The following is a 281,182-nucleotide window of genomic DNA, read 5'->3' as shown; positions in this document are numbered from 1 at the left end:
AGCATGACATTGAGGATCTGAGGTGGGGAGAGAGGGAGGCAGTGAGGGTCTGAGGTGAGGAGAGAGGGAGGCAGTGAGGCTCTGAGGAGAGCAGTGAGGGTCTGAGGTGAGGAGAGAGGAAGGCAGTGAGGGTCTGAGGTGAGGAGAGGAAGGCAGTGAGGCTCTGAGGTGAGGAGAGAATGAGGTAGTGAGGTTCTGAGGTGATGACAGCACGAGGTAGTGTCTGAGGTGAGTCTGAGGGACTGAGGTGATGAAAGTGAGACAGTGAGGATCTGAGGTGATGAGAGCATGAGGTAGCGAGGATCTGAGGTGAGGATCTAAAGTGAGGACCAGATATGAGGACAGCATGAGAAAGTGAGGATCTGATGTGAGGTAAGTGAGAGACAGTGAGGATTTGAGGTGAGGCAAGAGGGAGGAAAAGAGGATCTGAGGTGATGAAAGTGAGACAGTGAGGATCTGAGGTGAGGACAGAGGAAGGCAGTGAGGGTCTGAGGTGACGAGGTGTGACTGAGGCTCTGAGGTGAGGAGGGAGGCAGTGAGGGTCTGAGGTGATGAAAGCATGACAGAGTGAGGCTCTGAGGTGAGGAGAGAGGAAGGCAGTGAGGGACCTAGGTGAGAGGCGGTGAGGATCCGAAGCGAGGAAGGGGGCGGATGTGAGGACCCGACGTGAGGCAGGTGGAAGGCAGTGAGGTTCCGAGGTGACAATGGTGAGGGTCTGAAGCGAGGGAATGAGTGAAGATAGGACGTGAGGGATTGGTGAGGCGGTGAGGTTGGGGCGCGAGGGATTGGTGAGGCGGTGAGGTTGGGGCGCGAGGGATTGGTGAGGCGATGAGGATGGGGCGCGAGGGATTGGTGAGGCGGTGAGGATGAGGAGCGAGGGATTGGTGAGGATGGGCGCAAGGGATTGGTGAGGCGGTGAGGATCCGAGTCGACAGAAGCAGTGAGGTTTCAAGGCGAGAGAGGTGGGAGGCGGTGAGGGCCCAACGTGAGGAAGGTGGAAGGACGCGAGCGAGGGGTGAGGAAGTGAGGGTCGAGGTGTGAGGAAACCCTGTGTTGATGACGACAGAGTTGAGCGAAGTGAGTAACACGTGAGGTTGAGAAAAGTGTGAGGAAGTGAGACGAGGTCGCTGTACGAGCAAGGAGAGACGAGCGCGATGGACAGGCGAGCCAGGCTCGTGGCAAACGCTCCACAGGGCGGCGCGGGCCGCGCTCCGCGAACCAAAGCGACAATGACAGAGTAAACGCGAGTCGGGGTTGGACATCGCCGGATCACTTAAACTACCTCTCAAAGTCACCCGAGACCGGTCTCTCCACAACAATCAATTCTCCCCAGCTCTCAACATCACACAACATCCCAGCTCGGGGTCCTCTATGGACCCGCTCGATGACCACGTTCCCCCCTTCCCCTCGCCCACCTTTTCGCAGAGTCGTACGCTCTCCTCGCGCAAAGCGCCGTCCATCGCGCCGAGGAGACGATTCGAGGGAGATGTTTATTTCCGCAGTAACGACGAAAGGACAGAACACAGAAGGACAAATATAGACAGAAAAGGGGCCGAGTGCAGACGAGGCTGTCTTTCTCGCACGTCACCCTCTTCCTCTCCCCTCCATCTCCCACGCTCGGCCGCTGTTCTCGTGGGGCGACCGGAGCGCGGGCCGGACAGGGAGGGACGGACAAGTGCGGGCCGTCCGCTCCCTCCACCTTCGCGTGAGAGGCCGGACAGGGACGGAGGGCGGGAGAGTCCAAGGGCTCTCTCGCTCGCTCTCCGCTGCGCTCGCAAATCCCCCATAAACTCCCCCCTACTCCTTTCCACGCCAGCGTGATGATGTCATGTCGTATCGATAAGGTGTCACGGCGCTGCTCGGCGTGTCGACGTCATTAACCGAAGACGCCAAACATTTGGCGTAATGGCGTCTAAATGCACAGTGTCTTCGCTTTTTCGAAGTATCGCAGCAGATTGCTCGATCATATGAACCCGAAAGCCAAGTGAAGACCTCGGGTATGAAGGACCTGAAGTAACGTGAATGGAAATTTCTCCGGAGCGACACCGATGGATTTTCACACCGCATGGCGCAAACAGGGCGACTCGCAAGTCGAACCCATGATCGCACGAATCTGTTATTTATTTATTTATACGTATATATATATATATATATATATATATATAGTATATATATATATATATATATATATATATATATATAAATAAATAAATAAATATATATATATATATATATAAATAAATATATATATATATAAATATATATATATAAATATAAATATATATATAAATATATATATAAATATATATATAAATATATATATATAAATATATATATAAATATATATATATAAATATATATATATAAATATATATATAAATATACATGATATATAAATATATATATATTTATATAAATATATATATTATATATATAAAGTCGAGTCTCATGGAAGAGCTAGAACATCGGATAGACCAGCAGGGTTGAGGGACAAGATAGAGGGAGCTTGAATGTGGGGAGAAATGAGCATTGGGTGGGAGTGGGGTGGGAGTGGGGTGGGAGTGGGGTGGGAGTGGGGTGGGAGTGGGATGGGAGTGGGATGAGGGGTGGGAATGGTATGAGAGTAGAGTGGGAGAAATGAAGGGTGTCGGGGAGACGAGGAGTGGGGAGATGAGGGGTGGGGGAGGGAAGAAATGAGGAGTGGGGAAGGGAAGAAATGAGGAGGAGGGAGGAGGGAGAAATGAGGAGTGAGGTGTCAGGGAGAAATGAGGGGAAGGGGGAAGAATGAGAAGACGATGGGGAGAAATGACGGGTGGGGAGGAAGTATGAGGAGTGGGAGAGGATGAGGAGTGGAGAAGGAATGAAGGGAGGGGAAAGGAATGAGGAGAGAGGTGAGGCTGAGTGGTAGGGGAGGAATGGAGGGAGGTGGGTGGGAAAGACATGAAGGGTGGGGGAAGAAATGAGGAGTGGGTGGGGAGAAATGAGGAGCAGGGGGAGGGAATTAGGGGTGGGTGAGGAGAAGTGAAGACAAGGGGGGAGGGTGAGGAGTGGGGGAGGAGGTTTGAGGCGTAAGGGGAGGATAATGGGAAGAGGAGGAGGAGGAGGAGGATGAGGGGTGGGGAGGGAATGAGGCGTCGTGGGGGAACTCAAACTAACCCTCAGGAAGTGAAAACTGAAAATTGCTTGCGGGAATTGGGGGGGGGGGTGGGGGATTTGGTGGGGGGGGGGGGGTGGGGGATTTGGTGGGGGTGGGGGGTTGAACGGTTGAAGAAAAGATCATGGTTTGGATTGCGGACGATATAAGATGGTGATGAACAGGTGTCTTGAAGACGTGGAGGTAAGAATAAGATTAAAGTGAGTATGGAAGTTGATTCGACAGGCGGGAAATGAGAGGAACGATCGTCATCCGTCTGAAGGAAATTTCCTGTAAATGCGAGCAATTAATCCGACAATCAAATAGGAACCCGATGGAGAGGGAAAGAGATCTGTCCGAATCATTATCAGTACTTCCGCCTAAAACGGAACATCACGTGTACAGTATTATAAAAGGTTCAATCAACAACCCATGTGAGGACAAATTCACTACGACATATAATTGCGTCAACGAGGTGAGCAATAAGACAAAAGTGATACCGTTTTTCAGATTATTCATTCGACCAGCTCTGGTGTGACCACAAAAACCAACTTTAGGGACAAACATGTCACTCATGCGCTGGCCATTATCGGACATGTACATGTGCCTTTCCACATACACTGATCCAGCCATTGGGGGACAAACATGTGCCCCTCCATATGTAGCATAGTGAAAGGTATATATATATATATTTATTAATTTTTTTGATACATATAAATGTGAACATCTGTGTGTTCGGTTGTGTCTCATGGATAGCCTAAGGTAGTGACTTAGAGAGGGAAGAGTGGGTCCATGGGGAGGTAACTTTTCACGACAAAAAAAATAGGCGCATCAGATTTAGACTAGGGGAGTGCCCAAGGGGCGTGGCAGTGGGGGGTGCCCAAAGGGGCGTGGCTTCCTCTGACTATAAAAACTAAAAAGCCCACTACACACGTGACTTTATTTTCAGGGCAACACCGGGTAAAGATGGATTTATGCTTCTGCTTCTGCTTCTGCTTCTACTTCTACTTCTACTCCTGCTTCTGCGAGTCTGCGAACATGCACGGGTGTCGCCCGCAGACGTCTGCATGGGTGTTTGCCAACATACTTGCACATAACGTTAACGCGTGCAATATGGGGCAGTGTCGCATTTACTAAAACTAAAGAATGTACAGAAAACGAAGAAGAACCCAGAAATGGACACCCATTTCCACCTCCGGTAAAAGTGTAAACATTCCGTTTGAATTTTTTTTTTTTTTTTTTTTTGTATACAAGATCGAGGCTCGTGAAAGAGCGAACATTAATCACACAGAAAGACAAACCGACACATAAAACATATAACATCGGGAGGGAGCGGTAGACAAGATGGGGAGAGAGGGGGAAGGACACAAACACAACATTTGAGAGCAGGGACCGAGAGACATGGAGACATCGAGAGATCTGAGAGAGGGCGAGGGCTTTGGGGGGGGGGGGGGCAAGGGAAGGGGGCGGTGGGAGAGGTATAAAACATATGGACACTGCCAGGACTTCCAGGAAAGAAGTTGGAATTTCAAGCAAGGTGGATCTGGGGTGAATTAGCGGGGGTAGAAAAGATCAAGGTTTTGGATGGGGGAAGATAAGAGATGGTGGTGAACAGCTGTTTTAAAGACCTGGGGGGGGGGGCAAGGGAAGGGGGTGGTGGGAGAGGTATAAAACATATGGACACTGCCAGGACTTCCAGGAAAGAAGTTGGAATTTCAAACAAGGTGGATCTGGGGTGAATTAGCGGGGGTAGAAAAGATCAAGGTTTTGGATGGGGGAAGATAAGAGATGGTGGTGAACAGCTGTTTTAAAGACCTGGAGGGAGGAGTGGGATTGAAGGGAGTGAGGGAGTTTGTTCCAGAGGCGGGAGAAAAGAGGAATGAAAGAGTGAAGGTGAGCAGAGAGCCGAGATTTCGGCAGTTTAACCATCAGAGGGTTGCTGGCAGATCTTGTGCGACCTGTAGGAATATTTGGGGGACAGAGCACAGAGAGAGCTGGGGGTGCAAGGCCGGAGAGGAGTCGGTAGAAGACAGAAAGACCACCTACCTGCCTGCGGTGAGTGAGTGAAAGGCCCTCAGAGATAGCTTCATCACGGGAGATTCCAATAATTCTGAAAGCTTTGGTTTCAACAGCGTGAAGCCGAGCTAGGTGTGAGGCAGGAGCACCGGCCCATAGGGGAGAACAGTATTCCATTGAGCTGCGGATGAAAGCCTTGTATGTGGTGAGGAGCTCAGGTGTGCCGAGGAAGGACTTCGCACGACGGAGGATGCCCAGTCGGCGACTGGCTTTGGAGGCCAGCTTGGAAATGTGGTTTTCCCAAGAAAGATCATGGCAGATAGTGAGACCCAAAAGCTTGAGCGACAGAACTTCTTGGAGAGGATTTTTGAGAAAGTAGATGGGAGGGTTGTCCAGTCGATCTTTTCGGAGAGACATAGTAAGAGTGTGAGATTTGTCCGGATTGAAAGACATGTTCCACTTGTTTGACCAGTCTGTGATTTTGTCCAAGTCTTCAGAGAGTGAGGAGGCTGCAGACTGCTGATCTGAGGGAAGAGGAATGGAGCGGCAGAGAGTGGAGTCATCAGCAAAGAGATAGAGAGGATTTTCAAGAGAGTCAGAGAGATCATTGATGAAGACCAGAAAAAGCACGGGGCCCAGAACACTGCCTTGGGGAACTCCAGCCTGAACAGGAAGAGGAGATGAGAGAAACCCATTCAGGGCCACATGGAGATTTCCATGGATACCAAAGGAGGAGAGTTTGGTGAGCAGAGCGGGGTGCCAGACCGTGTCGAAGGCACGTGATATGTCGAGGGAGACAGCTCTAATTTCCTGTTTGGCGTTGAGGACCTCCATCCATTGTTGAGAAAGCAGAAGCAGCATGTCCAGAGTAGAGTGACCAGGTCTGAAACCAAATTGATGATCAGAGATCAAGCCATTGGAGAAGAGGAAAGATTTCATATCTGAAGCAATGATGGATTCCATGACTTTGCTGATAATTGGGAGAAGGCTGATTGGTGTGTAGTTGCTAGGATCTGTTTTTGCACCTTTTTTGTGCAAAGCGGTGATGTTGGCTGATTTCCAAGCAGATGGCAGTTGACCTTGAGCAAAAGAGAGGGTGAAGAGAACAGAGAGAGGGAGTGAAAGAGCGGAAGAACAGGATTTTAGGACCCGTGGGCTGATGCCGTCAGGTCCAGTTGCAGAATCAGAGTCGAGGGTTGACAGAAACTTTTCCACCTTGTCAGGAGGAAAGTACACAGAGTCCAGGAGCAGCAGGGTACGACTGGGTATGGTGGGTACAGAGAGGGATGGGTTTGGGACACAAGATTTAGAGGCAAACACAGAGTTGAGGCATTCAGCTTTTTCACGTGCGGAAATTTGGTTCTTTATTGGTTCTTTATTTTAGTTCCGTTTTTTGTCTGGGCCCAACCCTCAATGCTACCGGATATACTTCCCTGCGTTTGTTTGATGCTCATGACCACATCTACGCGCGACGCATTGTTGAGATTTTGGAGGTGTGCGCGTCGACCCCGATGCGAGCCTCTGCGGGCTACGGTTACCCATAAACCCTTTCTCTGCATAGCTACGCAGAGACATTTACGTGCATCCTTGCAGAAGCATAACTCCGGCAGCTAGTGTATTGTTACGTTTGTAAGGGGTAATGATACTATAAACCAGGTGGAATGTATAGATTAGTGTGCTCCGACTGCCATGAAGAAGAAGAACCATCTCGATGTACCATATTATTATTAAGTAGGGAATTTGTGTCGACAATTTGTGTCGATGACCACGTTCCCCCCTTCCCCTCGCCCAAGTGGGGAACAAATGAGGAGTTGTGTCTTCGTCCCCATCAGAGGAGTGGGGCTTGTTAATTAGCAAGTGATTATGGGTAATTAATCCCCTGTATGTAATTGCCTCTAATTATTCCTTTGTTCCTTATGACATACGTAGCACACACACCTAGTAAGAAATCGCGCATTTAAATACCCTAATTAAAAACCTACCGGTAGCCAGGACATTGAGCGCTACCGCTGATTACCCCGACTTGGTAAGAGGACACAGAACGGGCAGGCCGAGAGCCACACCCCGAAGAGCAGTGATTGGTCGGGGTTTTGATTGACGGAAAGGACTGGTAAGAAGCGACTGTCTGATTGGTGAAGGAAGGACAAATGACGTCAGAGCCTCAACGATAAAGGAACGTGCTGGCGGACATTTTCTCTCTCTGCTTCTGGTTTTGATCACGTGCAATCAGCATTTATCTCTTCTTGCGCTTTCTCGTACTGGATGCCACAGCGGACGATTGTGTGCCGACATCGTCTCGCCCCTTCTGATTTGGACACCATCGTGACCGGCCATGTTCCGAGATCTTGCTGGTGGTCGTGAAGAGGCAGATCTGCGGACCGAGGGCTGCAGTTTCATGCGTGAGGACGCCGAAGACAGGCACGGCTGGAGGAGCGAGCTGCACACGGCCTGTTCGATTCGCGCGCGAGGCCTGCAGTGAAAAGACGCACAGCAAGGCCTGGCTTTCCGCCCACGCGCTGTGCACCAACGAACGTGCATTTCCACGCCAAGGCCTAAGACGACCTCGGACGATCCCTGACGAGATTTCGGAGATGCTCTGAGCTAAGTCCCCCACTACAATTACACACATTTATTTTTGATCTTTTATATTTCCTCCCATTTCTCTTGATCATCTTTGAGATGTTTCTACACCTTGATTGGAGTCCACCTGTGGTAAATTCAATTGATTGGACATGATTTCGAAAGGCACACACCTGTCTATATAAGGTCTCACAGCTGACAATGCATATCAGAGCAAAAACCAAGCCATGAGGTCGAAGGAACTGCCTGCAGAGCTCAGAGACAGGATTGTGTTGAGGCACAGATCTGAGGAAGCCTACAAAAAAATCTCTGCTGCATTGAACGTTCCCAAGAGCACAGTGGCCTCCATAATTATTAAATGGAAGAAGTTTGGAACAACCAGGACTCTTCCTGGAGCTGGCCGCCCGGCCACACTGAGCAATCGGGGGAGAAGGGCCTTGCTAAGAGAGGTGACCAAGAACCCGATGGTCACTCTGGCTGAGCTCCAGAGATCCTGTGTGGAGATGGTAAAAACTTCCAGAAGGACAACCATCACTGCAACACTCCACCGATGTGGGCTTTATGGCAGAGTGGCCAGACGGAAGCCAAACAGTTCAATCTTGGTTTCATCAGACCACAGAATCTTGTTTCTCACAGTCTGAGAGTCCTTTAGGTGCATTTTTGCAAACTCCAAGCGGGCTTTCATGTGTCTTTCACTGAGGAGAGGCTGTAATTGATGCCAAAGATGCTTCAACTGAGTTAAGTACTGAGTTAAGGGTCTGAATACTTATGTCAATGTGATATTTCAGTTTTTTCTTTTTAATAAATTTGCAAAACTTTCTAAAATCCTGTTTTCACTTTGTTATTATGGGGTATTGAGTGTAGATTGATGAGGGAAAAAATAAATTTGAACGATTTCAGCATAAGGCTGCAACATAACAAAATGTGAAACAAGTACACATACATTCAAAGTACACCGCCCCATGCCAAATAATTAAATATGCTGCAGCGCGGCATTGCCGGGGCGCCTCTGGCGCCCGGCAATACCGCAGTACAGCTCATTGAGGCTCCATTGGGAGGGAGAGGTGTACACTAATTGATTGATTAATTGTATAATTCAAATCAATAAAAGATTATCACAAAATATTTTCATAATCAATTGGCTAATCGCATAACTAAACCAGTAGTGCTTCATCCGAAGATGTATCTTTTAGAAATTTAATTAAAGAAGTCATTTATAAAAAATTAAATAATTAATTGATTACTCAATAAATAATTAATCGATTAATCAATAAATACTTAATAGATGAAATGATTAATCAATAAATCAAAAATATCCTTGATAGCCACATCACTTGGTCACTCATGTCCAAATATTAGCTTCCCAGCTCAAAAGGTGCCTGAGATATTGGCCAAATGAGAAAGAAAATAAATAAATGATTAATAATGAAAATAAATAAATAATAATCATAAAAAAATTAAATTATTAATCAATTTGGTCAGAGAACACATAAACTACCACTATTTCATCAGAATCTGTAACTTTAAAAAAAAAATTTTTTTTGTCATTAATCGAATAATTAAATAATTAATCGATTAATTGATTAATTAATAAATCAAAAATATCCTTTGCAGCCAAATCACCTGGTCATTGGCATGTCCAAATATCAGCTTCCTAACTCAAAAGGTGCCTGAGTTAATAATGGTCAGAAGAGAAATGAAATTTAATTAATTAAATAAGTACTTAATTAAACGCTAATAATTAAATAACTCCTCAATTAATTGATTATTCAAAAAACAAAAAATACCGTATTTGACAAAGGACTTGCTCACTACTGTGCCGAAATTTCAGCTTCCTAGCTCAAAGGATGGCTGAGATATCGCCCGGACAACCAAGAAAACAAACAAACAAGAAACCAGAGTGAAAACTGAGTACTCTCTTTCAGCGTGCGTCACTGCCGAGCCCCCTTTGGTGCCCGGCAATGACGATTTGCAATGCCTGGAGATGGCATAGGAAAGGAGCGGTGTACAAAAAGTGAAGGGGTCTGAATACTTTCTGAATGCAATGTATATAGATTTAGGTCGATCTACATAGGTAGGTGCTTCGTCTGTCATGCTGGAGAATCTCGATGTAATAAGTTCTGTGTTAGACCGGATGTCGGATAAGTTGGATCTGTGTCTCCGCCATGAGGGGGCGGGGCATGTTAAGTAGTTCTAGGGATTATGCTAACTCCATTGTGTGTCATCCCCTCTGTGATTTATCCATTGTCCCTCATGGCAATACATCCCATAGACATTAGCTAGGCCAGAAGTGGCCACGTACAACGCCGGCATGAAAACAAACATCGCACAGGCAGGCCGAGAGCCACGCCCAGGAGAACTCGTGATTGACAGGGGGGTGGGGCGAGTTGGAGGCAGGTTGCTGATTGGACGGTAGGGAGGATAAAGGATGTGCCACAAGATGACGTGACCCCAAAGGCGCTCGGCCAATCAGTGAGGCGGGCGCAAAAAGACGGGTAAGAAGCTACGCACTGGTTGGAGGAGAAGCACCGGTGACGTGTAAAGGCGCGAAAGGTCACAAGGAAAGGTGGCACTGATTGGGAGAGGAAGAGAGCTAACGTCAGAGAACGAGCTGGCTCGCCGGCATTTTAGCCCTTCTCGTTTTGGCTTCCTTCCCGTTTGGAGCTCTTCCCTGTTTTACTTTCGTTCCCGTTTGGACCTCTTCTCTTGCGATCCAGAGATTGCCCTACTTGTTAGACGTTGGAGCGCCGACGATACTCTTGCCCGGCGTTCACGCAAGGGACCTTGCGGGCAATCACGCAGGGGCGCAAGGCTTGCCGGCAGAGGCGCTCAGTGAGGCCTGATGGAGCATGAACACCGGAGCCTGGACGATTCCTGACGGACACTACATCCAGAGACAGATAAGACGCACCACAGAACCCAACACAACGTTTTATTTTATTATCCTTCCCTTGGTCTTGTATTTGGAGTCTGTGAGTGGGATCCCAACCTCGGTTTTAGTTCTTCCGTCGCGTTCTTTGTTATCGGGTACTGTTTAATAAATATTTCTTTTTGTACATTTTACATCCGCATCAGGTTGAATTGATTTTCAGGGTGAAGACATCGTCAGACCTTCAGGTAAGCCGCCGCATTCTCCCCCAAACCCCCCACCCCCCACCCTGCTCGTGTATGATCCGCCATTGAATTGGAAATGCCTCATTAAGCTTGATTAGCCATCCGTGGCATACTCTCGGTGTTAACTGAGAGCCAGCCACAGGACAATATTAAGCTAGTTTGGGTCATCCGTGTTACCCTGCGGTGTTCACCAAGCGTAGTCACGCAACAGTATATATATTGTTGTGGATCTCCCGAAGCCCGTCGACATAGAGGGGGGGTTAAGCCCCTTTTCCCCCTCGGGTCTTCGTATCAACGAGGCCGAATCGCCACTGCCCCAGCGAGCGTGAAAAAGGGTATCGGGTCGACGCCGCACGTACCTTTGACCCACGCTGCCAAGAAAACGGGGACCGGACCTTGCACAAGCCACGCTAATCGAATACGCCAGAGCGGTGTGCGTATCACGTGACTAGTGCCGTTACCTTTTATTGAACCCGATTCGAGCAGTTCCATTCGTACGATGCTAAGCCAATTGTGAAATGACGGGAACGATCAAATAAGAGGAAGAACACGGTTTATTATTAATGTACAATGATCCGAAGAGACACAGAGCAGGCACTTAAGCAATGTTAACTTATACCCAGGACAAAGGGCCCACTCACTCATGCGGGAAAAAGGAGGAAGGAAAGGTTTGCGTTCCCAAACGCGTCCTGGCGTCGTCCACTCGGGAAAGCTCGCCCGGCAGGGCCCTTTGCTGGTCACGGCATGTATGCAGGGAGCCCAGGTAGGAGGGTCGTCGGCGTAGGTGGCTCCGGAATGGATCATCTCCACACCGCGCGATTAATACAGCCGCAGAGCGCAGGGCACGGGGAGAGTTCGTGTACAACGAGGCTATTACAAACAGTTCAATCCACTCGTTCTGCTGCGGTTCTGACAATCTCTGACTCGTTCTCACCTCTGACCTCGTGCGTTCTCGTCTTTCCTGACTTCTCTTACTCGGGGCTCGGGGCAGGGTTTTATATGGCCCCTCCCCGGCCTTACCAGAATGTTCCATGCCCCTCCTCCCGTTGCCGTGGTGAGCCACTCCCCTCGAGCTCTGATTGGCGGCTCGCGGCTTACCGGCCACTCCACCTGCAGCTCCTCCCTTCGGCCTTGGCAGACTTGTTACAGGCCGAGCACATGGTATTCCAGACTAATCGAGGCCTACTCAATGGCCTGCTCAACGCAAAACTAACACAGGAAAGGAGACTATGCTTACATTTACTAAGAGATAACTGAACTACAGCGAGGCTACATGTTGTGGTGCGTCTACCTACGAGGGGGGTCATCCTTTATTCCCACAACCGCAACACTACACCCCTCTCTCACCAGACTCGTCCCGAGTCGACTCCAACAATGGAACGACCGGTAGAGCCTGGCACGCAAATTTAACATTACTTTTAAATGTGACACATAGGTGTAATTTCCCCTAGCATTTACTCTGACCCATGTGTGCGACATTTTTAGCACTAGATATGTCCCTCCTATTGCATTGAGCAACTATCTAACAGATTCACACCCACATCTACCCGAGTATTTCCGGAATTTCAAACTAAACACATAGCCGGTGGGCACATTCTTATATTTACAGGCACGTATATTTACAATTCTATGACCCAGGACCTGTACTTTAGGAAGAGAAGATTGGAGGGGAGAGAAACAACACCAAAATACTCAATGTGGCACTTGCTGCTTGCATCTTTTTCTTCTGTGTGCGGCTAACAAAACCGGCTGGCCCTGACCGGCATACAGGCCATTTGAAGCATCAGGGCCATTCAAACTTACACATCTTCTTTATCCCGAGAACACAATAGCAAATAATGCTTTTATTTGGCCAGCAGGGCCACTCCCACGTGGTCCAACTGCGTGGCATCAGTGCCACTCAAACAAGTGGTCCGAAGGTGCAAGATGATTTTGCAGCAAGATGCTGCACAGCAGAGGTGCGAGGCCACAAGGCTTGTGGTCCATAGGTGTAACAAGGTGCAGCAAAAGGTGGTTTGGCAGCAAAGTGCTGCACAGGTCGGCTGCACAGATGTAGCAAAGGTGCAGCAAAAGGCCATGGCAGAAAGATGTTGCACAGTTCGGCTGCACAGGTGCGACAAGGACATGGCGGCAAGGTGCAGAAGGGATGCTGCACAGGTCGATGGTGCTTCGCAGCTCGGCCTCCAAAATGGTCCTGGGGCGGGGAGGGAAGACAAGGCACAACAAGCAAAACGGAAAGGACGCAGTGGTACACAGAAAAACAAGGTGAACAGGCACCACCATGCCTGGTGTGGTGCGAGGGACGCGGTAGAGCGAGCAGAGCAAACTCGTCCCTAGCCGTCCGTACCCCCCACCGTTGGCTACACTACCCTAGCCCCCCTTGTATTTACAATCCGTCTCTACGTCTTGTCTCTCATATCCCTTCTAACTCCAAATTCGTCCCCAAATCCCTCCCAAGAAGGAAGGGATGCAACAAACACAATGTCACTCTTACGTCGTGATGCGTCTTACCACTCAAACAGTCCACAGAGTCTCGGTGTGGAGCTCGTCCTCCTCAGTGACTGGCTGTGGATGGTACGAAGGGATTTCTCATCCTAACTACACCACTGACATTACTCTTTTAAACTACCCGGGGTCGTACCCTGCCAATCGGCCTCTTTAAACGATGTGGTTCTAAGAACCCGAATTCCCATTGCCCACACTGTGGTGCCCTCCGAATTTGGGTCTCACTCCCACAAATTTTCACACTGTGCCCTCGCACAATTTCGGGGCTGGGTCGTGTGGCTCCACTAGCAGGTCTACCTACCTGCGCACCTCCGCCACTGAAGCTGTCTCCCGAGTTTGCCTGCTCCTGCGACTACCTAACTGGGGAAGGCCCTTCCTGGCACTTACCCCCTCTATGCCCACCTTGGCATCGGGCAAACCGGGTCCTCTCCTGGGATCCTCGGGCACCACTCACAACTGACCTATCCGGCTCCCAGAGCCTACCTGCGGCCTCACCTGGCCAACAAACTACCAGTGGCCCAATGTGCCCAATAACCATAAGTGCCAAAATAACCATAAGTGCCAATAAACCAAAAGTGCCCCAATAACCATACTCACCAATTAAGCCACACGCCCAGCCATTCCACAGTCTCATGCACCCGACAAAGCACTACTTTCTACTACCTGCACCACAGGTGTCAATATCCATACGATTTACCTATGCCCTCTACCTGGCTTTACACGACCCCCACCCCCCCACCCCCCTGGGCTTTCGTGAATGGGCTCCACTTTCCCCCATTCAATCCTTCACACCAAGCATTCCACACCTTTACTTTCACACCCCATTTATTTTGCACACCACTTGTCTTACACCTCAACACAATTCCATTTATTTTCTACACACAATTCCTCAAACACACAGCATCATCTAGCTAACTAATTTCCCCTACAACTCGTGCTTCCCCCGTCGTCCCTTTACACAATGCACTCTCTTTCTTTAACATCCACCTAAACTCTCTACGTCCCCTCTATAGTTCAGTTGTCACTACTTAATTCTCAGTCTCTACTGTCGTCTAAATCCCTAACATTATCCTAGCCCTCCCTCGGCTGGCTTCGGTACCTCATGGAGGCAACCATTGCTGGCCCCTCCATAGGCATATCACTGCCATCCCCCTAAACTAATGCTCATGCCCCCCCTCCCCCCCGTGTGAGGAATGGTCAGTACCATTTCCCCACGGGGGGTACACACTACTCCCCCCAGTCCTCTGAACTATGAGCCCCCGTCATTGGAGGTACTGGGTCCTGCCTCGGCCTCTAAGGCCAAGGCGATCCATGAGGGCGCCTGCTCGCCCGTGTCGGCTCTTAAACGGTCGGCATGGACGATCCGAGGGAGAGCTCGTGGTCCCATCTTGATCTTAATGACCACGTCACAAATTTGCGCCAGGACGACCCCCGGGCCTTGCCAAGGCGACGTGAGCTTGGGGCATCTGCCCTTCCGTCTCTGGGGATTGAAGAACCAAATCTTCATCCCCGGAGGATATTGGCTCCCCTGGATCCGGTAGTCGTACCTGCACTTCATCTTGGCACCCGCCAGCTGAAGCTGGCGACGTGCGAAGGCATGGACCCTCTCCATGCCTTCCTCTAGGTGATGGGCGTAGCCCTCCCCCGGCGGTCTACTAGGGACTTCTGGCAAGGGACCGCATAGCAGATCGGCGGGAGCCTGCAACTCCCGCCCGTACATGAGCAGCGCTGGACTGCATGCGGTGGCCCCGTGCTGACTAGTGCGGCAGGCCATTAACAAATACGGGAGATGTTCGTCCCAGTCGTCCTGATGGGTGGTGGTGAACAGGGCCAATTGCTGGACCAGGGTTCGATTGAACCTTTCCACCATCCCGTCAGATTGAGGTCTTAAGGGCGTTGTTCTTGTTTTCCGAATTGCCAGGAGCTTGCACACATCTTTCAACAATTAACTTTCAAAATTTCGACCCTGGTCGGTGTGCAGCTCCTCCGGAATCCCATGCTGACATACAAATCCTTCTACGAAGGCCTGTGCCACAACCCCGGCTTCTTGGTTAGGGCGGGCATAGGCCTCCGGCCACTTAGTGAAATAGTCCATAACTACTAGGATGTATTTATTACCTTGGCGGGTGCGGGGTAGTGGTCCTAATATGTCCATGGCCACCTGCTCAAGGGGGGCCCCCACCTGGTGTAATTGGAGGGGGGCCCTCGTCCTCCGTACTGGTCCCTTTTTAGCAGTACAGGCGTCGCATCTCCGACAACAGTCCTGTATATCGCGCCCCATATTTACCCAATAGAATCTCCGGCGGAACCGGGATGTTGTCTTTGTTCTGCCCAAATGGCCGCCGGGGCGGGTACCATGCACCTGCTGTAAAATGGTTGTCTTAAACTGCTCTGGGACTATCACCAGCCAGGAAGTTCTTTCAGAGGGAATCTCTACCCACTTGCGGTACAAGATGTTGTTTTTCAATTCCAGGGTTTGCCATTGAGCCCAATATGCCTTTGTTGGCACCCCGAGGGGGGTGACCTCTTCCCCACTAGGTCTTCTCCCCAATCGAACCCATTTGTGCACCGGTCCCAGTACGGGGTCCTCCCACTGGGCACCGTGCTCCAAGCCAAAGTTCCAAATTCCTCATCAGCGGTTAGTGGCAAGATTGGCCCTCTCACCCGGGTTGCACGGACTATGAGGGTAGGGGTGGGGTCTGCCAATTGTTCCCTGTCTTCATGTCTCGCACAAAATTTACAGTTTTCCCCCAAACAGGGACGTCGAGAGAGTGCGTCGGCATTCCCATGGGCCTTTCCGGCCATATGGGTCACACTGAAATTGTACTGCTGCAACTTTTCCAACCACGTTGCAATTTGGCCCTCAGGTTCCTTGAACCGGAGGAGCCATTGCAGGGAGGAATGGTCAGTTCGAACCAGAAATTTCCGCCCATACAAGTACGGGTGGAAATGGCTCATGGCAGCCAGCATAGCTAATAACTCTTTACGAGTGACGCAATAATTTCGCTCGGGCCTACTCATGGCCCGACTATAATACGCGATCACTCTCTCCATGCCCCCCTGTGTCTGGGACAAGACCGCGCCCAATCCCTCCTGGCTTGCATCCGTGTCCAGGGTAAACGTCCCGTCACTGGAGGGGTAAGCTAGAATGGGTGCGGATGTCAAACACCCCTTCAATGCTAGGAAGGCCTCATTGCACTCCCTTGTCCAATTAAACCTCGCCCCCTTCTCCGTAAGCCGGTGAAGGGGCCTGGCTATCTCCGCAAATTTTGCCACAAAACGCCTGTAATAGGAGCAGAGTTCCAAAAAACCCCGCACCTCTTTGATGTTGCGAGGTGCGGGCCACTCCTCTACCGTTGTAATTTTGCCTGGGTCTGTTTTCACCCCCTCGCGACCGATGACGTGACCTAGATAGGCCACTTCTTTGGCAAACAAAGTGCACTTACTCGGACTCAACTTCAACCCTGCCTGTCTGAGGCACCCAAACACCTGGTCCAAATTAGTTATGGCCTGGGGAAATCCCTGTAATCCCGAATTGGGGCATTTGAGAGTGGACCACCGCGTGCCACCGCTGGAGCCGCCTGCCATGGTCCAGATCCCGCTAGGCGCTGGTCCACCAGCCTTCGGACCATGTTCTCCAGGTCAGGGCCCCCTTCAGGGGCAGACCCTCTCAGGGACCCGCCACTAGCCATTGGCCCTACCTGTCTCACCGCCACTGCGTCGCGCTCGCTCCCCCGGGCCAGGGGCCTCGCTGCCTCCCAACGGGCCGCAGCGTCGGCGGCCTGGCTCAGGGTCCGCGGGCGCCACATGGCGAGCTGTTGCCGAAGCTCGGGGTCCGAAAAGGCCTGGATAAAATGATCCAGCACCAAGCTCTCTTGGGAGGTCGCGGCCATGTCTGCGTGTGCTATTCCCACTGCGCGGCAAATGTCATATACCAATTCCCCGATGGTCTCCTGGGGTTTCCTTTTTCGCACCGCTAGCTGAGCGTTAACAAGCTCGCTCTGCTGTTCCACGCCGAATCGATTAATTAGGGCTGAACGGAGGTCTGACAAGGTGATAGCACCTGGTGGTAAAGCAGTCAGAACCTCCGCCGCCACGCCGCGCAGGGCTGCCACGAGGTGTATCCCACCTTTGTCCGGCCCCCAACCGTTACCCCTACACACGTGGTCGAATTGCGCCAGGTACGCCCTCAAATCGCTCTTGCCGTTGTACGGCGCGAGCGGAACCTTATGGCCGCCCGACGTTCGGACCCCATACGCTGCTCCCTGTGGGGTTGACACAGGGCCAAACCGTTCGGGCCCCCATAGTACACTACCTCTTGGGGGCTCACGTGTGTTACCCGTCCCACTAAGGACTATCCCGGTCGGTGTCGATGCCTGGGCCGCCTCTTCGCAACCCGCTACCCACTCCATGCTCGCACACCCAGGCACACACACACACACCTTTCACACACCCCATTATCACACACCCCGGCGCACACTTTCTCCACGCACTCTGTAACAGTCGCACACCTCGCCAAGGGCCTTTCACGAATGCCCGGGTCCATTCCGACCCCCAAGCTCGTCAAACTTCCCCTTACACCAAACACATGTCCGCCATCATCGCCACTCACCTCGGGGCTTCTTCCTCCACGCTTCTCCTCCAACACCTGTAAACTTTTTATTTGGTCAGCAAGCACCTCATCACGATGTGAACACAGATCTTGCACATATTCCATCACCTCCTCCTTTATTTCATTTTTAGTCTCCTTCCGTCTCTTCTTAATTTCGCTCATCCCTTCTACTTCCTCCAACTTCTGTTTCACCCCTTCTATCTCCCGGTGCGCCCCCGCAATCTCCCCTTATAAGACTACCCTGGTCGTCTCTACATGGGTCCCGATCTCCCGTTCCCTCGTTCCCAACGTCTCTACCACGTCGTCCATCCTCTTTGTCAGTCCCTCGTGCACCATTTGACATTCCTTCTTTGTCGCTATCACTTCCCGCCTTATTTCTTTTTGTGCTGCTTTCAGCCCCCCTATTATGTCGTTATTCTTCCCCACTTTCTCCCTTAATTCCTGTTGTCCTGCCGTCAGTTTTTCTACCTCCCGAGTCAATTCCTCTATACCCCCCCTGTAATTTAACCGTACTCTGCCTCAACTCTCTCTCCACGCGCTCCTCTCACCGTTTCACCTCTTCGCGTACCACTGCTACTTCCTCGCGCAACTTGCGCCCAATGTCCACCCCCATTTTTTTATTTCTTTCTTCGACGCTGCCCTCATCTTTTCCATTTCGCACCTGGCTTCGTCCCTCTGAGTGTCCATTTTGCTTTCCAACCCATTTTTCATTTCTCCCATCTGTTTTCCCAATCGCTCACCCTGAGCCTTCATATCGTCCTTTTGGGCATCCATTTGATTAGCCAATCGATCCGATTCCATTTTCATGGATGCCTGTATTTGAGCTAAGATTAGTTCGATGCTAATCCCGGCTTGCACAGCGGGCCCGGCTTCCGCCACCACGTGCGAGGCGCCACCATTTTCTTCACCAACTGCCGCACCCTCATCTACTGCCTCCACTATCAACTGTCCCTGTTGGTCCTGGGTCATTAGTTCTTCATTTATCATTACTCCCACCGGCATTTGATCGCTTTGGCCAGCCATCGTACGAATTTAAATTTGATTTTAAAACTAAATTTCGTATGCTCGTAAAACAAATTTCCGAGTGCGTGAAGCGCACTCTAGGTCCAATGATCCCACTCCTGACACCAATTTGTTGCGGATCTCCCGAAGCCCGTCGACGTACAGAGGGTGGGGTTAAGCCCCTTTTCCCCCTCAGGTCTTCGTGTCCACGAGGCCGAATCGCCACTTCCGCAGCGAGCGTGAAAAAGGGTATCGGGTCGACGCCGCACGTACCTTTGACCCACGCTGCCACGAAAATGGGGACCGGACCTCGCACAAGCGACGCTTATCGAATACGCCCCAGCGGTGTGCGTATCACGTGCCATTACCTTTTATTGAACCCGATTCGAGCGGTTCTATTCGTACGATGCTAAGCCAATTGTGAAATGAAGGGAACGATCAAATAAGAGGAAGAACATGGTTTATTATTTATGTACAATGATCCGAAGAGACACAGAGCAGGCACTTAAGCAATGTTAACTAAAAGCCTGAAGGAGCTGGGGCTCCCACATCGATCGGAAGAATGGACGCGACAAAAAGCTAGAATTCATCCGAGTTGCTTTAATGAAATCAAACACTCAGGCACACTGAAAACCCGTTTATCGGGCAGCAATATATATACCAATTATCCCGGAGCGTTTGCCCAGGCCCGGCGCCAGGGGGCGTGGCCCAGCGTCCTGGCTGCGGCCTGGCAAGTTGAGGGCGAGCCTGCCCGGGCATGCCCGGGCGTCCCGACCGAGGCCTGGCAAGTTGAGCGCGGGCCTGCCCGGGCGTCCTGGACGAGCCCGGCATGGTGATCGCTCCGCGTCCTTGATAGGTGCAAGGCGATTGTGAAAACCCAGCGGCAGCCGCTACACACGTCCCCCCAGAATCGACTTGCACCGGCAGGGTCAATTTGAGGGGGGTCCTGATGACCCGGCCGAAGCGACCCCTGGCGGGTCGTGGGAGGGGGTCCGGTGAGGTGGTGGGCGGTCGAGTGGGGGGCACCGTGGACGGGGGGCGGCCTCGCCGCGGCGGAAGGGCCACCCGTGGTGGGTGGTCGACGTCCACGTGCGCCGGCTTGAGGCGGTCCACCGCAATCCGGTCCGACCTGCCGCCGATGTCGATGACGAACGACTTGTCGTCCCGTCGCAGCACCCGGAAGGGCCCGTCGTACGGCGGCTGGAGTGGCCACCGATGTGCGTCGTGACGCACAAAAACATACTCCGCTGTGCGGAGTGCTGGGGGGACGTAGGACTGGGGGTCACCGTGGTGGGATGTTGGCACGGGGGCAAACCGTCGGGCGGCCTCCTGGAGGTCCGAGTGCTGGTGAGCTGCGGACCAGGGACTGGTAGCGTCGGGCACGAATTCGCCCGGGACGCGTAGCGCCTGGCCATAGACAAGCTCGGCGGTGGATGCCTGGAGGTCCTCCTTGGGGGCCGTGCGAAGGCCCAAAAGGACCCACGGCAGCCGGTCGGCCCAACCGCCGTCTTGAAGGCCGGCCATGAGCGCGGCCTTCATGGAGCGGTGGAATCGCTCGCACAACCCGTTTGCTTGGGGGTGGTAGGCCGTAGTACGGTGGAGCTTGACCCCCAGGTTGCGGGCGACCGCGCCCCACAGCTCGGAGGTGAACTGTGGTCCGCGGTCTGACGAGATGTCCGCCGGTGCGCCGAAGCGGGCGACCCAGGTGGCGATGAAAGCCTGCGCCACGTCGGCGGTGGTGGTGGAGACGAGGGGAACGGCCTCCGGCCACCTGGTGGTCCTGTCCACCATGGTGAGCAGGTGTGTGAACCCCCGTGACGGGGGGAGGGGGCCCACCAGATCCACGTTGACGTGGTCGAAACGTCGTTCGGGCACGGTGAAAGGTGCCAGCGGGGCTTGGGTGTGTCGGTGGACCTTGGCCCGTTGGCAGGCCGTGCAGGTGCTGGTCCAATCGCGGACATCCCGACGAAGGCCGTGCCAGACGAAACGCGCCGACACCAGCTTCTGGGAAGCTTTCCGGCCCGGGTGGGAAAGGCCGTGGAGGGAGGCGAAGATGCGGCGTTGCCAGGTGACGGGCACGATGGGGCGAGGCTGGCCTTGGGAGACGTCGCAGAGCAGGACAGTGTCCGCGCAGGGGATGTCGGCCAGGCGGAGGCCCGTGTCCGCCGCCCAGAGGGCTTGCACCGTGGTGTCGGTGGTTTGGTCCGCCGCCATAAGCGCAAAATCCACGCCCAGGTGGACCGCGTTCGCGCTGGCCCGGGAAAGACAGTCGGCCACGGCGTTGTTTTTGCCGGAGACGTGCCGGATGTCCGTGGTAAACTCCGACACGGCGGAGAGGTGGCGCTGTTGGCGGGCCGACCATGGCTCCGTGACCTTGGCCATGGCGTAAACCAACGGCTTGTGGTCGACGAACGCCGTGAAAGGTCGGCCCTCCAGGAGGTGGCGGAAATGGCGGACGGCCAGGTGTAGACCGAGGAGCTCCCGGTCAAACGTGCTGTATTTGAGCTCGTTCGGCCGGAGCTGCCGGCTGAAAAAAGCGAGTGGCTGCCAAACCCCGTTCACCCATTGCTCATGTACGGCGCCCACCGCATAGTCGGAGGCATCCGTGGTGAGGGCGATGGGAGCGTTGAGCACCGGGTGAGCGAGCAGTGTTGCGTCGGCGAGGGCCCGCTTTGAGCGTTGGAAGGCCGCATCCATTGCTGCGGACCAGGCGATGTCGTGCTTGGCCGGCTTGCCCCGGAGGGCTTCGTAGAGGGGCCGCATGAGTTGAGCAGCGCGGGGCACGAAGCGGTGATAAAAATTCACCATTCCCAGGAATTCCTGCAGGGCCTTTATGGTGCGGGGACGCGGGAACGTGGTGATGGCCTCGACCTTGGTTGGCAGCGGCACGGCCCCGTTCTTGGTGATGTGGTGGCCCAAAAAATCAACGGCCGTCGTGCCGAAGTGGCATTTGGCCGGGTTGACGATGAGGCCGTGCTCGCTGAGGTGCCCGAACAGTGTTCGGAGGTGGAGGAGGTGCTCGGCCCGGGACGTGCTGGCGACGAGGATGTCGTCCAGGTAAACGAAAAGGAACGGCAGGTCACGCAGCACGCCGTCCATCAAGCGCTGGAACGCCTGAGCCGCGTTCTTGAGACCAAACAGCATCCGCAAGAATTCGAATAAGCCGAACGGCGTGATGACTGCCGTTTTAGGGACGTCGGCCGCCCTGACAGGTACCTGGTGATATCCCCGTATGAGATCAATTTTCGAAAAAATGACCCGTCCCGCCAGACGGGCGGAGAAGTCTTGGATATGCGGGATCGGGTACCTGTCGGGGGTGGTAGCGTCATTGAGACGGCGGTAGTCGCCACACGGGCGCCATCCACCCCCCGGCTTTGGCACGATGTGCAGTGGCGAGGCCCACGCGCTATCGGAGCGCCGCACGATGCCGAGGTGCTCCAACGCGTCGAATTCGGCTTTCGCTACGGCGAGCTTGGCTGGGTCGAGGCGGCGGGCCCTGGCGTAGACCGGCGGGCCCGTGGTTGGTATGTGGTGCTCGATCCCATGCCGTACTGCGACGGCCGAAAACGTCGGCCGCGTGAGGGCCGGGAACTCCGTGAGCAGGCGAGCAAACTCGTTCGCCGCCGGGACGGTGCATGCCAGCTCGGTCGGCGCGGAGCTGCTCAATGTGCATACCAGGGAGCTGAAGGTTTCAGCGTTGATTAAACGACGCCGTTGGACGTCCACCAGCAGTCCGTGTGCGCAGAGGAAGTCGGCGCCTAGCAGAGCCATGGGCACGTTGGCGGTTACAAACGTCCAAGCAAAGCGTTGGCCGCCGAAGCAGAGGGTGACGTTGCGCGGGCCGAAGGTGCGGATAGTCGATCCGTTGGCCACAACCAAGGAGGGGCCGCAAACCGCGGATTGCCTGTCCTGGTCGGAGGCAGGTATGACGCTCAGTTGGGCGCCAGTGTCGCACAGGAAGCGCCGTCCGGACGCTTTATCCATGATGAACAGTAAGTTGCCCGTGTGGCCGGCGCTCATGGCTGGTAATGAACGCCGGCCCGGCCGTTTCCCGGCCTGCCGAAGGTGCACGGGGGTCGGCATGTCCGGGCCTTCTGTCCGAACCTGGCATGATAGTAACACCACGCTTGGTCAGGTGGAGGCCTCGGTCGTCGTGCTGGAGGTGGTCGGCTCGGTAGAGCGGCCGCCAATTGCGTCGGCAGTTCGGCCGTCGACCGTGCCGGGTGCTCGGGCGCCATGGGTGTTGCGTCGGACGGCGGTGGGTCCCATGTCGCCGCTGCGATGCGCTGTCCTGCGGCGGAGATCTTGTCGGCTTCTCTGGCAAGGGCTCGGGGATCTGTGATCGTCGTGCTTGCCAGGGCGAGGCGTACCGGGTTAGGCAGCTGACGGAGGAACAGCTCCCGGAACAGGAATGCCGGAGAGTGCTCGCCGAGCAGTGAAAGCATGTAGTCCATTCGCTCGGAAGGGCGCGTGTCGCCGAGCTCAGGCAGTTCGAGCAGGCGCCGTGCGCGTTCCGCTGATGGGAGGGCGAAAGCATCGAGGAGCAGCTTCTTAATCGCGCCGTATTTGTCAGCGGCTGGCGGGCTTTCGAGGAGGCTCAGGGCGCGGGCCGCGGTAGCCGACCCGAGCGCAGCTACCACATGGTGGAAGCGGGTGTCGTCGGCCGTGACGCCTCGCAGGGCGAACAGGGACTCCGCCTGCGCGAACCAAACCGCCGCGTGAGCCTCCCAGAAGGTAGGCAGTTTAAGGGCGACTGCCGTGTCCAATGTCCATGTCGATAGGTCACCAATGAAGGAGCTGGGGCTCCCACGTCGATCGGAAGAATGGACGCGACAAAAAGCTAGAATTCATCCGAGTTGCTTTAATGAAATCAAACACTCAGGCACACTGAAAACCCGTTTATCGGGCAGCAATATATATACCAATTATCCCGGAGCGTTTGCCCAGGCCCGGCGCCAGGGGGCGTGGCCCAGCGTCCTGGCTGCGGCCTGGCAAGTTGAGGGCGAGCCTGCCCGGGCATGCCCGGGCATGCCCGGGCGTCCCGACCGAGGCCTGGCAAGTTGAGCGCGGGCCTGCCCGGGCGTCCTGGACGAGCCCGGCATGGTGATCGCTCCGCGTCCTTGATAGGTGCAAGGCGATTGTGAAAACCCAGCGGCAGCCGCTACAAGCCCAGACAAAGGGCCCACTCACTCACGTGGGAAAAAGGAGGAAGGAAAAGTTCGCGTTCCCAAACGCGTCCTGGCGTCCTCCATGATTTCCTCCTGGCGTCGTCCACTCCGGACGGCTCGCCCGGCGTGGCCCTCTGGTGGTCACGGCACGTATGCAGGGAGCCCAGGTAGGAGGGTCGTCGGCATAGGTGGCTCCGGGATGGATCGTCTCCACACCGCGCGATTAATACAGCCGCAGAGCGCAGGGCACAGGGCACGGGGAGAGTTCGTGTACAACGAGGCTATTACAAACAGTTCAATCCACTCGTTCTGCTGCGGTTCTGACGATCTCTGACTCGTTCTCACCTCTGACCTCGTGCGTTCTCGTCTTTCCTGACTTCTCTTACTCGGGGCTCGGGGCAGGGTTTTATGTGGCCCCTCCCCTGCCTTACCAGAATGTTCCATTGTTCCATGCCCCTCCTCCCGTTGCTGTGGTGAGCCACTCCCCTCGAGCTCTGATTGGCGGCTCGCGGCTTACCGGCCACTCCCCCTGCACTCCTCCCTTCGGCTTTGCCAGACTTGTTCCAGGCCAAGCACATGGTATTCCAGCCTAATCGAGGCCTACCCCCTGGCCTGCTCAACACAAAACTAACACAGGAAAGGAGACTATGCTTACATTTACTAAGAGACAACTGAACTACAGCGAGGCTATATGTTGTGGTGCATCTACCTACGAGGGGGGGTCATCCTTTATTCCCACAACCGCAACAATATTGTTGCAGTTTTGGGAAACCACTAAAAAGTAATGGCAACCACCATACAGGTCCCTTAGAATAGTTATTTCATAGCAGACCATTATCTTAGTCCCTTTCCCTTATTTTGGGTTAGTATGTCTTTATGTGTTGGGGAAAGGTAAAGATAGGTCCTCCTCTCATAAGGGATAATTTACCAGGCAATCCACCAGGCTCAAAGGCACACCATGGTGTCCAAGTTCAGAAACCCACCAATCAGGGCATGAGCCACTTTTGGGGAAACTTGTGGGGCGGAGTAACGGGCTCCACCAATGGGGAGCCAGGATACCTCCAAGATTCCTCCCCCCCCCCCCCACCCCCCAGCAAGGGTGAACAAAAGGGATTTTTCAAGACATTTATTCTCTCTCTGGCCACTCTCTCTTTCGCCCCACTGAGCACGTGGACATTTTGCTCTTGGCTGGTCTCCCTCTCACAGGCCTCTACACCTGCATTATTCCACTCTGGGCCTGTCTCTTGTGCACTCACCACGTGCCTGCAAGATTGTTCCAATCAGGGCCTGTCTCTTGTGCACTCACCACGTGCCTGCAAGATTAGATTACTACACTCTGGGGCTGTCTCTTTGTCGACTCCGGGCCTGTCTCACTCTGCTGGGTTCACTGAGCACGTGTGCTCCACTCTTGGGGCCTGGATTGTTGACCTAGCACGTGTGCTCCTCTCTTGGACTGGGTCACTCTGCCGTGCTGACGATCGACCTCACTCTGCCTGTCCAAAGTGTCCATGCTGGGATCATCATTACCTGTTTGTGCTGCTCAGTGGCGACAACGGGACAGGGGGTGTTGTGAGGAGAGGCATCCGGAACATCGTAGCCTTTGTGTTATCAGGTTTCCTACGTTTGTTTGTTCGTTCCCCTCCCCTCCCCCATGAAAGTGTACTGGACCCACGTGGTGTCATTTGTAGTGATTGTTATAAGGCGTATAACAAGCTAAGTTCCTGCTCCTCGTCCGTTTTTCTTTCCTATTGAATAATTACACTGTAAATATTTGTAAATAAATCAAATTGTTAAACGTTTCTTTTCTCTCTGTCCGTGACAGTCTTTTCCTTCATTGATCTGCCATTGTTCGCACCCAGGTTAACATCGGCCGTAACGACATTAGCATTACTCCAGCGGTTACCAACGGTTCTTGCTCGGCCATATGAATTGGTGTACTGCCGCAGGGTACGGTGCGTTCCCCGATTGGACCGTCACGTGGTACAGGTAAGCTATTGCGCGACGGTCCAATCGGCGTTCGTCGTTGCTGATTCGCAGCCTGCTATGTACAAAGTTATTCGTGCGCGGCAGCCGCAGGTCCGGTAAGTTCGGGAAGGAATCGAGGTTAACCCTCCTCGTAGTAAACCCGAATCCCGGGCCGTAACATATTCGGTGTTCTGGAGCATGATTCCTGCCTCACCTGGAGCACCATAACACATTGGTGCCGGGAGTGGGATTCCACTCCGGCAACCGTAACAATATATTGTTACGTTTGTGGGGGTAGGTGATGGAATACCATAGTGGAGGCAGGATTGTATAGGTATAGCATGGACTGTGGACGAGTAGGAGACATCTCGATGTATTAAGTAGAGAAACCGGAGCTTAAGTTGTTTACATGTCTTCACATGAGGGGTGAAGCTATGGCAATTAGATAGGGGTTAAGATTAGTTTTTCCCCACCATGTGATTGCTCTCGGTGTTTTTTCCCTCTGGTTTTACAATTACAAAGTCGGCCATAAAACCATCCATAAAACAACAACAACCATCCACCTCAAGGAGGCAGAGCAGTTCGGCAAGTAAGCCACGCCTTAATGATGCTCACGCCAGGCAAAGCCGACAGGCCATGTTCCGAAGTTCCTCATTGGTCGAGCACGACAATTGGGTGATTCCATTCAAAATCTTGTGTCCCAAACCCATCGCTCTCTGTACCCACCTTACCCAGTCATACCCAGCTGCTCCTGGACTCTGTGTCCTTCTTTCCCTACAAGGTGGGGAAGTTTCTGTCAAACCTCGACTGATTCTGCCACTGGACCAGACTGCATCAGCCCACGGGTCCGAAAATCCTGCTCTGCTGCTCTATATCACCGTCTCTCAGTTCTCTTCGCCCTCTTTTTTGCTCAAAGTCATCAGCCATCAGCTTCGAAAACAGCCAACATTACCGCTTTATGCAAATAAGGTGCAAAAACAGATCCTTGCAGCTTCAGACCAATCAGCCTGCTCCCAATCATCATCAAGGTCATGGAATCCATCATTGCTTCGGATATTAAATCTTTCCTCTTCTCCAATGGTTTGATCTCGGATCATCACTTTGGATTCAGACCAGGCCACTCTACTCTAGACATGCTGCTTCGACTGTCTCAACAATGGATGGAGGCCCTCAATGCCAAACAGGAAATCAGAGCTGTCTCGCTTGACATATCACGTGCCTTCGATACGGTCTGGCAGCCCGCACTGCTCGCCAAACTCTCCTCTGATGGTATTCATGGAAATATCCATGCATAGCTCATGCATCATAGCATCATGTCATCGTCAATGTGTGGTTCCAAATGGAATTCTCTCATCTCCTCTTCCTGTCCAGGCTGGAGTTCCCCAAGGCAGTGTTCTGGGCCCTGTGCTTTTTCTAATCTTCATCAATGATCTCTCTGACTCTCTGGAAAATCCTCTCTATCTCTTTGCTGATGACTCCACTCTCTGCCACTCCATATCTCAACCCTCAGATCGGCAGGCAGCAGCCTCTTCACTCTCTGCAGACGAATAAAATTACAAGCTGGTCAAACACATGTCTGACAGATCTCACACACTCACTTTGTCTCTCTGAAAAAGACCATTTGGCAAAACCCTCCCATCCACTTTCTGAACAATCCTCTCCAAGAAGTTCTGTCACTCAAGCTTTTGGGTCTCACTATCTGCCATGATCTTTCCTGGGGAAAACCACATTTCCAAACTGGCCTCCAAAGCCAGTCGCCGACTGAGTATCCTCCATTGTGCGAAGTCCATGTTGGGCACTTCTGAGCTCTTCACCACGTACAAAGCTTTCATCCACAGTTTGATGGAAAACTGCTCTCCCTTCTGCGCTGGTGCTCCTGCCTCACACCAAGCTCCGCTTCACGCTGTAGAAACCAAAGCTTTTAGAATCATTGGAATCTCCCACGATGAAGCTCATTCTGAGGGCCTTTCACTCTCTCACCAAAGGCAGGTTGGTGGTCTTTCTGTCTTCTATCGACTCCTCTCCGGACGTCCCCCAAATATTCCTGCAGGACGCATAAGATCTGCCAGCAACCCTTTTCTGGTGAAACTCCCAAAATAAAGACTCTGCTCACCTTCACTCTTTCATTCCTCTTTTTTCCTGCCTCTGGAACAAACTCCCTCACTCTCTTCAATCCCACTCCTCCCTCTAGGTCTTTAAAACATCTGTTCACCACCATCTCTTATCTTCACCCATCCAAAACCTTGATCTTTTCTACCCCTGTTAATACACCCCAAATCCACCTCTTTCAATCTTCGACTTCATTCCTGAAATTCCTTGTAGTGTCAACTTGTTTTATACCATGTATGCCTTCCCTTGCCCTCCCTCCTCCCCCAGCCCTCTCCCTTCCACAGATCTCCCGATGTCCCTGTTTTCTACTGTTGTGCTTGTGTGCTTCCCTCTCTCTCCCCATTTGTCTCCTCCTCCCTTTATTGTTTTATGTGTCCGTTAATGTTTTTTGTGTTTTATGTGCTGTGTGTTAAATGTGCTAGCTCTTACATGAGCCTCGACTATGTGTACAAAAAAAGCCTGCGGAAACTGTCAGGGGAGTTCAGAACTGTTGCTATCACAAGAAGGTTGACTGATGTTGATTTTGCCTCAAGAAGATGTGCTTCTATTTTATAAGAAAACATTCAGAACAGATTGCACTTTTTGGCCGAATATGGGAACTGTGATTTAGACTGGTGTCAGAGAGTTCTGTGGAGTGATGAATCAATATTTCAGCTTTGCAGTGATGCCCCGGAACGTTGCCTTCGCAGATCTGGTGAGAGATTCAACCCTGAGTGCATTTCAACAACTGTGAAGCATGAAGGAGGTAGAATCATGGTCTGGGCGCATTTTTGTCTGCTGGTCACATGAGGTCACATAAGTAAGCTGATGAGGTGTGAACAGTCAATTACTGCCAAGGAATACCAGAAAATATTAGAGAAAGGATTACTTCCCAGCCTCTAAAAGTTATTTCCTGGAGAGAAAAGCAAAAAGTCATTTTTCAACAAGATAATGCCCCTGCCTATATTGCAAAAGCCACCAAAAAGTGGTCAGAGAGAAAGTCCCTGGAACTTATGTTCTGGCCTGGTCAGAGTCCCAATATGAACTCCATAGAGAATCTTTGGGCCTATATTCATCACAAACATATTGGAAGGAAATTTGCAAATTCTGATCTACTTTGGGAAGCTGTCAAACGTGAATGGGCCAATATTGGCATTTCTCGGTGCAAGGAGTTTTGTGAAAGTTTGACCAAAATACTGGATTATTTAAAGAAAGCAAAGGGAACAAACTATTCCATACTGATTTGTACAGTTATTTCTGCATGTTCTGGTGTTTTTTAATGTATGGTAAAATAGTTTAGACAAAAAAATGTTTAAAAATTGACTTGGCTTGTATTTTTTTGCTCCGGAGTGTATCTATATCTGTGTCTCTACCTGTCTATCCTATCTATCTCTGTGTGTGCCTGTCTGTCTGTGTGTCTATCTATCTATCTGTGTCTGTCTAGCTGTGTGTATCTATCCATGTACACCCCAGCGAGCATGTCCAGCTGGGGCCCATATGAGTCCTATGTGGGCTTACTTGTGGGTCCCATGTGTGTCCCCCCACGTAGGCCCCAGCTGGATTTGTCCATAGGCTCCACCCGGGCACCAATCTGGTTGTCCACGTGGCAGTGCATGGGTTTTTCGTGGGCTACCCCACATAGGCTGAACATGGGATTTGCATGGGTTATACTTGGATACTGTCAGTAGAAATATCGAATGAGTGTATTTTTAGAGAGGCTTTTGCTTGAAGTGATCTTAAAGAACATCCTAATTTGGATCTGTCAAAACAAGCTAATAATGGAAAATAATTTAATAATACAATGGTGTTCCTGTGTCATTTGAAACATGTCTTGGAACATCTTGCTGTGGTATTCCTGCTTCCAGAACACCAAGGGTGTGAACTTCTGAAAGTTTGATGAAGATAAGATCCGTTCACCCATCCCTGAGAGAAATGGCGACACACACACACACACACACACACACACACACACACACACACACACACACACACACACACACACACACACACACACACACACACACACACACACACCTCTCTCTTATAGTATGTATAGATCTACTAAAAATCAAACTTTCAACCCTCTACATTGAACCACCATCCGAAGTATCATAAAATTGACGATTCAAGTATTTATCGATCTACATCAGGGTCTACAATACAACATGGCTGTTTTTTTTTTTTTTTTTTTTTTTGTTTTGTATACAAGATCGAGGCTCGTGATTGATTGGAAACTACAATGTTTCTTCAAATGGAATGATTGGCTTCAGCCAACAAACTCACGTTTAAAAACTGTTGTTGAACTGGTCTCGATAATAAGTTGGCTGCCAGCTGCTGTAGCTGCCAGTTTTTTTTAACTTCTGAAATGAGCATTGGCTTGGCCCACATGGGACCCACATAGAGCCCAGTTCAAAGCCCACTCAAAGTCCAGTTCAGCCCACCAAACGGACGAAAACCCATGTGGGCCCCAGACAGCTTTGTAAGGTGGGATATGGCGTCAAAGAGTGTCGTTCTAGTTGTAGAATGACATTGGCAGCCCAGATGAGTCCCATGTGGAACCCAGTTAAAAACTCACCCAGAACCCAAGCCCACCTTAGCTCATCCAATCCACCTATTTCCTAGCTGTGCCCCAGTTGTGCATGCTGGCTGGGACGTGTCTATCTATCTATCTATGTGTGTGTATGTCTGTGTATCCTATCTATGCCTGTGTGTGTCTGTCTATCTATCTGCGTCTGCCTGTCTATATATTCATCTGTATGTCTGTGGCTGTCAAATGTGTATGTGTCTATCTATCTATCTGTGTATGTATGTATCTGTATGTGTCTATATCTATCTGTGTGTATGTGTCTATCTATCTATATGTATGTATCAATCTATCGATATGTCTGTATCATGTCTATGTAATGCAATTTTGTAGAGCCTACCTGTCTGTATCTCTATCTGATGTAAGAATGTTTGATTGATGAAAGAATGTGCTTTCACTTTTGAATTTTACGAGCAAAAGTATCCAGCATTGCCGGGCAACGCAGAGTCGCTTCATGTTGGGAATATGAAGACAAGGGGGGAGAGATAAGGGGAGTGAAAGGGAGAGGGACAGGGGCAAGGGGAGGCAGAGGGAGAGGGAAGGGGGAACAGGAGGGGGGGAAGATGGCGGGGGGGGGGGGATGGGGGAACGGGAGGGAGGGATGGGAGGGGGAACGGAACGGGAGGGGTAACGGGAGGGGGGATGGGAGGGGGACGGGAGGGGAACAGGAGGGGGGAAGGGAGGGGGAGGTGAGGGGGAGGTAAGGAGGAGGGGAGGAGAGGAGAGGGTTGTACTTCACGTTGCAATGGTCATCATTTGCCACGTTAAATCCTCAAAGTTTGTAAGTTTGTCTAAATTTATCGGATTTTCACCAAAATTGTTTCACCAGGGCCTTTATCGACCTTAACTTGCTACGAAACAGAAAATGAATCCGAGTTAAAAATTAACTCGTGAGGTCGCCTGCATTTACTGTACCACCCTGTATAACTGACACCATGAGGTAAAGTGGTCGAAATTTATCGGATTTTCAACGAATTTGTTTTATCAAGGCCTTTATCGACGCTAACTTGCAACTAAAACCGAAAACAGAAATCGAATCCGAGTTGAAATAAACCTGTGAGGGTGTTTGAAGCAAAACCCCCGTTTTTACCAGAGGAATTCCTTTTCAAAGTCATAAAACATGATTCCTCAGTCATTCATCGTCTATCCCAACATAATCCAAAAGCTTATTACCTTAGGCACACAATGATGTTCATAACATTCACCAAAACCTTCATTTATACAACTTCATTCACTGAAAACCATGCAGCCGAGCATCTAGCCAAGACCAACGGCCTGCAGGCCATTTTTAAAAACATTAATAAATCAAAAACTACAAACCTGACAAACGCAAGACTTACCTTACTCTTCTCCGGACACCCGTGTCTTTCCAAATATCTACACGTATCCGACGCAGGAAACCCAGCTCCCGTTCCCTATTAGTATTAGTGGCCGAACAATATCAATAGGCCGAAACAAAATGGCGGCTAAAGAACCCAGCGATGTGACAGTGGGCTGACCAAGATAGCAGACCGCCATTTTGGTAAGGTGTGATTTGATTTTTTGTTATGAGCACCTCGTTGTTCATCTTCAAAAAGGGTGTTTAACCACATCCAAACACCCAGTTTTCATTCATGCACTCTGTCACGTCTTGCTGCCCAAGACAGGCTGCCATCTGTCGGTCAATTTAGAGAATAACGCCGAATATGAGTCCTGTTCTCTTATTGGCTACTAGAGGTCACATGATCTAAGGGTCATAGTGCAGATTCTCTATTTTGAAAGGCTGCCTTCGTTAAAGGGGCATTATACCATTGAAGGCAAAAAAAAAACATTTTTTTACAAATATACAAATGCATCAATTAAAATGTTTGTTTCCTAGTATTGTATATATGTACCAAGTTTGAACGTAAATGGACTTGTCATAGAGAAGATATAAGCTGTAAAGTGGTAATTCATCATTTGTATGCATCTGGTTACCATGGTAACCATGCATAATATAATGCTATGTAATGTATACCAATGTAATGTTCATATATCAAGCAACATGTACATATATAGTTTTGCATATTTTCAATCAAGACATTTTATCAAAAAGTGCATTACTGTGATTCAGTGTTGTTTTTACTGTGTTCAGTGTAATGGGGAGCTTATATCTTCTCTATGACAAGTCCATTTACGTTCAAACTTGGTACATATATACAATACTAGGAAACAAACATTTTAATTGATGCATTTGTATATTTGTAAAAAAATGTTTTTTTTTTGCCTTCAATGGTATAATGCCCCCTTAAGAGTTGAAGATAACTGTCAGACGGTGCAATCTTTCTCCACCTGCTACCATTTGTGCCTTGGAGAGCTTCGTTTGTAAGTTATGTTTATGTTAATCCACGAACTTCATCGATAAGAATGTTGATGGTTAAGCTATCCAGGAGCCCGTTTGTGTAGCCGCGTAACATAAGCGGCCATTCTGTATGCAAAGCTACGCTAACGTGCTATAAATGCTAATCTGTTACTTAGAAGTTATTGTGTTTACAATATATACAAGTCAGGAGACGACGATGGTTCACGAGCGAGCGGTATTCAATGACAAAGGACGGACTATAATCGAAACTGGCCCGGACAGGCCAGGCCCGGAAATGTCAAAACGAAGGTTACTGACCTTGAAATGAGATAGAAAATAATGTATAATCAGTTATGAGGTTAGTTACCTACATAATACCGAAAATTCGGTGAAAAATGAAACGGAAAAAAAAAATGAAAAATGAAAAATCGAGCTCCGTGGGGCTAGACACATGACATTGGCCTAACCAAATACCGAAACCCCTGTCAGATTCCACCAAACCCCTCGGAGAAGATGTAGCTTGAACTCGATTACCCCCTAAAAAGACATCTTTTTCGGGCGTGGCTCCACCTACAATGGGCGCAATACACCCACTCTAGGCAGGACACAACTAGATCATGATATCAACCTCCCACCCAAGTTTCATCAAGATCGGATGATATCATCGGGTAGTTATGCTGCGGACAGCCAGACACACAGACAGATGCACACACGACGAATATAGTGGTCACTTGCTAATTCGTGAACCAATAAGATGTACGGCCCTTTATATACAAGTTTACAAGATGCATAACTTGCAGAGCAGTGTGTTATAGCAGGTCTTGTCTGTGTATTTTCAGTTTCACAAATTACGAATTGATGAATGATTGGAGCAAAACATTCCAGTAAAGAAATCTACATTTCCAATCTGGTTCGAGTTCTTCATTCAAGTTCCTGTTTAGCTATCTGTCTACCTGTGCAGAGCTACACCCATACAGGACAGAATACATTCCCTTTGAGTGAGAGAAGTATGCAAGCAAAGTTTAGGGCAGCGAGGTTTCATGGATTTGGAGTTATGGAGAGGGGGGAAGAAAAGAAAAAAAAAACACACACACAGCCTTTTGTTATATATATTTTTTCCGGTAGCTGTGCAAACCTACGACTCTAAGCATATGCACCACGTGCACAACAAAAATTAATATAACTTGAAATTGCATGAATATTGATATTTGTAAACTTCCGGAGGCAGTGTTTGGACCCAAGAGCTCTTAAATGATGTATACTTCAGTATTGTACGTGCTGTGGTTACGTTTACCCCGGTCAGACACAATCTGGCAACTTATATATATGTATATATACTAGCAGGGTACCCATCACTGACGTTTGTAGATGTCTCGCCTGAAATGAACAACTTTTTTTTTTTTGAGTGTATATTAGTAGAAACAGAAATTCAGTGTAAATATTCAATGAGCAGATATTGCAGTGGGTGGAGCTGGTAATCTTGACAAGCTCATTCCATTCCACTGGCGACGATTTCCAATCCCTGCTTGTTGTGCCTCTGAAATACTGCTCGGGAGTGAGGGCGATATTATGAAAGCTCGGCTGGGAAGTGGATTTAGGCACATTTTGAACCTACCGCCTGACGGAAGATCACCAAAGTTCTTTCCATACCAACTGACCAGCTCCAGGCACCTATCCCTCACCACATCGCTTCTTCAGCTCCCAACCCGCCCCCTCTCATGTGGGCCAAACGTGTTTTTACAGATACGCTCGTCACTGATCCAGCCATTATGGGACCAACGCGTACCTTTACAGATACACTGCATGGTTACTCTAATCATTATGCTGAAGAGTCAGCCTTGACAGTTTTGTGGATGCATCACGGGTAATGTGATAACTGCTAACCACCAATGGAATATCACCATTCGCTCAATATAGTGTTCGTGGTTGCGCATCCCATTTCAGGATGTCCCCGAGTCTGGTGCTCCTCATTAATTTAACAAGGTCAGGTTTTAGATATCACAAGTTACTAATTGGAGGTTATTCTGTTTCTATGTTGCTTTGTCTTGAGCACAACAAACCCCCAAAAAAACAACCCAAAAAACATCAGCACGACAATGAAACATCAGGCAGAGTACCTTTCCAAAATGAAGGACAAATGAACATGCATTGCATGGGATTTGAACCTGTGAACACCAGCATTGTGAGCTATGGAAAAGCAAACAATTGATAACTTTGAAGAATTATTATTTTCTTCGATTGTGGTAAAACGATATATCTTCGGCTCTGGCATGGTTGCCTGCATCGGGTGCTGGCAGGGGGCTCTCGATCATCCTTTGAAAGGGAAGTTGAACCAGTTGTCTTATCGATTGATCCTCGAAACTAAAACCCAGTCGATAAAATACAAGGTTGTGAGGCCTCTGGTCGTACCATGATACAGGGCTCCTACTAGTCCTATGATAGACTGGTCACTGCCCTACCAGATTATTACACTGATCACTGCTCTGAGCATTCTGGGACAAACATTCCCCTTTCCAGATGCACTGGTCACTGCTATTAGTCCACTGATTATTATGGAGCTCCCATTAATCATTTTTAAAAAGTATTTATAACGAGATAACTATACTGTATATGAATATGCCCACAGAAGATGTCAGTTTTTAAGGCTCTAGAAATTTAAAGAGGTGACACAAGAGGAAGTCGGTGATTCTGGTGAACAATGTTGTGCTCAAGACCTTCAATTGAAAGAAATCTTGAAATACCAAAAAAATCCTCTTTAACAAGTCATGTTTTCAAATTATAAAGTCACATGTGAAAAGGTCCAATAAATCAACGATTACTTGCTATGTCTGAGAATGGGTCTCTGACTCGCAGCCATGGAAATCAAACAAGGACAAACAAGGCTGTGGTGTTGTACTCCACCACACAATCTCATCTCCACCACTTCACCCCCATCATTCCACTCCAACCCCACCAGTCATGGTAATTGGTTATTGAGCATTGAAAACCACCACGTTCATGGTAATTGATTATTTTGTAGTGAAAAACATCCTGTTCACTGAAATTGATCATTTTGAAGCGAAAATCACAACATTGATTGGAATTGGTTTTTGGTATGCAGTACAAAGTTGAGGCTCCTGGAAGAGCTAAACAGAACAAAACTAGAAGGGTACTTGGGAGAGCACATACCTCTGCCACGCAATGCCTGATCCAGTAGAACATATCGGACCTAAGCAATATTTTAAATATCATGCTATATTTCATGTCAACACATGGAGTGAGATCGGAGAAGACACAATAACCGGGAAAGGAAGGAGTATGCTTGGGGAGGATTAATGAGGGTTGTAAATATAAGGAGGTGAACAGTTACAGTGCCTTCAGAAAGTATTCACACATTAACTTTTTTTACATTTCGTTTTGTTACAACCTGAATTTAAAATGGATTAAATTGAGCTTTTTTGTCATTGATGTACACATAATAATCCCATATGGCATAATATCAAAGTGGAAATTTTTTTTTGTTTAGAAATTTTTACAACATAATTAAAAGTGAAAAACTGAAATTTCTTGTCAATAATTGAATGAATGATTTTTTTTTGGTCAATTTCTCAATTTCTTGTCAATAATTACAGGGTGTTTAAAAAAAAGCGGACTATTAGAACGTTTTAGTGCAGAAAATTTACAAAAGGTAGCAAGTTCAATGATACATTGATGGAAAACATGCACTGTGCCATTTTCAAAGCACTCATTATACTGCTTACAATGTGTGCTCCGCCTCGATTCAAACAGGCTTTGATCCTGACTCCAAAATTCTCCACAACTCGTCTGCAAGTGGCTGGAGTGGGAGCCTGATGGTAGTCCTCCTCTTCCTGCTTCAGGACAGTCAGGGTTCGAGGTTTGTTGGCATAAACTTGACCTTAGGCAGCACCCAAAAAAAAATACAATGGATTCAAATTCGGGCTGTGGGGCACCCACTCATGCGCTGTGCCCAGGCTGATGACATGATTTCCAAACAGCTGGTGGAGCAAGTCGATGGTTTCACCTGCAGTGTGTGGTGGGGCACCCTTATGCATGAACTATGCAAGTCCGAGTTGATTTGGGGACAGTAGTTGAGTGAGATCAGCGTGGAATTGGTGTAAGACCTCGCGGTACCGCTCACCATTGACTGTCACCGTCTAACCATTGACGTCCTTGAACTAATACGGTCCCAGCATACCCCATCTGGCATTCAATGCACAGAAGCAAGTGGACTTGGGACCCTTGAGAGACATCTCAGTCACCTCCACAGGAGGCTCAACACCCCAGAAGATGTTGTTGATTGTTGATAGCCCCATTTAAATGGAAGTGCTCTTCATCACTGAACCACAAGGAGTTGATCAAATTTGGGTACCCTTCATTTGGTCACTAAACCAATCACACATTGTTCCTTGTGTTGCCATGTCATTCAGAGTTAGTTCAAGCCTTACAGATATAATTCAGGGGTAGAGTTGAGTTCAGAAGTGAGAATGCGCCACACAGATGATCGCCAGTTCTCAGGAACGCCATCTATGGGATTTCTTAGGGCTTACGATAGCAGAATATCTCACAAGATCAATGTTCCCTTGGTCCTTGGTAACACTAGGTGGGCAGCTATTGTTGCCTTAATTTTGATTTTTCACACTTCCATGTGCTGGGAAGTGCTCCACAAACAGCTGAATGCTCGCATTGGACGGTTCATTATAGGTGTGAACATTGTAATACTGACAGTATCGTCGGCACACCTGTACGTAGGATTTTGGCTCAAATCACAAAGTCACGATTTTCACTTTTTGTTCCACTATGAACACCATAATTGATGCAAGGTCCTCCTGACTACTTGTTAGAAAGGACACACCACCACCACCACCAACATTATCCAATTGGTGGTGGTGGTGGAGAGAAGGATATAGCTTGCTTCTCCTGCATGAGAGAAGGATATAGCATTATAAACGACAGAATATCAGGCTGCTAAAATCCACTTTTTTTTTGAAACACGGTGTATTCAACCCCTTTGCTATGACACTCCAAATTGAGTTCAGGCTCATCCAATTTCCTTTGATAATCTTTGAGATGTCTCTACAACTTGATTGGAAGCCATCTGTGGCCAACTCAATTGATTGGACATAATTACAAAAGAAACACTTTTCTATAGAAGGTCCCACAGTTGACAGTGCATGTCAGATCAGAAACTCCACCATGAAGTCCAAGGAACTGTCGGTAGAAATCCGAGATATAATTGTGAGGGATAGATCTGCGGAAGGGTATAAAACAATTTCTAGAGTGTTGAACGTTCCCAAGAGCACAGTGAGCTCCATCATTAGGAAACGGAAAGCATATGGAATTACCTAGACTTCCTAGAGCTCGCTGTCCGACAAAACTGAGCAACCGGGCAAAAAGAACCTTGGTCAGGGAGGTGACCAAGAACCCAATGACCACTCTGACAGAACTACAGAGTTCCTTGGCTGGGATGGGAGAACCTGCCAGAAGGACAACAGTCTTTGCAGCACTTCACAAATCTAAGCTTTATGGGAGAGTGGCCAGACCAAAGCCACTCCTGAGAAAAAGGCACATGGCAGGATGCTTGGAGTTTGGAAAAAGGCACGTGAAAAACTCAGAGCATGAGGCAAAAGATTCGTTGATGAAATGTTTGAAACAAATGGATGAAATGGAAATGGAAATGGATGAAACAAAAATTGAACTCGTTGGCCTGAATGCAAAGCGTTACATCTGGCGGTAACCGAACACAGCTATCCCATCTATGTCTCTAAACCATCTATACCGTGAAGCATGGTGGTGGCATCATCAAGCTATGGGGATGCTTTTCAGCGGCAGAGACTCGGAGACTTGTAACGATAGAGGGAACAATAAATGGAGCCAAATACAAGCAAATTATTGAGGAGAACCTCCTTGAAGATTGCTGTTCACCGACTCTCTCCATCCAACTTGACACAGCTTGAGCAAATCTGCAAGGAAGAATGGGAGAAACTCCCCAAATCCAGATGTGCAAAGCTTATACAGACATACCTTCGAAGACTCATAGCTGTAATCGCTGCCAAAGGCACTTCTATGAAGAATTGACTCAATGGGTTGAATATTTATGTAAATTAGATCTTTATATATTTCGTTTTTAATTATTTTGTAGAAATTTCTAAAATAAAAAAATGGCACTTTGACATTTGGGGTATTATGTGTAGATCAGTGACAAAAAAAAAAAATCTCAATTCATTCCATTTTAAATTCCAGCAGTAACACAAGAAGATGTGCAAAAGTCGAGTGGTGTGAATACTTTCTGAATTAACTGTATCTTGAAGACCCCCAGGGAAGAACTAGAGTGAACAGATTGAGGAAGATTGGAGTTTGGAAAAAGGCACGTGAAAAACTCAGAGCATGAGGCAAAAGATTCTGTGGTCTGATGAAACAAAAATTGAACTCGTTGGCCTGAATGCAAAGCGTTACATCTGGCGGTAACCGAACACAGAACCGAGAGGAAAGAGGAACAAATGAGTTGAGGTGAGCAGAGAGCCTGTATTTGGGGATGTTTATTAAAAATTGGTTATTGGCAGATCATAAGCACCCTGCAGAAAACTGGAGGAGAGTGGGAAGAAGTGAATTAGGGGGACAGAGCACAGGAAGAGTAGATGATGCAAGACTAGAAAGAAGGCAATATAAGACAGAGGCCACTGATCTGTCTTCAATGCAGAAGTCAGCCGACCAGGTCCAGATTCAGCTTCACCAATTATTTTGAGGGCCTTGGTCTCCACTGCATCATGAATATGTGAAAGGTTTGTGGCAGGGGAATGTTCCTAATGGGGGAAGCAGTACTCTATAAGGCTGTGGAAAAGGCATTGCAAATTGTTACAAGTTCATATTGTTACAGATTCGTCACTTCCGTTGTGGTGGTTTTCATCCACTGTAAATATTTCTGATTCCATGTACTATTATTGTTTTCAAAAGGTTTATTGTTCATGAACTGTTTTCAAAAGGTAAAAAAGTTAATGTTAAAAGAAACAGGAAACCGGATCGGAAACCGGACGACGAAGAGGAAGAAGAGGGAAAAAGAAGGCGGAGCGAGTGAGTCGGACAAGAAGGAGCCGAGCTGCTTGCGGTCTGGAGCGAACGTTGGCGAGCAAGAGTCACGAGTGAACTTTCGGGTTTCCCAGGAAAGGGATTCCTGCGACAGAGTGGTTACTGCTGTGACAGATTAACCTGCGTGTCAGGTTTTGCGATCGATTCAGGAGAGAATCATCGTCGTGCCGTTGCGCCACGAGACCGGGCCGTCGGCCATTTTGATTCACGCAGGACTTGCATGATTTCGTCTCGTTTCGACCATTTTCACCGCCTTCAGATGTCGATCTGGGCTGTGTGTGTGTGACGTGGTCTTTGAGTGGAAAGTCTGCGTGTCGCCGACTGTGAGCTGTGGAACGTCCATACCCGAGGGTGTGATCTCTCAGTCGCCTGGAGGGCGCCTTTGGATTTCCCAGTCGCCTTTGCCCCGCTTTGGCAGCGGGACTGTTCTTGCCATCCAAACGGGATTCTGGTCTCGATTGGACATCGTTCTGGCGATCGCTGGAGCGAATCAACTTTGTCTTGAAGCCGGGAATAAGAGACATTGGGGATGTTCTTGTTTCACTCACTTGGAGCACAGTGAGCTATATATTACAAAACTTATGGTACCATCATAGGACATATTGATTGTACTTTTGAATACTAGTATTGTTGTACTGTTATTCTTGTGTGATCTTAATACAATATTTGTTTGTGAGTAACAATTGAGGTGGCTTCTTCATTGATCTTTGACATACAGAATAACACATTTTTCTGCCGTGACTCCTCTCGGGGCTCGGAGGTACACCGTGACCAGGGGGTCGGGGAGGAGCACGTAACAATATTTGCGAAGGAAAAACATGTGGTTTGCCCCAGAGAGATCATGGCTGATGGTGAGGCCCAAAGGTTTGAGGGACTTAACTTCTTCAAGAGTTTCGTGAAGAAAGTAGATAGGAGGGTTTTGCCAAACTGTACTTGTGGAGAGATAAAATGAGAGTGTGAGATTTGTCAGGGTTGAAAGACATTCCCAATGCTTGACAAGTTCATGATTCCATAAAGGTCTGCAGAAAGAAAAGAGTCTGCTGCATACTTATCTGAAGAATGAGAGATGTTATGGCAGAGCAGGATAGTCATCAGTGATTCAGGGAGAGCAAAATCCCTGTGAGAGATTCAGGGATGAATCAGGGAGAGATTCAGGGAATGCAGCTTACACACACGTCCATCAATCATTGGGAGAGCGGGATCAACATGTCCAGGGTAGTGAACGGTTCAGAAACAGAACTGATGGTCTCAGGTTCGGCTGTTTAAGAAAAGGAATGATTGGATGTCAACTCTGATGATGGATTCCAGGACTCTGCTGATAATTGGAAGCAAGTAAATAGGCCTGTGTACAAGAATATTTTATGTTTGCGCTGCTTTGGGGTCATGCAGCGATGTTCTCCAAATTCCATGTGGACTGGAGGTGACCTAGGTCAAATGATAGGGTGAACAGAGCAGGGCAGGGTTTTTGGATGCAGGTGCTGATACCATCCAGGCCAGCCGCAGAATCGGAGTCTACGGTTACCAGAAATGTTCCAGGTGAGAAAGTGTCCAGGAGTGGTTGGGTGTGAATGGGTAGGGTAGGAAAACGGAGTGAGGGGCTGGTTATATGAGATTTGGAAGGAAAGAGAATAGAGACTTTCGGCCTTCTCACTAACAGATAGGCCTGTCATGCCATTCAAGGTGAGGGAAGGGATGGTGAGGCAGCATCCCATTGTTTAGAGACATAGTATCTCAGGAGATAGAGACAGATGAATGAGATACACGTATCCCATGATAATAGGAGAATGTAAGAGAGAAAGACTTGGCAAGGCGCCACCAGTTCTTTAAGGGAGGAGATAGGTCCTGTAAAAGTTGCTGTGCGTGTGTCCATGTGTTCCACCCATTGGTTGGACAGTTCACCCGGCCACCAATTTAGGAACCCTTTAGTAGAATGACCTTTTCACTCAAGCAGCGTTTTTACTGCGGAGGTTATGCAGGTTTGTTATTATTTCCGACAATTTTTACAAATTGTGAGTTGAACAGGCGACTGTGTCGACGGGTTTCTGTGAAGTCGGTGATAGCATGATAGGAGAGCACAAAACGTTACATATGCCGTTGTTTTGACGTGGGAACGCCGTTCGCTTTTATGAGTGGGATGAGGGTGAGAGTAAAGATGGGACAACTTTGGATGGGGGATTGTAGGGAGGGGGGACCTTTCGACTTGAGAACTTTTGGTGGGAGAGAAGGCATGGGGAGGGTTGAGGCTTCAATGCGGGGAGGGGATCCATGCCTTTGGGTTGGGAGGGGAAGGGTAAGTACTTGGGGTTGAGGAGAGCAAAGATGGGACAGAGTTGGGAGAGGGAGACCGAGGCTTTTTTCTTGAATAGTTGTCAGAACTGCATTGGTGAGTTTACTCACAATAAAATGCAAGTGTGTGTGTGTGTGTGTGTGTGTGTCATTTTGGGGGAGGGGGGTATAGGTGAGTGACACAATCACCCTACGGTTAGTGTGTTACTGTGTTGGTGTCTGTACAAACCTGAAAGCCAAATGATGGGAAACAATGGTGTTTCCTTGTATCTGGCATTTTCTTATCTCCTCAGCAGGAAAGTTACTTGTAACACTTCACAAAGTTTTTTTTACATTGGCATTCATTGCAAATTAAGCTGTGATTTTATCGTTTGAGCTTCCATTAATGGTGGCATACCAGATAAAATGTACATCCCTGATTGTAAAAAAAACTATTTTACTCGGAACAATCTGCAAAACAAACACAATCAAATGGACTACATCTATTCGTATCTGTAAGCATTCCTTTGGCAAACTGTCATCTATTAATATTTATAGAGCTTGAACCCATGAAGGCATCGCATCAATGAAATTGAGCCCAATCCAGATTTTTCCAAATGTGGAATAGATTTTTTTTTTGCAACTCTTGCATCTTACTTGGCAAAGATTGGCTTTTCCGCAGCTCCTGATCGATGTTCCCTGACGCATTGGATGGCACTCATGTCAGGAGTCCGTAGGAAAAAGTTGGAGCCCACCCGGTCTCTTCCAGGCAGAAGTGGTTCTGGACGTATGGTGCGTGACAAAATCTTTGTGCCTTCAATGCGCTCCATGCTGCAAAAGGCCTTGCTGATGTAGCAGTAAGGTTTTCTTGTACATTTGGTGATAACGTTAATGTTATCAGATGGCATCAGCCCACGGGTCCTAAAATCCTGCTCTGCCGCTCTATCTCACCCTCTCTCTGTTCTTTTCACCCTATCTTTTGCTCAAGGTCATCTGCCAGCATCCTGGAAATCAGCAAACATTACCGCTTTACACAAAAAGGTGCAAAAACAGATCCTTGCAACTACAGACCAATCAGCCTGCTCCCAATTATCAGCAAAGTCATGGAATCCATCATTGCTTCGGATATGAAATCTTTCCTCTTCTCCAATGGCTTTATCTCTGATCATCAATTTGGTTTCAGACCAGGTCACTCTACTCTGGACATGCTGCTTCTGCTGTCTCAACAATGGATGGAGGTCCTCAATGCCAAACAGGAAATCAGAGCTGTCTCCCTTGACATATCACGTGCCTTCGATACGGTCTGGCACCCAGCTCTGCTCAACAAACTCTCCTCCTATGGTATCCATGGAAATCTCCATGCATGGCTTGCGGACTTCCTCTCTGGTCGTAGTCAACGTGTGGCCCTGAATGGATTTCTCTCATCTCCCCTTCCCGTTCAGGCTGGAGTTCCCCAAGGCAGTGTGCTGGGCCCTGTGCTTTTTCTGGTCTTTATCAATGATCTCTCCGACTCTCTGGAAAATCCTCTGTATCTCTTTGCTGATGACTCCACTCTCTGCCGCTCCATTCCTCTTCCCTCAGATCGGCAGTCTGCAGCCTCCTCACTCTCTGAAGACCTGGACAAAATCACAGACTGGTCAAACATGTGGAACATGTCTTTCAATCCTGACAAATCTCACTCTCTTACTATGTCTCTCCGAAAAGATCGACTGGACAACCCTCCCATCTACTTTCTCAACAATCCTCTCCAAGAAGTTCTGTCGCTCAAGCTTTTGGGTCTCACCATCTGCCATGATCTTTCTTGGGAAAACCACATTTCCAAGCTGGCCTCCAAAGCCAGTCGCCGACTGGGCATCCTCCGTCGTGTGAAGTCCTTCCTCGGCACACCTGAGCTCCTCACCACATACAAGGCTTTCATCCACAGCTCAATGGAATACTGTTCTCCCCTATGGGCTGGTGCTCCTGCCTCACACCTGGCTCGGCTTCATGCTGTTGAATCCAAAGCTTTCAGAATCATTGGAATCTCCCGCGATGAAGCTATCTCTGAGGGCCTTTCACTCACTCACCGCAGGCAGGTAGGTGGTCTTTCTGTCTTCTACCGACTCCTCTCCGGCCTTGCTCCCCCAGCTCTCTCTGTGCTCTGTCCCCCAAATATTCCTACAGGTCGCACAAGATCTGCCAGCCACCCTCTGATGGTTAAACTGCCGAAATCTCGGCTCTCTGCTCACCTTCACTCTTTCATTCCTCTTTTCTCCCGCCTCTGGAACAAACTCCCACACTCACTTCAATCACACTCCTCCCTCCAGGTCTTCAAAACAGCTGTTCACCACCATCTCTTATCTTCCCCCATCCAAAACCTTGATCTTTTCTACCCCCACTAATTCACCCCAGATCCACCTTGTTTGAAATTCCAACTTCTTTCCTGGAAGTCTTGGCAGTGTCCATATGTTTTATACCTCTCCCACCCCCCCCCCCTTCCCATGCCTCCCCCCCCAAAGCCCTCTCCCTCCCACAGTTCTCTCGATGTCTCCATGTCTCTCGGTCCCTGCTCTCAAATGTTGTGTTTGTGTCCTTCCCCCTCTCTCCCCATCTTGTCTACCGCTCCCGATGTTATTTGTTTTGTGTGTCTGTTTGTCTTTCTGTGTGATTAATGTTCGCTCTTTCACGAGCCTCGATCTTGTATACAAAAAAAAAAAAAGAAAAAAAAAAGAATGTTACCTCTTTGTACCAAGGCGATGCTCTACTCCTGGTGCAGAATTTGGTCACGACATCTGCTTAGAATGGCCTGATACTTTCAATATGGTGTAGTCAGAGTTTTAATGGTAACAAGCGAATACAGATGGGACACCTGGATTTAACATCCCTTCTGCAGTACTCAGTGATGCAACGCCTTCAGGAGAGGGGGAGGGGGATTGCGGGGGAGGAAGTACTAAAGGTGACCAGTTAATGTCAGGTTGGGAATCAAACCTACGACATTCCTTTGGCATTCAAGGGTGAGCACACAATTTCTGAGTTGGCATCTGCAAATAATACGGGCATGTTGTTCCTTTTGCCATTTTATTTTTGTTTCCAATGTTACAATATATACACATTCTTTGGCTCAAATTAACAAATCGCGCACACAAACAAGTAAAAACTCCACTGTTTATCCCTTTATACAACCAATCTATGACATATTTAATGGCAAAACCCCACTTTGTTGTGTTTCAGCTAGGATTCTCAAATAAAGAAACATGGTGTAGTAAATGTCAGAGGTGTACTGCTCACAATGTCAACCTCCCCCCACCCCAACCCTTTAAAAATGTCTTGCCTCCTTGATACTCACACATGTACCAAGGTGTGAAACAGTTGCATCTTGATTGTTTGTTAATCTTGTGAAACCCACAACTTTTCAACAGTCATATTAAATCGAAAGTTCGTTTTTTGTCACATTTCAACGAAAGAGGTGATCAGCAAGTCAGTAGCTTCAAAGGAACTCAGCCTTTGGTACCCTCTTAGGTCCCCCAAATATCCAAGACAAGGCAAGGGTTAACATGATGCTTTCTGTGGGTGCTTCTGTTGCCTGAAGGAGTAACGATACCAGAGTTAACTACCTTTAATGTATCCACTTTCTAAAATTCCACTTGGACCACCTTCAAGACCCCCAGCCTATTTCTCTTTACTTTATTCTGACAAGTTCTCGGATTGTGTTTCAACTTTGCTCATTTCAATTTCGAAAATATATTAACTGGTAAGCTTAAGCTGTAAATGTACATGTAAATCATGTTACAAATTATTGCTAATTGCTAGGATATGCTGATGCTAACGAACGTGATAATGCCAATGCAAATCACATACCCCTCCCTGACCAAACCCCTTGCCCCACCAATAAATAATGATAATAAAATACAAATCTTACCCAGACCACACCCCACCCAATGCCTTGGACTCCCAGATATCGCACGTAACACAACGTGCAGAGCACAAGCGATGCAGCAGTTCAGTTGCTGTCTTTTCCAAGGAAAGTTTCAGGCCCGAGCAGGGAGAGGCAGAACAAGATTGGTCATCAGGTCCTTGACAGCTGCAAAGATGGTGCATTCACCTATAATCAGGTGAAGAGGAAGGGGTGTGGGAGACGGAGATAGCTGAGTTATTGTTACCAGTTGTGGTGAAAATGGATCTGAGTTATGGTGTGTGTGTGTGTGTGTGTGTGTGTGTGTGTGTGTGTGTGTGTGTGTGTGTGTGTGTGTGTGTGTGTGTGTCCCTTCTGCAACACCCCCCAGATATCCAAGACAAAGCAAGGAGGCAGCATGACTCCAAAACCATGAAACCTAGCAGCCCCAAACTTTGCATGCATACTTATCGAACTCCAAGGGAGTGCATGAATGGAAACTAGGTGTTTGGGAGTGTTTAAACACCCCTTTTGAAGATCATTTAGGGAGTACCCATCACAAAAAATAAAAAATTAAGCCTTACCAAAATGGCAGACGGAGCGCCATCTTGGTAAGCCCTCTGTCATATCGCTGGGTTCTTAAGCTGCCATTGTGTTTCAGCCTATACAAGCATGCCTTGCCTTGGAAACACAATCTACTCTCACAGACTAATTAAAGTATATAATCAAAATATTATTTTGGATTTGATGATCGGAGCATGTGGACGAATCAAGTGTCGAAATCTGGAGTGAAATCTGGATTCAGGTCATCCCCCACCCTTCAGTGTCTTCCTGAATCCATCGACTCCTTGACAGCATAAGATCTACAACAATCCTGGCTGTTAAAATTGCTTCTGGTGCCGCAACACTGTGGTATGTGCATGTGTGTGCGTGTGTGTGCATGTGTGTGTGTGTGTGTGTCAGCAGAGGGGAGGAAAGGGTGGGAAGGGAATGAACAAGCTTTTTCCCCTGAAAAACTATTTTAGGGTTAAAAACAAGACTTCCTCTATTGGTATCAGGAAACTCGTGCACAGCTGGGCAGCATCTGCTACACTGACTGGGAACTCGAAATAAAGTTTCTCTTCACGATCAGGGGAAAACTGAGACTTTCAAGCAGTGATCCATGGCTCATGGAGGAGCTTCCACATATGTCATGTATGACCAAGGATGTAAATATACAGTGACGTGAAAAAGTAAGTACACCCCATGTAAAGTTTTGACTTTTTCAACATATTTCAACATACAGATATTTGATCTTCATTTCAACAATATTGATAGATAAAGGTGATATAATATAACAAATATCATGAAACATTTACATTTTGTAGTCCATTGTATAATTTAAATAAACATAAATGCAAATTTCGCATGTGGAAAAAGTAAGTACACCCCTACATTTATCACTACTTCAAATACCTAAAATTAGAATCAGGTGCACCAGCTCAGATGCAAATGATTAGAACATCGTTAGAGAGGATCTTGGAGGAACCTGTCTTATTTAAACCTCAGACATTTAGTTTAGTTTGCTCTTTGTTGTTGAAGTGTGCGGCGTCACCATGCTTAGATCAAAAGAGCTCTCTGAGGCCTTCAGAAAGAAGGTTATAGATGCCTACGAGTCTGGGAAGGGATTTAAAAAGATCTCCAAACAATTTGAAATCAATCATTCGACTGTCCGGAAGATCATCTACAAGTGGAGAAGATTCCAAACAACTGCGAACTTGTTCAGGCCAGGCCGCCCCAGCAAGTTCAGCCCGAGAGCAGACCGCTGGATGCTGAAAGAAGTCTCTAAGAACCCCAGAATGTCATCACGGGACCTACAGGTAGCTCTTGCCACTGTTGATGTCAAAGTGCATGAGTCTACCATTAGAAAGAGGCTGCACAAATTTGATCTACATTGGAGGTGTGCCAGGGGGAAACCTTTGCTGTCCAGAAAGAACATCAGGGCAAGACTAAAGTTTGCCAATGAATACTGAGGCAAAGACCAGCACTTCTGGAACAATGTGCTCTGGACAGATGAGTCAAAGGTAGAGCTATTTGGCCACAGTACCAGAAGACATGTTTGGCGAAAACCAAAGACAGCATTTGACCACAAGAACCTGATACCAACTGTAAAGCATGGTGGTGGAAATATTATGGTTTGGGGCAGCTTTGCTGCATCAGGGCCTGGGCAGCTCACCCTCATAGAATCCACGATGAATTCTTCATTGTACCAGAGGGTGCTTGAGGATAATGTGAGGCCATCTGTCGGAAAGTTGAAGCTCAACCGAAGGTGGACCTTGCAACATGACAATGACCCTAAACATACCAGTAAATCCACCAAGGAATGGCTGAAAATAAAGAAATGGAGGGTTCTGGAATGGCCAAGTCAAAGCCCGGATCTAAATCCCATCGAGATGTTGTGGGGGGATTTGAAACGAGCTGTGCATGCAAGAAACCCTCAAACATCGCACAGCTGAAAGAATTCTGCATGGAGGAGTGGGCAAAAATTTCTCCCAGTCGATGTCAGAGACTGTTAGACAGTTATAAGAAACGCCTACTTGAGGTTGTTTCTGCCAAAGGGGGCAACACCACCGATTAGAGCCAAGGGTGTACTTACTTTTTCCACATGCGAAATTTGCATTTATGTTTATTTAAATTATACAATGGACTACAAAATGTAAATGTTTCATGATATTTGTTATATTATATCACCTTTATCTAACAATATTGTTGAAATGAAAATCAAATAGCTGTATGTTCAAATATGTTGAAAAAGTCAAAGCTTTACATGGGGTGTACTTACTTTTTCACATGACTGTATATATATATATGTGTATCAATGAACTTTTACATGGATCTCAAGGACATTAAACGACAGTGGCTAAATGAGCACAGTGTCTGGGTTCCAAGGTTAAAATCGCAGATGCTGCATTAATGTGTCCATAGTCTCCAAATGTTGTTGAAATTCACACTCAATACAGGTCCTCAGACAAAAAAACACCAAGCAGTTAATTAAATAGATAGAAACCAAAATATGTTAAACGAATTACACAAGACTACACAAAGTGTGTGTGTGTGTGTGTGTGTGTGTGTGTGTGTGTGTGTGTGTGTGTGTGTGTGTGTGTGTGTGTGTGTGTGTGTGTGTGTGTGTGTGTGTGTGTGTAACCTGAAGAAGAGGCAGGTTATATGTTTTTACGGTATATATTACAAAATGAGCAATTTCGTAATTTCCCTCTATAATGAGCAATTTTTAATCAGTCTCGCATTCCCCCGCCCCGCCCCCGCCCCCGCCCCGCCCCCCTCCTCCTCTATAATGAGCAATTCTTAATCATTCACCATTGTCCTTTCCCCAAAACAATGCACTGGAACATGCCAAGTCCACACGTGCGACAACAGCACATATTCCGAATAGATTGTGAAAACACAACAGGCAGTGAAGCAATGAGGAGTTGGAGTTGGGTCTGCTGTCGTCGTCAACTACCATTCGTGCAGTAAAGGACTGAGGAGAGTTTGAGAGTCGCATCCTGCCACATCTTGGTCGAGTTTGTGCCCAGAGCATCCAGCAAGCGCGAGCACGCTGCAACTCTTGATGTCTCAACCACAAAGGGAATACCACAAACCTCTTTCTACCCATTCTGTCTATTCGTTTGTCTGTCCTTTGTTCCTGATTGAATCTGCGTGTGAAGTGTCATTTCCAGCTAGTTAAGCATGCCAGTGGGTTTATTTCTGTATCATTTTTATTCATCGTTCTCCTTATCCTGCCCCATCCTCATTATTCATCAAAGCCGTTACTTTTAAAGTGTATTTTCTGCGCATTTTGAGTGGTAAAAAATGCCTTCCAGCATAACTACATACCCCTCAAAACCACCATGCATGCATCCAAACCTCTACACAGACAAATTCATTAATTTCATTCATACACAGCAGAGTCACCACGTGTGCAGAACGCATCTCTCGGTATCCTGGGAGTTCATCTCCAGTGGTCTCGCAGTGCAAGTTAGGAATACCGAGTCAGTTGCAATACAATCAATATACTGTTCTCAATACCCTACTCTGCTCACCAGTAACAATATCACACTTACATACTCGAGCATCTAACGGTTGCAGTAGGTACGAATGTACAAAAACCTATCACCTGCCCTTTACCTGTTTGGGTGCTGTTGGCCACGATCGTGGCCCATGTCATTCAACAATCAGTATCACTTGTTCCTATGATTGCCTTCTGTGGTTGCCTTATATACGATAGACGTTTTATTCAGATTGCCTGAAAAAATCAATCATATTTTTGTATTGCGTACTAGAAAAATTCAGCACTCAAACAGTTCAAGGCAAGCGATCCATTCCCATAGCACCCACCATATTATGACAAATACAACAGAAACACTCCCGTTTCATTTCAAATTATTTCTCCATTGCGATAGTGTTCTTCCCCTGTATCCAATCAAGGCAAAGCTTTCTCCGTCAGCATCATAAACGTCATTATTCAGTAACATGATCCAAAGTGTCAATAACTTAGGGGCAGAAATAAATAAATAAAAATCGCACCATTGTCCGAAGGAAGCGGTTCATTTTGGCATTTTTAATATGAACTGGCACGATCTTCAAGCAGCCATCAATCATCTGGACTGGTCTCCCATCTCTACCGCCTCTGACATCAACTCATCCTGGGAATTCTTTCAAAGTAAATTGCTCTCTCTCATGCACAGAATTATCCCATCTCGTCTTCAGTTGTCATACCCTTCCTCCCGTCCATGGTACACGGAATCTTGTGGTGAGGCTGTTGCCCTGAAACAACTTGCTTTCGTCTCCTGGAAAGCAAATCCAACGGAAGGAAATCTCATTTCCTTTCACAAAGCCCGAAACAAGTGTGTGTCCACCCTCAGGAGAGCCAGGAAACAATATCTCACCATTCTCAAGACCGAACTCTCTTATCTGTCTCCCTCTTCCAAATCCTGGTGGCGTCTGGTCAAATCTGTTTCTGGTGTTTGTTCCCCCTCCATCCCCTCCCTCACCTCAAACGGCTTAACGGCTGACTCCGTACGTGAAAAATCTGAATGCCTCAACTCTGTGTTTGCCTCTAAATCTTGTGTCCCAAACCCATCCCTCTCTGTACCCACCGTACCCAGTCGTACCCAGCTGCTCCTGGACTCTGTGTCCTTTCCTCCTGACAAGGTGGAAAAGTTTCTGTCAACCCTCGACTCTGATTCTGCAACTGGTCCTGACGGCATCAGCCCACGGGTCCTAAAATCATGTTCTTCGGCTCTTTCACTCCCTCTTTCTGTTCTCTTCACCCTCTCTTTTGCTCAAGGTCATCTGCCATCTGCTTGGAAATCAGCCAACATCACCGCTTTGCACAAAAAAGGTGCAAAAACAGATCCCAGCAACTACAGACCAATCAGCCTTCTCCCAATTATCAGCAAAGTCATGGAATCCATCATTGCTTCAGATATTAAATCTTTCCTCTTCTCCAATGGCTTGATCTCTGATCATCAATTTGGTTTCAGACCTGGTCACTCTACTCTGGACATGCTGCTTCTGCTTTCTCAACAATGGATGGAGGTCCTCAACGCCAAACAGGAAATTAGAGCTGTCTCCCTTGACATTTCACGTGCCTTCGATACGGTCTGGCACCCTGCTCTGCTCACCAAACTCTCCTCCTTTGGTATCCATGGAAATCTCCACGCATGGCTGGCGGACTTCCTCTCTGGTCGTAGTCAACGTGTGGCCCTGAATGGGTTTCTCTCATCTCCTCTTCCTGTTCAGGCTGGAGTTCCCCAAGGTAGTGTTCTGGGCCCTGTGCTTTTTCTGGTCTTCATCAATGATCTCTCTGACTCTCTTGAAAATCCTCTCTATCTCTTTGCTGACGACTCTACTCTCTGTCGCTCCATTCCTCATCCCTCAGATCGGCAGTCTGCAGCCTCCTCACTCTCTGCAGACCTGGACAAAATCACAGACTGGTCAAACAAGTAGAACATGTCTTTCAATCCTGACAAATCTCACACTTTTACAATGTCTCTCCGAAAGGACCGACTGGACAACCCTCCCATCTACTTTCTCAACAATCCTCTCCAAGAAGTTCTGTCACTCAAGCTTTTGGGTCTCACTATCTGCCATGATCTTTCTTGGGAAAACCACATTTCCAAGCTGGCCTCCAAAGCCAGTCGCCGACTGGGCATCCTCCGTCGTGCGAAGTCCTTCCTTGGCACACCTGAGCTCCTCACCACATACAAGGCTTTCATCCGCAGCTCAATGGAATACTGTTCCCCCCTCTGGGCTGGTGCTCCTGCCTCACACCTTGCTCGGCTTCACGCTGTTGAGGCCAAAGCTTTCAGAATCATTGGAATCTCCTGCGATGTAGTCAACACCGAGGGCCTTTCACTCACTCACCGCAGGCAGGTTGGTGGTCTTTCTGTCTTCTACCGACTCCTCTCCGGCCTTGCTCCCCCAGCTCTCTCTGTGCTCTGTCCCCCCAATATTCCTTCAGGTCGCACAAGATCTGCCTGCAACCCTCTTATGGTTAAACTGCCAAAGTCTAGGCTCTCTGCTCACCTTCACTCTTTCATTCCCCTTTTCTCCCGCCTCTGGAACAAACTCCCCCACTCCCTTCAATCCCACTCCTCCCTCCAGGTCTTTAAAACAGCTGTTCACCACCATCTCTTATCTTCCCCCATCGAAAACCTTGATCTTTTCTACCCCCGGTAATTCACCCCAGAGTCCTTGCAGTGTTCATATGTTTTATTCCTCTCCCACCTCCCCCCAAGTCCTCCCGATGTCCCTGCTCTCAAATGTTGTGTTTGTGTCCTTCCCCCTCTTGCCCCTCTCTTTTGTGTCCTTCCCCCTCTCTCCCCATCTTGTCTGCCGCTCCCCTTGTTTTTTGTGTTTTGTTTGTCGGTTTGTCTTTTTGTGTGATAAATGTTAGCTCTTTCAAGAGCCTCGATCTTGTATACAAAAAACCAAAAAAAAAAAAAAAAAAAAAAAATGAAATAGGCAAAGCCTAGAAACGGACGAAACCCATTAAATTACCCTTTAGAATATCCTTTAGAACTCTTTAGAACCAAACACGGTGGGTTAGGAATGTTCTTCTTTATTTTCGACAGATGGAAGGAAGGACATAGCCAAATATTGAAGCTGCTTCACCGCTTAAAAATAAACAACAACAACACAACAACATGCATTTTAAAGGCCATTTTCCCTACTAGAGCGGGGGTTAGCCTTGCGGTCCCCATGACAATCTTCTCCATTTTGCCCTATTTTCTGCATCTCTCCTTGTTAACCCCCTTGGCCGCATTTCTTCTTCCACCATCTTTAGCCAAGTCTTTCTCGGTCTTCCCCGTCCTCTACTTCCTTCGACATTCATTTCCATCACTCTTCTCAACCAGTCACTTTCATCCTTCCTCAACACATGACCAAACCATCTCAACCTGTTCCTCTTCACAGCATCAATCACAGGCTCTATTCCCATCATCTTTCGCAATTCATCAGTTGTCTTCCTCTCTCTCTCAATGATACTCTGCACATCCGTCGAACCATTCGCATTTCCACCCTTTCCAACCTTCGTTGCTGCTCTACGTTCATTACCTTCGCAAAAGCGGAAGGTTATGTTTTGATCGCTGTGTATTTATTTGTATGTCTGTGTGTGTGTGTGTGTGTGTGTGTGTATGTTATTCGCATAACTCAAAAAGTATTCAACCGAATTGCATGAAATTTGGTGGGATGATTGGTTATTATACGGGACACATTTGATTAGATTTTGGGAGCAATCGGGTCAAAGGTCAGGGGGGTCACGACCTTGCAAAATGTGCGTTTTTTGTCATAACTCGGTCAATTCTTATCCGATTTGCATGAAATCAGCACCAAACTGTTCACTGTTCTGTTCCCTACACTCCCATGCCAAGTACAGAACAGTAGCTGCGGCGAAGGTATGCGCTCTACCGAGTGCCCGTTCTAGTTACCCATGTCTCGCTCCCATAAATCATAACACTTCTCAAACATGCAGCATACACCTTTCCCTTTAGCTTCAACGACACTCCCCTCATCATCAGCACGCCACTCAGTTCCCGAAACTTCTTCCATGCACATCTCACTCTAGCAACCGTTGCCGAGTCTGATCCACCTTCTCCATTAAGCATGTCTCCGAGGTAGCAAAATGTTTTCACACCTTCCAGCTTCACGCCGTCTCCAAGATCCAACTCAACATTTCCTCCATCTGCAGCTCCCTCTGTGCACACCTTACATTTGAATGTAGCTGCCACACTGGTTAATGACCCTCTCAGACCACTACATTTTTGATGAACCCAGTCAGCGCACATTGTACATTGAATGGAGTTCACTCCGACACCCTTCCTACACACAGCACAGGGCCACTTCCCAGTTCTTTCCACCTCACCACATGCTTTACCACTTGCCATCACCTTCGTCTTTCCGATATTCACCTTTGTATACTGAATCGAGGCTCGTGAAAGAGCTGACAACCACGAGGGAAAGACAGCACAGGGGGACCGCGAGGGAAAGACAGCACAGGGGGACCGCGAGGGAAAGACAGCACAGGGGGACCGCGAGGGAAAGACAGCACAGGGGGACCGCGAGGGAAAGACAGCACAGGGGGACCGCGAGGGAAAGACAGTACCGGGGGACCACGAGGGAAAGACAGCACAGGGGGACCGCGAGGGAAAGACAGCACACGGGAACCGCGAGGGAAAGACAGTACACGGGGACCGCGAGGGAAAGACAGTACAGGGGGACCGCGAGGGAAAGACAGCACAGGGGGACCGCGAGGGAAAGACAGCACACGGGGACCGCGAGGGAAAGACAGCACACGGGGACCGCGAGGGAAAGACAGTACACGGGGACCGCGAGGGAAAGACAGCACACGGGGACCGCGAGGGAAAGACAGCACACGGGGACCGCGAGGGAAAGACAGCACACGGGGACCGTGAGGGAAAGACAGCACACGGGGACCACGAGGGAAAGACAGTACAGGGGGACCGCGAGGGAAAGACAGCACACGGGGACCGCGAGGGAAAGACAGCACACGGGGACCACGAGGGAAAGACAGTACAGGGGGACCACGAGGGAAAGACAGCACACGGGGACCGCGAGGGAAAGACAGTACAGGGGGACCGCGAGGGAAAGACAGTACAGGGGGACCGCGAGGGAAAGACAGCACACGGGGACCACGAGGGAGAAACAGTACAGGGGGACCACGAGGGAAAGACAGCACACGGGGACCACGAGGGAAAGACAGTACAGGGGGACCACGAGGGAAAGACAGTACAGGGGGACCGCGAGGGAAAGACAGTACACGGGGACCGCGAGGGAAAGACAGTACAGGGGGACCGCGAGGGAAAGACAGCACAGGGGGACCGCGAGGGAAAGACAGCACACGGGAACCGCGAGGGAAAGACAGTACACGGGGACCGCGAGGGAAAGACAGTACAGGGGGACCGCGAGGGAAAGACAGCACAGGGGGACCGCGAGGGAAAGACAGCACACGGGGATCGCGAGGGAAAGACAGCACACGGGGACCGCGAGGGAAAGACAGTACACGGGGACCGCGAGGGAAAGACAGCACACGGGGACCGCGAGGGAAAGACAGCACACGGGGACCGCGAGGGAAAGACAGCACACGGGGACCGTGAGGGAAAGCCGGTACAGGGGGACCGCGAGGGAAAGACAGTACAGGGGGACCGCGAGGGAAAGACAGCACACGGGGACCACGAGGGAGAAACAGTACAGGGGGACCACGAGGGAAAGACAGCACACGGGGACCACGAGGGAAAGACAGCACACGGGGACCACGAGGGAAAGACAGTACAGGGGGACCACGAGGGAAAGACAGCACACGGGGACCGCGAGGGAAAGACAGTACAGGGGGACCGCGAGGGAAAGACAGCACACGGGGACCACGAGGGAAAGACAGCACAGGGGGACCGCGAGGGAAAGACAGCACACGGGCACCGCGACGGAAAGACAGTACACGGGGACCGCGAGGGAAAGACAGTACAGGGGGACCGCGAGGGAAAGACAGTACAGGGGGACCGCGAGGGAAAGACAGCACAGGGGGACCGCGAGGGAAAGACAGCACACGGGGATCGCGAGGGAAAGACAGCACACGGGTACCGCGAGGGAAAGACAGTACACGGGGACCGCGAGGGAAAGACAGCACACGGGGACCGCGAGGGAAAGACAGCACACGGGGACCGCGAGGGAAAGACAGCACACGGGGACCACGAGGGAAAGACAGTACAGGGGGACCGCGAGGGAAAGACAGCACACGGGGACCGCGAGGGAAAGACAGCACACGGGGACCACGAGGGAAAGACAGTACAGGGGGACCACGAGGGAAAGACAGCACACGGGGACCGCGAGGGAAAGACAGTACAGGGGGACCGCGAGGGAAAGACAGCACACGGGGACCACGAGGGAGAAACAGTACAGGGGGACCACGAGGGAAAGACAGCACACGGGGACCACGAGGGAAAGACAGTACAGGGGGACCACGAGGGAAAGACAGCACACGGGGACCGCGAGGGAAAGACAGTACAGGGGGACCGCGATGGAAAGACAGCACACGGGGACCGCGAGGGAAAGACAGCACACGGGGACCGCGAGGGAAAGACAGCACACGGGGACCGCGAGGGAAAGACAGCACACGGGGACCGCGAGGGAAAGACAGTACAGGGGACCACGAGGGAAAGACAGCACACGGGGACCGTGAGGGAAAGACGGTACAGGGGGACCGCGAGGGAAAGACAGCACACGGGGACCGCAAGGGAAAGACAGCACACTGGGACCGCGAGGGAAAGACAGCACAGAGGGACCGCGAGGGAAAGACAGCACACGGGGACCACGAGGGAAAGACAGCACACGGGGACCACGAGGGAAAGACAGTACAGGGGGACCACGAGGGAAAGACAGTACAGGGGGACCACGAGGGAAAGACAGCACACGGGGACCGCGAGGGAAAGACAGCTCAGGGGGACCGCGAGGGAAAGACAGCACACGGTGACCGCGAGGGAAAGACAGCACACGGGGACCGCGAGGGAAAGACAGCACACTGGGACCGCGAGGGAAAGACAGCACAGAGGGACCGCGAGGGAAAGACAGCACACGGGAACCGCGAGGGAAAGACAGCACACGGGGACCGCGAGGGAAAGACAGCACACGGGGACCGCGAGGGAAAGACAGCACACGGGGACCGCGAGGAAAAGACAGCACACGGGGACCGTGAGGGAAAGACAGCACAGGGGGACCGCGAGGGAAAGACAGCACACGGGGACCGTGAGGGAAAGACGGTACAGGGGGACCGCGAGGGAAAGACAGCACACGGGGACCGCAAGGGAAAGACAGCACACGGGAACCGCGAGGGAAAGACAGCACACGGGGACCACGAGGGAAAGACAGCACACGGGGACCACGAGGGAAAGAGAGTACAGGGGGACCACGAGGGAAAGACAGTACAGGGGGACCGTGAGGGAAAGACAGCACACGGGGACCGCGAGGGAAAGACAGCTCAGGGGGACCGCGAGGGAAAGACAGCACACGGGGACCGCGAGGGAAAGACAGCACACGGGGTCCGCGAGGGAAAGACAGTACAGGGGGACCGCGAGGGAAAGACAGCACACGGGGACCGCGAGGGAAAGACAGTACAGGGGGACCGTGAGGGAAAGACAGCAGACGGGGACCGCGAGGGAAAGACAGCACACGGGGACCGCGAGGGAAAGACAGCACACGGGGACCGCGAGGGAAAGACAGCACAGGGGGACCACGAGGGAAAGACAGCACACGGGGACCGCGAGGGAAAGACAGCACAGGGGGACCGTGAGGGAAAGCCGGTACAGGGGGACCGCGAGGGAAAGACAGTACAGGGGGACCGCGAGGGAAAGACAGCACACGGGGACCACGAGGGAGAAACAGTACAGGGGGACCACGAGGGAAAGACAGCACACGGGGACCACGAGGGAAAGACAGCACACGGGGACCACGAGGGAAAGACAGTACAGGGGGACCACGAGGGAAAGACAGCACACGGGGACCGCGAGGGAAAGACAGTACAGGGGGACCGCGAGGGAAAGACAGCACACGGGGACCACGAGGGAAAGACAGCACAGGGGGACCGCGAGGGAAAGACAGCACACGGGCACCGTGACGGAAAGACAGTACACGGGGACCGCGAGGGAAAGACAGTACAGGGGGACCGCGAGGGAAAGACAGTACAGGGGGACCGCGAGGGAAAGACAGCACAGGGGGACCGCGAGGGAAAGACAGCACACGGGGATCGCGAGGGAAAGACAGCACACGGGTACCGCGAGGGAAAGACAGCACACGGGGACCGCGAGGGAAAGACAGCACAGGGGGACCGCGAGGGAAAGACAGCACACGGGCACCGTGACGGAAAGACAGTACACGGGGACCGCGAGGGAAAGACAGTACAGGGGGACCGCGAGGGAAAGACAGTACAGGGGGACCGCGAGGGAAAGACAGCACAGGGGGACCGCGAGGGAAAGACAGCACACGGGGATCGCGAGGGAAAGACAGCACACGGGTACCGCGAGGGAAAGACAGTACACGGGGACCGCGAGGGAAAGACAGCACACGGGGACCGCGAGGGAAAGACAGCACACGGGGACCGCGAGGGAAAGACAGCACACGGGGACCACGAGGGAAAGACAGTACAGGGGGACCGCGAGGGAAAGACAGCACACGGGGACCGCGAGGGAAAGACAGCACACGGGGACCACGAGGGAAAGACAGTACAGGGGGACCACGAGGGAAAGACAGCACACGGGGACCGCGAGGGAAAGACAGTACAGGGGGACCGCGAGGGAAAGACAGCACACGGGGACCACGAGGGAAAGACAGTACAGGGGGACCACGAGGGAAAGACAGCACACGGGGACCGCGAGGGAAAGACAGTACAGGGGGACCGCGATGGAAAGACAGCACACGGGGACCGCGAGGGAAAGACAGCACACGGGGACCGCGAGGGAAAGACAGCACACGGGGACCGCGAGGGAAAGACAGCACACGGGGACCGCGAGGGAAAGACAGTACAGGGGGACCGCGAGGGAAAGACAGCACACGGGGACCGTGAGGGAAAGACGGTACAGGGGGACCGCGAGGGAAAGACAGCACACGGGGACCGCAAGGGAAAGACAGCACACTGGGACCGCGAGGGAAAGACAGCACAGAGGGACCGCGAGGGAAAGACAGCACACGGGGACCACGAGGGAAAGACAGCACACGGGGACCACGAGGGAAAGACAGTACAGGGGGACCACGAGGGAAAGACAGTACAGGGGGACCACGAGGGAAAGACAGCACACGGGGACCGCGAGGGAAAGACAGCACACGGGGACCGCGAGGGAAAGACAGCTCAGGGGGACCGCGAGGGAAAGACAGCACACGGTGACCGCGAGGGAAAGACAGCACACGGGGACCGCGAGGGAAAGACAGCACACTGGGACCGCGAGGGAAAGACAGCACAGAGGGACCGCGAGGGAAAGACAGCACACGGGAACCGCGAGGGAAAGACAGCACACGGGGACCGCGAGGGAAAGACAGCACACGGGGACCGCGAGGGAAAGACAGCACACGGGGACCGCGAGGAAAAGACAGCACACGGGGACCGTGAGGGAAAGACAGCACAGGGGGACCGCGAGGGAAAGACAGCACACGGGGACCGTGAGGGAAAGACGGTACAGGGGGACCGCGAGGGAAAGACAGCACACGGGGACCGCAAGGGAAAGACAGCACACGGGAACCGCGAGGGAAAGACAGCACACGGGGACCACGAGGGAAAGACAGCACACGGGGACCACGAGGGAAAGAGAGTACAGGGGGACCACGAGGGAAAGACAGCACACGGGGACCGCGAGGGAAAGACAGTACAGGGGGACCGTGAGGGAAAGACAGCACACGGGGACCGCGAGGGAAAGACAGCTCAGGGGGACCGCGAGGGAAAGACAGCACACGGGGACCGCGAGGGAAAGACAGCACACGGGGTCCGCGAGGGAAAGACAGTACAGGGGGACCGCGAGGGAAAGACAGCACACGGGGACCGCGAGGGAAAGACAGTACAGGGGGACCGTGAGGGAAAGACAGCAGACGGGGACCGCGAGGGAAAGACAGCACACGGGGACCGCGAGGGAAAGACAGCACACGGGGACCGCGAGGGAAAGACAGCACAGGGGGACCACGAGGGAAAGACAGCACACGGGGACCGCGAGGGAAAGACAGCACAGGGGGACCGCGAGGGAAAGACAGCACACGGGGACCGCTAGGGAAAGACAGCACACGGGGACCGCGAGGGAAAGACAGCACACGGGGACCGCGAGGGAAAGACAGCACACGGGGACCGCGAGGGAAAGACAGTACAGGGGGACCACGAGGGAAAGACAGCACACGGGGACCACGAGGGAAAGACAGCACAGGGGGACCACGAGGGAAAGACAGCACACGGGGACCGCGAGGGAAAGACAGCACACGGGGACCGCGAGGGAAAGACAGCACACGGGGATCACGAGGGAAAGACATCACACGGGGACCACGAGGGAAAGACATCACACGGGGACCGCGAGGGAAAGACAGCACACGGGGACCGCGAGGGAAAGACAGCACACGGGGACCGCGAGGGAAAGACAGCACACGGGGACCGCGAGGGAAAGACAGCACACGGGGACCGCGAGGGAAAGACAGCACACTGGGACCGCGAGGGAAAGACAGCACAGAGGGACCGCGAGGGAAAGACAGCACACGGGAACCGCGAGGGAAAGACAGCACACGGGGACCGCGAGGGAAAGACAGCACACGGGGACCGCGAGGGAAAGACAGCACACAGGGACCGCGAGGAAAAGACAGCACACGGGGACCGTGAGGGAAAGACAGCACAGGGGGACCGCGAGGGAAAGACAGCACACGGGGACCGTGAGGGAAAGACGGTACAGGGGGACCGCGAGGGAAAGACAGCACACGGGGACCGCAAGGGAAAGACAGCACACGGGAACCGCGAGGGAAAGACAGCACACGGGGACCACGAGGGAAAGACAGCACACGGGGACCACGAGGGAAAGACAGTATAGGGGGACCACGAGGGAAAGACAGTACAGGGGGACCGTGAGGGAAAGACAGCACACGGGGACCGCGAGGGAAAGACAGCTCAGGGGGACCGCGAGGGAAAGACAGCACACGGGGACCGCGAGGGAAAGACAGCACACGGGGTCCGCGAGGGAAAGACAGTACAGGGGGACCGCGAGGGAAAGACAGCACACGGGGACCGCGAGGGAAAGACAGTACAGGGGGACCGTGAGGGAAAGACAGCAGACGGGGACCGCGAGGGAAAGACAGCACACGGGGACCGCGAGGGAAAGACAGCACACGGGGACCGCGAGGGAAAGACAGCACAGGGGGACCGCGAGGGAAAGACAGCACACGGGGACCGCGAGGGAAAGACAGCACAGGGGGACCGCGAGGGAAAGACAGCACACGGGGACCGCTAGGGAAAGACAGCACACGGGGACCGCGAGGGAAAGACAGCACACGGGGACCGCGAGGGAAAGACAGCACACGGGGACCGCGAGGGAAAGACAGTACAGGGGGACCACGAGGGAAAGACAGCACACGGGGACCACGAGGGAAAGACAGCACAGGGGGACCACGAGGGAAAGATAGCACACGGGGACCGCGAGGGAAAGACAGCACACGGGGACCGCGAGGGAAAGACAGCACACGGGGATCACGAGGGAAAGACATCACACGGGGACCACGAGGGAAAGACATCACACGGGGACCGCGAGGGAAAGACAGCACACGGGGACCGCGAGGGAAAGACAGCACACGGGGACCGCGAGGGAAAGACAGCACACGGGGACCGCGAGGGAAAGACAGCACACGGGGACCGCGAGGGAAAGACAGCACACGGGGACCGCGAGGGAAAGACAGCACACGGGGACTGCGAGGGAAAGACAGTACAGGGGGACCCCGAGGGAAAGACAGTACAGGGGGACCACAAGGGAAAGACAGCACACGGGGACCACGAGGGAAAGACAGCCGTTTGAGTAGAAGACTACAGTTTGAGACCAAGACCTTCAGACCTTTTGTCTCCATACATTCCTTCCACTTGTTCATCTTTTCCTTCAGTCCATCCATACTTTCCGCAATCAACACCAGATCATCTGCATACAACAACTCCCACGGTAAACCCTCCTTTACGTTCTAAGCCAGCACCTCCATCACAGCTACAAATAGTAGTGGACTTAGTACCGACCCCTGATGCACTCCCACCTTCACCTCAAACTCACCACTGTTCCCGTCCTTACAGCTGTGCGCGCTCTTTTGTACATTGCCATCACTACTCTGATCAACCATTCCTCCACTCCTAACTTCCTCAATGCCCATGTCAATACTTTGTGTGGAACCCTATCGAATGCTTTCTCCAGATCAACAAACCCAAGAAACAACTTCTTCCTCTTCTCCATGTACTTCTCCTGCAACTGCCTCACAATGAAAAGCGCGTCTGTCGTTCCTCTTCCTGGCATAAATCCAAACTGAATTTCGTCGATCTTCACTTTCTTCCTTATCCTCCTCTCCAACACCCTTTCCAATACCTTCATTCCATGCTCCAATAACTTAATCGCTCGGTACGAGCCACACTCCAGAGGGTCACCTTTCCCCTTGTATGGAGGGACGAGGGTACTCAGTTCCCAATCCACTGGAATGCGGCCTTCTTTCACCACCAGATTACAGATCTCTGTCATTCTCTTCACACCCCAACTTCCTGCTGCCTTCAACATGTCTCCCACAACTCCCGTCGGCCCTCCTGCTTTTCTACCCTTCATTGCTTTTATCGCTTCCTCAACTTCCTTCTCAGTTATCTTCTCTGCCGGTCCTAAAACTGGGTTACTCTCTATGTTGCCATCCCATTCATTCTCTGTATTCAACAGCATTTCCATATATCTTTTCCATCTTCCTTTAATTCCATCTGGGTCGACAACGATTTGTCCCACTTCATCCTTCAAGCAACTCACCCCCATCACATCACACCTCTCTTTCGCTATCTGCTTTGCAATCCTGAATACTGCTTTCTGATCCTCTTCCGAATCCAAGCGTTCTCCGAACATTTTCCAACATGCCTCCTGCACCTTTGCTACCTCTTTCTTTGCAGCCTTCCTGGCTGCCTTATAACTTTCATGCTATGCTGTTTCTGCTCCCGTCCCCTTCGCCTTCTGCCACTCCTTGAACTTCTTCCTCTTCTCGTCAATCCCCTTTCCAACTTCATCATCCCACCACCATGTTTCCGAGTGCCTCGGTGGTCCTTTTGTCCATCCACATACCTCACCAAAGGCTCCCAACAGACTAGCTTTCAGTGACATCCAACCACTTTCAAGCTCAACCACATCATCCTCGACCCTACTCAGCCTCTCTTTTAATGCCTCCCTTACTGTCACCTCTTTCAACCTCCACACCTTCATTCTCGGTTGGTACTTCACCCGCCGAGCTCTCCTCGCACCTTTCACCCTTATGTCGCAGACAACCAAGTGGTGCTGTGAAACAGCCTCCTCCCCCGGGATCACCTTTGTGTCCCGGAGGTGCCCCCTATCTCGCCTACGCACCATCAGGTAGTCAACGGTTGTCGTCGACCCACCTGACGTGTATGTAACAAGCTTATTATCCTCTTTCTGGAACTGAGTATTACAAATCAACAAATCAGCTCCATCAGCAAACTCCAAAATCCTTTCACCTTCTCCATTTCTCACACCATATCCGTAATCCCCATGAACTCCCTCAAAACCATCCATACTCCTTCCCACATGTCCATTTAGGTCTCCTCCTACCACAACAACTTCCACATCTTTCACGTTTTCCATCAGCTTCTCTATCGCACACCAGAACTTGTCCTTCCCTTCATCGCTTCGACCAACCTGCGGAGCATATCCCGAGATGACGTTCACCAAGAGCTTTCCAATCATCATTTTCACCATCATCAACCTATCACTCACTCTAGTCACACTCACCACACTGTCCACAAACTCCTCAGAAAACAGGACAATAACACCATTCACGCCCTCCAGGCACCCTTGCCACATAAACTTGTATTTCTGTCCCTGCCTACCCTTCACCATTCTCACACCACTTCCCTTCCATCTCGTCTCTTGCACACAACATATGTCCACTCTTCTTCTGACCAATACTTCCACCACTTCTCCTGATCTCCCTGTCATTGTCCCTACATTCCATGTCCCAAACCTCAGAAACCGATCTCCACTTCGAGCTGTACCCTGCCCACATGTAGTTGTAATTGTCATGGTTCTCTTTTTGAGGCAATGTTTTTATGGCCGGATGCCCTTCCTGACGCCAACCCTCTTAGTCGTCTCTTACGACACGCAGGGATACGGTGTACCTATTCTAATCCAGGGTACACACTGGGAAACGTTTAAAACATGGAAATTCGGGGGGGGGGGGGGGGGGAGGGCGGCGTAAGCATCACGGCTGCGGTTTAAACATATTTAAATAATATTTAAACAAAACCATGAAAAACAATCTGGGAAAAGTCTCTAAGTGAGAACGTGGATTTGAGAAAGCAGGAGCAGAGGTGGAAGAAAAACGAGATATAGCGGGCGGGGCACAAGTCGAGACGAGGAGGAGAGCGAACAAGCACGTGTCCGGGAGGAGAGAAAGAATTAATATAGAATTTTTTTTTTTTTTTCTTTGTTTGTTCTGTTTTCAAAACACTGGACAAAGGGTAAGATGTTCGTGAGAGGTCTGTCTGAGAAAAGAAAATCAAAGAAACAAGCAAATACTATGAAGGAAAGAACCCATATTCACAAAACACTGACCAGGGGGGGGGGGGGGGGGGGAGGGAGCCCGGAGAGACCAGGCCGCGCACGAGGCACGAACAAAAAAACGACTAATTACACACAAATTTGCAACAACTACAAAACCAAAACCAAATAGAAACACACAATAACACATACACAACAAAATACCCAGCGGAAATTTGACAAAGACACGAACGGGAAAACACTCAAACTTTGATGCCGTGGAGAGATCGAAGCAAGCCTCGTCGCTCGAGGGACCGGAAGCTCCCGCTTAAAAAAAGAAAAAAGAAAAAAAAAAGAAAACCAAGCAAAATGGAAAAAGATTGAAATGTAAAAGTTCATATCATTAAATAATAAGTACTGGTGTAGTAAATAAGTCTAGTTAATCTAGTTATGTGAAGTCGTGTCTGTCTTCTGGTCACATCATGATCATATTTCTCGAAACATCCCTATCCTGCACTGTTGCAGCCTTTACCCCCATCCATCCAGCACATGCAAGGTCTGCCTCTTCCTCTTCCTCTTCTTCTCTCAACCCTACCCAGCATGTTTGATTTCTCCTGACTTTCGTTTACTGTACACATTATGTGTCCAAAGTATGATAGTTTCTGTTTTAGCATCAGCACTTCTTTATTATTTGCTCACCTGGAATATAGTTCTGGGGAGCTTATGCGATGGCGCGCCGTCGTCTGTCCGTCAGTCCGTAAACACTTGCAACGTCTTCTCCGAAACTGCTGATGGGAGTGTGACCAAACTTTGCTAAGATGATATTTGGTATGTTGCAGCTCAAGTTTGTTCATGGCATTAAAGAAAAAAAAGAATCGGGGTCTTAGGGGTCTACCGTGGGTCAACGTGACTCCAAGTTTGACCTCCCAAAATAGGAATTTGCTTGTTCCTCTGAAACTACACACACTATTTCGATGCAACCTGACCACAACCACAAAAAAAAAAACAAAAAAAAAACCTTCATCACCAGTGATGTACAAAAGTTTCTTCACACTTAAAAATAAAATAAAAATAAAAATAAAACCGGCCTTGAAGGGGTGTACTTGTGGAGGCGTTTGTCCCCCAAAATAGGTACTTGCTTTCTTCTCAGAAACTATACACACTGTTTTGATGAAACTTGACCACAACATTCACCACCCATGTGATGCGCCAAAAATTGTTCACGGCATAAAAAAACAACAAAAGGGTTTATAGGGGATGTGCCGAGGGATTGACTCCCTACAAAAAACATTTGTTTTGTTTAAAGTCTTATGATAACGTCAGTATGATTCTACATGCTGCCCTGTCTCCTAGCAACCACTGACATTGGTTTAAAATACCATTATACTGTTTAACATTTAACGTTTAACATGAACATTTATTTGGCAATGGTATGTAGACCGACTGTACAGAGAGCTGTTAAAATTTCGACTGTCTCCTCCCCAACTACCTTGAAGAGTTACATTGGAATTTCATTGGCACCTGGTGCTTTTCCATTTGCCAGCTCTTTCAAGGCTCTACGTACAGCACATTCTATCACTATTGCTTCTTGCTAATATTTCTTTATTAGTCCCCTACCAGTGTACACCGGAGGGGACTATAGGTTTGCACTCCGTCCCTCCGTCTGTCAGTCCGTCAGTCCGTCCGTCCGTCCGTCCGTCCGTCCGTCCGTCACGCAAAGAACAGTTTTCCAGACTTTTTTTCTAAACTCTTAATGCTAATGATTTCAAACTTGGTACATGGTTTCCATAAGTTACAGATCAAGTTCGAACTTCACGACGTTTCGATCATTTTTGACAAAGTTATGGCACTTTGAACTTTGGTAATTTCCCCAACAGTTTTCCGGACGACAGACTGCCGGTAGGGAACATGTATTGCAGCGCAATACTCAGAATGCTTGTTCAAAATAAATATGAATCAAATGTATATTGAGAATAATGTTAATTGCATTGAAATTACGAACCTTATGGAAAAGATGCATGACAGACGAAAAATAAAAATAATCAACACAGACTTCAAGTACAAGGTATAGTTGTACAAGCAGAGAGGGCAAGCACCGATGGATAAAGAGGTAAACACAGTGACGAGGGTTAGTAGGAGCAGAAAGCGAATGGAGAGGTTTTGCAGAAGTGATATTATGGGCCGCTGCCATGAAAGACAAGAGGGAAGAACATGACAGAATGACTCGAGGAAGTAGCTCCACAGATGATTGAAAAAGAAAACAAAGGAGTGAAGGTGAGTGGAACACTTAGAAGCATCCACTGGCAAGTTTTGTGATAAAATACAAATTTTACCCAAATATAATAGAATGAAATATGTACAGATGAGTATTTTAACAACAAATACATGAATAACGGTAGCCCACATTGGGACTGGATCAGTGTACTTATAAAGTTACTCAATGTACAAGGACGTCGAACACAAAAGCACCACACAGCACAGTTCGAGTTTGTCCAAACAATGTTTTGCAATGCCAAAGTGTCACAAGGACAAAAGCAAGGAAGTGCAATGCGAATAAAAAGAAAAACAAACCGGGATGTGTAGGGTTGAGTTCAGCAAAGCGCCTGAGCGCATTGCTTACGAGGAATGAGATATTCCCAGCTCCTGGGGGCTGTCGCGGGATCTCGGCTTGCTGTGTGGAACCCGTCGCCATGTCGTACACCACCGGTACGATTACACTCACCGCTTCACTTCCCACTCCACCACTCACAGGCGGTGGGGCAGGCAGCCCAATGCGCTGGGTCAACTGCAGCTGTCACAGGTAAAGTCATGTTCAGCGATGCAAGTTACTTTGCAATGACATGCTGCTTCACTGTGCACTATGACTGCCGAACTAACACATATTAACCTCCGAACTAACACATTAACTGCTGAACTAACACTACTGCCCCTCTTAAAATTATCTGTCAAGTTGAATGTGAACCGCTTAGCAAGTAAGGATTATAGGACACCGGCATTGGGTTAACCCCATGCATCCAGACACTTTTCCTGTGTACATTCTTTACCATATGGGTCATCGCATGGCAACTGACCGAGTGGTCCCCATGTGTTTGCCCAAAATTTTGACAGAAAATGCCTTCATGGGTAAAATAATAATAATAAAAACTAGAAAGCATCTGAAAATGCAAAGCCTGTCCGCGTCCGCTTTGTATTCAGACTTCGTCTTCTTCCGTATGCTAAACATGATGAAAACAGTTGAAAAAATTAGAAAATAAATAGCCTCGTGGGGGACTGACAGTTATGTCCCCATGGTTTGTGAGGAGATTTTAAAACGAGTTATGTGAATTTGAGGCAAACACCCCTTTTCAGCCTCTTATAGGAGTTGGATGCAAATGAGGAGCACAACCCCATGAGACCTTAATGTTCTGATGTATCATACCAATTTTGATCCGTCTTGGTCAGGTAGTTTGTGAGGAAAATATGTTTTAGAGAATATGAGGGATTTGGGGAGGGAGCTCGTAGCCCCCTTTCCAGGGGAGATACAGCCATGGGGAGCACAACTTAAGGTTATGGCATGGTCATGATGTCACATGGCAAGTTTGGTCTGGATCCGGTTGTCGGTTTCGAATGAAAAACCAATCGAAGAAGCTTTTGAATGAAATACCCATATTTAGGGCGAACCCCCTTTTCACTGCCTTTAAAAGGAGTGGAACCTAATGGGGAGCACAACCCCATGAAACCTTACTGTCCTGATGCATTGTACCAAATTCGGTCCGTATCGGTCAGGTAGTTTGTGAGATGTTTTTGTCAAATGTTAGCGGATGTACGTACGGACGGCCAGACACTGGGAACCATTCTATGAGGTTATTTCAGGGAAATAACCGAAAAATTGACGATTTCAGGTGACCATGACCTTTTCACCTAAAAAGCAATAGGCCTGCATCAGTGATCCAATTTGCAAAACCTGTTCAAATTTCAAGTCATTCGCATGAAAATTGACAACTTTATGGAACCTTGTCCTTTTAATCTAAAAACAAAACCCATAGTCGAACACCAGCGTAGCCAGACTTGTTTGATACTTTGTTGAAGAGGATAGTATGACCTGGGTGGGGATACCAGTTAGCAGTTAGCAAATAATGTAAGAACTAAAATGTTTTTACTTCAGGCATGGACAGCCTGATCATGAATGACTTTGGGAAAAAAAGAAAAGAAAAAAAAAATCGGCGAATGGCAATCGATGAACCAATAAATTCCACATTTCTGTGCCACCTTCAGTCAAACGTCAGGCATTGACAGCAGGATTGTGAAAGACTTGCACAAAAATCATACTCATTTTGAATGTTGCTATATCCAGTCAATTGCGAAACTGCAAATGGGGAATCCGCAAATGCCATGGATGGAAACCCTTACGTCATTTCCTCATTCTGCGTTTTACTTAATATCGTTATATTTACATTCCAAACAGCATCATTCCAATCACAAATTAATACTATAGCATTAGTATATCAAAATAGAATGTTAAATCACGATTGTATTGATATACTGTATTATCAAACCAGCAGTTATCATTTGTTCACTTTCTGATTCGGGAGCAAGGTCAATGTCTATTCGGGAGCATTTCAAAATCATAATTGTACAGAGGAATTTCTGAAACCTCCCACTTACCTTACGACACCTGCCTGGACCCCAAAACGTTCCACAGAAGTTTATTATATTTCCTTTGAGTAAAATATGGAACTGTAATGGTTAGTAAACACTGTCCCACTGTCATGTGACCAGATCCTCATCTCTGATTGGTATACGTTTGTGGGAACATACGGACAGACAAACGCTGTTCCAGACGGTATTGCCCAACGGGCTATGCTGTAAAAACAATCAGCTACGCTGTAATCTATCTTTCATTGGTGAACCAACTCAGTGACCAATATGCCAATTCTTAAAATGTCAGGTCAATCGGATGAAAATTTACGATTTTATGTGACATTAACCGTTATTAATTAATGAACTTATTAATTTGCCTTCTCCATATTCTCATAATAAAGCTTTGTTGAAAATTTGATGGCAAAATCTGAAACGGTAAAAGGTTACGGCCCAGACAGACACGCACAGAGAAGTGATTGAAAACCCCCATCTCCCACTGCACGAGGGGACGCGGTAATATTAAGTTATTTACTTCGTGCATTCAACAGGGAAATGTCTTAAGGCACTTTAGAGGAAATTATCAAGTAAAATAAATAAATAAATTGATGCCTCTAAACATCATCACAATGAAGAACAATTAATTAACATTTGGATTCATGAGCGAGCTACTCTGGAAACCAACCCGCACCTTTTGCTCAAATTGTCTAATAATATGAAAGGCAAAGGAAAAATATTGTTATGGGGTGGTAGCCCTACAAAAAAGAGCATCTTGGATTTGAGCACAACAGCAGGCATGCCAGGAGGTGCAATCGGTGGCGCACTTGGTGGGATTGTCAGGCAGAACTGCACGCCCCACCTCAAGCTCTGATCTGGAAACTGAGAGAACAAAGCGCAAGCAAAGAACATTAAACTGGAGCGAGATAAAAGAGCGATATAAAAAGATACAAACCACCACAAATTTTGTTTTGAATATTTCTGTGTATTGGAAAAAACATTTGTGTGTTGGTTTCCACTTTGTCTCTGAAGAAGGCTGTTCACATGTGAAACACAAATTACCTAGGCAATTTGTATATAGTGTAGGAACTGCTGCCTAGATAAGAACCACACTAATAGAGCAAGGGGTGGAACACAGGGTCAAGGAACATCCAATAATACCAGACCACTTGCTATCCCAAGTCCAAGCGGAAATTAGTAATTTGTTCAGGGTCCCAGCAATAACTCGCCTACACTATTCATATAACAGCATGGGATCTTTAACGTCCACCAACTAATGCTGGCAGATGGGTCACCGATTATAACGTCAGTGCTGTCCCGTAGATGGACATCGATGCCTCGGCCTACATGCGAAACACCAGGATAACACTTTACAGCTGGGTCTTACTGGAAACTTTATCGGAACACCAATTTATCTGAAGGTTTAGACTGCAAACATGTAAAGAACAAACAATAATTTAAAAATACATCATCATGTTGGTGTTGAAAAAGCAGAGATAAAGGCATCACGTGGGTACACGCTTTAGCAAAGTGCTCGGCAGTCATTATACCGATGGTTAATAAGATAACCCAATTCAGGTGATGATCAGAGTGCAGGATCATAAGAAAAGCACAAAAGGAAAAAGCCTGGACTGCATCCCAACCATCCTCCATTGTGGAACCAAGCCCTTTTTCAGAAATGATTGAAAAAAAGAAAAGAAAAAACATCCCAACCATCCAAGTCAAGGAACCCACCAGTCAACAAAGGTTATTTTTGTGCTTCCAAGCATTTCTTACCATGTTGTTGGGACTTTCGGCACAAATTGTTGGAGCAAAGGGGAAAAAAGAAGGTTGGAGTTGGCAGCTTCTAGCATGCCCGTTTTACCGAATCAAGAGCACATTCGGGAGTCACCTCATCACATTGGGAGTGGTTTTTGGTCTGTTGGTTCCTGAAGAGCACAACACCAACAACTCTTCCTCTCATAGTGACAAGCTGCGGCATTTATAGTGCACATTCTGCTTGTGCGGGACATGTTGCATTGTCTCTCCTCGATTTCATAGCAATCGTCACTGGGTCATGATTTTGCAATCTATGCTTAATCTATTGGTGATCGAGGGATTTTTGTGGCAGATTGAACAAATCCGATTTTTTTTTTTATTCTCGTGGATGACTTTGCACCTTCATCTGTGCTGCAGCGCATTAGTATCTTTGTTGACTCCTCCCTCCCAACGTAATATCAAATAATCAAGGAAAAAACTAAAACAACGAAACAGTAGTGCAAAGGCAAATGCACTATAGAGAACTTGTTCATCATGAGCAACCCTACATGATATAACAACCAAACTTAGAAGGGTGCAATCATAACGGAGAAGCAACAACCAAAACGAAAGAGTAAGGTTGTTTTGTCCAACTGTGGCCCCATTGGCCCCCACTCTCAGTTTGTTGCCCATTCTCCTCTACCCCACTCGGTCACCTCACCCTTCCATGAGCCTCGATCCTGATTAATAATGAAAATATAAATAAGCAGGGTGAAGCAGAAAGTGTGAATGGGTTTTGTACATACCAGCTCAAGGCGCATTATCTGCACGCAATCATGCAAGATGTGTGTGGGAGCACCCAGTAACTTGGCAAAGGCATTGAGTGTGTTTGCTTTGAATGGCGGGCCAGCCACCTGATAGGCGATAGTCAAGGAGAGGGAAATATGGGAAGTGGAAAATAAATTACGAGCAATTAAGCTGAGAATCGGAGCAAAATGAATGTTCAATAACACTACGTTTTAAAGCAGACTAAAAGGATGCACACCGAGTATTATCCTACCCTAGTCTCAAAGAATTTCTCGAGGACCTGCAACTCATCAGGACTCCAGGGTTCAGCCTCTGGTGTGGCCTTGAGCTGCAGAGTCTGGAATGTCTGTGCATTGAGGGCTACACGACACTTGAGCGCCTCAGTTTTGAATGTTATCACACCAGGCTCTGTAGAACTCAAGAGGTGCAACTATAGAATGGATGGGGAGTGAAGGGAGGGAGTGCATAGGAAGGGGTGGGGGTGGGAGGGTTAACGTTCAGGACAGGTTGGTAGAGAACGAGATTTATCAAATGAAAGGAAGGAATAGCAACGAAGAAAAAAAACGCGATAGAAAAGGAAAGCGTGATGAGGGATGCTTTTATTTTCAAACCAAAAATTACAAAATGGTAATTTCCAGGTGAATAAAAATACTTGTAGAAAAAATGAATTAAAATTCATGTGAGATGGAAGGAAAGAAGAAAGGGAGAAGAATGGGAAGAATGTTAAAAATCCCAAACCGTCTCACCGCCTCCTCCTGTTGAATGACCCTCTGCAAGTGTCTTCGCATAAACACCGAGCCGAGGAAGCGTTCGAGAGGTGAACAGAGATAGCTTCCCGCTAGGCTGGGCAGCACCGCCGGGGTGGGTGAAGGGCAGAGAAGCTGGTGCAATGCATTATGGGATAGCAAAGAAGGAATGGCACCAGCCCACGAACGTTGAGGTAGTTTACGGCTTGATAAAGATGCTCCTGGAAGTTAAAATTGAGAAGATGTTGAGAATATGCAAAGGAATTAAGTGAACGATTGAGGAGATACGTTTGAACGCCTGACAAATCACATCCCTACACTCCATATAGTAAAGTGATGAAATCCCCTGCCTCCCTCAACTCCACCCCCCTCTACCTCAAAAAACATTGTTCCATGTATAGGAAAGGGTGGTGGTGTCCTTGGTGGTGTACAAGTGTAATAAAATTGCCACAGTCTTCATGGTGTTGGGTCTCCTTGGCAGAGCGAAGCTTTGTACAGGGAGGCCTGAAAATCGCTTTACCTCTGTCAAATGCTCGCACTTCCCTCCCTCCGCTGTAGACCACTAAGCAAACTCAAATGAAAAAAGATCTTCAGTTGAAACCCTGGCGTCCATCAGTTGTAAATGTACTGAGTGATGCGACATTGATCGGCGCTGTGCATTATGCGGTCTTTCTTGACACCTTCTCGACTGCCCTGTCTCAAGAAAAAGTGTTGTTTTTGGATGAAAGTGCTCACGACGCACAAGCTCACAGGTACAAAATGGAGTGTTCTGGTCGAAGGAAAATCCACATTTCACATTGGAATTTGAGCATCATCCTCCACATGTGATGATATTGGCAGGAATTGCCTCACGACATTTATTTAGTCCCTATATTTTGATGGACCGGTAAAAGGCGTAGTTTGTGAGCGCATGTTTAACAAAACTGGCTGGTACGACGACTTGTTAATGATGGAATAGCTGAAAGGGTCCGCTTTCAACAATATGGCGCACCCGCACATTTTGCATTACATGTTCAGGACTATCTCAATTAAATGTTCCCTCAACAATTGATTGGACGCGGATCACCAACATTGGCAACTCCTCTGCCATGGGCACAATGTAGTCAAGGTCCAACGACTCCAGACAACACTCTGTGGGGCTTCATCAAGGAGAAAGTGACGACAAACCGGTGTAGGAAGATCAAAGAATTGTGCGCTGCAGTCGTGGCCTATTTTGCACATGTGATTCCACAGTTCCTACATAAGATGTCCAAGAGTACTTGATGACGAATTCAGTAGTGCACGGTGAAATATGGAGTGTATACAGATACAATGACTGATTAATTATTGCACGTACTGCACAATAAAATCTGTATATTAAAAGTTTAAGAAAGAATGTCTTACTGAGGAGGGGTAAAGCGACTTTAAAGCCACCTTGTAGTTATACCTGTGGGTCATCTGTTAACTTTTTAGAGCCACGGCTATCCTGTAAGACTGTGTTAACCTGTCCATGCTCCCTACCCCACCTTTTTATGATTACATGCCCCAACCCTCGTTTTATAATTACAACCTCCACATCCTCAACCCTCCAATTCAAACACAGCTCTCAATCCCCATATAACCACTGGATACTATTTCCCATGCAGGCTTTGAATTCAGCCAATTACAAATCGGTTATGATCACAACAGCATGAAGACTCGCAGTGGTGGCAGTCAAAGAAACCATGATCCTTATAAAGTTTTTCCTAAGCTGCATACCTAAAAGGCCGAGTGCTGGTTAACTGCAACTCCAAATCTGACCTGCACGTGGAGAGTGTGTAGGGTCTGACAGTGGGGAATGAATTGCAGCCTGGGCAGGAGAAAGGCTACTTGGCATGGCCGTGTGCCGTGGTCCACCAGCCAGCTGCGGTGATCCGGGCCAAGTGGCCAATCGATGGCCAGGAGATGGCATTGGCATGTTGGTTGGGTAGGGCGAGTTAGGGTCGACAGAAGCTGGGGTGTTTGGTGGGATGTTGGGTGGAAAAGAAACGACAATCAGATAAGTGTGATATATAATGCTGAGGAAAGGTGGAGCAGGAGATGGAATGCAATGAATGAGATGATCAAAATGAAATGGAACATTAATGGGATTGAAAGAAAGGTGGAAATGAGACGAGAGTAATTAAAAATAAATGAATTTTAAAAGTGCTTAAAATTTATATTTATTTATTCGTTTTTCTAAATATAACCCAAATAAAATGACCCGTTACTTCAGTGGATGGAAGTTGTGTTTTTACCCCTGTTTATTTGTTTGTCTGTCTGTCTGTGAGCAGGATATCTCAAAAAGTTATGGATGGATTCCGTTCGAGATGGTTTGGTGTGTGACAAGGACGAACTGATTCGATTTTGGTGAGGTCTGGATGCAAATCCGGACACGAGAATTTTTAAAAGTGATTATTCACCATTGAGAGATGGGGCCAAAAACGATATAAAATAGAATGATATTTCAAAATGTTGTGGACGGATTAGGACAAAACTTGGTGGATGATTTGGATAGGCATCAATAACAAGCAGATAAGATTTTGGTTCAGGCCCGAATCCAAATGCGGCCTATCAGTGGGATACAAAACACAAACTGTTCAGCCTGGTGGAGGAATGCGCTCTACTGAGTGCCATTATACTTACCTCCACCACCAAAGGTGGGTGGAGGTTATGTTTTCACCCCTGTCTGTTTGTCTGTTACTTGCAAGATCGAAGATTTTTGAAGTATATTGGTTGGTCGATTTTGTTATTCTGTCTGTTTGTCTGTCAATCGCCTGCAGGTCACATTTCTAAACCGATCATCATGAAACTTCAACAAGCTGTAGAGGTCCGGGTTTTTGAAAGTACCGTGCTCTGCACGACGTCTTTTTTGTTCGTTTGTCTGTGAACAGGATATCTAAAAGTTGGCGACGGATTCGGGTGAAATTTGGAGAGGTTGGGAATGTGACATGGACAAAATTATTAGATTTTGGTTAAGATTCGGATCCGTATCTGGTGTTTGAGAATTTTGTAGTGATTCTTCACCAATGAGAGAAAGGGCAAAAAACGATATGGAGCACACACAAACAACAGGCATTTTAAGGCCATTTTCCCTGCTAGAGCGGGGTTAGCTTATGTTATTAGACCTCTCGATATGGAGCACGATATCTCAAAAAGTGATGGACGGATTCGGACGGAACTTGGTGGACAAGTTGGTTGTGTAACCAACCTGTGGATATGGAAAGGCTGATTAATAAAATAATAGGGTTCGTACCCTTTTGGGTATCTGTAATTCCATGACTTTTCCATTGCATTTGACTGATTTTCCATGACCACACACAACCATATTTGACTCATCCCACTACATCAAAACATATCAGCAAGATTATGCAAATTATCAAGGATTTAAAGTCAACCACTATCCTGCTTCAGTTGAATAACATATTGGGTAACTGTTAACATGACAATGTGGTGGGCTGGATACAGAAGACCTGGAACAAAGCAGGCCAGATATCAAAACCTGGCCATAGTAGAGTATCGTTGGTTGAGCTGTCCTGAGCTGCAGTTTGGCAATGTGTCAATGGGAAATTGCGTCCCGAGTACAGAACGAAAGACTTATGAATGATTCTCGGGAACATAACCCATTCGTACACATTTGTTTTATTCTGAAAATAACAGAAAACACACTCTCTCCCATTACCCGTACAACAACAACAACAACAACAACAACAACATGCATTTTAAAGGCCATTTTCCCTGCTAGAGCGGGGGTTAGCCTTGCGGTCCCCATGACAATCTTCTCCAGTTTGCCCTATTTTCTGCATCTCTCCTTGTTAACCCCCTTGCCCGCATTTCTTCTTCCACCATCTTTAGCCAAGTCTTTCTCGGTCTTCCCCGTCTTCTACTTCCTTCTACATTCATTTCCATCACTCTTCTCAACCAGTCACTTTCATCCTTCCTCAACACATGACCAAACCATCTCAACCTGTTCCTCTTCACAGCATCAATCACAGGCTCTATTCCTATCATCTTTCGCAATTCATCATTTGTCTTCCTCTCTCTCAACGATACTCCGCACATCCGTCGAACCATTCGCATTTCTACCCTTTTCAACCTTCGTTGTTGCTCTACGTTCATTAACCATGTCTCGCTCCCATAAATCATAACACTTCTCACACATGCAGCATACACCTTTCCCTTCAGCTTCAACGACACTCCCCTCATCATCAGCACGCCACTCAATTCCCGAAACTTCTTCCATGCACATCTCACTCGAGCAACCGTTGCCGAGTCTGATCCACCGTCTCCATTCAGCATGTCTCCGAGGTAGCAAAATGTTTTCACACCTTCCAGCTTCACGCCATCTCCAAGATCCAACTCAACATTTCCTCCATCTGCAGCTCCCTCTGTGCACACCTTACATTTGAATGTAGCTGCCACACTGGTTAATGACCCTCTCAGACCACTACATTTTTGATGAACCCACTCAGCGCACATTGTACACTGAATGGAGTTCACTCCGACACCCTTCCTACACACAGCACACGGCCACTTCCCAGTTCTTTCCACCTCACCACATGCTTCACCACTTGCCATCACCTTCGTCTTTCCGATATTCACCTTCAGACCTTTTGTCTCCATACATTCCTTCCACGTGTTCATCTTTTCCTTCAGTCCATCCATACTTTCCGCAATCAACACCAGATCATCTGCATACAACAACTCCCACGGTAAACCCTCCTTTACGTTCTGAGCCAGCACCTCCATCACAGCTACAAATAGTAGTGGACTTAGTACCGACCCCTGATGCACTCACACCTTCACATCAAACTCACCACTGTTCCCGTCCTTCGTCCTTACAGCTGTGCGTGCTCTTTTGTACATTGCCATCACTACTCTGATCAACCATTCCTCCACTCCTAACTTCCTCAATGCCCATGTCAATACTTTGCGTGGAACCCTATCGAATGCTTTCTCCAGATCAACAAACCCAAGAAACAACTTCTTCCTCTTCTCCATGTACTTCTCCTGCAACTGCCTCACAATGAAAAGCGCGTCTGTCGTTCCTCTTCCTGGCATGAATCCAAACTGCATTTCGTCGATCTTCACTTTCTTCCTTATCCTCCTCTCCAACACCCTTTCCAATACCTTCATTCCATGCTCCAATAACTTTATCGCTCGGTACGAGCCACACTCCAGAGGGTCACCTTTCCCCTTGTATAGAGGGACGAGGGTACTCAATTCCCAATCCACTGGAATGCGGCCTTCTTTCACCACCAGATTACAGATCTCTGTCATTCTCTTCACACCCGAACTTCCTGCTGCCTTCAACATATCTCCCACAACTCCCTTCGGCCCTCCCGCTTTTCTACCCTTCATTGCCTTTATGGCTTCCTCAACTTCCTTCTCAGTTATCTTCTCTGCCGGTCCTAAAACTGGGTTACTCTCTATGTTGCCATCCCATTCATTCTCTGTATTCAACAGCATTTCCATATATCTTTTCCATCTTCCTTTAATTCCATCTGGGTCGACAACGATTTGTCCCACTTCATCCTTCAAGCAACTCACCCCCATCACATCACACCTCTCTTTCGCTATCTGCTTTGCAATCCTGAATACTGCTTTCTGACCCTCTTCCGAATCCAAGCGTTCTCCGAACATTTTCCTACATGCCTCCTGCGCCTTTGCTACCTCTTTCTTTGCAGCCTTCCTGGCTGCCTTATAACTTTCATGCTCTGCTGTTTCTGCTCCCGTACCCTTCGCCTTCTGCCACTCCTTGAACTTCTTCCTCTTCTCGTCAATCCTCTTTCCAACTTCATGATCCCACCACCATGTTTCCGAGTGCCTCGGTGGTCCTTTTGTCCATCAACATACCTCACCAACGGCTCCCAACAGACTAGCTTTCATTGACATCCAACCACTTTCAAGCTCAACCACATCATCCTCGACCCTACTCAGCCTCTCTTTTAATGCCTCCCTTACTGTCACCTCTTTCAACCTCCACACCTTCATTCTCGGTTGGTACTTCACCCGCCAAGCTCTCCTCGCACCTTTCACCCTTACGTCGCAGACAACCAAGTGGTGCTGTGAAACAGCCTCCTCCCCCGGGATCACCTTTGTGTCCCGGAGGTGCCCCCTATCTCGCCTACGCACCATCAGGTAGTCAACGGTTGTCGTCGACCCACCTGATGTGTATGTAACAAGCTTATTATCCTCTTTCTGGAACTGAGTATTACAAATCAACAAATCAGCTCCATCAGCAAACTCCAAAATCCTTTCACCTTCTCCATTTCTCACACCATATCCGTAACCCCCATGAACTCCGTCAAAACCATCCATACTCCTTCCCACATGTCCATTTAGGTCTCCTCCTACCACAACAACTTCCTCATCTTTCACGTTTTCCATCAGCTTCTCTATCGCACACCAGAACTTGTCCTTCTCTTCATCGCTTCGACCAACCTGCGGAGCATATCCCGAGATGATGTTCACCAAGAGCTTTCCAATCATCATTTTCACCATCATCAACCTATCACTCACTCTAGTCACACTCATCACACTGTCTACAAACTCCTCAGAAAACAGGACACCAACACCATTCACGCCCTCCGGGCACCCTTGCCACACAAACTTGTATTTCTGTCCCTGCCTACCCTTCACAATTCTCACACCACTTCCCTTCCATCTCGTCTCTTGCACACAACATATGTCCACTCTTCTTCTGACCAATGCTTCCACCACTTCTCCTGATCTCCCTGTCATTGTCCCTACATTCCATGTCCCAAACCTCAGAAACCGATCTCCACTTCGGGCTGTACCCTGCCCACATGTAGTTGTAATTGTCATGGTTCTCTTTTTGAGGCAATGTTTTTATGGCCGGATGCCCTTCCTGACGCCAACCCTCTTAGTCGCCTCTTACGACACGCAGGGATACGGCGTACCTATTCTTATCCAGGGTACACACTGGGAAACGTTTAAAACATGGAAATTCTGGGGGGTGGGAGGGGGCGGCGTCAGCATCACGGCTGCGGTTTAAACATATTTAAATAAATATTTAAACAAAACCATGAAAAACAATCTGGGAAAAGTCTCTAAGTGAGAACGTGGATTTGAGAAAGCAGGAGCAGAGGTGAAAGAACAAACGAGATATAGGGGGCGGGGCACAAGTCGAGACGAGGAGGCTGCACGAGACACCAGGCCGCACGAGGCGCACGAGGCGCGAACCAAGAAACGACTAATGACACACAAATTTGCAACAACTACAAAACCAAAACCAAATAGAAACACACAATAACACATACACAACAAAATACGCAGCGGAAATTTGACAAAGAAACGAACGGGAAAACACTCAAACTTTGATGCCGTGGAGAGATCGAAGCAAGCCCCGTCGCTCGAGGGACCGGAAGCTACCGGTAGCTCCCATTACCCGTACGAACTCTGAATAAGGAGAGCACCTCACTTACACTGCTTTCAAACTATTTAGCCCAAAGTTTGACTGCACAAGACATGCAACATTTCAAAACTTTTTTTGTTGCTTTAATAAGCCCCAAGATTGCTGGGGATCTACAGTTTTGGGAAGCCAAAAATAATCTTCACAACATGAAAATTGTACTACCCAATTTGAGCCACCACAAGTGAAGAACAATCTCAATGTGCTACAGTGCTTTGCCAGATCATGGGACCTTCTGGCTATTTTCCCCCATGTATCCACAGAGATGTATCCCCATGTATCCACATGTTTCCCGAAGTGGAGATCGGTTTCTGAGGTTTGGGACATGGAATGTGGGGACAATGACAGGGAGATCAGGAGAAGTGGTGAAAGTATTGGTCAGAAGAAGAGTGGACATATGTTGTGTGCAAGAGACGAGATGGAAGGGAAGTGGTGTGAGAATGGTGAAGGGTAGGCAGGGACAGAAATACAAGTTTGTGTGGCAAGGGTGCCCGGAGGGCGTGAATGGTGTTGGTGTCCTGTTTTCTGAGGAGTTTGTAGACAGTGTGGTGAGTGTGACGAGTGAGTGATAGGTTGATGATGGTGAAAATGATGATTGGAAAGCTCTTGGTGAACGTCATCTCGGGATATGCTCCGCAGGTTGGTCGAAGCGATGAAGAGAAGGACAAGTTCTGGTGTGCGATAGAGAAGCTGATGGAAAACGTGAAAGATGAGGAAGTTGTTGTGGTGGGAGGAGACCTGAATGGACATGTGGGAAGGAGTATGGATGGTTTTGAGGGAGTTCATGGGGGTTACGGATATGGTGTGAGAAATGGAGAAGGTGAAAGGATTTTGGAGTTTGCTGATGGAGCTGATTTGTTGATTTGTAATACTCAGTTCCAGAAAGAGGACAATAAGCTTGTTACATACACGTCAGGTGGGTCGACGACAACCGTTGACTACCTGATGGTGCGTCGGCGAGATAGGCGGCACCTCCGGGACACAAAGGTGATCCCGGGGGAGGAGGCTGTTTCACAGCACCACTTGGTTGTCTGCGACATAAGGGTGAAAGGTGCGAGGAGAGCTCGGCGGGTGAAGTACCAACCGAGAATGAAGGTGTGGAGGTTGAAAGAGGTGACAGTAAGGGAGGCATTAAAAGAGAGGCTGAGTGGGGTAGAGGATGATGTGGTTGAGCTTGAAAGTGGTTGGATGTCAATGAAAGCTAGTCTGTTGGGAGCCGTTGGTGAGGTATGTGGATGGACAAAAGGACCACCGAGGCACTCGGAAACATGGTGGTGGGATGTTGAGGTTAGAAAGAGGATTGACGAGAAGAGGAAGAAGTTCAAAGAGTGGCAGAAGGCGAAGGGTACGGGAGCAGAAACAGCAGAGCATGAAAGTTATAAGGCAGCCAGGAAGGCTGCAAAGAAAGAGGTAGCAAAGGCGCAGGAGGCATGTAGGAAAATGTTCGGAGAACGCTTGGATTCGGAAGAGGGTCAGAAAGCAGTATTCAGGATTGCAAAGCACATAGCGAAAGAGAGGTGTGATGTGATGGGGGTGAGTTGCTTGAAGGATGAAGTGGGACAAATCGTTGTCGACCCAGATGGAATTAAAGGAAGATGGAAAAGATATATGGAAATGCTGTTGAATACAGAGAATGAATGGGGTGGCAACATAGAGAGTAACCCAGTTTTAGGACCGGCAGAGAAGATCACTGAGAAGGAAGTTGAGGAAGCGATAAAAGCAATGAAGAGTGGAAAAGCGGGAGGGCCGACGGGAGTTGTGGGAGATATGTTGAAGGCAGCAGGAAGTTGGGGTGTGAAGAGAATGACAGAGATCTGTAATCTGGTGGTGAAAGAAGGCCGCATTCCAGTGGCTTGGGAACTGAGTACCCTCGTCCCTCTATACAAGGGGAAAGGTGACCCTCTGGAGTGTGGCTCGTACCGAGCGATAAAGTTATTGGAGCATGGAATGAAGGTATTGGAAAGGGTGTTGGAGAGGAGGATAAGGAAGAAAGTGAAGATCGACGAAATGCAGTTTGGATTTATGCCAGGAAGAGGAACGACAGATGCGCTTTTCATTGTGAGGCAGTTGCAGGAGAAGTACATGGATAAGAGGAAGAAGTTGTTTTTTGGGTTTGTTGATCTGGAGAAAGCATTCGATAGGGTTCCACGCAAAGTATTGACATGGGCATTGAGGAAGTTAGGAGTGGAGGAATGGTTGATCAGAGTAGTGATGGCAATGTACAAAAGAGCACGCACAGCTGTAAGGACGGAGGACGGGAACAGTGGTGAGTTTGAGGTGAAGGTGGGAGTGCATCAGGGGTCGGTACTAAGTCCACTACTATTTGTAGCTGTGATGGAGGTGCTGGCTCAGACCGTAAAGGAGGGTTTACCGTGGGAGTTGTTGTATGCAGATGATCTGGTGTTGATTGCGGAAAGTATGGATGGACTGAAGGAAAAGATGAACAAGTGGAAGGAATGTATGGAGACAAAAGGTCTGAAGGTGAATATCGGAAAGACAAAGGTGATGGCAAGTGGTAAAGCATATGGTGAGGTGGAAAGAACTGGGAAGTGGCCGTGTGCTGTGTGCAGGAAGGGTGTCGGAGTGAACTCCATTCAATGTACAATGTGTGCTGAGTGGGTTCATCAAAAATGTAGTGGTCTGAGAGGGTCATTAACCAGTGTGGCAGCTACATTCAAATGTAAGGTGTGCACAGAGGGAGCTGCAGATGGAGGAAATGTTGAGTTGGATCTTGGAGACGGCGTGAAGCTGGAAGGTGTGAAAACATTGCTACCTCGGAAGGTGTGCTACCTCGGAGACATGCTGAATGGAGAAGGTGGATCAGACTCGGCAACGGTTGCTCGAGTGAGATGTGCATGGAAGAAGTTTCGGGAACTGAGTGGCGTGCTGATGAGGAGGAGAGTGTCGCTGAAGCTGAAGGGAAAGGTGTATGCTGCATGTGTGAGAAGTGTTATGATTTATGGGAGCGAGACATGGGTAATGAACGTAGAGCAGCAACGAAGGCTGGAAAGGGTGGAAATGCGAATGGTTCGATGGATGTGCGGAGTATCGTTGAGAGAGAGGAAGACAAATGATGAATTGCGAAAGATGATGGGAATATTGCCTGTGATTGATGCTGTGAAGAGGAACAGGCTGAGATGGTTTGGTCATGTGTTGAGGAAGGATGAAAGTGACTGGTTGAGAAGAGTGATGGAAATTGATGTAGAAGGAAGTAGAGGACGGGGAAGACCGAGAAAGACTTGGCTAAAGATGGTGGAAGAAGAAATGTGGGCAAGAGGGTTAGCAAGGAGAGATGCAGAAAATAGGGCAAAATGGAGAAGATTGTCATGGGGACCGCAAGGCTAACCCCCGCTCTAGCAGTGAAAATGGCCTTTAAAATGCATGTTGTTGTGCGATACAGTAAACCCTTAAATACTACAGGGGGTTACGTTCCTGTAAAAAGCCATTATATTCAAAACCACGACACTCATTTCAAAAATGTTTGAAATACCCGCCGAACAAAAAACGACTCCTGCGAACAATTGACGACGCTTCCGAACCCCCGCGCATGTTTGGCGAACTTTTGGAGCCTAAAATACGAATGTTGGACTGCCATTTTTTCGACATTCGCATCCTTCGCGAACCGTTCGCGTGTCCCGTGAAAACCCACCTTTAGGGTATGGTTCCGATGCCTCATGGCCAGTTTGGTCTGGATCTGGTTGTCGGTTTCCAAGAATATGTTTGAATGAAATGCCAATGTTTGGGGCAAAATGCCCCTTCTACCCACTTTCTAGGGGAGAATCCGGATGGGAAGCACATCATCATGAGACCTTGCTGTCCTAATGCATCTTACCAAATTTGGTCCATATCGGTCAGGGAGTTTGTGAGATGTTTCAGTCAAATGTTAACATACGTATGTACGGCCGGCCGGACACCAGGACCCACTCTGAGGTTATTTCTGAAAAATACCTAAAAATCATGAAGGGCAATAATAATAACTAGCCGAAACCCGTGGAACATCCACGGAAGGGAGGATGTGGTGTATGGATAGTGTACCATTATGGATGGCATAGCGGATTTGCTTGTCCAAGTAAGAGTTAGGAAGAAAGATGAGAATGAAGAGTGCGTATATGAACAACGATCGCCGACACCGGCACAAATGCATGCTCTGGATAGTCCACTCAGTGGACGGCTTGCTTTCGCCTTCGCCCAGCAGACGCAAATACGATGGCGTCGTAAGATGGCGTCGTATCGGCAGTTAATCGGATGCTTTTGGGCCCCAACGTCGGCTAATTCAGATTTTTCGAGTATGGCTGTACGTGATAAACAAAGAGTGCGGTTCGTAGATCGTAAATCCATTAGTGCCGTGGGCATCGGGTCACTGGGTGCGGCGTAAAAGGGATAACAAAGTCGAGTCCTTACGCTATTATTATATAGATAATAATAATAATAATAACAATAATAATTACAATTACATGTCTATAATAATTACAATAATAATCAAATAATAACCAAAAACAAAGGAATTAATTACAATTACATGGAAGAGTCCACTGAACGCAGTGTTGATGTGGAGATAAGTACAGTAAAGGATGGTATGCGCTGTGTCTCTCAGTTACCACCTGCACCACAGCAGCGCTGCAGATTTACAATTACATTTGTGAAGTTGAATTATATGTGTAAAGTCTAAACTCTAAACTGTCAACAATAATCACTTTTCTCCATCGTTTTATGCTTCTGCGTCAGCGAGAAACAACAAATGGCTCGGGGTGGGAGATAACTGTCACAACTCAGCTCAAAACCCAAGATTGGTCGAAATTAAACCCTGTGATGACTAAATCGGTACCATAAGAGGTTGACCGCAATATTCAAAGCCGCAAATTTTAAGGGTTTACTGTATATCGTATTTATCCCTCTCTCAATCATGAAGAATTACTAATTAATTAATTATAATATCCGGATCTTCACCAAAATCTTGGCACACACCCAACTTGTCCACCAACTTTTGTCGAAATCCGTCCCTAACTTTTTGAGTTATCCTGCTGACAGGCAGACAGACAAAGACTTGAAAACAACATCTGTCCACTTTAGGTGGTGGAGGTAATAATCAATGTACCATCAATTAATTACAAGGATTTCAGTAAACAATTGAAAAATTGTATGCCATGGTGCATAATTAGTGAAAGTTGATACAAATTTGAACCTGGGATCCCAGCATCAAGAACCAAGTGCTTAGATGGGAATGATAAGCAGGCCAAACCCCAAAGGCAATACAAGTTTTCTTTGCCTAACTAACCAAATGGCCCAGCACAAAACAGTCATGGAGGTGTCAGACCCACCGTGTGGGCTGGCGAATGAAGACGGGGTGGACATGTGGATGGCTAAAGAAGATGGAGAAGGGGCCGGTGCAAAAGAAGCAGGAGATGGAACACGCAGACCCCCACTGGGAGAATTGGCAGGGTGGAGGTTACCTGTGCAGAAATGGAAAGAGACATGAGGGAGGGTGAATATGGCAGAAAAAACCCAGCATTTATTAGAAGACTAAGCGAAATGGATTGGGTAAGAAACATGACATGAGGGAAATGTTGGATGAGGAGCAAGACAAGATTGTGACATAGGGTTTAGCTAGTAGTCGCAGACAGAGAAAGGTAAACAATAGAATAATATTAGGTGTACCGGAAAGTAATGTCGTTTTTTAAGCTGTGCATTCCTCTTTGAAAATCGACATTACTTTCCGGTACACCCAATATATATATTTAAATAATTACAAATTGGAAAAAGATGCAAGATTCAAATTATTGTACAAGCAAAGAAAGGAAAAAGAGCACAGGGAGAAGAGGGGGACAGAGACAGATGGGGATTCAGAGAGAAAGGGGAAGACAGAGAGAGATAGAGGGGAATACCGAGAGAGAAGAGAGATAAAGGGGAAGACAGAGAGAGGGGAAGACAGAGAGAGGGGAAGACAGAGAGAGGGGAAGACAGAGAGAGGGGAAGACAGAGAGAGGGGAAGACAGAGAGAGGGGAAGACAGAGAGAGGGGAAGACAGAGAGAGGGGAAGACAGAGAGGGAGACATAGACAGAGGGGAAGACAGAGAGGGAGACATAGACAGAGGGGAAGACAGAGAGGGAGACATAGACAGAGGGGACGACAGAGAGGGAGACATAGACAGAGGGGACGACAGAGAGGGAGACAGAGAGGGAGACAGAGAGGGAGACAGAGAGGGAGACAGAGAGGGAGACAGAGAGGGAGACAGAGACAGAGAAGGAGACTGACAGAGACAGATAGAGACAGATAGAGACAGAGACAGACAGAGAGACAGATAAAGACAGAGAGGGAGACAGAGACAGAGAGTGAGACAGACAGAGACAGAGAGGGAGACAGAGATAGAGAGGGAGACAGAGATAGAGAGTGAGACAGACAGAGACAGAGAGGGAGACAGAGACAGAGAAAGCTTAGTCATAGTGCCTCACCAGGTGAGGGTGTGAGGATCATGGAGGGAGAGGGTACATGGACTCCAGTGGGATAGGTTGTTGGAGGTGATGCTAGGGGGTAGTGAGTTCCAGAGCTTGGTGGCGTTTTGTTAAATCCCTGTGGTTAGTGAGAATGAGGAAACAGCAATGTAAATATTGTACTTCACGTCATTATACACGAACCCTAATGTGCTGTCACAACAGTGCAATTCTGTGCCGTAAATCAATTGCTTGCATTTTGACAGATACAGCTCCATTTTTGATACAAATACGTATGTTAATGGGAGAGCTGGATTATGGAGGACGAGTGCAATGCACTAATACTGGGTATAGGGAAACAGACATGCAAGAAATGGACAGTTTTTTTAAAATGCTAAAAGTGGTTTATGTGAATGAAGAGGATTCAGGAGGATGGAGAGTGTAGGGGATGGAGGAGAGGGGGGCGGGGGGGGGGGGAAGTGGGCTGGTATGGTCATTCAATCTCAATATCCTCTTCAATCCCATCCTTCTTTCCAGATCTTCAAGACGGCTGGTCACCAGCATCTCAGATCATCCCCATCCAAAACCATGATCCAGATTGATGAAACAAAATGACCCTAAGGTCGAACACTTCCTCGTCCAAATCACCCAAGTCGCTTAACCTCATATTCTACGTGACTAGTGGGTGCAAATTACAAAAGATGATCCTTCATGTTTGTACACAGAAGGATGATTATTTATTCAAGCAAATACGACTTTATGATAACTGTCGTTTTTCTCATGCTGCCTTATGGCTTAATAAACCTACAAGTTCGTCTATTGTGTCCTTTGTTTATCATCAAATTTATGTACAAGCAAGGCCTTGGTCAAATACTAGGATTACTCCAAAAGCTCTGTCACCCACCTACAGAACAGACATACTACCATTGACAAAATATTCATGTCGCATAATTTGACAGAATCTCAGACCTGCCTCGACCGCCCAAGGCCGTTCAGTGATACCGACTTCTGAGAAGCAAGATTTCAGTGAATCAAGTGCCTTTTTCAGAATGTACCAATATCATCTTGCAATGGTCTTCTTAATTGTGCAAATACATTGCCAGCATGGCTTCAGTTTGCAATTTGTCTGACCTTTTACTGCCTTCTTTCCGGTCTTGCACCCTCTGCTCTTTCCATGCTTTGTCTCGCCAGGTTTCTGCAAGACGAACACGGTCCGGTCCACCTTCGACCCACTTCTGGTGAAACTACCTAAATCCAGGATAACTATTCACCTCCATTCATTCGTTCCTCTTTTTCACCACCTGTGAAACCAACTTCTACATCCTCTTCAATCTCATTCTTCCTTCCACGTCTTCAAGACGGCTGGTCACCAGCATCTCAGATCATCCCCCATCCCAAATCATGATCGTTTCTACCCCCATTAACCCTCCTCCCACCCCATAGACCACCCACCTCCTTCCAAATTTCCAGTTTTTCCTTCCGTATACATCTAGTCCACCCCCTGAATATATATATATGAATGATCGTTTTTAAGGCCATTTTCCCCGCTACAGCGGGGGTTAGCCTTGCGGGCCCCATGACAATCATGGTTCCTTGTTTGAGGCAATGTTTTTATGGCCGGATGCCCTTCCTGGCGCCAGCCCTTGGTCGCCTCTTACGATGCGCAGGGATACGGTATACCTATTCTAAACCGGGGTACACACCGGGATCATTCATCCCAGCAAGCTGGTACTCAATTTGCCGACCTCGGAAGGATGACAGGCTGAGTCAACCCCCCTGGTGTTAATTTAGCGATCGACCGGGATTCGACCCCAGGATCCTCGGATCCCAAGCCGGCACCCTAACCGCTAAGCCAACACCAGGCTGCATAAGTAAATGGCAGCATTTTGATCTGTTGTAATTCAATACACAACTCTGCAGCTTTATTTATTTGAGCAACACTAGGCTTTGAAAGGTAAAATATATAGAAAAAATGGCAATTTGTGCAGGAAGATAAGAGGACATGGCATGCAAAAAACAGCTTATTGTACCACTGCCACCAAAAAAATAAGTAAACTCATAAGGCAAAAACAAGACATCATTCAACAATGCTGAGCCTCGCCGAGGTACGTATATAGAATACTGTACAGCAAATCTGAGAATGAACGATCTTAGATCCACTAAAATCTATATAATGCACACGCACGCAACCTCTCCCGCCCCTTCGGAAATTGGCGAGGCTAACAGGCAATACATTTGGGGTGGAGGTGGGGAAGGGTGGGAACAAACATTGTAAGGGAAAACTGACAGACGAGGAAAACAAAGAAAAGATGATTTTGCAGAAGCAACAAAGCCGTAAATAATGGGGGGCTGAGGAGTGGGGGGTGAAAATATAAAGGACGACAATCACAGAGTGGAGATTGCTTCTGTCGATCGGAATAAAACAAGGGGAAGCTGGCACCAGGGACAACACAGGGGAGCCAAGAGATTATTTCATGTGAGATGTTAATACGGATCACATTTCCAATACTTTCAAGAAATTCCTATTGTTTGTATCAGTGACGAAGGATAACAAAGTGCATTTTGTAAAAAAGTATCTTTTTTTTGTTTCCAGCAATCTCATTTTAGGTTCTACCATTTTGGTAAATTGCTTTCTGCTCGCACCAGTGCTCAAGCAAACCAAATATTTGAGGTTTAAAAAAAAGAAAACTTCTACAGACAGGTCATGAAAGAACTGGAACACAAATTGTGCATGTACACACGCACAGGACTCGACTTCAGACAAACACAGCCACTGAGCTTGGGAGAACAGACATCACTGCCCAGAGAATTCTGGGTACCACCTATGTATGCCCCTCCCCCTCTTCCAATTTAACATCGCGGCTTGAGAAGGTAAAATGCAGTAAAATATTCCGACACTATAGAAAGTTATGCGTTGTATTGTAGATATGTATACATTATACCTGCTGTCCAGTTGCGGGTGGCAGTGCCTGAGGCAAAAGGAGTGGGTCGAGTGGGTCGGTCCCAATTGGTGAAGGTGGGTTATCGTCCTCGTTGATCGATCGGCGTCGGGCTTCCTCCCCTCCATCAACAAACATGTTTAAGAATGTCTGGGAACAAGGGAAGGGGTACAAAAACTCATCATGAGATTGAGGATGAATCTCAAGACGAAAGGGAACAGTGGCCTAGTAAACCTTAATCTAAATAGCCAAAGGCCAAGCCCCAATGGTCCCTCATGCTTACCTTTAATCCAGGTGCAGGTGTGAACCCCTCCACAATCTTGCTACTGTCAAAGAGGCTGTAGGCACCATCCCGAATGGCAACAGTGCCACGTGCCTTGCAGTGGATATCCACGCAGTACGTAGAGCGAAAAGCCAGACGTACATGGGTGGGAGACTGAGGAAGGACTGTGAAGCACTGGAATGGTGTGTTCGGCCTTGGTGTAAGGCCTAGCATAGGCACTGTAGGGAGCTTGTTGATGGCATTTAAAGGGTTCTGGGTGTCGTGTAGAATCTGCAGGTATTTTGGTATGAAGAGGTGAAAAGTGAAACATGTGAAGATAAAAAGGAAGATAATCACAAGAGGATAACCTTCAGTCAGATTGAAGATTTGGCTGTTGCTTAACAACGCAAGGCATGGAGGTGCATAAAGAGTACGTGTTGTGGGGGAGCGGATTGGAAGTGATGAGCATTAAATAAAGAATCAATGAAAAATAAACACAGGTGTCAATTCATTCAAACTGTTTTAAAATACCGTATGTACACTCTTTGCAGTCCAATGCATTCATTAAGACATACACGAGTGGCTAAATTGTAAAAGTTTAGTCAATTAAATCAGAACATTTGATGTCATTATATCCAGTGTCTGTGGGCACTTTGGAGAGACTCCTGCAGTATATGCATAAAACCTAGACTTGCGTAATGGTTAAGATTACCCAAATCCTCTCATGTTGTCAAACAGGTTAGGATGCTTTTGGTTGCATGTGGAACAGATAAGTTAATTGAGATTTTTTTTCTGGTGTGTAATCTCAGGGCGAGCTAACCAGCAGGCCAAGGACTCGAAATTCACTCTACGATTTATTGGACAATGGAGTATATGACACCGAGTTTCTGTCAAGGTGGAGAAGTTTCTGACAAACCTCGATGGAGTAATAGCCTGGTGTTGGCTTAGCGGTTAGGGTACCGGCTTGGGATCCAAGGATCCTGGGTTCGAATCCCAGTCGATTGCTGAATTAACTCCAGGGGGGTTGACTCAGCCTGTCATCCTTCCGAGGTCAGCAAATTGAGTACCAGTTCACTGGTAATTCCCTGTGTGTCACAAAGGCGACTAACAGGGTTGGCGGCAGGAAGAGCATCCGGCCATAAAACATTGCTTCAAAAAAGGGGACCATGGTGCCCGAAAAAGGCCAACCCCTGCTCTGCGGGGAAAAATGGCCTTTTAAAAAAAAAGGTGGAGTATAGGACTGCCATGCCGCAAAATGCATCTAAATGACCGTTACACTTCAAGTCTACGTGTAGCTGTAGTCTCGTGAGTATCTCATTCCCCGAAACTGGTTTCAAATTGGAACAAACTGTACACTTCATGACCTCAGAAATGCTGTTTCTAAACTTTAAAAAAATCATTTGTCAAATGAAAGACCAAACGAGAGTGAAGTCAAAGTCTTGCCATCACAAGCCAATACTTTGAGGAAGTTTTTTTTATCCCTGCACTGCCCTCATCGCAAACCCTGCATTGACCTATCTCCACCCCACCCCCACCCCCAGGAGTACCTCTGGCTACGGCTTCCCCTCCGCTCCCACCTTTTGTTCATACTAGGGCATGCCCGTACTATATATAAGCTAGGACGTGCCCGTACGTGGGTGCCCGTTCCTTGCCAAAAAAAAAAAAAAAAAAAATTTGTGTAGGGGTGTGTGTGTGTAAACATCCTAGGGCGTGCCCGTACGTGGGTGCAAAAAAACATGCGTGCAAACAACAACAACAAAAAAAAACTTTGAAACCACGTGGCAGTAACGACCACAGAACCCCCCCCCTCTATTTACATGAATGGTTTGGTCCATTCGCAACGACCACAGAACCCCCCCCTCTATTTACATGCAATGGTTTGGTCCAAAGCGAACGGCTTGCGGTGTTTGGTAAAGAAATCGCCATAGCTCGGTAACTACTTGTCCGATTAATTTCAAACCTTGAAAAGGCACATCCTCGGGTCCCCAGCAATATACCTGGCAAGTTGCAAGTATATCGGACCCGTGGTTGTCGAGAAACAGCGGTCACAGACAAACATACATACATACATACAAACATACAAACATACAAACATACACACAGAGATTACTGGAATTATAGATAGATGTGTGTTCTGTACCGTCTTCCAAACAGTGATGACTCAATCTGTCAATTTCCCGACCTGGATCTCAATCAACGGAGCATCTTCTCTTCTAGACTTGGTTATGACTAACTTCCCTGCAAATGTCTGCTGCTCTTCTTCTGCTCCAATCGGTTCATCAGATAATTTGCTTGTGAAAGTGGACATCTCTCTGGCCATTCTCAGAGAGCCTCCTCAGCATTGACGAGTCTGGCATTTCACTCTGGCCGACTGGCACGGCCTTCAAGCAGCCATCAAAAATCTGGACTGGTCTCCCATCTCTACTACCTCTGACATCAACCAATCACGGAAATTCTTCCAAAGTAAATTGCTCTCTCTCGTGCACAGATTCATCCAATCTCGTCTTCAGTTATCATACCCTTCCTCCAGTCCATGGTACACTGAATCGTGGGGTGAGGCAGTTGCCCTGAAACAACTTGCCTTCACCTCATGGAAGGCAAATCCAACTGAAGGTAATCTCACTTCCTTTCACAAAGCTCGGAACAAGTGTGTGTTTATCCTCAGGAAAGCCAAGAAACAATATCCCTCTAATCTCAAGACTGAACTCTCAAACCTGTCTCCCTCCTCCAAATTCTGGTGGCGTCTGGTCAAATCTGTTACTGGTGTTTGCATCGCTCTCTGTACCCACCTTACCCAGTCCAACCTAGCTGCTCCTGGAATCTGTGTCCTTCTCTCCTGACAAGGTGGAGAAGTTTGTGTCAAACCTCGTCTCTGATTCTGTAACTGGACCAGATGGCATCAGCCCACAGGTCCTAAAATCCTGCTCTGCCACTCTTTCACACCCTCTCTCAATTCTCTTCACCCTCTCTTTTTATCAAGGACATCTGCCATCTACTTAAAAATCAACCAACATTACCACTTTACACAAAAAGGTGCAAAAACAGATCCTTGCAACTATAGACAAATCAGCCTGCTCCCAAACATCATCAAGGTCATGGAATCCATCATTGCTTCCGAATATTAAATCCTATCTCTTCTCCAATGGCTTGATCTCGGATCATCAATTTGGATTCAGACCAGGCCACTCTACTCTGGACATGCTGCAACTGCTGCTGTCTCAACAACAATGGATGGAGGCCCTCAATGCCAAACAGGAAATCAGAGCTGTCTCCCTCGACATATCATGTGCCTTCGATACGGTCTGGCACCCTGCCCTGCTCACCAAACTCTCCTTTTATGGTATCCATATTAACCTCCATGCAAGGCTTATGGACTTCCTCTCCGGGTGCAGTCAACATGTGGCCCTGAATGGAATTCTCCCATCTACCATCCCTGTTCAAGCTGGAGTTCCCCAAGGTAGTGTTCTGGGCCCTGTGCTTTTTCTGGTCTTCATTAATGATCTCTCAGACTCTCTGGAAAATCCTCTCTATCTCTTTGCTGATGACTCCACTCTCTGCCGCTCCATAGCTCAACCCTCAGATCGGCAGTCTGCAGCCTCTTCACTCTCTGCAGACCTGGACAAAATCACAGACTGGTCCAACAAGTGTAACATGTCTTTCAATCCTGACAAATCTCACACTCTCACTTTGTCTCTCCGAAAAGACCGTCTGGAAAACCCACGTCTGAATCTACTTTCTCAAATCTCGAAGAAGTTCTGTCACTCAAGCTTTTGGGTCTTACTATCTGCCATGATCTTTCCTGGGAAAACCACATTTCCAAACTGGCCTCCAAAGCCAGTCGCCGACTGGGCATCCTCCGTCGTGCAAAGTCCTTTCTGGGCACTTCTGAGCTCCTCTCCAATACAAGGCTTTCATCCTCAGCTCAATAGAATATTGCTCTCCCCTCTGGGCTGGTGCTCCTGCCTCATTCCTAGCTTGGCTTCACATGGTTGAATCCAAAGCTTTCAGAATCATTGGTATCTCCAGTGATGAAGCTGATTCTGAGGGCCTTTCATTCGCTCAACCGCCGGCAGGTTGGTGGTCTTTCTGTCTTCCACCGACTCCTCTCCGGCCTAGCTCCCACTGCTCTCTGTGCTCTGTCACCCAAATATTCCTTCAGGACGCACAAGGTCTGCCAGAAACCCTCTTCTGGTGAAACTGCCAAAATCAAGTCTCTCTCTGCCCATCTTCACTCTTTCATTCCTCTTTTTTCCCACCTCTGGAACAAACTCCCATACTCTCTTCAATGCCTCTCCTCCCTCCAGGTCTTATCTTCCTCCATTCAAAACCTTGATCTTTTCTACCCCTGTTAAATCACCCCAAATCCATTCCTGAAATTCCTAGAAGTGTTCATTTGCTTTATGAACAAATGTTATAAATGTATGAAAATGTATGAACTTTATGAACATTTGTTCATTGTGTACCCCTCCCCTCTTCCCCCCAGCCCTCTCCCTTCCACAGATCTACCGATGTCCCTGTTCTCTACTGTTGTTGTGCTTGTATGCTTTCCTCTCTCTCCCCCTCCCTTTATTGTATGTTTTATGTGTCCATGCATGTTTTCATTTCGTGTTAGCTCTTACACGAGCCTCAATTCTGTAAACAAACAAACAAAAAAACCCAAAGCAAATGGCTTGCCATATAAACAAAAACCTATCAAAAACCTAAAAAAAGCAGTCTTTAGACTGCTGACATTTGACCTATTGATGCCAAAATCAAATCAGTTTATCGTTGCATCATAATATATATTTTACCAAGTTTGGTCAAAATACCATCTCTGGTTCACAAGTAATTGCAGTAACAGGAATTTTTTACTTAACATGACCTCTGACCTTTGACCTCGTGACCGCAAAATCTAATCAGTTCATCTTTACATCATTATACATACCTGTACCGAGTTTGACTTAGATCTCTTCAGCCATTCTCAAGTTATCACTGTAACGAAAACCTATCACGAACACACGGACGGATGGATGCACGGACGGACGGACAACCCAAACACATAATTCCTCCGGCAACATAAAAAATAATATCTTGGCTGAGGGTTTCAGTGGAGACACATGGAATCAGTATAGAAAACATCCATGAAATAGAGTGCAAATTAAGGTTCATAGAAGCAATCTCTCTCAACAACATTGTTCACCTGCAGCAATACCAAAGTGCGACTCCATTACCTGCAAGAGCTGTGCAATACATGATGAACGGTTGAATGCCTCCTGAAGTTGGTGCCCGATGATACTATGGCAATTACTGGAGCCCGAGTTAGGGCCAACGGTGCCGAGTGAAAGATGGTAACGGCCAGGCCCCGACAGCCACTGCACTCCAATCTCGGGGGTTTATGAAGGACAATGTCGAGGGTAAAAATTAAAATAAAATAAAAACCACACATTTGTAGAATGAGAAGCAAAAAGGCAAACCAAGAACAAAAGAAGCAAAACGATTCAAGTCGAAATAACATGGCATGAACAAACCATCGTACCGAACTTCCTTTATTGTGTCCATAGCAGAAAACTATCTTTTTGTATGAGTAAGAGCGCACCTCAGCAAACTGCTGGAAAGCCATCGGAGAGTCTGTGCACATTGAGATGGGGGAAGATTACGGATAAGACACAGGAAAGAGGAGACTAAATTTGTATGGATGAGTGCATAATGAAGAAGAACATGCCAGAGATTATGCATGCGACATTGAATAATGTAAAAAGGACAAACGAACTGATTTTTATGGACATTATTAGTCGATGGACAAATCAATAAACTATGGGATTTGAAACTAGTCTCCCATCGCCATGAGCTACGCTCTCAGATGGGATCGCCAAACAGGCTAACCAAATTATCCAATTTGTCTTGCTCAATTTGATCAAAAATCTGCTACCAAAGCAGAATCTAGATTAGAAAGTCAAACAAATGCACCTTGAAGTTCATAGCCCAGTCAGGAGAATTGCAAGGCCTTAGATTACCAATCAACATGGCAATTAAGAAATCAAAAAATATCTTAGCTGTGGATTCTAGCAAGACACGACACAATATCTTATATTCTTCCCAATCAACATTTAGTCTGCCAGCAGGAACAGTTTCAGGAGCACCAGGTTGGTGCAGCTTTAGTTTTAATCCACATTCTAATCACAATGCACAAAAACATTAATTTGTCGAGGTGCACAATGGAATCGGGCAAAATGGTCATTTGGACCATAAAATAGTGGCATTGGAGGGCTTAATTTAACCTCTGGAGTATGCACGTTGGCCTAAAGGTATGCACACTCACTTCTGAGGTGTCCAGCATGGGTTTGAATCCCGACCCACCGATAAACTGCCATCCCGGTGTTTCACAGGCAGGGTGATTCATCATTGTGTGTGCGTTAAACTGGGAGTCCCATCTGCCGACATTAGTTAGTGGATGTTAAATATCCCACTGTGTCCTTCGTTGAAGAAGAGGCTTGCTATCGAAGTACGTCCACCAACCAATGCCGGCAGACAGGACGTCCAGTTTAACGTCTATCCATGAGATGGCACACATGGATAAATCATCCTGCCTGTGAAAGGCTGGGATGACAATTTACAGCTGGGCCGATATTCAATCCCAGGCTAGACAGTTTAAACACGAGTGTGCATACCTCTAGTCTAGGCCATCTTGCCAGCCCATCAAGGGGAAATAATTGGTTAATTATTTTAAATCAGTTTTGGGAGCAGCTCCACTTTAAAACTCCAAGAGAAAGCCCTACATCCTTATTTGAAATAATACACCATTAACCAGAAAATACTATTTGGGTGAATTTCCCAGTAAGCGAGGTACAAAGGCAATACACGTAAGCAAAAGTTTTTGGTGAAAATTGACAAAAAGCCTTGCTGATGCCTCTTTGTGATGATGATGATGCCTGAAAGGGAGAACAGGATGGTTCATTTTGTTAGTCGATCAATAAATGATGGTTGGAGTGTGAAGCACTCCATGGTGTTTCGGTAAGAGCAACAGGAGAATTAGTGGAACAAAATGGCTGCAGTAACTTTCCTATTTTTTTCGAGGCAAAGTCTGAATAATTTAAAAGTGAAGAGCAGTTGTACAGAAAACAAAACATGTACAAGTGCTCCATTTAAATTTCATTTGTTCATTAATTGTTTTTCATCCAACAGGAATGGCGCAGAGGTAAGTGCACTTGCCTTTGAGCTGTCTCATTGAGTTTCGCTTTTCAAACCAATTATAAACTATCGGAATGATGCTTCACGGGCACGCAATTGCATCGAGGAGTGCACCGTCCCTCGGATAGACATCCAGCCAAATGTCCCGTCTGCTCGCATCAGTCGGTGGATGTTAAAGATCCTAAGACCTTTTTGTTGAGAGTAGGCAAATTATCGCTGGCAGACTGAATTTATTCCAGCCACCATCAATCAAAAGCCAGGCCTGGTCAGCCAGTTAGCGAAAGACTTGGGCCAAAGACCTTCCTCGGCAGACCCCACAAAACGGTGGGAATAACTGGAGGCTTTGAATAAGTAGTCATAGTAATAGCAGTAGTAGGAGTAGTAATTGTAGTAGTCGTAACCAATTACTTATTTTTATTCTAAATGTATGCTTTGCTGATTCAACCAACCATGCAGGATGCGAGAAAAAGCGAGAACACTCTCATGAAGTTGAGCGATGCTTGCCCAATCGGCCAGGAACATTTCAATGACACGGCGACATCCCACTGCCTCCGCTGGAGGCGTCTCATATGAAAGGTAGACGTGTCTGACAGTCCCTGAGGCAAAAATAAAGAAAATAAAAAAAATCCATTAAAAAAACCCCAACATAAGACTGAAAAGGCAGGTTCAAGTTATTTCTCTGAGATATTTATGGAGTAACCATTGCCATTTGCCAATTATGACCACCAAACAGCTATATTTATTTTACATATGGAAAGCATTTGCTTTCTCGGATGGAATTCAATTATTACAGAATTCACTTTTTGGGTATTGTATTAGAGTTGCAAAACATTTTGCCTTCAGGCCGTTATATAGCAAGATATGGTGTCAAAAAGAGCATTGCAATTAAAAACTACACAGGTAACCGGTAGTACTGTAATTTATATAGTACTAGGCATGCTTCTCGTCACTTCGCTGACGGTTTTAATCACAATTTATCCAATCCCATCTTCAATTATCGTACCCATCCTCCTGCTCTTGGTACTCTGAATCCTGTGAAGAGACAGTTGCTTTAAGACAACTTTCATTCTCCTCCCAGAAGGCAAATGCAACTGAAGACAACCTCAGATCATTCCACAAAGCTCACACCAAATGTGTGTCTACTCTCTGCAGAGCCAGAAAACAACATCTGTCCAATCTCAAGAATGAGCTTTCAAACTCGTCTCCCTCCTCTAAAACCCGGACGCACCTCATCAAGACTTGCACCCTCTGCCCTCTCAGTGCTTTTTTTGTCCCCATCAGGTATCTGCAGGATGCACGTGGTCAAGCAGCAACGCCCTCCTCGTGAAACTGCCTAAATCCAGAACCACTGCTCACTTCCATTCATTTATTCCCCTTTTACAAAACGTGCGGCACCACCTTCCAAACTCTCTTCAATCTCATTCTTCCCTCCAGGTCTTCAAAACTATTGCTGTTCACCACCATCTCAAGTAATCTCCCATCCAAAATCGTCATCTCTTCTACACCTGTTAAACCATCCCCCACCCCTCCCCAAAAAATTGCTTATATATCCATCTTGGCCACCCTAACCATTCATCCCTTGTTTGCCCATCTCCATCTATTTTATCCCTCCACCCTGCTGTTGGTGTTTCCCCTTTCTCCTGCTGTTCCATTTGTTATGTTGTATCCTGATTTGTTCTGTGTAATAGTTCTTCCACTAGTCTAGAGCATGTATAAAAAAAAAAATCCCCCCTCCCCTCATTCAAACAATGCCCCAACATTCCTGGATTCGACATTCTTTACATTTCCAAGAACATATCCCCCACGAATGCTGGGGTCCAAATGTACTTCAATTTCAACAAAATAACGATTTTAAAGATTGTTTTTTTTCCAGATGTTTAGTCCTACTGAAGCAGTCATACATCACTCTTGATCTACACTGTAATGCGACGACATTGAGTCGCAGTTTAGAAGATGGAGGCTTTATTGACACCCTCTCACATGCCACTCCCTCTCATTATATATATTGATATATAGCATGGTTCCTGAAAGCATTATGAAGGCGATTTGTTTTCTTCAGTGTTCAAGTATGTTGCAGGAGAAGTACATAAAGAAGAGGAAGAAGTTGTTTCTTGGGTTTGTTGATCTGGAGAAAGCATTCGATAGGGTTCCACGCAAAGTATTGACATGGGCATAGAGGAAGTTAGGAGTGGAGGAATGGTTTATCAGAGTAGTGATGGCAATGTACAAAAGAGCGCGCACAGCTGTAAGGACGAAGGACAGGAACAGTGGTGAGTTTGAGGTGAAGGTGGGAGTGCATCAGGGGTCGGTACTAAGTCCACTACTATTTGTAGCTGTGATGGAGGTGCTGGCTCAGAACGTAAAGGAGGGTTTTCCATGGGAGTTGTTGTATGCAGATGATCTGGTGTTGATTGCGGAAAGTATGGATGGACTGAAGGAAAAGATGAACAAGTGGAAGGAATGTGTGGAGACAAAAGGTCTGAAGGTGAATATCGGAAAGACGAAGGTGATGGCAAGTGGTAAAGCATGTGGTGAGGTGGAAAGAACTGGGAAGTGGCCATGTGCTGTGTGCAGGAAGGGTGTTGGAGTGAACTCCATTCAATGTACAATGTGCACTGAGTGGGTTCATCAAAAATGTAGTGGTTTGAGAGGGTCATTAACCAGTGTGGCAGCTACATTCAAATGTAAGGTGTGCACAGAGGGAGGTGCAGATGGAGGAAATGTTGAGTTGGATCTTGGAGACGGCGTGAAGCTGGAGGTGTGAAAACATTTTGCTACCTCGGAGACATGCTGAATGGAGAAGGTGGATCAGACTCTGCAACGGTTGCTAGAGTGAGATGTGCATGGAAGAAGTTTCGGGAACTGAGTGGCGTGCTGATGAGGAGGGGAGTGTCGTTGAAGCTGAAGGGAAAGGTGTATGCTGCATGTGTGAGAAGTGTTATGATTTATGGGAGCGAGACATGGGTAATGAACGTGGAGCAGCAACGAAGGCTGGAAAGGGTGGAAATGCGAATGGTTCGGTGGATGTGTGGAGTATCGTTGAGAGAGAGGAAGACAAATGATGAATTGCGAAAGATGATGGAAATAGAGCCTGTGATTGATGCTGTGAAGAGGAACAGGTGGAGATGGTTTTTTGGTCATGTGTTGAGGAAGGATGAAAGTGACTGGTTGAGAAGAGTGATGGAAATGAATGTAGAAGGAAGTAGAGGATGGGGAAGACCGAGAAAGACTTGGCTAAAGATGGTGGAAGAAGAAATGCGGGCAAGGGGGTTAAGGAGAGATGCAGAAAATAGGGCAAAATGGAGAAGATTGTCATGGGGACCGCAAGGCTAACCCCCGCTCTAGTAGGGAAAATGGCCGTAAAATGCATGTTGTTGTTGTTGTTGTTGTTGTTGTTGTTGTCGTGTTCAAGTATGTAATTCAGTTTAAATAAAGGTTTAAATAGGTTTAAAGGTGTACAAATACATTTATTCCCGTTTTACTGCCATTTAACACAATGTCTATTACATCGCCTTATCTAACAAATTATATTAGTTATTTGTGCCTGTTGCTGGAAGGTGTGAAAACATTTTGCTACCTAGGAGACATGCTGAATGGAGAAGGTGGATCAGACTCGGCAACGGTTGCTCGAGTGAGATGTGCATGGAAGAAGTTTCGGGAACTGAGTGGCGTGCTGACGAGGAGGGGAGTGTCGTTTAAGCTGAAGGGAAAGGTGTATGCTGCATGTGTGAGAAGTGTTATGATTTATGGTTGAGAGACATGGGTAATGAACGTAGAGCAGCAACGAAGGCTGGAAAGGGTGGAAATGCAAATGGTTCGGTGGATGTGTGGAGTATCGTTGAGAGAGAGGAAGACAAATGATGAATTGCGAAAGATGATGGGAATATAGCCTGTGATGGATGCTGTGAAGAGAAACAGGTTGAGATGGTTTGGTCATGTGTTGAGGAAGGATGAAAGTGACTGGTTGAGAAGAGTGATGGAAATGAATGTAGAAGGAAGTAGAGGATGGGGATGACCGAGAAAGACTTGGCTAAAGATGGTGGAAGAAGAAATGTGGGCAAGGTGGTTAACAAGGGGAGATGCAGAAAATAGGGCAAAATGGAGAAGATTGTCATGGGGACCGCAAGGCTAACCCCTGCTCTAGCAGGGAAAATGGCCTCAAAATGCCTGTTGTTTGTTGTTGTTTTGTGCCTGTTGTTTGTGTCCTTTATGACGTCCTTAAAAACAGTAAGCTTTCTGTTTGGAATGATTTTCAACTTTGTTTGAATACCAGACAGGCAGACAGGGTAAAAGTAATAACTCACTCCTTTCTGCGCATGTGCGGTCGGGACAAATTCCGAGCCACGGTATGGTAAAATGAAAGACTGGTCTTCCTATTCATGTTCCGAACAGCAAGATACAAAAAGGGGGAGCAAAACTGTTTGGGTGTTTCGTGTTCAAAATATAACATTCAATTTAAATAAGTTGTTCTTCGATCATCAACTGATGATCATAAACTGATGAGACAGACACATTGACGGACGGACATGAACCAACTTCTTAACCTTCCATTTCGCGTGCGTGGGGAAATAAAGTGTTACGCACTAAGAAACTCGGCTACTTTTATAAATAGATGGGGTATAATTCAAACGGCTCAACATCAATCTTGTGAGCCCTATCTGATTATACTTGTGAGCTACCAATTTTGGTGAAAGGGAAATACTAAATGGGTCAACACAACATTATTTATGCATGGATACAGCTTTAGCAGAAGAGATTGATGAATAATTTATCTGTTAATGTGATTATTCGGAGGAGGTTTGCTTATCCCCAGTCAAAAATGCACCTCATTTTATTAAATTTACTTCGAAAAATTATTTGTGGGTAATGATGCTGTCTGTGGCCAAAATCAGAAATTGAGTTAAACAGTACGATAGAACAGCAGATTGTTTGGATCTTTACATATTTCGTGCAACAAATTTCAGGTTAGAATAGACTGTTCGAAAGGTGGCAGCTCCCTGGTTTGGGCACCTTATTGAAGGCCTGTTAAGTTGCCAAGGGGGTTTTCCTGGCTCTTTTTTCCTTTAAAAGCAAAATCTCAAACTTTATCTATCTATAATTCCAGTAATCTCTGTGTGTATGTGTGTGTGTATGTGTGTGTGTATGTGTGTGTGTCGTTTGTCTGTGACCGCTGTTTCTCGACAACCACGGGTCCGATATACTTGAAACTTGCCAGGTATATTGCTGGGGACCCGAGGATGTGCCTTTTCAAGGTTTCATATTAATCGGAGAAGTAGTTACCGAGCTATGGCGATTTATTTACCAAACTCCGCAAGCCGTTCGCTTTGGACCAAACCATTTCATGTAAATAGAGGGGGGGGGATTGTCACCGTACTCGCAAGCCGTTCGCTTTGGCTTTGCGAATGGACCAAACCATTTCATGAACCAAACCATTTCATGTAAATAGAGGGGGGGGGGGGGATTATCACCGTACTCGCAAGCCGTTCGCTTTGGCTTTGCGAATGGACCAAACCATTTCATGGACCAAACCATTTCATGTAAATAGAGGGGGGGATTATCACCGTACTCGCAAGCCGTTCGCTTTGGCTTTGCGAATGGACCAAACCATTTCATGTAAATAGAGGGGGGGGGATTGTCACCGTACTCGCAAGCCGTTCGCTTTGGCTTTGCGAATGGACCAAACCATTTCATGTAAATAGAGGGGGGGGATATAATTTTAGATATATATATAGTACGGGCATGCCCTAGTAAGGAAGAAAGAGGCTAAAAAAGGTAAAATATAATACAAAGCAACAGTAAGGGCGTATGCTTTTAGGAGGGATTTTTAAACCGTAATTGATGAGGCTTGTACTCTCATTCCCCCTTTGGCTTTAGTCTAATTTTTCCAAAATCAATTACCTCTGCCACTGAAGGTGGACAGAGGTTAAGTATGCACCCCTGTTTGTCTGTCTGTTTGTGAGCACGATATCTCAAAACGTTGAGGACAGATTCGGATGAACATTGGTGGACATGTTGGGTGGGTGATAAGGACAAATTGATTAGATTTTGGCGAAGATCCAGATCCGGATACTATAATTTTAAAGTGATTTTTCACCATTGAGTGACAGGGCCAAAGACGACATATAACACAATATATCTCAAAAAGCTATATAACACATATACGATATATAACACAATATAACACAATATCTAGGCTAACCCCCCTGCTCTAGCAGGGAAATGGCCTTAAAATGCCTGTTGTTGTTGTATCTCAAAAAGCTACAGATGGATTTTGGACGAAACTTAGTGGACAGATTGGGTGTCTGTCAAGGACAAATTGACTTGATGTAAGTGAAGATCTGGATCCAGATATGAGAGTTTCTTAATTTTTTAAATAGTGATTCTTCACTATTGAAAGATAGGGCCAAAAACTATATATAGCATGATATTTAAAAAAGCTATGGATGCGTTATGACAAACATGGTGAATGAGTTGGGTAGGTGACAAGAACAAGCCAATTAGATTTTGGATCAGGCCCAGATGCAGATCCGGCTTATCAGTGGGATAGAAAACATAAACTGCTCAGCCTGGCGGAGGTATGCGCTCTACGGAATACCGTTCTAGTTGACACTAAATCAGCTAACCATCAAATGATCTATCGGAATATCACATTACATATGCAGCTTCAATGTTACTCTCTCATTCGAATTTTCACTCTACATTACTTGTCCTTTCATCGTAAAGTTTTCCATTTCTTGCCTGCCCATGAAAGAGGCTAGTCTTATTGCAAGGAATTGGCCCAAAGTGAACCCTAGTGGCTAGTGACACTGTGTTGTTTGTAAATAATGATTTTTTAAAACCTTTCTGAACATTAACACTTGGTATGTTCTTGGTCACCATCACCGTCATTACATGTTTGTTTCTTCACATGATTTTCATATGCCCATTTGATTTTCACTGTTGAGGTTTTGCTTTTCGTTTTAGTTGCATCGTTCTCTTATCAGTTGACCTTTCCACAATCACATTTTTGGTCACTGACTTTGTTGTTGAAGACATATTTCCTCATGTACAGGACAATTCACTCCTGACTTTCTTTGCAGCAACATACAATTTTTCAAATACGATACCTTCATATTTCGCAATGGTGAGCTGGTCAGTACTTCCTGGCCAAATCCCCAAACCCCCCTCCTTCCAAATTTCCAGTTTTTCCTTCTTGAGAGTTTCCTTCTATATCCACCCTGTCCATCCCATGCATCTTTTCCTGTTTATCCATGTCTCCCTCAACTCCATTGTTGATGTTTCCCCCATTCTCCCTACCGATCCTTTTGTCCTGTTACGTCCTGATCCATTCAGTGTTCTAGCTCTTCCATGAGCTTTAACTCTGCATACAAAAAACCCTGTGGATGCCAGATAGGTCAAATGCCACTTTAAATAAGAGGGAGAATTGCTTTGCAATGAATGAACTGGTAGCAATGAATATTCTTGTTCCAAGCACTCAGCAATTGTGAGCCATATACAGTAGGACAAATTGTTTACGGTATGCAAAGCTGCATAATAAGTTGCAGTTTCTGTAACTTATCATAATAAAGCCATGTACCAAGTTTCAGTTCAATATGGTAAAGGGTATGGGGAAAAAAGTCTGTAAAGCCACAGGTGGGATGGACAGACAGACAGATGGACAGACAGATTGAGAGCAAACCTATAGTCCTGTACAGTGATATGGGTCGAATCATGTATACTCAAGCTGCCACCTCACCCCCACTCCTGCCCCAAATTTCCGATGTGGATTGTAATTGTTGAGAACACTTGCCCTGTTCACGTGGTGAAGAACTTTGCAGGGGACAGTGAGCGAAGATAAGTTCAACAAGCCAGCATCGGTTATTCCGCCCTTGCAGGCGAAATGTGCAGTCAAGGAGACCACGTTCTAGTGCACGTCGCGTCTCTTCAGATACCTCCATACACTGAGGAACCCTAAGAGAAGACGAAAATAAATAAATAAATAAAAACACAAAGTCCTTCAAAGCCTCATCACCAATATTTCAATAATCACAACATTTCCGTACCTCATTTCAATTACAGATCCGGCTGGAAGAAAAAACAATAATTAGTCAATTAAGGTAAGTATAAAATGACCTGACCATGCTGATCAAACGGTCAAACCAACCCCGATATAAAAACCACCTTTAGAGGCCATTTTTCCCCGCAAAGAAATCTCGCGAGAGATCTCGCGAGATCTCGGAGACGGTGGGAGGGATTTTCGAAGCTCCACACGGTCTCCACGTTTTTCGAAGTTAAGTCTGTTCACAATTGTATTTTGTCGAAACTGTATTTATCTTTCGGTGTGTGAAGTTATTGTGTGCAACTTTGGTTGTTTCTCGGTGTTTATCTTTCATAAATTGATCGTCTGTTTGCCGTGTCGTGTCTTGAGGCCTTGTACAGTGTGCACTGTACAACCTTGAGGCTTTGTTTTTCTCTCAGCGGTCCGTCGTTTGTGATCCAATAACTTTCGTTCTCTGTATTCCCAGGCTTTTCACCCATAGCCTACTTCCTTGTGTAAATGTCAACTCAAAAAAAAAAAAAAAAAAAAAAAAAAACATTTCCTTCTCTGTTCTCATTCGTTTATTCATTCTTATTCGTTCGTTCGTTCTTCGACCACGTGTTTCTCCCCCATTTCCCCAGATAGTTTTCACTCATTAACCTTCAATGTTTACACTTTCCCCTCAAGTTATGTATTCCGTCATATTTTATAACACCTTTTTCTTCTTCTTCTTTAAAAGGCTGCTTTCGACTTGCTCACCAAATCAATTCATCCCAAAAAAAATATCCATCTCCTATAGTGCCTTTTTTCTACATTCCCTAAACTCTCCTGCACTCCATCCTCCATCCAGCGTCCTTAAACGTATTTTTAACTCAAAGGTCACAAGAAACTCATTTTGCAATAAATGTTCGTTTCCCATAAATCGTACACTTTCAAAAATCCAATCTCACCCCTCCCCTCCAAATCTTCCCCATAACCCCTCCCCTCCAAATCTTCCCCATCACCCCTCCCCTCCAAATCTTCCCCATCACCCATCCCTTTCAAATCTCCCCCCTTGCCCCCTCCCTCCTAAACTACCCCCTCACCCCTCCCCGCCAAGACGCCCCCTCGCCCCTCCCCTCCTAGACTCCTGCCTCACCCCTCCCCTCCAAATCTCCCCCATATCCCATCCCTTTCAAATCCCTCCCCTTGTCCCTTCCCTCCCAAACTCCCCCCTCACCCCTCCCCTTCAAATCTCCCCATCCTCATTGCTTCTCAATTTCCCCCCTCTCACTCCCCCTCCTCAAAGCGTCCTCCCCGCTTCTTCCCCCTTCAAACTCTCACCTCCATCTCCCCCAACCTTCTGCCTCGCTCTTCCCCCTCCTCAAATAACACCTCATTGTGGCTCACCCAATCACCATCAAACCTTTTGTCCGCCCCATCCTTCCCTTTCTCCGAGCTATTCTGAAATCTCTGACACACCTTCAACAGCTCTCCCTATCTCTTCCACCTCTTCCACATCTTACCCTACCCCTCCTCCCCCCTGTTCTGTATCTGATGCTCCCCCTTCCTCTTCATTAACGGTATGGACCTCAAACATCCGGGGCCTTCGTTCAAACATAACTGATCTCTCCATACAGGTTGCTTCTGTCAAACCAGACGTGATCTGCTTAACAGAAACTTTCCTCCTTTATGATGTCTCTGATTCCATAGTATCTCTCCCGGGCTACTCCCTCCTCCGGTATGATAGACCTGAGCCTCGTCCTGGAGGCGGGGTTGCTATCTTTATCAAAAACTCTTTTCCTCACTCGCCCTGCACTGCACTCTCTCCACCTCACCCCCAGGAATACCTCTGGCTACGGCTTCCCCTTCGCTCCCACCTCTTGTTCATATGTGTGTTGTACCGTCCACCAAACAGTGATGACTCCATCTACATCTCGCTGTCTGATGATATGGACCAACTTCTATCTACTCATCCCAACTCTCTCTTCCTCATATGTAGTGATTTCAATTGTCACCATGCCAGTTGGCTGGGTGTGGGTACCTCTCTCACCAGCCATGGCTCTTCAGCAAAGGACTTCTGCGACTCACTGGGACTGACACAATCTGTCAATTTCCCGACCCGGATCTCAGTCAACGGAACATCTTCTCTTTTGGACTTGGTTATGACTAACTTCCCTGAAAATGTCTGCTGCTCTTCTTCTGCTCCGATCGGATCATCTGATCATGTCCTTGTTAAAGTGGACATCTCTCTGACCATCCTCAGGGAGCCTGCTCAGCGTCGACGAGTCTGGCATTTCACTCAGGCCAACTGGCACGGTCTTCAAGCAGCCATCAATCATCTGGACTGGTCTCCCATCTCTACCACCTCTGACATCAACTCATCCTGGGAATTCTTCCAAAGTAAATTGCTCTCTCTCATGCACAGATTTATCCCATCTCGTCTTCAGTTGTCATACCCTTCCTCCCGTCCATGGTACACGGAATCTTGTGGTGAGGCTGTTGCCCAGAAACAACTTGCCTTCGTCTCCTGGAAAGCAAATCCAACGGAAGGAAATCTCATTTCCTTTCACAAAGCCCGAAACAAGTGTGTGTCCACCCTCAGGAGAGCCAGGAAACAATATCTCTCCGTTCTCAAGACCGAACTCTCTTATCTGTCTCCCTCTTCCAAATCCTGGTGGCGTCTGGTCAAATCCGTTTCTGGTGTTTGTTCCCCCTCCATCCCCTCCCTTACCTCAAACGGCTACACAGCTGACTCCGCACGTGAAAAAGCTGAATGCCTCAACTCTGTGTTTGCCTCTAAATCTTGTGTCCCAAACCCATCCCTCTCTGTACCCACCATACCCAGTCGTACCCTGCTGCTCCTGGACTCCGTGTCCTTTCCTCCTGACAAGGTGGAAAAGTTTCTGTCAACCCTCGACTCTGATTCTGCAACTGGACCCGACGGCATCAGCCCACGGGTCCTAAAATCCTGCTCTGCTGCTCTATCTCACCCTCTCTCTGTTCTCTTCACCCTCTCTTTTGCTCAAGGTCAACTGCCATCTGCTTGGAAATCAGCCAACATCACCGCTTTGCACAAAAAAGGTGCAAAAACAGATCCTAGCAACTACAGACCAATCAGCCTTCTCCCAATTATCAGCAAAGTCATGGAATCCATCATTGCTTCGGATATGAAATCTTTCCTCTTCTCCAATGGCTTGATCTCTGATCATCAATTTGGTTTCAGACCAGGTCACTCTACTCTGGACATGCTGCTTCTGCTGTCTCAACAATGGATGGAGGTCCTCAATGCCAAACAGGAAATTAGAGCTGTCTCCCTCGACATATCACGTGCCTTCGACACGGTCTGGCACCCCGCTCTGCTCACCAAACTCTCCTCCTTTGGTATCCATGGAAATCTCCACGCATGGCTGGCGGACTTCCTCTCTAGTCGTCGTCAACGTGTGGCCCTGAATGGGTTTCTCTCATCTCCTCTTCCTGTTCAGGCTGGAGTTCCCCAAGGCAGTGTTCTGGGCCCCGTGCTTTTTCTGGTCTTCATCAATGATCTCTCTGACTCTCTCGAAAATCCTCTCTATCTCTTTGCTGATGACTCCACTCTCTGCCGCTCCATTCCTCTTCCCTCAGATCGGCAGTCTGCTGCCTCCTCACTCTCTGAAGACCTGGACAAAATCACAGACTGGTCAAACAAGTGGAACATGTCTTTCAATCCTGACAAATCTCACACTCTTACTATGTCTCTCCGAAAAGATCGACTGGACAACCCTCCCATCTACTTTCTCAACAATCCTCTCCAAGAAGTTCTGTCGCTCAAGATTTTGGGTCTCACTATCTGCCATGATCTTTCTTGGGAAAACCACATTTCCAAGCTGGCCTCCAAAGCCAGTCGCCGACTGGGCATCCTCCGTCATGCGAAGTCCTTCCTCGGCACACCTGAGCTCCTCACCACATACAAGGCTTTCATCCGCAGCTCAATGGAATACTGTTCTCCCCTATGGGCCGGTGCTCCTGCCTCACACCTAGCTCGGCTTCACGCTGTTGAAACCAAAGCTTTCAGAATTATTGGAATCTCCCGCGATGAAGCTATCTCTGAGGGCCTTTCACTCACTCACCGCAGGCAGGTAGGTGGTCTTTCTGTCTTCTACCGACTCCTCTCCGGCCTTGCACCCCCAGCTCTCTCTGTGCTCTGTCCCCCAAATATTCCTACAGGTCGCACAAGATCTGCCAGCAACCCTCTGATGGTTAAACTGCCGAAATCTCGGCTCTCTGCTCACCTTCACTCTTTCATTGCTCTTTTCTCCCGCCTCTGGAACAAACTCCCTCACTCCCTTCAATCCCACTCCTCCCTCCAGGTCTTTAAAACAGCTGTTCACCACCATCTCTTATCTTCCCCCATCCAAAACCTTGATCTTTTCTACCCCCGCTAATTCACCCCAGATCCACCTTGTTTGAAATTCCAACTTCTTTCCTGGAAGTCCTGGCAGTGTCCATATGTTTTATACCTCTCCCACCGCCCCCTTCCCATGCCCCCCCCCCCCCCAAAGCCCTCGCCCTCTCTCAGATCTCTCGATGTCTCCATGTCTCTCGGTCCCTGCTCTCAAATGTTGTGTTTGTGTCCTTCCCCCTCTCTCCCCATCTTGTCTACCGCTCCCGATGTTATATGTTTTATGTGTCGGTTTGTCTTTCTGTGTGATTAATGTTCGCTCTTTCACGAGCCTCGATCTTGTATACAAAAAAAAAAAAAAAAAAAAAAAAAAAAAAAAGCGGGGGGTTGGCCCTTTTCGGGAACCGTGGTTGTTGTTGTTTTTTTGGTCCCCTTTTTGAAGCAATGTTTTACGGCCGGATGCCCTTCCTGACGCCAACCCTTTTTGCCGCCTTTAACGACAAACAGGGAATTACCAGTGAACTGGTACTCAATTAGCCGACCTCGGAAGGATGACAGGCTGAGTCAACCCCCCCTGGCGTTAATTCAGCGATCGACCGGGATTCTAACCCAGGATCCTAGGATCCTAAGCCGGCACCCTAGCCGCTAGCCCAACACCAGGGTTTGGGACATAAAACCCGATTCAAACCAACCCCGATATGTTGAACCCAAAAACGCCAGGTAAATCTGGGTGGCCAGGTTGGTATCCTACCTGAGTAAGCGAACAGACAAGGTGATGTTGTCTCCCTCCAGCTGCAAACCTTGGTGAGGGATGTTCATAGAGGTGAGCTACAAAGTAAACAAAAGAGGTGAGAAACAAGATGCATTCACTGATGGACAAATGTATTAAAGTAATTTTTTTAAACCTCTTTTTTTTTTTAAACAAAATAGACCTCACCCCAAAATAAGTTATTGTCACATGTAGTGGATACGAGGAGCCGGGTGTGTTCAACACGAGAGAAGCATTCCACCAACTTATGCAAGAAAACCCCGTGGGTTGGCATCACTTGTGGAAAACTACACGTATATCACTGGCTTTGTGTTTTCAAACTAATAACAGATTAACAAAGTCAGCTTCTATACAGGAGCCTGAACCCTTGAGGTGGCATGTTCTGGTCAAACAGTTAACGAGGTCCTGAACCCTAAAGAAGATTCGGACAGTGTTCATGGACATATCATGTGTGACACACCCGGCATCCTGCTCTGCTCAGTATAGAGCTTTCCCACAGGAATGCAAGGTTCACTCCTTAGAATTCACCCATGCTGTTGTACTTCCTCAGTAAGGGCAAGCAGCATCTCTTGCTCACAACTTATTTTCATAGAATAATTTCTTGAAAGTTGGTGTCCATCCATGTCCTGTTCTGGGCCAAACTATCTTTCATATTTGAAGCATTGACCTTTGCACCTCTGGATAACTCCAAGGATCTAACAAGCCCGCTTGGAGTTTGCAAAAAAGCACCGAAAGGACTCTCAGACTGTAAGAAACAAGATTCTGTGGGCTTTCATGTGTCTTTCACTGAGGAGAGGCTTCCGTCTGGCCACTCTGCCATAAAGCCCAGATCGGTGGAGTGTTGCAGTGATGGTTGTCCTTCTGTAAGTTTCTCCCATCTCCACACAGGATCTCTGGAGCTCAGCCAGAGTGACCATTGGGTTCTTGGTCACCTCTCTTACCAAGGCCCTTCTCCCCCGATTGCTCAGTTTGGCCGGGCGGCCAGCTCTAGGAAGAGTCCTGGTTGTTCCAAACTTCTTCCATTTAAGAATTACTAGGGCATGCCCGTACTATATATATAGTGGAACCTTGACTTACGAGTTTAATCCGTTCCGTGACCGAGCTCGTAAGTCAAATTGCTCGTATCTCAAATCAAATTTCCCCATTGAAATGCATTGAAATGCTATTAATCCGTTCCAGCCCGCCAAAAACCACACCAATTTTTTTTTAAATATACAGTATATATAAAAATATCTCGCGCTTTATATTTCACCTGTATGCAGCAGGATGGCCTGGACTGGAGGTACGCACACTTGACTCTAAAGTCTAAACTGTCCAGCCTGGGTTTGAATCCCGACCCAGCTATAACCTGTCATGGGTGAATCACAGGCAGGGTGATTCATCAATGGGTGTACCGCTAAACTGGGCGCCCCGTTTGCGTCCCATTAGTTGTTGGATGTTAAGGATCTCACCGTGTTTTCCACAAAGAGAAGGCGAGCTATCGCCGGCACTCTGAACAAGTTGACGGCAGAGATACTGTACTTGCACGGCATGATAACCACGTGTCGCACGATCTCTTGTCATGGTCCACAAGATTATCACAGAGAGGTGCAGCTTCCAGCGTTTCGAGATCTGATCCAGGCCTATCCAACGAGACCGGTCCCAGCGTTCTAGGCCCGGTGGTTGTCTCAGACGGACCCGACAACGGCAGTGTTCGTTTTAACTCGATTCGATTCGAGCGCCGACGTGCCGGCGAACAAAACCGGTCATATCTTTTGAACGCGTGGCTCGATTTTTACAAAATAAACTTTTTCTTGAAGGTCTGAACCGTGCGCTCAAAACGATACCGAGTTTCACCCTGAGAGAGCCGTTTTGCGCCGGCAAAGGCGCCTTGTGTGACGTGAGGACCACGTCGTGCTGCATAGATTATCATAAATTATCATATGATTATCGGCGGCGTTATATATCATTAGCGCTATACGACAGAGATACTGTACGTGCACGGCAAGATAACCACGTGACCGGAGCCCACCTGGCGGCGTAAACTCAAAATAACCGAAATGCGAAATCTAAAATGCAGCGCTATACTACGAGAGATACTGTACGTGCACGGCAAGATAACCACGTGACCGGGTGGCGAAAGCTCGTAACTCGGCTCGCATCTCAAAGCAATAAACTGCCAGAGTGACGGCTCGTATCTCGAAAAACTCGTAAGTTGGGGCACTGGTAAGTCGAGCTTCCACTGTATATCTAAAATTATATCCCCCCCCTCTATTTACATGAAATGGTTTGGTCCAAAGCGAACGGCTTGCGAGTACGGTGACAATCCCCCCCCTCTATTTACATGAAATGGTTTGGTCCAAAGCGAACGGCTTGCGGAGTTTGGTAAAGAAATCGCCATAGCGTGCAAAAACGCGCAGGAAAGCGAAAGAATCGCAAATTAGTTTTAATTAGTTTTAAAACATAGTTTAACGCCAACATAGTTTGCCAACGTGAAATAAATGAATACGCTCTCAAATGTGCCGTCCGAGGCAGAGTCTGTTCGGCACGTTCGGCACACGTGATAGCTCGCTGCTCTCTGATTGGTTGAATCGTTTTTTGGACATAGCTCGGTAACTACTTGTCTGATTAATATGAAACCTTGAAAAGGCACATCCTCGGGACCCCAGCAATATACCTGGCAAGTTGCAAGTATATCGGACCCGTGGTTGTCGAGAAACAGCGGTCACAGACAAACAAACAAACACACACACAGACACACAGACACACACACACACACACACACACACAGAGATTACTGGAATTATAGATAGATGGAGGCCACTGTGCTCTTCGGAACCTTTAATGCAGCAAAAAATTTTTTGTAGGCTTCCCCAGATCTGTGCCTCGACACAATCCTGTCTCTGAGCTCTGCAGGCAGTTCCTTCGACCTCATGGCTTGGTTTTTGCTCTGATATGCATTGCCAGCTGTGAGACCTTATATAGACAGGTGTGTGCCTTTCCAAATCATGTCCAATCAATTGAATTTACCACAGGTGGACTCCAATCAAAGTGTAGAAACATCAAAAAGATGATCAAGAGAAATGGGAGGCACCTGAGCTAAATTTCAAGTGTCATAGCAAAGGGTCTGAATACTTATGTAAATGTGATATTTCAGTTTTTTCTTTTTAATAAATTTGCAAAACTTTCTAAAATCCTGTTTTCTCTTTGTCATTATGGGGTATTGAGTGTAGATTGATGAGGGAAAAAATGAATTTAAACGATTTCAGCATAAGGCTGCAACATAACAAAATGTGAAAAAGTGAAGGGGTCTGAATACTTTCTGAATGCACTGTATTTATTATGTTTGCAAAAATGGAAGAATTTTTTTGTACCTTCACACCAATATCACACACTACACAAACCTGCTCCCATCCTTCCTCTTATGGTAATCTTTGCTTCCCCCCTTTCTCCACTCTCACCCAACTCCTCTTCATTTCCATTTCTCTCTTGGTCCTTCCCTTCCATTTCTCAATTTCACTTTTTCAAATTAGGATCCTTCAGTTTATCATTAAAAATATAAAAAGATGAAGACAAGTGCAGATTGAGAGCAACAAAATTTGATACCTCATTCTGCAGATTTACGAATGGTAGGTTTGCATCACACATAGCCACGAGGTGTGCAAGTCGGTGGTTGAAAGTTGATAGGCTTCCAGACAGTCGTGGCCGCTTAGACTCGGTGGTGGCTAACTCCCAAGCAGCAGGACGCTACAAGTGAAAAGTATGGGAAAAAATAATATTATAGAAACAAGAATTGTGTTAGGTATGAAACAAATCTGCTTGGCTATCCATTGCAGGTTTATCTCTTTAGAGTCAAAATAAAAATTTCATTTTCCAATTCTCTTTGAAAAAAAGGCAACAACTGGGCATATGAAGTCCTTCCTTGGCACACCTGAGCTCCTCACCACATACAAGGCTTTCATCCGCAGCTCAATGGAATACTGTTCCCCCACTCTGGGCTGGTGCTCCTGCCTCACACCTAGCTCGACTTCACGCTGTTGAAACCAAAGCTTTCAGAATCATTGGAATCTCCCGCGATGAAGCAAACTCCGAAGGCCTTTCACTAAAGGTGGGTTTTCACGGGACACGCGAACGGTTCGCGAAGGATGCGAATGTCGAAAAAAATGGCAAAGTCCAACATTCGTATTTTAGGCTCTAAAAGTTCGCCAAACATGCGCGGGGGTTCGGAAGCGTCGTCAATTGTTCGCAGGAGTCGTTTTTTGTTCAGAGGGTATTTCAAAAAATACGAATGTTGGACTTTGCCATTTTTTCGACATTCGCATCCTTCGCGAACCGTTCGCGTGTCCCGTGAAAACCCACCTTTACTCACCGCAGGCAGGTTGGTGGTCTTTCTGTCTTCTACCGACTCCTCTCCGGCCTTGCTCCCCCAGCTCTCTCTGTGCTGTCCCCCAAATATTCCTACAGGTCACACAAGATCTGCCAGCAACCCTCTTATGGTTAAACTGCCAAAATCTCGGCTCTCTGCTCACCTTCACTCTTTCATTCCCCTTTTCTCCCGCCTCTGGAACAAACTCCCCCACTCCCTTCTATCCCACTCCTCCCTCCAGGTCTTTAAAACAGCTGTTCACCACCATCTCTTATCTTCCCCCATTCAAAACCTTGATCTTTTCTACCCCCGCTAATTCACCCCAGATACACTTTTTTGAAATTCCAAGTTCTTCCCTGGAAGTCCTTGCAGTGTCCATATGTTTTATACCTCTCCCACCTCCCCCCAAGCCCTCTCCCTCCCACATTTCTCTCGATGCCCCTGCTCTCAAATGTTGTGTTTGTGTCCTTCCCCCTCTCTCCCCATCTTGCCTACCGTTCCCCTTATTTTGTGTTTTATGTGTCGGTTTGAATTTTTGTGTGATTAATGTTCGCTCTTTCACGAGCCTCGATCTTGTATACAAAAAAAAAGAAAAAAATAGTATTAACTAGAACGGCACTCGGTGGAGCCCATACTTCTGGCAGGATGAACAGTTTACATCTTGTATCCACTGATGGGCCAGATCTGCATCCTGACCTTAAACAAAATCTAATCGGCTTGTTCTCGTCACATACCCGACTCATCCACCGAGTTTTGTCACAATTCGTCCACAACTTTTTGAAATATCATGCTATATATCGTTTTGGCCCCATCTCTCAAAGGTGAAGAATCACTTCAAAAATTTAAAAATACTCGCATCGAGATCTTCACCAAAATGTAATCAATTCGGTCTTGTCACACACTCAACCTGTCCACATAATTTCGTCCAAATCCGTCCATAACTTTTTGAGATAGCCTGCTCACAGTCAGATGAACAAACAAACAGTCAGGGGTGAAAATATAACCTCTGTCCACCATTGGTGGCAGAGGTAATAAGATTTACCTTCAATGTGGAGGATGTGTAGGTGGGTTGCCAGACACTCCCATAAGCCCAAGGATTATCCAGATCATCTTTGAAAGTTCGGAAGTCAAGAGATGTAAGGTTTGGTTCTGCACGGCCTTCTGTTCCCATAACCACACTCCCACCAGTAAGAAGGTGATAATGGTAGGTTACTTCTGTTGGATTTTCGGTCTCCAAGACCTCGACCACCTAAGGGCGAGAAGCATGAAGCAGACGTGCACGTTGTGACAATGCAATCAAGGATAGAGAACAGCATAAAATTAAGATGTGAAAGAATCAAACTAAAGAGGAAAACAGAGTGGAAAATTTTAGTAATTGTAGTAAAATATTATTTCAATTAAAATTAATCACAAAATATGTATTACATAGAAAACTGCCCTAAACAAAATTAAATAAAGTGTTAGAAGAAGAAATTAAAAAGGAGTATGAAGGGAAACAAATGATAGAAAAAATGTAGGAGGGTCAGACTGTTCACATGTCTGTGTGTGGCTGGCTGTCCCTGCACATGTCTGCCTCTATCTGCCAAACTGCATCTTTCTGTGTGTCCAATTTTTTTCCTCAATCCGTACCTCCATGCCCAATTTTCCGCTATTTCATCAATACTGTGTGTGCATCGTTCCAACAACCCACTTCCCCCGTGGACCTTTATTAACAAATACTAAATGAGGTTGTCTGCTTGCTGAGTACAAGTTTATAACCACCTGAAGTCATCCCATGTGGTTGTTGTACTTGACAAGGTTGCCTACATTTCTTTGTACAGACAGGGTACCATGTATTGTGGTTATGCAGTTCCATCTACTAGTGCATAAACAAACAGATGGAGATGGATCGTTTGTTACAATGCCTGGTTCAACGAAAGCCTGGTGGATGCGTCCGCTGTAGTTTGGGACACAACAGTTCATTGTTCTTTGAATTGCGTCAGTAATGATGCTTGAAGGCTGGTAGGTTTCCCACATTTTCCAAGGGCATTGTGCCTACAAACATCCTATAACAGCTGGTCACAAACTGTGGCAAGTCACTTGCACTGCACTGTGGCAGGTTGAAGAATGCTGGATAAATACTGTCAACTAGTCCAAACCCAAAGTGAAGAAGGAAGAGTGCACTCTGCTACTCTGCACCGATTTCCCTGGGAATGGCTCGGGTACAATTGCATATACATATTTGGTTGATTAGTCTTAGACTACAACAGTGGCTTTTGAACAGAGTGATTTTTTTTTTTGCGAAAGAACCGAGTGATTTTTGTGAAAAATATTTACTTGTTGTAAGCTGCATAAGCATGCCTTTAAGGTATTAAGGAGAGCGGGAAGAGTGGGACATAAAGAAGGGGAGGGGTGAAAAGAGGAAGGGAAGAGGGAAGGGGTAGAGAGTGGGGGGGGGGGGGGGGGGAGGAGGAAGAGAACAAGGAGTGAGTGGGGTGGAAGTAGGGATGAGTGCCTTGAGGGTAGGGGAGAAGAGTCAAGTGTCAATTGTGGAGGGAGAGGGGCAGGTCCGGGGGAGCGAGTGGAGAAAGAGTGGTGTGTGTGCATGCGTGCACACAGGATTATGATAACATGCTAGGGTAGTAGGTCCAGCAGCGCTGCTGATTGATGACCTAAGTGTCCCAAACTGATCAAGATGGTAATGGCTCTCCCAGGTGGGCAGTGGTTCAGAAGCGAGGTCAGGCTACATAGTTTGAATGTGGGATCAATGGAAGAAAGAGGGGGCGATGTGGTGGAGATGATGCAGAGGAGGAGGTTGGAAGTGTTGTGTGTGCAGGACACCAGATGGAAAGGAGACAGGGTGAGGAGGTCGGTAGGAGGATACAAGTTGTTGCACGTGGGTGGGGATGGAAGGAGTAATGGCATGGGAATAATAGTATCGGAAGAGATCAGCAAGTATGTGGTCCGAGTGTAAAGATGGGAGGGGCTGATAATTATGGCACGGGTGGTGATACAGAGGCAAATGCTATGTGTTTATGTCGGTATGTGGGACACAATTGGGAAAGACTGAGAAGGAGAAGAAGGAATTCATGGATGCATTGGAGAGGATGATGGGAATGGTTGAGCTGGAAGTGATGCTGTGCATGGCGGGGAACTTTAAAGTGCACGTGGGAGTAGCAGGCCCGGCTGAAGAGGAATGTGTTGGTAAATCTGGTTGGGGAAAGAGGAATAGAGAGGGCCCTCAACTCTAAAAGTTGGTGGAGCTGGTGGCAAGGAATGAGATGGCCATAGCTGGTTCATTCTATCAAAAGTGGGAAAGCAACACGGTTACCTGGAGGAATGGACAGCACAGAACAGAACTTGATTTGGTGGTGGCAAGGAAGCGACAGTTGTGGAGGGTTAAGAATTGTAAAGCAGTGCAGGAGAGCATGTTACCACCTAACACAAGCCTGTGGTGTTTGTGGTACGGATGAAGAAAAGGAGAGATGTTAAAAGCAGGGGTCAGAAGATTATGAGGGGGAAGTGTATGGGGCAACGTCCTCGTATAGTACAAGGAGAGGATGAGGGCCAGGTTTGAGCAACTTAGCGAAGCACCGTAAGGTTTGGAGTGGAAGAGGTACAGAGAAGCATTTGGGAATTGCACAAGTTTTGAGTGGAAGGACGTCAGGAAAGGGTGCATCATCGAAGGATAGAAACCAGGTATAGTGGATGGAGGAAATAGCAAAGGCAGTTGGTGAAAATAAGATTTGGAAGAGGATAGAGGGGAACAACCGGATGCACGGTTGCTGTACCTATATGAGCGAAAGAAAAAAGCAGCAAGGAAATCAGTGGATAGGGTGAGGAATGATGTAGAAGAGGAGGTGTACAACAAGTTGGAAGAGGATGGTGGGAAGATGATCTATAAATTGGCTTGTGACAGGGATGGGGAAAATAAGGACATGAATGGGGTGCAGTGATTAAGGATGGTGGTGGGAGACCAGTGACAGAGAGGGGGGCAGTATTGAAGGTGCGAGAAGGATATTTCAAGGAACTGTTGAACCGAGAAGGAAGCAATGGCGAGTTAGAGTTGCCATGTTATGTAGAAGGGAAAGTGGAGGTGGTGGAGATCACAGAGGAGGTGGGTGCAGACAGCATTGAAGAGGATGAAGAAGGGAAGAGTGCCAGGCAATTATAAGGTGTGTACAGATATGATGATTGCAGTGGGAGAAGTTGTAGTCAGTGGGATAAAGAGGAGATAGGCCGACGAGGGGGGCGACACCTTATGACTTTCGCCTGTACACGTACCACAATGCCAGTGGTTTACTGACCCCTGCTGCCGACAGGTGGGATTCTTAGAGTCACGTCGCAAAATATATTTCACCCACCTCCACCCTGCCCGCCTCTCCTCGCCCCAGGCTGCTCCCGAAGGGAGCGGGTGTTTCTAGCGAACTAGATCCGAAATCGCACAGTACTGTCTGAAATGGATAGTTACATAAATTTCCCAGTAATTAGAGAGCACAAGATGTTAAATTTTAAGGATAAGCACGAATGCCTAATTGTGCTACTCAGTGTCGAGCCACATATCTACTGACTCACTACAAATCAAAGTCTTCTCGTCATCAAATGTATATCAACGAAAAGACAAGAGTGGCGGTTTGGCATGTAATGCCATTCAAAAATGAGCAAGGAACCCTGCTCAAGCTCGGAGACAGACAGACACAAGACAAGGTTATATTGCAGAAACTTTATTAAGTTTCTACAACGAGATGCAGACAGACAATGAAAGAGGCAAAGCAATCCTACTGGAAAGGTTGACGAAGACCATCAATTCAATCCTAACTCACCATTGATGTGATGCATCTTCCTTATTAACACAGAATGTTCAAATATGAAACTGGATTTTGTGGCTTCATGGAATAACAACATTCTGTGTCAATAATAATTAATATGACCCACTTATCTCTCCGTTCATGTTCCATGGGGATCTGTACTTGGTGCACTCTTAATCTTCATCCACTCGGTAGAAATGTTAAGGAATTTCAACATCAGCTTTCATTGCTCGGCTGATGACTCCCAGATTGACCTGATGATGGAACCTGACGATGTGCTTTCTTGAACAACTCTGAATTCCTATTTTTTCTGAAATTAAAAGATGGATGTCCTCTGGAGGACTATCAGGGGTGCCTTTTCTCTCAGATACTGCATCATTAAGCTTCCTACATGTTATTAGTAAATATCACTGAAGTTGCCTGAGAATGACTTTGCACGGTGCCCCAAAAAAAACCGTGGCTGACAGCAAGAACAAGGAAACAAAATAAAAGATTGAAGAGGGAGGGTAAAATGGGAATGTTGGAATGTACCACATAACAAGCTTGCAGCCGAGTGAGACGGATGAAAAGGTGGGGGCGAGTGATGTTGTGCAGCGGGTGCCCCAGTGGAGTGTAAAAAGGAGCAGGCGAGGTGCAGACAGACGCAGATGAGGGACAGAGTGCTGTGGTTGTGGTGCTGAAAGGTACAGTCTCAGAACATTGCGTAGGCAAGTGCCGTACAGACTGTCGGCATCGCTGCACACCAAGCCAAAGTCTGTAAAAAGCAAACATTGTGTCAATAGTGTCAATAGCACAATACACATTATCGAACTTGCAGCAAAACCACCTTTAATTCCGATAGTATGCTGAGCAACCTGGTGGCCTAACATTCCCAAACCTGTTTCAAAAGCCTCTGCCGGAACAACTGCATCACACAGAGATCAAGGGTAGAGGTTTAACGAACTTGCAGTTGCAGTGTAATCTACTATATAAGAGAGATGTCTGTCTGTGTCACAATTTTTCTCAGAGATGGCTGAACAGATCTTCGTCAAACTTTCAGAGGTTCATCAGTGAGTGCCTGGGAGTGTTTTAGGCAATATATATATATATATATATATATATATATATATATGTATATATAGATATATATGAAAAAAAAAAAAGTTCGTTTTTTTGGAGTTATAAAAAAAAAAATCGCTCGATAGTGCCGACGCATTTTTTAATTAATGACAGTTATATACAAGTACACATTCGCATAAATAAATACAAAACAATCACCAGACATTTGAACACAAATAAATCAAACAATTCTGGAAGTGTACGAAGTTGGTAGTACGGCTTCTTCTTCTTCTTCCTGTTCGGCATCACACTCAACGCAGAAACGGTATGAACGCCACATTCACCCACCAGCATATAAATGAACTCCCTTCCTCTCCTGCCTCCCCCCCTCCCCTCTCCTGCCTCCCCCCTCCCCCTCTTCCTCCCTCTCCCCTTCTCCCACCCTCCCCTCCCCTCCTCCCCCTCCCCCCTCCCCCATTTTCCCCCTCTCCCCCTGCCCCCTCCCCCGCCCGGCAACGCCGGGTACTTCTGCTAGTTGGCTATAAAAGAAACCTAGTGAAACCAAACCAGTTCCGTCAGATTCAGAAGTGCATATCTGTTTACCTAACATGTTTGGATTACCTTGCTTTCAGTGTTACTTGAGATCCCAATGTTTTGGTGTTCATCATTTGGCAAATTACCCTGTGGATCCTAAGTTCCATGTAGTCTTGGCTCCCACACCTCTCCCATTTCAATCCTACCCACAGCCCCCTCCATCCCACAAACTGAAATCCCATGTCGTGTTGATTTGTCCATTGTATATTAATCTCATGTAAAAGTACACCGATTTATCCCCAAGTCCATGTCTTGTATGTGGTATGTGCATGAACTCCCCACAAGTCTTCGATGAATGTGGCGGTGGGGTGGGAGTTTGTTGTGGGGTATGCAAAACCAGTCCTCCAAGTCTCCATTTCTATGACATCAGCAAAACATCTTAATGATGACAACAATGATGGATCATTTATCGAGCTTTTTATGAGCCTATCAGAAAGTGTCGTATTGTAAAAGAAAACTAATAAATTTAAAAATACATTTGATATTGGTGTATTTTTAAAAGAGATTGAAAACACGTTCTGTGCAAACATTTCATTTCCACAATAATATAACATCTACAAAATAGAGCACCATACAACAAAAAAATAAATTGCAATCTGAAAACAAAGATTTGAGAGAAAGGAACAACCACAAGGCCATGAACATGCAGTCCCATGTCCTAAACTGAAGGAAGACTGAAACAATAATAAAATGTAAATACACGTTATATTATATACAGTCATGGCCAAAAATATTGGCACCCTTGCACTTCATTCAACTAACTCACAATTTTCTCCAAAAATAAGTTGAAATTGACAAAAGTATTTTGTCTCCACAATTCTTTATTTCACTGTTAATATTACAGAACCTTTGTTTTTGATTCAGAACTTAATATATCCTTTTAAATCAGAAAATAAAAAGAAATGGCATTGACAAAAGTTATTGACACCCTCGACTTAATATTTGGTAGCACAGCCTTTGGACAAAATAACTGCAGTGAAGCGCTTCTTATAGCCTTGAATGAGCTTCCTCCTCCTCTCTCCTGGCAGTTTGGCCCACTCTTCTTGTGCAAACTGCTCCAGTTCTCCCAGATTTGAAGGGTGTCTTCTCCCAACTGCTGCTTTCAAATCTCCCCACAGGTGTTCAATAGGATTTAGATCTGGACTCATTGCTGACCACCTCAGAATAGTCCAGCGTTTTGTCTTGAACCATTCCGGGGTGCCTTTTGAAGTGTATTTGGGGTAATTGTCCTACTGCAAGACCCATGACCTTCGACGGAGACCCAGCTTTCTTTTACTGGGTTCAACATTGGGCTCCAAAATGCCTTGGTAATCTCCTGATTTAATGATGCCATGTACACATTTAAGGCACGCAGTGCCAGAAGCAGCCCAGCAACCCCAAAAGGTCACTGAACCTCCTTCATGTTTGACTGTAGGGAAGGTGTTCTTTTCTTTGAAGGCTTCATTTTGTTTTCTGTAAACATAGAGATGATGTGCTTTACCAAAAATCTCTAATTTGGTCTCATCTGTCCAAATGACATTCTTCCAGAAGGATTTTGGCTTGTTCAGGTGTGTTTTTTTTTTTTTTTTAGTTGGGCTTTCTTATGTCTCTCTCTCAGCAGTGGGGTCCTCCTGGGTCTCCTACCATAGAACCTCCTTTCATTGAGTTGGCACCGGATGATGCAAGTTTAAACTGTCGTACCTTGTGTCTGAAGGTCAGCTTGAATCTGTCTGGCAGTTGACTGAGGTGTTTTCTCCATCATTCAAACAATCCTTCGCTGCAATCCTCCATCAAGTTTTATCTTGCAGCTGCATCCAGTGAAGTTTGCTGCAGTGCCATGGGCCTTAAACTTCTTGATAACATTGTGTATGGTGGACACAGGAACAGAACATCAAGGTCTCTGGAGATGGACTTGTAGCCTCAAGATTGTCCATGCTTTGCTACAATCTTGTGTCTGACCTCCTCAGACAATTCTCTGGTTTTCTTTCTTTTTTTCCATGCTCATTGTGGTACACACAGTTTGCAGCTTCTAAAAGGTGCCAATAATATAGTCTGGGCTATTTTAGGATTTCTGTGTAGAATGAGCTCAGATTTAGTAATTTTTTCAGCTTTTTTTGTTTTGTTCCACTGCAAACCAAAGCAATACATATCATATACAGTATATGTGGATACCAAAATATTTTTTAATTTCAACAATTTTCTGGAAGAAATGGTGCATTATTTGAAAAAAGTGCAAGGGTGCGAATATGTTTAGCCACGACTGCATACATATATATATATATTATATATATATATATATATATATATATATATATATATATATATATATATATATATATATATATATATATATACATATATATATATATATATATATATACATATATATATATATATATATATATATATATATATATATATATATATATATATATACTATATATATATATATATATATATATATATATATATATATATATACATATATATACATATATATATATATATACATATATATATATATACATATATACATATTGTTGCGAATATGGAATTTGGCCTCCATATCCGCTTGTAAATATTCCCCTATCTTCTCCGATACTCCCCAACTCTCCCCTTACCCCATTCCCTAGTCCCATTGTCTGTAAACAACACCCATTAGAGCCGATCTTCCCCTTCATTCCCCCATTAAATGTCGTGCCCAGGTCCCCCGCACCACACGTAGACAATTATAGGACATCTTGCTAGTTATTCTTAATCTATGTCAGTTAAGGACTTGTTTCCATTAATTATGACTCTTCGTTGCACCAGAATGTGATGATATGGCACCAGTAGGAGTTTAGGACCTTCCCATACCTCCCCGCATCTCTTCCCATCATCTCAAGCTCCAACAACAACCACAACAACAGCGGCTATGCGTCCTCACTCCGGCTCGGTTGGCCGCCATTGAACATGTGCTCGACGGGGTTACCCAGAAGGGGGCTCCCTGTCGGCCCCTCGTCAAGGGCGGAGCCGGTAACCCCCGCACCCAATGAGAAGCCATGGGCCGATGCCATCTGGGGCGGCGCTAACGAGCCGAGGGCGTGTCACTCCCCGCCGGATATACGCGGCCCCGCGCCGGATGTGACGTGAGATGCGCCCCGAGCTTGGAAGGAAAAGACGCCACCCTCCCGAGCGCTGAGCGACCTCCCCAGCTTGAGACCAAAGTCGCGACCCACAAGCGCTGTGATACCTTCACGCATCTCTGGACACCACCGTACGTGATTCTGTCCCTGAGCCAGGTGCACCTGAGCCATCGCGACCTGCCTCCCCTTTTCATCAACCCCCGTGTGAGTCAGCAATTTTGTCCCGTGTGTCCGTCGTCTGTCCGGGGATAATATAAGAGTGTGTCTAAGTGCCTGTCTTCCTGTAATATACCTCTAGCCCCTGTAATCTAACCTTTTTCCCTACGAATATACTTGAGAACTGAACCCCTGGTGTCGTATTGTGTCATTATAATCCAGCCGGGTGTCTTCTCTTTCCTATTGAGCCAGCGTAGCGCGATTAGTCAACATTCGGGCACAATCGGGTAACTTGTACGGATACGGCGGCCATCCCGCTCGGCCCACCATACCATCAAAGTCGTATCTGTAACAATTGGTGTCGGGAGTGAGATTCGAGGCCCGACCAAATTTTGAAGAAAAAAAAAAAAACGAATAGAGGAAAAAAAAAAATTTGGTCAAAATTTGGAGCGGCCGAAATTTGTTTTGTTTTACGAAACTCGAATTTTGCAAGTCGCGCTATGGCGGATCAAGACGGCTGGGGTCCGGTAGGGGAGAGTGAGGTAGGGTCGATCCAGGACCAAAATGAGGGACAGGAGGAGAGCGAAGCAGTGAGGGCGGCAGGTTCGCAAAATAGCGCCGTCACGCACGAAGTAGCGGGCGCGCAAAAAGGCGCCTCGCACGAGCGTGCGGTAGCCGAGCCGGCTGTATCACCGGGCTTTAACATGCAGCCGATTGACATGCAGGCCCTCATTGCGCAGTTACAGGCAGCTGTACAGATGAGTATGGGGAGCCAGATTGAGCGATTGGGTGAGCGGTTGGGGAACCGGATGGATGCTCAGGGTGAGCGATTGGAGGACCAAATGGGGGTAATGGGGAACCGGATGGATGCTCAGGGTGAGCGATTAGAGGGCCAAATGAGGGGTACCGGTGAGAAGTTAGACAATAATTTTGAGGAGTTAGACAAGAAAATTGGGAAGTTAGACAATAATTTTGAGGGGTTAGACAACGGGATGAAAGAGGTGAAACATGGGTTAACGGGGGTAGAAAATAGAATGGCTGCCCAGGAGAATCAGATAGAGGGAGTGAAAAGTGGGTTAGAGGGGTTAGAAAACAGTATGGAAGGCAAATTGAGGGACATGAGGGACCAAGCGGAAAGGGAAGTTAAACAAATGGAGCAGCAGATAGAGGGGGTCAGAATGGGGGTAGAAACCAAACTGGATGCTCACAGGGAGGAAATGGAGCAGATGAGGGTGGCATCTGGGCAGGAGATGCAAGTGATGGGAGAGCAGATCAGAAGAGGAGTGAGTGAGGAGGTCGGAGGAGTGCGCGAGGAGGTGAGGCACTGTGAGGAGCACATGGAAAAGGAGGTGAGAAAGGGGACTGTAAAGTTACAAGGGGGCATAGAGGACCTGACGCAGGAGGTGGAGCAGCTGACGGTGGGACAGACGGAGTTAGTGGAGCAGGTTCAAAGGAACACTGCGGTATTAGGAGGGTTGAAAGCGACACGGAAAGAAGTGGAAGAGGGGGTGAGCGAAATTAAGAAGCGACGGAGAGGGGATAACAAAGAGATAAAAGAGGAGATAAAAGAATTGGTCCAAAGTCTGTGTTTGGATCGTGATGATGTGCTCATTAACCGGATGAGGGATTCGCAGGTGATGGAGGAGAAGCGAAGAGGAAGAGGACCCGGTGTAAGTGGTGACCAATATGGTCGTGCGTATGATGCGCCAGGGGATTTAAGAAGCTTGGGGGTCGAGATAGACCCGGGTGTTCGTGAGAGGCCGTTGGTGAAGTGTGCGACAGGTCTGGTGTGCGAAAGAGGAGGTGTGCGAGAAAGTCCGACTCTGGGGTGTGTGAGGAAAAAGTGCGTGCCAAGGAGTAGTGAGGGTGCTGGCGAGAGTGAGTCGGTCGTAGCGCGTGTGCGAGGGAGCACATGGAAGCGCGGTGTGGTAAGTGTTACAGAGGGTGTAACGGGAGAGTGTGCGCGAGAAAGGGGTGTGACCGACAGGTGCATGAGGAAAGAGTGCGCTGTCAGAAGTAAGGAAGAGTGTCCACCTGTGGTGAGTGTTACAGAGGGTGTAACGGGAGAGTGTGCGCGAGAAAGGTGTGTGACGGACAGGTGCATGAGGAAAGAGTGCGCTGTCAAGAATGGAGGTGAAAGTAGTGAGAGTGACAAGGAGCGTGAGTTAGTTGTGACAGGTGAGCGAGGATGTACACCTGGGATGGAAGGATGCACACCTGGAATGGTAGAGCGTGAGTGGGAATGCACGCTGGAATTGGTAGTGAGGCACGTGGTTGGGTGTGCGAATGAGAGCACACCTGTGATTGTCACAGAGGAGGTGACTGAGGAGGGGGCGCGAAGAGGTGTTTTGGTGAGGTGTGCGACCAACGAATGTGTGCCAAAGTGTTCGGTGGTCAGGTGTGTGACCAAGGCTGTGAGTGGAATGGGTGTGCCTGGGTGTGTAAGGAACGGTACGAGGAGCATGGAAACGGCTGGATGTGTGAGCAAGGAACGGGCTGCGGGGTGTAAGCGTCCAGGTGAAGCATCGACGTTACACGGGTTAGAGGTTAGAGCGACTTTTAGCCGAAGCAGGCCCTCGGTGCGTGCTGGGCCTCGCTTTGAACGGCCGCGTCCGTGCTCCACGAGGCGGAGCGGGCAGCTGGATAGAAAGGGTCGTCATGGCGACCACTTTTTGGTGAGACGTGCCGGCAGGTCGAGAGCGGGACATTGGATGGCTCCGTGCCGAGATGGTGCGTGGGATCTCGGCCCGGGTGAGCCCCCGTCCCTGCACCGAATGCCGGACGCATCCAGCCGCTGGCACAAAACAACCAGCATTCATGGCTTGGCTTTACGAAGCCGGGCTTTGGACAGGGATTGGCGCACCGAGAGGTATTAGTGAGTAGACTGGGTGATGAGGTTAGTGTTTTGGCCCCAAAATTGGAGAAAAACAAAATTTGATGATTGGCAAGGGATTGGCAGTAGTGATTGGCAGATGATGGGTAGTGATTGGCAAATTTTTAATTTGTTGAAATTTGATGTGCAAAATTGGTAGTGAGAGACCCCCGATGTGGTGGGATGGCAAATCCACCATCCTTCCCATGGGGGCAAAGGAGCAATAGCTTATGGGGTGTATGGCAGTGAAAACTAGCCCGGGTGGGTTAGGTTATATTGTAGGGATCTAGAAGAGATTGACATTAGGTGACGTTAAGTTTAGTTAGTGACAGATACCTGTAGTGGGGACGCAGGTAGATTAGTATGGATGATAATGACGTGGGAGCGCAATAGTTTAAAGGGACGACTGGGAAGCGCAAGTTTCAGAAGGGAGTAGTTAGCTGAGATGATGCCGTGTGTGTGAGAATTGAACAGGTGTGATTGCACAGGTGTGCAACTGGACAGGTGTGATTGCACAGGTGTGCAACTGGACAGGTGTGTGGAGCAGTGTGTGAGTAATGAGTGTTGTGGATCAGCGCGAATGCGCTTGGGGAGAGAAGGGTGCAGGTGGCACCAGGTGTGAGAGCACAGGTGTGCAGGTACAGGTGTGTGGAGAGAGTTGGAGTAAGTGGTACGGAGTGGTGTGCATGGTGCGAAGGTGTGGATGGGGGAAGAGTGGACCCCTTTCACGAGTACCCGGGGCGGGTAGTGTAAGTGTTAGGTAGAGGGTATAGGTAAATTGTGGTTGGATATTGGCATCTGTGGTGCGGTTGCAGAATGGTGTTGTGAATGGGTGCATTAGTGTTGTGGAAATGGCTGGGCGTGTAGCCTGTTAGTGTGTGTAGTTGGTTGGGCACTCCACCACTGTGAGGATGTCGGCCAGGTGAGGCCGCAGGTGGGCTCTGGGAGCCGGTAGAGTTGTGGATAGGTGCCTGAGGATCCCGGGTGTGGATCGGGCAGCCCAGTGCCAGAGAGGGCACCGAGTGGGGAGAGTGCCAGAGGGCCTTCCCCAGGTAGTTAGGTTAGGGCAAGGTAAGCTCGGAGGCAACTGCAGTGGTGGAGGTGTGCAGGTGGGTAGACCCACTGGGAGAGGTACACGCCACAGCCCAGAAATTGTACGAGGGCACCGGGAGATGAATCGGGGGAGTGAGACCCCAAATTGAAGAGCACCACAGTTTGGCCAATGGGAATTGGTTTGTAGAACCCATAGTGTAAGAGGGCCAATGGTTTGGCCGGAGAGAGACCCCGGGTAGTGTAAAGTTGTTAAAGTCATTTAGGAGATAGTTAGGATTGATGAACCTGTCGCACCATACGCAGCCACTTACCTGTGGTGATGATGATGACTCCACACCTGTGTTTTCTTTGTTTGTGTTGCAGGAGATGAATCGCTGTGTGGATTTGTGAGACGCATCACGACGTGGATGAGACATTGGGGTGATTCCATCTCTCCCTCCCTAGGAGGGACTGATGATGAATTGGTAATGGCAAATTTTGATGTTGAGTTGGAGATGGCAAATTTTGATGAGAGTTGAAAATGGCAAATTTGATTGGTTAGGAGGGAGAGAAGACGAATTTGGTATATGGGAGGAACGGGGAAGACAGTAGGGATGTTTGTTGATTTGTAAAGTAGATGTTTATGAGTAGTGTTGTGTTTTGTGGATACAGTAAGGGGTAAGGGAGGGGCCATGTAGGTTACCTGGTGGGGGGGGGGGCGTACGATAGGAACGTACCTGTCTCACCTGGTTCCCATGTGCCCCCAGTGTGCATCACCTTACATTGCGTGCACTTTTGCGCCCTTACCACCTTACTCACTTGTTTCTTCTGTTGTCTCCCACCTCCGAGGATCTGGCTTTGGGGTAGAGAGAGAGGAGAGAGAGGTGCTGGCGACGCAGTTGTGGGCCTGCACTTTCGCTGTTCGCTGCCTGGATCGGTACACCATATGGACCGCAATGTTTGTGGCCACCCACAATGGACCGCAGTTCGTTTGCGGCCAAGCACCACCCGGGGATGGACCTATGGGTCAACGTGGCACCTATGCCATCCAGGTGAACCACTTTTAGTTAAACACCAAGTGCACCACAAGAAGAGCAAGAGACACCTGCAGGGTTAGGGGTTGTTGAAGTTATTTTTAGTCCAATGAACAATGGTGACTGCACCGATTGGTGGTGGGGTGGTGCTGTTGATGCTCGGGAAGGGTGCTCTGCACGTTATTAAAGGCCGTCGGCCACAGAGCACTCGTGGGTTGGTGTATCGATGTTGGCAAGCGCGCTCTCTCTATGCATAACATCTGCATGTGTTCCTCCAAAGACAGGTCCTGGATCGTAGTGTAAATAGCAGCGTAGTCTTGTAAATAATGCTCCCTACCGGCTGTATGTTTAGTTTGAGAATTCTTTCCGGATTCGGTTATCCTGTGGGTGTGTTTCTGTGAGGAGAAGGGTGCAACGTCGCAGGGGGACATATTTACTCATTTGTGAATATCTATAAAACTGTCGCACTCAGGGTAGAGTTAATAGTAGAGGGAACTACATTGCGTGCCACACTAAAGTAGGTAAAAATTTATCGGGTCGGGACGCCCCGAGGGTAGAGAAGGGTGCAATGTTGCGAATATGGAATTTGGCCTCCATATCCGCTTGTAAATATTCCCCTATCTTCTCCGATACTCCCCAACTCTCCCCTTACCCCATTCCCTAGTCCCATTGTCTGTAAACAACACCCATTAGAGCCGATCTTCCCCTTCATTCCCCCATTAAATGTCGTGCCCAGGTCCCCCGCACCACACGTAGACAATTATAGGACATCTTGCTAGTTATTCTTAATCTATGTCAGTTAAGGACTTGTTTCCATTAATTATGACTCTTCGTTGCACCAGAATGTGATGATATGGCACCAGTAGGAGTTTAGGACCTTCCCATACCTCCCCGCATCTCTTCCCATCATCTCAAGCTCCAACAACAACCACAACAACAGCGGCTATGCGTCCTCACTCCGGCTCGGTTGGCCGCCATTGAACATGTGCTCGACGGGGTTACCCAGAAGGGGGCTCCCTGTCGGCCCCTCGTCAAGGGCGGAGCCGGTAACCCCCGCACCCAATGAGAAGCCATGGGCCGATGCCATCTGGGGCGGCGCTAACGAGCCGAGGGCGTGTCACTCCCCGCCGGATATACGCGGCCCCGCGCCGGATGTGACGTGAGATGCGCCCCGAGCTTGGAAGGAAAAGACGCCACCCTCCCGAGCGCTGAGCGACCTCCCCAGCTTGAGACCAAAGTCGCGACCCACAAGCGCTGTGATACCTTCACGCATCTCTGGACACCACCGTACGTGATTCTGTCCCTGAGCCAGGTGCACCTGAGCCATCGCGACCTGCCTCCCCTTTTCATCAACCCCCGTGTGAGTCAGCAATTTTGTCCCGTGTGTCCGTCGTCTGTCCGGGGATAATATAAGAGTGTGTCTAAGTGCCTGTCTTCCTGTAATATACCTCTAGCCCCTGTAATCTAACCTTTTTCCCTACGAATATACTTGAGAACTGAACCCCTGGTGTCGTATTGTGTCATTATAATCCAGCCGGGTGTCTTCTCTTTCCTATTGAGCCAGCGTAGCGCGATTAGTCAACATTCGGGCACAATCGGGTAACTTGTACGGATACGGCGGCCATCCCGCTCGGCCCACCATACCATCAAAGTCGTATCTGTAACAATATATATATATATACATATATATATACATATATACATATATATATATATACACATATATATACATATATATATATATATATATATATATATATATATATATATATATATATATATATATATATATATATATATATATATATATATATATATATATATATATATATATACATATATATATATATACATATATACATATATATATATATACATATATATATATATACATATATACATATATATATATATACATATATACATATATATATATATACATATATACATATATATATATATACATATATACATATATATATATATATATATATATATATATATATATATATATATATATATATACACAGTATATATATATCTAAAGGGGAGAGAATAAGAGATAGGGATTGTAAATTACTTGAGTGAAGAGAGCCATGTGGCAAGTGTCTGAGGACTTTCATTCACAGATTTCTCCAAGTCTTCCAGCATGCCTGCGTCTGAGAGATGGGAATAAATTCAATTTGTATATTGTAGTGCAAAAATGGATTACAAGTGTAAACAGATGCTGAGGGTAAACACACATGGATAATATATATATATGTGTAATATAATTTGTAATGTGTAATTGTGCTCCATAGGTAAATTACACTGTAATGTGTAATTTACCTATATAATTAGTGCTCCAACCTATGAACTAACGCCATGACGTCAACCGCCACAACGTCCATGCGAAGCTCTCGAGGAGCCATCCCGCAGAGACAAATCATAAGGATGTCATTTCAGATACTGTCACAAGTGCATGGAAAACTCACAGTTACAGACCTGGTTTCACCCTCATTGGGGCATCATCAGGGCAATGCAGCATGCTTCCACACACTTGTGACTCTGAAAACCTTTCGGTTATATATCAGTACTTGTGCGACTCCATATTGTGAGTGGAGAAAGTGTCCCATACAGCCCTTGCTGCACCTTACAGGGAGCCAAAGTCCCACCAGCCACACATTATCATTATCTCTCGCCAACATTATCACAGACACAGACAGCCGATATTATCTCTCGCTTTCCACCAAGCACAATATAGAGTCATCCTGGATGCGGTCGGGAGTAATAAATTATAATACAGTACATATAATTATGCTCCATCCTATGACAGAACGCCGTGACGTCACCACCACAACTTCCTTACTCTTCTGTGAAGCTCCTGAGGAGCCATCCCACAGAGACAAATCATATGGTTATTTCAGATACTATCACTTTCAGATACTATATATATATATATATATATATATATTAAAAAAAAACACCTTTAGAGGCCATTTTTCCCCGCAAGCGGGGGTTGGCCTTTTTCGGGAACCGTGGTAGTTGTTGTTTTTCGGTCCCCTTTTTGAAGCAATGTTTTACGGCCGGATGCCCTTCCTGATGCCAACCCTTTTTGCCGCCTTTAACGACAAGCAGGGAATTACCAGTGAACTGGTACTCAATTAGCCGACCTCGGAAGGATGACAGGCTGAGTCAACCCCCCTGGCGTTAATTCAGCGATCGACCGGGTTTCGAACCCAGGATCCTAGGATCCTAAGCTGACACCCTAGCCGCTAGCCCAACACCAGGTATATATATATATATATATATATATATATATATATATATATATATATATATATTGTTACGAATTTGGTAGAGCAATATGTAGAGCAGAGTAGATCTGAATAGGTAACATGCTTCGAGATGTCGCGATAGGGAATCTACCTGCAAAAAGTCATGTGTAGGCGTTTGTCGGGTTGAGATGTATGATTGTGAATCTACCAGGAGATTCGTGTGTTAGTTAGTGTCGGGAATAATCAGTAGAGCCCTTGTATGTCTCACCTGGTAGCCAAACCTTTGTCCATTTTGGCACTGCACACCACTTAAACATTAGTTAGGACCTTTAGTACAACACTAAATGACGCCTTCCCCCCTGACATGACTTAGGAAGAAATCAGACTAGAACACCGCCACAATTTACACCTCCGAGAGGCCTACCCACCTCGCATAGCACGTGCTGTGACCAAGGAGCAGGAGCAGGAGCGGGAGAGTGGGAGTGACGCAGTGGGCGTGACCTGAGCGAGCCGGCGAGTCGGTGGAGGCTCTGATTGGCAGAGTAGTGCGCCAATATGACGTCATCGGCCAGAGATATTAACGGGGGCCGGACGCCATTTCGGGGCAGTTCACGAGAGGAGAGAGTTCAGCACGTTGAGTGAGGTCTGAGTCAAGAGTTCGGATGAGCCCAGAGTTGAGTTGAGAGGGGCAGTCCGGAGAGTTGGATCCCGAGTTGAGATCCTGAGTTGAGTTGAGTTGCGCAGAGTTGAGTAGCGCAGTTGAGTGGAGAGTTCGCTGGAGTGCACGCAGTTTGTTCAGAGCAGTTGCTTCTGGCAGTGGTTCGAGAGACGCAGAAAAGTGACTCGCTATTGCAGCTCTTTTTCGTCTTGCGCAGCCTGAGTTGGGCTGAGGTGTAGCCCGAGTGGAGCGGTGCTGGTGCTTTTGGAGCTTGATGAACGGACCTCGTTGGCGGCGAGAGGATCGGAGCTCGGAGTGGGACCTCGGGTGCAGCGGCGAGGGCGTTGGCTCGGACCTAGCGGGGCGTGCGAGGCGGACGGAGGATTCGTCCAGGCCGGGAAGAAGACGACGAGACAGATAAGCCCGAGCTCCGCGTACACTGTACATGACGTGACGTGTTCTTTTCTTTAATTCATCTCCCTCGTATTGTGTTTGATATCTGTTGTGTGTGGGATCCCAATTTAGCTACCATATTTTATTACCGGCACGTGCTTTTTCCTGGCCTTGCCCTTTTCCTGAATAAACCCTTGTATTATTTTCCTTTCCCATTCAAACCTGTGCCGCTTCAGTTAATTTCCTCTCACAGGACCGGAGCTACGCCGGCGTGCTGCAGTTAAGTGCTTTCGCCGCAGCCTCCATTTCCCTTCTTCCTCCCGCGCGGCCATAGCCGAATCCGTGTTTGGATAGTTGCCTCCGAATAAGACCGTTTAGGCTATCCGCAACTCTGATGTTAATCGGAATTGCGTGACAATATATATATATATATATATAGATTCAAATTTTTCACCTTTTGGTGCCTTATAGCCTGGAATTAAAGTGCATTAAATCAGACTTTTTCCACTTTTATTTACACATCCTAATCCACAACTTCCAAGTGAAAAACAAATTATACAGATTTCAGAAAATTAATGAAACATACAAAACTAAAATATCTTGGTTGGATAATAATAAGTGAAAGGGGGTGGAGACTTTCTATCGGCACTGTATATATACATATACGGTGTGGGAGCCAATTGGTGGAGGATAGTGCAGAAACCAAGGGATGAAAGATGGGGCAGGAGCCAAGGGGTGGAGGATGGGGCGAGAGCCAAGGGGTGGAGGACGGGGCGAGAGCCAAGCGGTGGAGGACGGCATAGGAGCGAGAGTAAAGGAGAGCAGAGTGTTCGCCGTCCTATAATGAGATAATAATTATGTGGAAGCAAAGTAGAGAGGAAATGCTTATGAAAAAAAAAAACCTGTCAGAGTTCAAAGGAAATTCTTGCCTAATCCAAGAAACTGAGGCTGAAGAGCACCAGAGTGAAGATCCACATGCAGATGGAGGCATTCAGAACGAGTGCAGGGCTCCAGCAGAGGAATCACCAGCGTTGGGCCAGCCTCCTTCAGGATAGCTGTTCGGGAAAAGGGATGCATAAACAATCCTAGCTACACAAGGAAAACAAAATTGCTCTGTGAGATGGGGAGTAAATATAAAATGAAAGTTAAATGAGGAAAGGGATGGATTTTTTTTTTTAACTCACCCATTTCTTAAATAGCACTTTTAATTTAGACACAAAAATCGCAAAGTTTTACAACGCTTTACAACGAAGGGAAAGTTTAACCAACGAGAAAATGAAGAAAAAGCAACTATATTAAGATGGGATTTTATGAAAGATTAAAAAGCAGTAAATGGGGCAAAATCATGAGGCTGGAAAAAAGGAAAGGGACTGGGAATAAATGGGGGAAAATGTATGACAGGAAGAGAGGGATATAAATAAATAAAGCTCACAGCTTTCATGAGGATTATGTGCCTTTAGGATGACCTTGAGATCAGAGAGTTTTTGGTGGCTTTGGCACAACATGCTGTCCACAAGCAGTTTTTCCACAGACAAGTGGCCAATCTTGAGAGGGGATAAATGGAAGCAGGGTTGAAATCAGGCTGGACCCTACATGATTCCTAGAGACTGATGAGAGCGAACTGAAAAAGGTGGGAGCTATCACATGTTGAACCTAAAATTATAAAACACTCTCTCAACTCACACACTCTCACGAAACCTTTCCACTTCAAAAGGCAAGGAGGGTGACAAGACCAGGTAAGATCCCTTTACAGCAATGCTTCAGACCTTCTCTGCACGCTCTGCCAGATTGGGGTCACTGCTGGGAAGTGCTGGATCATGAGTAATCTGTAGTGGTTTGCAAGGATCACTTTCATCCACCCAGACAGCCACCTTACAGGCAGCCACTGTCCCCACTCGTCGGCCCAAAACCTGAGGACTGGAATTGAATGACATGAGGAAAAAAGAGTCACAAAGAGGATGCGGAGCATAGAAAAGAAGGGAAACAATTAATGTAAATGGGAAACAATGAACAAAGTGCCAGATTATTTTATTTGAATGAGCTGGTGTTGGCTTAGCGGTTAGGGTGCCAGCTTGGGATCCTAGGATCCTGGGTTCGAATCCCGGTCGATCGCTGAATTAACGCCAGGGGGGTTGACTCAGCCTGTCATCCTTCCGAGGTCGGCAAATTGAGTACCAGCTTGCTGGGATGAATGATCACGGTGTATACCCCGATTTAGAATAGGTACACCGTATCCCTGCGCATCGAAGAGCGTGACCAAGGGTTGGCGTCAGGAAGGGCATCCGGCCATAAAAATATTGCCTCAAACAGGGAACCATGATTGTCATGGGGCCCACAAGGCTAAACCCCGCTCTAGCGGGGAAAATGGCCTTAAAACGATCATTCATTCATTCAATGAGCAAATCGGCCTTCACTCTAACTGCACATCCTGGACTTAAACCCACCATTCCCTGGGCTTACTTCCAAAAGATCAGGGTGAGGCTCTTGCCAGGCTGGTAGCGCTCTAGTTGCACAAGGTCCCCCCAGCGCTCATGCACGAGGCGCTGTGCTTGAGAGTGCAGCACTTCCAGCTGCAGGGAAAGGCAGAATGAATCTAAATGCAGAAGAGGGGTTGGGGGGATAGAAAGACGAAAGGTAGGAAATAAGGAAAATAAGAGGATGAGACAAGAAGAGGTTGGGCAAAACTAGTCAAGGATCCAAGTGTAACAAATGGCATTAAAAGGTTATGGTGCTGAAACTTTGGTTCAAGAAAAGGCAACTAATTCGAAGGACAGAATCGCAAGATATGGAGACCATGGCTGGAAGGATACGCAAGCAGTTGTACATGTCCTGCAATGGCCGATCATCTGCAAACAACCGTGACTGCACAAGCTGGTGTAGGAACTCCACTTGTGCCCTGTGCACGAGTGCACGCCCATCTGCCAGAAAGGCAAAGATAAATCAAAAGCTCAAGATATACCACTTTTGATCAATGTTTATTCACTTTATTTTTCATCAAGACTCAATCTTTTAAAGCAGTAGAAAAATTTGTACGAATAAGTAGAGCTACATATAAAGAACACCACTGCTTCATCCAAATCTGCAACTTTTTGAAAATTGTGTAATTAATCGAAAAACTTAAATTAATAATCGATTAATTGATTAATTAATAAATCAATAATACACTTTATAGCCAAATGACCTGTTCACTGTTGTGTACAAATATCAGCTTCCTAGCTCAAAGGATGGCTGAGATATCGCCCGGACAAACAAAGAAGAAAGAAAGAAAGAAAATTAATGGAGTGAAAAGCAAGTACTCCCTTTCGGCGTGCGTCATCGCCGGGCCCCCTTCGGCGCCCGGCGATGACTTCATGCAGCGCCTGGAGATGGAATAGGAAAGGAGCGGTGTTTAACAAAGAACTCGAAAATAATACCTCCAGCCTTCGGCTGTGGAGGCACAACAATGTCAGCAGATTCAAACTGTACCTCCAGTTTCCTTATCTTCCACAAGGATCTTCAACTTGAGTAGGCGCCATGGTATTACTGGGTCATCCCCCATGACTGTCAAGCTGGCCTCAAACTCACCATCAACCTGGAAGCGTACCTGGCCACCCTCTATGCGAAAGGAATTTGCAACGGGTGCCACCAAGAAAAGGGGAGGTAGGGAGGGGTTGTACACATAAATATAAACACAAAAGCAAAAAAATAAATAAATAAGAAAACTGATGAGCTGCACTCAGAGTGTTGGCCTCGTGTATAGGGAAATGGCTTAGTTGCATGGGGTCGCAAAATGTATACCTATCGTGAGGTTGGCAAGTTGAGGTGGGAGGCCCGTGGTAACGAGACGATGCTGCAGGATGAGGTTAAGGTGCTGCAATGTTGTCTGACGCTCTGTGCGGCTTATTGGATCAGGGGGAACGATGCGATCCTTGAAATGTGGAGAGAACATAGAGGCAATAAAGTACAGTCATTCAAAATAAATACACTCACAATAAAATACTAGTGCCCATTGCTGCAGGAGCTCTTTTTGCAGCATTTGCAGTTTGCCAAAAGTTCCTCATGCGCCGTTTTTGTGACAACACTGATGCAAACATTGGCACCAACATGATTTACATTCCAGTGACACGATCAAACACAGACCAGCGGTAGATTGCACCACAATACGTTGATTAATAAAACAGACTGATATTTGTGTGCAACAGATGCTTGCAATCTCCCTCATTGGTGATGCCGCGATAGACAAGTGATGTTAAAACTGACCATGCGTGAGCAGTGATATGCTTCAATAAAGTCAATAACGTTTACGGCCACAAGTGAAAAAAAGAGATTAGAGCTTTTAGGAAAGCAAATTCGACACTACAATCAAAGCACTAGCAATAACAAGAATGTTGGTTGGATGTTTACACTAAGGTTCCAATTAATTTAATGCCGCTTAACAGCTGGTTCTCGTATTATCAAGCACCAATTTAAGTTTATCAAAACACTCCCCACTTTTATACAAAATATTTTCAGATATTTTGCTTCAAATATCAAACTTCATTTTATTTCAACAAATCCAACACATTTTCCCATAAGGTCACATCCCTCAAGTACAGATCATAATCAAATAAATCACTTCCCTTCCTATGCTCATCTTCAAAAACTTCCCATCCCACCCTTGTTTTTGCACCCCACCCCTCTGACAAGGTCGGAGATGGGGGACATTAAAAAGGCCTCCATCCTACCGTACTTTTGTGTATGCGATATTTCAACAACTGTTGAACATTTTAAGCCCGTGACCATGTACATGCACACGAATGTGTATACGGATTAAATTATAAACGTTTTTTTTTAAAATCTGTAAACGTGTACATGTTCCCTTGCTAATCTATAGAATGAAAGGAGCCGGCCTCTAAATACAGTCTCCCTCCATCCGTCCATTCAGGGCGGGGTTTATGCCACCAGCCTATCAGAGCATTTCCCTCCAGGGCTGGGTGGGATGAAGTTAGGCGGGGACCTGCAAACATTTTTTATTACCACCATGCTGTTATATACATTTTTTCATACACAGATAGGTATTGGCGGCTTCATTCATTAGCCGTTGCCATTAAGTTACTTTGACTTGAATCAAAAGCTCATGCCTTTTAAAGAGAGACTAAAGGAAATATGAAATAAACGACTGTCTGGCATGCCGGTCTAGCAAGATAGGTGCTGCATAATAATATGCACACATCTGCTATGCCGCTTTTCTAAATACATAGTACGTTATTTTTTATTTTTTAATGGAGACGTTTTTACTTTCTCAATAATTAAGTTATTACTTTTTCTCGTCTTACTATAATTCACCAAATGTCCGTCTGTCTGTTTGAAGGTACCGTAAAAACTGCTGAACCGATCGCAAAGATATTTTGGGTGGGTAATCCTGGGATCTCCAGGAGTAAAATAGGCTATTTAGTTTTCCCAATTTCAGCTTTGGTCTCCAGCATTCTCAGGTTTTGACTCCCGCATAACATTCGCGTTCGCATAATGTTCATTGTGACGATGTTGTGACGATGTACGTGTTCACGGTAGTCTTTGACGTGATGGTGTGAACGTAATTTCGTAATATTTTTCGTTTCGTAATCCTTTAATGAACGTTTAATGCCCTTCGATGTCTGGGGCCACACGCGCGCTACACTGGATGGGCCAGCGTGTACCTTGCCCTTCGCCGTCAGGCTCGGGTAAACAGCTGAGCCCCATCGGTGATGGGGACTGGGGCTTGAGACAGTGTCCCACGAACGAGGAATTCCCAGTAAGCACGAGTCATCAGCTCGCGTTGATTAAGTCCCTGCCCTTTGTACACACTGCCCGTCGCCGCACAAACATCACAATGAAACACAATCACAATTCACATATTCGTGCAATCCGTAATTTCGTAATGTTTTTCGTTTCGTAATCCTTTAATGAACGTTTAATGTTTAATGAACGCTTAATGCCCTTCGATGTCCGGGGCCGCACGCGCGCTACACTGGACGGGCCAGCGTGTACCTTGCCCTTCGCCGTCATGCTCGGGTAAACCGCTGAGCTCCATCCGTGATGGGGACTGGGGCTTGAGACAGTGTCCCACGAACGAGGAATTCCCAGTAAGCGCGAGTCATCAGCTCGCGTTGATTAAGTCCCTGCCCTTTGTACACACCGCACGTCGCCGCACAAACATCACAATGAAACACAATCACTATTCACATATTCGTGCAATTCGAGAAAAGGAACTTTTATCAGCAATGTCGTCTATCCTGAAGTTCTAAGCTGAAGAAGAGGTACAAAATCATTCAATTCTTTTCCCTAAAGAAAAGCGTACAGTTGATATCACGATTTGAAACACGATGGAATAATATTTACCGATATGAACAGTGATGTGGCTTTTATTGAAATTCTAAAGATACTGTTTTGATTTTGATGATTTACGTGTGATATGATTTGACGGATGTTTATATGAATCGTTTAAAATAAAAAATTTGTCTTCAATTTCTGATATTTTGCCTTTTCATTTCGGCTTCCCAATTGAAGTAGGGCGGGTACCGTTGCTAGTAACTGATAAATTCGTCAGTTGAAGCTGCATAATAAATGGAACATAATTACGACATTTATTTCTGCCAACAATCCGGCTGTTGTTGTTGTTGTTTAATGTAACATAATTAATTAATTATTATTGGAGAAATATTGAACTTATATTGGACTAAATGTTTTTTTGGGAGGGCTGAGGTTGGAGGAGGTGGGGAGGTGAGGGGTAGGACGGGATGCAGACCAATGCACGCTCTAGTTAAGGCTGATTGACTTGCTAGATTTCAACGTTTACACATGTACACGATCAACGAATAGACTGTGTACACATTTGGCAAAATACACGATATGCACAGGCTTCGCAACATTTAGCTTTCATATTGCAGATATAAAGACTACCTCCCCATGGATACAGGCTTGAAAAAATACCTCCCTTCATCGCTCTAAGTGCATCTCTGAGTGCATCGCATCGTCTGAGCACTCAGATGCACTCATGCGATGCGATGCGATGATGCACTTAGATGATGCACTCAGAGATGCACTTAGAGCGATGAAGGGAGGTATTTTTTCAAGCCTGTATCCATGGGGAGGTAGTCTTTATATCTGCAATATGAAAGCTAAATGTTAAAAGCTAAAGCTAAAGAGGGGAGGTAGTTGCACCTCCGGGACACAAAGGTGATCCCGGGGGAGGAGGCTGTTTCACAGCACCACTTGGTTGTCTGCGACATAAGGGTGAAAGGTGCGAGGACAGCTCGGCGGGTGAAGTACCAACCGAGAATGAAGGTGTGGAGGTTGAAAGAGGTGACAGTAAGGGAGGCATTAAAAGAGAGGCTGAGTAGGGTAGAGGATGATGTGGTTGAGCTTGAAAGTGGTTGGATGTCAATGAAAGCTAGTCTGTTGGGAGCCGTTGGTGAGGTATGTGGATGGACAAAAGGACCACCGAGGCACTCGGAAACATGGTGGTGGGATGTTGAGGTTGGAAAGAGGATTGACGAGAAGAGGAAGAAGTTCAAAGAGTGGCAGAAGGCGAAGGGTACGGGAGCAGAAACAGCAGAGCATGAAAGTTATAAGGCAGCCAGGAAGGCTGCAAAGAAAGAGGTAGCAAAGGCGCAGGAGGCATGTAGGAAAATGTTCGGAGAACGCTTGGATTCGGAAGAGGGTCAGAAAGCAGTATTCAGGATTGCAAAGCAGATAGCGAAAGAGAGGTGTGATGTGATGGGGGTGAGTTGCTTGAAGGATGAAGTGGGACAAATCGTTGTCGACCCAGATGGAATTAAAGGAAGATGGAAAAGATATATGGAAATGCTGTTGAATACAGAGAATGAATGGGATGGCAACATAGAGAGTAACCCAGTTTTAGGACCGGCAGAGAAGATAACTGAGAAGGAAGTTGAGGAAGCGATAAAAGCAATGAAGAGTGGAAAAGCGGGAGGGCCGACGGGAGTTGTGGGAGATATGTTGAAGGCAGCAGGAAGTTGGGGTGTGAAGAGAATGACAGAGATCTGTAATCTGGTGGTGAAAGAAGGCCGCATTCCAGTGGATTGGGAACTGAGTACCCTCGTCCCTCTATACAAGGGGAAAGGTGACCCTCTGGAGTGTGGCTCGTACCGAGCGATAAAGTTATTGGAGCATGGAATGAAGATATTGGAAAGGGTGTTGGAGAGGAGGATAAGGAAGAAAGTGAAGATCGACGAAATGCAGTTTGGATTTATGCCAGGAAGAGGAACGACAGATGCGCTTTTCATTGTGAGGCAGTTGCAGGAGAAGTACATGGATAAGAGGAAGAAGTTGTTTTTTGGGTTTGTTGATCTGGAGAAAGCATTCGATAGGGTTCCACGCAAAGTATTGACATGGGCATTGAGGAAGTTAGGAGTGGAGGAATGGTTGATCAGAGTAGTGATGGCAATGTACAAAAGAGCACGCACAGCTGTAAGGACGAAGGACGGGAACAGTGGTGAGTTTGAGGTGAAGGTGGGAGTGCATCAGGGGTCGGTACTAAGTCCACTACTATTTGTAGCTGTGATGGAGGTGCTGGCTCAGACCGTAAAGGAGGGTTTACCGTGGGAATTGTTGTATGCAGATGATCTGGTGTTGATTGCGGAAAGTATGGATGGACTGAAGGAAAAGATGAACAAGTGGAAGGAATGTATGGAGACAAAAGGTCTGAAGGTGAATATCGGAAAGACAAAGGTGATGGCAAGTGGTAAAGCATGTGGTGAGATGGAAAGAACTGGGAAGTGGCCGTGTGCTGTGTGCAGGAAGGCTGTCAGAGTGAACTCCATTCAATGTACAATGTGTGCTGAGTGGGTTCATCAAAAATGTAGTGGTCTGAGAGGGTCATTAACCAGTGTGGCAGCTACATTCAAATGTAAGGTGTGCACAGAGGGAGCTGCAGATGGAGGAAATGTTGAGTTGGATCTTGGAGACGGCGTGAAGCTGGAAGGTGTGAAAACATTTTGCTACCTCGGAGACATGCTGAATGGAGAAGGTGGATCAGACTCGGCAACGGTTGCTCGAGTGAGATGTGCATGGAAGAAGTTTCGGGAACTGAGTGGCGTGCTGATGAGGAGGAGAGTGTCGCTGAAGCTGAAGGGAAAGGTGTATGCTGCATGTGTGAGAAGTGTTATGATTTATGGGAGCGAGACATGGGTAATGAACGTAGAGCAGCAACGAAGGCTGGAAAGGGTGGAAATGCGAATGGTTCGATGGATGTGCGGAGTATCGTTGAGAGAGAGGAAGACAAATGATGAATTGCGAAAGATGATGGGAATATTGCCTGTGATTGATGCTGTGAAGAGGAACAGATTGAGATGGTTTGGTCATGTATTGAGGAAGGATGAAAGTGACTGGTTGAGAAGAGTGATGGAAGTTAATGTAGAAGGAAGTAGAGGACGGGGAAGACCGAGAAAGACTTGGCTAAAGATGGTGGAAGAAGAAATGCGGGCAAGGGGGTTAACAAGGAGAGATGCAGAAAATAGGGCAAAATGGAGAAGATTGTCATGGGGACCGCAAGGCTAACCCCCACTCTAGCAGGGAACATGGCCTTAAAATGCATGTTGTTGTTGTTGTATTGCAGATATACATTCCTCATGATATTATCTCGAGCTGATTATATCACCGCTGTGATTGGCAGGATTACGTTGCCATGGCAACCTTCTAAGTGACTTGACTTGTGTACGTGATATTTCAAAAACCATTGAACATTTTCACATTGCAGATATCTATCCCTCACACCACCCAAAAGGCAGGGGACCTAGAGTATCAGCTCCTTGTTTTTGTATACATGATTAAGGCTCTTGGAAGAGTTAGAGCAGAATGGAAGGGAACAAAATGGAAAGGGGGAAACACCAACAACAGATTAAAAAGATATGCGCACAAGCTGAATGAAACAGAGCAAGCAAAGGAAGGGGAAAGCAGGGATGAAACAGACAAGTAACAAGTAACAAACCAACCGACAACTGGACAGATTGACAACTTTGGTTCAACAAACCAACCAAATACAACAGAAAACGATTTTACTTTTCGTTTACATAATTAATGGACGAGCTAAATGGGAAGCAGGTTCACAGACTGACAGAGGAGCAAATGGGAACAGGGAGCCAAATACATCGATGATGAAAAGGAGGAGTGGCTGAAAATAAAGGAGCACAAGAGGTGGAGGAGGTTGCGGGGAGGGAATCAGCGAGAGCAGAGGAGTGCAGGGGTGGATTTGAGAGAAAGCATTCATGCAAGCATTCATGAGGTGACTATGGGCAGCACGATTGAAAGGCTGGAAGACAAAGCACAAGACACCAAATGTACAGGGAGTCAGTTCAATAGAAGAGAGAGAACCGGGATTAAGTTGTGAAGGTGAGCATTCAGCTTAGAATTTGGGAGGGTAACTATTTGTAATATAATAAGTAATTGTGGTATTTTGGAAGAGCAGGTAGGGAAGGACAGAGTGAGGAGTCGGGCCTAAAGTACGATGATAGACAACTACTCATTTTGACCAAACTGGATCTCACATCAAACTCTCCCTTTCCCGGTGTTTCTTTACTGGATGGCGGTACTTTGTGCTCCTGGGGAAAACTACAAAAGTGCAAAGCTCAGCAAAACGAAAGCAAAGACGATGGTGTACCATCGCAAATTTCCACGCTTCCCACCTAAAGTAAAGCTGAAAGATGGCATAAAGTTCCACCAGGATTTACCCAATATTAAATTTTGAGTGAAATATTTTTTCTCATTTTGACCCCTCTGACTCAAAGTCCTCACTCCCTGGAGCAGGCACCATGGGTCAGTGCCAAAAAAGTCGTTACATATTTCATGCGCCTCCCAATGTTGATCCATATACAAAGTTTCATTTAAAAATGTATAAAAACGTGCCCGTAATTGCATTTTTGGTATCCGACCGTTTGACCCAGCCCAAGGTGGCAGCCCCAAAAATGACACTGCTTTTTCACCTTCGTGCCACGTGATGATCGTAACTACCAAGTTTGCTGAATTTCTGCACAACCGTTTAGGAGGAGACAGCATGACGGACGGACAGAGCCGATTATAATATCCCCTCGTTTTTTTCAAAAATTGTGGGATAACAATGCCTAAGGGCAGTCGGACAATAAACATGCAGGCAACAACACAAATGAACTACCTGAATACAGGTTGGCAGCCGTGGGTAAGTCCCAGTTGTGAGGACATCGATGGCACAAGGGACGGCAAATCCAGGCAGGCGAGCGTGCACAAGTGCAGCACGTGCCAGAGACGCCAACCTGTCTGCAGAGTCGACAAACAGCAACACTTGCTGCTCCAGATAAGATGAAATTTGCTGCAAATGAAAAGCACTTGAAGAGATGGTGACCTTTGGCAGACGGAAATAGCAGATGTGCCAGAAAAAGTCGACTTGCTGCGAAAATGCAAAAGGTACACAGAAGATGTTCTCTTACCGCACATTTCTCCACTTTGCCAGCATTTCCTGCCCACTTGACAAGCGCTAGGAGACGCACAAAGATCTGCCGTGTGCGGTTTGCAAATTGGACAATTTCAATCTTCCTGCAAAGAGTGACAGAAGACTTTGAAAGAGTTTATTCCTTACCAACCAAGAGTACATGCATCATGCAAAGCAGGTCAACGATTCAATAATCTGGGTGAAGACAAACTGAACAATTGGACATATCGTGGCATCGCTTTCCGTGCAATCACAACATCTTTACCATGAAGATAATATGAAACAATTATACAACAAAGGGATAAAAATCACTTGTACAACTCACCGTTCCAAATCTGTCTTGCGAGGCAGTCTGAAAGTGTGGAAGAAGGGGAATGGGAAAGGGAGGTGGGGGGAGGGTGAAAGGGATGAGTTAGAGATCAGATCATGAACCGTGCTCAAAGTAGTTTCTTTGGTTGGGGTTCCAATCCTGGATTGGTCGCCACGTCAACATTGGAAGTCACGACCCGAATTTGTCATTTGGCCATGTTGCCGGCGATTGCTCGCCTACTCTGCGCGAAGGACACCGTGGGATCTTTAACGCCCACCGAATAATGGCGGCAGATGGGATGCTCGTTTAACGTCCAGGCACACACATCGATGAGTCACCATACCTGTTGTTGTTATTGTTGTTGTTGTTGTTGTTGTTATGTTTCGTATGCAGCCTGTGCCTCCTGGTTGCATCATTTTATGGAGGTGCAGCTGTGCTGCTGATGCAGTGCCCCGGTTACCAGTAAGCTGGTGCTCATTTTGCCGACCTCAGGATGCCAAGTGGAGTCAACCCACCTGGTGCTATTTCAACAGCATGACAGGGGCTGGAACTCAAGACACTAAGATCTAAAGCTAGTCACCTTAACCGTTAAGCCAATACCAGGTTACCCTGCCTGTAAAACCCTGGGATGGTAGTTTATAGCTGGGTTGGGATTCTGACCCAGGCTAGATAGCCTACCTCTGGTAGGTGAGTGTGCGTACCTCTAGTAGGTGAGTGTGTGTACCTCTGGTAGGTGAGTGTGCGTACCTCTAGTAGGTGAGTGTGCGTACCTCTAGTAGGTGAGTGTGCGTACCTCTAGTAGGTGAGTGTCGTACGTCTAGTAGGTGAGTGTGCGTACTTCTGGTAGGTGAGAGTACGTACCTCTGGGAGGTGAGTGTGCGTACCTCTACTAGGTGAGTGTGCATACTTCCAGTGAGTGTGCTTACCTCTAGTAGGTGAGTATGCATACCTCTACTAGGTGAGTGTGCGTACCTCTAGTGAGTGTACATTCCTCTAGTAGGAGAGCATGCGTACCTCTAGTCGGTGAGTATGCGTACCTCTAGTAGGTGAGTGCGCTTACCTCTTGTAGGTGAGTGTGCGTACCTCTCAGGCCTATGCCAACCTGCTAGCCCTTGATGAATTCGATCACGAGAAATAATAACCACAGTGATAATATCACAGCCACCGAATGAGTATCCCGATGTGCATCCCCCTGGAAATATCCATAATTATTGATCTACACATTGACCTCACCTCGAATTACAAATATCGCGAGAAAATGTTCCAGCAGATCAAAAGTTAAAGGAAGGACCCACGTTCGAGTACATAACACCTGAACGAACACGTTTACATAGTGGTGATTTGGGAATGTTGACAAAGAATGGTTTAACTGTGACTGCAATTTAGTTTCGAAACCACGTGAGTGTAAACCGCTCCTTGCGGTTGGCGATTGGTGCGTCTGTGCAGGTGTTTGAATAGAGTCGGCTATTGTACTGCAAAACAAACGTGTCGGCGCGTGTGGAGCTCTCACTCACAGCTCTGCCAGCACCATGGTGTCGTGGTAAGTGCGTTGCAGCGTCAGGTCCAGCAGCGCTCCCAGAGAAACGTGACCCGAGGCGGGAGGAGCGGCGTTGGGGACCGGGCCGAGGAGTGCGGCTGGCTCGGCTTGAACGGGAGCCATGGCGGGAAGGAGGGCGAACGAGAGCCTGGGAAGAAGGCAAATGGAGGAAAAGGTTCAAGGAAGCGATGCGATTCTCTCTTCGTCTTAGGACGGTTATTTCAAAATAATAATGTGCTTGCGACAACAAATTGAAAAATATGAAGAGAATACGAGGCACTGACAGAAATAAATATCTACCATACGCTAAAAAAAAAAATTCCCGAAATTACATTCACCGATTTCATTTTCCTTAACGAGTTATTTCAAGTTTTATCAGTGCTTACAAGCCTCATACAGTGATAAGTAAAATATATTACACTTCATTTATAAACATTTTAAATTGGATTAAATTACTGAAGTACCGGTAAGCAAGGAACCAACGAGCGCTTCCCCCCCCCCAATCCGCTGCGAACTTTACCACTGTGGTGTATACACTCAGCATGAAATGACACAAAAATAACGAGGGAATAACAAGCTGTTTGCGAACACGATATCTGAAAAAGTTGTGGATGGATTTGGTGAAACCTGATGGACAGGTTGGTGTGTGACAAGGACGAATTTATTTGATTTTGCTTAAGATCCGGATCCAGATACTATAAGTATAATTTTGAGTTCACCTGGAACGAAGTTCAGGGGAGCTTAAGCGATACTGATAGCGCGTCGGCCGTCCGTCCGTCAGTCAGTCAGTCAGTCCGTAAACACTTGAAACTTCTCCGAAACCGCTGATGGGATTGCGACCAAATTTGACACAAATTATATTTGTTGTGTTGTGACTAAAGTTTGTTCACGGCATTAAAATAAAAAAATCAGGGTCTATTAAAGGGGGTTTACTGGGGTCAAAGTGGATCTAGGTTTGACCCTCCAAAATAGGAATTTGCTTTTTCCTCTGAAACGATACTCACTATTTCGATGAAACTTGACCACAACGTTCATCACCCATGATGTACCGAAGTTTGTTCACGGCATTGAAAAAAATCTGCCCCTTTACGGGTCTACGGGAGGGGGGGGGGCGGAAAGGTCATTTTAACAATAGGTTTGTTTGTGTTTCACACTGAATGAAAAACGTCAAGGTAGACTGGTAGAGCATGGCGAGTGTGATATATGACAGGTTCGACGATATGTTCAGCATGTACGGCATATAAATCAAAATGGCGGTGCGTGGAGAGTCAGCTACACCACCGCCATAATCACATCACCCTGTCATGTGACCACATTCTCAGCTCTGATTGGTATACGTTTGAGGGGACATACATACATACATACATACATACATACATACATACATACATACATACATACATACATACATACATACATACGGACAAACACTGTTCTAGACGGCTTTGCCCAATGCGCTACGCCATAAAAAAAATCATAATGATCGGATAAGTGTTGTATTTGTCGAATTAGGACGTCATAAAAAAGGCACCTCTGACATCATCATTAACATATCTATTCCCCATGGGGAGTAGTTGACAATGAGCCAGGTCTCAATTTTTTTCCATGAAGCGGTTTCAGAGATATAGAGGTGCGAAGTTTTTCAAAGGTGGCGCCTGTACCACGTGACCTATGACGTCATACTTATCATTAAAATATTCTACAGGAGAAGGCCCTCCTAATGTGAAAATTTCGTGTCAATCCGACCAAGAATTGCAGAGAAAAAAAAATTCATACTGATCGAATCAAGTGTTGTCCTTGTCGAATTATGAGGGTCATAATTAAGGTGCCATCATAATTAAGACACTGACGCAACTGGACTCTCTCACTGCAAAGTTGGACAAGAAGTGGACGTGTGTGGGTCGATGTTCGACCATCACGCCATGATGGAGTAGTACAGATTTGTACAAAGCTGTCCTGGTCCAAACATCACATTAACCGCATTTTATCATCATAAGAAAATGTGCAAAAATGGTTTAACCGTTTAAATAAGGTAAAATAAGTATTAAAAATCTTAAAATTTATCCCTTTGAAAATGCAAAAACAAAAACACAGCAAAACCCAGACATTTTTTGATATTTTGACATTTCCATTTTTCATCTTTTGACATTTTTTATACGTTTTTGATTTTTGGAGATTTACAGACCGAAAAGGAGGACATGTCCGGGGAAAACCGGATGTATGGTTCCACTAAGGTATGCACACGACCGAGTGCCATTCAAGTCACGAATAGAGTATTCCGTACTTCTCTGCAGCAGGTGTAAAGTTATGAGTGGGTATATTCCCTCGTCAGAAGTTGGTCCAGGGTCCATGCGTTCCGTAGACGTTGTGGTAATGGCTTTGTCAAGACCTGGGAAGTTGCCTCGAGATGCCATGGTGCGTTATGGAGATGGTGGTCTCGCTACCATCAGGGAGTCGAACTAAGGCGTACTTAGGGCTTAGTACCAGTAGATATTTCCACCCTTGGCTCTTTCCCAGCTTTGTCCCCACTACACCCCCTTCCCTTCCCCCTCCCCTCCAGGTTTCTTCAGGGCCAACACAGTCCACCATCAACCACCTTCTGGTAAAAGTACCTAAATCCAGGATTACTGCTCACCTCCACTCATTCGGGCCACAATTTTCCCACCTGTGGAACAAACTTCCACATCCTCTTCAATCTCGTTCTTCCCTCCAGCTTTACAAGGCAGATGTTCACCACCATTTCAGATAGTCTCCAATCCAAAACCATGATCTTTTCCACGATCATTAACCTCACCCAAATCCCTACTCCTAATTTTCCATTTTTCCTCCTTGGAGTTTCCTTCTCCGTGCATGCGTGTTTTGCATCCTGTTGTTTTCTGTTGCGTCCTGATCCATTCAGTGTACTAGTAGATACTAGGTCTTTCACGAACCTTAACTATGTATATATATATATATATATATATTGTTACGGTTTTGCACGCGACCCTCCTTCCCTTACCAAGGGGAGATTAAGCCCCTTGTTCTTTTTGGGTCGTCGCAACCGCGAGACTTGTCGCCACTTCCGGTTGGACGCGAGACAGGGTTTCGGGACAATGTTCGCACGTACCTAAGTACTCACGCCGCCGCGTAAGCGGGGATCAAGTCTCGCATGAACCACGCGTAATTTGAGTGCACCCGAGCGGATGGCGCACCACGTGGTCCGTGCTATTACCTTTCTATTGGAACCCGATTAGAGCGATAGTTCGTACCACGCTTAGTCAATAGATGGAAAGGACGAAATGGTCGAATCAAAGAAATAACACATTTAATAATTATTATTTACATTGATTGGTAGAAGCAGAGACACAGGGCAGATCTTGTACAGTCTTAGCTTATTCCCCAGACACGGGCCCGTTCACACTCATAGGGGGAATGAAAGAAGGAAATGTTCATACGCTGAACGCGCCGGCTCCGTTGTTCAGGAACAGCTCGCCAGGCATGGCCCTCCGCGGTTACAGCACGTCCCTCGATGAAGGCAGGCAGGCAGGCGGGAGGGATCCTTGCGGCACGTATCTTGAACAAAGGCAGGCTGGTGAATATGCGCGTCTCCCGCCCGGCTCGGCGGTTCCTCACAGCGCGATTAATCAACGGCGCGCTTTCACTCGCATAACTCAATAGAGGATCTGCCTCAAGCTCAACCGAGCGTTCAACTTGTTCAAGCGCCTCCCCCCTCAAAACTGAGGTGGGGGCTTTGCGCAAAGGGTTATATTGCCACGCCCTTAGCCCGCATCGAATGTTCCAAACCATGCCTGTTGACGCAGTGCTAAGCCACTCCCTTCGAGCACTGATTGGTGGCTCGTGCCTACCGTCACTCCTTTTCCCGTCCCGCCTTCCTTCGGCCTGCCTCGACTTGTCAGGCCGGCCTCGTGGTAATTTGCGCCAAAGCCAAAGCATCGAGGTGGCATAAAGCATTGGAGGGAAACCTAACTCTCATTATTCTACTCAACGCAAAACTACACATAGGAAAGGTCTATGCGTACACTTACGAAGAAATAACTGATCTTAAACGAGGCTACATGTTGTTGTGTGACTAAACTATGAGGGGGAAATTAACCTTTATTGCAAAAACACAAAACCGCAACAATATATATATATATATATATATATGTATATATATATATACATTTACATTACATTTACATTTACATATATATATATACATTTATATATGTATCCCCTGCCGGGGATGTTCGTGGCAGGGGCGTTGATCGCGGATGTGCACGTAGCAGGAATCCGAGGAGCGTATCTGCAGATTCTCTGCTTTCTCAAAAACTCTTAGACTATTCTCTCCTTCTTTACTTTTCTCTATCAATGCAGCTCTTTTATTTGGCCTGGACTCGATGAGGACGACATAGTCTGTGCCTGGAGCCTTCTACATAAAATAAAAAAAAATCATATACAGTTTATTTCTTAAAAAAGTGATCGAGTGTTCCTTGCTTGAACATAGCATGTCGCTGGCTGCGAGCGAAATCTAGAATGCTTCTGAGTTGGAGGATTTTTATGTGGTCCACTTCCTTGTTCTCCAGCCAACAGAGGCTAGCCTCGAGGTGTTCAATGGCTTCAGACACTTTTGGGGTTGGGAGTGGAGGCTCTTCATTATCATCTTCTAGTGGCTCGAGAACCGGTACACTTGCCTGCGCCAGTGCTATAGTTACGTTACGGACGATCTCGGCGTCCGTCAGGTGCTCATATGTTGGGCATTCGTCGTCGGCAGAGTGCCACTGGTGTAGCTCTTCTTTGCTCCATTCAGAGAGCTTCTCTGCCTCACGCACATCTTCCTCTGTGAAGCCGTACAAATCTGGCTCGTCATCATCATCTTCCGTGGTGGATTGGCTTTTTTTTTTTCTTTTTTTTTTTTTCTTTTTTTTGTATACAATATCGAGGCTCGTGAAAGAGCGAACATTAATCACACAGAAAGACAAACCGACACATAAAACATATAACATAGGGAGCGGTAGACAAGATGGGGAGAGAGGGGGAAGGACACAAACACAACATTTGAGAGCAGGGACCGAGAGACATGGAGACATCGAGAGATCTGAGAGAGGGCGAGGGCTTTGGGGGGGGGGGGGGGCGTGGGAAGGGGGCAGTGGGAGAGGTATAAAACATATGGACACTGCCAGGACTTCCAGGAAAGAAGTTGGAATTTCAAACAAGGTGGATCTGGGGTGAATTAGCGGGGGTAGAAAAGATCAAGGTTTTGGATGGGGGAAGATAAGAGATGGTGGTGAACAGCTGTTTTAAAGACCTGGAGGGAGGAGTGGGATTGAAGGGAGTGAGGGAGTTTGTTCCAGAGGCGGGAGAAAAGAGGAATGAAAGAGTGAAGGTGAGCGGAGAGCCGAGATTTCGGCAGTTTAACCATCAGAGGGTTGCTGGCAGATCTTGTGCGACCTGTAGGAATATTTGGGGGACAGAGCACAGAGAGAGCTGGGGGTGCAAGGCCGGAGAGGAGTCGGTAGAAGACAGAAAGACCACCTACCTGCCTGCGGTGAGTGAGTGAAAGGCCCTCAGAGATAGCTTCATCGCGGGAGATTCCAATAATTCTGAAAGCTTTGGTTTCAACAGCGTGAAGCCGAGCTAGGTGTGAGGCAGGAGCACCGGCCCATAGGGGAGAACAGTATTCCATTGAGCTGCGGATGAAAGCCTTGTATGTGGTGAGGAGCTCAGGTGTGCCGAGGAAGGACTTCGCACGACGGAGGATGCCCAGTCGGCGACTGGCTTTGGAGGCCAGCTTGGAAATGTGGTTTTCCCAAGAAAGATCATGGCAGATAGTGAGACCCAAAATCTTGAGCGACAGAACTTCTTGGAGAGGATTGTTGAGAAAGTAGATGGGAGGGTTGTCCAGTCGATCTTTTCGGAGAGACATAGTAAGAGTGTGAGATTTGTCAGGATTGAAAGACATGTTCCACTTGTTTGACCAGTCTGTGATTTTGTCCAGGCTTGATGAAAAGGCTGGCCCCAGACCCTTCTCCCAGCATTTCTCAACACATGAGCTGATTGCTGCCCAGGCCTTCCCACCTAAGTGGCAAACTTCCTTCACGTTCAGGCTTTTCAGATAGGCTTCAAGCGTTGTTGAGTCGTCTACAATTCTACGAATTAATTCCCGCCTGTAATTCTGCTTGAACACCGAGATGATCCCCTGATCTCGGGGCTGGATCTTGGATGTAGTGTTCTTGGGGAGGTAAGAAACTCAGATCTTTCCGTCACGGCTTACTAGGTTGGCAGCTGGTGGATGACCGGAACAGTTGTCAAGCAAAAGAAGAGCTTTGGGTTCTAGCTTTTGCTTACGCAAATGAGCGCGAACAGCAGGGACAAAAGTTTTGTGAAACCAATCCTCAAAGATGACACTTGTCATCCAAGCATTGCTGCTATGCGTGTACTCGAACGGTAACGACTTCGAACGGTATATATATATATATATATATATATATATATATATATATATATATATATATATATATATATATATATATATATATATATATATATATATATATATATATATATATATATATATATATATATATATGTATGTATGTATGTATATATATATATATATATATATATATATATATATATATATATATATATATATATATATATATATATATATATATATATATATATATATATATATATATATATATAATCGAGCATGGTGTTGGCTTAGCGGTTAGGGTGCCGGCTTGGGATACCTAGGATCCTGGGTTCGAATCCCGGTCGATCGCTAAATTAACGCCAGGGGGGTTGACTCAGCCTGTCATCCTTCCGAGGTCGGCAAATTGAGTACCAGCTTGCTGGGATGAATGATCACGGTGTGCACCTCGATTTAGAATAGGTACACCGTATCCCTGTGCATCGTAAGAGCATGACCAAGGGTTGGCGTCAGGAAGGGCATCCGGCCATAAAAACATTGCCTCAAACAGGGAACTGTGGCGGACACAAAAGCCCACTGGCGTGGTGACATCATTCCACGCACCAAGTGGGCGGTGGCCACGCCCGAGGGGTAGGCGTGGCCTCATGATATACACCGGGCGACCAGCCCGGAGCAGTTCAGTGTTACAGTGTGCTCTTACAATAAAGACGTTTATATGTTACCGCTTGTCTGCTTCCTCCTTGCTCACAAGCAGCGCGCGTAACGCCGCGCTTTACTGGTGACCCTCGACGTTGGATCTGCCGTAGCGATCCTTCCGAACACGACGCCATTGCAATGGCCAACGACAAGGCAATGGCGATTAAACTTCCCGAATTTTGGGAGGCCCAGGCCGAAGTCTGGTTCGTTCAAGCCGAAGCCCAATTTCAGCTTCGGCGCCTCACCAACGACGACCTGCGCTACTGCCATGTCGTCGCCTCCCTCGGGCCCGGCACGGCCGCTCGAGTTGTGTCCGTCCTTCGCCACCCACCGGACGGCCACAAGTACGAGGCACTCAAGCGGCTACTCCTAGCCACGTTCGGCCTCACGGACGACGCACGGGCCGACCGCCTCCTGGATCTCCCCGAGCTCGGTGAGACGCGCCCGTCGGTCCGAATGGACCATATGCTGTCACTGTTGGGCGACGAAGCCCCCGGTTCGCTATTCCGGGCGCTTTTCCGGCGCCAACTTCCAGCGCAGGTTCGCCTCGCGTTGGCCGGGACCGAGCTGATGGAACCCCGAGCATTGGCAGCCGAGGCGGACAGGTACTTCGCCGCTTCGGACACGCGGGCGAGCGTCGGCGTGGCCGTCACGGCCCTCGACGCTGATGTTCAGCAGCATGTTCCACAGCATCAGCTTCTACAGCGCGCTGATGTTCAGCAGCATGCTGATACGCCACTCGTGAACGCCGCCACACCCCGCCCACCGCCGCGGCGAAAACCGCCACCGCGGGGAAACCCGCCAACTCCAGCGGCCTGGCGGAGCCAGCCGCGCTCCTCCAGCTCCACCACCTAGTGCTGGTTCCACGCCAAGTTCGGCCGCGAAGCTCGGCGGTGTCATCCGCCGTGCTCCTTCAACGGGTCGGGAAACGCCCGGGCCGGCGCTCAATAGTGGCGATGAGCGCCGGCCGTTCGAGCAGCCTGCTGTTCATAACGGACACCTTCTCCGGGCGCCGTTACCTGTGCGACACGGGAGCGCAGGTGAGTGTCATTCCCGCCGGCACGTCAGACAAGCACGCCGCGGGTGGGGGCCCCGCGCTGCTTGCCGCGAAAGGGACGCCCATCCGTACGTACGGAAAACGCTGCCTCTCTCTGCGGTTTGGAGGGCAGGTTTTCCGATGGACGTTCGTCACCGCCGACGTGCCCATGGCACTGCTTGGCGCGGACTTCCTGTGCGCTAATGGGCTCCTGGTCGACGTCAAGCGCAGACGGCTTGTCCAGGCCGAGACGTTCAGCTCGCTCGCTTGTGCGTTGCCCAGCTCAACGAGCGGCTTGCCAAGCGGCTTGCCGAACGATTCGGTTCCGGCCACGTTGGTCTGTACGCTTCCGGCAGCGGACGCATTCACCCGCCTCCTCGCCGGCTTCCCGGCCCTCACGCGGCCCACCTTCTTGGCGGGGGCCGTCAAGCACGGGGTGGCCCATCACATCCCCACCGTCGGGCCACCGGTCTACGCCCGGGCACGCCGCCTCGAGCCGACGAAGCTGGCGGTGGCAAAAGCGGGGTTCGCTACCCTGGAGCGACTCGGCATCGTTCGGCGCTCAGAGAGCGCTTGGGCGTCGCCGCTGCACATCGTGCCGAAGCCCGGCGGGGGATGGCGACCGTGCGGGGACTATCGCCGTCTCAATGACGCCACGACTCCCGACCGCTACCCCGTCCCCCACATTCAGGACTTTTCCGCCCGTTTGGCGGGCAGGTCCTTCTTCTCGAAGGTGGACCTCATACGCGGCTACCATCAGGTCCCCGTCAGACCGGAGGACGTCCCGAAGACAGCGGTCATCACGCCATTCGGACTCTTCGAGTTCCTGCGCATGCCCTTCGGTCTGAAGAATGCGGCTCAGGCGTTCCAGCGACTGATGGACAGCGTCCTGTGCAACTTGGGATTTTGTCTACGTCTACCTGGACGATATCCTCGTCGCCAGCGCGTCCCGCGAAGAGCACCTACGCCACCTCCGCACGCTCTTCGAACGCCTGGGCCAGCATGGCCTGATTGTGAACCCCGCAAAGTGCCGGTTCGGCGCCGCCACAATCGATTTTCTGGGGCACCGTGTCACCAGGCACGGAGCCGTTCCCCTGCCGGCCAAGGTGGAGGCGGTGAAGGGGTTTCCGCGCCCCCGCACGATCAGAGGGCTGCAGGAGTTCCTGGGCATGGTGAACTTTTACCATCGGTTCCTGCCCCGTATCGCCCAGCTCCTGCGCCCCCTGCACGAAGCTCTCCGAGGTAAGCCGGACAAAGGCGACGTTACCTGGACCGAGCAGATGGACACGGCGTTCACGGGCGCGAAGCTCGCCTTGGCTAACGCCACCATGCTCGCGCACCCAGCGCCCGATGCACCGATCGCCCTCACCACCGATGCCTCGGACTACGCGGTGGGCGCGGTGCACGAGCAATGGGTGCGTGGAGCTTGGCAACCGCTGGCGTTCTTTAGCCGGCAGCTTCGCCTGCCCGAACGCCGTTACAGTACCTTCGACCGCGAGTTGCTCGGACTTCACTTGGCGGTCAGGCACTTCCGCCATCTGCTCGAGGGCCGGGCGTTCACTGCCTTCGTCGACCACAAGCCGCTGATCTTCGCGATGGGCAAGGTCACCGAGCCGTGGTCGGCCCGGCAGCAGCGTCACCTCTCGGCCGTGTCCGAGTACACGACGGACATCCAGCACGTCGCGGGGAAGGACAACCTGGTGGCGGATTGCCTTTCCCGGGCCGTCGCCCACGCAGTCCACCTCGGCATCGACTATGCCCGGATGGCAGCGGACCAGGCCGCTGACCCCGACGTCCAGGCCTTGCGGACCGCCGTCACGGGCCTCCGCGTCACCGAGGTGCCGTTCGACGGCGCGGGCGCGGCCCTCTTGTGCGACGTCTCCCTCGGGCGTCCTCGCCCCATCGTGCCCGCGGGCTGGCAGCGCCAGGTGTTTGACGCCATCCACGGCCTGTCCCACCCGGGCGCGAGGGCCTCCCAAAGGCTGATCGCCGACAAGTTCGTCTGGCATGGCCTCCGGAAGGCCGTCCGTGGCTGGGCCAGGACGTGCCTCGCGTGCCAGCGCGCCAAGGTGCACCGGCACACCCAGGCCCCGTTGGCCCCGTTCACGGTGCCGGAACGCCGGTTTGACCACGTCCACGTGGACCTGGTGGGACCTCTGCCCCCCTCGCGGGGTTTCACCTACGTCCTCACCATGGTGGACCGCACCACCCGGTGGCCGGAGGCCGTGCCCTTGGCGTCGACAACGGCGGCCGATGTCATGCAGGCTTTCATCGCCACCTGGGTCGCCCGGTTCGGCGCCCCCTCAGACATCTCATCCGACCGCGGCCCCCAGTTCACCTCGGAGCTCTGGGGGGCGGTTGCGCAGGGGCTCGGGGTCCGGCTGCACCGAACCACGGCCTACCACCCCCAGGCTAACGGCCTGTGTGAGCGATTTCACCGCTCATTGAAGGCCGCGCTCCGGGCCACCCTCCGCGACGGCGGCTGGGTCGATAGGCTCCCCTGGGTCCTGCTGGGCCTCCGGACGGCGCCCAAGGAGGACCTGTGCGCATCCGCGGCGGAGTTGGTCTTCGGGCAACCGCTGCGGGTGCCGGGCGAGTTCCTCCCCGACTCCACGGCACCATGGTCCGCGGCACAGCAGCGCTCCGCTCTGCAAGAGACCGCCCAGAGGTTCGCCCCGGTGCCAACGGCATGCCACGGGCACCCACCGACGCACGTCGCCCCGGAGCTTCACACGGCGGAGTACGTCTTCGTCCGCCACGATGCCCATCGGACACCACTGCGGCCCCCGTACGACGGGGCTGCTGGAGACCGGGGCGAAGCACTTCACCCTGGACATCGGCGGTACTCCTGACCGCGTTTCGGTAGACCGCCTCAAGCCGGCCCACCTCGATGTGGACCATCCACCGCCAGTGGCCCGACCCCCACGTCGGGGCCGCCCTCCTGCGGGCGGACCCCCGGCACCGCCCAGCCCCGCCGCCATGCCGCCCCCCGGTCCTGCACCCATCCCAGGGGCAGCCAGGGGCATCCCACCTGGCATCCCTGCACCCCGGACGCCGCCGATCGCCAGGGGGCGCTTCGGCCGGGTCATTCGTCTGCCCCACAAACTGGCCCTCCAGGTGCGCGGGAATTCTGGGGGGGGGCGCGTGTGGCGGACACAAAAGCCCACTGGCGTGGTGACATCATTCCACGCACCAAGTGGGCGGTGGCCACGCCCGAGGGGTAGGCGTGGGCGGTGGCCACGCCCGAGGGGTAGGCGTGGCCTCATGATATACACCGGGCGACCAGCCCGGAGCAGTTCAGTGTTACAGTGTGCTCTTACAATAAAGACGTTTATATGTTACCGCTTGTCCGCTTCCTCCTTGCTCACAAGCAGCGCGCGTAACGCCGCGCTTTAGAACCATGATTGTCATGGGGCCCACAAGGCTAACCCCCGCTCTAGCGGGGAAAATGGCCTTAAAACGATCATTCATTCATTCATTCATATATATCTATATATTTAATGTGAACGAATGTTTGGTTCTTCGGATACAAAGGCCTTTGAACCGCTGGACGCAACGGACGGAGTTGAAAAAACGGTGGTTGTACCTGGGGGTGCACAGGAGGATTTTGGAGGGTCAAATAAAAAAAGAAATTCTCAGGGGGTCAGGGTGGGAGAAGGAGGACCCCAAATCTCTCGAAGTAAATGCACCTCAACTAGTGGGGGTTAGGTTCATCCCATCCGTAACTTCACAGGAATTAACCCATCCGTATTAAGGATGGGTTCTTCCTTCACAAGTTTTGTATAATTAATGATTTGATGGACAACAGTTTCAAGGTTAAAGTGCACCAAGCGGGAAGTCCCTTTAATTGGAGCTCGCATCTCACCTGTCTGTTCCTCGGTCAGTGCTTCGCTGGTCTAATCTAAAACTACCATTATGGTTGCAATACAAGCAGGATGAGCCGTATCTCAGTGCAATCCCTCGATCGATATTGCCCTGGATCAGATGGGGAACATATAATAAGTCATTGAGACTAAAGTCGGCTGTCCCATTCATATTTAGGTCAGAGAAGTTGAAATCCCCCATTGCATCTCAAAAATAGTAGGAGTAGGCTATTGTGCGCTGGTACTTTGGCTACATGATGTAAACTTGATTGCAAAAGTGATGTGGATGTCAAGTTAGATTGGGTTCATGTCAGCCCTGGTGGGATCACTTGATGAAACGCATGGAGACAAGTAAATTGATGAAGTTAATGGGCTTGAATAATGAGCAGGTGTAAGGGGGGGGGAGGGTTGCATTTTCTTCTATTGTTTGTTTGAATAAAACTTGAAGGGCAAAAGGACTTAAGGACATAACTTAACTGAGACAGGAATCATTTCATCGAGATTCTTTGCGTTCTTGTCATCGTTTAGCAACAAAATCTCCCTTCTTCCCCCCCACTCACTCACTTCCCCCACCACCTCCTCTCCCAGCACTACTTCCACTCTCCCACCTCTCCTCTTCCCCCACCTCCTCTGCCAGAACTACCTTCACGCTGCCCCACCTCCTCTCCCAGCACTACCTCCACTCTCCCACCTCTCTGCTTACCCCACCTCCTCTCCTAGCACTACCTCCACTATCCCATCTCTCCACCTCCCCCACCTCCTCTCCCAGCACGACCTCCACTCTCCCCCACCTCCTCTCCCAGCACTACCTCCACACTCCCCCACCTCCTCTTCCCCCACCTCCTCTCCCAGCACTTCCTCCACTCTCCCACCCCTCCTCAGCTACCCCCACCTTTTACGCCTGTTGTGCGCAAGTGGTAAACACTGTGCGACATGTTTCTGCAGAACCTCGCACACGCTGCCATTTCAGGCTGTGAGCATGCGGCATGTCCAGGCAGGTCCGAGCCCTAATCCCAAAGCCATTGTCTGCACCTGTCATTCCTGCTGGATCTCTCGACATCAGACAAAGTTCACCAAGAAAGTAAAACCTCCCAGAAAATAAATCATTCCATCGATCGGACACATTCTTTCTTGTCGCAGGTACGTGCACAGATAAAAACAGATACCGCCATTTTCCCCAAACAAAGTCGACATACATTGATTCATAGATCGGGCAAAAACTTTGCATAAACCCCTAGACTCTTGGTTAGGGTGGTGGGCTTGGGATCCTAAGGTCCTGAGTTAGAATCCTGCTGCATTAACGCCAGGTGGGGTTGACTCAGCCTGTCATCCTTCAGAGGTCGGCAAAATGAGTACCAGATAACTGGTTATAGAGAAAAATGATGCAACCAGCAGCCGGGTGGCTGCACATGAACCACCCACATGATAACTCTTAAGTACGGTATCGTGAGAAGAGAAATTATGCCATTTGCTATTCATGTTATAGAGTTTATAATATAGACAAACTGTTCTTCATCAAACTGTTCGCAGCCAAATTTGGACATTGGTTTTGGGGGTCGACATACATTGTCGACACTACCATTATGTCGACATACACTACCTGTTCAAATAGGGCTGGCTGTGATGCCAGCGAATAGGGGCTGAGAAAAAACAAGTACAAAAAGTTTTAATTAAAACAAAAGCCGCGTCGATGTTACACAATGCCTAGATGCAGCTGTGCCTATAACGTCGATGTTATAGGCACAGGACATTCCTATTGATTCGATTACTTGATGTTATTTTTGTGCAAAGTGAAAATATATCTCGGCAATTTCCCGTGTGTGGCGACGAATTTTTAATATATCTCGGCATTTTCCCATCTGTTATTTCAGGCGGTGTATGACTGACCATGCCGCGATTAAAAATATATATATCTCGGCAATTTCCCGTGTGTGGCGACACGTGAACGAAGCTATGCTCCTCTCTCCACATTATTGTGACGACGTATAAATTAAATATTTCATCGTGACGATTGTCATCAAATGGACGAATTTGTAATACTAGGGCATGCCCGTACTATATCTATATCTAAAATTATATCCCCCCCCTCTATTTACATGAAATGGTTTGGTCCAAAGCGAACGGCTTGCGAGTACGGTGACAATCCCCCCCCTCTATTTACATGAAATGGTTTGGTCCATTCGCAAAGCCAAAGCGAACGGCAGTTACGAATCGCAGTTACGATGAATCGCAAAGTAGTTTTAATTAGTTTTAAAACATAGTTTAACGCCAACATAGTTTGCCAACGTGAAATAAATGAATACGCTCTCAAATGTGCCATCCGAGGCAGAGTCTGTTCGCCACGTTCGGCACACGTGATAGCTCGCTGCTCACTGATTGGTTGAATCGTTTTTTGGACATAGCTCGGTAACTACTTCTGCGATTAATTTAAAACCTTGAAAAGGCACATCCTCGGGTCCCCAGCAATATACCTGGCAAGTTTAAAGTATATCGGACCGGTAGTTGTCGAGAAACAGCGGTCACAGACAAACATACAAACATACAAACAAACATACACACAGAGATTAGTGGAATTATAGATAGATATCTCGGCATTTTCCCGTCTGTTATTTCAGGCGGTGTATGACTGACCATGCCGCGATTTAAAAAATATATATCTCGGCAATTTCCCGTATGTGGCGACACGTGAACGAAGCTATGCTCCTCTCTCCACACATTGTGACGACGTATAAATTAAATATTTCATCGTGACGATTGTCATCAAATGGACGAATTTTTAATATATCTCGGCATTTTCCCATCTGTTATTTCAGGCGGTGTATGACTGACCATGCCGTGATTAAAAAAATATATATCTCGGCAATTTCCCATATGTGGCGACACGTGAACGAAGCTATCTCCTCTCTCCACATTATTGTGACGACGTATAAATTAAATATTTCATCGTGACGATTTAATCATCAAATGGACGAATTTTTAATATATCTCGGCATTTTCCCGTCTGTTATTTCAGGCGGTGTATGACTGACCATGCCGCGATTTAAACAAAATATATATATCTCGGCATTTTCCCGTCTGTTATTTCAGGCGGTGTATGACTGACCATGCCGCGATTTTTAAAAAAAACAATATATCTCGGCATTTTCCCGTCTGTTATTTCGGGCGGTGTATGACTGACCATGCCGTGATTTAAAAAAAATATATGTCAATGGACTTGAAGTTACAGGCCTTTGAGAATTCATTTCGTTCTATAAAGGGCAACTTTCATCGGATTTTCTTCCCGTTTTTTTTCAACCGAGTCTAAAACTATGTTAGCGACTGTGAAAAATGAAATGATATATCGAATTTGATTTGAAAGAAAACTGTGTGAGAGAGGAAGACACCACGGGCCTACAAAACAGGCCTCAAAGCTATGCGAGTTAATAAAATGGTGGATATTTGTTTATATGAAGCCTCTCCCACAATGGGTGGAGCTATGGTTCCCAGAATGGGTGGAGCTTTGAGGTTTTGTCTTCTCTGCAAGAACAACAAGAACAAGAACAAGAACAAGAACAAGAACAAGAAGAAGAAGAAGAAGAAGAAGAACAGCAGAGGGCACTCTATGACCAGCGTCTGCGACGCGGCTAAAAAATGAAGGTCTAGGATTTGCTTTTCGTACTCGTAGAACATCTTGGAATCCGGAACTAGCGCAGGAACCGGAATCACTGTTCACGTGTTCCTGACTGATATTGCTGAAATGCAAGAGGTGGATGGAGCAGGGTCTTATCGGTCTTCGCGGCCTTCTTGGTGATTTGCATTCCGCTAAGCTGTAGGCCTTTGGTGAGGTGGTGAGGCCGCTACCTCTCCTAGCCCTTTCTTTGCTTTGTTTTCCGAGGTGGTATACTATATGCAAGGATGTGAAAACATGTACACGTGATTGCATAATTTGAAATACGGTACCGGTACTTGCATTAATTTTAACATTTGCTCTTTGTTCATTTCATTTATTACTCTCACCAGAGGATAAGGTATTGCATTTGGGTCGGTTCATTACTTGGCAAAAAAAAATTTTTTTGACAAGTATGTTGATCACTCCGGTTTGTGTGTTTGTGTGTGTGTTTGTTTGACTGTCCGCTCACTTATACTTGCCTACAGGTCACACTTTTAAACCGATCTTCACGAAACTTCACCAAATGGTAGAGTTCGTGGTCCGACAAAATCCTATTTATTTTTGAGGTCAAAAGAACAAAAGGTCAACATAGGTCAAAGGTCAACCATTTTTTCCGAATTTCTAAAATCCTCAATTTTCATCCGATTGACTTGAAATTTGAATAGGATTTACATATAAGCTAACTGAATTTAACCACCCACTATTTCCGAGATAAACATAGGCCAAAAGGTCAACAACTTTTTCGAATTTTTAAATCCTCAATTTACATCCGATTGACTTGAAATTTGAATAGGCTTTTCATATCTGTTAACTGAATTCAACCAACAACTATTTTTGAGGTCAAAATACGTCACAAGGTCAACATAGGCCAAAGGTCAACATAGGCCAAAGGTCAACCAATGTTTTTTTCCGAATTCCTAAAATCCTCAATTTTCATCTAATTGACTTGAAATTTGAATAGGATTTTCATATCAGCTAACTGAATTCAACCACCAATTATTTTTGAGGTCAACATAAGTCACAAGGTCAACATAGGTCAAAGGTCAACATAGGCCAAAGGTCAACCAATGTTTTTTCGAATTTCAAAAATCCTCAATTTTCATCCAATTGACTTGAAATTTGAATGGGATTTACATATCAGTTAACTGAATTCAACCACCAACTATTTTTGAGAACAGCATGGGTCAAAAGGTCAACATAGGCCAAAGGTCAACAACCATTTCAAATTGCTAAAATCCTCAATTTTCATCGGATTTACTTGAAATCTGAATAGGATTTGCATATCAGCTTACCGAAACCAACCTCCAACTATTATTGAGGTCACCATCGGCCAAAAGGTCAATATAGGCCAAAAGGTCAACATAGGCCAAAAGGTCAACATAGGCCAAATTTCTAAAATTGTCCATTTTCATCCGATTAACTTAGAATTTGAAGACGATTTGCATATCAGGTCACAGAATTCAACCACCAATTATTTGTGAGGTAAAAAAGATTCTCTACTGAGTGCCATTCTTTGTTCTCTTTTGCCAAGTTTCGCTCTATGAGTGATATTTCATTTGTCTGTCTGTCCACACATAATGTGCAAACAAAGGCCACAAACACCACCTGGTGGTAGCCAGTATTACACACTATCTTTTTTTTTCAACTGAGTACCTCTATATGATGTACAATTGTAATGTAATGTAACTACGTCTATAAAGTATTATCACATTGAAGGCTTATCATTTTATTGATATATATATATATATATATATATATATATATATATATATATATATATATATATATATATATATATATATATATATATACGTGTGGCGGACACGATGGCTCGCTGGCGCGATGACATCATTCCGTGCACCAGGAGGGTGTCGGCCACGCCCGAGGGGTAGGCGTGGCCTCGGGATATACACGGGGCACACAGCCCCGAGCACAGCAGTGCTATAGTGTGATCCTTAGAATAAAGACTCTTTTGATTACGTTCGTTGTTGCTTCCTTTATTGGCAAGACAAGTCGTGCGCATAGCACCGCACTACATTGGTGACCTCGACTAGTTCAGCCGACGCTGAACTACAGAACGCGCCATGACGAGCAGCAACGCGGTAGCGGTGAAACTCCCCGAGTTTTGGGAAGCTCAGGCGGAGATATGGTTTATGCAGGCAGAAGCCCAGTTTCGGCTTCATGGCATAACGGCGGACGAGACGCGCTATTTCCACGTCATCGCCGCCCTCGGGCCCGGCACAGCCGCCCGCGTCGTGTCCGTCCTGTGGAACCCACCGGCCGACCACAGATACGAGGCGCTCAAGCGTCGCCTCATCGCCACGTTCGGCCTCACAGAGGACGAACGGGCCGACCGTCTCCTAGACCTTCCCGACCTCGGCGACACGAGACCATCGGTCCGAATGGACCATATGCTGTCGCTCCTGGGGGACAAAGCGCCGGATTTTTTAAATTCCGGGCGCTCTTTTTACGCCAGCTACTGGCCCAGGTACGCCTCGCGTTGGCCGGTTCCAAGATAAAGGAGCCCCGCGTGCTGGCCGTCGAGGCCGACAGGTTTTTCGCGGCGTGTGACATGTGGGCGAGCTTCGGTGCGGCCGTCGCGGATCACGGGGCTGATGCTGATGTTGATGCACCACACCTCGTGGATCCCGAGGCTGATGCACACCACGTGGCCGCCGCCACGCCCCGCCCACCACCACCACGAAAACCGCGGCCTCCGCCTTCGCCGCAAACCTGGTGCCATTTCCACGCCAGGTTTGGCCACAAGGCGAGGAATTGTCGCCCGTCGTGCTCGTTCGGCAAGTCGGGAAACTGCCAAGCCGGCACTCGGTAGCGGCCCTGAGCGTCGGCCATTCCGGCAGCCTTCTTTTTATAACGGACACCTTGTCTGGGCGCCGCTTCCTATGCGACACGGGTGCACAGGTGAGCGTTATCCCTGCCTCTACGTCCGACAAGCACACCGCGGGCCGGGGCCCCACGTTGCTTGCAGCCAACGGAACACCCATATGCACGTTCGGGGAGCGCTGCCTCTCCCTGCGGTTCGGAGGGCAACGCTTCACGTGGACGTTCGTAACCGCCAGCGTGCCCATGGCATTGCTCGGTGCGGACTTCCTCTGTGCAAACGGGTTGTTGGTAGACGTACAGAACAGACGCCTAGTCCAGGCCGAAACGTTCAGCTCGCTTGCTTGCGCGCTGAGCAGCTCGTTGAGCGGCTCACTGAGCGGCTCACCGAGCGGCTCGCCAAGCGGCTTGCTGAGCGGTTCGGTCCCGGCGAGGTTGGTTTGTACCCTCCCGGCAGCGGATGAGTTCACCCGCCTCCTCGCCAGTTTCCCGGCCCTCACGCGGCCCACCTTCTCCGCGGTGGACGTAAAGCACGGTGTGGAACATCACATACCCACCGTCGGGCCACCGGTCTACACCCGGGCCCGCCGCCTCGAACCAACGAAGCTCGTGGTGGCGAGAGCGGAGTTCGCTACGCTGGAGCGGCTGGGCATCGTGCGGCTCTCCAAGAGTGCTTGGGCGTCGCCGCTACACATCATGCCGAAGCCTGGCGGGGGATGGCGGCCGTGCGGGGACTACCGCCGCCTCAACGATGCCACCATCCCCGACCGTTACCCGGTCCCCCACATCCAGGACTTTTCCGCCCGGTTGGCGAACATGTCCTGCTTCTCCAAGGTGGACCTCATACGCGGCTACCACCAGGTCCCCGTCAGGCCGGAGGACATCCCGAAGACGGCCGTCATTATGCCATTCGGCCTCTTTGAATTCCTTCGGATGCCCTTCGGTTTGAAGAATGCGGCTCAGGCGTTCCAACGTCTGATGGACAGCGTCTTGCGCGACCTGGATTTCGTCTATGTCTACCTGGACGACATCCTCATCGCAAGCGCGTCCCGTGAAGAGCACCTTCGCCATCTCTGCACGCTCTTCGAACGCCTGGGCCAGCATGGCCTGATCGTGAACCCCGCCAAGTGCCGGTTCTGCATCGCTGAGATCGACTTTTTGGGGCACCGCGTCACCAGGCACAGGGCCATCCCCTTACCAGCAAAGGTGGAGGCGGTCAAGGGGTTTCCGTGCCCCCGCACGATCAAGGGGCTCCAGGAGTTCTTGGGCATGGTAAACTTTTACCACCGTTTCCTGCCCCGCATCGCCCAACTCCTGCGCCCCCTGCATGAGGCCCTCCGGGGGAAGCCAGGCAAAGGTGACGTCGTTTGGACCGAGCAGATGGACGCAGCGTTCGCGGGCGCGAAGCTCGCCCTGGTTAACGCCACCATGCTCGCGCACTCGGCGCCCGATGCACCGATCGCCCTCGCCACCGACGCGTCGGACTACGCGGTGGGTGCGGTGCACGAGCAATGGGTGCGTGGAGCTTGGCAACCGCTGGCGTTTTTCAGCCGGCAGCTTCGCCCGCACGAACGCCGGTACAGTACCTTCGACCGCGAGTTGCTCGGGCTTCACCTGGCGGTCAGGCACTTTCGCCATCTGCTCGAGGGCCGTTCGTTCACGGCCTTCGTCGACCACAAGCCCCTGGTCTTCACGATGGCCAAGGTCGCCGAGCCGTGGTCGGCCCGGCAGCAGCGTCACCTCTCGGCCGTGTCCGAGTACACGATAGACATCCGGCACGTCGCGGGGAAGGACAACCCGGTGGCGGATTGCCTTTCCCAGTCCGTCGCCCACGCGGTCCACCTCGGCATCGACTATGCCCGGATGGCGGCGGACCAGACCACCGACCCCGACGTCCAGGCCTTGCGGACCACCGTCACGGGACTCCGCGTCACCGAGGTGCCGTTCGACGGCGCGGGCACGGCCCTCCTGTGCGACGTCTCCCTCGGGCGGCCTCGCCCCATCGTGCCCGCGGGCTCGGGTTTTTGACGCCATTCACGGCCTGTCCCATCCGGGCACGAAGGCCTCCCAGAGGCTGGTCGCCGACACGTTCGTCTGGCATGGCCTCCGGAAGGTCGTCTGCGATTGGACCAGGACGTGCCTCGCATGCCAGCGCGCGAAGGTGCACCGCCACACCCAGGCCCCGTTGGCCCCGTTTACGGTGCCCGAACGTCGGTTCGACCACGTTCACGTGGACTTGGTGGGACCTCTGCCCCCCTCGCGGGGTTTCACCCACGTCCTCACCATGGTGGACCGCACCACCCGGTGGCCGGAGGCCGTGCCTTTGGCGGCGACGACGGCGGCGGACGTCGCACAGGCGTTCATCGCCACCTGGGTTGCCCGGTTCGGCGCCCCCTCGGACATCTCGTCCGACCGCGGCCCCCAGTTCACCTCAGAGCTCTGGGGGGCGGTCGCGCGGGGGCTCGGTGTCCAGCTGCACCGTACCACGGCCTATCATCCCCAGGCCAACGGCCTGTGCGAGCGTTTCCACCGCTCCTTAAAGGCCGCACTCCGGGCCACCCTCCGCGACGGCGGCTGGGTCGACAGGCTCCCCTGGGTCCTGCTGGGCCTCCGGACGGCACCCAAGGACGACCTGCGTGCATCCGCGGCGGAGTTGGTCTTCGGACAACCGCTGCGGGTGCCGGGTGAGTTCCTCCCCGACTCCACGGCACCATGGTCTGCGGCGCAGCAGCGTTCCGCGCTGCAGGAGACCGCCCAGAGGTTCGCCCCGGTGCCGACGGCGCACCACGGGCGCACGCCAACGCACGTCGCCCCAGAGCTTCGCACGGCGGAGTACGTGTTCGTCCGACACGACGCCCACCGGACACCGCTGCGGCCCCCGTATGACGGGCCCTTCCGCGTGCTGGAGACCGGGGCGAAGCACTTCACCCTGGACATCGGCGGTACTCCTGACCGCGTGTCCGTGGACCGCCTCAAACCGGCCCACCTCGACGTGGACCACCCCCCCCCCAGTGGCTCAGCCCCCGCGCCGGGGCCGCCCCCTTGTGGGCGGACCCCCGGCACCGCCCAACCCCGCCGGCACGCCGCCCCCCGGTCCTGCACCCATCCCAGGGGCAGCCGGTGGCATCCCGGCAGCCCAGACGCCGCCAGCCGCCAGAGGGCGCTTCAGCCGGGTCATCCGTTTGCCCCGCAAACTGACCCTTCAGGTGCGCGGGAATTCTGGGGGGGCGCGTGTGGCAGACACGATGGCTCGCTGGCGCGATGACATCATTCCGCGCACCAGGAGGGTGTCGGCCACGCCCGAGGGGTAGGCGTGGCCTCGGGATATACACGGGGCACACAGGCCTGAGCACGGCAGTGCTGTAGTGTGATCCTTAGAATAAAGACTCTTTTGATTACGTTCGTTGTTGCTTCCTTTATTGGCAAGACAAGTCGTGCGCATAGCACCGCATACGTATATATATATATATATATATATATATATATATATATATATATATATATATATATATATATACTAGCTTGGCTCGGCTCGCTGCGCTCGCCTCACCACGCGTCGTTATCGAGGAACGGGCTTGTTTTAGCTGAGGATAATGACTGTACCTGAGTTGCTGTGTTGTCCTGATTTACACCAATCATAATACAAAATTATTTTTCACAAATGTATTTGTCGTGTTTGTGATACTAGTGAGATACCCGTGCTAAGCATGGGTGGGAGGCCAGAAGCAAACAGGCAATGCAGATACGGCGAATGCTAAAGCATGAAACCAATAAATTCGACATTCCTGTAGCACTTTCAGTCGCACATCAGACATGGACAGCAAGTTCGTGAAGGACTTCCATGAAAAACGTACTCGTTCGCAAACAAACGGGTACGTTCACGTATAGAAACATCGATCGTTGGTCCGTGGCGAATCTGCATATGGCGATCCGCGAAGTTCACGTTCAGAAAGTAGAAACTATCACAGCATGTCATCATTCACTTGAACTCGATATCTCTTTTTTTCATTCCAAACAACAAAGCTCCAATCACAAATTAATCACAAAATAAACTTTTAACAACATTGTTAATGCTTCCTTCATTGTAAAAACTACCAAGTCAACAGTTAAAATGATTTTGAGCCAATAGGTGTTACGGCCTCGGCAATATCGATGGAGACCGATCTGTTGGCTTATACACCGCCCAAATAGCTATGTGGAATTGTCTCACGTAGAGATTAAACTCACCTCGTTTGAACTTTGGCCGAGGTCATTATTTACTTTTAATGATGTTTATATACGAATCAAAAAGAAGATAATTGGTTCTGGGTCGTCCTTTCCGCATATCTCATGGGATTGTGAGTTGGAGAGACGGCCGTGATGACGTGGAGGGGGTTGGCATTCTCTCAAGCAGGGATTCAAACTATGTCCTTATAAAAGGTCTTTGTCCGAGGTCACCGAGTCCGATTGGTGCAGCTGATTGGTGCAGCTGTGCAGCGATCGGTGCAGCCGTTTGTTCGGCACCCGGGAAAATAACGTTATGCGGGAGTCCAAACCTAAAAATGCTGGAGGCCAAAGCTGAAAATGGAAAAACAATATAGCCTATTTTACTCCAGGAGATCCCAGGATTACCCACCCAAAATATCATTGCGATCGGTTCAGCCGTTTTTGCAGTACCTTCGAACGGACGGACGGACAGACGGACAGACAGACGGACAGACAGATGGACGGACATTTGGTGAATTATAGTAAGATTACGTTTTTATAAGCAGTTTTGGTTGAAGATTTAGGTTGAAAAAATATTTAAAATTTCAAAATGAACCCTTCAGCACATACACAGTAGGGGTAGGGGCAGCCTGGAGGCTTGGGACGATTACACCTCATCACCACCACGTAATTCAAAACACCTCACCACTATGTAATTAAAAACACCTCACCACCACGTAATTCAAAACACCTCACCACCACGTAATTCAAAACATCTCACCACCACAAAATTAAAAACACCTCACCACCACGAAATTAAAAACACTTCACCACCACAAATTAAAAACATTTCACCACCACATAATTCAAAACACCTCACCACCACATAATTCAAAACACCTCACCACCATATAATTAAAAACACCTCATCACCACGAAATTAAAAACACCTTACCACCACAAAATTAAAAACACCTCACCACCGCGAAATTAAAAATACCTCTAGTCTAGTAGGAAGACTAGGTCCCCCTGCACCCCCCGGAGATATACTTCTAATCAGTGTTTCTAGATTGGAAAAAATGTGTAGAAAATGACTAGCTATGGCCCCAAGCTGAAAAAATGTCCCACATACCATTTCTATGCAAATTACTGCTGCCATTATCAAAAAAACGATTTTTGACATATCTCAGCCAATATTGCAGATAATTGAAAAATGAAGGTGTCTAGACCCATGTTTTGAAGGGCATAGATCATGATAGAACTATTCATAACATGATTACATGTGTCTATGGTATACTAGTATGCTAATTAGTGCTTTATTTACAAAATAATCACAGTTTTACGAAATAATAGACTCATATTAAGGTCCGTCTACACAGACGTTAACACAAAGTTTTATTTTTCTAAATATTACAACTGTCAAAATAGTCCTAGCACTCAATGTGACCACTCTTCTCTTGCTTGTTTTAGATAAACATCATTAGCATTAGTGATTCTACACTGAGTCAGTCATCATCATTTTCATCGAAATCGTCAGAGTCAAACTCTTCTTCTCCTTCCTCTTCCTCCTCCTCTTCGTGCTCTCCTGTGTTCAGAAGATCCACCAGTGAGGTTGGTAGGATGGGACCACTGGACCACATTGGTTTCAACAGTCCTTCATCAGTCCTTATCCATCCTTGCTCCTCATAAGGTTTTGGCTTTTCGATGATAGGTTGATCGGCTCTTTTGTACAATGCTACGCGGTGGTTCACACGCTGGATGTGCGGCTTCAGGGCAGAATGGCATGGAGGAAGGCAAGACTGGGTCATTCTGAGAAGCACAGCAGGGTCAGAGATCATGATGTTCTCCTCCTCAGTGAATCTCTCCATCAACAGCCTCTCCATTGCCTCACACACTGTTTTGAGGCAAAAGAGGGACTTTGCGTAGGCCTTTCCACTGAGAACACCTTTGAGAGATCCACTTGTTACTAGTTGTGCCTCAAAGAGAATCTCTGCATATCCAGAACCACGCATCTTGTGTCCAGTGAGCATCCCGATGTAGTTCATGGATGTGTGGAAGGGTCCAATCGTTACTACATGACTAGCAAATTCATTTGGCCAGCGCCAGATGATGGGAAGGGCTTTCATGCAGACACCCAGATCAAATGTATTCAGGACCCATCTCTGACCCACCTCAGCAGTTGCTGCCTCGGAACGCTTCAGTAGCTCACGAACAACTGCGTTGTCTGTGATCGGTTGGTGGATAGGCGTGCAGTAGTCGACTGTTGATTTGCTGGGTGGGGGAGAACCAGTTGCAGAGGTGAAACCCCCTAGCCCAGGCACAGGCTGCAGGCCACAGCTTCCGATGTATCTGATGAAGAGCCAGATGTAGTACTCTTGCATCGTAGTGGCATAGACTGTGTCATTCTCTGCTGGCGGTGTGAATGATGAGCCTTCAGGGAACTTCGGGCCAACGCGAGTAAAGTGCAAGGGTGGGAGAGTTTTTGGTGTGTCGACCTTCAGGCTACGCTGTTGTGACCTATTGATGGTAGGTAGCATTCGGTCCTTGCTGCTCTCGAACCCGGGCTTGACCTCCTGCACCATGATTCCTCCAGCACTGTTTACAATGTTGCTGCCGTGCACACTGGTAGTGGTTTTATTCAAGTTGTCCCACTCACAGTGGAATACAAGGTTGCCCTCTCCTGTCACAATTTGTGGTGTACGATAAGTTGAGACTTCATCCAGGACCTTGGCGAGAGCAGTTTCCAACTCCAAGGCGAAATCGTAGCTCTCAGAGTGTCCAAGCCTGTGTAGTATTGTGGTGAGCTGTTTGCTTCGGAACAGGTGCCTTACAGTCACACAGAGGAGAATGTGCTTTGGTAACTTCCATTTTCCATCTGACACTGCACGGCACAGATCTTGTCCAATGGAGAAGACCAGACGCTTCACCTTTTCTGTCTCGATGCCCTCCTTGCCAGTCATTAGCACGCTGAGAAAGCGGACAAGGTCTGGAGGTAGGATGTCTTCAGGATTGAGCTCCATGTCTTCAGCTGTTGGTGGCCATGGTTGGTCTTTACACTCTCTGAAAGCCTGTAGAATACCCTGGCGAAGTTGGAGGGCAACATTTTGGTTCTTGTTTGTGCTTCCGAGTGTGAATGCTCGTGCGAGAGCATTGGAAACTGTTATGTTTGAGCTGTGCACAAGCCAGAAAGAAATGACATCACATTTGTCATGATCAACCTTCGTGAAGTGGATATGCTCCTTGATTGGGTCATTCTGTAGGCGTTTCAGTAGTTTCTCTGACCGATAATTTGAGTTCTCATATCCATTCAGTTTCAGTTCCTCGACATAGAGCAAGCGCAAGGAAGAAAGCTGTAGAACTTTATTCTGCTGGATGACCTGGGTTTGAATGTGTTCCAGTACTGAGTTGAATGCCTTTTCATGGGCGGCTGACATGCAAGCCTGCTCCTTTGGTGCTTCGGCTCTGTGAATCGCACGCTCATAGTTGTAGAATGCTGTGCGGAAAGCTTTAAAACATGACGGATGGTGTTTGGCCTCACATGCAAAGAGGTCTTTGTTTTTCACCTTTCGATGGAGTCGATAGAGACCCATTTTCTCAGCCCGTGTTTCGATTTGCTCCCATGCATTTTCTTTGTTTTTAAAGGATGGGAAGGTTGTAGGCCTCTCAGTATTGCGATGAGCATCTTTGGTCTCAACTTTCTCACAAAATATACACTCTGGCGGGAAGATGGGTTCAGCAGAACCTCCTGGTTTACGAGGAGAGTGATGCCATGATGAGGTTGATGGCCCTGGTTCTGTATCATCTCCCAGACGATGAAAGTGGCGGACAAAGTGCTTATAACACTTGCTGTGATATCCTACTCTTTCTAGGTCATCAGGAAGAGTTGCCGGGATCTGATCACATACTGATTGCATACGACATGGGGAGTCATGCGGTTGGTTGAGACGTCTATCCCGGATCTTTTGAAGCAGTTGCAGTTTTTCTGAAGCAGATCCTTTAATTTTACGGAGGGGCGTGAAATCCCCATGATCAGACATGGATGGTACATGAAGGATGCATGTAGGAGGAGAGCTTTGGGCTGCAGGTTCTACACTCCGTTTTCTTTTGGGCATGCTTGCTGTCGATGTCTACCATCACTGTTAAATGACAAATAAGAAATCACGAATGATGTTAAAAGTGCCTGTGAAAGGAGGCTCTGAGTTTTCAGTGAGGTAACAGAGGTTCTGAGTCATGTTCTACACTAGGGTACTTTTTAGCTGACTAAACCATGTTTAGTGGCATCAAAAGTGCTAATAGCTAAAACATCTAAATTCTTCCACACTAACGTTAGCTATCTAGGCCAATGAAACATTGTGCTAAGTTACTGTAGCTAGCTCAGCTGTCGTGCCTCTTTCTGGTTCAATTCATATACAGAAGTCAACAGATATGTCTCATGTTTGGCATTAACAAAAGTTTAAGTTACACCGACATTAGGAACATACTGTACATAGATGAGGCTAGCTTTAACGTTAGCTAACATGGTGCTAGCTGGCTCAGCTGTTATTCTGCCTGTTTATGATTTCATGCAGAAACTGAAGTCAAGAGTGTGAGTAACATTATAGTTAGCATCTTACCTGGCTAGATTGGAGGATGAATACCAAGAACAACACACAGATGGAATGGAAGACTGAACTTTCAACTGAGGTATTCAATAACATCAACGTTACCAAATTGATACGAGCGCGCGACATTACCAATTGATACGAGCGCGCGAGCGCGCATGTTACATGGATGGAAATGTAAAATGGCAGCTATAGCAGCACTAATTTGGATCTCTAGTCTGTCATTTCTGCACTGTGATTGGATAACATAAAAAAATATGTTTGGGAGTTAACAGCAGGAGTTGGTAGATTTTACGTGGGCTGGGTGAGAAACCTTTAAATAAGCAAGTGAAAATCTCTCGCAATACAAAGTCAATGGTGGGAAGAAAAGTTGAGTGGTACCAATGTTACTGCCAATGTCCCGCCCCTATGCAAGACTCAGGAGCATCTTGTTGACATTTAACCTTGAAAATACCTGGGTTTAGACCCCTTATGTACCATGTTAAGTTATCTGCAGTATTAACGTATCCTTATCATTTGTAAAACTGATTATTTTGTAATTACAGCATTAATATGCATACTAGTATACCATAGACACATGTAATCATGTTATGAATAGTTCTATCATGATCTATGCCCTTCAAAACATGGGTCTAGACACCTTCATTTTTCAATTATCTGCAATATTGGCTGAGATATGTCAAAAATCGTTTTTTTGATAATGGCAGCAGTAATTTGCATACAAATGGTATGTGGGACATTTTTTCAGCTTGGGGCCATAGCTAGTCATTTTCTACACATTTTTTCCAATCTAGAAACACTGATTAGAAGTATATCTCCGGGGGTGCAGGGGGACCTAGTCTTCCTACTAGACTACTCACCACCATGTAATTCAAAACATCTCACCACCATATAATTCAAAACACCTCACCACCACGAAATTAAAAACACCTCACCACCACGTAATTCAAAACATCTCACCACCATGTAATTCAAAACATCTCACCACCACGTAATTCAAAACACCTCACCACCACGTAATTGAAAACATCTCACCGCCACGTAATTCAAAACACCTCACCACCACATAATTCAAAACACCTCACCACCACATAATTCAAAACACCTCACCACCACATAATTCAAAACACCTCACCACCGCAAAATTAAAAACACCTCACCACCACGAAATTAAAAACACCTCACCACCACGTAATTCAAAACATCTCATCAACACGTGATTCAAAACACCTCACCAACAACGTTATTAAAACACTTCACAACCACAGAAACAAAAGTTTGAGGGAGTAGTTTAGTGACAACACAGACACTGCCCACAAATGTAGATATATAGATAGATGACTTCACCTGAGTTGCTGTTTTGTCATGGTTTACACCAATCATAATACAAACAATTATTTTGCACAATGTATTTGTAATATACGTGATATTACATTTTATAAACAATTGAAGTTGAAGATTGATAGCCTAGTCAAAAAATCTGAAAATGTGCCTTTATAGAATGATTGAGGCATTTTTGAGTAAAAGCAAACAAACCACTTTTTCTGAGGTAGTTTTTCATGCTGAATATGAATCTGTTGTTTGCCAAGCCCAAAAATGCGTAATTAGGTCACTAATCAAGGTCAAAGGTCAATGAGTGCAAAATTCAATTTTTTTGAAAAAATGCTTTATTTTACATCCCCTATCTGTACATTTCAATTATTTTACAATATTTTGTCTAGTAAGGTTGCTAAAGCTTTTCAAAATCTTATTTTTAAAGGAAAACGTGAGGACACATCTATGCGCATTTGCCTTTATCTCTGTAAGGGGCGACAATTAGTTTTTGCGTAATTTGCTTGCAGTTTAACCTCTAAATGCACAATGGGGCAGAGTTTTTATGCTCCTATTGATGGTCTAGAGATAGATTTTATAAAGACAGAATCTAAATGTCACCGGTAAACAACATAGGTCAAAGGTCAATGAGTGCGAAAGTCTTGCAATGACGTAACAGTTACTTGCACTTGAAACCATCCCTTTCACTCAACAGTGAAAGTGGCTTCATCTTTCTGACCCCAATGCATTTGCCATGTTTGTCAAATCATTTCCATTCAGACAGAGCAGGGTGTTCTTCAATAGACCCTTAATGATGAAGAATGAATCTAATAGCCTAGCATAAGCCATCTAGTTCGTACCCTAGGCATCAGGCATTAAACATTTCAGGAGTACAGGTAAGGGTCTTTTTAAGATTGTTAAAAAATGAAATATAAAATCAAATGAAAGTAAAGGAATGCATTCTTCTTTGGTGAGATACATGTACATACAAATGTGTAATGTATGCTTGACATCTCACATCATAGGCAGGCCTACATACATGTACATTTACCTAACAGTAGCAAAAAGACAGGCAGGGCATGGGCATTGACGATGAGTGCCTAATGCATCTACCACTAATGAATTAGTGATATCAGTTAGATGTTTTGTCTTGAAGAAGCTTTACTTTGTGTCTTTGAGAATAAGATTAAAACCCGGGCCAACACTGCCTGCACTTATTCGATCATTTAAGGGCTGTTGCAGTATATCATACAACGTTGTAGTTTTCATGGTCAGAACATGCGTGCCTGGTGCTTAGTTTGGTTTCTGTTTCTCCCCTCAGGCCAACCATGGAACCTATTGCCAGCCTCAAGCGACAGCGTGAGGATGTGTCGTTTGAACTTTGTATCATTTGTCAGGGAACTAGCCAGGTCAAAGATACGATTTTCAACCAGACAAACCAGGGTATTGCTGCCATCAGAGAGGCGACCGAGCTCCGATGCAAACTTAGACACTATGAATTTCGATCAGCCGTGGACAGGCTTTCGACTCTCTTTGCAGAGCCTCCAGAAAGTCTCCCCAAACTTAAATGGCATAAGCTATGTTACTCTGCATACACACACAAGGGGAAAATAAATGCTAAGCTAGCCAAGGAACAATCGAAAAACGAAAAAGATCCTGAAAGAAAGAGTGTTTCGGCTGAAGCATGTCCGTTTTTACGCAGTAGTACTACTAAGATGAACTGGACATTGTGTATGTTCTGCCAGAACTTTGACAAGAAGCAGAAGACAAGTCGTGTCACAACCTTCAAAATGAGTAATGAAATTACGGAAAAAGCTAAATTTGTACATAACATCTTAGTCCGTACTGCAAATGAGAATGATTTAATCTCAGCTGAGGCATGTTACCATGTTAACTGTCTTAGTAAATTCTTTAGGGATGTCAAAAGGGCGGAAACTGAAAGCAAATCAGCAGACATGGCGATATCATGGTTGTGTCAAGAGCTGCGTCACTCTGCTGAGAAAGGGCACGTATTTGAACTATCTGCAGTGTTCGAGAGGTACAAAGAGTTAGCCAGTGAGTGCGACGGCACAATTCCTACATCGTATCTTAGTAGACTGGGGACTTTTAAAGAAACTTTGTCGAATTGCATTGGGGACATTTATGAATTTCTTGTGCTAAGAAATTTGGCGCCTTCAGAGAAACAAACTTTGCTTCTTCCACGACATTTCAGTCACATACCTCTTTCAGAAATGGTGTGCGGTCAGAACAGTGCAGACTATATTCCCATATTTAGACAACAGGATGATCATTTTCTGTCTTTAGTGCACGTTGCTCTGCAACTCCGCAGTGATATCATGTCACATCCTGCATTCGAAGGTTGCGATGTAAGCGAAAAAGCAGAGTTGGCAAGTGTACCACCATCTGTACTCATGTTTGTGAATATCTTGCTTGGAGGCCAAAGTAGTGTCGATGCTGAGTTTGACGAAAGTGAGATGTCTGAAACTGGTTGGGTGAAGAAGACAAGGGTCCTTAGCATTGGACAAGACATGGTCTATGGTGTATGTGGAGACAAGAAGGCACCGCCTAAACACGTTGGAATGGGTATGACGCTGCACCAGTCAACTCGATCAAAGAAATTAGTTGAGCTATTCCATAATGCTGGGCACATAATCAGCTATAACTGGGTTCTTAGGTATGACACTGCCATGGCTGAAAACACTCTGAAAGCGCTTGATCAAGAAACTGGGGCAGTTGTTACCAGCAACCTGGTTTCGGGACGATTTGTGCATTTTTCTGGCGACAATATTGACATCAATGACTCTACCCTAGATGGCAAAAATACATTTCACGCTACTCAGTTAGCTGCCTGGCAGAGGGGGCCATCTGCTGAAAGCGGTCTTGGAGACATCAAACCATCCAATACGTCAACGTTGGATATACCAACAGCAGTTGAAAAGATCCAACAACAGCAGTTTCCGACACCATCAAAGAAGGTCACAGAAGATGCTGAAAAGTTCATTTGCCATATCTACAAGGAACCATCTGAGAACTGTAATCAAGCCCGCATTAAACTGTTCAACAAATGCCATGCAACGGAGACCCTACCTCCATCTAGTGATGCAGCAAAGTTCCACATAGAGCGTGCAAACTACCAAAGTTTCATTTGGAGAGAGGCCAGTAATCCAATGACAGATCTGCCACCGCCGACTGATTGTGGATGGAAACTCGTTGATGACAAGTTGTCACCGGTTCTTACAACTTTACCGTCAATTCCAAAGGGATGCCGAGAACTTACTCAGTGTGGTTGCAAGAAAGGTTGCAGTTCTGATAGTTGCTCTTGTCGGAAGTGGGGGAAACAGTTCTGCACTGAGGCCTGCAAGTGCAATGCCAGTGAAACACCATGTCGAAACAGGCCAAAGTAGGGGGGGGGGGGGGGGTCAGAGCTTACACAGTTAAGCTAATTGGCATTCCCCTGGATGGCTCCTCCTTCCAGCCAATCAGTCTGACAGACTGCAATTGATTCAGGATTAATTAAGAATACATGTGATAATGATCAACTGCCTGCACTCCAAACATGTTTGCCATGAAGTGCATTTTGCGCCTTGTGCCATGTAAGTGCACTTTGCGCCTTGTGACCGTTAGCCTTAATTAAGTGGCTAATTAGTCAAATATTGACATTTAGTGTAGAAAACAATCTTGCTATTATATAGGACTCAGGTAAACCACTTCACTGATGGTATTTAAGGCAACAATTCAAGTGAATTAAAACAGTATGTCAAAAAACGAAAAGTTGCTTCATTACGGATATATTCACAAAAATCTGATTTTTTCCCTTCACATTCATAATTGTGAAAAGCTGTAGTAACCTTACCAGACAAAATACTGTAAAATAATTGAAATGTACAGATAGGTGATGTAAAATAAAACATTTTTTCAAAAATTTTGAATTTTGCACTCATTGACCTTTGACCTTGATTAGTGACCTAATTACGCATTTTTGGGCTTGGCAAACAACAGATTCGTATTCAGCACGAAAAACTACCCCAGAAAAAGTGGCTTGCTTGCTTTTACTCAAAAATGCCTCATGAATTCACGTTTCCCAGAAATTTGACTAGACTATGAAGTTGGAAAAAAAAAAAATTCAAAAAAAAAATTCAAAAATATATATATATATATTTTTAAAAAAAAGAAAATTCCTTTAGGACATACACACGGGAGAGGTAGGTGCACACCAGAAATTTGGTAGGATTTCACAAAAGTTTGAGGGAGTAGTTCAGTGACAACACAACACAACACAGGACAGACACGGTGCAGATATATATAGGTAAAAAAGGAAATAAGGTAAAAAAAAAATGGTAAAAAAAGGAAATTGTAATGCACTCTGCCACCACCACCAGGTGGTGTTACATGGTACACATTCACATGGAGACTCTGCCCCAGACCACCCCCTTCTCGGTCACCCAGACCCCTGCGTGAGGCCGTAAACACAAAACACATCTCCAATGCAATCAATCCTCAATGAAACATCACCATCCCTTGTTTTTAAGATATTTCATGTGCAAACACAAATTTGTTCCAAAACAGTCATTTTGTGTACTTTACAGCAAAACAGAACGTTTTAAACTCGAAAGGGCACCTTATTTATTGCCTTAGGATTACCACGAACAGTGTGTTTGCAGCCTCGGTTTCTTGGGACATGTAGAGTCGGATTAAATTCGATGCGACTGCGAAATCATCCTGCTGAGCGAGCAAAGAAAATACGACAAGCTCAACAAAAACAAAGCCACAAGCACCACGGTACTATGATCGATAAATATAGTCAATCATATGTTGCGCATGCGCAGGTGTGGGTCACCGGGGCTAAATTGAGAAAAAGGAAGATTGGGTAGTGTGATAGGAGTAGGTCGAGAAGAGATCGGAGCAAGAAGAAGAGGCTTACATGGTGCTTACATATATGGGAAAGGAGTAAAAATTCCACCCTATTAGTGTCAGGGCCCCTTAGCATGTGACAGCAAGCCAGCTTTTGTACCTTGCTCTGATGAGTCAACGATTGGGTGCATGGGAATGAATTTTTAAGCAAGCTCTTGATTGAAAACTTCCGGTGCGCTTTTGTGACTTGTATATGTACTAAGTTCCGCTAGATATGATATTTGTCAGATAAATCACAAGTTGGATGGAATATTAAAGGTGGGTGAAGTTTCTGTTTTCCCAGACGAGCAGGGAGTGAGCAGAGGGTGGAAATGCATGTCAGGAATTCCGCTTCAGTGCTTATCTGATTTTTACTTGGAACTTTCTTTCATTTGTTGTCTCTGCACACACAAGGTCTTGGTCGATAACATAACGCTACCTGCACGTCTGTGTACCTGATCCTCCCACCCCCAAAACTCGCACATTCTAATTGGTTCCTTTCAAACAGGTGGTTTGTTACGACATCTGCAACTGCCCCACCCAACGAGCAAGTCATCTGTTTCAGCATCAGATTATGTGTGGAGGTCGTGGAGCTGGTGAGCCAGAAGAGGTACGTTTGCTGGTTGATTGAACAAGTTGCGAGTACGTATGTTAAAGTGTGATGCATGTTGGGAATAGTTATGTCGTTAATTTGTGCCATGAGTAACCGTGAAGACTCTCACAACTCAGTAATTGAGTTTGTGTTGGATCTGTTGCGGAGATAGAAACCGCTGAATGCTGCAGGTGATAAAATGAAGGAAATAAAGACAGTACCGGTAGCACAGCAGAAGTGAGAAAATTTAAATATATTTATATATATATATATATATATATAAAAAGCATGACAGGCCACCTGGTTCATATTTCCACCTGTGAGCAGGTTAGCTCAAATTGTAACGAACCAAGGAAATGACTTCGCTCAAGCTGCAAGGACTCCAGGAATCCGATCTCTATCGGAGACGCCAGGAGCGACAGGATGAACCAATCCCTACATCAACCAATGGACAATCCATGTGAGTTGGTTACTGTATGGAATTCTAAAGGGGTATCTAGGGCCTGTGTGCCCCTGCCATACTCAATTTTCACTAACTCATGTGGTTCAATTCCCATGTCTGCTCAGAGTGCGGGTTGACAGTTGTCCCATCAAATGTACAGGTACTTGTGTTTGAGCTGGTAAATTGGACTTTTTGCTTTCTTTTGGAGTGCTACAGATGGGAATCTGTCATGTGAAAATCCATCCCAGGACTAGACAGTTCAAACGTGAGAACACTGTTACTCGTGGCCTGCGTGGGTGTGTCTGAGCACGTGTGGGTGTGCACGCACTCGCTCATCTCTCAGTGCAATCTGGTCTTTTCATATCGGGCCGTTGCAATGATTATAGACCAGGAAGAGTGTGAATGAGGCAAAGTAGTCAAATCGATACTCAAACAAGCAATTTTTAATTAGGCCAGGGGTAGAAGTATTACTGTGCAATAATGGAAGATTTATTCGGATGGAATTCTATCAAGAATTGAGCTCGGGATTCGATCATTCACCGGCAAGCGTGCTCAAAATGTCAAGCAATGCCGTTGGTCTATTTTCATTAATTTGTTCAAGCATTAATTTGTCCCCCCCACCCCTACCCCTCCTGCCCCCAAGCCCTCATCCTCCCACAGATCTCCCGATGTCCCTGCTCTCAAATGTTGTACGTGTGTGCTTCCCCCTCTCTCCCCATCTTGTCTCCCGCTCCCTTTCTCATGTTTTACGTGTGTGCTTCCCCCTCTCTCCCCATCTTGTCTCCCGCTCCCTTTCTCATATGTTTTACGTGTCCGTTTGTTTTTTAGTCATTAATGTTAGCTCTTTCACGAGCCTCGATCTTGTATACAAAAAAAACAAAATAATAATGCATTGTCTGACCAAATCTTCTCCTGATCAGCATTCATAATAGTGTTTTGTGTTGCTTTGATTGTACCTTTATAAAAAGACGAACAAATGTAATTTTCCACAGGGTTTTTTTTTTTAAACAATACATTTTATTAACTACATGGTATGCATAGAATACTTACCCCGCGCAGTCAACTTGGTGTGAGCCAACTCTTCTGTTTTTAAAATGGGTTTTTTCTTTTATCCAAGATGGCTGCCAGACCACGTGACCAATGTGACATCATAAGTTTACATTCTCCAATATAATTGTTGCGTAAATCACACTCAATAAATTTCAAACTGATCAGACTAAGCATTGTTCCTGTCGAATGATGACGTCATAATTAAGGCACCAAATGACATCATCATTAACAACACTTATATCCCAATGCAGAGTTCTTTTTTTTTTTTTTTTTAAATACTGAATCGAGGCTCGTGAAAGAGCTAACAAACTAACAAAGAGTTAGCTAACAAAAGAGCTAACAAAGAGCTAACGTGAAAGAGCTTGTCTTTACAACAAGCCACGTTTCAATTTTTTCTATGGAGCGGTTTCGGAGATTTCGAGCTTTCGGTTTTTCCAAGATAGCGCTTATACCATGTGACATGCGACGTCATAGTTATCATTTTAAAATTATACAGGATGAGGCGCTCCTATGATGGAAATGTCGCGTCCATCGGACTAACAGTTGCGGAGAAAATAAAAATTTCATACTGCTTGGTTCAAGTATTGTACTTGTCGAATTATGACGTCATAATGAAGGCACCAATCTTCTTATCGTGTCCACGGGCAGTCTATCCATGGCCCAGTCAAAACTGGACACATTTTTGCGCCTTGTTGTTGAATTCGGCAATATCTGCAACAGTGCAGGGTTCCTGTAGCGATGGACATTGCAGGAGATGTTGCATGGTCTGTGGCTCAGTTCCACATTCGCAAGTTGTCCGGCTGGTTGTACATCCCCACTTGTTTAGTGACCCCTTTAAATGACCTCCACCAGTCCTAAGTCTGTTAAGGCACTTCCATGTTATCCAGTTGCAATTAGCTCCTGGGGGGAGGCTTTCGTTAGGTAGAATTTCCATCGCTGGGGGTTGTTCGAGACTGGCAAGCCAGTCTTTCCACAAAACGATGCGGGCTTCAGATGGGGTTGATTGTAATGAAACGACACTGTTCATGAAGCTCTTCCTTGAGTTTATGCGGCTGAGTGTAGGTGTATGACCATGCGGAGGCTGCCTCTCTGATGTTTGATGGAGTCGCTCTTTCTTGCTGGGTACTGTTCTTCTTATATCAGCTATACCTGCCAAGATATATAGGCTGTTGGTGTTTGCTGGATTTAAACAACCTGTGATAGATCGGCAGCTTGCATTCAGAACGGCATCCATCTTGTTAGCATGAGTCGATCTTTCCCATACAGGGCAGGTGTATTCAGCAGTGGTTTAGCAAAGAGCAGGTGCACTGGTCACCTCCGCCACCAAAGGTGGATGGAGGTTATGTTTTCACCCCTGTCTGTCCATTTGTGAACAAGATATTTCAAAAGGTTATGGATGGATTTGGACGAAACTTGTTGGACAGGTTGTGTGTGTGACAAGGAAGAATCGATTCAATTTTGGTGAATATCCGCATCCGGCTCGTATAATTTTTTTTGGTGATTTTTCACCATTGAGTGATGTGGCCAACCAGGTGGAGGTATGTATGCTCTATACTGAGTGCTGTTCTAGTTCTCAATGTTTTCGAGCTTGCTCCCCATCTTGTGTTCGTGAGCTTATTCAGGATGTTGTTTCGTGCGCTCACTTTTGCCTTTGTCTTCTCGATGTGGTACTTTAAGGTAAGGCATCGCTCAAGAGTGGCTCCTAAATAGATAGGGTGCTCGCAATGCCTCAGTGTTGCTCCACACCAGGTTACTTTAAGCTGGCGTTTGGCTTCACGGTTTCTCAGGCGGAATGCACAAACTTCCGTCTTTGTTGGGTTTGCGCGAAGGTGGTTTTCTTCATAGTAGGATATTAGTAAGAGTGGGCTATAAATGGGTCATTTTTTGTTTTGCTTAGGTGACAGTTTTTTGTATTCCATTTGACCTATCTCAACATGAAATGACAATTTTCGGCCTGGGGTCCAAGAAAACAGTGTGCAGGGCAAAAATCCAAAATGGCCGCCGTTTTCCCTGAAAAATCACATTTTTAGCCATAACTTTGTCATTTCTGGGTCTTTTTACTTGGTTGTGGTGTCTAACCCTATGTTTATGCGGTCAGGCAATCTATTTATGCAATTATAAGATGACACAGGACATCACAGATGACATCCAGGACACTATCGAGCAGCAGGTTGTAGCTACCTGTGGCAGTTTCAGGAACCTGGGACTTCTCTCGCAGAAAGCCGTGTTACGTTTTAAGCAATGCCCCTGAAATTGAAGATATGTTTCGTGAAATATGCTAATTAAGGGGGAAAGAGGTAAGTTTGGTCAAAAAAGGTATTAACTCAACATCTGATGGTTTGTGACTATTTCTAGATGCATAAATAGCTTGCTTGACCCCCAAAACATAGGGTTAGACGCCACAACCAAGTAAAAAGACCCAGAAATGACAAATTTATGGCTAAAAATTTGATTTTTCAGGGAAAACGGCGGCCATGTTTGATTTTTGCCCTGTACACATTTTTCTTGGACCCCAGGCCGAAAATTTGGTCATTTCATGTTGAGATAGGTCAAATGGAATACAAAAAAACTGTCACCTAATAAGAATAACAATAAAAGTATTTTTGACCCCCGTATAGCCCACTCTTAATATTAGTCCCTCCAAGGCCTCAGACAACGTTTTCTCCACGGTGTTAAAATCAGTGCTTTGGGCAGTGACACATAAGTCATCAGCATGTATAAAACGGCGTGTAACACCATCTATAGGTTGGTCGTTGCTGTAGATGTACAGCAACGGTGCCCCGAGGAAGACCATTCTTCTGAATACGCCACCTGCTGCGCTTCCCACCTAGTTCAACATAGAACCGGCGATCTGAAGCATGCTTTCTAACAGCTCTGTTAAGTGAATATCTTTTATCATCTCGAGGATCTTGCAGAGGAGACGCCTATGGTTCACTGTATCGTATACTGCTGGCAGGACTACAAAAACAGCACCTGTTACCATCCCTCGCTCAAAACAATCTTCGATATGTTGTGTGAGGTTGAGCAGTTGGCTTGTTGTTGATTTGCCAGGGCGGAAACCTGCTTGCTCTGGAATGATCTTCTCATCTACAGTTGGTGTTATCCTATTGAGCATCAGGCGTTCAAACAGCTTATAGGTCCCTGGCAAAGCAGTGAAATTGGCCGAAACCCCTTAGGATCTGAGGGATCTTTTCTGGGCTTTAATAGTGCTATTAAGTGCTTTTAAGGCACCAATGACATCATCATTAACATATCTTATTCCCCTTCGGGAGTACTTGACAATGAACCATGTTTCAATTTTTTACCATTGAGCAGTTTTGGATATATAAAGGTGCAACCGTTTTCCAAGATGGCGCCCGTATCACGTGGCCTATGATGTCATACGTAGGTATGCCACACTTATGCACACAACCGATCGCCTAACCCCGCTTTTCGCTTCGTGAGCACAGGGTAACTACAATAATTAGGAGACTATGGACAAATCAACTTTGCGTATGGGATATGGACTGAGGATTCTTGCATCATGAGCTGGGTGCTCCTACTACTCAGTCGTGCACACCTATTCGGATAATCTGCGACGACGATTCGTCAATATTATTTCCTTCCAAAATGAATACAACCACTCAACCTCACCAGGTCTGATTCAAGTATAGAGGGGCAACTGGATTTGAACCTCGGACATCTTGATCTGCAGTCAAATGGTTGTCCTGTCCGCATTTAGTTTGTGGAGCTTAACAAGCTCACTGTCTCTCGATAAGAGAAGGCCATTGTGCGCTGGTGCGGTTGCGAATTTCCATTCCCTTCAAAAGGAATGCAGAGGGGAAATCAATTTAAGGCTCTGAATGGAATTATTAAGAGCGTTCAATAGAAGATAAGCAAATCGACAAGTTGAGCTGGTGAGTTGTTAATTCGAAACTGAACAAGACTTGGTGGCTTTAACAGTTAGAGCGTCCACTCTGAATCTGGGAGTTCAGGGGATAGGTTGGGTGGGGCTGACATTCAGTTTTGGGAGGATCCATGCCAGAGAAAATTCCATACATACCCAACAATACAGGCCTACCATACACCTGGCGTGCGTGTTTTCCACTGTAGAAAATAGTTTATTGTTTGGGTCTAGCTCGGTGTAGGACTATATGTACTTTGACCGGAGTTGCTTTATCTTTTTTTTTTTTTTTTTTTTGTATACAAGATCGAGGCTCGTGTAAGAGCGAACATTAATCGCAAAAAGACAAACTGACACATAAAACATAAGATAAAGGGAGCGGGAGACAAGATGGGGAGAGAGAGGGAAGCACACAAGTACAACATTTGAGAGCAGGGACATCGGGAGATCTGTGGGAGGGAGAGGGGTTGGGGGGGAGGGCACGGGAAAAGGGGTGGGGGTGTGGGAGAAAGGTTAAAAAAAAAAAAACACATGGACACTCGGACTTCCAGGAAAGAAGTCAGAATTTCAAAAAAGTGGATCTGGGGTGAATTAACGGGGGTAGAAAAGATCAACGTTTTGGATTGGGGAAGATAAGAGATGGTGGTGAACAGCTGTTTTGAAGACCTGGAGGGAGGAGTGGGATTGAAGGGAGTGGGGGAGTTTGCTCCAGAGGCAGGAGAAAAGAGGAATGAAAGAGTGAAGGTGAATAGAGAATCTTGATTTTGGCAGTTTCACCAAAAGAGGGTTGTATGAATATTTGGGGAACAGGGCACAGACAGAGCTGGGGGAGCAAGGCCGGAGAGGAGTCGGTAGAGGACAGAAATATGACTTTATGAAATACCCTCATCTTGCTTTTATTACCGACATCCTTTAAGAGCATAAAACATGAACAAACAATTCCGGGAAGGCATTGGCAAACCACCCGATAAACCCTTGCTTATGGTGATGGTGTGAGTCGTCGGTTTTGATTGGCGTGCTCACAAAGCATTGTGCATTGTGCGAGGGCTGTATAGGTAAAAATGGGTGGTGAGCAGGTGAGCTGTTGCCAATGAAGGGAAAAACCTGCACAGAGAAGCGATTAAAGTGATAGAGGTGTGTGCTATCCCTCTCCCACTCTCTATTCCTCTGAGCATCGTTGGCTGCAGGTGCAGTAAATGCAACATGAAGTCTGATGCACATAGGTACAGCAAACTGGCCAGGTCGTCGGTATGATGACGGCTGCCCTTGATGCCCACAGTGGACGCAGCTGTCTGCAAATGCTGCGCAGTGATGCCTAAATTGGTGCCACCACAGACTTTAATGTGCACATTTATCCACGATGTAGTTCTGCCCAGGTTGACCTACAGGTATGGTTTGATATCTGAGTTTCCTTCTCATAGCCTGAGCCGAAAGAGGCTTCCAACACAAGGCAGTGGAGATCCATTATCCTGGACAAGGAGCCCATACCAGGTACTGCCAGCCGGAGCCAGCTGAGCCTGGGACTCGCATAGGGCAGGGACGTCACACCCTGAGGTAGCTGAAAAACAGCTACACTGCTACCCTCTCCCTTACCAATAAACTGCTTCAGCAGCACCGACGCGTTATAAAGATTATAGTACATCAAATCAAATTAAATACCATATATATATATATAACAGCCTGCTCAATTAACTCAGATTTTGTTGCATCTCAGTAGCATATCTGACATATCCTTGGGTTCGGAATCCCAGCTAAGTAGTAGTAATAACCAACCTAATTATTAACACGTCCCATGGTGGGAAATGCAGTGCAGATAATGTAATTGTGAGAAAACAACTAAGGGGCTTTCTCACATTCTCCTCTTTCTTTTCACCCTCATCCCCCAGCCTCCATCGCGTCGTCACATTCCTCTCCCGATGCAAATATTTTGACATTAGGGTTGACACGTTGTGAGTGTGCCTATATGTGCCCTGAGGCAGTGAATTGTCACTTTGCTCCTTAATGTACAAGAAAGAATGTGTCCGTCTCTTTCCACACAATCTTGCAAAGCTCGATGCATGCTTTGCAATGAGCTTCGCAATTTTGCGATGAAGGTAACTCCGAGGGTCTTTCACTTACTCAGCGCAGGCAGGTTGGTGGTCTTTCTGTCTTCTACCGACTCCTTTCCGGCCTTGTTCCCCCAGTCCCCCAGCTCTCTCTATGCTCTGTCCCCCAAATATTCCTACAGGTCAAACAAGATCTGCCAGCAACCCCCTTATGGCTAAACTTCCAAAATCAAGACTCTCTGCTCACCTTCACTCCTTCATTCCCCTTTTCTCCCGCCTCTGAAACAAACTCCCTCACTCTCTTAAATCCCACTCCTCCCTCCAGGTCTTTAAAACAGCTGTTCACCACCATGTCTTATCTTCCCCCATCCAAAACCTTGATCTTTTCTACCCCCGCTAATTTCACCCCAGATCCACTTTTTTGAAATACCAACTTCTTTCCTCGAAGTCCTTGCAGTGTCCATGTGTTTTATACTTCTCCCACTGCCCCCCCCCCCCCTTCCCATGCCTCCTCCGCCCCCAAGCCCTCTCCCTCCCACAGAACTCCCGATGTCTCTGCTCCCAAATGTTGTGTTTGTGTGCTTCCCCTTCTCTCCCCATCTTGTCTACCACTCCCCTTCTTATATGTTTTGTGTGTCTGCATGATTTTTTGTGCGATACTGATAAATGTAGCTCTTTCACGAGCCTCGATCCTGTATACAAAAAATAAATTAAAAAAATTCTCACCTTCATCACTTTCATCGGCATCAATAATTGTTTCTCCGTAACGCTGGGCAACTTTATTAATAAAGAAATTCAGGATTGTCGGTGAATCGCAGGATGCGCAGGTAAAAGGTTATTGCTTTTTCATGGATTTTAAAGTTGTAAATTTTTTCATAGGCCTGGTGTTGGCTTAGTGGTTAGGGTGCCGGCTTGGGATCCTAGGATCCTGGGTTTGAATCCCGGTCGATCGCTAAATGAACACATGGGGGGTTGACTCAGCCTGTTATCCTTCCGAGGTCGGCAAATTGAGTACCTGCTCACTGGTAATTGCCTGCGTGTTGCAAGAGGCGACTAACAGGGTTGGCGGCAGGAAGGGCATCCGGCTGTAAAACATTGCTTCAAAAAGGGGACCACGGTGCCCGAAAAAGGCCAACCCTTGCCCTGCTCTGCGAGGAAAAATGGCCTCTAAAGGTGGTTCATGGATTTTAAAAGATGCCAAAGGTCAAAGTGAAAAGTGCAGGTTTTGTCTGAAGTTCTGTTTTAAAGTTTACTAAGTGTTTCTTCCATCAAAGCACTTGTTAACCTTTCTTAACAAACCTGCTTTTGTTGTTACCACTTCAGTCATTGTGAAAACTGTTCATTGCAAACGCCATTGTAGAATACCTGACCAACACCATTTGCATTTTTGAGCAGGATATCGCAAAATGTTGTGGACTGATTCGGACGAAACTTAGTGGAGAGGTTGTGTGTGAGACAAGGACGAATTCATTCAATTTTGGTGAAGATCCGGATCTGGCCTATTAGTGGGATACAAAACGTAAACTGTTCAGCCTGGCGGGGGTATGCGCTCCACCGAGTGTTGTTCTAGTTACCTCCGCCACCAAAGGTGGATGGAGGTTATATTTTCACCCTTGTCTGCCTGTCTGTCTGTTTGTTTGTGAACAAGATATCTCAAAAGGTTGTGGAAGGATTCGGACGAAATTTGACAGGGAAGTAGTGTATGTGAAAAGGAAGAAATATTTAGATTTTGGTGAAGATCCAGATTCGGATCCGGCTACTAGAATTTTTAAAGTGATTCTTCACCATTGCGGGGGTGGGCCAAAAGCGATACATAGCAGGATATCTCAAAAAGTTGTGGACGGATTTAGACGAAAGTTGCTGGACAAGTTAGGTGTGTGACAAGGACTAAGCGATTCGATTTTGGTGAAGATCTGAACATGGATTCAGATCCGAGAATTTTATTTAGTTTTTAAGTGATTCTTCACCATTGAGGGATCGGGCGAAAAGCGATATATAACATGATATTAAAAAAAGTTGTGGATGAGTTATGACTAAACTAGGTGGTTGAGTTGGTGACAAGAACAAGCCGATTATGTTTTGGTTCATGTCCAAATCCAGATCCGACCTATCATGTTCAGCCTGGCGGAGGTATGCGCTCTACCGAGTGCCGTTCTAGTTATAACTGCAAAACTTTTCCAAAAATTTAAAGCAAGGGCCACAAAGGTGAATTTCATACGACAACTATGTTACGGACCCTCTCATGGCCAGACATCATCATCCAAATATTAACCCTCTCATGGCCAGACATCATCATCCAAATATTAATGAACAAGCAACCATGTTTTGAACCGTTGTTCCAGCTTCTTCTCACTGCAGCTTTTTACACTTGAAGGTCCTGAGTACATTATTAAGTGATGAGGTAAATTGGACTTTGGCTTTTCTTGTTACCTGAGCTTTTGTTCTTCTTTTTTGGAAGTTGTTGCAGATGTGGCCTATTGCCTATTGCATTTTTATTCAGGGAAACTATTAGTTTAATAATAGCATTCAGTTTAAAAAATACAACATAAATAAAAAACGATACTGGAATAAAATCTGTAAAAATGAACAAATCTATTTCGGTTTAACAAAAATATCTCTCGAAAACAAACAAGAATGAGTGCACTGTGGATACAACCTGTGGAAAAATCCGATAACGGGCCAATTGGGAAACACGCATTTAATGCGCTATTAAAAACTTAACTTGACACATCTTATCCATGTCACCCTCCCAACGGTTATATCAGAATAAGCTGATTCGTCATATGGTCACGGATTGCTTAACCCCAATAAGAACCCTTTCAAAAATTACATAACGGTATTTATTTTAGTAATTTGTGATGTAACCCTGCGTTCTGACGAGCTTGATTAAACCTCATTATTATTCGACATATGATTGGATTGTTGGGGTCCCTCATCGTGAATAGCATTCGACCCAAACAAAGCCAATGGAAATCTGACACAACAAACCCGGGAGTGTATAATCAGTAGAGGCCAACCTGCCTAATGTGTTAGGCCCACCATAAAACAAGATGGCAGCCATATCATTTTGTCTTGTTGTTATGGTGGGTGGAGTCAAGCGACAGATGTGGGTGTGGTCCGGCAGCTGCCCGACCAATGGGTGCACATTTCAAAAATCGACCCCCAACAAGAGTCCCAACGAAAACAACAACAGCACCAACAACCCAAAGCTTTTGTAGACATGTCATGTCGTAGGTAAAAATTACAGTATATATTTAGGAAGAATTTTAACTGTACAGTCTCTCTCAGTCAGTCTCTCTCTCTCTCTCAGTCTCTCTCTCTCTCTCAGTCTCTCTCTCTCTCTCTCAGTCTCTCTCTCTCTCAGTCTCTCTCTCTCTCAGTCTCTCTCTCTCTCAGTCTCCCTCTCTCTCAGTCTCCCTCTCTCTCAGTCTCTCTCTCAGTCTCTCTCTCTCTCTCACTCTCAGTCTCTCTCAGTCTCTCTCAGTCAGTCTCTCTCTCTCTCTCAGTCTCTCTCTCTCTCTCTCTCAGTCTCTCTCAGTCTCTCTCTCTCTCTCTCTCTCTCTCAGTCTCTCTCTCTCTCTCTCTCAGTCTCTCTCTCTCTCTCTCAGTCTCTCTCAGTCTCTCTCTCTCTCTCTCTCTCAGTCTCTCTCTCTCTCAGTCTCTCTCTCTCTCTCTCTCTCTCAGTCTCTCTCTCTCTCAGTCTCTCTCTCTCAGTCTCTCTCTCTCTCTCTCAGTCTCTCTCTCTCTCAGTCTCTCTCTCTCTCAGTCTCTCTCTCTCTCAGTCTCCCTCTCTCTCAGTCTCTCTCTCAGTCTCTCTCTCTCTCTCACTCTCAGTCTCTCTCTCTCTCTCAGTCTCTCTCTCTCTCAGTCTCTCTCTCTCAGTCTCTCTCTCTCTCTCTCTCAGTCTCTCTCTCTCTCAGTCTCTCTCTCTCTGTCTCTCTCTCTCTCAGTCTCTCTCTCTCTCAGTCTCTCTCTCTGTCTCAGTCTCAGCCTCAGTCTCAGTCTCAGTCTCTCTCTCTCTCTCTCTCTTTCTTTCTGTCTCCTTACCTATTAATGTATTCCCTTGCCGGTTGTGCTCCATTGTTCTCCCGTTACCCCCACTGAGAATTTAACCTTGCTATTCCTTGAGGATCACTCTTGAAAATGAAAAATAAATCTTAGCTAATTCACATCAAACTCCTCAACGAGGAGGTCTCTCAATCTCTTCCCCTGTCCCTCCCCTCTCTTCCTTTCCCCTCTATTATCCTCACCGATCTCTCCCGCCTCTACCCCTTCACCTCTCTCACTATTGGTGAATCCTTCAGTCGATCTTGGCTCGCTGTACATTCCAAATTCATAACCATCGACACTTCAGAAATTCCAAATTTCTGCCCCCTCAGTTGAGTATCCTACGTCAGATTAGCGACCCATTCGGGATTGTAACCCGAGACAAGAGACTGTTTCAGTAAAACCTGCACTCTCCAACGAGCGTTGTGCATGCGTTGTGCACGCGTGTGCCTGCGTCACTCCCGCACGAGCAGTGCCCATTATGTTGCAGATAGGATTTTCAAAGTCAGAGATGATGCATACGTCCCACTAATGGGAGATGTAGCAAAGCCGGAAGGGTTTTGCGTATTGGCTCTCAATCCTACGGCATGCTCCTTTATGATTCCCACCTATATTACCAGCTATGTCTCAGCACTGGCTCCTCATTTTGGTAACATCTTGGCCAAGTCTCTCAATGGTGTGGATGATTTTACTAGAAAAATGTTATCCCTAAACATTGGAGCTGACATGATAAAGTCCCCATGGATTGTACACTTGATCAACACATCGTAGGGTAACAACAGGCTTCTCCTCGGTGATTACATCCCACACCTCATCGGTCGACACTGAAATTAGCCACTCTCCACCTTTCAGAACATCATTCACAGTCTTGCTGTAATAGGTCACCAATCACTGCTAGATCATCTTGTATAGTCTTAGAAAGGTCAGTTTACAGTTGGCTTGAAATGACGCTTCAAAATTCCATCCCCACTTTTTTTTATGCCTCCGCCGACAAAGTCGCCGGAGGCATTATGTTTTCGGGTTGTCCGTCCGTCCGTCTGTCCGTACGGGCTAAACCTCATTTTTCTCAGCAACCATATGTCTGATTGAGACAAAACTTTCAGGGTAGGAGTGACACCCATGCAGAATGTTTTCATGGTAATTGTGATGTCATAGGTCGCGTGGTATGGCAGATTAAAAGCAAGCAAATATTAGCAAAAGCTTGGATTAAAAGCAAATGAAAAAATATATATTTCTCAGAAACCGCTGAATGGAAAAATTTGAAACTTGGCACATTGTCAAGTACTTCCAATGGGGTAGTTCTCGGTACCCGCGATGTCATAACAATGGCGCCGCTTTTCTCACTGTACTCAGTGGGGCATTTCCTCAAGAGGAATTTCCTCCTCCCCATGGATGCCAAGCGATGGGGATTGTCCGTGCTCTATCCTTTTAAATGCAGAACGTCAAGCAAGGAAGCAGCACGTACCATTTTTCAAGTCTTTGGAATGATTTGAACCGGTCCAAACCGGATGGGTGTTTTTTAAGAGACACCATCTCCTTACTGGAAGGCCGTTGGCTTCCTACGGGATCTCATCCATCCTTTGCCAGGTGTTGTTTTTGGTCCTGGCAGGGTGTCACAGTCACCCTCCCCACAAGAAAAGCCAGTGAGGGCTGTCGGTTTAGTCGCTGACAACCTGACTCTTAATACGAAAGCCAGGTATAAAGGCTGGAGGTTTGTCATATTTTCTGTCCAATGCAATATTAACTGGGCTCATTTTGTGGGAATTAGATAAGCAATTAGATAAGGTTGGGAATAAAGGGAACAGGTGGAAGGGATGAGTGGGCAGGTCAGGGCACGCATCTCTGTGCTTCTTGTGTTCCAAATCGAATTTGTTGATTCACAATACTGTTTAATTGTCTGTGTTAGTTTGTTGGTACACCAGGACTGAAACGTTCTTCCTTGTACTTTGCACTTTAAGAAAGTCATTAGTCATTTTTGGGGCTATTCTTAATGTGCCAAAAAATAACTCTTCCATGTTCAAGCTTTCCTTCGCTGCATACAAATGGAAAATAGTTAATACCCTGGGATTTTAACCAGGCTTGCCACATACAATTAAGTTTATTACCAAGCTGTTACAAGTTAATGATCTATCTTATATGGATAAGTTGTAAAATGAGGGTACATGTGACTACGATACCTACCGACCTGTGAGTTGTGGGATTGCTTTCCGCATTATTTTGCGCATTTGTTTTTAAGAAGTTATTTTGATAATGCCATGAGATTGCATCTTTTGCTAGCAAATTCGAACACTGTGAAACACAACTGTATTTCCATTGGTTGTACAGTATAAAGAATAGCAGAACACAATTTCTCGTTCGATTATAAATCTTTCTCACTCGAGCGCTCTCAGTACTGTATGCACATTCAGGAAATGAAATGCGGCTTCCTCTGTATTTGTGTCCTGTTGGATTTTATACTGTGGCAAAGGGATTGTGCACCTGGTATTTCTGTAAGCACCTGTATGCTTACGGATGTTGTTGCAAATGCCCTGTGTTACTCAACCACAATACTGCCAAGTTTCTTGTTTGCCATTACATTTTCTTCTGTACCTGTGCTGCAAGTTCATATATAGACTCAATTAATTTTCATACTGGAACTTCTATTCTGGTCAAGCCATGCTTGTGGGTCCTTGATCTTCTTTAACATCACAATGTCATTTCACTACATGTTTGAGATCAAATAATCTTGCTCGAAAATGAATCCCTTCCTGATGAGTCATGTTTGATGGATTAGCATGATTGGCCAGAATCTGTCTGCACTCCACAGTGTCAGGGTGTCATAAACCTTATGGAACTCACCGACAACTGTGGTTGCTTAAAAAAATCATGATGATGATTCGAATGATGTTTCACCTTTTCAAGAAGGTTCCTCGACAAAATGGCTAAAATGGAATGCTTTGGTAGTGTATTTGATTTTGGTGGTAAATTAAAAATAGCTTAAACGCTATTTCCTCCTTCCATACCACCATGTTGATGTTGCATTGGTATACATCCTAACCGTTGTTAATTCAGGACTCAGCATTGACATGGGGAACCGATATGAAGCCAATAAAAGACCATTATTATTTATTATCTTATCTTGTGTACACAGAAACCTATACTTTGCAAAAAGCAACAAAAGCAGAACAAAACCACTTTTGAAACACCTTTTAAAGCAAGAAAAAGTAGAGATTCTAAAGGTAGAGATTGTAAAGTTTCGTAGAAACTTTTCAACAATTTCTTCACTTTTCTTCCTGATCCTCTTCTTTTCAATACCCTTCTTCCTGCCTCATCCTCTACCTCCTTTCCTTTTTTTCTCTCTCCATTGCTTTTGATATGAAATTTTATTCCATCCCTGGATTTGTATGATTGTGTCAGAGTAAACTAATATTGTGGCACAGTATTTCAATGAATCATGCGTGCTCTTGATGTTCAGTAATCTGGCAAAAGTGTGACTGAGGAAACATTAAAAAATTACTTGGAGCGGTCAAGGTTTCAATGGGTGTTAAAAAAATTACATGAAAGAGATACCAATAACAGTACATGACATGTCCAAGGAACTGTCCATATAACTCAGAGATAGTATTGTGAGGAGGCATAGATCTGCAGAAGGGTATAAAACAATTTATAGAGTGTTGAAAGTTCCCAAGAGCAACATCATAGGAAATGGAAAGAATATGGAACTACTCAGACTATTCTTAGAGCTGGCCTTTCGACCAAATTGAGCAACTGGACAAGAAGGACCTTGGTCAGGGAGGTGACCAAGAGCCCAAAGACCATTCTGACAGAACTACAGAGTTCCTTGGTTTAGATGGGAGAATCTGCCTGAAGGACAACAGTCTCTGCAGCACTTCACAAATCTAGGCTTTATGGGAGAGTGACCAGATGGAAGCCACTTCTGAGAAAAAGGCACATGACCTGTAGTTTGCAAAACGGCATGTGAAAAACTCTGAGAGCATGAGGCAAAAGGCTGTGGTCTGATGAAACGAAAATTGAACTCCTTGGCCTGAATGCTAAGCGCTATGTCTGGCGGAAACCAAGCACAACTCATCACCCATATAATACCATTCATACCGTGAAGCATGGTGGTGGCAGCATCATGCTATAGGGATGCTTTTCAGTGGTAGAGACTGAGAAACTTGTTAGGATAGAGGGAACAATAAATGGAGCCAAATACAGGCAAATCCTTGAGGATGACCAGCTTCAGAGCGCAAAAGACCATAGAATGCGTCAACTATTTACGTTCCAACAGGATAAAGACCCCAAGCATACAGCCAAAGCAACATGGAAATGGCTTCAGAACAAGAATGTGAAAGTGCTTGACTGGTCCACTCAAAGCCAAATTTGGATCCCAGTGAGAATCTGCGGAAAGACCTGAAGAAGAAGGCATGGTGGGATCACACGAGTTCTGAGGCGTTCTGAGGAGTTCTGATGAGTTTTGAGGACGTCTGAGGAGAATTGGAGTGTTGTCCAGGAGAGTGTCATGCTCAGAAGAAAGAAAATGCTCGTTCCCCTGAGGACAGCTGCTCGATCGCTCACCTCCTCACGTTCCACCCTTTGCCCTGTGTCTGTTTTTGTCACCTGCTGCCTGTTCATCTGTGCCTCGTCCTGCCTCGCCTTCATCATCACCTCCTCATCACCTACTCATCCTGCCTGTTTGTGGCTGCTCCTTGGCCTGAATCCATTACCAGAGAGAGATAAGCCACCTGGGTTTTGTTCCCTTTCCCCATCTGTGATCGAGTCTGGAGTGAGGAGCCTTAGATTTCTTTAGATTTATTTTACCTCATTGTATGTAGTTATTTGTTGTTCCTTGCATTCCCCATTTTTTTCCCTTCCATCCCGCCGTCGAGCGCATACCTCCGCCAGGTTGAACAGTTTACCTTTTGCATCGCACTGATTGGCCAGATCTGGGTTCGGACTTGAATCAAAATCTAATCGCTTGGTCTTGTTGCCTCACCAACTCATCCACCAAGTTTTGTTATAATCCATCCACAACTTTTTGCAATATCATGCTATACATAGTTTTTGCCCACTCGATGGTGAAGAATCACTTAAAAAATTCTCGTATTCGGATTTTCACCAAAATCGAATTGATTCGTCCTTGTCACACATCCAATCTCTCCACCAATTTTTGTCCGAGTCGGTCCACACCTTTTTGACATATCGTGTTCAAAGACTTTGATTAATTGATTGAATATTTAATTTTTGTAATGTGATATACTATACCATTTTTAAGTGAGTGTAGGTTATTTAATACAAATATTTAGATATTTTGAATGTAATTATTGACATTCATATATTGACTGAAGTATTTCAACCTTTTAAATGAATTTCTTCGGTTTTGATTGATTCACCAATGCAAATACATAATTGATTTATTTTTCTGTCTGTATAATGTATTTGTTACTATGTGAAATTATTTATACTAGCAACGGTACCCGCCCGATGGGCGGGGCTTCAATTGGGAAGCCCAAATGAAAAGGCAAAATATCAGAAATTGAAGGCTTTTTTAAAAATTTCAACGATTCATATAAACATAATAATAATAATAATAATAATAATAATAATAATAAAGGAGTCTTATATAGCCCCATCAAGCAGAGTAAACTACCCTCATGGCGCTTTACATTATCATGCGAATGCACACACACCGCACACACATACACAAACATACACACACACAGACACACCTTCACTCTTGCCCTATTCCTCTCCCTCCCATTCAAAACCCACAGATGTGTACTCCCCCTCCTCCTCCCCTCCCTCCCCTGCACATGTACAGTTGTACACAGACATACTCTCGATCTCTGTCCCACCTCAAACCAAAGGGAAAACAGGACTTAGACTTTGAAAGACTTGTGAAAGAGATAGGTTTTGAGGGAGGTTTTAAAGGCAGGAAGAGAGTCAACATGTCGAACAGAGGAAGGCAAGTCATTCCAGAGCAGAGGTGCAGCAAAGGAAAAGGATTTCTCGCCAAACGACTTGGTGCTGGTGCGTGGCGGCTCTAAGGTCATAGAGTCGTCGCTTGAACGAAGCCGTCGCCGAGGTTCATAGAGAGTGAGCAAATCGGACAGATAGTGAGGTCCCGTTCCACACAATGATTTATAACATAGTGTGCAAATTTTGTGTTGCACACGAGCAGAGACAGGCAGCCAGTGTAAAGATTCAAGAAGCGGAGTAACATGGTCAGACTTCTTCGCCTTACAGACAAGACGAGCGGCAGAGTTTTGAACCTTTTGTAACTTATCCAAGAGAAACTGAGGGCAGCCAGCATACAAAGAATTACAATAGTCTAGCCTTGAGAGGACAAGGGCACAGACCAGAGTTAGAGCAGCTTGAGGAGTAAGAAAGTGGCGAATGGATGCGATCTTTCGCAGCTGAAAGTATACTGATTTGCAAGCTTGAAGTACTTGCTTGGAAAATGTCATGTTACAGTCGAAAACCACACCGAGGTTCTTGGCCGACGAAACAAAGTTTACATCGGTTTCACCAACATGAATAGTGGTAGGAAGTGAATATTGTAGAGGACATCTGTGCGATCTTACAATCATAGACTCTGTTTTAGCATCGTTCAGCTGAAGTTTGTTTTGGGTCATCCACGCCTTCACGTCGGCAATACAGCCTTCTAACACTTCAACAGTGGGCACGATTTGTTGAATCGTGCTTCCTTTGTACAGCTGATTGTCGTCCGCAAAGGCGTGGTGATCAACTGAATGTCTGGCAACAAGATCAAATAGAGGCTGAGTGTACAAAAGAAAGAGGATAGGTCCCAGGACTGAGCCCTGGGGAACGCCAAAGGAATGCGGAGAAGGGGCTGATTTCTGGCCATTGACAACAACTGTTTGCACTCTATCAGTAAGATAGGACATCAGCCAAGAAAGGGGAGTACCAATTATACCAAATGTGATTTCAAGACGACGAATTAAGACACTATGGTCAATCGTGTCAAAGGCGGCAGACAAGTCCAAAAGAGCAAGAACGGAAACCTTACCACAGTCAAGAGAGGTCAGAAGATCATTGGTTATTCTTAAGAGAGCGGTCTCGGTGCTATGGCCTGGTCTATATGCTGACTGGCGGGAATCGAAAAGATTATTTGAAACTAGATGGAAACTAGATGGAAACTAGAAACTAGATGGATGGAACTAGATTCAACATCCGTTGAATCATATCACACGCAAATCATCAAAATCTAAACAGTACATGGCGCGCATTTTGAAAAAAGATTGAATTCTGCAAAAAGGAAGCGGCCACTGCACGTCTTTCTCAGTCGCACGTTTATGTGTGAAGAGTGCGCGCCGAATGTGTAACACGGAAGCGGCCACTATACTTACCTCGCAGGAGAAATTCTGCGTTGGTTACCTGACAGGAGTAATGCCTTGTCAGTGGACTCACTCCTATTGAGAGGAGTGGTCCAATTGTATGACCATGCATTGTGGCCCTTCAGGGTCAGGATGCATGTGTTTGAATGACCATGTGCTTCAGCCTTGGGGTTGAGGTGCATGTGTAATGTTATTGGGACAGCCTTGATAGACGGTGTGCCTTGGCCATGGGGTCAAGGTGCACGTCCAAGGCTGTTCAAATGTTTGATTTTTTACCTTTTTTCATCGTAAAAAAGGCAGGCCTTCGAGCTCAGTCGCTTTGCACACGCTGCCGTGTTACTTCGGAGCCGCACGTTTATATACGAAGAATTCGTCAGGAGTCGATCTACTCTCTCCTGGTACGTAGAATAAACAGTATTTGTAGAATTTCAACAAAAGCCACATCACTGTTCATATCGGTAAATATTATTCCATCGTGTTTGGAAAAACTGGAAAATTGGAAAACCTGGAAAAACAATATAGCCTATTTTACTCCCAGGGGTCCCAGGAAAACCCACCCAAAATATCGTTGCGATCGGTTGAGCCGTTTTTGCGGTAGCTTCGAATGGACGGACAGACATTTGGTGAATTATAGTAAGATTGTAAACTTGACATTATTAGTCCTTGGACTACAGTCATGTACATTTTTTCTTTTTTCTTTTATTCTAATAAAACCGAATTGAGATAAGACAGACAGACAGACAAATAGACAGTGGTGAAAATATTAGCTCCACCCACCTTTGGTGGTGGAGGTAATTAAAAAGAGAGGGGGGTGCCCATATTAATGTAATCTAAATGCCCGGTCTTTTCTCCCTGATGTGCCAGGAACTCTTCACAGGCATCTTGTGCTCATTGCCATGAAGTCATTCGATCGGCTGAACCAATACTCAACTCGTGTGGACAGATCTACCATCCTCGGTGCTTCGTATGTGCACAGTGCTTTCGACCTTTCCCCGATGAACTGTTCTATGAGGTATTTTAAAGGATCCGCCATCTCGGTCTGATACTCTTTTTTTTATGCCTCCGCCGACAAAGTCGCCGGAGACATTATGCTTTCGGATTGTCCGTCCGTCTGTCCGTATGTCCGTCCGTCCGTATGGACTAAACCTCGTTTTTCTCAGCAACTATATGTCCAATTGAGACAAAACTTTCAGGGTAGGAGTGACACCCATGCAAAATGTTTTTATGATAATTGTGACGTCATAGGTCACGTGGTATGGCGGCCATCTTGGATTAAAAGCAAATAATTTAAAAATTCTTTCTCAGAAACCGGTGAATGGAAAAATTTGAAACTTGGCACATTGTCAAGTACTCCCAATGGGGAACAAAAGCATGATAATGATGACATCATAGGTGAAGTGGTATACCAACCAAAAATGTTTTTATCAAATTCCTTATCCTAAAAATCTGAAATTGCATGCACATGCTCTATGACTGATTTGTATTGAAATATTAAATTTATGACATCATAGGTCACATGGTTTGGTAGCCATATTGGATTGAAGGAAAATATTAAATAATTATATCTCTGAAACCGCTCACCTGAGCGATGCAAAATTTTACAAATATCATCTAACAGCACATATAGTTGCATATAGTTTGAAAATGATGTCATAGATCACGTGGTTTGGCAGCCATCTTGGATAGAAAAACGAACCTTATCCGATCAACATGAAACTTCACAAGCGTGATCCCCTACCCATACATATGCAGAGTGATGGCATCTACCCATTGTGGGACTAGGCGGAGGCATATTGGCGACACAGTCACATTGTTCTAGTTCCTGGTAAAACCCGGTTGCAAAAAAGCAAACAAAAGTCCAATGCACATCACTGTGTAGACTTCATGCAATGCTAATCCCCCACCCCCACCCCCTCCCCCGCCCCTCCTCCTCCCAAAATATAAGGCAAAGGGCTAAAGGTGAAAATATCTGGAATTCTCTCAAGGGTCTTAAAAGGTTGAAGGGGTCTAAAGAGTGGAAAGGAGTCTCGAGGGTTTAAGGGATCAGAAGGGTATAAAGGGGTCTAAAGGTCTAAAAGGTACGTTCCATAGTACGTAATTAATAGATGTAGTCACTGTCCAATAATTTGTAATTAAAAGATCTAAGCACGGTCCATCTCATGTTCAAACAGTGCATTATTAATAGACACACTCACATTTTATTAGTATGTAATTTATGGATGTAGTACTCACATTTCGTTAATACATAATTAATAGACATTCTCGAATTCCAATATTATATAATTAATAGACATAGTACTCACATTTCATTAGTACGTAACTAATGGACATACTTGCATTCCAATATTACGTAATTGATACACACTCACATTGCAATGACACGTAATTAATAGACATACTCAGGTACCATTGTTACCATGTATCATTATCGTTATCATCATTATCCAATATTATCATTGCGATCAGTATTATCACTATCAACATTATCATTGTTATTGTCATTATCATCATTATAATTTAGGGAGTGAAAAGAAAGTGAAGGGGAGCAGGGGGGATATGAGGGAAGGGGAAGGAGGTGGGGGAGGGAGGGTATGAGGGAAGTGGAGGGGGGGAGAGGTGGAATGATAGGGGGGAAGGGGGAGGAATGGAGGAGGGAGGGGGATGTTAGGGGTTGGGGGAATGGTGAGAGGGGAATAGGAACAGGGAGGGGGAGAGTAGGGGAGGAGATGGGGAGAAGAGGAGAATGGGGAGGGAGAGGGGAGGGTGGATGGAAGGTGGAGGGAGGGACGGGGGAAGATAGGTGAAGGGAGGGGAGGATTCTGAAAACCTGTCGGTTAAACCACCATATCATCTATTTATCATGAAAGCAATAATGGCAGAATTTCTCGCTTCCCCTCTGCATTGTATTCTCCATACGTGATGGTTGGCTGAATGATGCGATACCTGCTGTGACAACTCATATTACCCAGGTGTGTGTGTGTGTGTGTGTGTGTGTGTGTGTGTGTGTGTGTGTGTGTGTGTGTGTGTGTGTGTGTGTGTGTGTGTGTGTGTGTGCTTATTCACCGGCTACACCATCTAACCCATGGGGCGCTCAAATGACATCAAGTGTGACCATTCCTCCAGAATGATTTTACACTTTGACTTTCCCCCACACCAACACCCCCATGCCCCTCACAACCCCACCCCTTCCAAACTTCACCCCCAACCTCAGGTTCACCTGGGCGACCAGGTATCTCTCCCACTCCACTTTATACCCCCATGGCTCCTCCCCCATCCCCTCACCAACCCCCTCAAGATTCTCCCCATTACACCCATTCCCTCACACCAACCCTCCCCACTCCCCCACACCAACCCTCCCCACTCCCCCACACCTCCCCGCCCCCACATACTCAAAATTTTCTGGGCGTATAACGGGTATCTCATCTAGTTATATCAAAATGGGCAAGCAGGTGCTATCATCGAGATAAATGCTTCTAACAGCGAGGCCTCAAAATTATAGGATTCTCCGAAATTCTACTATATCATCAAGGTGTATAATCCCTCAAAACGTTCAGATTTCCCCCCAAACTTATTTTAGCGCAAGTGTAACAGCCTCAGGTACATCCATTAGTACAATCATGTGTAACATAGATAAACCACACAGTAAACGCGTCATCTTGCCTGCACACCACACAGAACGATGTGATTTCATTTTTAAACATCCGTTTTTCACCAGATTTGTTTTAATTTTGTGTGGAGAACCTCGAGATACTTCTAAAAATGTAAGTGCAAGTTGAGTACAACCCACGAATAAAACAATCCCCAAAGAGGACAGTCAAATTGCACACAAATTTCACATTTCAATGCCGCACAAAAATGGCAACCACAAAAAATTTACCTTTAAATAATCTTCTATGAAAGTGAAAATCAAGCAGGAAATCAGGAAAATATGCAAACCATATCGAGCAGACAAATGTCAGACTTTCACTTGCAAAGCTACAGTTAGTTCAACGTGGCGGAGTTCCAAACAATGTTTGATTCGATGTTGTTTTTAAAAAATAAGTATATTTTTATATGTATATTAATATAACATATTATTATAATGACAGTAGATCACACAAAAATTGGGAATCAATTTAATTTCGTCTAATAACAAACTGCTTACGTAAAAACAAAAAGTGAGCGCTGTGTACTGTATCGCCATGACTTGCAAATGAAGCCTGAAGAGCGCTCGACAAGCAGCTTAAGCACTCAAGCAAGCACTCCAACAACGTAAGCACTCAAGCAACTGTTGAGATGCCAGGAGAGTCCCACAATGTCTGAATTAGACAAATTAACCCTTTTTTTTTAAAGTCGGAACTGCTGCTGAGGTCAATTCCGCAGTTAAACTTTTGAAATTCGGTTCAGCTGAACAGTTTTTTCTAAGCATTGCGATGTATACAGGAATACATCAATTCGGAGGTACGAAGATCAGCTATATTACCATTTGTATATATGAAGCTTTATTGCACAGAAACCGACCTGTTCTGTGCCAAGGCATACTTTAGTTAAGCAGACAAAATGGTGGAATTAAGACCCCCAAGCTGAGTGGCTTTAATTCAGGCTGACCAAAGGTAAGCCTGTTAGTGTAAATGATCTTCAAAAACAAACCCAAACACCCAGTTTTCATTCGTGCAATCCTTTGGAGGTCAATAAGTATGCATGCAAAGTTTGGGGCCACTAGTTTCATGGTTTTGTGGTTATGGAGGACACACACACACACACACATGCACACACACACACACACACACACACACACACACACACACACACACACACACACACACACACACACACACACACTCACACACTGCCTTTTATTATTATAAATTATGTACCATTATCATTATTCATTATGGACCTTTTTCACCATCATTATTATTATAATTATCTTTATGTTGTGGCGGACACGAAAGCTCACTGGCGTGAGGGCATCATTCCACGCACCAAGTGGGTGGCGGCCACGCCCTAGGGGTAGGCGTGGCCACGGGATATACACCGGGCGCGCAGCCCGGAGCGCGCCAGTGCGACAGTTGAGCTCGTTTAATAAAGACTCTTAAACTCACCGCGTTGTCCGCTTCCTTCTTGTTGTACAAGCAAGCGCGCGTAGCACCGCGCTTCATTGGTGACTCCGACGTTCTGGTCAGCCGTCGCTGACCACCCGTATACGCCATCGCAATGGCAAACAGCGCGGTCCAAATGAAACTCCCCGAGTTCTGGGAGATGCAAGCCGAAGTCTGGTTCCTGCAGGCAGAAGCCCAGTTCCGACTTTGAGGCATCACGGTGGACGAGACCATGTACTGCCACGTGGTCGCTTCCCTCGGGCCCGGCACGGCCGCCTGCATCCTGTCGGTCCTGAGGAACCCACCGGCCGATGGCAGGTACGAGGCGATCAAGCGTCTCCTCCTCGCCACGTTCGGCCTCACGGTGGACGCACGGGCCGACCGCCTCCTGGACCTCCCCGAGCTCAGTGACACGCGACCGTCGGTCTGCATGGACCATATGCTGTCATTGATGGGCGACGAAACCCCGAACGCTCTTTTCCGGGCGTTATTTCGACGCCAGCTGCCGGCACGAATCCGCCTCGCGTTGGCCGGTTCTGTGACGACGGAACCCCGAGCGCTCGCTGCCGAGGCCGACAGGTTCTTCGCGGCTTTGGACGCGCAGGCGAGTTTTGGCGCGGCCGCCGCGCATCCCGAGGCTGACCCTGATGCTGATGCACCACACCTCGGGGATCCCGAGGCTGATGCACGCCGCGTGGCCGCTGCCACGCCACGCCCACCACCACCGCGAAAACCGCGGCCTCCGCCTTCGCCGCAAACCTGGTGCCATTTCCACGCCAGGTTTGGCCACAAGGCGAGGACTTGTTGCCCGCCGTGCTCCTTCGGCAAGTCGGGAAACTACAAAGCCGGCGCTCGGTAGCGGCCCTGAGCGTCGGCCATTCCGGCAGCCTTCTTTTTATAACGGACACCTTGTCCCGGCGCCGTTTCCTATGCGATACGGGGGCACAGGTGAGCGTTATCCCTGCCTCTACGTCCAACAAACACACCGCGGGCCGGGCCCCGCGTTGCTTGCCGCGAACGGAACACCCATACGCACATTCGGGAAGCGCTGCCTCTCCCTGCGGTTCGGAAGGCAACGCTTCGAGTGGACGTTCATAACCGCTAGTGTCCCCATGGCACTGCTCGGTGCGGACTTCCTCTGTGCACACGGGTTGTTGGTAGATGTTAAGAACAGACGTCTCGTCCAGGCTGAAACGTTCAGCTCACTTGCTTGCCGGCTGAGCAGCTCGTTGAGCGGCTCATTGAGCAGCTCACCGAGCGGCTCGCCAAGCGGCTTGCTGAGCCGTTCGGTCCCGGCGAGGTTAGTTTGTACGCTTCCGGCAGCGGACGACTTCACCCGCCTCCTCACCAGCTTCCCGGCCCTTACGCGGCCCACCTTCTCGGCGGGGGCCATCAAGCATGGGGTGGAACACCACATCCCCACCGCCGGGCCACCGGTCTACGCCCGGGCACGCCGCCTCTAGCCGACAAAGCTCGCGGTGGCTAAAGCGGGGTTCGCTACGCTGGAGCGGCTCGGCATCGTGCGGCGCTCCGAGAGTGCTTGGGCGTCGCCGCTTCACATCGTGCTGAAGCCCGGCGGTGGATGGCGACCGTGCGGGGACTACCGGCGCCTCAACGACGCCACCACCCCCGACCAGTACCCCGTCCCCCACATCCAGGACTTCTCCGCCCGGTTGGCGGGCATGTCCTTCTTTTCAAAGGTGGACCTCATACGCGGCTACCATCAGGTCCCCGTCAGGCCGGAGGACATCCCGAAGATGGCGGTCATCATGCCGTTCGGACTGTTCGAATTTCTTCGGATGCCCTTCGGTTTGAAGAATGCGGCTCAGGCGTTCCAGCGACTCACGGACAGCGACTTGCGCGACTTGGATTTTGTGTACGTATACCTGGACGACATCTTCGTCGCTATCGCGTCCCACGAAGAGCACCTTCACCATCTCCGCACGCTCTTCGAACGTCTGGGCCAGCATGGCCTCATCGTGAACCCCGCCAAGTGCCGGTTCGGCGTCGGCGACATCGATTTTTTGGGGCACCGCGTCACCAGGCACGGGGCCGTCCCTCTACCGGCCAAGGTGGAGGCGGTGAAGGGGTTTCCGCGCCCCCACACGATCAAGGGGCTCCAGGAGTTCCTGGGCATGGTAAACTTTTACCATCGGTTCCTGCCCCGCATCGCCCAGCTCCTGCGCCCCTTGCACGAGGCGTTCCGAGGGAAGCCGGGCAAAGGTGATGTTACCTGGACCGAGCAGATGGACGCGGCATTCGCAGGCGCGAAGCTTGCCTTGGCTAACGCCACCATGCTCGCGCACCCGGCGCCCGATGCACCGATCGCCCTCACCACCGACGCCTCGGACTACGCGGTGGGCGCGGTGCACGAGCAATGGGTGCGTGGTGCTTGGCAACCGCTGGCATTCTTCAGCCGGCAGCTTCGCCCGCCCGAAGGCCCCTATAGTACCATCGACCGCGAGTTGCTCGGGCTTCACCTGGCGGTCAGGCACTTCCGCCATCTGTTCGAGGGCCGTGCGTTCACGGCCTTCGTCGACCACAAGCCACTGGTCTTCGCGATGGGCAAGGTCGCCGAGCCGTGGTCGGCCCGGCAGCAGCGTCACCTCTCGGCCGTGTCCGAGTACACGACGGACATCCGGCACGTCGCGGGGAAGGACAACCCGGTGGCGGATTGCCTTTCCCAGTCCGTCGCCCATGCAGTCCACCTTGGCATCGACTATGCCCAGATGGCGGCGGACCAGGCCGCCGACCCCGGCATCCAGGCCTTGCGGACCGCCATCACGGGCCTCCGCGTCACCGAGGTGCAGTTCGACGGCGCGGCCCTCTTGTGCGACGTCTCCCTCGGGCGGCCTCGCCCCATCGTGCCCGCGGGCTGGCAGCGCCAGGTGTTTGACGCCATCCACGGCCTGTCCCACCCGGGCACGAAGGCCTCCCAGAGGTTGGTCGCCGACAAGTTTGTCTGGTATGGCCTCCGGAAGGCCGTCCGCGGCTGGACCAGGACGTGCCTCGCGTGCCAGCATGCGAAGGTGCACCGGCACACCCAGGCCCCATTGGCCCCGTTCACGGTGCCGGAACGAAGGTTCGACCACGTACACGTGGACCTGGTGGGACCTCTGCCCCCCTCGCGGGGTTTCACCCACGTCCTGACAATGGTGGACCGCACCACCCGGTGGCCGGAGGCCGTGCCTTTGGCGGTGACGACGGCGGCGGACGTCGCACAGGCGTTCATCGCCACCTGGGTCGCCCGGTTCGGCGCCCCCTCGGACATATCGTCCGACCACGGCCCCCAGTTCACCTCAGAGCTCTGGGGGGCGGTTGCGCGGGGGCTCGGGGTCCAGCTGCACCGAACCACGGCCTACCACCCCCAGGCCAACGGCCTGTGCGAGCGGTTCCACCGCCCGTTGAAGGCCGCGCTCTGGGCCACCCTCCGCGACGGCGGGTGGGTCGACAGGCTCCCCTGGGTCCTGCTGGGCCTCCGGACGGCGCCCAAGGACGACCTGCGCGCATCCGCGGCGGAGTTGGTCTTCAGACAACCGCTGCGGGTGCCGGGCGAGTTCCTCCCCAACCCCACGGCACCATGGTCCGCGGTGCAGGAGCGCACCGCGCTGCAGGAGACAGCCCGGAGGTTCGCCCCGGTGCCGACGGCGCACCACGGGCACCCGCCTACGCACGTCGCCCCGGAGCTTCGCACCGCGGAGTACGTCTTCGTCCGGCACGACGCCCACCGGACACCACTGCGGCCCCCGTACGACGGGCCTTTCCGCGTGCTGGAGACCGGGGTGAAACACTTCACCTTGGACATCGGTGGTACTCCCGACCGCGTCTCGGTGGATCACCTCAAACCGGCCCACCTCGACGTGGACCACCCACTGCCGGTGGCTCGGCCCCCGCGTCGGGGCCGCCCCCCTGTGGGCGGACCCCCGGCACCGCCCAGGCCCGCCGGCACGCCACCCCCCGGTCCTGCACCCATCCCGGGCGCAGCCGGAGGCATCCCAGCTGGCATCCCTGCACCCCGGACGCCGCCGATCGCCAGAGGGCGCTTCGGCCGGGTCATCCGTTTGCCCCGCAAACTGGCCCTCCAGGTGCGCGGGAATTCTGGGGGGGCGCGTGTGGCAGACACGAAAGCTCACTGGCGGGAGGGCATCATTCCACGCACCAAGTGGGCGGCGGCCACGCCCGAGGGGTAGGCGTGGCCGCGGGATATACACCGGGCGCGTAGCCCGGAGCGCGCCAGTGCTACAGTTGAGCTCGTTTAATAAGGACTCTTAAACTCACCGCGTTGTCCGCTTCCTTCTTGTTGTACAAGCAAGCGCGTAGCACCGCGCTTCAATGTACCATTATCATTATGGCTGGAAGGATGGCCTAAAGGTATGCCCACTCGCCTCTAAGCTGTCTAGCTTGGGTTTGAATCCTGACTCAGCTATAAACTGTCATCCCAGTATTTCAGACAGGGTGATTCATCAATGTGTGTACCGTCCTCCCTTGGATGGACGTTAATCAGGATGTCCCGTTTGCGGGATTAATTTGTCGACGTTAAAGATCTCACGGTTTCCTTTGCGAAGAGTCGGTGAGCTATCACCGGCACCATGAATTGATTCCAAATTCCTGCCTTAACTACTGCTGGGAAAGCAATGGCAAACCACACAGTACAATCCTTGCCCATAAACTGCTTCGGCGGCAGCGACTCTGCAATAGAGTATGGAACATCAGAGAGAATGATGTTCTGGACTTTCATGTGACGTGCAGTGTGGTCAATGAACCTTAGATACTGACGATACAAATGCATGAAGCACAACAAGGCACACATTCACTGCCCTCAATTTAGTATACTCCCAAACATTTAACACTCTCTCTTTCAAATGAAAACTCCCTCTTCACCTTCATTTGTTACCTCCACCACGAGCTATCGTCGCCTAACCAGCAGAGGGCATTGCATCAGAGGCACAGCTGCACCATCAGCCAATGATGGTATCCTGCAGGCTTGTGCTGCATAAGAACGAAGAAAATTATCATTATTATTATTGTCATTCACTATCATCATTATCATTATCAACATATAATTATCATTATCATTGTCATTATGTGACATTTTCATTATCATTATAATTGTATATCATTTTCATTACCATGATGATTTCAACAGCATAATAATAATATACTAATAATAATAATAATAATAATAATAATAATGCTTTGGTTTATTCATGTGAAAACACCAAACAAGGCAGTCCAAAGACTGAAATTTGTATGGTTTACATGATAACGTATACTAAAATTCGTATGATTCACATTGTAAAGTTTAAAATAACAGTAATCATTCTATCATCATTCCATCAAAATCATCATCAAAGATAAAAACAAGAAAGAGCAATCAGAGATTGGAGACCCTTGCGAAGATGTTTGTAGTTGTGTGGTGTTTATTAGCTGCTGTGTGTGTGTGGTTTATTGATGACATGGATTTATGTTCAAACGAATATGGCTGCCGAACCATGTGACCGATGACATCATTAATTTAATTCGCCCATACAATTTTTAAGTAGATCGTGCACAAGACATTTCAAACTGTTCAGATTAAGCTTTCTACTTGTCTAATTATGACATCATAATAAAGACACTAATGACTTCATCATGAATATATGTTGTTCCCTATGAGGAGTACTTGGCAATGAGTCATATTTCATTTTTCCCCATGGAGAGTTTTGGAGATATTGAGGTGAAAGGTTTTTCATTTTTTCCAAGATGGCGCCCATACCACGTGACCTATGACGTCATTATCACAAAAAATTTGAAATGGTGAAAAATTCCTGTTAAACGGACCAATGGTTGCAGAGGAAAGCAAAGTTATTCTGTGCGGACAAACAAACAAACGGACCCAAATGCAAACAAACGGACCCAAGAAAGACGTCAAGCAGAGCCCTCTCCTCTGGTGAGTGTAACAATACCGATTGATTGATATATATATATATATATATATATATATATATATATATATATATATATATATAATTATATATATATATATATATATATGTATATATATATATATATATATATATATATGTATATATATATATATATATATATATATATATATATATATATATATATATATATATATATATATATATATATATATATAGTCCTATATATATATATATATATATATATATATATATATATATATATATATATATATATATAGTCCTATATATATATATATAGTCCTATATATATATATAGTCCTATATATATATATATATATATATATATATATATATATATATATATATATATATATATACCGGTATGATTATTAATTGTTGATTAAAAAAACCCACCGTTTAGAGGCCATTTTTTCCCCGCAAAGCGGGGGTTGGCCTTTTCGGGTACCGTGGTTGTTGTTGTTTTTTCGGTCCCCTTTTTGAAGCATTGAAAAGTATATATTGTTGTTGATTAAAAAGTATATATTTATTTAATAGTATACAATTAATATGCCTCTGTTCTGCATGTGCAAACAAACAAACAAGAAAGACGTCATTCAGAGCATGATACTTGCGAAATCCTGAAAAACAAATTTTACCTTAAAAATAATTGGTGATTGAATTCAAAGACCAAATATGCAAATCCTCTTCAAATTTCACGTCAATCGGATGAAAATTGACAATTTTAGGAATTTGCCTATGTTGACCTTTCAACCTTTAGCCCTCAAAAATAATTAGTGATTAAATTCAGTGACTTGATATGCAAATGCTGCTAAAATTTGAGGTCGATCGGATGAAAATTGAGAATTTTAGAAATTGCACCCATGTTGACCTTTGACCTCTGTTTGGCCTATGTTGACCTCAAAAATAATTGGTGGTTGAAATCAATGACCAAATATGCAAATTCTCTTCAAATTTCAAGTTCATCAGAGGAAAGATTTTACAATTTATTTGTAAACAAACAATTTTAGAAATTTGGCCTATGTTGACATTTTGGCCCATGTTGACCTCAAAGATAATTGGTGGTTGAATTCAATGACCTGATATGTAAATCCTCTTCAAATTTCAAGTCAAAATGGATGAAAATGGATTATTCTAGAAATATGACCAAGTTGTTGCCCTTTGGCCTATGTTGATCTTTTGACTTTTTGACCTCAAAATCAATTGGCTTCTTCCTTATGATCAACCCTATTATTTGGTGAAGTTTCGTAAAGATTGGTTTAAAATTGTGACCTGTAGGTGATTGACATACAGACAGACAAAGAGACAGAATAATGCACAAGACCAATCAATATACTTGAAAAATCTTCGATTTCACAAATAACAAACAGACAAACAGACCCCAATGCAATACATTATCCTCTCCTCTGGCAAGGGCAATAAAGGTATAAATATAGCTAAACTGAGCAAGACCATCCACTATTATGGTATGTCGATAACTTGTTTGTCTGTGTTATATCTTTTCTCTCAATGAGCCTACACCATGCTCTCATATCCCGGTAGTATGAAGGCAGAAGGTACTGTGAGAAGGACTTCAAGAGGCTGTACGCACCATGCTGTGCTACGTGCGGTAAGGATTTCACTTTATTGAGTCTGTTTCTGAATTGTGTTTATATCCGTGCCTGTGACAATTAATTACCATCAATCATAGTTTAAAGCCCTATTTACTGTGAACATGATTCCTAAAATTGATGATATCCCAAAATTGCCATCACGCAATCACTCACACTCTCTCTAATTTGCTTTTTTTCTCCGATTTCTCTTTCAATCTTCCCTCTCCCTTGCACCTACCCTTTCTCACATCTTCACCCTCAAATCAGAGAATTTCATAATCGGCCGCGTCATCAAGGCACTGGGCAAGAATTGGCATCCCGAGTGCTTTCGCTGCCAAAAATGCAACTTACAACTTTCTGAGATTGGCTTTGTGGGTGGCCCTGGGCGGTAAGTAGGCCTACGTTTATTTTCTCTCTGGATGGACTTGTTCTGAGCACGTGTAAATATCACACGTTTATGAAGAAAAAGTTTTGTTCATCCATACAAAGGATTTTGCGATGTTATTCACTTGCATAATTACCTCCGCCCCCAAGGCTGGACGATGGTTATGTTTTCACCTGTTGGTTGTTATCTCCATATGTGGGGTTTAGGAGGTGGGAGGAAGTTCTCCCAGAACTCAAAATTTCCATCTCCTTTTTCATTAAAGGATCATTATTCATGAACCAGATTGTGAAACTTCCTTCTCATAGCTTCATTCCAAGGGCTCTTTTCACTATTTTGGCCTTGGCTGCCAGCTTTGTTTGTTTCGACTGGTTAATTAATCTTTCCCCTTTACCATTAATCCCCCATGCTTCATGCGTAGAGTATGCTTTGTACTGGAGGATAATTTCCTTCTCTTCTAGGCTCCAGCTCTGTTCATTTAATCTTCTTCGATTCGTGTCTGTCATTCCACCCCTGTCTGTTTGTCTGTGAACAGGATACCTCAAAAAGTTGGGGACGGATTCGGACAAAATGTGATGGAGTGGTTGGGCATAAACTGTTCAGCTTGGCGGAGTGCCGTTCTATAGTTATTGCAGAGTCTTTCAATGCTATAAATTAATGCATTTTACCTCCTTCAGTGTTCATTGTACTGAACTGTCTGAAATACACCACCACCTTATCCCTTTTGCACCACTACCTTACCTGTCTTACACTTACCCCTGTTACATCACCACCTTACCCTTGTTACACCACCACTTTACACCTCTTACACCACGACTTCAACCCTCTTACATCAACACTTTACCTCTCTTATGCCACAACTTTACCCCTCTCAAACCACCAATTTACCCCTCTTACACCACCACCTAATTACCCCTCTTACATCACCACATTTCCCCTCTTACACCACCACTTTACCCTTCTCACACCACCACTGTTCCCTTCTTAAATTACCACTTTACCCCTCTTACATCACCACTTTACCCTTCTTACATCACCACTTTTCCTTTCTTACACCACCACTTTACCCTTCTTACACCACCACCTAATTACCCCTCTTACATCACCACTTTTCCCCTCTTAAACCACCACTTTACTCTTCACACACCACCACTTTACCCTTCTTAAATTACCACTTTACCCCTCTTACATCACCACTTTACCCTTCTTACATCCCCCCTTTTCCTCTTACACCACCACTTTTCCTCTCTTACACCACCACTTTACCTCTCTTACACCACCACCTAATTACCCCTCTTACACCACCACTTTACCGTTCTCACACCACCACTTTACCCTTCTTAAATTACCACTTTACCCCTCTTACATCACCACATGGTGTACCTTCTTACATCAGGTGTACCTTTTTACATCACCACTTTTTTTTTCTTTTTTTTTTATACTGAATCGAGGCCCGTGAAAGAGCTAACATTTATTTCACAAACAAATCAACCAGACAAACAAGATATATAAAAAGAGGGAGCGGAAGACAAGATGGGGAGAGAAGGGGAAGCACACAAACACAACATTTGAGAGCAGGGAGAAGTGTGGGAGGGAGAGGGCTTGGGGGGAGGAGGCGTGGGAAGGGGGGGGGGGGGGGGGGAGAGAGGTATAAAACACAAGGGGACCGAAATTAGCGGGGGTAGAAAAGATCAAGTTTTGGATGGGGAAAGATAAGAGATGGTGGTGAACAGCTGTTTTAAAGACCTGGAGGGTGGAGTGGGATTGAAGAGAGTGAGGGAGTTTGTTCCAGAGGCGGGAGAAAAGAGGAATGAAGGAGTGAAGGTGAGCAGAAAGTCTTGATTTTGGCAGTTTAACCATAAGAGGGTTGCAGGCAGATCTTGTGCGACCTGTAGGAATATTTGGGGGACAGAGCCCAGAGAGAGCTGTGGGGGCAAGGCCAGAGAGGAGTCGGTAGAAGACGGAAAGACCACCAACCTGCCTGCGGTGAGTGAGTGAAAGGCCCTTGGAGGTAGCTTCATCGCGGGAGATTCCAATGATTCTGAACGCTTTGGTTTCAACAGCGTGAAGACGAGCTAGGTGTGAGGCAGGAGCACCAGACCAGAGGGGAGAGCAGTATTCTATAGAGCTGCGGATGAAAGCCTTGTAAGTGGTGAGGAGCTCAGGTGTACCAAGGAAGGACTTCGCACGACGGAGGATGCCCAGTCGGCGACTGGCTTTGGAGGCCAGATTTGAAATGTGGTTTTCCCAGGAAAGATCATGGCAGATAGTGAGACCCAAAAGATTGAGTGACAGAACTTCTTGGAGTTCTTTTTTCCCTCTTGCACCTCTTGACTTGACTTGACTTGACTTTTTCCCTCTTGCACCATCACTATACCCCTCTCACACCATATTTTATCTGTGACCGACCACACTATGTTAGACCACATTTATTGCTGTCCAAAGGCGACATTTTTGCCATCCCCACATAATGTGTTGGCCAACATTTGTCGGACATCAGTGTTTCTAGACCCCATTTAACCCTCTGATACCACACTTTGCCGATCTAACATGATGATGTGCTTGTGTGTCCTCTCAACTGCCGTTGTCATGTCTTAAAAACCTCAAGCTATTTTATATCAATTTCCGCTTCCCTCCTAATGATCACTTCCCTGATGACACCAGACACCTGTGCAGACCATGTCATGTTGAGCAAAAGGCACTTGACCTGGGCTGCCATGCATGCCACCGATGCCAGCAGCTTGTGGAGGGCAGAGCGCTGGTGTTCAAAGGAGAATATTATCACCCTGACCATTTCAACTGCCATTCTTGTCGGTGAGGAGATTGGGGGGAGGGTATTACACAAGAGTTCAATTTTACCAAGATCCTGCATGTTACCCAGCATCATGATCAACCATCCCATCGGGGTGTGATACAACGATTGGGCAATTACAAGATTTCATAAACCACTGCATCAACTTTAATTCTGATTGCAAGATGGCATGCCAAATATTCACAGGAAAGACTTGACAAGTGATGCTCGAGAGCTTGGTGGACAGCTCTACTGCCTTCCGTGCCATGACAAACAGGGTGTGCCCGTATGCGCGGCATGTCACCGGCCAATTGAAGGACGAGTCATCAACGCTATGGGGAAGCAGTGGCATGTAGAGGTGTGTTGAAAGAAGGCATTTTGCGGAAACAAACTTTTACAAAGATGGAGAAACATGGTGTTGGTCAATAACTTAAAAGGCGTTCACAACGTCATAGCAACGAGATACTCACTTTTTATTTCGAGATGCAGTACTACAGTGCATTCAGAAAGTATTCAGACCCCTTCACTTTTTTCACATTTTGTTATGTTGCAGCCTTATGCTGAAATCGTTTAAATTCATTTTTTCCCTCAACAATCTACACTCAATACCCCAGAATGACAAAGAGAAAATAGGATTTTAGAAAGTTTTGCAAATTTATAAAAAATAAAAAACTGAAATATCACATTGACATAAGTATTCATACCCTTTGCTATGACACTTGAAATTTAGCTCAGGTGCCTCCCATTTCTCTTGATCATCTTTGAGATGTTTCCACACCTTGATTGGAGTCCACCTGTGGTAAATTCAATTGATTGGACATGATTTGGAAAGGCACACACCTGTCTATATAAGGTCTCACAGCTGACAACGCATATCAGAGCAAAAACCAAGCCATGAGGTCGAAGGAACTGCCCGCAGAGCTCAGAGACAGGATTGTGTCGAGGCACAGATCTGGGGAAGCCTACAAAATTTTTTCTGCTGCATTGAAGGTTCTGCTGCACACATGAAAGCCCGCTTGGAGTTTGCAAAAAATCACCTAAATAACTCTCAGACTGTGAGAAACAAGATTCTGTGGGCTTTCATGTGTCTTTCACTGAGGAGAGGCTTCCGTCTGGCCACTCTGCCATAAAGCCCAGATCGTTGGAGTGTTGCAGTGATGGTTGTCCTTCTGGAAGTTTCTCCCATCTCCACACAGGATCTCTGGAGCTCAGCCAGAGTGACCATTGGGTTCTTGGTCACCTCTCTTACCAAGACCCTTCTCCCCCGATTGCTCAGTTTGGCCGGGCGGCCAGCTCTAGGAAGAGTCATGGTTGTTCCAAACTTCTTCCATTTAAGAATTATGGAGGCCACTGTGTTCTTGGGAACCTTCAATGCAGCAGAGATTTTTTTGTAGGCTTCCCCAGATCTGTGCCTCGACACAATCCTGTCTCTGAGTTCTGCAGGCAATTCCTTCGACTTCGTGGCTTGGATTTGCTCTGATATGCGTTGTCAGCTGTGAGATCTTATATAGACAGGTGTGTACCTGTCCAAATCATGTCCAATCAATTGAATTTACTACAGGTGGACTCCAATCAAGGTGTAGAAACATCTCAAAGATGACCAAGAAAAATGGGAGGCACCTGAGCTAAATTTCAAGTGTCATAGCAAAGGGTATGAATACTTATGTAAATGTGATATTTAAGTTTTTTATTTTTTATAAATTTGCAAAACTTTCTAAAATCCTGTTTTCACTTTGTCATTATGGGGTATTGAGTGTAGATTGATGAGGGAAAAAATGAATTTAAACGATTTCAGCATAAGGCTGCAACATAACAAAATGTGAAAAAAGTGAAGGGGTCTGAATACTTTCTGAATGCACTGTATATACGAATTACTTGTATATAATTAAGAATAATGGATGAGCCAGGAGCCAGGAGCAGGGAAATGTTAGAGCACATGAGGAATTTCTAGACCTGGTCCAGGATTGCTTTTTATCCCAGTTTGTAGCCCGCAAGGGGTGGGGAGTCCAGTGTAAGATACATATTTACAAACAGTGCCTTCAGAAAGTATTCGCACCCCTTGGCTTTTTCACATTTTGTTGTTTCAGCCTAGATTTAAAATTGATAAAATTGAGTTTTTTGTCACTGATCTACACATAATAACCCATAACGTCAAAGTGGATTTTTCTTTTAATTTTTTACAAAATAATTAAAAATGAAAAGCTGAAATGTGTTGAGTCAATAAGTATTCAACCCCTTCACTATGACACTCCAAATCAAGTTCAGGTGCATCCAATTTCCTTTGATCATCCTTGAGATGTCTCTACAACTTGATTGGAGTCCACCTGTCGCAAATTCAATTGATTGGACATGTTTTATAAAGAAGCACGTCTTTTTACACTACCGGTCAAAAGTTTTAGAACACCTCAATTTTTCCAGTTTTTATTGAAATTTACGCAGTTTAATGTCTCAATGTACTCTGAGATTAAGCAGAGAACAAATAAACAATTATTGGAGATAAAAAGAAATCATAGAATCATTTTGTTTAACCCTTTGAGTACGGGATTTTTTTTTGATAAAGATACCCCCGGTACGGGATTAATTTAGCATTTGGTACGGGAATGCAACCAAGTACTGACGATCTATTTATGACGTCATCCGTGTGGCGTCATTTATAACGTCATTTATAACGTCATTTATAACGTGTAGTAACGTCATCCGTATACAAAACTTTTTCGCGGGTTGCCGCACTGGACGTCATCCGTACTGAAAGGGTTAACAAAATTGAATTAAAATTTTTTGACACCGCAAAGTAGCCACCTTTTGCAGATATAACCGCTGAACACACTCATGGCATTCTTTCTACAATGGAAATCAAATATTGTTCGGGAAGTTCTTCCCAACACTGCTGCAGAAGTTCCCACAAATGTGCTGCACTTGTAGGTTGCTTTGCTTTCACCCTTATATCCAGTTCATCCCAAACCAGCTCGATGGGGTTTAAGTCTGGAGACTGTGCTGGCCATTCCATGATTTGAAGCCTACCGTCTTGTTCTTTCGAAGGTAGTTTTGACATAGCCTGGAGGTGTGTTTAGGGTCATTATCTTGCTGTAGGATGAACCCCTGACCAACTCGGCATATACCAGAGGGTATTGCATGGTGCCGCAAAATGCTGTGGTAGCCCTTTTGGTTCAGGGTGCCAGTCACTCTGTGCAAGTCGCCGACTCTGGATTCAGCAAAAGAGCCCCAGACCATCACGCTTCCTCCTCCATGTTTGACAGTTGGTGTCACACACTGAGGAACCATCCTTTCGCTGACTCGACGGCCTACAAAAACCCTGCACGATGAACCAAAGATTTCAAATTTTGATTCATCGGTCCATAAGACCTTCTTCCAGGTTTCAGCCATCCACTGGTGGTGCTTCATGGCCCAGGCAAGCCTCTTTTTCATATTTTGCCATCTTAGCAATGGCTTTATTACTGCCACTCGACCTGTCAAACCTGCAGCTCGAAGTCTTCTCTTCACAGTTGAAACTGAGACTTGCTTACTTCAACCAGTGTTAAGCTGTGCTTGAAGCTGTTGTCCTCTGAGCCGCCTATCACGCAAGCTTTTGACTCTCAGAAACTTGTGTTCTGATTCTGTTGTGGCTTTGGGTCTGCCAGACCTCTTCCTGTCAGAGTTTCCTCCAGTTTCCAATATACTACTTCCTGCAGTGCAATATTGTCCAAATAATGCTTCAGAGGGTGTAATAACAGTCTGTTCCAATACTGCTTTCTTACAGACAGGGGGTTTGTAATCAAGTAATCAGCAGAGGTTGGGACACCTGTAGGAATTGTTGACATCAACTTTCAAGGCTTAATTTACTTACATTGCTGCAGAACAGCTCTAAGTTGTTAACCCATTACTTGTTCCCTGAAGAAGGCCTTTAAAAAAAAAATAATATACCTGTGCAATTTACATTATTTTCCCGTTTTTGCTAACCTAAACTTTTTTTAAAACCTCGAGCAGTTTACTGCTTACCTTTGTACCATTTCAGTTTATTCACTGGACATTAAATTGAGTAAATTTCAATACAAACTGGAAAAATGGAGGTGTTCTAAAACTTTTGACTGGTAGTGTATATAAGGTCCCACAGATGACAGTGCATGTCAGAGCAGAAACTCCACCATGAAGTCCAAGGAACTGTCCACAGAACTCCGAGATAGCATTGTGAGGAGGCGTAGATCTGGGGAAAGGTATAAAACAATTTCTAGAGTGTTGAAAGATCCCAACGGCACAGTGAGCGCCATCATTATGAAATGGAAAGAATATGGAACTACCCAGACTCTTCCTAGAGCTGTTCATTTAACCAAACTCAGCTGCCAGGCAAGAAGGACTTTGGTCAGGTGACCAATAACTCAATGACCACACTGACAGAACTCCAGAGTTCCTTTGTTGAGATGCGGAGAACCTGCCGGGAGTACAACAGTCTCGGCAGCACTTCACAAATCTAGACAATGGGAGAGTGGCCAGAGGGAAGCCACTCCTGAGAAAAAGGCACATGACAGCACGCCTGGAGATTGTAAAAAGGCACGTGAAAGACTGAGATCATGAGGCAAAATATTATGTGGTCTCATGAGACAAAAATTGACCTCTTATTGGCCTGAATGCAAAGCGCTATGTCTGGCGGAAACTGAGCACAGTCCATCACCCATATAACACCATTCATACCGTGAAGCATGGTGGTGGCAGTATCATGCTATGGGGGTGCTTTTCAGCGGCAGGGACTGGGAGGTTTGTAAAGACAGAGGGAACAATGAATGCAGCCAAATACAGGCAAGTCCTTGATGAGAACCTGCTTCAGAATGCAAAAGACCTTAGACAGCGGTGAAGATTTACGTTCCAGCAGGACAATGACCCCAAGCATATAGCCAAAGCAACAATGGAATGGTTTCAGTCCAACAATGTGAAAGTCCTTGAGTGGCCCAGCCAAAGCTCAGACTTAAATCCCATTGAGAATCTGTGGAAAGACTTGAAGATTGCTGATCACCGACGCTGTCCATCCAACTTGACAGAGTTTGAGCAAATCTGCAAGGAAGAATGGAATAAACTCCCCAAATCCAGATGTGCAAAGCTGATGCAGACATACCCAAGAGGACTCAAATCTGTAATCGCTGCCAAAGGCGCTTCTACGAATTATTAACTCATGGGGGTTGAATACTTATGTAAATTAGATATTTCTGTATTTCCTTTTTCATTATTTTGTGGAAAAAAAAATTCCCACTTTGGCATTATGGGGTATCTTATGTCGATCAGTGACAAAAAAAATCTCAATTTAAGCCATTTTAAATTCAGGCTGTAACTTAACAAAATCTGTAACAAGTGAAGGGGTGTGAATACTTTCTGAAGGCACTGTAATGCTCACATTATGGTGGAGAAGATGGCGGTTTGATGGCATTTCGGGACAGGTGACCATAACATAATGTGTGCAAGAATTGAAGTTCGTGTTGTAAAGTAAGGCTGCTAGATATCAGGAAGGCAAACTTTGAGGGTATGAGGAGTGATTGGTGCTATAGATTGGCACAAGCTAAGAGGAGGGCAATCGGCATCAGAGAAATGGGCAACCTTGAAGGAGCAAATGTGCAATTCACAGAAAAACGGAATACCCATTTTAAGTTTAAAGCTATATGCAGGAAAGAATTGGAGTGGTTGAGCAGGAAGGTAAGGAGTACCCTTGATGATAAGCAGAAGGCATTCATTAAGTATTAATGATAATATGCCTAGTATTGGACTCTGATCAGTAAAAAAGTAAACAGATGCTAGTCAATTTTTAATATTTTCTTTGTTACATTTCTGCTTCTTCCCCAAGTTTCCATTCCAACTCAGTGGTTGATTTTGCGGCTGCATCCATCTTGTTCGCCCCTTGAGTCCTCCTATCCTTGCCCTCATTTCTCCAAGTCTCCCTCTATTTTGTCCCTCAACTGGCTGCTGTTCATGCCTCCCCCCCTTTTCTAATCATGTTTTCGTTCTCTTACATCTCGATCTAGCTCCTCCATGAGCCTTGACATTGTAAACAAAAAAGAACATGTTGTTAATACCTGAAATGTCCCTTTGTTGCTGAAGGTAAAGCCACGTTACAAAAAGCTGCTTCTTCATTGAGCGCAACCTGAGATCATGACTCGAGCCGCTACCATTGCTCCGATATGTATCTTCTTGTGTTCTATGTATGTTATACCCTATGTGCTTGTGAGAGGGGTGACTCTCGATTTAATCGTTCCTTTCTATCTCTCCATCAGCATTTTGTTTGCACCACGTGTGAAAAACCATTTCGAGGACAAAGGCATTTTGAAAGGAGAGGTTTGGCTTACTGTGAAACTCACTACAACCAGGTGAGAACTTGCATGTGGCAAGGTTATTTTAACACTATGCTTACCTGTCACATCAATGTCTATTTGTAAATTTTGTACATGAACCGAAGCCTATAAACTTGGATTTGTCCAATTTACTTCCTGTTATATTCCCTAACATGGTGTTTTGAATTACAGCTTTTTGGTGATGTTTGTTATCACTGCAACCATGTTATTGATGGAGATGGTGAGCCAATTTGTCTTATTATTATTATTATTATTATTTATTTTCCTTATTTGTACTTGAGGTGGTGAACATTTAAGGAAAACTTTTCATAAATCTTTAAAATTATAGAATTACTTCATATTGATTTCGTGAATATCTTGCTTTTATACTGAATTTGCTGGTTGCATCATTATTTCCAAGCAGGTACTTGGGGCAAAAATGAGCCGCTGGTCCAGTGCCCCATCACCACCCCTCTTCTCCCTCCCCCAATGTTCTCATGCAGAGCATATAGAATTTGCCAATTGTCAAGCAAAGTCCAAATTGGCCAATTGCCAATATGTACTAAATTTTCTATAAGTGTTTATTTAATAGCGCCACTCCCGGCATGAGGGGGTATTACAAGTCATAATGAGAGCGAAGTCGATGGTGCGCCATCACAAATCCCCACACATATCCACCGAAACCTAAAGCAAAGTTGAATGATGGCAAAAGTTCCACCAGGAATGACACAACATCAAATTTTTAGATTAAAAAAATTCCCCGATTTTGACCCCTGTGATCCAAAGTCCACACCCCTGGGTAAAAAATTACCGGGGGTGATATCCAAAAACTCGTTACATATTTCATGCATCTCCCAATGTTGGAAAATTTCCAAAAGAACATTTGTATTATTTAGCATGACCCAAAAAATAGAAGACCACAAATGTGTGATGATGTCAATGGATGATGTGAGCGAGAGACTTTATAAAATGTAATCCTCATACTTCACAGGTAGAGCCTTGCATCATTCGCCGGAAGGTATGTTAAGCATTCACTAATGGACGTTAACTATCTCTCAGTGCCTTTTAATAAGAGTAGGCCATCGTGTGCCGTTTCCCTGGCCAAATTCTCATACGATACTTTTGAAATGATGTAATCTGTCCTAGAATACTCGGTATGCATACTCATACACCCCTAGAAACGGGGGTCATCAGGACAGCCGAAAGTATATCGTTTACATGAGATAAGGATTGTTACCTAAAATGGCTCAAAAAGCTTCTAAAATAAGCTGAAAATACTTGGAAACGTACATGCGAGGAAGGGATGTTCCTTTGCACAATGAAAGAATTGGAGAACTTTCTGAACTCATCCAAAAAACTGATAGCTTGCAGCCCTTATCTAGACCTATAAAAGGCTGTCTCTCTCTCTCTCTCGCCAAATCTTTGAAGTTATGAACTCCAAACTTGGGGTACAAATACAACTTTGTGTGGGGGGGTAACATAGGCTATGTGGCCGCAGCCTCGCACAGGGATGTGGGGGGAAAGGGGCGGGAGGCATAAATTCTCTATTTAAATGTGTACTGTCACTGTGTAGCGCCACCTGGTGGTGGTGGCAGAAGGTATTACAATTTCCTTTTTTACCTGGGAAACGCTGAGGTTAAAGCACTCTTCACAAAGGTAAATTAATTTTGGCAAACAGGATGACTAATTGGTCCGTCAGCGAAGTGACGATTAGACACTGCTAGTAAAACATATATTTTTGGTTTGGTTCCGGGGTCACAAGATACATTATACTAGATTTTTTGCCTCCATTGGTAAACGTAGAAGTGTACATCTGTGTTTGTGTATGTGTGTTACATCCACTGCAGCCACTCACTTGTACAGGAAAAGTTAGGAACTCGACACCTCTCATCTATGGATATTTCTCGTATTTCCGTGAGCCCAACTTGCATTCAGGAGCAGAACAATTATGGTTAACCATTTCGAAATTGCCAATTTTTCATCTGATGAAAATGATGTTTGAAAGACGATTTGAATTACAGATTTCACGCCAGCAACGGCAGGTTAAAAGTGCCCGCCAAGCAGAACCAAATCACTACAAGCACGCACACAGCGCATGCGCAAAAGGCCTAGTTAGCATTCAAATGTCATTTCGAAAGTCATGTATTTCCTGCCATCATCTACAGGGGGTACTGACTGCATCAGTGGCATTCATGTAAACAGAACCTCAGTGCTGTTTATAAATGATTATGATCACTTACCTGCTTGATTTATATATCGATTTTCCCCAATGTCTGCAGTTGTATCTGCACTGAGCAAGGCTTGGTGCATTGGTTGTTTCTGCTGCTCCGTTTGCAGTGCCAAGCTATCTCGCAGGTAGGATGGAAAGATTGTCTGCAAAAAGCATTCGAATAACACCATTCGACTGACTTGTAGATTGAAAGGCCAAAACGCAGATGCTAACACAAGATGATGCGTGCAGGAGCAAGTTTGTGGAGTTTGATATGAAGCTCGTGTGCAAAAAGTGCTATGAGAAGTTTCCCCTTGAACTCAAGAAAAGACTCAGGAAGATGGCAGCTACCGAGAAAAAATGATGGTCCTGATGGTGTGGCATACTGTACTGACTGGGCTAACATTTGTCTGATGATTTTAATTTTGCTCACACTGTACACAAAGGTGAGAAACGTTTCAGTGGTTTAAAAATGAAATGGTGTTATTTTCACTTCCTCCAAGATGTTCAATCACACAGTTTCATATTTTCATCCAGTAACACAATATTTTTTACTAATTGCATTGAACAAAATGTTCCTTAAGCTATTAATCTGCTTCTATGATGTGTCCATCTTAATAAATACATGGTTCTTCGACTGTGTAGATCCTTGAGAAGCCTTTTCTGCAGTGTTGGATGCTCGAGGAGCTTGTGCTTCCAAAAGGACAACACCTTTATCACACAATGGGATGATAATGATTACATCTCATTTGCAAATTTATGATCAAATGAGGTTATCCATTTTCCATGTGTATTCAATTAAACTCTAATGGTTTCCAACTTTCCAGTAACCGGTCCACATTTTTAGCTCACCTGGAATGAAGTTCAGGGGAGCTTATGCGATGGCGCATTGTCCGTCCGTAAACACTTGAAACTTCTTCTCCGAAACCGCTGATGGGATTGTGACCAAATTTGGCACAAATTATATTTGTTGTGTTGTGACTAAAGTTTGTTCACGGCATAAAAAATAAATCTGGGTTTAAGGGGGTTTACCGGGGTCAAAGTGGATCCAGGTTTGACCCCCCAAAATAGGAATTTGCTTTTTCCTCTGAAACCACACACACTATTTTGATGAAACTTCACCACAACCTTCACCACAATCAATAAATAAATTAAAAAGTAGATTTTTGTGTGTTATTTGTTTAACCAGGTTCTCTATCTATTATTAGGGCTTAGATCAGTGGTTCTTAACCTTTTTAAAGGCGCCGAACCCTAACGAAACCCACCGAACACTCGCGGAACCCCTCAAATTTGACAAAAAAAATTAAGAAGAATTGCATCTTTATGCGTTTTCTGTTCTTCTTTTCGGGAGGCGATCTGGGAAATGTGTGGTTTTGTTTTGGCAAGGGCCACCCTCAAATCATTTTCGCATGCAAGCCTGCTCCTTTTCTTTGTTTTAATGTCCACCAGTTTCGAAAACGCATACTCGCAGAGATACGTTGTAACGAACGGCGTGAGGATCTCAAGGGCAATTTTAGCGATGTGAGGATACCCTTCCATTTGGCGGCACCAAAACGTTGAGAGCGTTGGTGTGCCGAAGAGTTGTTGTTGAGTCTGGCTCTGCTGAAGTTCGATGAGGTCGTCGAGGTATTGGTCGTTGACATCTGCCGTTGCAACGTCGAAAGTAAACGGCTGCCGCACCCATGCTGGGTATTGCTATTGGTCGGGGAAGTAGCCGTCAAATGACTTTCCCAGCTCATCCAAGTGCGTGGCAATCGCTTGCTTCAGCTCCCCCGGTACAGCAGTGCCTCCAACTTCAGACTCGTCTTCGATCCCGCTCACGCCCTCGTCCAGTAGCGAAAAGTTCGCGAAGTTGTCGTTCTCTGTTCGCCGCCTCCACAATGGTAACTTCTTTCGGAAAGCGCTCAGCTTTTCTTCAGATTCGATGACATTCACTCCACCGCCCTGCATCTGGCAATTGAGATGATTGAGTGCATCAAATATGTCAGCCAAGTACGCCAAGGCGAGGATGAACTCTGACTCTTGGAAGTACGTTGCATGGCAATGCTGGTGTTCTCGCAAAAGCATGGCTAATTCTACACGCAAGGCAAAAACACGGCTCACTACCTTCCCTCGTGATAACCATCGAACGTTAGAGTGGTAGAGAAGGACTTCGAATTCAGAGCCGATTTCATTGCACAGCTCTTTGAAGATGCGATGATTCAGAGCACGGCTTCGCACGTAATTCACAGTTTCAACGACGATTTTCAGAAAATTGGCCAGTTTTGGAGGCAGGGTTTTTGATGCCAGCACGTGTCTGTGCAGGACGCAGTGCGTGATGGTGATGTGTGGTGCATCGGCCTTCACCAGCGCTCCGAAACCGGAGGTGCATCCCAGCATGGCTGGAGCCCCGTCCGAGCAAACTGCAGACACCATGTTCCACGAGAGGCCGTTGCTTCTGAAGAAGTCGTCCACAAGCTTCTTCACGTCAGCTGCCTTCGTCGTTGTTGTGAGAGGCTTGCAGAACAGAAAGTCTTCCTTGATCTCGTCTCCTTTGACATAACGCACAAATAATATGAGCTGGCTCAAATTCGAAACGTCGGTGGTCTCGTCGAGTTGAAGGCTGAATTTCGTCGGGCTCGCGACTAAATCTGCAACTACCTGGGCGAGGATGTCGTTGCTCATGTCGTCGATTCTGCATCTGATGGTGTCATTTGAGAGTGGAACAAGAGACAACTTGTTTTCAGCAGCTTTTCCCAGCATGATGTTGGCCATCTTCAAAGCGGCCGGTTTGATGAGTGTCTCGCCGAAGGTGTGCAGTTTGCCCTGCTTTGCGATCAGGTACGCAACTTCATACGGCGCGGTGAGAATCGGTTTGTCAATTGGAACGAAGCCGAGAGTGGGCAAGGTAGCACTTGCGTCGAATCGGACTCTCTTCAATTTGAATTCATCCAGCGTTGCGTCTTTGTACTGCCCCTCGCTGTGCAGTTTTTTGAAGTGTTCCCGTAGTTTTGCTGGTGCTCGGCTGGAGTTCCTCAACTTGACATTGCAAAGCATGCATTGAGGATGCTGACTTCCGTCCCGTTCCGTCAAACACGTGAACCCGTACTGCACGTAATCCTCCAACCACTTCCTTTTTTTGCTCGACATACTGCAAAAAAGAAAAGAAAAAGTAACAAACTGATCTTAATTGAGTTCGGGCAAATAATTATATGACAAAAATTAAAAAAGGAACATGCTTAAATATAATCAGTACCCCTCTGAAAACTGAGAAATTTTGACGAAGAAAACATAACTTATAGTTACGATGACGGGATTTATTATCTACTCAACTCTATGTCACCTCAAATCCCATTATAATATTACATAGAAAACTGCGAATTGTTAGTTTTGAATTGCGACCAAAGGAGTTATATCACCTCCACCTAATTTTCTGAGTAATTCAATCATATTTTATAATCACCATCCACTTTTGACTTTAATATAACTCTGAACCTACCCTGCATATCCACAAACATTTCCAACTTACTTTTCAATTAATCAGTAACTCCAAAGTAAGGCGCGACCAATGACACACGGCACACGGCAAGCTAATCGAGGCTATTCACTGGAATTTCCGAACACCTGCAAAGTCCAAAATCCAGGAAGTAAGTAAGCAAGTAAGCACCATCAACAGAATAATTAGCAAGTTGCTCATTGATTCAACTTACTACAGTCATTGTGAAACAACTTATCTTAAACACAGACCAGAGAAACCATGAATGGGATGGGAATACAATTACAAATAACATTTCCATTCGTTCGTAACATACATAGCAAAATAATAATAATATTAATAATAAGCGTAATTACACATAGATTCAAAATTGATACAAAACTAAAAACAAAAAAACAACAAATTGCAATGCATTTCGGAGAACCTCCGCCGAACCCCTGAGACTGGCTCACTGAACCCCTGGGGTTCGGTCGAACCCAGGTTAAGAACCACGGTCTTAGATGAAGATCTGATCACATATTAGGTCAAATTTATGCAGAAATACAGAAAATTTTAAAGGATTCATAAACTCTTTCTCACCAATGTATGTACTCATGATAATTTGTAAGGAAGAGTTGGATTGGATATAATGACAAAGATGAAGACGTGGAGATAATGGAGATGAATAATGAAGAACAGATGAGGGTAATAAGTGAGGGGAGCGGGGGAAGTGAGCTGATAAGTGTTTGAAAGAAATTTTCAAGATGAAGGATTCTCAAGCAGAATGTAGCATTGGACACATTTTACCAACTAGAACAGCACTCGGTAGAATGCATAATCTCACCTCGTGCGCTGATTCTGAACAAAAATAACATTAACTGAACAAGCTACTATTATGGCCCACATACCCGTATCATCCATGCAACCTATTATGTCACACATTGCCATTATCCGTAGCTTTATTGATTATTGATTGATCCTTAGGATATTTGACGACCACATTTGTGCACATTAAGGCTAAATTGTGCCAATAAAGGTGAATATGGAAAAAAAATTAAAACTGCATTCCCCATGGTTAATCAATCATATGCATGAAGTTTCACATCAATCTGTTAAGCGGTTCCGGAGATGAAGATTTTTTACGTTTTTATTGTCAATCCAATATGGTCACCAGAACATGTGATCGATTACGCCATAAATGTAATTCTTCACTCACCTCGTGTTATCGATCAGATATATGAAGTTTCAGATTTTTCGGATATGGATTTCGATTCAACCAATTATGGCTGAAATACCACTTCACCGATGATGTCATTGTTATCACCCGATAAACTCTCCGGGGAGTTTATGACATATGTCAAGTTTACATCATTTTCGTTGAGCGGTTTTGGAGATGTACAATTTTTTTTTTTAACTTTAATCCAATATGGTTGCCATACCATTTTATTTATGACATCAGAGTTATCAATAAAATAATCACCATGGGGAGTCGTCCCTCCTATGTTTAAAGTTACACACACACACACACACACACACACACACACACACACACACACACACACACACACACACACACACACACACACACACTCTCTACTCCACTCCACTCATTCATGTACCAGTTGTACCATGCTCAACACAGAGTGTTCTGCCGAATCAGTTTGTTGGCTAGATGTACAATCCTGAATGGGTCCCATTCCAACACAGAAAGTTAGGGCAGGGGAATTTGTTCAGGGTGCCGGCAATAGCTCATCTACCTTTCGTGAAGATACCGTGGGACAATTTACACCAATGAATGCGGGCATAGGACACCAGATTTCACCGTTCATCCGACAGAGGTGCACATTGTGAATCACACAGCTTGTGAAACACCAGGTTGACAGTTTATCACTGAATTGAGATTCTAACCCACGCTAGCGAGCTCAAAGGTGAGTGGGCATACCTGTAGGCCATCATGCCAGGCCGTACTTCACTGGGTGCTCATTTCACACTCTACCAACTGCTTTTCTCACAAAAGGCCGTAAGGGTTCCGGGGAAAAGGGGTCCGGGGACCTAGGGTGACTTCCGTAGATGGAGTCCCAACTTCTTCTGAGATCACCGAGAAGGTACCATGTACCCCTGGGGCAAAACAGACCACTTAGTGCAGCATTTCCGTGGGGCTCAAGAGGGATCAACAGCCCGAGTCCCGGGGTCTGATTTCCACAGGTTTGTGGACTCTTCATTTTCTTATCACTTCATTCTGGCCTTGCTCCTCCCACTGCCTACCCCTACCCGCTCCCAGGGCGCACACACACTTCCAGAAACCCACACTGGGTATAAGCTGAATTCTCACTTACATTCCTTCATCCTTTGAGTCTATCATCTGTGGAACCGACTCGCTTTGTCTGTTCCATCATTTCCCCTCTCCATTCTCTCATCTCCCATATCCACCCCATATCTCCCCTTTTGAATGACCCCATTGCCCCTCACACCCCCACACTTTATTCTTCTTCTCCCTGTTTCAATTCTGCAGCTCATTGTTGTGATGTGTCCATGCATTTGTGTCTGCCAATTCTCCTATGAACCTGTTACCCTTTATAATATTTGATTCTTCTAATAGCCTCGACTTCGACAAGTGTGCAAAAATTGGACAACAGGATTTGTCGATTCGAATGAACGCCAATAATTTTCAGCAATGGAACCGTGAAGATCAGAAATGGAAGTACAATGCCAATATGACGCATTCCAAAGGAGTAGGCCTAACATCCAATTGAAAAATTAATTCAAATAATGTTTTATATACATATAGTCGAGGCTCATGGAAGTACTAGTACACTGAACGTATCAGGACATAACAGGACAAAATGAAAAGCAGAAAGAATGGGAAATTCAATTAATTCAACAGCATACCAGGGGCTCAAACTCAAGACCCTAAGATCTCAAGTCAACCACCTTAACCGTTAAATCAACACAAGGTTTATACGCGGTACTGATGCAATGATACACAAGGTTTATAAGTGGTACTGATGCGATGATACACAAGGTTTATAAGTGGTACTGATGCAATGATACACACGGACATACAAGGAACTATGATAGGAGACCATTTGTCCCTTCATGCCTGCGCCACACCAACCCCAGAAACCATCACCCATACACAAACAAGCTAACTACAAGTTTTGCCAATTTCTCGGTACCCCTCTGCCTTGTAGCATACCTGCCTGCCATACTCGGGGTTTTTTTGGGGTCTCGCAGTCTTTTGGGTGCTTGGTGACTTTTAGGTCTGTTGGGTCTTCAGGGTCTTTTGATTCCTCAGGGACTTTTGGGTGATTTGGGTCTTTTGGGTCATCTGGGTTTTCAGGGTATTTTGCGTCCTCGGGGTCTTTTGGGTCCTCGGTGTCTTTTGGGTCTTGATAGTATTTAGTGGTTTTTGCGGTCTTAAGGATATTAGTATTTAGTGGAACAGCAGAGTTGAAGGCCAAGACAGGAGACAGACAAACAATGGGTTTGGGGAGGAATTGGCACCATTACGTTTAGGTATCCCAGACTAGTTCAAAATCTCTGTCTTAATCCAAAGAGGCACTGCATCAGCGGCACAGTGGCACCCTACACATGGTGAGCAAAACAATTCTCACCTGGGCTGGTTCCTGTACATATGTCATGACATTGTCATTGTCGAAAAATTCCGTGATTTAAACACGCCGGTAGTACACCTGCCAGCGACGTTCCACGTTGTCAGCTGACGCTCGTTTCTTGTTCGGTTCTCCTTGTGGTGAGAATTTAATTTGCTACGATGTTACAGCGCCATCATCTGGTAAAGTACATTATGGATACTATATCGGAACTAGGGGGAGAGCATACCTTCACCAGGATGAACAGTTTACGTTTTGAACCCACTGATGGATCAGATCTGGCTTTGGACCTGAACCAAAAGCTAATCGGCTTGTTATTGTCACCGAACCAAATCATCCATAAAGTTTTGTCATAAATCGTCCACAAAGTTTTGTCATAAATCGTCCACAAAGTTTTGTCATAAGTCGTCCACAAAGTTTGTAATAAATCGTCCACAAAGTTTTGTCATAAATCGTCCACAAAGTTTTGTCATAAATCGTCCACAAAGTTTTGCCATAAATCGTCCACAAAGTTTTGTCATAAATCGTCCACAAAGTTTTGTCATAAATCGTCCACAAAGTTTGTAATAAATCGTCCACAAAGTTTATAATAAATCGTCCACAAAGTTTTGTCATAAATCGTCCACAAAGTTTGTAATAAATCGTCCACAAAGTTTATAATAAATCGTCCACAAAGTTTTGTCATAAATCGTCCACAAAGTTTGTAACAAATCGTCCACAAAGTTTGTAGTAAATCGTCCACAACGTTTTGTCATAAATTGTCCACAAAGTTTGTAATAAATCGTCCACAAAGTTTAGTCATAAATCGTCCACAACGTTTTGTCATAAATCGTCCACAACGTTTTGTCATAAATCGTCCACAAAGTTTTGTCATAAGTCGTCCACAAAGTTTTGTCATAAGTCGTCCACAACGTTTTGTCATAAGTCGTCCACAACGTTTTGTCATAAGTCGTCCACAAAGTTTGTAATAAATCGTCCACAAAGTTTGTAATAAATCGTCCACAAAGTTTTGTCATAAATCGTCCACAAAGTTTGTAATAAATCGTCCACAAAGTTTTGTCATAAATCGTCCACAACGTTTTGTCATAAATCGTCCACAAAGTTTGTAATAAATCGTCCACAAAGTTTTGTCTTAAATCGTCCACAACGTTTTGTCATAAATCGTCCACAAAGTTTGTAATAAATCGTCCACAAAGTTTTGTCATAAATCGTCCACAACGTTTTGTCATAAATCGTCCACAACGTTTTGTCATAAATCGTCCACAAAGTTTTGTCATAAGTCGTCCACAAAGTTTTGTCATAAGTCGTCCACAACGTTTTGTCATGTCATCCACAACGTTTTGTCATAAGTCGTCCACAACATTTTGTCATAAATCGTCCACAACGTTTTGTCATAAGTCGTCCACAACGTTTTGTCATGTCGTCCACAACGTTTTTGTCATAAGTCGTCCACAACGTTTTGTCATAAATCGTCCACAACGTTTTGTCATAAATCGTCCACAACGTTTTGTCATAAGTCGTCCACAAAGTTTTGTCATAAGTCGTCCACAACGTTTTGTCATAAGTCGTCCACAACGTTTTGTCATAAATCGTCCACAACGTTTTGTCATAAGTCGTCCATGAAGTTTGTCATAAGTCGTTCACAACGTTTTGTCATAAGTTGTATGTACAGTTTTGGCATAAGTCGTTAAGTTTTGTCATAGGTCCATCGTCGACAAAGTTTTGTCATAAGTCGTTAAGTTTTGTCATAGGTCCATCATCGACAAAGTTTCGTCATAAGTCGTCCACAAAGTTTCGTCATAAGTCGTATGTACAGTTTTGGCATAAGTCGTTAAGTTTTGTCATCGGTCCATCATCGACAAAGTTTCGTCATAAGTCGTCCACAAAGTTTCGTCATAAGTCGTCCGCAAAGTTTTGTCATAAGTCGTCCACAAAGTTTTGTCATAAGTCGTTCACAAAGTTTTGTCATAGGTCGTAGGTACAGTTTTGGCAAAAAGTCGTCCACAACATTTTGAAATATCCTGCAATATATAGCATTTGGCCCTCTCTCAATTATGAAGAATCACTTAGAAATTAAAAAAATTCTTGCATTCAGATCTTTACTAAAATCGAATCAATTCGTCCTTCTCACATAATCAACTTTTTCACCAAGTTTCGTCCAAATCCGTCCATAACATTTTGAGATATACTGCTCACAGACTAAGGATTGATATCATATACAGTCACGTGAAAAAGTAATCACACCCCATGTAAAGTTTTGACTTTTTCAATATATTTCAACATACAGCTATTTGATCTTCATTTCAACAATATTGATAGATAAAGGTGATATAATATAACAAATATCATGAAACATTTACATTTTGTACTCCATTGTATAATTTAAATAAACATAAATGCAAATTTCGCATGTGGAAAAAGTAAGTACACCCTTGGCTCTAATAGGTGGTATTGCGCCCTTTGGCAGAAACAACAGGTTTCAGAATTTTCAGAAACAACAGAAACAACAGAATTCTTGCAGCTGTGTGATGTTTGAGGGGTTTCTTGCATGTACAGCTAGTTTCAAATCTCCCCACAACATCTCGATGGGATTTAGATCCGGGCTTTGATTTGGCCATTCCAGAACCCTCCATTTCTTTCTTTTCAGCCATTTCTTGGTGGATTTACGGGTATGTTTAGGGTCATTGTCATGTTGCAAGGTCCACCTTCGGTTGAGCTTCAACTTTCCAACAGATGGCCTCACATTATCCTCAAGCACCCTCTGGTACAATGAAGAATTCATAGTGGATTCGATGATGGTGAGCTGCCCAGGTGCTGATGCAGCAAAGCTGCCCCAAACAATAATATTTCCACCACCATGCTTTTCAGTTGGGATCAGGTTCTTGTGGTCAAATGCTGTCTTTGGTTTTCGCCAAACATGTCGTCTGGTACTGTGGCCAAATAGCTCTACCTTTGACTCATCTGTCCAGAGCACATTGTTCCAGAAGTGCTGGTCTTTGCCGAGGTGTTCATTGGCAAACTTTAGTCTTGCCCTGATGTTCTTTCTGGACAACAAAGGTTTCGTCCTGCCACACCTCCCATGTAGGTCAAATTTGTGTAGCCTCTTTCTAATGGTAGACTAGTGCACTTTGACATCAACAGTGGCAAGATCTACCTGTAGGTCCCGTGATGACATTCTGGGGTTCTTAGAGACATCTTTCAGCATCTTGCGGTCTGCTCTCGGGCTGAACTTGCTTGGGCGGCCTGGCCTGAACAAGTTGGCAGTTGTTTGGAATCTTCTCCACTTGTAGATGATCTTCCTGACAGTCGAATGATTGATTTCAAATTGTTTGGAGATCTTTTGAAATCCATTCCCAGACTCGTAGGCATCTATAACCTTCTTTCTGAAGGCCTCAGAGAGCTCTTTTGATCTAGGCATGGTGACGCCGCACACTTCAACAACAAAGAGCAAACCAAACTAAATGTCTGAGGTTTAAATAAGACAGATTCCTCCAAGAACCTCTCCAACGATGTTCTAATCATTTGCACCTGAGCTGGTGCACCTGATTCTAATTTTAGGTATTTGAAGAAGTGATAAATGTAGGGGTGTACTTACTTTTTTCACATGCGAAATTTGCATTTATGTTTATTTAAATTATACAATGGACTACATAATGTAAATGTTTCATGATATTTGTTATATTATATCACCTTTATCTGTCAATATTGTTGAAATGAAGATCAAATAGCTGTATGTTGAAATATGTTGAAAACGTCAAAACTTTACATGGGGTGTACTTACTTTTTCACGTGACTCTGGCTACGGCTTCCCCTTTGCTCCCACCTCTTGTTCATATGTGAGTTGTACCGTCCACCAAACAGTGATGACTCCATCTACATCTCACTGTCTGATAATATGGACCAACTTCTGTCTACTCATCCTAACTCTCTCTTCCTCATATGTGGTGATTTCAATTGTCACCATGCCAGTTGGCTGGTTGTGGGTACCTCTCTCACCAGCCATGGCTCCTCAGGAAAGGACTTCTGCGACTCACTGGGACTGACACAATCTGTCAATTTCCCGACCCGGATCTCAGTCAACGGAGCATCTTCTCTTCTGGACTTGGTTATGACTAACTTCCCTGAAAATGTCTGCTGCTCTTCTTCTGCTCCAATCGGCTCATCTGATCATGTGCTTGTTAAAGTGGACATCTCTCTGACCATTCTCAGGGAGCCTCCTCAGCATCGACGAGTCTGGCATTTCACTCAGGCCAACTGGCACGGTCTTCAAGCAGCCATCAATCATCTGGACTGGTCTCCCATCTCTACCACCTCTGACATCAACTCATCCTGGGAATTCTTCCAAAGTAAATTGCTCTCTCTCATGCACAGATTTATCCCATCTCGTCTTCAGTTGTCATACCCTTCCTCCCGTCCATGGTACACGGAATCTTGTGGTGAGGCTGTTGCCCAGAAACAACTTGCCTTCGTCTCCTGGAAAGCAAATCCAACGGAAGGAAATCTCATTTCCTTTCACAAAGCCCGAAACAAGTGTGTGTCCACCCTCAGGAGAGCCAGGAAAAAATATCTCTCCGTTCTCAAGACCGAACTCTCTTATCTGTCCCCCTCTTCCAAATCCTGGTGGCGTCTGGTCAAATCTGTTTCTGGTGTTTGTTCCCCCTCCATCCCCTCCCTTACCTCAAACGGCTACACAGCTGACTCCGCACGTGAAAAAGCTGAATGCCTCAACTCTGTGTTTGCCTCTAAATCTTGTGTCCCAAACCCATCCCTCTCTGTACCCACCGTACCCAGTCGTACCCAGCTGCTCCTGGACTCCGTGACCTTTCCTCCTGACAAGGTGGAAAAGTTTCTGTCAACCCTTGACTCTGATTCTGCAACTGGACCTGACGGCATCAGCCCACGGGTCCTAAAATCCTGTTCTTCCGCTCTTTCACTCCCTCTTTCTGTTCTCTTCACCCTCTCTTTTGCTCAAGGTCAACTGCCATCTGCTTGGAAATCAGCCAACATCACTGCTTTGCACAAAAAAGGTGCAAAAACAGATCCTAGCAACTACAGACCAATCAGCCTTCTCCCAATATTATCAGCAAAGTCATGGAATCCATCATTGCTTCGGTTATGAAATCTTTCCTCTTCTCCAATGGCTTGATCTCTGATCATCAATTTGGTTTCAGACCAGGTCACTCTACTCTGGACATGCTGCTTCTGCTGTCTCAACAATGGATGGAGGTCCTCAATGCCAAACAGAAAATTAGAGCTGTCTCCCTCGACATATCATGTGCCTTCGATACAGTCTGGCACCCCGCTCTGCTCACCAAAGTAGTGTATATATGTTGCTTCTGGGACACTCTCATTTTCCCATTGACTTACATGTTAATTTTTCCCCTCCCTCATTGCCCCTAAACACCTCTATTTCTCTCACCCTGTTCTTTACGAACCTTCTAACCTTTTGACATGTTATCCTTATTCATTAGACCACTTAAACAATGGTCCTTCTGTGTGAACCTGTGATCCTTCTGACCTTATGGACCTTTTAACCTTTTACTCTTAATATCATCTGGTGAATCATCTTTGGCCCACTCAAACAACGACCCTACAAATATTTGTTTATGCGTGGGAAATAATTTAATTCTCTTGCCACTCCCTTCACCATCTAATATATTTAAAAAAAGATGTTTGAGTTTGGTTCTTTATTAAGATATTTTAACTGAGCTAAGATAAAATGGTAAACCTCCCTCAATGTTCTTGTTTGAGCGCCTCCAGTGCCACACACGTTTTGGTAGGCTCTGCCCACTTTTTGTTAAGCTCCGTCCACTTTTTGGTAAGCCACGCCCACTTGTTGTTAAGCCACGCCCACATTTTTACTAAGCTCCGCCCACTTTTTACTAAGCCCCCATCCGCTTTTGTTAAGCTCCGCCCACTTCTGCTAAGCCCCACCCACTTTGTTAAGTCCCACCCACTTTATAAACTCTTCAGCATTGTATCATTTCCAGGTAATACATTACATCATTTTCAGGGAATTTCCATCACATCATTTCCAGTTAAGACACGCCCAGGGAATTTCCACAGGAAATGACACACCCAGCCCTTCTTATAAAAGGCACCGACCACACAGGCTTTTTCAAACACGCTTTCTGCTTCACTTGAGAATGGACTACTATGCCGAAATGGAATGGGATAACTTTGCTATTCCTTGGAGTCCTACTACCTGTGTAGAACTCAACCTTCAGATTGATGAACTGGACTCGAACCTCTTATCAATGGAGGTAAGTTTGTTTATTTATTTATTTATTTATTTAATTAATTATTTATTTAATTATTTATTTTAATATTTTTTTTAGATGAGACTCGTGTAAGAGTTAACAAAGTTTATTTTAATATTCATAGAGCTTGATTTATACAAATAAAAATATTGTATTAAATTAATACATTGTTATTTTCTTTCACAGGAAATTGTATCTGAGATATGAAATTAAAATTCTGCTTTTAACACAACTTGGGATGAAGTTATTTTTTTGTTTGAAGACATTTTGAACAACCAAGACCCCCAGAACGAGTTCTACCTTGATGACCCAGCCAAAGAGTTATACCTTGGAGATCCACAAAATCCTGAAAAAGAGTTTTACCATGATGATACTTGTTGTGAGTTATCAAAACAAAACCCACTGAACAAGTTCTACCTTGATGAGCCAGAATACAAGTCATACATTGGAGACCCACAAATTTCTGAAAATTGGGAAACGGGAATTCTTCCTGATGGTCCGCAGTTATACTATGTGAGACACATCATAGAAACCCTAAAAAATTGTGAAATGGGAATTCTCCCTGATGGTCCACAGTTATACTATGTGAGACACATCATAGAAACCCTAAAAAATTGTGAAATGGGAATTCTCCCTGATGGTCCGCAGTTATACTATGTGAGACACATCATAGAAACCCTAAAAAATTGTGAAATGGGAATTCTCCCTGATGGCCCGCAGTTATACTATGTGAGACACATCATAGAAACCCTAAAAAATTGGGAAAGGGAAGTTTTCCCTGATGGTCCGCAGTTATACTATGTGAGACTTATCACGGAAACCCCCAATATTTCTGAAAATTGTGGTTCTACCTTGGGGACTTGGAAAGATGGTTATATTTTTGGAGACTCGGAATGGGGGTTTTGTTTTGATGACTTGGAATGTGATACCTATCTTGGAGGCTCAACAGGAATGTGGTTATACCTTGGGAACTTGGAAAGTTGGTTTTATTTTGGAGACTCTACCTGTGGGGTTCCTCTTGGAGACTCTTTGGATTCTAAAGCAATGAACAATGTTCTTTATTTAATGATGCTTGATTTAAGCAATATCAAGAAAGTTCGAGGAAGAAAATGCTGGAAAATTCTTTCTTCCCATTTCTACTTCTTCAAACTTGAAAGCCTTGAAAGACAGAATTGGAGGAAGAGGAAAAAAAAGAAAAAAGAAATACATATTTAAAAAAAGAAGAAAAGAAAGATTATGTTAGGGTTTGGGTGGGATTTTGAATGTGAGGGTTAGGGATGGGGTTGGGTTAGGGATGGGGTTGGGTTAGGGTTGGGATTTTGAATGTGAGGGTTAGGGTTGGGGTTGGGTTAGGGATGGGGTTGGGTTAGGGATGGGGTTGGGTTAGGGATGGGGTTGGGTTAGGGATGGGTTGGGTTAGGGATGGGGTTGGGTTAGGGATGGGTTTGGGTTAGGGATGGGGTTGGGTTAGGGATGGGGTTGGGTTAGGGTTTGTATATTATTATGACTCACTCACACATACACAAAAGTTAAGCCCCAACTGAAAAGTTGTGGGATTCTGTGTTTGGGGTTCACAGATTTAAAAACATATCCCCATTATACACACACAAAAGTTAAGCCCCAACTAAAAAGTTGTGGGATTCTGTGTTTGGGGTTCACAGATTTAAAAACGTATCCCCATTATACACACACAAAAGTTAAGCCCCAACTAAAAAGTTGTGGGATTCTGTGTTTGGGGTTCACAGATTTAAAAACGTATCCCCATTACATTTTATTTATTTATTTATTATTTTCAAGGGTATTATCTGCTTACTTGTGTTTTTTGTAATTCTTGCGAGTAAAATGAATCCAAGATTTCTTCTCCATTTAAATCATATAATTTGTAGGTCCAAGGGACTATATCCATTACATCAATGATTTTAAATAATTCACGAGTCCATTTTTGTGTATAACCTTTCTCAAAATGACTTTTCCATTTGTATATTCTTACAATATCACCAACTTTAAACTTGGGCTTTCTCAAATTAATCTCCTTTTCATATTCTAATTTTGTAAATGTTTCCAATGGTTTTGATTTTGTTGATGAATGAACTGTATTATTGTAATTATCTACAATATCCTGAATTAAATACACCCATTTTTGAGAACCGAGTTGTGTGAATTTTTTATATAATTTCTCTTTTAAAGTACGATTAAAACGCTCAATAACAACTGCCTTTCCTTCATTAAAGGTGCTGTATAATTTAATACCCTTCCCCTTAAGAAATTTCATGAATATTTTGTTATAGAACTCTGTTCCCTCATCAGTCCATAACTTCTTTGGTTTCCTTTTATTCCTATCAAATATTAGCTTAAAGGCTAACATTAAAGTATCACCCCTTTTATTTTTTAAAGGGACAACCCAGGCAAATCTACTCCTCAAATCAATAACGGTTAAAGCATACCTGTATCCCCTGTCATTATTCAATTCAATTAAATCAGCGGACCATATGTGGTCGGTGTATTTAGAATAAACCTTCCTTCTTTTAAACTTTGTGATTATAGGTTTGTGTAATTCTTCAGCCAAAAGCTCAGTCTTGATGACATCATTAGAGCCTAATAGTTTTTTGAGGAATAACCAAGACCAAGTTTCAATTTAGCATTTATCAAATTTCTCACAATAAACCTATCAACTTTCTCTCTCAACGTTGGATTTTGTATCAAAGACAAATTATACAACATTTCGCTGTCGGCTTTATGTTTTTCAGTCAACGTAGTGGTTTTCCCATAAGCAATATCATGCTTCATACACACTTCGTCAACCCTATTTGTAGGTTTAGACCAAGGTTTAGGATTGTCAGCCTCATCTAATCTTTTATCCAGGTTTGTTCCTGGACCACAGAAAGAATACCCTGGAAGGTGTAATTCCCCTGGAATTCCAGTTGTTGTAAATTTACTTCCTGACAGAAACTTTTGTATATCTCCTCCTCTTTTAGGTGAGATGAATTGGCACTTTTTAGAGCCACACACTTGACATATTCCTTTTTGATAAACTCTATTATTTTTAGCTTTAACATAAGAGATATTTTTAGATTTAGTTTTCTTTTTACATTTGAGACAATAACTCATATTTATTTATCAGAAAAATTCCGACAGAGTATCAAAACCTTTTTGGTTTTTAACATATACATTTCTATCTTAATTTTTAAAACATAAAGAATCCTAAGGAATGCCTTCACTCTCTCCTCCATTTATTTACAAATAAAAACTAACTAAAGTCAATGACACCAACATCATCAATCACATAATCTTTTCCTTCTTCTTCTTCTTCTTCTTCTTCTTCACCACTTTCTCGTTTAAATCTCCTTCCTGAAATTGAAGACATTGACGTTATTTTTGAAACCATTATCTTCATAAGAGTTGTTAATTCTTTAATTTCCTCTTCGGTGCGTTGAGATTGATTTATTTGCTGTAATACACTCAATCTTTTACGAATCTCACTGATTTCCATCTTTTTATATTTTTCCTCCCTCTCTCTTTGCTCCCTTTCCTCCCTCTCCTCCTTCTCCTTTTTCTCCCTCTCCTCCTTCTTCTTTTTCTCTCTTTCCTCCTTCTCCCTTTTCTCTCCTTCCTCCTTCTCCTTTTTCTCCCTCTCCTCCTCCTTTTTCTCCCTCTCCTCCTTCTCCTCCCTCTCCCTTTCCTTCTTCTCCTCTTTCTTTCTTTCCTCCTTCTCTTCTTCAACTCCTTCCTCATCCCTTGCTACCCTTGAGTTTGAACCCCAAAGAATATTATACATATACTCATCTGGATTTTGAGATATTCTTGTATCTATAATTATTTTTCTCATAATAGGATACCAATAAGATTTGTTGACGATTTCTAAAAGAGTTTTATATTTCATAACTTTGAGAAGTTCATTTTTATTTAATATTTTAAACAAGTCTCTATTTGTGGGTTTAACAATATCAGTATAAGGCCAGTTTTTAATGACAAAATTCCCATGTTTATGCTCCAAATCATAAGGTATGTAATACCGAGCACCCTTTTCTTGTAGGTATCCTTGAATACAAAAATTATAATTCTCTTGTAGTCTTCTTCCTGCCATTTATGTATCAGAAATATATGTGAGATTAATATTATGACAGGTAATACCACCCCATCTTCCCACTACCAAATTGGTTTGTATTCCTTGGCTTTCTATCCTTATCTCATGACCTTCCTTCTTTGTCATGCTAACCATCGCTATACTATCATATATTTTTCTTTTCTTAAAACCATGTATTTGTTGTTTATTAATTGTACTTCCACATAAATCCTTATCCTCACCAAGTGGATAATATTCTTCTTTACGAGACTGATTAAAATCATGTAGGTCTTCTATGTTTATTGAAAAAGACCAATTATACCCTAAATCAGGCATATCATACCCCCATTTATTAATTCGCATATTAACTATATGTCCTTCTTTATAAAATTCAATTGTAAGCAGGTAGTTAAATTCAATGAGGAAAGGTGTATGGTCAGTATAACCAGGTGTTGTGGTTGTAAATTTTACTTGTTTAACAAAACGTGCTGTTTTCTTTAAAAATATATATTGTGATAAATCACTTAATCTAATTAAGTCATTCGCATCTGTAGGGTTTGGATAATTGATTAATTTATAAGTATTCTTCATATTAATATTTTTACTTACACTATATTTTTGTCGTTCAGCCTGTGCCTTTGTATAATAATTTGATAAATCAATATCCTGAGAGGATTTTCCAAAGATAGAACCATCTTTTCCAACATAAGTCATTTATATTAGATTAAAAATGATATCATAAAAATTTTCATTATTGTTGAGTTGAAATAATACATATAAACATAATTGACCACAACATTTAGAATTAATTTCTTGAACTTGAAATGTTTGATAAACACCATTCTGTAAGAATTGTATTACTTCAACAGGTGGTGGCATACCATAACTATCAAAATAATATTTATCCTGACTATTATGAATACAAACCCAATGAGAACCATTCTGTGTGTCTAAATTCATAATAATATTCTTTGTATTCTTATTTATATGTATTAATTCATCTCTCATACAAATAACCACATTATCAATTTTTAGTGTTTTACAATACTTAGCTAGTTCTATATTTGACGTTGTATTCTTTCCAAATTGTTTAAACCATTTATCCATTTATTTATGAGAAAGATACAATCCATTACCCCGTTTAGTTAGTTTAACACCCGCTTGAGCGATAGAGGAAAGCATATCTCCAACCAACAATCTAGCTTTATCAGGTCAACTTTCAAGTTTTTGAGCAAAATCTACAATTACACCACTTCCACTAATTTGTTTCTCCAACTCCTTGTTATGTCTTTCCAATTCTTTTTGAGCTTTTAGTTGTGCCTTCCTTTCGTTAGCAGTTTTTACCGCTGCTGAAATACCACCAGTCAATGCTCCCGCCGCACTTAAACCAGCAAATAAAGGAATTAGAAACGGGAGAAATCCTCCTCTTGACTCGTCTATTGAATATTTCTTTAACATAGGTTTCGTCATTTTAATTTTAAGTGATCCAACATCATTTAGTGTTTTTACTTGTGTGTGTGTGTGAGTAAAACATCAATTCTTACAGCTCCTTTTCTTTGAATTGTATTAACATTAATAATACAAGGCTTTTGATTTTGAATACAAGATGTTAATTTATTAAGATTGATTTGATTAACATATACCCCAACCATTTATTTATGAGAAAAAACCTATGTGATATTAATCATAACACCATTATCTGTATTAATCTGTAATTCTGTTTCCTCCAAAAGCAAACAATATGCATTAACCTCTTCACTCTCCCCTCTTTCAATGTATAGAGAAGTATCCACTCGATTAGACTTTATAGTTTCCTTTTGAGAACTCAGGTCAATTGCGTAGATTGTATAAAGTTTTTGAAACGCAACCATATCCAAAATAGGATCATTATTACCGTTGCTTTCACACATCTTTTGGTAAGACTTGTAGGCTTCCGCATAATCATTTTTTTCCCAATCAATTTCCAATCTATCTCGTGGATAAAATGTGCCATCAAGAGAAACCTGAAGTTGTTTCACCTTAGCATTATCACTCAGCGCATTATTCTTATTAGTACCGTCCTCTCCATCTGGTTTTTAAAAAATGAGCCAGAGGTATTGTGGCTTTCCTTGAAGAACACCCAAATTCCAAGTGTAGATAGTGTGTTCCAGTTTAACGTGTTGACATCTTCTTTTAAGGTATGATACATTTAGCGGTTTCTTTGAGTTAAGTCTTCTATTTAACATCTCTTCCGTTTTACGATTAGGAGTATATTCACTGATATACCAACACAAATCATTAATAACAAATTTATTGTTGTCTCCAAAAGCATTTTCAACCCCAAAAAGCAACCTATTTACATTATCATTCCTTTGTAGTTGAAATCTAATTTTAAGACCATACAAAACTTTGTCATAATCATAAAATCCAAATATACCTTTCAGAGGTACTGCTACGGTAAAACTATTCTCTGGTTTTGTGTCATCATTATACATTGCCTTCCTTTGACTATAACCAGGGTCTGTGTTTGTACCCGTTGACATATCAGGAATAAAACCTTCAACAGCTCCCTTACCCATTCTATCACCAAACGAATATAGTGTAAATTTCATCATTTCAGATGTAGCAGAGACATAATCAACCGCTTCAACCTCTTGTGTTCCAATATACAGGCGAACACTATCAAACATTTTCCAGAAGAAATCATTTACGAGTGTAGCATTAGTATTATTCGCAGCCTTAGTGAATTTAAATTTACACAGCATGAAACTATCAGCTATATTCAAGTAAGTTTGTTGATTATTTATTTCAAAACTTTTTGGTCCGTTTGAATTCCAGTCTGTTCCTGTTATAGCATTTACCTTAAAATAGTCTTCCTTTTTCGTGGAGTTTGAAATGATAATTGTATCATCCAAATCATAGATACTATCAATCGCTTCCATACTTGTATTTATATAGTATTAAAATCGTTGAAACCCTGACCCAAGTATTTTAATGATTTTTTGTCGTTCTTGTGAAGATAGTTGAGTTTTACCTTTTTTTATTTCTTTGATTGCTTGTAATTTATGAGACTCCTTTTGAGCATCTTTTATACTCTTTATAGCACCCGCAACGGAGCCCACGGCAGAAGCAGTTGAACCAATTAGGTCTTTATGTTTAAGGATGGTTGAACCAATACCCATTAGAGTATCAATTATCCCATCTCCTTTATTTCGAAATTGATGACCTACACCTCATTATCTCTTAGGTTTATAGTATCCTTTACCCACATACCTTGTATAGTATGGTGAAAGGTACATGCCCTCCCCTGTAATTATTTTATATTTTCCCAACTCATGTTTTCTCACAATAACCATTATTTATTTATTGAAAAACTTCACGTCGGTGAATTCTGATGGATATAATTTCATCATTAAAGGATATCATATGATTATCTTGGTCGGTTATCCTAAAATTTACTCTGTATATGGTTTTTCCTGACACAGGTAAATAGACAAGATTTTTTGGTTCCATATTAAATTTATAACCAATCGGGGTTGAGTATGCACTGAATGAAAATATTGTATTTGTTCTTATTCCATCGTTATAAGCACCATCAATCAAATCACAATGAATTAATACTGAATTTATACCGGAGGATATTTGGATAACATTATCACTGTAAAATGTCCCGTTATTTTCAATCTTTTTTGAAGAGAAACCCAATAGCTCTCTAAACGAATTTTCAATCGTGAAATCAACTTTATAATTATTTTTAAGTTTAATAGTTGATTTTGAAGTGTGTTTTTGAATATCTATTACAATATTTTTTGGTTCATCACCTTTTTCTTTCATAAGGCGAGAGACTTCTGAAGATATTTGAGAAATCTCGTAAGCTCCAGGTGAAACGGTTATAGTTTTATATCCACTTCCTGGATTATAACTAAACTTGTTGTTTTTCTCTGTGATATTAAAAAGGGTATTGTAAGTTTCCATTGACAACAAAGATGCCTCATATGAGGTAAGGGGGTCAAGTTGTAGTGGGTAAGGGAATGAAGCTGTGTAATCGCTCGTTGTGAAATTAAAACTAAGAATTGTGCTTCTCATCTTATTTAATATCTAATAAAATATCTTTGTATTGACATTTATTAATTATTTTCATGTTCATCAACTGATCTAAAATGGCTGAGGATTCATTAAAACAATTGTTGTTTCCAGCCTTCTTACTACCTAACAACAATAATAGCCTATTAACTAATTGTGATGGGTCATTTGGAAGAAAACTAACACCCGAACCAAGCTTACTTAAAGCATCAATAATATGTTTCTCCTTCTCATTCTTCTTACTTTTACCAGCAACAGAAACTCCATAATCAAGTGCATTTAGCAACTCAATATATACCCTATCTTCCTCTCTTTCCATATCAAGTGGTTCCTCAAAATATTTTGAACCGCTGAATCCGGGGTTTGTTAGAAGAAACATTAATCTTGGAGTTAATTTAACATTTGGTTGAGTAGAACTCAAGAACATCAATTCATCATTAAATATCAATACCTTTTCTTCCACAAGATGAAACACTGCTGGTTCTTCTGTTGGAATGAGACCTGCTCTGGTTTTTGAACCCGCCGAATATTCATTGTTTTGAAGAGCTTCCACAACATAATTAGGTGGTTGATTTACCTCCTCAAGTTTCTGAAATAATCCTTCATCATCATATTGTAATTTTCCAAGTTCTTGTTTTGTTATCTGACTAAAATCTTTGAGCATTTGAAGTTTTTTCGGAGTAAATTCTACCGTGGGAACTGTAGGGTGTTGAGTTTTTAAAAGCGGTTTAAAAAATTTCTCTTGTTTTCTTTCAAAGGCTTCTTCACCAGTTAGTTTCTGTCTCCGTTTCTTCTTTATCTCTTCCTGTTGCTTTACAACTTTTGAAACCAACTCTTGATGTTCCTTAAACTTTCTTGCTCTTTCTTCAGCATTCATTTAGTATTGAAAAATATCATTTAATGAATTGTAAAGGTCAATGGGAAAATTTTCTTTTTCTTCATCATTATAGTAAATGTGTTGAAATAAATCTTTTTCTTTAAATATTTCATCAAATTCTTTATTGGTATTAATACGAGTTGTTATTTCTTCTTCACTAATACTTGTATCTCTGCTTTTCATACGTTTGCGTTGAGTCTCCTCATCGATATCAAAACCGAATGATAAAATCTTAACTCCATCACCACACAATTGTTTAATAATTTGTCTCATTCCTTCAGGATTAGTTTCTAAAATCCCAAGACCATTAGATTTTACTTTATTTTCCTCACTCTTACAATGTGAATATTTTGTAGAACCAAGAGAGACCTCCTCAAATATTTGACCTTCGTTCCTCAATCGCATATGTTCCTCCATTGAAATGTAGTAATAATCTTTCCCTTCTACTTCTCCTGGTCGCTTTGCTCTGGTTGTAGTACTCACAAAACGAATCATAGGGTGTTTTTAAAAAAAACTTACAATCTTTTCATTTTTACTATTCAAGAGTTTAGATTTATGAAAGTTCTTTCCAGAAGCAGATTTACCCACAAGGTTAATAATAATTGTTGTCATTTATATATGTAATTATGTTTAAAATAAAAATACATCCTTTAATATCTCATCTTGTTTCACAACAATATATTTATATTTTCCAATCGTGTGTTTCATATAATTTTCAAATTCTTTTTTACTACATAACGTAGAGCAATTATCTCTCCAAAAATTATTTACATCTATTGAATTTAACTTAAATAAAATAAAAGTATTAGCATTGTTTCTTATTGAGTGTCGAGGGAGTTGAAAATATGACTGACTAAGATAAATACAATTACAAGAAGAATGTCTCCCTCTTGTATAGTAGCTATCCATTACTGTTTGGTTTCTCTCATTAACACAATCATCAAAGATGACGAGGTTCTTTTTTGATTTATCTAAATCTTGAGGTGAAGGTATATCATCCGTATTATCACTGAGAATACAAGTTATGGGTTTTGGTTTAGGTTTCTGTGTATCACAAAATAGTTGTATTATATCCTCAATGTTATAATCATTTAGTTTGTTTTGAAGTTTAAATAAACCGATAATGTCTTCCTTTTTAAGACCTGCATTAAAACCCTGTGCGAGTAGTTGATACTCGGGTTGAAAACTTGACTTCGTAAAAATTATTAAATTATCATAATCTAAAAAGTTGGGGGTAAGGAGCATCTTTAAAAGCAAACAGGTTTTTCCACATCCGCTTGAACCAACTATTAGACATCTCAATGAATTTGGAATGTTTTTATGGTTATTAAATTTTATCTTATTTTCCCAAATGGGTAAAAAATCATTCATTTATATATTTGGAAAACAAGTCATCCAACTTTTTTTGAGCTATTTTAGAAACTCTATATTTTATCCTGAGTTCGGGTTTAATTTCAAAATAATTCATTATTTTATTTATGTAGTATCTTGTATTAACATTTCCATTAAAATTATTTTGAATAATAAATATCATTAAACCCTTATACATTTCCTCAATACAAAGAGTCTCTTTCCTTGTAAGAAATGGTGTATTATCACCATAATGCTTAACATTCATCTCTCTTATTAATCTTGTAAAGTAATTCATTTTTGGTTCTAATTTAAAAGAGTTATATGTTTTTTTTTTTTTATTATTATCATTAATTAGAATATAATCACAGAATAAACATTGTTTATATGAATCCTCATCATTAAGCCCCACTCTATCACAAGCCAGACAATTCTCTAATTTATCATATGGAGAGTCTGGAAATTCTAAATATCCTTCAGAACTTATCATATGTATGTGGTAAATTTTTACTTAAACTAAATGCAAGTTTATTCATTAATAAATACAATGTTTCAAAGCACAAAAGACAAATTTCAATCAATCTCTACTTCGGTGAAAGATATAGAAAAATATGTCAAAGATGTTAAATTGAACAAAGATAAATATGGAAATTTTTGGGTAAAACCAGTTATGGAAAATAACATGAGCCCCTCTATTTCATTTAAAGGAAGAGCTCTAACTATACCTGGAAAGACATCCATTAAAGTAAATCTAACAAAAGTTTCTCCTCTACTCCTGGCAATTTATTCAAAGCTTGAAAAAGTGATTGACCACGATACTTTGAAAAAGAATGATAAGACCATCAACAATACTCGTGGAGAAATTTGTATTTACTTTAATAATCCAAAGGGTGTAGATCTAAGTAAAATGAATGATGTTAATATTTCTGGTGAAATGTCATTTCGTTCTATGATAGTTAGAGATTATTTAAAGATAACTTTTGATATTAAAAATGTAGAGATTGAATCCGTTAATGAAAGAAAGTATATTGGTATAGATGGAAAGGTTTTTTCTGCTAATTAAATATGAGTCATTACAGCAGTGAAGATTTTACTATTTCATTGAACTCGGACGATAGTGATGATAGTATTTCATTGAACTCGGACGATGGTGATGATAGTATTTCATTGAACACAGATGATAGTTATGATACTAATAGTTTGTGCTCAAATGATAGTTATGAGAGTAGCTTTATTGATGACTCTGAGTATGATTCTGAGTATTCATGTGATAGTTATGACTTAGATGATTCTGAGTGAAAAAGTGTTTTAGTTTAAGCACAGCGATATATATAAAACGGAGCTGTAAAGCTCAAAAGTGTTTTATTTTAAGCACAGTGATATATATAAAACACCACGTTTTCTCACGCTATAAATATGGTTTATTGTGATACTTGCGAGAACGAAGTAAAATATTATAAACAACATATTCTCACCGCAAAACATACATACAACATTCTTAACAAACTTTCCCCTCTTCCACCTAAAACAAAACATTGTAAGGTCTGTAAAACAACCATCCTCAAGAAGGGGTTTAAAGCCCATCTTAAAACTAACAAACACTTGTCAAAATTGTTTACTATTAAAAATACTGATGGTGCTTTCAAAAGACATATCAGGATTTCGAATCTTTAACTTCAAACCTCCCGAACCAAAGTCTATAGTTGATGCTGTAGAAATAGTCAAACCCGCTGTTCAAACATTGATTGAGAAAACACTAAAATAAATGAAACCACTTAAATTTTATATGGGGGTAAAATTAGAAATGACAAAGGATAAAGGAGTTATAGATACACCATACATGAGAACTGAGCCACACTTTATATCTTCATATCAAGATTTTAAAACATCAGGAGTCTATGATGAACTTATTAAACAAGAGCAAGATGTGGATAATTCAATCGTAGGAAGTGGATTCAATATAGGAAAAATTATTTACATAGACATTCATATTCTTAAATCAGATCCTCTAAAAGCTTCTTCTTACATTGATTTACCCAGTGTTATCAAAAATAGAAAAGCAGTTATCAATATCAAAAATAAAGACAATAAATGTTTTCTCTGGTCTATTTTAGCACACTTACATCCTCCACATTTTCATGATGAAAGAGTATCTCATTATAAAAAATATGAGAATACATTAAATACGAAAGATCTAAAGTTTCCGATGACTTTAAATGATATTCCTAAATTTGAAAAGATGAATAAATTTATCAGTTAATGTTTATGGTCTAACAGAAACAAACAACATTCAGGTTTTAAAGCTTTCTGACAATTGTAAACAAACTCATATTAATCTTCTATATTTTAATTCAGAGGAAAATTCACATTATACATACATCAAAGATATTACAAAATTAATAAAACCACAAGTATGTAAAAGAACAAATAAAATATATATTTGTATGCGTTGTCTTAACTTCTTCCATACACAAGAAAGATTAGATAAACATTCAAATTATTGTGGTGAACATAAATCAACGGTAATCAACATGCCTAAAAAAGGCTCAAAGATCACATTCAAAGATGAAAAGAAAACAATAAAACATCCATTTGTTATATATGCTGATTTTGAAAGTATTTTAGAAAAAATTGATACTGCTTCTCCAGATCCAAAAGAATCATACACAAATAAATATCAAAAACATACTCCTTGTGGTTTTTGTTATTATATCAAATCATCCGTTGGTGATAAATATAACAAGTTAGAGATGTATAGAGGCTCAAATACCCCAGAGGAGTTTGTGAAACGACTAGAAAAAGACTGTGTTCGATTAACCAAGATAATGAGAGAAACCAATAAACCAATGTCCTTAACAAGTAAAGAAAAAAGAGAATTTATAAAAAACAATGTCTGTCATATTTGTGAGGAGAAAATTGGTAAAGGTCTAAAGGTTAGAGACCATTGTCATCTCACTGGTAAATATAGAGGTCCGGCTCATCAAAGTTGTAATATTAATTATCAACTCCCCTCTTTCATTCCTGTCTTTCTTCATAACAACGCTCATTATGATACACATCTATTTATCAAGGAACTCTCAAAGACTTCTGGAAGTATCTCAGCAATTCCAAACACGGATCAGAAATACATTTCATTCACAAAAACAATTCACACATCTCCTATTACTCATATCAGATTTCTTGATACATTTAAATTCATGGCAAGTCCATTGGCTAACTTGGTTCAAAATCTAAAAGAGTTTCCATGTCTTTCAGAGTATTTTTTAGATAAAGATTTTCTACCACAAAAGGGAATTTACCCCTATGACTATATGGACTCATTTGAGAGATTCAATGAAACACAACTTCCTTTAAAAGAAAATTTCTATAACAAATTAAATAATAGTCATATATCTGATAAAGATTATGTACACGCACAAAATGTTTGGAAAAAATATAACATTAAGAATCTTGGTGAGTATCACGATTTGTACCTCAAAACTGATGTGCTTTTGTTGGCTGATGTGTTTGAGGCTTTCAGAACAATCTGTCATTCTGGATATGGATTGGATCCTGCTCACTATTACACTGCTCCTGGATTGGCTTGGAGCGCGATGTTAAAAATGACAAAACAAGCTTTGGATTTGATAACCGATGTTGATATGCTTTTGATGATTGAAAAGGCAAAGAGAGGAGGAATTTCACAAGTCTGTTCAAAGAGATATGCTAAAGCAAATAACAAGTACATTCCAAATTATGATCCATCGGTAGAGAGCTCCTACTTGATGTATTATGATGCGAACAACCTGTATGGCTGGGCAATGTCTCAGGCTCTTCCTTATGGAAAACTTAGATGGGTAAAGGAAAAAGATTACAAAAAGGTTTTACAAGATGTATGTATCTCTACACAAAAAGAATTGGATGATTCAAAGGTTGGTTATTATTTTGAGGTCAATTTGAAATATCCAGAGGAACTTCATAACCTACACAAAGATCTCCCATTTGCTTGTGAAAAGGAAAGTCCAAAGAAGGAGTGGTTAAGTGATTATCAACAATCATTTAATATAGGTGAATCAACAGAAAAATTACTTACTGCATTATATAACAAGAAAAATTATGTTCTACACCAAAGAAATTTGCGACAATATTTATCAAAAGGTCTAAGAATAGAGAAGATCCATAGGGTTCTAAAGTTCAATCAAAGTCATTGGTTAAAGGGGTACATTGATTTTAATACACAAAGAAGAACAGAGTCAAAAACAGATTTTGAGAAAGACTTTTATAAATTGATGAATAATGCGGTCTTTGGTAAGACCATGGAAAATGTGAGGAAAAGACAAAATATCAGACTATCAACATCTTGGAAACAAGCATCAAAATTAATTAATAGACCGAGTTTTACTATAGCTGAGGTCTTTACTGAGAACTTTTGTGCGATCCATTTGATTAAAGAGAGTATTGAAATGGACAAACCTATTTATATTGGAACATCAATTCTTGATTTATCAAAGTCATTAATGTATGATTACTTTTATAATAACTTGAGGAAGAAATATCAAAATGATGTTCATCTACTTTATATGGATACAGATAGTTTTATTTTGCAAATTAATACTGATGATGTTTATTCAGACATGAAAAAGGACATTAATATCTATGACACTAGTAATTACAGTCCAGAGAGTGAGTTGTTCTCTTCTAAAAATAAAAAGGTGATTGGAAAGTTTAAGGATGAATTAGGGGGAAATGTCATGAGTGAATTTGTGGGATTGAGGTCTAAGGCTTATGCTTATAAATACATTGTGAATAACGTCGAAAAGACTGATAAGAAGTTAAAAGGTGTAAAGAAAAATGTTATTAAAGAAACAATAAACTTTAAGGATTATTATAACTGTTTAACAACAAAGAAAGAAGAGTTTAGAAAGATTAATGGAATAAGAAGTTATAAACATAAATTATATTCAGAAGAGATGAATAAGAAAGCATTGGGGGCTTTTGATGATAAGAGGTTTATTTTAGAAAATGGAATTGATAGTCTCCCTTATGGTTATATAAGTATATAAGTGATAAGTTAAAAAGGGGGGTTAGGGATTTTAACGGGCTACCGCCGCCTTTTTTACTATTATATAAATGATAGAACCAAGTACCAACCAGACTAAAGAGTGGAGGTGTAATCAACCTTGGTATATAAATGGTAAACATAACGAATGTGAAAAATATCAAATAGGTATAATTGAAAAGACAACTGGTAAAACAATTTACAAAACAAATAAGAGAATTAATTTAAATACCGGTGAATTGGGTAAAAAAGATGGAAATATTTTTGAGTGGACGGAAAACTTTGATGGTTGTCAGGAAAATATATACTTTAATTTAAAAATGGTATGTGGCACTGGAGGCGCTCAAACAAGAACATTGAGGGAGGTTTACCATTTTATCTTAGCTCAGTTAAAATATCTTAATAAAGAACCAAACTCAAACATATTTTTTGTTAATATATTAGATGGTGAAGAGAGTGGCAAGAGAATTAAATTATTTCCCACGCATAAACAAATATTTGTAGGGTCGTTGTTTGAGTGGGCCAAAGATGATTCACCAGTTGATATTAAGAGTAAAAGGTTAAAAGGTCCATAAGGTCAGAAGGATCACAGGTTCACACAGAAAGACCATTGTTTAAGTGGTCTAATGAATAAGGATAACATGTCAAAAGGTTAGAAGGTTCGTAAAGAACAGGGTGAGAGAAATAGAGGTGTTTAGGGGCAATGAGGGAGGGGAAAAATTAACATGTAAGTCAATGGGAAAATGAGAGTGTCCCAGAAGCAACATATATACACTACTCATCAAACTCTCCTCCTTTGGTATCCATGGAAATCTCCACGCATGGCTGGCGGACTTCCTCTCTCGTCGTAGTCAAGGTGTGGCCCTGAATGGGTTTCTCTCATCTCCTCTTCCTGTTCAGGCTGGAGTTCCCCAAGGCAGTGTTCTGGGCCCTGTGCTTTTTCTGGTCTTCATCAATGATCTCTCTGACTCTCTTGAAAATCCTCTCTATCTCTTTGCTGATGACTCCACTCTCTGCCGCTCCATTCCTCATCCCTCAGATCGGCAGTCTGCAGCCTCCTCACTCTCTGCAGACCTGGACAAAATCACAGACTGGGCAAACAAGTGGAACATGTCTTTCAATCCTGACAAATCTCACACTCTTACGATGTCTCTCCGAAAAGACCGACTGGACAACCCTCCCATCTACTTTCTGAATAATCCTCTCCAAGAAGTTCTGTCACTCAAGCTTTTGGGTCTCACTATCTGCCATGATCTTTCCTGGGAAAACCAAATTTCCAAGCTGGCCTCCAAAGCCAGTTGCCGACTGGGCATCCTCCGTCGTGCGAAGTCCTTCCTTGACACACCTGAGCTCCTCACCACATACAAGGCTTTCATCCGCAGCTCAATGGAATACTGCTCTCCCCTCTGGGCTGGTGCTCCTGCCTCACACCTAGCTCGTCTTCACGCTGTTGAAACCAAAGCGTTCAGAATCATTGGAATCTCCCGCGATGACGCTATCTCCGAGGGCCTTTCACTTACTCACCGCAGGCAGGTTGGTGGTCTTTCCGTCTGCTACCGACTCCTCTCCGGCCTTGCTCCCCCAGCTCTCTCTGGGCTCTGTCCCCCAAATATTCCTGCAGGTCGCACAAGATCTGCCTGCAACCCTCCTATGGTTAAAGCTCACCTTCACTCCTTCATTCCTCTTTTCTCCCGCCTCTGGAACAAACTCCCTCACTCTCTTCAATCCCACTCCTCCCTCCAGGTCTTTAAAACGGCTGTTCACCACCATCTCTTATCTTCCCCAATCCAAAACCTTGATCTTTTCTACCCCCGCTAATTTCACCCCACACTTTTTTGAGGTGACTTTTGTCTTCTTTCCTGGAAGTCCTTGGTGTCCTTGCGTTTTATACCTATCCTGCCTCCCCCCAGGCCCTTTGCGTCCCACACATCTCCCGATATCCCTGCCCTCAAATGTTGTGTTTGTGTGCTTCCTCCCCTTCTCTCCCCATCTTGTCGACCGCTCCCATTTTTATATACTTTGTTTACTTGTTTGTTTGATTTGTTTGTTTGATAAATGTTAGCTCTTTCACGAGCCTCGACTCTGTATACAAAAAAAATAAAAAAAATAAAAATAAAAATATATTGTTGCGGTTTTGAGAACCCACACTTCTTGTAAATATAACATCAATAAAGGTTAAAGGTAGCACCCCATAGGTAGGCCACAAGCAACACATAGGTCACCATAGGACATCAGTTATTTCTTCGTATGTGTAGATAAGGCATTTTCCAACAGTTGAATCTGTGTTGCGTCAATCAAATAAGAATTAGGCCCCTCATTCATTTTGCCAGCCTCCCTCCAAGCGACGCCATTAAGCACGCTCCCCAGTATGTGCCCCAAGGCCCTTCCCAATTTGTTATGCGCCTTTGTTAGCAGCATTTGCTGCCCTTGAGTGTGAGCTCGCTAAACGCCGCCATAAGCCACGAGGTGAAGCCCGGAAAAAGGGGCGGAGCACCAAGGAGGAGGTGTGGCCACGTCACCCAGCCGTCTGGGCGGGGCCGGTAAGCGATAACCAGCCAACCATGGCTGGAGTGACATCGCTTGACAGGGCGTGGTTGGGGCTCGCGGAGCGTTCGTTGGCTTCACTTATAAAAGCCAGCGCACAAAGCCCTTTTACAGGACTTACTCGCTGGCACTGATTACCAAAGGACTCATGCAGTGGCGCTCGTTAAGGAGGGACTTGTTGGAAGCGCGCTTGGTAAAAGGACTTGGAAGCACGCTTGGTAAAAGGACTCGAGAATATATGCGCTTTTAAAAGGACTTACCGAGGAAGCTTGCGCTAACAGGACTCGAGAATATATGCGCTTGTGAAAGGACTCTCACAGAGGACCGTCCAGGACTGATCTTTGTGGAAAGCGCTGAGGACTGTCGTGATTACAGAGGGCTCGCTGGCATTGGGATTCCAAAGCAGGACATTGGAGAGGGGGCGTTTGGCACGAGTAGTGCACAAAGTACATACGCAGTATATTATAAGTGGCCGCTCACGTTACGCTATACGAAGAGCTGCCTGCCGGGTTTTCCATCGCCTGGACCGGAACCGGACTGGAGCCTGGACGCGCTGGTGACCATCAACCGACCATCTGCAATCCCCGTGTGAGTGTCTTTATGTGAGATGGGCCTGTTTGTCCAGGTGTTACGGATTTATGTGAATTTATGTGAATTACTATTCAGGTCTTTGCTTATCAATGTGTAGTCGATTAAAGGTTGTTGTGATTAAAGGGTCAGGAGCCCTTCTGGGAAAAAGGAGACCGGAAACGGAAGAAGAAAAGACACGAGGTCCTGGAGAAGCGACAATCTTCTTCCTCTTCCTCGCCGAGCTCCGACGAGAGTTGGTATCGATATTGAGCAGCGTGGAGGACGCTGCGTTTGAAAGCCCGTCTGACAAAAGGAGTTACCTGCGCGGGGTAATTACCCCTTGACACGTCAAGTTGCCGTGGGTTCGTGCACAGAACCAAGCGTCCGGCACAGTTCGCCTCACCGTCTACAAGGACGCGTACGGGTCGCACCTTGGGCCTCGCGCGCGTTGCAAGCCGCGCTTGGTTTGGCCCCGTTGCTTGGCAAGGAGGTGTGCACTGCAGCAGCTGTCCCCGGTACGAGACGTGCACGTTTGGAGCACGTCCGCCCGGGGTTCGTTCAACCGCCCGAGTGCGGAGAAGAGAGACATTGTGAGGGACAGTGGCCCAAGTGGTCGTGAGTGGGGACAGGGGGGGACACATATGTAAGATGGCCATCTTAGTGATTGATTATATATTGATTGTTGATGGTTGTTTATTCCTTGGGGGAATATATTATTGATTACTCCGGATCCTTGGTGTGGGGTTTCTTATTGACTGGAATTCATATTGATTGCGTTACGAAAGCGTATAAATCATATATCTTTCTGGCGGGGTGCCTCCCACGGTCCGGGGGTCACCGAGACCAGGTAGTTACCGGGAGGACCACGTAACAGAATTGGGGGCTCATCCAAATTACAATTTGCGGATTCGCAATTGGTTCTACGTCCGGGATCTATAAAATTTTCTAAATTTTAGTCCGGGAAAGAATTCCCAAGAGTGGGAACTTTTCCAACGTTCCCAAAATTGTTTTGCTCTGTCGACAAAACAACAACAATAACAAAAAAAAAAAATAATAACAATAGCAATAATAGTAAGACTGTTGCTTTTCTTTGTTGGAAATTCCTGGGGTGAAGGTTAACAGGTGTTACCAGTAGTCACCATGGCGTTTGTGGCACAGAACTTTGTGGTAACCCCTAGTGAGGCACAGTTCCGAGCGTTACTAAAAGCGGACCTCTTGAAATTGGCCAAACATTTTAACTTGGAGGTCCGAACTAATTTGAGGAAGGCAGAGTTGCAGACCACGGTGATACAGTCTATGGTGGGATTAGGAACATGGGACAAGTTAGCCTGGGAGTGGCTACCCGAAGAACCAGAAGACTTTGAGCTCCGGAAACTGGAGTTGCAATTACGGAGCCAGGAATGGATCAAAGAAGAAGAAAGGAAAGCAGAAAAGGAAAGAGCAGAAGAAGAAAGGAAAGCAGAAAAAGAAAGAGCAGAAGAAGAAAGGAAAGCAGAAGAGAGGAGAGAAGAGAAACAAGCAGAGGAAAGGAGAGTGGAACGAGAACTCCAGGAAAGGTTAGAAGGGAGAAAAGCAGAGGAGAGGAGAGCTGCCAGGGAACTCGAAGCAGAGGAGAGAAAAGCCAAAAGGGAGTTGAAGGAACGTGATCTGGCGCTTCAGCAAGAGATTAAATTCAAGGAGCTGGAGGTAATGAGAGAACGGGGAGAGGTACCACCCTTGCTGACGGGGTCGACACCGAGCCAGAACACCTGGGAGGTGGGCAGACATGTGAGGCTGGTTCCACCCTTCAGTGAAAAGGAAGTCACTCAATTTTTTCCACACTTTGAGAAAGTGGCTCGACAGTTAAACTGGCCGGAGGAGGCCTGGACCATACTAGTGCAAAGTGTGCTGGTGGGTAAAGCTCAAGAGATTTATTCGGCGTTACCAATGGACCAATGTGCAGATTATGAGGTATTGAAGAAGCATATCCTCAAAGCCTATGAGTTGGTTCCGGAAGCTTACCGGCAAAAATTCAGGAATGCCAGGAAGAGGGAGAGTGAGACCCATGTGGAGTTTGCTAGAGTGAAAGAAAACATGTTTGATCGGTGGTGTGAGTCAAAAGGAGTCGGGAATGACTTCGAAGCATTGCGTGACCTGATGCTGGTGGAGGAATTTCAACAGTGTGTCCACGAGGACATCAAAGTGTACCTGCAGGAAAAGAAAGTACCGAAGTTGTGGGACGCAGCCACCATGGCAGATGATTATGCCTTAACACACCGGATAGGGGTCCACGAACCTAACTCCTCGCCTAGATCTCCGCAGGGGAGGTGTGGAACAGCCGGTGCGGAGAACGACAATACATGGCGGCGGCCTCGAGATGATTATGGGGACAACGCTGATACCCGAACGGTTCGAAATCAGGGGGCTACGGGCCCAAGACAAACTTATTTTTCGGGGGGCCCGAGGCAGACCACGAGTTTTTCCTCCGGGCCGACTTGCGCCTTTTGCAAAAAACCTGGACACTTGATGTCCAGTTGTTACCTCATGAAAAGGGAAAACCCAGAGCGGAGTCCGACTATTACCACTCCGAATGTGATGGCAAGCGTAAGAAATCGCCCACAGAAGAGTTACCAACCATTTATTTATGAGGGGTTGGTCTCACTCAAGGGAGACCTGACTAACCCAAGACCGGTTAGGGTTTTGAGGGACACAGGAGCCCATCAATCCTTAATGCTTGAAGGCATTTTGCCATTGTCAAAGAGTACCACAACTGGTGATAGTGTTCGGTTACAAGGGATCGGTGGCTGTGTTAGTGCCCCACTTCATGTCATCCATTTGGAATCCGATTTGGTGTCAGGACCGGTCACCGTCGGTTTACAAGCCACGCTTCCTGTAGAGGGAGTATCTGTGATTATCGGGAATGATTTGGCCGGGGGGCAAATTTATGGTAAATAACACCACACCAGCTCGGGATGGCGACAAAAGTTCCAAGTTATTTGTAGGGGGACTGAACTTCAACACAGAGGAAGAAGTTCTGACCTCTGTCTTCAACAGATATGGGCCGCTGGTGGAAGTGCGGGTGGTAAAAGACAGGGAAACGCAACGGTCAAGAGGGTTCGGCTTTGTCACGTTTGCAAGCACAAGAGACGCCAGGGAGGCAGAGAAGAATTGGAATGGTAAGGATTTGGAAGGTCGGACCATAACAGTAGGGAAGGCATTTCGTAGGCGTCGAGAGGTCTACAGAAGAGGACCACTTGGCGGTAGTTTTGGTGTGGGCAGCAGCCGATATTACTATGGAGGCTCCCAGAGTTACGGCACCTCCCGAAAGAATGAATGTCAGAGCACTGGCCGAGAAGGAGACCGCCAGTCAGGTAACGGCTGGGACAAGGGGTCCCACCGTAACTGTTAGGAGTCTGGAGAAGTTGAAGCCCTATATACGGTGGAGCCGCCGAGCCGGGGCTCCTACGCGGACTAACCGTGAACGCCACGTTCTTAAAGGCGTCCAGGTAGTGAACTTTCCTGCACGGACTAACCGTGAACTCCACGTTCTTAAAGGCGTCCGTGTAATGAACTTTCCTCCCCGGACTAACCGTGAACTCCACATTCCTTAAGGCGTCCATGTTGGGAATACTCCGCTGGGCCTCCCGAAAAAGTGCTATAGAGAGGTTTAAATTTGGGGGCTTTGGTCACCACCTCTTAACCGTCATTCAAGAGAAACTAGAAGTGGTTGACGCTTGGTCCAGAGGGAATTAATCTAGGGGATTGTGTGAAATTTTGTTGCTTTATTTTTAAGTGATGACTGTGCCAGGGGGGAACTGATGATTTGGGGGGGGGGGGGGGGGGGGGGTGAGTTATCTGGTTTGTTTATCCAAGTTGGCCGGCAAATAAAGTTTTCGCTGGGTTCAAACTTTCTTTCTTGAAGGGGGGGAGTGTTACGGATTTATGTGAATTTATGTGAATTACTATTCAGGTCTTTGCTTATCAATGTGTAGTCGATTAAAGGTTGTTGTGATTAAAGGGTCAGGAGCCCTTCTGGGAAAAAGGAGACCGGAAACGGAAGAAGAAAAGACACGAGGTCCTGGAGAAGCGACAATCTTCTTCCTCTTCCTCGCCGAGCTCCGACGAGAGTTGGTATCGATATTGAGCAGCGTGGAGGACGCTGCGTTTGAAAGCCCGTCTGACAAAAGGAGTTACCTGCGCGGGGTAATTACCCCTTGACACGTCAAGTTGCCGTGGGTTCGTGCACAGAACCAAGCGTCCGGCACAGTTCGCCTCACCGTCTACAAGGACGCGTACGGGTCGCACCTTGGGCCTCGCGCGCGTTGCAAGCCGCGCTTGGTTTGGCCCCGTTGCTTGGCAAGGAGGTGTGCACTGCAGCAGCTGTCCCCGGTACGAGACGTGCACGTTTGGAGCACGTCCGCCCGGGGTTCGTTCAACCGCCCGAGTGCGGAGAAGAGAGACATTGTGAGGGACAGTGGCCCAAGTGGTCGTGAGTGGGGACAGGGGGGGACACATATGTAAGATGGCCATCTTAGTGATTGATTGTTGATTGTTGATGGTTGTTTATTCCTTGGGGGAATATATTATTGATTACTCCGGATCCTTGGTGTGGGGTTTCTTATTGACTGGAATTCATATTGATTGCATTACGAAAGCGTATAAATCATATATCTTTCTGGCGGGGTGCCTCCCACGGTCCGGGGGTCACCGAGACCAGGTAGTTACCGGGAGGACCACGTAACACAGGGAATAAGATAAGACAGTAATTAAGGCTGCCCTGTGTGCTTTTCCTTCCTCTTTCTTTCCTGCACATTCTTTCGTTTCCTCTTCTTTCTTTGTACATAATTAATAAATTGCTCTGTTCTTCCTATCCTCCTGGTTTCCTCTTATCCAATCGCATCAGTCTTTTCTCTAATTGGGTAAGCGTGGCACAATTCGGAACCGCTACAATCGGGTTTAGTCACATTGTTAACAGCTCGGATCGCGGATTGCTATCCGCTCGGCATATCCCATCAATATCCGTGGTTCGAGCGGGGGTTATTTCCTTGCTTACTGGGCGGCGTTAATAAGTAGGTAATAAGAAGACGGCTTACAACCCTAGTTAACGTCGTCCGGAAGTGACGTCATAACTCCTGGATCCCGTCGGCCAGGTAAAAGACAAGGGGATTAATCACCCCTTGATAAGGGGAGAGCCGACACAATATATATATATATATATATATATATATATATATATATATATATATATATATATATATATATATATATATATATATATATATATATATATATATATATATATAGTATATATATATACATATATATATATATATATATATATATATATATACATATATATATATATATATATATATATATATATATATACATAGTCGCGTCGCTGGTGATTAAGGTCATGTGTGGCAGATAGCCAAACGTTGCTTTAACTCTGGGTTCGAACTTGGAGGGATTATCTTTTCGCGCGCTAAGTTTCGCGCTTAGCTTTACCTGAATGGACGGCCGCCATTGGGTGTATCTCTCGAACCCGTAAACGGACACGACACACAAAAGTAAGATGCAACAAGTAATGAATTTATTGAAAATAAATGCAAAGACAATAAAAATGCTGAGGTAAAACCAATAGTAATAGGCTAAGGCCAGGGACCCTGCATGTGGACTCAATTACAGAAACAGGAAAAGCTAAAGAAAATAAAATGTGCTTAAAATCGGCCGGCACTCAGCTTTGCGTCCCCAAATGACTGGTAGGGCTTGCTGGTCATCGAACCAGAGTCACTGTGTGGGAAGCGCTCAAGATGGCGCGGAATTGCACTCGTATCCAGCCGCCGGCATGAGGCAAACAGGCAGGATCCTTCTTTGTTCCAAAGCCCAGATATGTCTCCTCACCAGCGCACCTGAGACAACAGCGCCCACTCGAACCGAGAGCCAGAACGAGACAAAAGCATCCGCTCGCCATGAAGCCAGGACCAGAAGAGAGTGAGATTACGGATTCTTTCTCTTCTCGAACCTTCCAGCTCTCTGACGTCATACGACCAATCCTGACATCCCATTACATCAGTCCATGGCCACGACCAATCATCGTCTTAAGGGCGCGGCCTCACATCCTTGCTTGACGCCCAATGACGAAGGTCGAGGCGTGGCCTCCCCCGCACGAGTCGTCGGGGGGCGGATCCTAATCTCTGTTCGGGAATATTTGGATGACGTCGGGGTTTACTTGCCGATTGGCAAATGTGCTGGTTTCTGGAGGGCTTGTTGGTGTGGTTGTGGCAATGTGCCGATTGAATGGCTGGCTGAGTGAATTTCAGAAGAACATTAGGGAAAATCACAGGGGGCCAATTACACACTGGGGGTTATTGATCTTACACTTTAGAACTATTTAACACAAAAGTCACGCCCTTATGGCAATATGCAAACACTCTTAACCTGCACATTTACTCTGCTTATGTACATCAAAATGAGCTTTCTACGCGCCACACAGACCATGCTCAACTAAACATCCTGAACCATCCGATGAGATTCATCATCTACCCCCACAAAAGTACATATATATATATATATATATATATATATATATATATATATATATATATATATATATATATATATATATATATGTTGCACAGCTACCCCCGAAGAGGCAGGTGCACAACCTCGTTCGTAACCGCGGACAGATGTTAATTGCCGAGCGGTCTAGCAACCGCGGCACGAACCATTGCCACCTTGACTGTTTATATATGCGTCCTCACCTCCCGGTCCTTCGTCTCCACTGCCTCTGTCACCTCGTCCAAACGCTTTGTCAACCCCTCACGTACCATCTGACATTCCCTCTTTGTCACTATAAGTTCCTCTTTTATTTCTTTCTGCGTCGCCTTTAACCCCCCGATCACAGCCGTATTCTTTTTTACCTGTTCCTTCAACTCCCTTTGTCCCACTGTCAGCTGCCCCACCCCCTGCGTCAACTCCTCTATGCCCCCTTGTAACTTTGCCGTCCCCTTTCTCACCTCTTTCTCCATACGCTCCTCACCTCGCTTTACCTCCTCGCATACCCTCGAGACATCCTCGCCCACACCTCGTCTGATCTCCTCCCCCATTTCTCCCATCTCTTTGGTAGATGCCGCCCTCATCTGTTCCAATTCATTACCTTGAGCATCCAATTTGAGCTTCCAACCCGATTTTCACCTGCTCTATCTGATCTCCCATCTGCTGAATTTCCCGGGCGGATTGCCCCCCTATTTCCCACAATTTGTCTTCCATCCTGTCTTCTATCCCCGTTAACCCATTCCTCACCCCTTTTATCCCGTTGTCTAACCCCTCAAATTTATTGTCCAACCCCTTAAATTTATTGTCTAAACCCTCAAATTTATTGTTCAACCCTTTAAAATTATTGTCTAACCCCTCAAATTTAATGTTCATATTGTTTAACCCGTCTCTTAATTGCTCACTGCTACCCCGCGCTTCGTCCCTCATTGCTCCCAATTGCTCACTGGTACCCCGCGCTTCGTCCCTCATTGCTCCCAATTGGCCTCCCAACCCCCTGTTCTCTTCCATGAAGGCCTGCATTTGCAGCATGAATAGGCCCCAGTCCATTGGCGGCGCTGCTATGGTCACGGGCGCGGCGACATTTGGTGCCGCTGCAACCACGTGTGCGAGGGCGCCATCTCGTGTACCTGAAGCCCCCTCAACCACATCCTCATTTGTCTCCTCCTCCATTTCCTCCCTCTTGTCCTGGGTTACCCCTAACCCCACTTCTAATTCCCCCACCGGCATCCGATCGCCTTGACCATCCATGGCACGATTTTAAATTTAGGATGTTATAAAATAAAATTTTGGGCCACTCGAAATTTTGAGCGCGCTATTCGCGCTTCAGGTCAGAATCTCGCTCCCGCCACCAATTTGTTGTGGATCTCTCCGTCGGCCTTCTTCCCCTTATCCAGGGGGGATCAACCCCCTTGTCTTTGACTGACCGACGTGAGTCCTGAAGTTGCACAGCTACCCCCGAAGAGGCAGGTGCACAACCTCGTTCGTAACCGCGGACAGATGTTAATTGCCGAGCGGTGTCGCGACCGCGGCACGAACCATTAGCAGAGACTAACCCGATCCTGAACGTTGGCCAAAATCGCGCCACAGGTTTTCAATGAGGGAAATCACAAAAACGATGGGTGTGAAGAAGAAGAAGAAGAATGCAAAAGTAGGAAATACCAATATAATTTATTACTACTATTTACAATTCAAAAGAAACCAAGGAGGAGGAAGAATAATAAAATAAATACAGAAGGATGGAAGAACCAGAAGACACAGTGCAAATATTTAGCTTACCTATAAACAGTCTTACTTAAACCCAGGGACGAGACAAAAGACAGACTACAAGCACACTTACACGGGGGATGATGACAGGAATGGCAGGAGGTGGATGGCTGGAGGGAAAGGAAGGTTCAGCTGGAACCGGAGCATGGTCGGGCCGGGAGTGAGCAGCCGCCACCCTTCCTCGATCGGCGCGTTCAGCAGCCGCCGTTCCTTTGCGGCCACGGTCGAAACAGCCGTCAAAGCCCCGAAGATGTGGTCGTTCAAAGCTGCGATGGTTCCAAAGCTGCGTGGTGGATTCAAAGCTCCATTGGTTCAAGCTGCTGTCTCTGCCGCATCTGATGTGGGGGCGCTGCGTGACGGGTTCTCTCTCTGACGCGTCTCCTGTGAGGGCGCTGCGTGACGGGTTCTCTCTCTGACGCATCTCCTCTGAAATCCTTCCCCACACCCTTTTATAAGGCGCGTCGCGATCAAGCCGCGCCATGCCCGTGATGGTGTCTCACCAGCCCTGATTGGCTGGTGGGGGCTCGCTGGGTTCCACCTTCTCATGACGAGTGGAGGGCAACGCCCTTCTTCCCCGAGACGGAGCACATGGCCAATGGCGGCAAATGCTGAAAACTGCCCGATGCAGTTGGCAACGGAGGCTTTGGGAATGGGGGCTTTGGGAATGGAAGGGAGCTACCTTATGTCATCTGGTGCAATGCAGTGTCAACTAGTGGGAACAGAGCCTTCAACTACATGGAATAAGGAGATAACTACTGAAAATTCTGAAACTGAAACTGAAACTGAAAACTGAAAATTTCGCTCTTTCACGAGCCTCGATCTTGTATACAAAAAAAAAAAAAAAAAAAAAAAAAAAAATGGGAAATCTATGATTTGCTACGTGATTGTATATGGACTAACTAAGGGACGACCTTTGACCTTTACACACAACACGGAGAGTGATATTTACACACACAAAAACACAATTCTCAAATCCACAACAATATATATATATATATATATATATATATATATATATATATATAAATATATATATATATATATATATATATATATATATATTGTTACGGATCTCTACGTCGGCCTTTTTCCCCTTAAGAAGGGGGGATTAATCCCCTTGTGTGCGACTGACCGACGTGAGTCCTGAAGTTGCCCAAGCTCCCTCCGGAGAGGCAGGTGAGCAACCTCGTTCGCGACCATGGACAAGATGTTAATTGCCGAGCGGATTAGCAGCCGCGGCACGAACCATTAGCAAGTAACTGACCCCATTCTTAAACGTTGGCCAAAATCGCGCCACAGGTGTTCAATGTGGAAACCTCAAAGACGAACGGATGTGAAGAAGAAGAAGGCAAAAGTAGGAAGAACAAATATAATTTATTACTACTATTATGTACACAATGAAAAGTAACCAAGGAGAAGGAAAGATAAGAAAATAAAGACAGAAGGATGGAAGGACCAGAAGACACAGTGCAATATTAACTTACCTAAACAGTCTTACTTATACCCCAGGACAACACAGAAGACGAACGACAATCAGACTTACACAGGGAATGAAGGCAGGGATGAATGGCACGAATGGCTGGAAGGAGAGGAAGGTTCAGTTGGAGCAGGAGAATGGTCGGGTCGGGAGTGAGCAGCCGCCGCCCCTCCGCAGGCGTGTTCGCACGGCAGCGTCGCTTTGTAGCCGCGGCCGAAAACCGCTTTCGACGCTCAAAGCTGCTGTGGTCAAAACTGCCGTTGGTTCAGCTCCTGTTTGTTCAAACCTGCGGTTTGCTCAAATCTGCGGTAAACTCCTTTTGATGAACTTCTCCCTTCTCTCGGTGGACTCTTTTTGTGCATCTCTCTCCCTCAATCATCCCGGTCGGGGCGTCGCGTGACGGGTTATATAGGCCACACGCTCGAATCTTCGCGAACCTCCCCGATCGTTCTTTCTCCGCCCTCTCAAGCCAAACCCCTCGTGCTTGATTGGTCGGCAAGGGCTGGCTCACTCCTCCTTCCGATGACGAGGGCGGAGACACGCCTTTCTTCTCCGAACCGACCGCGTGTTCAATGGAGGGCGAATGCAGTTGGCAATTGCGGACAAATGGGGAATTGAAAGGGGATCTATCTTATTTGAATGCAGAGTGCAGAGTAGAGCAATGCAGAGTCAATTAATGGGAAACACAGCCTTAAACTAATACACATAATAAAGAAATAACTATTTAGAAGGGTATATGATTTGCTACGTGCATGTATATGGACTAACTAAGGGGAACGACCTTTGACCTTTACACACAAAACGGAGATATTTACAAGAATTCATTACACTTAGAGAGGGTGATATTTACAACAATTCTCAAATCCACAACACTGCACCCTCCTCCTCCAAGGCACGTCCCGGGCCTATAAAACTTACTTAGTGTGACACGTAGGTGTAATTCCCTCTTCAATTAACCTGACCCTGAGTGCGACAGTTTTAAAACACAAATAAGTATGTCCCCCTGCTGCATTGCACCCTGCCTAACAGATTTACGCCCACAGGATAACCGAATTGCGGAATTGTTCTCAAACTAAACATGTACGGTGGGGAGCATTATTTACAAGTGACGCTACTTGGACTATTTACAAAACGCAACCCAGGACCTGCAATAGTTCTTTTTGGGGGGGAGGGGGGACAGCCTGTGCTGCATCGACGCACCAGCACCAATAATTAATCACCAAAGCACCATAAAGCACCAGTCAGTACAGTTCATAAAAAATAAACAAACCCCTGCTGGTGGTCTTGCTCTTCGGCTCCCTCTGCTGGCCATTGTTCTTCCTGAAGTTGTCAACTTCATGTTCTTCTTGGTTGCGGCCTAGTTGGACATAATAAAAAGCACAAAACGTGTCCACTTTTAATTTATGGCCCACAGGGGCCGACTAGGGGTGGTTCACCTGTGTGGCATAGGTGCCACGTCACCGAGGTCTGCAAGCAAGATCCTGGGCCATCGTGGCTGGTTCCAGCAGAGGGGCCATGCCCCAACCCGTGGGGTCCATGAGTGGTGCTCAGCCACAGACATGTGGTCCATAAGTGGTGCATCGATGCAGGTAGCTGGTTGCGGGGGTTCGGGCACACAATGGCGGACTCCCGCACGCTCCCCTCAGTGCCCAGAGAGCACGATCTATGGGTCGGGGAAGGAAGACAGAGAGGGCAGGTTAGGGAGGGGTAAGGTCACAAGGGTACACGTCAATAAAGGCAATGCAAGGTGAGGTGCGTCTGGAGACTGAGCGGAGAAAAGCTCGTCCCTACCGTACATCACCCCCCCTGTTACCTGTTCTACCCTTGCCCCTTACCCCGTATTTACAAACACCTACACATTTACAAATTCGTCGCTATGTCACGTCTTCCCCATATTTCCCCTAATACCAAATTCGTCATCACAATCCCCCTAACCCAAAATTTGCCATCACCAATTCATCATCAATCCTCATAAGGAGGGAGAGATGGAACATCAGCACAATGTCACACCCACGTCATGATGCGTCTCACAATCCAAAACATTTGCACGAAAAAAATATAACAACAACCAACCATGGCATGGTGTGGAGTTCTGTCACCTCAGGTGAGTGGATGTAGATGGTGCGAGGAGATTCTTAATCCTAACTACTTCCTAAATGACATTAACACACTTTACACTACCCAGGGTCTTTCCCTGCCAATCCCTTGGCCATCTTACACTCTGTGCGGTTTTAAGAACCAAATTCCCATTGACCAAGCTGTGGTGCTTCCTCAATTTGGGGTCTCACTCCCCCGATTCAACTCCCTGTGCCTTTCCACAATTTCAGGACTGGGTCGTGTGGCTCTCCCAGCAGGTCTACCCACCTGCACACCTCCACCACTGCAGTTGCCTCCGAGCTTACCTGCTCCTTACCCTAACCTATCTACCCGGGGGAAGGCCCTCTGGCGCTCTCCCCACTCGGTGCCCTCTCTGGCACTGGGCTACCCGGGTCCGTCCTCCGGATCCTCGGGCCCCATCCACAACAACTCTACCGGCTCCCAGAGCCCACCTGCGGCCTCAGCTGGCCGACATTCTAACAGTGGCGGAGTGCCCATTTAACTACACACACTAACAGGCCACACGCCCAGCCATTTCCACGTCACTAATGCACCCATCCAAACACCATTCTTCCACATGCACCACAGATGCCAATATCCACCCACGATGTACCTACTCCCTCTACCTAACTTTTAAACTACCCTCCCCGGGTACTCGTGATAGGGGTCCACTTTTCCCCCATTCACACCTTCGCACCATCCACTCCACTCCACAGTTTTCACCATACTCACTCCACACCATCCATTCCATACTCCATATATTCCATACTCCATATATTCCACACAACCATTCTCAATTCACCTGTATTTGCACACCTGTGCAATCACTCCTACACCTGGTGCTTCCTGCACCCTCCTTCCTCCCAGGCTCATTTGCTCAACACAACACTCAATCACTATTACTCACTCATACACTGCTCTATACACCTCCACGCTCAATACAACTCACAATCACCTCCCTCTTTTCACAATACACTTCTAATTCTCCAAACCATTGCCTCAGGCACCCAGATTCTCCCACACTCATACACACATCTCTCCCGAGCATTGCCTAGCAATTCCTCATTTGCTCGATATCAATACTCTCACACACACGGCATCATCTGACCTACCTGGTGCCCTGCTAAAACTCGCGCTTCCCCGTCGCCCCTTACATTATTGCGCTCCCTCGTCGTTATAATCCAACTACCCTCTCTATGTCCCCACTACCTGTCCAATGTCGCTACTTACCTCTACCGTTACCTATGGTCATCTCTAGGTCCCTACACATTATCCTAACCCTCCCTCGGCGAGCTTACACTGCAATAAACCCCATAGCCAGTGCTCATGTGCCCCGTTTGTGAGGGATGGCAGATTTGCCATCCCACCACATCGGGCATCTTCCACTATAAATTTTGCTCATCAAATTCCAGCCAATCAAAAATTTTCCAATCACAAATTCCCTATCCCTACCAAATGTCCTTTAACTTGAGCCTCAGTGCGTCGTTACATCATTAAAACTCGGCTTCGCAAAGCCGAGCAATGAATGCGGGTGGTTCGGTCGCCTGCAGGTTGAATCCGTCCTGCATTCGGTTCAGGGGAGGTGGTTTGGTCGGGCTGAGATTCCATGCACCATCTCGGCGCGGAACCTTGCGGCCTCCGGCCCGATGGCTCAATCTCGCCCGGTCGGAACACCGCCTCCGCCAGGGGGCACCGCTCCGCTTCCTCCGACCTGCCCCTGAACCGGACCGGTCGCCTTGCCCGGCAAGGCCCGGACTCGACCGTGCGGGGCCTCGCATCCAACAAAGTGCACCGCGCACGCTATCCATCGCCCTAAACGCTGCCCCGGTCAACGTCGATGCTTCACTCGCATACGCGACACATTTTACACTCACAAAACCTGGCATCTCAGCGCCTCCAGTGCATCCCACACACTCCGTCCATTCCACCACCGCACTCCCTGTTACACACCACTCCTCTCACGCACATTCGCCGTTCGCACACTTCCTTAACACACCTCACGCACCGTCTTGCGCACTCTCCCTCGGTACGTACTCCGTACCCCTCGCCATGGGCGTGCACTCTCGCATCCACCCACTCACGCGCTTCAATGGGCTCTCCCACACCCGCGCCACAACCAACTCAGGTGTGCTTCCTCGCACACTCATCCCAAGCATGCATCCTCGCACCCGCTCCACCACCAACTCACTCTCCGGGTCACTCTCACCCTCGCACATACACTCCGTATCGCTCTCACTCCCTGTGTCACACCCTGTACACCCCGACGTGCATTCCCGCTCGCACTCGGTTTCACACTCGCGCTTTGTAACACGCTCATTCCCCGATGCACACTTTTTCCTCACACGCGTGCCATTCGCTTTAACACAGCACACAAAGGACCTTCCACGAACGCCCGGGTGCTTCCTCGATCCCAAGCGTGCAACAATTCTCTTCGCACCAAACACTTTGCTGAAAAACCTCTTAGCGCCATACACAGCACGACTCACCTTTGGGATCCTTTTCTCCATGCGCACCTGCAAATCTTTATAAGGATTAGCAAGTACGGCATCAGGATGTGTATTCAGACTTTGTACATTATCCATTCCCTCCTCCAACTGTTGCTCTTCCAAGTCTGTTGTCTCTACAATTTCAACTAATCCCACCACTACTTTTTCTTTATTCACCTCGACGACCGCTGGCTTTATTAAAATTCCCTCTTCTACCTCAGCGATCGCCGGCTTTTCCATACCCCGGGTCACGATGTCTACCCCGGTCCAGTTACCTGTGCCTTGCTCTGACTCGCTCAACCAGCGCTCCTCGACCCGCGTTACCTCGTCGTGCACCCGTGTGCCCCTCCCGCTCAACCTGCGGTCAACCTCCCTCTCGGCTTCCCTCACCTCATATGCGGCTTGCCCCCTCACCAACCCCTCATTAATTTATTTGGCTTGGCCAATTATGCTCCTCAATTTGTCCCCTAATCTGCTTCCGACTCCCTCCAATTTGCTTCCTAAGTTATTGGTGTTGGCCCTTACTTCTTCCCTCATTGGCATTGCATCCATCTTTTGCACCTCCTTACTCAATCCCCCGAATTTGGTTTTCCAATCATTTCGCATCCGCTCTCCATCGGCCCTCATTTCTGCCCTTAATTTGTCCCCCTCTATTCTTTCAGTACTACGCCTTGCTTCATACCGGGCTTTGTCCCTCACCAGCCCCTCTCTACTTTCTTTAATTTGGTTTCTCAATTGCTTTCTGGTACCCCTTGCTTCGTCTCTCATTCTGTTTTCCATCCCTTCAATTTGGCGTCCCAATTGCTCACTATCAGCCCTCCTTCTGTCTTCCATTCGTTCCAATTGTTCTCCCATCCTGTCCATATTGTCGTTCTTTTTCTGTATTTCCGACATGAATTGGGCCATGAAGGCTTGCATTTGGACCACGCCCATTGGCGCAGCGGGCGCGGCTACCGCGCGCTCGTGCGAGGCGCCATTTTGTGCACCTGCCACATCATGCGAGGCGCCACCATCTCGTGTGCCTGAGACCGCCGCTACCACATCACCATTGCTCTCCTCCTCCATTATTACTCCCACCTCCTCCCTGGGGTCCTGGGTTGGTTCTAAACCCTCTTCTGACTCACCCACCAGCATCCGATCGCCTTGACTATCCATGGCACGATTTTAAATTTGGATGTTAAATAAAATAAAATCTTGGGCCACTCGTAATTTCGAGTGCGTTAAGCGCACTTCAGGTCCGAATCTCGCTCCTGACACCTATTGTTATGGATCTCTACATCAGCCTTTTTCCCCTTAAGAAGGGGGGATTAATCCCCTTGTGTGCGACTGACCGACGTGAGTCCTGAAGTTGCCCAAGCTCCCTCCGGAGAAGCAGGTGAGCAACCTCGTTCGCGACCGCGGACAAGATGTTAATTGCCGAGCGGATTAGCAGCCGCGGCACGAACCATTAGCAAGTAACTGACCCGATTCTTAAACGTTGGCCAAAATCGCGCCACAGGTGTTCAATGTGGAAACCTCAAAGACGAATGGATGTGAAGAAGAAGAAGGCAAAAGTAGGAAGAACAAATATAATTTATTACTACTATTATGTACACAATGAAAAGTAACCAAGGAGAAGGAAAGATAAGAAAATAAAGACAGAAGGATGGAAGGACCAGAAGACACAGTGCAATATTAACTTACCTAAACAGTTTTACTTATACCCCAGGACAACAAAGAAGACGGACGACAATCAGACTTACACAGGGAATGAAGGCAGGGATGAATGGCACGAATGGCTGGAAGGAGAGGAAGGTTCAGTTGGAGCAGGAGAATGGTCGGGCCGGGAGTGAGCAGCTGCCGCCCCTTCGCAGGCGTGTTCGCACGGCGGCGGCGCTTTGTAGCCGCAGCTGAAAACCGCTTTCGACGCTCAAAGCTGCTGTGGTCAAAACTGCCGTTGGTTCAGCTCCGGTTTGTTCAAACCTGCGGTTTGCTCAAAGCTGCGGTAAACTCCTTTTGATGAACTTCTCCCTTCTCTCGGTGGACTCTTTTTGTGCATCTCTCTCCCTCAATCATCCCGGTCGGGGCGTCACGTGACGGGTTATATAGGCCACACCCTCGAATCTTCGCGAACCTCCCCGATCGTTTTTTCTCCGCCCTCTCAAGCCAAACCCCTCGTGCTTGATTGGTCAGCAAGGGCTGGCTCACTCCTCCTTCCAATGACGAGGGCGGAGACACGCCTTTCTTCTCCGAACCGACCGCGTGTTCAATGGAGGGCGAATGCAGTTGGCAATTGCGGACAAATGGGGAATTGAAAGGGGATCTATCTTATTTGAATTCGGTGCAATGCAGAGTCAATTAATGGGAAACACAGCCTTAAACTAATACACATAATAAAGAAATAACTATTTAGAAGGGTATATGATTTGCTACGTGCATGTATATGGACTAACTAAGGGGGACGACCTTTGACCTTTACACACAAAACGGAGATATTTACAAGAATTCATTACACTTACAGAGGGTGATATTTACAACAATTGTCAATTCCACAACAATATATATATATATATACAGTGGAACCTTGACTTACGAGTTTAATTCGTTCCGTGACCGAGCTCGTAACTCAAATTGCTCGTATCTCAAATCAAATTTCCCCATTGAAATGCATTGAAATGCTATTAATCCGTTCCAGCCCGCCAAAAACCACACCGATTTTAAAAAAAATATACAGTATATATAAAAATATCTCGCGCTTTATATTTCACCTGTATGCAGCATACAAGTTGGCAGGATGGCCTGGACTGGAGGTACGCACACTTGACTCTAAAGTCTAAACTGTCCAGCCTGGGTTTGAATCCCGACCCAGCTATAACCTGTCATGGGTGAATCACAGGCAGGGTGATTCATCAATGTGTGTACCGCTAAACTGGGCGCCCCGTTTGCGTCCCATTAGTTGTTGGATGTTAAGGATCTCACCGTGTTTTCCACAAAGAGAAGGCGAGCTATCGCCGGCACTCTGAACAAGTTGTGGCCTGGCATGCTCTTCTCCTCTGCCATTATATACGTCCTCCTCGGCACCTCGCTCATGTTTTTCGACGATTGCGTGTTTTATATCCAAGCACAAGTTTTATATAAAACACGACGATTGCGTGTTTTATATCCACAAGTTGTGGCCTGGCATGCTCTTCTCCTCTGCCATTATATACGTCCTCCTCGACACCTCGCTCATGTTTTTCGACGATTGCGTGTTTTATATCCAAGCACATCATCCTCTTCTTCTTCTCAGTACCGTGTTTTCCACAAAGAGAAGGCGAGCTATCGCCGGCATTCTGAACAAGTTGTGGCCTGGCATGCTCTTCTCCTCTGCCGTTATATACGTCCTCCTCGGCACCTCGCTCATGTTTTTCGACGATTGCGTGTTTTATATCCAAGCACAAGTTTTATATAAAACACGACGATTGCGTGTTTTATATCCACAAGTTGTGGCCTGGCATGCTCTTCTCCTCTGCCGTTATATACGTCCTCCTCGACACCTCGCTCATGTTTTTCGCAAAAATGCAGCGCTACACGACAGAGATACGTACTGTACTTGCACGGCAAGATAACCACGTGACCAGAACCCACCTGGCAGCGTAAACTCGAAATAACCAAAATGCGAAAAAAAAAGTGCAGCACTATACGACAGAGATACTGTACTTGCACGGCAAGATAACCACGTGACCGGGTGGCGAAAGCTCGTAACTCGGATCTCGGCTCGCATCTCAAAGCAATAAACCGCCCGAGCGACGGCTCGTATCTCGAAAAACTCGTAAGTTGGGGGCACTCGTAAGTCAAGGTTCCACTGTATATATATATATATATATATATATATATATATAGGGAGCTGTAATGCCCCTCCCCCTTTGTATATCCTTGCTGCTTTACCAATTACCAAGTATAACCAATTATATGTTTTGTTTTGACTGATTGCTGTACTCTTTATAATACTTAGTCCTTTCTTGTGCATTGAGGATGTGTAATATCCTAATAAGGAGTTCTGTGCCTGTGAGCTCTTGGCCTGTGTGGGCACAATCTCTCGTACTCTTTCCCTGGCCTTGGTGGCAACTGTTATCTCTCAGCCTCCCTCTAGACTTTGCCAATATCCTGTGGGCTGACACATTTACGATTGTCCCCTCCTTTTGTACTTTCCCAACCAAGGTTTCTATACAGAAAGTTGTAAACATGTTGCCACATATGGCTGACCATCTCCTTATCTGAGTTAAACTATGAATGGCCTTGATGAGCTTCCTCTAACTAACTGAACAACAGGATGGGACTATGGTGGGAGGGCCAATGAGCCCATTCTGTCTCTGTATCTTGTGAGCCAAAACCACACCCGATATTCCTTATATAAAGCAAGTTTAAATCGAATTATTTCAGAGCATCTTGTTGTAGTGTTGGTCATTTCATGTGAACCCTCTGCGACATCTTGCTGTCCGCAAGCTTGTGTAATCGAGTTCTAATAAATATATCCGTTGCTCCTTTTCTCTGAGTCTTCTGAGTCCCAAGTTCCAAGTCTCAATCCGACAAGTGGTGGCAGCGGTGGGATCAGTCTGTGCAGTCCGGGACGCGGTCCCAGGCAAGTGAGTGGTGAGAGACCAGCTGGCAATTGATCCGGGTCAGGTGAGCTGTGGTTTTCTTTTGTTTTTCCTTTATAGCCTGGGGGTCAGTCCAAATTGTAACCCACACTCTCTTGCTCGGATGCCGTTTGTTCCGTTCCCTGCTCAGACCTGATCCTCGAACCTAAATTTAAATACGGACCGCTTGGGTCCCGGAGCAACTGACTGTTTATGGACTCGTCAGGGTAACGTTACGTAAGGGAAAGTGCCCCACGTTGGGCGCCTGTGGATAAGGAGTAATAGATCTCTGGGTTGTGAGGGTAAGGATAAGGGCGGCGTCCCGATCCGAGGCCTACCCGGGAGATGTTGGAATTATAAGTAAGGTTAGAAGTATTATACGGGCATAGGACGCCAGGAGAGTATAGTAAGGGTAGGTTAGACGGCTGAGTAGGCGGGCGATCCTCTCAGGAGAGTAGGTAGCGTGGCTGTACCGCGAGGCGGGCGATCCTCACGGGTACAAGGCTGCGAGCCTCTCAAGAGTTAGGTAGACGGCTGTACCGCGAGGCGGGCCTCACGGGTACAAGGCTACGTCGGTAAACTAAATTTTCCTAGGATGGGGAACAGGATGGGTAATAAGATTGTAAAGGCAGGTGAACCGCTTCGAAATACCCCAGCATTTTTCATGTTTCGGAGGTATGGCTATGATGCTGCGAGACCAGGGAAGTCATGGGTTGCGCTGACGAAGGATTTAGGTGAACCGTGGCCCGAAGGAGGGTCTTTTGCGCTGGAAAAATTGGACGCGTTGTATGAGGCATTAGAAAAGTTGGAACAGGCCACGAAACACTTCCCGCCTGACTATTGGAAAGTCTTTGGTTGGTGGAAGGAAGAAGCAATGAAGCGACACGCAAAGTCTAAACAGGCCAGCTTGGCCGGTGAGGTAACAAAACTCAAGGGTCTGAGGAAACAGGCGAATAAAGTGCAGGATGAAGCGCTTAAGGAAATAGAGAGGCAGGCCAACGCGCGACTGATGTCGCTCGTTGAAAACCCAGACCCCGCGGTAGGGGAAGTAGTGACCAATCTACCCTCCCCAGCCCCAGACCTAAGCCCTGTCCCAGGGTTTCAGGCACCACCTATCCTTTCTGCGCTCCCGCCACCACCTCCCTATAACCCCGCTACCATCGCGCCCCAGATACCCCAGAACCACCCGAGCCAGGGAAGACCGTTTGCACAACTCGGGGCTAACGGAATAGATGACGGGACCGACATCGCAGGGTTCCCGCCACCGATAGGACTGGATGGGTTATACCCCTCACTGGTAGGCTGTAATGGGAAAGAGACCTCACAAACTACCCCATTGGAATGTCAGGAAATAGAGGGAAGGAAAACATTGTGCCCCCTACAAGTTATCGGAGTTGACGCAGCAGGTCATGGGGTTCGAGAAAGGGTACCATGGAAAGAATCCTCTTTAACGGTAATGCGGGAAAGGATTCAACATTTGCTTATTGAGGATCCACGACAGATAGTGCCAACCATGTCGAATTGGGTTATAGCTGGCGAGTGCGACTATCGAGACATAACTCATATGGGAGTATCCGTGCTCCCACCCAAAGTATGGGAAAGGGCTAGACTAAGAGCACACTGACCGCACGACGATCCAAGGGCAGCAGGAGCGGGCCAGATAACACCAGCGCAATGGGACGCATTGAAGGTCCGGCTGCTGGGTGCCATCGAACATGCGCTGTTGCCAGCAGGGGGTCCGGATTGGGGAAAAATCGGGGCCATAAAACAAAAACCAGGAGAACCAATTGGAGAGTACCGAGAAAGGTTGGAAAAGGCCATCGCGCGCTGGGGAGGACTGGGTCCGATGCAGCTGGGAGGGCTACCCCAACCATTGGTAAATCAATATCTAATCGAGGGGCTTCGGCCGATATTAAAGAAACAGGTACAGTCCGTCCTCTTCGGCTGGAAGGGAATGACAACCAACGAATTATGCGACAAACTGGAACAATGCCCGGGCTCCTCCCTAGAGGAGAAGAAGGATATTAAGGAGGAAATATTGCAAATGTTTGTCCAGGAGAAACGGGCTCAATTTAATCAAAATAAAAAGGGGGATCAGAGTCAGAACTACATACGCGAACAGTGCCAGAAGTGGGGGCCTGTCCGAGGTTTCGAGGACCATAGGAGGAGTTGTTGGCCTTCTTTCTATAGGGGCCAATTCCCCAACGGAGAGTGGATCCACCACGAAAATGAAAACTGCGACGGTTGTACTGAGGAAGACTTTGGACTAATTAATATGGACGAGATAAAACAACAATGGACAATACCACCCCCTCTTCCCCCTCCTCCTCAAAACCCTCAAACTTGGACTGTGCAAGGGCCCCCTCCCCAAAATTGGTATCCACCAAGACCCCTTCTCCAAACCCCTGGACCACCCCCCAATAGTGGGATGCAGAATGGACCAAGGGGGAACTGGGCCCCGCCTCGGGGTCCGCCGCAATGGCAACCTGTAAACCAGTCACAGTGGGGGCCGCCAGAACGCCGGCAGGGCGGAAGGGGCGCTGTAGAGGGACGACCTATGCCCTCCGCACCACCGGTTCCGCAGGAACCGTGCCATTATTGCAAGCAAATGGGACACTGGATACGTGATTGCCCAAAGGCTCGTAAGGGGTTTCCGCCCCAATACAATAGAGGGGCCTATTGACGGGATGCTGGCGGGTCGCCCAAGGAGTGTCCTCTCTTGACCATGACACCGGAAGAGGAACCGACCTTGACGTTGGACGTGGAGGGAAGACAATTAGAATTTCTCGTCGATACGGGCGCGACTCGCAGCACAATTAACAAGGGGCAATTGCCCTCTTTGCGCCCCACGGCGAGGAACGTTCAAATACTGGGCGTTTCGGGCTTACCCCAAGCGCTTCCTGTTTCGGAGGAAGTGCGAGTAACATGCGGCCCGCTGGAGGCTAAACATGCGTTCTTGATGACTACTACCGCCCCGACAAATTTGTTGGGACGGGACTTGTTGTGCCGATTGGGCTGTCAAATCTCTTGTACAGAGGAGGGAGTTTTTGTAGACGTCGCGGAATCTAAACGCGACCTGGTAATGACGGCATTGTCTCGGCCCGGCCCCACCGCGTATTGGTGGCGCTTGGATGAAGGGGCTCTGGCTACTTGGACGCATATCATAGATAATGTGTGTTTGGACAGTTCAGTTCTGCGAGATTGGCTACAACTGCACCAAATTTCGATAAAAACCTTAAAGGATAATCCACCCCATTGCACTGCGTACTATGATGCAACGGGCGAGGACGAGAATTATCGAGAGAAGGTTAAGGAAAAGCTGGGCGAGCGCACGCCTCTACACTTATCATGGATATGGATCGGCCGTGAGGGAATAGGAATCGAGGCAGTCCTAACCTCGAGTCAGCGTGCGTTGACCCAATACCCCGAAGGAGCGGTCGCCCATGTTACCCTCACTACTGCCAAGGGGTGGCCGCCGGAAAGTGTAGGTTGGATGGTGGGGCGGTTACGAGAAGTTCCCTTACAAGGTTATCGGAGTAAGAGAGGCCGTTGGACTTTGAAATGGCTCCAAAATGGAGAAGGGTTCTCAATTGACTTCAAGACACAACGGAGGGATGGAGTGTTCGAAGTAGCAGAGTTGCCCCCTAAGGGCACCTATGCCATGAGGGCAGTGCTGACGGACCCGGGTGAGTCAGATTACCTCCTAGCGGAGGTGCCAGACAATTTATGGCCTAAGAGCGACGGTGAGGTTGGACGGATGCGAGACGCCAAACCTCTAGTGATAGCAGTGCAGCCGGGGATGCACTTGCCAAATGTAAAACAGTATAAGCTATGACCTGAGGCCGACGTAGGCATAGCACCGGTAATTCAATCCCTAGTGGAACAGAAAATTATCGTGGAAACTAACAGCCCCTGTAATACACCAATTTTGCCAGTGAAAAAGCCGTCGAAGGACAAATGGAGGTTTGTACAGGATTTAAGGGAGGTGAACAAGGTGATACAGGGCATACACCCACTAGTTCCAAACGGAGAAACCCTCATGATGTCAATCCCGCCGGACGCAACATACTTCACAGTTATCGACCTTTGTTCTGCGTTTTTCTCTGTGCCCATCGCGCCTGAGTCACAATACGTGTTCGCTTTCACCCATAGGGGGCGCCAGTATACTTGGACAGTACTACCTCAGGGGTTTTCAGATAGCCCCACTCTGTTTTCCCGGGCGCTACACCGCGACCTGGCGGATGTGGAATTGAAGGGAGGGTCAGTGTTGCTGCAATACGTTGACGATTTGTTGATTTGCTCCCCTTCAAAGGAGGCGTGCGAAATGGATTCTATGGCCCTATTAAAGGCCTTGGCGGCCAAAGGCCACAAAGTAGGCAGACCAAAACTTCAGTTTGTGCGGAAGGTTGTAACTTACTTGGGACACGCCATTTCGCACGGAAAACGAGAATTGGATGCTGGACGGGTGACCGCTATCATGGAGCTGCCTCGCCCTCGCTCACAACGGCAACTGCTGCGCTTCCTAGGTATGACGGGATATTGCCGCACTTGGATACTTGATTTTGCGCTGCTGGCTAAGCCACTATACGAGGCGACCAAATCAAACGCCTCGGACGAATTGGTATGGACGGAGGAATTGAGGCGATGTTTTGACGGGCTGAAACAGGCGTTGGTCACGGCACCGTCATTAGGACTCCCGGATTATGCGAAACCATTTACCCTTTACACTCACGCCGTGGGAGGTTTCGCCCAGTCAGTTTTGACACAGACCCATGGGGATAAGGAGCGGCCGGTAGCCTACTTTAGTAAAAAGTTAGACCCGGTCGAACGAGGGTTTCCGGTGTGCCTGCAAGCCGTGGCAGCGGCCAGGTACGCAGTAGAAAGAACAGCGGACATCGTTATGGGACACCCAGTAACGCTATGGGTACCGCATTGCGTCACTTCGCTGTTGTTACAGCGAAGCACACAGCATTTGTCTAACACTAGATTAATGCAATACGAATCCGCACTGATCACTGCAGCCAACATCACGATCGAACGTTGCACGACACTCAACCCAGCCTCACTGATGCCCACCCCTGAGGAGGGCGAACCCCATGTGTGCGCCGACGTTGTGCAGCTAGTCTCCACGGTGCGATCGGATTTAAAGGACAATCCCTTAGAATACCCCGACTGTACATATTATGTCGATGGATCAGCTAGGCGCGCATGGGACGGGTCCCTGTTGTCCGGGTACGCCGTGTGCTCGGATAGCGAAACGGTGGAAAGCGGGCGTCTTCCACCTACATTTTCCGCACAGCAGGCGGAGCTGTGCGCCTTGACCAGAGCGTGCAGCTTGGCGGAAGGCCTTGCCGTCAACATTTACACAGATTCGGCCTACGCTCACGGCGTAGTCCACGATAAAGGAGCCATCTGGAAGATGAGAGGTTTTCTCACATCTGCCGGTTCAGTGATAAAGAATGGCGCGTTGGTAGAAGGGCTCCTCCGAAGTATTTTACTTCCCCGCGCTATCGCGGTAATTAGGTGTCGTGGCCACCAAAGGGCGGACACTGACGTTGCCCGGGGCAATGCAAGGGCGGACGAGGCGGCAGGAAAGGCCGCCAACCAACAGATAGAACGCAACATGCCGATGGTGACACGAGCAAAGGCGACATCTGCACAGATTGCTGACATACCGACTGTGGGACCACCCGCCACACCAACTAAGGACGATATCATAAATTTGCAGAACGCTGCACCAACGGCCGAACACGAGGACTGGCTCAAGCGAGGGGCGATACGCCTCGGGCCAGGAGAAATATGGGCCCTTGACGAGAAACCTATAGCACCCCAGGCCTTACTGCCTTGGCTGGCACGCATGGCTCATCAGAATGGTCATGTGTGCCAGAGGGGGGTGATGGGACAGATAAACTACACTTGGGCAGCGCCAGGACTGTCACGGATTGTATCCGAAGTGTGCCGATCGTGCGTGGTCTGCCAGCAACACAATAGAGGGGCGCCGCCGAGACATGCACATGATGGGGGACGGCCCCCGCCTAGTGGGCCGTTCGCAACTATCGAGTTCGATTTTACAGAATTGGAACCAAGCATGTCGTTTCGCTATGTGTTGGTAATCGTAGATACGTTCACCAAATGGGTCGAAGCTTACCCATGCGTCAAGTCCGATGCCCCGACAGTAGCGAAGCGCCTCGTAAGGGATTTTATGTGCAGATTTGGCATCCCCCAGATAATTTCGTCAGATCAAGGGGGCCATTTCACGGCGCAGGTGGTCAAGGGCATCCTGAAGGCATTGGGCGTTAAACAATC

General features: G+C 46.2%; 3 protein-coding genes across 11 annotated transcripts in view; 1 reads left to right on the top strand and 2 right to left on the bottom strand.

The window, feature by feature from the left end:
* The window catches only part of LOC137425345 (uncharacterized), a 143,222-nt gene extending 141,406 nt beyond the window's left edge, over positions 1-1,816 (bottom strand). For all 4 annotated transcript variants that reach the window (XM_078776579.1, XM_078776581.1, XM_078776582.1 and 1 more), the window contains exon 1: positions 1,416-1,816. In XM_078776579.1, the coding sequence (XP_078632705.1) occupies positions 1,416-1,460 (45 nt within the window). In that variant the 5' untranslated portion in view covers positions 1,461-1,816. The remainder of the gene's footprint in view (positions 1-1,415) is intronic.
* A 43,657-nt stretch (positions 1,817-45,473) lies between these two features.
* Positions 45,474-147,402, bottom strand: MED14 (mediator complex subunit 14). Of its 3 annotated transcripts, none has more exons than XM_068113681.2 (32): positions 147,362-147,402; positions 146,875-147,045; positions 145,376-145,402; positions 145,049-145,154; positions 144,757-144,930; positions 137,409-137,538; positions 137,097-137,225; positions 136,442-136,549; positions 136,092-136,224; positions 135,398-135,548; positions 135,064-135,175; positions 134,561-134,686; positions 131,404-131,482; positions 120,025-120,247; positions 115,749-115,955; positions 113,947-114,087; positions 110,344-110,420; positions 105,005-105,165; positions 97,665-97,811; positions 95,564-95,655; positions 95,259-95,411; positions 90,070-90,339; positions 89,790-89,936; positions 86,869-86,986; positions 85,737-85,868; positions 74,766-74,957; positions 72,987-73,207; positions 72,494-72,670; positions 72,240-72,347; positions 70,459-70,578; positions 67,654-67,873; positions 45,474-46,516 (listed from the first exon to the last, which is right to left on the bottom strand). In XM_068113681.2, exons 2-32 carry the CDS (start codon positions 147,018-147,020, stop codon positions 46,443-46,445), a joined length of 4,401 nt encoding a protein of 1,466 aa, XP_067969782.1. In that variant the 5' UTR covers positions 147,021-147,045; positions 147,362-147,402; the 3' UTR covers positions 45,474-46,442. The 3 variants fall into 3 exon arrangements, with proteins under 3 accessions (XP_067969782.1, XP_067969781.1, XP_078632701.1); XM_068113680.2 differs by lacking the exon at positions 147,362-147,402 and adding an exon at positions 147,230-147,248; XM_078776575.1 differs by lacking the exons at positions 144,757-144,930; positions 145,049-145,154; positions 145,376-145,402; positions 146,875-147,045; positions 147,362-147,402 and having other exon boundaries at positions 137,097-137,223; positions 137,409-137,526.
* A 47-nt stretch (positions 147,403-147,449) lies between these two features.
* LOC137425350 (LIM and senescent cell antigen-like-containing domain protein 1) lies at positions 147,450-224,732 on the top strand. 4 transcript variants are annotated; one of them, XM_078776577.1, is made up of 12 exons: positions 147,450-147,535; positions 180,893-180,994; positions 181,304-181,436; positions 200,645-200,792; positions 212,349-212,415; positions 212,666-212,786; positions 215,445-215,594; positions 215,779-215,929; positions 221,823-221,915; positions 222,072-222,120; positions 224,159-224,234; positions 224,341-224,732. In XM_078776577.1, exons 3-12 carry the CDS (start codon positions 181,333-181,335, stop codon positions 224,450-224,452), a joined length of 1,071 nt encoding a protein of 356 aa, XP_078632703.1. In that variant the 5' UTR covers positions 147,450-147,535; positions 180,893-180,994; positions 181,304-181,332; the 3' UTR covers positions 224,453-224,732. The 4 variants fall into 4 exon arrangements, with proteins under 4 accessions (XP_078632703.1, XP_078632702.1, XP_067969784.2 ...); XM_078776576.1 differs by lacking the exon at positions 147,450-147,535 and adding an exon at positions 180,509-180,577; XM_068113683.2 differs by lacking the exon at positions 147,450-147,535 and adding an exon at positions 180,509-180,663.
* Positions 224,733-281,182: the final 56,450 nt, after the last annotated feature.

This window comes from Myxine glutinosa, chromosome 4 (assembly GCF_964187855.1).
Source record: "Myxine glutinosa chromosome 4, kmMyxGlut1.1, whole genome shotgun sequence".
Taxonomy (NCBI): domain Eukaryota; kingdom Metazoa; phylum Chordata; class Myxini; order Myxiniformes; family Myxinidae; genus Myxine; species Myxine glutinosa.
Note: the sequence above shows the minus strand (reverse complement) of the source record. Positions and strands in the feature narration are given on the sequence as shown.

Excerpts from the sequence above, each read along its gene's own strand:
- MED14 (XM_068113680.2), bottom strand. Across the intron at positions 145,403-146,874 it reads ACCATGGTGCTGGCAGAGCT|ACTGCCTCGCAAGACAGATT; the intron begins GTGAGTGAGAGC and ends CCACACTTTCAG. Across the intron at positions 73,208-74,765 it reads TACACACTCTCCACGTGCAG|GAGCATCTTTATCAAGCCGT; the intron begins GTCAGATTTGGA and ends TTTAACTTCCAG.
- LOC137425350 (XM_078776577.1), top strand. The coding sequence starts at position 181,333 with ATGACTTCGCTCAAGCTGCAAGGACTCCAGGAATCCGATCTCTATCGG. Across the intron at positions 181,437-200,644 it reads TCAACCAATGGACAATCCAT|GAACTCTTCACAGGCATCTT; the intron begins GTGAGTTGGTTA and ends CTGATGTGCCAG. Across the intron at positions 222,121-224,158 it reads CCATGTTATTGATGGAGATG|TTGTATCTGCACTGAGCAAG; the intron begins GTGAGCCAATTT and ends CAATGTCTGCAG.